The sequence below is a fragment of the Monodon monoceros genome, unplaced genomic scaffold, assembly GCF_005190385.1.
Source record: "Monodon monoceros isolate NGI ecotype Baffin Bay Population unplaced genomic scaffold, NGI_Narwhal_1 Super_Scaffold_18, whole genome shotgun sequence".
NCBI lineage: Eukaryota > Metazoa > Chordata > Mammalia > Artiodactyla > Monodontidae > Monodon > Monodon monoceros.
In genome coordinates this window covers 101,086,475-101,374,832 of record NW_021703774.1, presented here as the reverse complement: position 1 = coordinate 101,374,832, position 288,358 = coordinate 101,086,475, and the positions used below count along the sequence as shown (strand labels likewise).

At 38.2% G+C, this 288,358-nt stretch overlaps 1 protein-coding gene and 1 pseudogene across 1 annotated transcript; one reads left to right on the top strand and one right to left on the bottom strand.

The window, feature by feature from the left end:
- The first annotated feature begins 97,230 nt into the window (after window positions 1-97,230).
- LOC114897942 lies at window positions 97,231-133,278 on the top strand (annotated as a pseudogene).
- A 9,912-nt stretch (window positions 133,279-143,190) lies between these two features.
- Window positions 143,191-268,724, bottom strand: HFM1 (helicase for meiosis 1). Its single transcript, XM_029231199.1, has 38 exons — window positions 268,639-268,724; window positions 261,034-261,146; window positions 259,191-259,500; window positions 252,042-252,307; window positions 251,740-251,787; window positions 240,337-240,407; window positions 239,742-239,874; window positions 238,950-239,101; window positions 238,291-238,368; window positions 237,912-238,070; window positions 235,505-235,705; window positions 235,333-235,421; window positions 231,052-231,095; window positions 230,843-230,944; window positions 230,314-230,459; window positions 229,283-229,377; window positions 228,521-228,654; window positions 227,678-227,725; window positions 223,172-223,252; window positions 217,365-217,456; window positions 215,783-215,889; window positions 215,640-215,687; window positions 201,665-201,762; window positions 201,455-201,583; window positions 195,651-195,736; window positions 195,093-195,176; window positions 194,811-194,968; window positions 193,238-193,341; window positions 192,631-192,765; window positions 171,552-171,632; window positions 171,194-171,309; window positions 161,585-161,664; window positions 160,472-160,578; window positions 155,890-156,135; window positions 154,729-154,819; window positions 144,712-144,814; window positions 144,456-144,610; window positions 143,191-143,711 (listed from the first exon to the last, which is right to left on the bottom strand). Exons 1-38 carry the CDS (start codon window positions 268,707-268,709, stop codon window positions 143,642-143,644), a joined length of 4,431 nt encoding a protein of 1,476 aa, XP_029087032.1. The 5' UTR covers window positions 268,710-268,724; the 3' UTR covers window positions 143,191-143,641.
- Between the last annotated feature and the right edge of the window lie 19,634 nt (window positions 268,725-288,358).

Sequence of the window (288,358 nt, the reverse complement as noted above, 5' to 3'; positions counted from 1 at the left end):
CACGTGTGAGAATGGCTAAAATTAGCAAGACTGACCACGCTAAGCATTCGGCAGGTTGTATAGAAACTGGAACTCTGCTACACTGTTTGTGGAAATGTAAAATGCTACAACAACCTTGGAAAAAAACTTGGCGGCTTCTTTAAAATGTTAAAAAATATGATTTATCCCTTTCGCTTCTGGGTATTTACCCAAGATAAAAGAAATATACATCCACACAAAGACTTGTACGAGAACGTTCATAGCAGCTTTATTTATAACAGCCTAAAACTGGAAACACTCCAAATGCCCATCAGTAGATGAATATATAAGGCCAGCCCCCAAAAGGAATACTTACTGTATGATCCTCTTTATATGAAACTCTAGAAAATGCAAATTAACCTACAGTGGCCCCCCCAAAAAAAACAGATCAGTGGTTGCCTATTGTGGAGTAGGAAGAAGAGACAGGAGTGGGGGTAAGGGATTAGAGAGGGGCACAAAGATATGTTTGGGGGTGAAGGTATGTTCATTATCTTGATTGTAATGGTATCTTCTGAGGTATAGCTATATGTAAAAATTCATCAAACTGTACACTTTAAATATACACGGTTTGTTTCAATGAAAGAGTTTCAATAAAGAGCTTCAATAAAACTCTTTAAAAAATTTTTAAAAGAGAGCGATAATGGAAAGAGTGAGCTCCTTGAAGGGGTAGAATAGTAGGCTACTAAGATTAGACTTGGACAAGGAGAGGTAACACTTCTATTTGACATGTTTCTACACGGGGTGTCAGGCAGATGAGATTATTTCTTTTGCTTAGGTGCTGTCCGTTTTCTCCATAAAATTGGCAGCAGTCTTTCTTCCTGCACAAAGTGATCTGAAGGAGGTAGGCAGAAGGCTTGTGGGTAGCGGAGCAACTTTGAAACAGCTGCTACATAGAGTGGGTCAGCCCCAACCCTTTGCATTTGGGCAGCATTGGGGTTTCTCTTGATATTGGAAACCAAGAATCCATAGTGACACCACTTCCGTATCATTATGTAATTTTCTCTAGCACAAATCAGCAGTACAACTGAAGGGAGGGTCAGTCCTCTCACTTCTTTGAACACGTCTTATCTTCGAGAAGCTTCTTTAACCTTTTTTTTTCTTTTTTTTCTCTTTAATCTTTTGAGCACTCAGATTTCTACGGCATCTGCTTCACCATTTTGCCAGACATGTAGAGACTTTTTTTCATTTATTCATTCATTCATCCAATAAATATCTATTGAGCCCCTTTGACTCAGGTGTCAGGTGCTAATGGCACTGAATACACAGTAGTCTAAATATATATGGTCCCTGCTTTCAGACTTCCATGCCTGAATAAGCAACTTGCTCTTCCAGGCTCCACCCTGATCCATTGCAGACATCAGGGCACCAGACACTTCCCAAGTATAGGTCACCCCTGGGACCCATAGAGATCACTTGGCCACCCACCATCAAGGTGGCTCCATTGCATGTTCTATTTTCATACTGGACCCATGTTATATTCCTCCTTTCGAGTGTGTATTGTGAGCTGGGAAAAGTATGTGGCCAACGTTGAATTCCTAAGATCTATAACTAGGGACCCAAGGGAAAAAGGAAATGAGCACAGCCGTCTAGTACACTGTCAGTGAGAACTTTAGGTAAATTTTTCCCTTAAAATTCAATAAACCTTCACAATGACCTTCCATAAAAGATGAAGGCTAGGGGACTTCCCTGGTGGTGCAGTGGTTAAGAATCCGCCTGCCAACGCAGGGGACACGGGTTTGAGCCCTGGTCTGGGAAGATCCCACATGCCGCGGAGCAACTAAGCCCGTGCATCACAACTACTGAGCCTGCGCTCGAGCCCGCGAACCACAACTACTGAAGCCCGTGCGCGGAGAGCCCGTGCTCCACAACAAGAGAAGTCACCGCAATGCGAAGCCCGTGCACCACAGCAAAGAGTAGCCCCTGATCACCGCAACTAAAAGAAAGCCTGTGCACAGCAACGAAGACCCAACGCAGCCATAAATAAATAAATAAATAAATTTATTTAAAAAAAAAAAAAAAGATGAAGGCTAAACTGCTTGTGTCGCTCAGTTTGGATAACAGATTATTAAGAAATCTTTACATATTAAATAATGTGACACTACTACATCAAATGGAAGTAACATTATTTCTTTATCCTTTTAAAAGAGAGCTACCAGATGAAAAAAGCTAAATACACACAAGTGTGTATTTATATATATGGAATGTTGAGTTAGGAATCACATTATTTTTGCTTTAAGGGAAGATAGAAAATTACGAGTTTTTTTTTCTACCTTTCTAAGTCTGTTTTGAATAGTGTAAGAAATTCCATATGAGATTACAATTTTGGGCCAGAAGCCAGCAAACAGTGTCATCTAGCTGACTGTCAGTATTCAGTCTGTGAGGACACCACCAGAAGAGACAGCTAAACAGTAATAAAAGGGGGGAAATGGGGTATAAAAAAATATATGCATGTTCTTTCCTCTACTGTGGTTGTGATCCAAAAATTTAAAATAAAAAATATGCACAAATGCATAAGGGATGTTTCTTTTAGTGAAAAGGGGAAAAACAGATCCCTGAGGGTTGGGAATAGAAATTGATGAGTTTGGCAGTGGGCTTTGGAAAAGAGCAGTGATAGCCAACCTGACTAATAAGAAAAAAATGTTGCAAAGAAGCACTAGTACCAAAAAAGCAACAATTTTTGAATTGTGCAGAAAAACAAAATGGTCTTGTAATAGCCCCTGAGGGAAGCTTTCTGTGACAAAGAAATTTTCCTAAGTAACAAAATGGAAAAAGGGGACTCTGCCTGCAAGGTCCCTTAAGAGATAAAGTATTAATCTCTCTTTCCCTATGGGTAATAACGGATTTTTTTTTATAGGAAAAGTGATCATGTGCAAGATATTTCCCTAAATCACAGGTCAATGCATTTTATTTTCCATGTAGCCATCCATGATAAGAAATCTGGCTGGAGATTCCAGGATGATCACTATTCATAATCAAGTATAAAGGTTACATCTAGCCAACTATTAATATTTTGCCTGCAAACATGTTGCCAGAAGAAATTGCTGAAATGAGCACCAAAAATAAGAGAAGATCCATGAATTTATTGTAATTTGATCAAGCCCCCTCCCCCCAATGAAAAAGATTTTTTGGAATTCATAATTTCCCCCAGCTTTTTGGAGCCTTAACTGTTGAGACAGGAAATTCTTAGAGCTTATTACTATGTGTGTATTTTTATTTAGATAAATAATCAGAGAATACTTATATAAATAACTTTAAGTCATTCTTAAGACAGATTACTTTTGTGAATTATCTATAGTGACTTGTGAAGAATTTCCCCTCCTCCCAAAGACAACTCACTCTTCTCACCTCACTCATTCCTTTTGTGTCTAGAAGGACTGACCAACAGAGCATTCATGCAAACCTTCATGAAAACGGTTTTTCTCAGTTGAGCTTTTGATAGGTACTTGGCATCCATGAGTTCATGATTTTACTCTCTGTAAAGCGCCCAAGCATAGCATGTCTATCTTGCTGTGATAGTCAGCCAGTTTGGGGGCTGCACCACCATCAGACTGATTCAATCAACTTTTATCTATCATGTTCCTACTGGATGCTGGGAATCACACTTGTTCATGACACTGGGCATGATTCTATGAACAAGATTAACAAGGTCCCTGTCCTCATAAAGCTCACATACCAGAATGCTGACTACAGTCCAAAACTAGGAAACCACTCTGGGCACTTCAAGCCAAGGATTCTTAGGTATTCCCATGAATCAGTGGGATAAGAACTGTAAGGAAGGGAAAAATAGAATTAGTGTATTGATCCCAAGAGAGACTTCCTGCTTAGGAAACCAGAGTTTAATCAAGCAGGCAGCCTTAGGTGAGGGAATGAAGGAAAAACTTATTGTTTTGAAGGTAGGGAGGGCAACTCTGTGAGGACTCAGAGTAAAGCATTCTTGGAGCAAGAGCAGGCTATTGCTTATGTGCTATGATTTGAGATGAATTGGGAAAGCTGCCAGTTCAAAAATGTCTCTTCCACAGATGTCTGTAAAATGTGAATGTTTACTTCTCTTGGGAGAGATGGCAGTTAAAGGAATGGACTTTGGAATCAGGCAGACTTGTTTGTGAATTGCAGCTCTGCAACTTAATAACTATGTGACTTTGGAGAAGTTACTTTTCTCTCTTAGCCTCAGTTTCTTCATCTACGAAATGGGGATAATTATGCACCCTCATAGGATTTTTATAAGGCTTAAAAGAGTTATTATAAATCAAGCACTAGCACAGGTGCCCAGAAATAGTAAATATTCAATAAGTGATAGATATTCTTAATATTATTTATACCTATTGATTCACTCATTCATTCATTCAACTAACATTCATTGAACTCCCACTGTGTGTCAGGTATTGTGCTGGTCATGATGAAACAGGGAAGATAATCATGGAAGCAACTGACTAGTAAATTGTGAAAGGTGCCCTAAGAGACAGTAATAGAAAAAAAAGTAAAAGAAAATAACTCCATTTTTTTTTCTTTTTCCAAAAGCAGAAAAAGAAAGGAGAACATTCCTGGAAGATAGAACAAAAAAGGCTCAGTGTGTGAAAATGTTTTAGATCCATTTCTTCCTAGAAACTGAGATGTAGATGGTAGAAATTAGACCATTGATATAAGAGGTTACTTTATCCTAAAAACACTGTGTTCCTTTGACTTCTGTGACGCTGCACTCTCCTGGTTTTTCCGCATTGTCTCTGGTAGGTCAATCTCAGTCTCCTTTGTGGGGTCTTTCTCCTTTACCATTGTATGTTGGAGTTACTGAAGATTGTCTGAGATGCTTTTCTTACTCCATATGCTCTCCTTAAGCATCTCATTCATTATCAATAATTTTAGGGGGGTTTAAGTTACTATCTAAACGATAAATCCCAAATTTGTATATCCATCAGATCTCTCTTACAAACTCCTCTTATTTCCAGCTGACTCATACTTCCAGTTATTTAGTGAATGTCTTCACTCGGTTGTCTTAAGAACACCTCAAAATTAGAATGTCCCGAACTAGCTTGACTCCTTTCCAAAGCCCCTTCCAGTGCATCCTCTCAAGTGCCGTCCAAGTTAAAAACCTGGCAGTCATTCCTGACTCCACCTCCATCATCACGTCATCAAATCTCTTCCTTCTACCTCTTAGATATGGATGTCTCACGTCTGTTTGTTTCGCGGTGTTCATTGCCACCACCATAGTCCACCTTGACTTTCATATTGTCTCCTCACATTTAGTCTACTGTTTTCCCACCTAATCCAGTGTCCACAGAGCAGCCAGAAAATGCAAATCCATCCAGGTCACTACCTTATTTAAAACCCTTCAAAGCCTTCCCACTGCCCTTAGGAAAAATTCCAAACTCTTTACCAAGCTGTCTGCTTATCACTCTCCTATTTCCAGTCATTCTAAAACTTTCTTTTCCCAGGACAACTCTATCCAGGCTATTGCTTACCTCATACATTTTCCCACTTGTTCCCTGTGCCTGGAATGCTTTGCTCTCCTTCTTTTCACCTAACTATACTTAGTCATTCTTAAGGTCTCACTTAGAAGTCACTTCCTCATTGAAACCTTCACAACCCCTCACTCTGGGCCCAAAAGCCATGGGTAAGGGGGAAAGAAGAAGGGATGGGAAGAAAAAAATATGACCAAATTTGCATTGTGAAAATCACTGTGGATGATGTGTGGAGAACAGATAGGAAATAGGAGAGAATGGTTGTTTCCAGTAGTTGAAATGGTAAGAAGGCTATTGCAGAGGTCTTGTTGAGAGATGATGTTAGATTGGATCAGGGAGGTGGTAATAGAAATGGAGAGAAGGTAATGTTGTCCGAGATATTTTGGACATGAAATCAATAGGCTTTGATATTACATCGTATTAGAAGAGTGATGCCACCCTACTCCTCTGGTTTTCATGAAGAGGCATTTTCCTTAAAATTCCTGGCTTCTTGCCTCTTCTCATACTCTTTTCGCATGATGGATGAGTTTGGGAGGGTAACTGGGCTTGCAAGATTCAGCCCTTCCTCTCTTCTCTTTAAGACTGGCCCGCCTACAGGGAGCATGTGCTCTGGGGTCTGCAGAGGGGTCAAGTTTTTTGATAAAGAGCCTGTCCTTGTAAGTAGAGGGCTCTGGTGGCCTGATGCTATCAGGGACAGCGTAGGTAAATCCTCCTAAAGCTGGGGTTTGGAGTTACGAAACTCATTTTTGCCACACACCTGCATCACATTATTCAACCCGGCCTTCATCAGTAGGAAAGCTGACACATTGATCTGTATTTTCCTCACTCTTAATTTACTTGCTAATTTACTCAGAGCTCAGATGGGGGTTGGAGGAGGGAGGAGAAAATGAACAGTGATGACTTCTAGATTTCCAGCTTATACAACTGCATGGATTCTGGTGTCATTCTCTTCCCTACTTCCTTTTTCTTTTTTTCAAATGGGGCAGTCAGAACTCACAAATTCAGAATTTGGGACATGTTGAGTTTGAGATAACTTTGAGATGTGCTGTGGCAATGTCAAGTTGGCAATTGTATATACAGATCTGGGGCTCAAGGATGCAGCCTGGGCTGGAGATAGAAATTTGGGAGCTATCAGCAAGTGGATCACCATCATGGGTTAGGATGAACTCAACTGGGGGGGGTATTATAGAGAAGGGAAGGAGGTTAGACCTGAGCGTCAATGAACTACAATGTTAAATAGCCAGTTTGAGGAGGATGAGTCTGAGAATGTAGGCCAGTTTGCTGATACTAGAATAGATCCAGAGGTCAGAGAAGAAGGGTTTAGAAGATGAGCAATGAGGGGGGGGCTGAATGAGGGGCAAGAAAATACATAACATTATGAGGAAAATGGTACATAAAATATACAAGGCCAAGGGTGGGCTTATACTTTGGGCATTGACAAATGAACACAGGATTCTGATTTAATCTCACATCTTGTAATAATTTAATTATTTATAATTATTTGTATAATGCTGGTTTTGCCTCCAGATAGAGACCTTATTTTTTTTAATTGAAGTATATTTGATGTGCAATATTATATAAGTTACAGGTGTAAAATATAGTGATTCATAATTTTTCAAGGTTATATTCCACTTAGGTTAGTATAAAATATTGGCTATATTTCCTATGTTGTACAATATATCCTTATAGCTTATCTTATACATGATAGTTTGTACCTCTTAATCCCCTACCCCTATATTGCCCCTCCCCCCTTCTCTCTCTAGTAACCACTAGTTTGTTCGTCATGTCTATGAATCTGTTTCTTTTCTGTTATATTCACTAGTTTGTTGTATTTTTTAGATTCCACATGTAAGTGCAGTGTCATACAGTGTTTGTCTTTTCTCTGTCTGACTTATTTCACTTAGCTCAATACCCTCCAAGTCCTTCCGTGTTATTGCAAATGGCAAATTTTAATTCTTTTAATGGCTGAGTAGTATTCCATTATATATATAATGCATCGTCTTTATCCATTCATCTTTTGATGGGCATGTAGGTTGCTTCCATCCAGATAGAGAGACTTTGAAAGACTGTCACTTCTTGGTCACTGGTGAATCCTCAGCCGTATCCACCAACACAATTCCTGAAACAAAATAAGGACTCAAGATCCTTTGACTTCCTACTTCTATATTAATGGTTAAATGGACCAGAGAAAGAGAAGCCTAATGGCATTTCTTAGGTTAAGCTCTAACTACTGTCACAGAGAGAGAGTAGTGGTAGTGAGAAGAAATATATATTTGTTACTCACTTCATTCCATACTAACAAAATGTGTTTTCTTACCCATTATTATTAGCCAGAGCTCCTCTCTTTTAGTGTTATAATTAGTTGATTGCATGGAACTCCTCATCAAATAATTTTTAAAAATGTTCAGACTTCCCAAAATATATCTGGCTTACAAAATTATAATTTCGACTATGTTAAAATTTGCATTTAAAAAGTCTGGAAGGAAATGTGATAACATGTTCATAGTAGTATGAGAGTGATTTTTACCCTTTAGATCTAATTTCTAAATAGTCTAGATATTTTATTTGTTAGTATTTTAAAGAAGTTTTTATATTTTGTGGATATTAATTTTCTGTTGATTGTATATTGTAAATATTTAATCACAATTCGTTACTTCTTTTAACTGTTTGCGCTTTATTTTTAACCGCTTTGTGGAGGTATGATTTGCATACCACAACATTAGCCTATGCTAAATATACTATTGAATGGGTTTTAAAAATTTTATATAGTTTCACAGACATCAGTACAACCAAGCTTTAGAACACTTTTCTCACTAGAAAAAGTTCCATTGTGCCCATTTATATCAACTTCCTCTCCCACTCTCAGCCCCAGAAAATTGCAAATCTACTTTCTACAGTTTTGTCCTCTCTAAATTTTCATATAAGTGGCATCTTACAATAAATAATCTTTTGTCTATGGCTTATTTCAATTAGCACGATATTTGTGAGATTCATCTATGTTGTTAAATATATAGTTTGCGCCTTTTTATTGCTGAGTTTATTTATTTATTTATTGTATGGATATACCATAGTTGTTTATATATTACATTTGATGTTGTAATATACATATTACATTACAAGTTGATGGACAGTTGGGTTATTCTCAGTTTTGGGCTATTATAAAAAGAATTTTGTGAGGGCATATATATTCATTTATTTGGGGTAGATACATAGGAGTGGATTTTCTGGTTTATATGGTAACTTTATATAAACTGCTAAATTGTTCCAAAGTGGCTGTAACAATGTGTGAGGGTTCCAGTTTTTTTCAAATCCAACACTTTGTATTGTCAGCCTTCTATTTCAGCCATTCTAATGAGTGTGTAGCAGTACATCATTGTGATATTAATTTGCACTTATCTAATGACTAATGGTGCTGGGCATCTTTTCATGTGCTTATTTAATCTGTACATCTTCTTTTTTTTTTTTTTTTTGGCGTTACGCGGGCCTCTCACTGTTGTGGCCTCTCCCATTGCAGAGCACAGGCTCCGGACGCGCAGGCCCAGTGGCCATGGCTCACGGGCCCAGCCGCTCCGCGGCACGTGGGATCTTCCCGGACCGGGCCTGCATCGGCAGGCGGACTCCCAGCTACTGCGCCACAAGGGAAGCCCTGTACATCTTCTTGAGTGAAGTGACTATTCAAATCTTTTGCCAATGTATTGTGTTGAGTTGTCGAGTTGTTAGAATTCCTTATGTATTCTGGATGCAACTCCTATATGAAATATATGCCTTGCAAATAATTTCTCTCAGTCTATGGCTTGTCTTATTTTTTAAATGGTGTCCTGAGAACAGCAAAATTTTAAAATTTTGATAAAGTGAAATTTATCAATTTAAAAATTTTATTATTTGTGCTTTTTGTGTCACACCTAGGAAATTATCGCTTACCCAAGGTTGCACATTTTTTTCCCATGTTTTCTTCTAAAAGTTCCATAGCTTTAGCTCTTACATTTAGGTCTATTTTATATTATAGACTGATATATTTTGAGCTAATTTTTTGTGTATGAGTGAGGTAAGGACCAATTTTTTTTTTGTTTGCATAAAGATGTCCAATTATACTAGTACCATTATTTGAAAAAAAATAAAATTCTTTCCGGCTGATTTAGCTCAGCACCTTTGTAAAAAAAATCAGTTAATCTTAGGTCTAATTCTGGACTTTCTATTTTGTTTCATTGATCTGTATGTCTATCCTTCTGCCAAAACCTGATTGTTTTGATTACTATAGCTTTATAGTATCACCTGAAATAAGGTGTGAAAGTCCTCCAGCATGTTTTTTCTTTTTCAAAATTGTTTTGGCTATTCTAGTTTCTTTGCAATTTCACATAAATTTTAGGATCAGCTTCAATTTCTACTAAGAAAAAAAGAGCCTCCTGAGATTTTGTAAATATTGCATGGAATCTATAGATCAGTTTGGAAAGAATTGCCATCTCAACAATATTTACTCTTCCAATTCTTGAACATTGTATAGCTCTCCATCTGTTTAGGTATCTGTGGGCATTATTTTTATTATCAGAAAAAAATCAACAACACTTTTGAAAATAGTTTATTTTTTATCAGTACCATATAATCTTAAAGGAGAATGGATTTCTCCTATAGCTACTAGTTATAGGTAAATGTGTCATAGGCATGTCGGGGGCTGCTCTCATAGAAGTGCTCTGAGCTCTTCAGAATATTGCTGACGCTGGTGGTTTATCATGGACGAAAGAGATGCAGTGAGAGTGTGGTGTGTGGGCTGCAGAGGTCAATGGGTCAAAATCATTCTCAACTGTTCTTTACCACTTGTTTAAGATACTTATAAGAAAGGGTCATTTACTTTGTCCTTCATCATCAATACTAAATATATAATCTTATAGAAAATAAGTGCTCAAGTACTGAATAGTTTTCAGTTATTGAAAGATCATTAGAAAATTCTGGAAAAATTGTTTATGACAGCATTTTTTTTTTTTTTTTTGCGGTACGCGGGCCTCTCACTGCTGTGGCCTCTCCCGTTGCGGAGCACAGGCTCCGGACGCGCAGGCTCAGCTGCCATGGCTCACGGGCCCAGCCGCTCCGTGGCATGCGGGATCTTCCCGGACCGGGGCATGAACTCATGCCCCCCGCATCAGCAGGCGGACTCTCAACCACTGCGCCACCAGGGAAGCCCTATGACAGCATTTTTAATACATGAAGAATAACAGGTGAAAATATTGCTTTTTTTTATAGATCATTGTTTATTTTAAGACTTTTCTTGCTGAATTTTATTGATAAAGTAAATTATCTTAAAATGAATGTACTTATCCAAACCAGATAGTTTACATAAATTTTAAAATGTCACTCAAATATCAATTCCAAAATAAGTAAATAATAAATACCGTAAACCTACTGGAAGACTTTAAGAAATACTGTTGTCTGTTAATATTGAAAAATTGAAAAATACTGGATGAATAAAGTAGCTTTAATAAATGAAACAGCAACAACAGCAAACCTTCCTTATACGGAGTGAAAAACATTTTTTCTTTAAAATTTTTCTATTTGAGGAAGCAAAATACATTTGCACTAAGGTATAGTAAACTAAAGAAAAAGAGCAAGCAGTAGCCTGCAGAAACTAAAATGTAACACTCTGTAGCTCCAATTACAGAACTGCAGAATGAAAGAGAAATAAATGAGACACAACAAATATAAACACTTTATATCTCTTATATTCTTGTTATCAGCTACATTTATAAAGAAAACATGAAAAGAATTTGCAGTAAAAAAAGATATAAAGCTAACCCAACTACATTCATAAATCAATAAAACTTCCTCAAATATAAATGGACACATTTCAAAAAAATCAACAATTACAATACTACTCATAGTAGAACTTATTAAGATTAAAATATTTCTGCATATTTAATAATTTATTCAACATTATAGGGGATTTACTAATAGCCCAATGGTAACTAACATTTATAGGAAAAAAGAAATTTTATACATAGAAAGGAGAGAGAAAAATGGATAGATAGATAGATATAAACAAATACACCACTTGTACTAGGCATTTTTTTCCCACTGTATTTTGTCTCTCTGAAGGGAACTACAGATCATTTAGTGAGCACATAAAAAGTTTTTGAATGGATGAGTGAATTAATCTACCCTGATTTCTTCATTTTATAGATGACAGATTTGTGGTCCAAAGAAGTTAAATGACATTCACTCATTCATTAATGTAGGAATGCATACATTTACAAAACAAATCATTTTTGAGCACCTACTGTGTGCTAAACCCTGAGTTAAGAACTGGGAATTCAAAGATAAACCAAAATCCAAGAGGTACCTAGTCTGTAACTTATTGTTTAGTGGGAGGAGATGGACATTAATTACACAAATAATTAACAACTACAAATAAGTGCCCAAAAGAGATACATGTGGAACTATGCAGAGGTAGAAGAAAAGGGGATGTAACTTACCCCAGGTTCATAGATGTAACTATCAGAGACAGAATAACCCAGATCCATTATCTTTCCAAAATATCTTTAGTAAAGTGATTGAAAGTACTTAGTGTTCACAGTAGAGGACATCTCTGAAAAAAAAAATCAGAAGCTCCTAGTATATCATCCCATTATATGAATAAATTAGGCATACATGTACAAACCTTTACAAAGCATTTAATTCTTAAAAATCAAATAAATGAACTGTTTGGTAAATGGTGCTAGGTAAATTGATCATTCTTTTGGCAAAGTAGATTTTCCATTTACATATCATACAAAAATCAATTCCTTTTGACTTAAGGATCTAAATACACTTTTAACAAAACTAAGAAGTATTATAAGAAAATATAATTTTAAAAAAGTATGGGGACAGTATGAACTTCTTAAAGAAGAAACAAAATTCAGAAGCTATAAAGGAAAATATTGACAAGAGTAACTAAATAAAAGTTAAATTGCTAAGCATGGGAGAAAATATTCTCACTCTCTCTCTCCACACACATACACACACACACCACTATCACTACCACCACTGCCACACAATTATATCTATAGTATATAAAGAGCTCTGGCAAATCAGTAAATAAAAGACAAACAGTCCTACTGAAAAATGGGCAAAAGATATGTGGTGGGAAGACTCTAAAATGGTCTCCAGTGATCCCTGTCTCCTGATTTTCACACCTCTTCTGTAATCTCTTACATGTAGCCAGGATCCAGTAAATTCAACAATGCCAGTGGGAGGTCACTTCTGTGATTAGGTTACATAAGATTGTGACCTCTGTCTTGCTAGCTGTCTATTGCCTCTCAACTTGCACACTTTGATCAACTGAGCTGCCATGTTGGAGAGGCCCACATGGTAAGGAACTGAGAGTGGCTCCTGGCCAACAGTAGGCAAGGAGCTGAGACCCTCAGTCCAACAGCCCCTGAGGAACTGAATTCTGCCAACAACCACAGGAGCTTGGAAGTGGATCCTTCCTTAGTTAAACTTTCAAATGAAACCATAATCTTGTGAGAAACCTAAAGCAAAGACTCAGTTAAGCTGTGCCAGACCCTGACCCACAGAAACTGTGAGATGATAAATGTATGTTGTTTAAGCCATTAAATTTGCGGTAATTTGTTATGCAGCAATAGATAACTAATACAGGTTATGAACACGCAACTTATAGAGGAAAAAATACAAATGATCAACAAATATACTGTCAAAATGCTTAATCTCGCTAGTGATTAGGAAAATAATATAGAAAAATTATTGTGAGATATAAATTTGTACATATCAGGCTAGTAAAAATGTTGAAGATTGATAATTTCCAATAAAAGCAACAGTAGAAGGAAAAGAGTACTTTCATACAGTGTTGAGAGAAGTTTAAACTGGTACAATTTCCTCCTTAGAGAGCAATTCGGCAGCACCTTTGAAAAGTTTAAGTATATAGACTGTTAATTCAGTTAAATCCATCTCTTGGAATCTATGCTACAGAAAGAAAAGAGACGTATCTCAATGTTCATTGCAGCATTTGCTGTTGTAGCAAAATATTGGAAATTATCTAAATCTCCATCAGTGGGGAGTGGTTGAATAAATTATGCCACATTCATACAATCTTAGTCGATAAATGTAGATCTGTGTGTACTAACCTGGAAGTGTTCTCACTACTTATTAATGGGTTAAAAAACAGGTTGATAATGATCTTTTTAGTTTGATCTCATTTCTAATGATACAGATATACACATACATACTTTCATATGTGCACGCGAATGTATATGCATAGGAAAAAGTTTGGAAGGATTCACACCAACTATTACCAGTGGTTACCCCTTAGGGAGTAGAAACAAAGCAGATGGAAGAGGGGCTTTCACTTTGTGCTTCCTATTGTTTGAATATTTTCAGGGAGCAGTTCATCCTTTTTGTACAATATTTGTAATTCTTAAACCAATGAAAATAAATAAAAGGAAATAAAAAACAAAACAAAAGCATTCTTTCCTTGTTGAAGGAGGAGAGCTTTGATACTCCACTTCATCTTGTAACAAAAGAACACTGAAAACAGAAACAGATGTCCCTCATTCAAGCATAGAGAAGGAAGCAAAAATAGGAGGACTGTTTAAGAAGAAAGGTTTTAAAACAAAAGTAATCTCTTAGAATTTAATCTACACAAGCACATATGGTCTACATTTTTAAAAATTATTTTATAATATAAAAGAGAAACAGAAATAACTTGTTCATTTTGCCGCTAAAAACAAAAACTACATTTGATAGCCATGAACATTTCACCAAACAGAAAATGTCCAAGAACAGATAGATAAAACAAACAAAACAATGGAAAGTATTTCTCAAACAGACCAAAATTATATGTGATTAAATGAGGAAACTTTTAGATTGAACAATATGAAATCACCAATCACCATTTTTATAAGTCAAAACTAGTAAATAATCAGTAGTTTTATATTGTTCTATCAACTATATAGGGGTTCTACATTATACAAGCCTTTGGGAAAATAGCAAAAATAAAGAAATTTTAAAATCTCAAGTTTTGTTTGCTCTTGCTTTTTTATTTTAATCCTATAAAGCTTTATGGGACAAACCTGAGATCCCACTTTGTTTTCCAGACAGGGAAACTCATTTTTTTCATAATAAATTACAAGTATAAAGGTTAATATTTGAGGGAATAATTCAGTTGTCCTTTGTGCCTAATTAGTGTTCAAAGCAGAAAAGAAGAACACAATTTCAGAAAATTATCTTTCATGAAAGTCAAAATGAAGAGATAAAAATTAGAGAAAGCTTTTCCACTGACAGCTAAACTTTGAAGCAATCTCTAGGTAAAAAGAAAGCAGCAAAATTCAGATTGCTTCAAATCTAAATTCATTTTTTTAAGAGCAAAGGAAAACAAAGACCCACTTAGCTATAGACAAATGGATTGTTTTAACAGCATAACCTGTAGATATATGTTCAGAGTGAAAAATACAGTATCAGAAGATTTAAAAAGTAGCAAAAGGAATTTTCCTATAAACTGGGATCCTTTATCCCTCAAATGTGCAATTTTACCTAGAAATTCATCGTAAAATAGTTTTACCCTCAAAAAAAAAAGAAAAGCCCTTCAAACATGGATTCGTTTTTCATTAAAGGTAAGATCCTATGTACAAGAAATTTCTACGTTTTGAAGTATAAATCTACAACCATTGTCCCTGTTCTAATAATCAGAATAGGGTGCATCAGTAAAGATTCTACCCTGTCTTAATAATGAATATTTTCACTGCAAATAACAGATATACACTCAAAATAGCTGAAGCAAGAAAAACAAAAAAAGGAAAAAAGAAGGAAAAAGAAAAGAGAGAGAGAAAAACGTGGAGAGAGTTGTAAGACTATAGGACTACCTCAAGAAACTGAGGCGTACAATGTACCATTGCACTTCATGAAGAACTAGAACCTGGAAAGAGCCCAGAACCACGTGCTCTATTCATTTCTTTCTCTGTGGACCACATGTTCTCTCATCGCTTTCTCTGTACTTTTGTTCTATTCTTCTTTTTCTGTAGACCACTTTCTCTGCTTTTTCGTATGTGTGCCAAGGGATTGCTACCTAAGTTCAGGTGCTAGCTAACATTGGTTAGCATTATCATCTCTGAATGTAAAATTCCAGATTCCTTGGAAGAAAGAATCTGATTAGTCCAGCTTGATGTGTCTATTCCTCATCCTATCAACGTGGGTGAAATTCCATATGCTAAATATGGCTGTAGGGTCTGAGCCTGTGAAGGGGGAGCAATACTTTGTGTATGTTTGTGGGGGAATGGGAAGGGTCATGGTCTAATATACACCCTGATTCTAAAATTCTGTATTTTCAGGCTCACGATATTCCCATCTACAAAATATTCTGAAATATATGCATGCCCATTTGACTTAGTCTCATATTGTTATTGTTTGTAATGTTTATATTATTTGCTCATACGGTAAATACTTGTACCAAGAAAAAAAGAAAAGAATATTGAAAACTAAGAACAACGTAGACTTTCAGAATAAATTAACCACACCTGTATGTTTAATTTTTACACCAAAAAAAATCAGTTTGGTAGGCTGAAAAAAGACATCAGAGTTCTAACCCCCTGAACCTGTGACTGTTATCTTATATAGGACTTTGTAGATTTGATTAAGAATTTTGAGATGGGGACATTATCCTAGATTACCCCTGTGAGCCCTAAATGTAATAATCATAAGTGTCCTAACAATTATAAGAGGAAGGGAGAGCAAGATTTTACTGCACAGAGAAAGCAATGTGATTCTGAAAGCAGAGATTGGAGTGATGCACTTTGGAGATGGAGAAAGAGGCCACAGGCCAAGGAATATAGGGGACGACAAGAAGCTGAAAAAAAAGGTAAAGCAATGGATTCTCCGCTGGAGCCTCTGGAAGGAACTAGCTCTGCCAGTTGATTTTGACTCAGTGAAACTCATTTTGGACTTCTGACCTCTAAAACTGTAAGAGAATAATGTGTTGATTTAGGCCAAGTATGTGGGGTGTATAAGGTGCAGTACAGAAGAATGAAGCCATGACCAGATCTGTGTTGGGGGTGTATCAGAAAAGTCCTGATCTTTGCATTGAGTCTTGAACAAAGTGTAGACTTTGGTCAAGTGAACAAGGGAGGGGGAAGGATACTCTAGGGCAAGGGAGCAGTGTGGTGCTGCAGGGCTGTGGTGGATCTGCCGCTGACCAATATGCAGGGACTAGCTATATGTGGCTATAAGCCTTTTATCATAAAAATTTTCAAACACAAAACAAAGTTGAAAGAATATTACAGTGAACACCCATATACTGCTTCCCAAATCCTACCATTAATATTTCTATTCTATGTTATCACATATCTAGCCACATGAATTTCCAAATACTAAGAGGAAAAAAAAGTATGTGCTAATAAGGATACTTATATAATAAATTACCATTTATTTTAGTTCTTTCCGAAGTCTGACTTCCGCTGGAATCAAAGGTTATATGAATATGAATTTTTTTTTTGCGGTACGTGAGCCTCTCACTGTTGTGGCCTCTCCCGTTGCGGAGCACAGGCTCCGGACGCGCAGGCTCAGCGGCCATGGCTCACGGGCCCAGCCGCTCCGCGGCATGTGGGATCCTCCCGGACCAGGGCACGAACCCGTGTCCCCTGCATTGGCAGGCGGACTCTCAACCACTGCGCCACCAGGGAAGCCCTGAATATGAATTTTTGATAAGACTTCAGATAAAGAAATTCTATTTGTGGCATTAAATAAACAAAGGAAAACACTATTACAGAAAAATATAATCCATATACTATATAATGCTTTCATGTATCAAGAAAGTGCGTTTTGTTTTTAATTTTTGTTTTATTTCGTTGCAGCAGTGAAAAGGTTTATGCTGATTAGGAATACTAGGTTTGTGATTTAAATTATAGCTGGTGGTCTAAATTCTCCCATCCAACTGATAACTGGATTCCAGTTTCTATATTTTTTATGAAGGCTATGCTGTCAAGCCTTCTTAGGATTTTTAATGTTTTATATACTCCTTATGGTAATTTAAGTATGTCACTAAGAATCTCTTATGAATATTTATTAAAAATATAAAGAAAATGAAAAGATGTGCTGAGAAATAATCTCTCTTATAAATGAATACTTTGCTAATGCATATTCCAGGTGAGAAGGTTTTAGAAAAAGAGACATTTCTGGGAATGTATGAGATCTAATTTAGAACCATGCCTTAGTTCAGTTGTTCTAAACTTCAGCGCTCATAGGAATTACCTGCCAGTCTTATAAAAATGCAGAATCTCCCAAATTCTAATCAGTAGGCCTAGGACGGGGTCCAGAATCTGCATTTCCGGCAAAGGATGCAGACAGTGCAAGAGCACACTTTCAGAAACACTATTGAGCAAGTCCCAATTCTGTGGCGCTCACATTTGACTGAGCATATCTTCGTAGATCTCCCCAGTCCATTTGGACAAGATATCAGTGACTTTTTATTGAGTACTTATTACACGTTAATATTAGAACTATGAGAACGGGTTATTTGAACTAATCCTGCTGCTAAAAACAACTGAAAAATACTGGGTAAAATATGTTTCTAAATATCTTCTTAAAAGTATCTTATCATTAGGTAAGAAATTGGCAGGCCAAAATCCAAGTGAAGGTAGAAATCCTGAGTGTAGCTGAGAGCCAAAGCTGCTTTTTGTCTGAGGGTATTTGCTCAAAGGGGGAAATTGAGGGTCTATTTTCATAGTTTCAGCTTATGAGACACTCAAGCTAGGCAGTCTAAATGGTAAACCGTCTCCCAGTAAAGCTGGGACTCAAAGGGGCTAGACCCCAGAGTACGATGACCCAGAAGCAACACCCGAAACCCTCACCGCTAGAGAAAACAAGGAAAGTCACCCCTGTTCTGGGAGGCTGGGGAGGAGAGGAGGATATTTCTATGAAACTTTTAGCCGCAGCTAGCATTTGTGCTGTTTTTCAGCCCAAATTTATATCACCTGAGTGGTACAAAACTATTACATTATGTAATCAGAAAGGGGATGGATGGTCAACCTGGAGGCTCATAGAGTGGGAACCTGCCAGGAGCTCTCCAGCCTAAACCAGGGTAGAGAGTACCTGACATTGTTTCTCCACCCTCCCTTCTAACAGGCAAGATGGTAGTTCAATTGCACCAGCAAGAAAGATAATCAATGTAGCTCACCTGGCTCTGATTCCTGCTCAATTTCTTGCTCAGTAACCTGTTGATTAAAAACTTACTTTGCAAAAAAATAAACAATTACTTTTCATAGAAATATTTCATAGGTTTGGAATATATTAGTGTATGGATACCAGAATTTTGATATTTATATAAATTTGCATTGTTTTATATACCAGTCTTTTGAGTTCAGTGTTATAAGTCTGTCCCCTAGAAATTGTTTCTTGCTGCACTAGCAAGAATAGAGTTCCTCAGCCAGGAGGGCTGAAAATAACCTGCCTGTGAAGTCTTTTGTGAGTTATTGCCATGCTGGGAAGTCTTGCCTGGAGGCCATCCACTCAGGCTACGAACCCATTGCTTCCGAACAACTATAGGACATTTCTCCCCAAAATTAGAACACTCAAAAGAAACATTTAATTGTTTCCCACAGAATCCCTAAGAGCAGATCAGATCAGGTATGCTATCTCTGGAAAGAGCGCTGTCCTGGGAGTCAAAAGAAGCAGGTTTAGATTCTACCACTGCTAATTACTAGCTCGGTGGTTATGGGCTGTTTAAACAATTTTATCAAAAAAAAAGAAAAAAAGAAAAGAAAAGTAGGGGGAATTCCCGGGCAGTGCCGTGGTTAGGACTCGGCGCTCTCACTGCCGTGGCCCGGGTTCAATCCCTGGTCGGGGAACTAAGATCCCACCAGCCACACAGCGTGGCCAACAAAAACAACAAGGTAGGATTAATTAAAAAAGAAAATAAACAATTCTATCATCTGTAAAATGGGATCAATAATATTTACCTTACAGTATAACTGTGAATATTGAATAGAATAACATATATGAACATGTCTAACATAATGCCTGATATTTAACAATAAATATCAATAAGTGTTGGTTTCCTTCCTTGCTTCCACTACTTGCTAATAATACAGACACACTTTAGAATTTTTTTCTCGTCCTCCTATCAAGTTGTGTCTGGAAGAGCTGGTGGTTGGTTTGCTGCTGCAGCTAATCACAGCAAGGAGAAGAATAATATAGAAAAATCAGTGCCAGCTTTTATCAAGGAAATTTGGTTTTCTAGATCCTTCCCTTACCCCCAAAGAAAGAGGAAAAGAAAGTGCAAAGAAGATTGAGAGGTAGTGGCTATAGAAGTGTGAGGGAAAGCAGTGCAGGGTGATGTCCTAGAGATCAAGGGAAGAAGGAATTTCAAAGAGGGAGTGATCAAAATGTTGTAGAGCATGAAACCAATTCAAATGTTATAGAGAAATCAAGTAAAATAAAAGACAGAACTTCCCATTTAACTTAGTAACTTGAAGGCCACTGGTGGCCTTAGCAACAGCATTTCAGTGGAACTGAAAGGGAAGCTGGTTTGCAACAGGTTGAGAGAAGGAGAAAAGGAAGTAGACTAGAAGAGTTTGGACAAATGTTTTCAGGTCTGGCTATGAAGGGAAGGGAAGAGGTAAGGCAGTAGTTATAGAAGGACATGAAGTTGAGAATGTTTGCTTAGATAGGACAAAACTATAGGAGTTAAAATACTGGATGGAGATGAGACAACAGAGAATGGAAAGTACAAGACACAGAAGACAAGATGATGAAGAGAAGGAAGTTCCTTAAGAGGCAGAAGAAGCTGGAACCACGGCTCAGGTGGAAAGATAAGCCTTAGAGGGAGGGATACCTATTTTCCTATAAGAGTTGAAAAGGCAGAGTGTACACACAGGTTTACTTAAAGATTTGGAGCCAGGAAGTTAAACAAGCACTTCTTGGATGGCTTCTGTTTTCTCTGTGAAGTAGGAATTTAAGTTGTCTTTTAGGAGGAAGGAGGAAGGAGGGGGAGTGTTAGATGTTGGAGGGAAGTGGAGAAAGTAAGAAAAAGAAAAGTCTGGTACATGGAGGAGAAAACTGACCAGAGAAACATAATAAGATGCTAGAGCCGCACTGAGGGCCCCACTGAAACTGAGCACTCTGAATTTATGCTGGGAGCAAAATGTAGGGCTCTGTCGTTCAGACACTGTAGAGGGAATAGCTGGGTTTTCCCACTGCATTGCATAACGTTGTGCTGGTAAAGACTTCCCAACTGCTTTTAGGGGGTACAGTAGGAGGAGCCCTGGTTTGCAGCAGTGGTGTAAATACTCCCACCATGTCAGACTTCAAGCTACCAATGTGATGTCATTGAACTCAGACTTGGGAAGAGATGCCCAGTGGCACACTGATATGTGGTATTCCCGTCATACAAATACAGTAGATGTAAATAACCTTAATGGCATAGAAAATTGTGAAATGTAGTACACTAAAGAAGTGATGAGTTTTGATTATTTATTACCTTTGTTTTTATATAATTTTCTTAATAGTAAGTGTATATAATTTAATTTTTAACAATAACCATATCTGACTTGCAAATTTCCTGAGAAGTTTACAATCAGCTCTCTCAAGACAGCATGAGCTGGCTCCAACATACCACTGGTTGTGGGAAACCAGCTTGAAATGGCCTACACTAATAGATTGGGTGGGGTTGGGGGCAGGGAGAGAGGTGAGATATAAATGACAAGATTGCTTTCCCCAGGGCCAGGGACTCTGGGCCTGGTAGAGGAAACCTGAGTTCACTAGAAAAGAAGGCTAGAAATGGTTGAGAAAAGCTTGCCTCTTGGGGAGGGTCAAACAATTCAATATTAGAGTGGTTATCAAGCTTGTATCTATTTTGTGACCCTGAGTTTTCTCTCACTGCACTATAAATAGCTTTTAAATGTCTGATGGAATAGGTTGTCACAGAGGACAGGTGCTGCAGGAGAGGAGCAGGGAGAGTGATTGTGGACCCAGGGGCAGGAAACCTGGGCCTCCCTGGATAATGTCAGAAGAAAGTCACCTCTACAGAGGCAAAACCAGCTGAGAATCTTGCTGTTCACAGTTTCCCTGCACTGTGTTCTGTCTTATGTTGGCAGGGAGATAGTTGGGCGATGGAAGCTCTTCTTCAGTTCTAAAATTGTACAATAGGAATAAATGCTGTATCTCAGTTTCTTCTATCAAATAGTTTACTAAAGAAACTTAAACAAAAATCTTTCTTTGCACAGAGAACGGGATTAATTTCACTTCAATTCTATTCAGTACACTTTTCTGGTGTTGGAAAGTCACTTTCCACAAAAGAGCTAACATGTTAGCGGCGTCATCTTGGCTTTTATAATCATGACTGGGTGTGATTCAGAATCATGTTTGGTGTGATTTACCTCAGCAGGCAGCATTTTCACTCTTTTCAAAGAAAATATTTCAGAGAGTAGCTACATTATCAACATCTCTTTGTTTGCAAAAATCCTGCCTACCATATGATCTAGCAATCCTACTTTGGGGAATATATCCAAAGGAAATGAAAATGGGTTGTTGAAAAGATATCTGCATTCTCATGTTTATTGCAGCATTACTCATAATTGTCAAGATATGGAAACAACCTAAGTGTCCACCAGTGGATGAATGGATAAAGTAGATGTGGCATATATATATATACAATGGAATATTATTCGGCCACAAGAAAGAGGGAAATCCTACCACTTACAACAACATGGATGGACCTTGAGGGCATTATACTAAGTGAGAAAGTCAGAATGAGAAAAACAAATTCTACATGATCTCACTTATAGGTGGAATCCTAAAAAGCCAACTCACAGAATCAGAGAGTAGAATGGTGGTTACTAGGGGCTGGAGTGTTGGGGAATGGAGGAGATGTTCTTTAAGGGTATGAACTTGCAACCAGTAGATAAATAAGTCTGGAGATCTAATGTACAGCACAGTGACTATACTCAATAATATTGTACCATAAACTTCAAAGGTGCTAAGAGACTAATCTTAATTTTTCTCACCAAAAAAAAGAAATGATAATTTTGTGACACGATAGACATGTTAGCTAACTACACTACAGTGTTAATTATATTGCAGTACATACATGTATCAAATCAACATGTTATACACCTTAAACTTACACGGGCGTTATATGTGTGTTTTATGTGAATTACATCTCAATTTAAAAAAAAAAAAAAAAGAACTGGGCCAGGCCCAGTTTCAAATCCCAGCCCTGCCACTTACAAATTTGGGGACCTTGGGGCAAGTCACTGAACCTCAGTTTTCTTCTCTTCAAAAGTAGAATAATGATAGGTACTTCCCAGGTAGTCATGATGATTTGATGAGATAAAATATAAATATACAATAGGACTCAGAAGAATGTTTAGCATTCAATAGTTGTTTGCTCTCATCTTCTCTCGTCCCCATAGCTTTCTTTTTAAAATGATAAAAACAGAAGCTGGTAATAATTTCTTTTTTAACATCCTGAACTTGACTTTATGTTTGGTAATCTTGCCTCTTTAGAAACACACACAAATGTATATGCTGGTCTCTCTTCCAGGAATACTTCACTTTCTCACTCTCACCCCAGCAAACAAATAAATTATGTCACTTGCTACTGCTCTGATTAGAAACATGAACAAGGCAAAGAGGTGGTAAGATCTAGTATACTGAGTGGCTAGGTCATAGCCTCATCAAATTTCATGTCTTCTATTAAAGTTATCAATATATCTTCATGTGCTTGTCCTGCATTCCGGTGTATGTAGATTCACTGGGTCTATGTTCAATTGGGATAACTGTTTTCATGGGTATGTGCTAAGCCATCTTCTAGGTAGAGTTTGGAGACCCATGCTGGACCTTGCTCTAGCGTGTAGGTGTTTTTGTGTATTTAACGATCACGAATGTTCCATTTGTTCTAGAGAATGTGTACCCTAGAGTTGTACAATGATACGAAATGCATGGCCCAAGAAAATAAGTATCACATGATATACATTTTTTTAAAATGAGGGTTGCTGCTTAGATCTATGCCATCTAGTAATAATTTCCCCCAAGAAACACATTAAGCCTGGGTATCAATTTATTGGGCAGCCCTGTATCTCACCAACAATTGAACTGGAGTCCTGGAAGCCCATTAAAATGGAATGAATAACCTAATCTCTTCTGCAAAATCAGCACAGGATTCTAATTTACACTTATCAAAAAAATCATTGCTTTCCAAATTAACCAATCAGTAATATAATGTTATGGCAATTATATTAGACAATGTTTCCAAGAGATTAAATTACATCAAATTAATCCCATGTTGGCTTGATCTTCAGGCCAGGCATTTTCCAGGGGCCATGTGCTATGAATATTTGTGCCACATCTGGGTTTCTGTGTGCCAAAAGGGTACTAATGATACCAAAATGATATAATCATAACATGTATTAAACATACACACACATACTACTCTGTAATGAATTATAGTTAACTAACTTGGAGCAATCAATTAGGAAAGGTTAAAGAGGCTAATGTCAGTGCTGAGAAAAGAAGAAATTTAACTGCCAGCAGTAAAACCTTAAAAAAAATATTTCTAGAACAAGTTGTAAAGTATAAATGAATGAAAAGATGAATATGTGTAACAGTCAGCAGTGTATCCAGAATGCTTTTTTTTTTATTTTTTTTTGTTGGCATTTTTTTTTTGCGGTACGCGGGCCTCTCACTGTTGTGGCCTCTCCCGTTGTGGAGCACAGGCTCCGGACGCACAGACTCAGTGGCCATGGCTCACGGGCCTAGCCGCTCCGCAGCATGTGGGATCTTCCCGGACTGGGGCACGAACCCGTGTCCCCTGTATCGGCAGGTGGACTCTCAACCACTGCGCCACCAGGGAAGCCCCAGAATGCTTTTTAAAAGCACATGCTTTCCTAACTCAATAGCTATCTTCACCAACATCACATCACATGCACACGTATAAATCCAAATCAAAAAAATGATTTTTTTTCTCACTAGGCACAATCCAGTATGTTTGAAAACAATAATTTGGCAACTTGATAGAAACAGAGAGAAGATAACTGCCTGCCAAAGTAAAGGGCAATGAAAAACTGCATGGCATCTTTCTGGTTTTGTCAGAAGTTGCCGCGTTAACCATTTCATGCCAGATGTGTCAGTGGCATTTCAGACTCTCTTTGGGAATTGGTGTCCTGAGGCCTGGCACAATGTAATTCCTAAAGGAAAGAAATTCCATTATTTCAGTGCTTAATATGAACTAGCTTGTTAGCTATATGTTATCTAATTTAATCCCTCTCCAACAGCTCTATCGGTAGGGAGGTATTAGCATCCCAATTTTGCCAATGAGGAAACTGAGGCTTAAAATTTTCATGGCTAATTTTGGCAGAGAACTCACTCCTCAAGCCATCCTAGCGCATTTCATACCCTGCAAGCTGCCTCTCCTGGCACAAAACCCATGCTGTAAGAAACGTCTATAACATGTGATTCCATTGACCTTCGGGAGACTAAGCCCAAATCAGCAGGAAATGGTTGCTGTTTGGAGGGGCGACAACATGAAATGCCAGCCCAAACAACAAACTTCTCTACTTCCAAGGACGATTTGGACTTCAGTCCAGCAGACATTTATTGAGTACCTTCTATGACCAGAGCCTGTGCTATGTACTTTCACGTATCTCTTTTGTCAAAACAAATGATTTTATTGGGATGCACTAAAGTAATAGAAGCTTCCTATATAAATAAATAAATAAATAAATAAATAAATAAGGACTTCCCTGGTGGCGCAGTGGTTAAGAATCTGCCTGCCAATGCAGGGGACATGGGTTTGAGCCCTGGTCCGGGAAGATCCCACGTGCCATGGAGCAACTAAGCCCCGGCACCACAACTACTGAAGCCCGTGTGCCTACAGCCCGTGCTCTGCAGCAAGAGAAGCCACCGCAATGAGAAGCCCGCACACTGCAAGGAAGAGTAGCCCCCATTCGTCGCAACTAGAGAAAACCCGCGCACAGCAACAAAGACCCAACACAGCCAAAAATATAAACAAACAAATAAATAAATATACATTTAAAAAAAATAGAGTGCACCCTGTGGTTAAAAAGGGCACATTTAGAATTTTCTCTGCATCTCCTATTTCTGGGAATGGATGTGATTACTGTCTTAAAAGCAAGCTCATTCGAATGCCCAAACATCAGTTGTAGACACTTATTTCGTTCTTTTCTTTAATCAAGCTCTGTGTTTTTCGATCCTTATTGTGACTAAAAATTAGGGCTATGTACCCACTTAATTAATGAATTGATTATTGATTGATTTTTTCTTTATCAACAATTTTACTCAAGCAATAAGCAATTTTACTCAACAATTTTACTCAACATACTTAAAAGACGAGACATAACAAAAGATTTCAGGAGAGATAATATACCAATGTCGTACATATCACAGCGAGGCCATGTGGAAGCTCATTAAAATGTTTTCCTTCCCGGGTAAGAACACTTGCTCTTTCTCTCTCTTTCCCTTCTCTGACTGTCCATCTCTCTTGATTTATTTTTTTTTCCCCTGGGGGTTCTCTGGTTGAAATCAAAGCAAGATTTTGCAACAGCTCAGGAGACTGGACTCCATCCAGCGCGTTCCCAGGAAAAACATGAGTATGCCATTGATAAGCAGGACTACGATCACGGCAAAAACGACGACAGTTTGCACGTCCAGGGTCATGGTGCAATGCAGAGCACTGTAGTGTTCCGGATGGGGAGATGCCAGTCTCTGTTCTGTCATACTGTCCATATAGCCACCATGCTAGAAAGGAGAAGAGGAAGTCGAGTGGTTAGGGAAGGGCTGGGTTTGGCGCCCAAGTATGGTACGGGAGAGAAGGAAGGGGGCATGGGGACAGGGGTGCTTGCTTCCTCCCTTCTCGGGACTGAGCTGATCTTCCTTGCCTAGCTGAGAAATCTTAGCTTACGCTGAAGTCCCAGCATGCTCTCTCGGGCTCCACGGAAAAGGCAAAATTCTGGCTTTGAAAGTGAAAGGCGGGAGGAACCAGCACGACGTTCTCCGGCGCCTTCTTGGGCTGTCTGTCCGTGGGTGCGTCTGGTCTGCCTGCCTGGCTACCGGTCAGCCTCCGTCTCCCCTACTCCAATTTGCTCGCTTTCCTACGCTCGCTCTGTTCGCGGGGCTCCCGTCTGCCAGCCACTCTTTCGGTCCCTGACTCGCCAGCCCTCTCCCTCTTTTCTCCCCCTATGTACCCATTTTAGAAAATTTTCAAGGATAACTTTGAGTTACGCAATGTTCCACCTTCAGGCTGACTTTAGTGCTTAACACCTGCTTCAGATACGACCCTTTGATAGACCAGGACTGGAGAAGCTGCCAATAATTCTGATGTCCACGTTGGTGTCATCCCCTTCTTTGGGGGAACGCCCCCTCTTTCCTGCACTTTAATCCTCTGGTCTGAATGGCTTTCTTCTTATATGATTTCATCCCTGGCCCCAGCGATTGGTTCAAGAGGTTAACACATGACCCAAGTTGAAACATCACAACTCTCTCCCAGGATTTTCAAAGTGGAGCTATAGAGATTCACACACTATCTCCCTTCTGGTTGCAGCCCTCTGAGAGTGTGAGCCTGAAGCCACCCTTGAAGAAATAGAGAGACAACTCTGATGGTGCTGGAGCCTTTGGATCCAATCTTTCCTCAGGCCAGCTCTATCCTGCCCTTTTCACAATTTAGCTATGTGAGTCAATAGATTTTCTGTCTTCGTAGGCAAAAATTGGGGTTTTGTCTCCTGCAACCAAAAGACTTCTGACTAAATACATCAATGAAATATTTTTTTACACTTACCTGAGAGGGAGTATGCTATAATAGAAGGCATGATGGACTTGAAATAATATTAGAAAGGACTTTGAAGTTTATGAGGTATCAAGGACCTATTATTGACATGTAGTGGGATAGAGTGTGAGAGAGATTTGGCTCGGAATCAAGTGGTTCATTCAGCCCAGCTCAGGGGCTGGTCAGCCTGCTGCTGGGACCCAGATGCATCAGAATTAACTTCACAACTGGTTAAGATGATCTGCTTCACACTGCCCATTCGCCATCGAGCTGTGGCGACTCATCTTCTTTCAACCTTAGGCCCACAGACAAGGCAGAGCCCTTGCTGTCCTTCCCAGCTCTGCGTTAACCCTGAGCACAACGGTGGTGAGTACCAGTCCTGAGCACTGGCTGCAGTACAGATATAATAGCTCATGGGAGCCGCTAAACCATTGAACTGCAGGAGCAAGGATAAAGAGTGGGGACGTGTAGAGGCCCACAGAAGTAGGTTTTAATTTAACTCTGTTGCTTCCTGACTCTGTGAATTCTTTGAGTGCCTGACTTTTGTATAAAGTGGGGATAATAATACTTTAAACTTTAGTGCATTTATGAGAATTAAGTAACTGTGGCAAGTATATGGTATACTGCTGGCACACAGTTGGCACTTAGTATGTGGTAGTTGTGTTGATGATAATGATGGTAGGTGATGGTAAATGATGGTGACATTACGACTGTAAAGTATTCTCATTCTTTCCCGTAGAGAAATGCAGCATAGGAAAATGGTTCTCTTTCCTTAGGGCCATGTGAAGAGTTACTAACAAAGACAGGATTCAAATAACTGACTCATTTTAGGGATTTGTGTCTTCTTATGAGCCGAAGTGTTCAAATGATAAAAGTGCTTAGCTAGTTTCACGCAAGAAGTGTGAATCACTATTATCTTGCTTTTGATTTGTTTCCATATTTCAGTTTACAGAACTAAATTTAATGGAAGTATACTTTTAAAATGTCTTAGACCCTGATTTAGGGTGGTACTTTCTCTTAGAATATACCGGAAGCATACTTCTAAATTCTTCCTTTGTGGTTCTGATGCTTTTCAAAATTTTAAAATTTTCTTCACATTTTTCAAAGGTAAGGCATTTTTTTTCTATCTTAACAAAAAGAAAATGAAACTATTGCATTTCCCCAAAGATACGTCTTGAGGAAAAGCAGATCCCTGAGAGGATATTATTAACTGTCTGCTTCTTATAATTGAGGCCTCTTCTCAGACAACTCTGCTGTTTAATCTCAGCTCTCACCAATAACCCTTTCTGCTTTTTGATCAAGTGTTTAATTTCCTTGAAAGATTTTCTCAGATTTCAACTGTTACTGAAAGGATTTTCATTTTACCCTAACCCTTTAGTGGCTAAATCTTGCATATCCATTGTTTCAAAAAAGGGTATTTCTGTTCATCTAAGTAAATAGTTCAAGGATTTAATCTTCTTTTCTTACCTATTACTGCTGAAATGAGGAGTTATTTGGAAACTTCTTTTGCTAAATGACTATCTTGTAAAAAGCAGGTAAAATTAAGTGTCTCCAAAAACGAATCTTGGAGAACTCTCAATTATCTACAGCAATATAGACTAAAGCATAGATTACTAAACACGAGACATTTCTGAACCTGATTTTGGTCATTCTTTTACTTTCTTCCAAGTAAAATGTATGTGTTTAACACTCAATTCAGGTTTTTCTTTCAATCCTTAAAAACCTTCTAATTTTGGAAAACATGAAATATTCATAAGGAGGTAACAGGAAAAAGAAGGAAGAGGTGACCAGGGTAACACAAAAGTCTAAGGGTAAAAATTATTGCCATTAATATTGAAATATGTAATAATATGTTTAAAAAAAAATATATATATATACATAAATATATAACAAATCAATCCAGCGTGGATTTTGCCAGATTTTTCCATAGACTTCAACAAGACTTCAACTTACCTCAGTCCTAACCTTAAACCCTAGTTGACTCCCAAATCTCCATAGGGTTAGTTCATATGTACTAAGGAATTTAGTTTTATACAAAGACGAAGTTTGGCCTTTGCCCTCAGCTTCTGGGAGGCACTCTGTCATAGGAATGTGTTTGTTTAGAGGAGGAGCTGGCCACACCAGGCTTTAGGGTAAGGCTGACCATATCTAACAACCTTAGGGTAAGGTCTGGTCACAGGAGAAACATGTGACTTAGGAGTCACAACCATGTGACTTAGGGTCAGGGCTTTGGATCATGCATTATCATTGAGACTGTGTTCACTCATCATGCCTATATAGTGAGGCTCCAATGAAAACTCTGGACACTGAAGCTCAGGTGAACTTCCCTGATGGCAATACTCCATGTGGGTTGTCATACATTGACGTTGGGTGACTACGCATCCTGACCTCAAGGGGAGTAGGCAGTGGAAACTTCATATTTGAAACCCTCTCAGGCTCTGCCCTATGTGTCTCTTCATTTGGTCCATTTTATCTATATCCTTTCCCTGTAATTAAACTCTAACCATGAGAATAATAGCTTTCTGTGAGTTCTGAGTCATTCTAACGAATTATAGAAGCTGAAGGTGATTTGGGGAACTTGGAGTCGATGAGGCCAGTCTTGGGGGCTGTGCCCTAAACTTTGAAGTTTGTCTAACTGGGTGGTGCTCCTCTCCAATTCTCCCATTCTGTCACTACCTCTATTATAGCATCTAATACATTGTTCTTTTTAGTTTGTTTGTTTTCTAATATTTAATTATGTAATGGCAAAAAAATGCTCAGAGAGTAGAAAAGGCTTTGTAGTGTGTGGTGGTTTTATTAGCAGTAGTAGTATAGAAATAATGAGAAAACTAAGGTTCAGAAGGATTAAGAAACTTGCCCAAAGTCACATAGTTAATGAGTGTAGATCCAGGATTCACTGGAGCCTGGTCATTCTGGCTCCAGAGTCCAGGCTATTAACCACCACATTATTTTGTCTCTGCGCTCGTTGCAAGTAACAGAAACACAACACAAAACTTAAATTCTATGCCCCACAGGAAACAATAACAAATAAGGAATTCATTGTTATAAGTTCTCCTCCTCCCCCTCCTCTTCCTCCTCTCTCTCCTCCTCACTCTGCCTCTGCTTTTGTCTGTGCAAGACAGATGAAAACAACAGATGTAGAGTACAGGGGAGAAGGTAGTAATAAATGGGGAGATTTCCAAGGGAAAGCCCACTAGACCTGTGGACAACTGGATCTGGAAGATAAGAAAGAGGGAAAAATCAACAAAACCTTTAAGGTCAGAGCACAGGCTCCAGGCGCACAGGCTCAGCGGCCATGGCTCACGGGCCCAGCCGCTCCGCGGCATGTGGGATCTTCCCACACCCAGGCACGAACCTGTGACCCCTGCATCGGCAGGCGGACTCTAAACCACTGCGCCACCAGGGAAGCCCCCTTTAACCAGGTTTTTAACCTGGTTAACTTGGAAGATATTATTGTTCATGATGGAGCGAGGCAATTTGGAAGGAAGGTAATAAGTTCATTTTTAAAAACTCTACTTTATTAATGTATAATTTATATTCAATAAAATTCACACATGTTAAGCACGCAGGTTGATGATTTTTGATAAATGTATATACTGTGTGCCCAGCATCCTAAACAAGATGTAAAACATCTGCAGGTCCCCAGAAGGTTCCCATGTGGCCCTTCCTTCCCGCATCGTGCCCCACAACCGTTAATCTGATTCCTATGACTGAAGGTTGATTTTACCTGTTCTACAACTTCATATGAACAGAACTATACTTCTTTGTATGTTCTTTGTAACTGTTTTCTTTCACTCGGTATAATAGCTGTGAGATTCGTCCATGTTGCTGCATATATCAGTATTTTGGTGGAGGAGGTGATATAGTATTTCATTGTGTGAATATACCACTATTTGTTCATCCCTTTACCTGTTCATGAACATTTGGGTAGGTTTCCAATTTAGACTAATTATGAATGAAGTTGCCATAAACATTCAGGTACATATCTTTTACGGTCAGATATTTTCCTTTCTTATGGGTAAATACCCAGGAAGCAGAATTACTGGCTCATAGGGTTGATGTATGTTAACTTTTCAAGAAACTGCCAAATGTCTTTTTGAAGTGGTTGCACCATTTTACACTCCTGCCAGCAAAGCATAAGTGTTCCCATTGCTTTACATTCTCGCCAGCCATACTGTTGCCAGTCTTTTAAATTTTAGCCGTTCCAGTGAGGGTGAAGGTAGTATCTTATTGTATTTTTTTAAACAGCTTTACTGAGGTATCATTTGCATACCATAAATATTCACCCATTGTAAGCGTACAGTTTAATGATGTTTGGTAGATGTAGAGACTTGTGTAACTTACCACAAACCAGTTTTAGAATATTTCTATCATCCCCCAAACTTTCCTCATGTTCACTGTTACCAGTCTCTGCTCCCGCTCTCAGCCCAAGGGAACCACTGATCCGCTTTGTCTCTATAAATTTACCTTTTCTGGCTATTTCATGTAACGGAATCATATAATAGGTAGTCTTTTGTGTCTGGTTTCTTTTGCTTATCATAATAGTTTTGGGGTTCATCCATGTTGTAGTTTGTATGTCAAGAACTATGAAAATCTGAAATTTTACCCTGATGGCAAGCTAACAAGTTAGCCTGCCGCAGTTTCATGGCTGCTGACTGAAGACGTGAGGCTCCTGGGTCAGGCAGAAAGGACTTCATTACTCACGGCCTAGCAGGCAGCACGAGCTTCATGTTTGTGCTGATTCCCTGTGCCTCTCCAGTCCCACAGGGATGATGCAAGTGGGCCCAGATGGATGCCACACAGGCAGAGGGTTTATGTCAAAACTGAGGAATCCTAAGTTTGGAAACCTAGTTTTTTTTGTAATGGGCTGCAGGCAAACCGGCTCGACTTTTGTCCTGGAGGCAAACATTGTCTTTATTAAACTGGACATCAAGCAAATTATTCCTCCGCTCCAGGGTGAGGCAGTATCTCAATCTTTCAGAGCTGTTTGCTAAACAATCATCCTTGAAGAGATGGTCTGGAACCAAGGCAATCAGTGCCTCAGCTCATGGAGAATTGTCTCCAAACAATATATCAGTAGTTTCTTCAGTAGTTTCTCTTTTCTTTCCCCCTCCTTTCCTTCCTTCCTCCCTCCTTCCCTCCCCCACTTCCTTCCTTTCTTTTCCTTTCTTCCTTCCTTCCTTTCCTAAATAATATTTCATATAAATAAAATATTGCTTACATAAAGAAAGAAAAAAATTTTGTGTAGTATATCACATTTCATTTATCCTTCATCAGTTGATATTTGGATTATTTCCAGTTTTTTTTTTTTTGGCTGTGCCACGTGGCATACAGGACCTTAATTCCCTGACGGAGCCTTAACCACCAGACCACCAGGGAAGTCCCTGTTTCCAGTTTTTGGCTCTGATAAAGCTGCTATGATTCACAGGCATGATTTTGTGTGAATATATGTTTCCATTTCTCTAGATTCTTAGGAGTGGAACTGTTGGACTGTATGATAACTTTATGTTAAACTTTTTAAGAAACTGTCAAACTGTTTCTAAATTGGCTGCACCATCTTACATTCCCATCAGGAAAGTTTGAGTGTCCCAATTTCTACATATCCTTCCCAACACTGAGTATAATCCGTCTTTTTGATAGTAGCCATCCTAGTAGATATGAAGTGGTATCTCATTGTACTTTTAATTTGCATTTCCCTAATGCCTAATGCTGTTAAGCATCTTTTCACGTGATTTTAGCAATTTGTATATTTGCCTTCATGAAATGTCTTCTTAAATCTTTTTCCCATTTTATAATTGGATCATTTGTCTTTTTATTATTGAGGTATAAATGTTCTTCATATATTCTATGCAAGTTCTTCATCATACACGTGATTTGCAAATATTTTCTCCCAACTTGTCTTTTCATTTTCTTAACAGTGTGTGCTGTTTTTCTTATTATTAGCTTTTCATAAAAAAATTTACTGAGACATAATTTACTTACCATAAAGTTCACTTGTCTAAAGTGTACACTTCAATGGCTTTTAGTATGCTCACAGATTTGTGCAATATCACTGTATTCTTCTTCAGAACATTTTCATCATCCTCAAAAAAAGCATTGTACCCTCCAGCAGTCATTCTTCATTCTGCCCTCAGCCTACCCCCTGGCAATTAGGAATCTACTTCCTGTCTCTAAAGACTTACCTATTCTGGACATTTCATATAAATTAGTCATATACTATGTGGTCTTTTGTGACTGACTTCTTTCACCTAGTATAATGTTTTAGAAGTTCATCCATGTTGTAACATATATCAGTACTTCATTCTTTTTTTATTGTTGGTAATATTCCATTACATAGTTATGTCACATTTTGTTTATCCATTCATCAGTTGATGGACATTTGGGTTGTTTCTACTTTTTTGGCTATTATAAATAATGCTGCTATGAACATTCGTATAGAAGTTTTTGTGCGGACGTATATCCTCATTTATCTTGGGTAGATATCTAAGAGTGAAATTGCTGGGTCAATATGATAACTATATTGGACATTTTGAAGAACTGTCAAATAGTTTTCCAAAGTGTCTGTACCATTTTACATTCCCACTGACAGTATAAGTGTGTTCCAATTGTTCTACTTTCTCACCGACACTTTCAATTATCTCTCTTTTCAATTTTAGTCATTCTAGCAGATGTAAATTTGGCATCTTATTGTGGTTTCAATTTGCATTTTCCCAATGACTAATGGTGCTGAGCAGCTCTTCATGTGTGTGTTCACCATTTGTATATCTTTGGGAAAACATCCATTGAAATTCCCTGTCCATTTTCTAATTTCATTATTTGTTTTTTATTATTGAGTTATAAGAGTTCTTTTATATTCTAGATACAAGTGCCTTAGCAGATTAATGGTGCTTTTTGAAGTGGCAAAGTTTTCCATTTTGGTGAAGTGCAATTTATCAATTTATCATTTTTGCAATTTATCAAAGCAAAAATGAGTTTGCTTTTGGCATTGTACCTAAGAAATCTTTGCCTCATCCAAAGTCACAAAGATTTTCTCCTATATTTTCTTCTAAAAGTTTTATAATTTTAGCTATTATATTTAGGTCTGTGATCCTATATTGAGGTATTTCAGACAATTTTTTTTTTTTTGTATTTTGTGAAGTAAGTTCATTTGTCTGCACATAGCTATCCAATTCCAACACTTATTTGTTGAAAGGGCTACAGTTTGCTTTTGAATTGTTTTTGCACCTTTGCTAAAAATCAGTTCATCTTTAAACGTGAGGTTTATTTCTGGACTCTCGACTCCGTTCCATTGGTCTACATGCCAATCCCTGCACCAATACTACACTGTCTTGACTACTGTGGTTTTATAATACACTTTGACATTGAGTGGTATAAGTCCTCCACCTTTGTTCTCTTTTTAAAATTTGTTTTGGCTATTCTAGTTCCTTTGCATTTCCATATAAACTTTATGATCAATTTGTCAATATATACAAAAAGGCTGTGGGGATTTTGATAGAGATGTTGAATTTACAGATCAATTTGTGGCAGAATTGTCACCTTAACAATATTGAGTCTTCCTATTCATGGACATGGAATGGCTTTCCATTTTAGGTCTTCTTTAACGTGTCTCACCTATGTTTTGTTGTTTTTAGTGTTTGTCTTCCACTTCTTTTATTAAATTTATTGCTACATATATTTTTGGTGCTACTGTGAATGAAATTTTTTACTTTATTTTTGGATTGTTTGATGTTAACGTATAGAAATATAATTGGTTTTTGTGCATGGTTCTTATATCTTGTGACCTAACTCAAACCGTTTATTAGCTCTGATAGCTTGTTGTAGATTCTTTGAGGTTTTCTACATACCATATTGTATCATCTGTGAATGAAGACAGTTTTACCTATTCCTTTCCAATATGAATGCATTTATTTATTTATTTATTTAAGTGGTAAAGGGAGAACTTGCTTTGTTCCTAATCTAAGGAGGAAATTATTTCATCTTTCACCATTAAATGTAATTGTCCGTCTAATTGGCTTAAACAAACCCCAAGTACAATATTGGACCCAAATATTTTTTAAGTTGGGAAACATCAGAGACTGGAAGTAGAGATATAGAGAGAGGTAGAGGCAGAGAGAGAGAGAGAGAGAGAGAGAGAGAGAGAAAGAGAGAGGAAGAGAGGTAGAATGAAAGGCGTGAATGATTCTCCTGAATGACATCAGCCAAGCCAATTCTGTCAATGGGTTATAACGAAGAGGGCCTAGAGGACCTGGACAGGAAATGATAAAAATCAAGACAATGCCCAGTGGCATTTCATCAGCACAAAAGAACCTTATCTCAAGGTAAGAGTAAGTGCTATCTTAAACTGAGAGCTGGGAAAAAGAGGCTCCCCGAACTGGCATTATCTGTGTGGAAAATGCTGTTGGAAGGACTGGGACAGGATGTAGACATGCATTAAAGGAGGGCAAATCCCTTCAGTATGAAAGTAGAGCTTGAAATATTACATTAGCCAAGTATACCAGCTGCCCTGCCCATTAAATATTCATGCTCAAATCCCTGTCAATCAACAGGAGCAACCTTGTCCCTCTCAGACCTACTAAAGAGAAGGTGTGTAGGTTATTCAGCAAATTTTGAGGGAAAAGAGACTTGGCTTTTTTTGTCCACAATGATGCCAAAGATGCATTTGGAATTGAAAACTGAACTGCTCCCTTCCTTGCCTGTCTTTTGACAGAATGCATATGAAAGGTTAGGGAGTGTGGCCTTGGTTCTCAAACTTGGACATCCGTGGGAATCAACTGTGGAACTAATTGAAATGCAGACTCCTGGGCTCCCACTGTTCCCACCCACCGCCATCTGATTCAGTAGGTTACTGTTGAGGGAGAAGGAGGGAGTGGACACATTTTGACATATGTGGTCTGTAGGCCATTCCTTGTGAAACACTGAGGTGATTAAGAGTGCTGGCTTCTCAGAAAGCCTACATGGTTGCACGCCCTTTGAAGTGTTGCCTAACCTGTAAGGGCCTAAGTTTTCTCAAACCTGAGGATGAGAATAATAATAGCACCTCTATCCTCAGAGGGCCATAGTGAGAACTGAATGAGATGATGTGGGGAAAATATCGATAAGAAACACTCAAAAAATGGTAGCTACTGTTATCTTGAATTCAAGCAGAAATGAATTCTCCAACTCATGACGGCTGCAAGTGTATCGGCAGGAACCTTAGGCTCCACTGCACCTCATAAACCCAGTATAAATTGGGGTGTAGCAAAGAGTTAAATATCACCGAAGGGCTTTGGCTTGGCACCATGGCTGATACAGGAAGCCACGCTTCCCACAGAGGGGTGGTGGCCTGACCTGTGAGGCCAGGATGCAGTGATCTATTGGCTAAGTCTGCTTTACAAAGCCCTGACCGCAGGGGTCTGTGTGACCTGAATCTTTCCTTTCTTTTCCTCTGTGGTGAAGGGCCTGCAGGGAATGTTAGCAGTTCAGGAAGCTGTGCTGTGTAAAGGAAGGCACACTGACCCAATTTCCTGTGCTGCCTCTCCCACTTGAGGGATTGTGCACATGTTAGGTCATTTTTGTAGATGTTAGTTTCCTTATCTCCCAGAATAAGGGCAGATCAGATATTTGTAGGCGGGCATTGTGGTTTAGCACTTTGACATACTGCCTCCCTTTTGATTCCCACAAGGCTGTGGATTCCACAAAGCAGGAATTCTCTCCTTATTCACTGGTGAGCAGACTGAGCCCAGAAAGGTTACAGGACTTGTTCGAAGTCACAGGGCAAGCATACAAGTAAGCATGGTGCCCCTAGCGCTCCACATTACATTGCTCTGCCCTTGCTGCCTACCTCCACGGGCAGCAATGAGGAATAAAGAAAATTATGGATGTGAAAGTTTTTGGCATGCTTTGTGATTTGAAAGCGCTATGACTCGTCCTCATTGGCCTTACGGGGACACACAGGTGGGAGCCTATTTATAGAGAGCCACAGTTTGGCTTTGGACTGACATGCCAGTATATTTTAGAGGAAGGAATATCAGTGTGGTAAGTGCCTAGTACACTGAGAGTTCTTCAATGTATTACATGGCAAATGTATGCTTTTATCGTCATTATCGTCATCATCTTCGTTATCATTAACAACATCATTTATAACACTGCATTGGCATACAGTGTACTGCGGCCTTTCTACAGTGCTTTACATGTAACATCACATTTATTCCCACCAATGTCAAGTGAACGTTAAAAAAATACCTATGAGAAAAGTGCTATTATTGCATAGCCATTGTATAGAGTGGAACAGAGTTTAAATATTTGGCTATAATTGATGTGCAACAAAATATAAGCTGAGTTATATTTGAGTAGTTGACAGAAAGTTAAATTTGGCAGGCATTTAAACATCTATTAATTTTAATTTTGCCAATTTTCTTTTCCTATTCTACGGCCAATTTTTTTTGAGAGCTAAAATATTTTTATAGGTCCTTAGGAATTGTGCCTATAATGCCTTCTTTTTATTTTTTTTTAAATAGATCTTTATTGGAGTATAATTGCTTCACAATGCTGTGGTAGTTTCTGTTGTACAACAAAGTGAATCAGCCATGTGCATACATATACCCCATATCCCCTCCCTCTTGAGCCTCCCTCCCACCTTCCTTATCCCACCCCTCTAGGTCATCGCAAAGCACTGAGCTGATCTCCCTGTGCTATGCGGCTGCTTCCCGCTAGCCAACTATGTTACATTTGGTAGTGTATATATGTCGATGCTACTCGCACTTCTTAATGTCCCTGCATAAGAAAAAGCCGTGAGCATGAACATGGGCTTTACATAACAATGAGAGAAGGCCTGGAGACCAGGCAGATGGTGCGCTGGCTCAGTCTCATGCAAAACAGGACGCCACTGATGGAGAAGCTCCCAAACTGAATCCGTGGGGAAGCTTTAAAAATTACAGCTTCTTAGGCCGAATTTCTCCCTGTGTTCTGGACCCCATCCCCTGCCTCACCTCTCTTCTACTGCACAGGCTCATTTTCCCAAGTCTCTGTCTTAGCAACTGCTGTGTTTTGCCCTCTTTTCAGGGAAGACTCAGGAGAGGAGGTTTCAGTCACTTTCTTCCCTTAAACTCCATCGTTCTTTCTCTCATCATCTTTGTTGGGTCTCATTGACATTTTTGCCCCATTTTTATACTGCCAAATGACAAAACAACTTACAAATTTGATGTCCTTTATTCAAGGGAAAACGATCCATGGATTGGGGGAGTACAGTGCCGTACAAGCAGTGGAACACTCTTCCCAAGGGATTTTGGGCAAGAGTGGGCAGAAGAAGCAGACAGGAAACAGAGCATGACTGGCTAGGAGGCCAGGGATTTCCTTATAAGGCTAAGAAGTCTATTTTCTAGGTCAACTATTTTCTAGCTAGCAAGTCTATTTTCTAAGTCAACTCTAGGTAAAGCAGAGTTGGAGGACTGCAATTGGTGTTTGTTACGTTTCCTTGACAGGTGTTTCCTGTAAATGCAGGCTGATTTGGGTTTAGATTTGTGACGTGGACTGGGCCACTGGGGCAGCCTCCATTTAGTGGGTCTCCATATATGAATTAACTTTTTTTTTTTTTTGCAGTACGCGGGCCTCTCACTGTTGTGGCCTCTCCTGTTGCAGAGCACAGGCTCCGGACGTGCAGGCTCAGCGGCCATGGCTCACGGGCTCAGGCGCTCCGCGTCATGTGGGATCTTCCCAGACCGGGGCACGAACCCGTGTCCCCTGCATCGGCAGGCGGACTCTCAACCACTGCGCCACCAGGGAAGCCCTATATGAATTAACTTTATCAATACATACTGTTAATAAGATTGCTGCCTTCAAGTCCCTGCAACAGAATTCCTGGAGATGTCTTTAGAGTCTCCCCTCCCTTGACTTCACTCTTCCTCTAAAATCAACATGTCCTTCCTGTCGGCTCACCTCCTGGCTTGGGTTTCTCCCTCTGGGGTCCACCCTCTCCCCATTGACTCATCTGCTGCTCTCTCTTGACTGACTCTCCACCCTCTGACTACAGACTCGCTGGGGACCCACCTTCTGTTGTTTCCAGCTGGACCCGGACTGGGACTGTGAGGCAGTTTCTCTGGTGGTGAAATACTTTAGATCAGGTGCAAATTATGGTCACCACCTTGAACAGCTGCCCTCAGAGCTTGCAAGCCTTGCCAAGGTGTTTGGTAAGGAAATTCCTTGATGTTAGCCGATTTCTGCAAATTACCCCCCATGACATTCTGAAATAAATTCCTGAGGCAAGGAGGCACAGCAGTAGTGAGACGTTTCAGTTGGACCAAGGAGTTTGGTGGTAGGTGGGAGGCAGGCAGAGGGAGGAGGGAAAGGAAAATAACACTTACTGAGCTGTTACATATGCAAGGATGGAGATTTCAGTGTAGTATAAGTACAACAAGCCTGCAAGAGACTTGTTGTTATTCCTGTTAAAATAAAAGAACTGAGATTTAAAGAACTTGAATACTTTGTCCCAGGTCAAACTATATACAAGTAACTGGACCAGAATTAAATCCGCACTTTGGAATTGGCTCCAAAGCCCATCACTCTTTCCATGGGATCATAATTCCTGAGACTACTGTGTGTGATCTTTTCAGCCTTCTCAAGTTATCCCCTATGTCTGGAATCCCCAAGGTGAACTTTTAGGAGGCTAAACCTTCCCCATGCTGGGCTTCAGTTTAGAATTTCCTTTCCTTCTAGCTCCAGAAAGCCCAAGGAAAGATTTTTTTTCCTTTTGAAATACAGCTTCTCCCTCAGGTGATTTGTAATGTTTGCGGCGAAGCATAGCATTTGCTTGGTTCACAATTACGAGTCACTGAAAGCCAGCAGAGATCACGTGGTGTGGTGTAGCTTGGCGTTTCCTGCAGAGGCCTGTGCTGGAGCCCACGCTGTCCTGCCACCAACTGGCTCTCCTGAGCCTCAGCAGCTCCGTTTGTTGGTTAGGCCACTGCAGTTGGTTGCAAAGTCTGTTATGGATCTACTTTTGAATGCTTCTAATTGGGCTTTTGGATTTTATAAAAGCTGAATTTGACAGTTCCTGTTCTTTAGAGGATGGTTGTGTAGAGCCTGACATGTACCAGAAAACTTTTTCACACTCCAGGTTTGTCCAACATTAACCAAATGAAAATCGTGGAAGAGACATGAGATTTTAAACGAGAGGAAAGGAATGGGGAGTCAAAGAGTAACACTAGACTGGGTTCCTGCTTTTAGCAGATAATCCCCAATAATCACATAATGCAAGAATAAGATGCCGCAGTTATTAAATGTCCCGAGGTTTTTGTTTTTAATTCTCCTTTCCTTAAAAAGTTATCTGTTCCATACGCACAAGCCACTTCCCATCATCCCCCCCACTCCCTCCATCACCACCCCCTCCCCAGTGCTAGAGAGATTCGTTTTCTCAAGGATTTATTTAGTGTCAATCAACAGTCCATCTGCCTTGCACCAAAAAAAAAAAAATAAAATAAAATAAAAATAAAAAGCAAAATATGGCCCCTCTCTGTTCTTTCAACACACGAATGAACACCCCTCCACACTCTTCAATTAGTCTGTGTGTAAAGCAAAGAAATTCTTTGCTTCACCTACCCTTCCTAAGCTCACCAAATCTAGGCTTTATTCCTAGGCCCCGAAAATTCACCGCTCCAGAAACTCAAGTCTTTGATGAATGTGGTTGGGTCCTAGCTGGCACTTTGTAAATCAATCTCTTTGCGAGCTTTTTCCACCTGTGAAGTCTTTTCAAAAGCCTCATGGTTCTGATAAACAGAATGCAGGCTGTCAGAGGGGGCCCCCGGGAAACGTTTTTTTCCCTTTCTTTGGGGCTATTTGCATGAATATTGGTCAGGAGTTTTGCAAATTAAAGTGACAGCCATACTAAGTGGTGATTAAAACAAGAAAATGGATACATGTCATGAGCACATGCTAAAGGTGAAGTCAGGGAAATTAGTGATTTTTAATAAAACCAAAGAGCCAGTTTCCACATTAGCTTTTCCCTCTGCTTTTTCCAAATTGACCAGAGTAGGTAGCTTCTCTTAGTCACGTTTTCTTTCCTGTGGCCTCTGGGGTACTGAATTCAGAGAGCTGATCATGAGCCAGCTGGTAAGTACCTGCCCTAAGAAACAATACAGTACTGCTTCTCCGGCAGCATCAGCGGTGCAGAGGGGAAGGAAGCATTTGCCACTCATTAGAGGTGTGCTGGAAGCAGTGATGGGGAGGTAGCTGGTATGCCGCTCTGTCTCAGGACCTAGAGATACTCAGGATACTTGTGACTTTTAAATGGGTGGCCAAAAACTGAAGTAAGACCTCACTTTGATTTAGAAGAACTTACCTGTCTTGGAGGCTTCATTACTAAGCCTCCAAGAAAAAAAAAGTGTTAGGGACACCTGAGAGTTGCACAAATGTGAAAGCAGGTGCAATATCAGGACTGAGGCTGGGAAAGATGGAGGTTAGGGGCCAGGCCACCTGTGGATATACAGAAAAGAGCAGAATGGTCAGTATTTGTATTTGCGGTGTCTGGCTGGCCTGATGACTACCTGCATCAGCAATTTCCAGGAGGCTTGTTTAAGATGCAGATGCCCCAAAAGGACTGACTCTGAGTTTCTGTGGGTGGGCCCTGGACTCCAGAGTTTAACTTTTCAGGCATTTGTGATGCACCTTGAAGTCTGAAAATCATTGCTTTAGAGCTGGCGGAGCCAGTCTTACCTGTTGTAACTTGGAGTTAGAAAGAGATGGTCATTCACTGATTCTAGCAAAAGGACGTACAGTTGTCCATCAGTATCTGCAGGGACTGATTCTAGGAATGCCCCCCCTCAACAAACACCAAGATCTGTGTGCTCAAGCCCTTATATAAAATGATGTAATATTTGCATATAATCTACGCACATCCTCCTGTATACTTTGTCATTTCTAGGTTACTTAAATGCCTAATACAATGTAAATGCTATGTAAATTCAAGTTTTGCTTTTTAGAACTTTCTGGATTTTTTTTCAAATGTTTTCAATCTGTGATTGATTGAATCCGTGATGCAATGCAGAACCCATGGATACAGAGGGCCGGCTGTACTCTTAACTGTAGACTGTTTTATGTGTGTGCCTAGTTAGCACCTAGACAGAATCATTGAGGCCCCCATTCAATCAGCAGAAGGTGGCCACATGGAGACTCCAAATTCTGACCAGCCCCTATTACATTTCTCTTTCTCCATCTCCTTTATCTCCTTTCTCTCTATTGTACACTGTAAAGCAGTTCCTAGACTTTTTGTTTTTTGCCAATCAATAAAATAGGGAAAAAAATAGACAAAACCAAACACATTTTGTCAATCAACATAGGGCTGCTTACATTTTTTTTTAATTTTAATTTTAATTTTTAGCTGCACTGGGTCTTTGTTGCTGCATGCGGGCTTTCTCTACTTGGGGTGAGAGGGGGCTACTCTTTGTTGTGGTACATGGGCTTTTCATTGCAGTGGCTTCTCTTGTTGCGGAGCATGGGCTCTAGGCACACAGGCTCAGTAGTTGTGGCACACAGGCTTAGTTGCTCTGCGGCATGTGGGATCTTCCCGGACCAAGGATCGAACCAGTGTCCCCTGCACTGGCAGGCGGATTCTTATCCACTGCACCACCAGGGAAGTCCCAGTGTTGCTTACGTTTAATTTTGCCTAGTACAGACATTGAAAAATAGCAACTATCATCTATCATCACCATGCTTATATAAAATTAAAAACATTATTTTTTAAAATAAATGTATTTATTTTATTTATTTATTTTTGGCTGTGTTGGGTCTTCGTTGCTGCGCATGGGCTTTCTCTGGTTGGGGCGAGAGGGGACTACCCTTCCTTGCGGTGCGCAGGCTTCTCATAGCGGTGGCTTCTCTTGTTGCGGAGCACAGGCTCTAGGTGCGAGGGCTTCAGTAGTTATGGTACATGGGCTCAGTAGTTGTGGCTCGCGAGCTCTAGAGCGCAGGCTCAGTAGTTGTGGTACACGGGCTTAGATGCTCTGCGGCATGTGGGATCTTCCTGGACCAGGGATCGAGCCCGTGTCCCCTGCATTGGCAGGCGGATTCCTAACCACTCCGCCAACAGGCAAGTCCCTAAAAACACGTTAGCACTAATTTCAAAAAACAGAAAGGCTACGTGAATTAATTTTTGAAACTCACTGTATTATCTTTACTTTTCTCTGTTTCCATTTTCTGAGAATTATTGGTGTACTTTAAATACTTTGTCCAAGGGCAATGGAACTTGACTCATTGGAGTGGGTTAAATGAGGAGACAATTGACTGAGGGGAGAGCTGCCTTCTTTACCTGGGAGAGGAAAGAACATTTGAGGAGATGGGTTCAAGCTGGATCTTGAGCGCTAGGCAGGATTTTAACATTTCAGGGTCAGTTTCTAGAGATGAGATAGTAGGAGCCTAGGCATGGGAGCTGGGAATGAGAGGTGCACTGGAAGACAGGAAATCCACTGGGTCTCTCAGACTTAGATTGAAGAAAGAGATAAGTTGCATACAGAAAAGATTTTACCAATTATCTTGATTGATCACCATGTGTTGGGCACCATACTTATTATGTCCCATTTAATTTTCACAGCAGTGCTACAAGATGGAGTTCTACCTTACAAATAGGTAAACTGAAGCACAGAGAGATTAAATTACTCGTAAGATCACAATTGTATGGATCTGAACTGAAATATTTCCAGATCTTACTCTAAAGTCCATCGTCTTTCCTTGTACAAACTTTTTCTCTTGGCCTTGAATGACAGGATAATAATGGTTGGCACATTCAGTACTTCCTATGCACCAGGAACTGGACAAATCACTTTATATCCATCAACTCATTTACTCTTTAGAATAAGCCAGTGAGGTAAGTATTCTTGTTATCACGTACAGATAAGAAACTGAGCCTAGAGAAGTTGATTAACTTACAGAGCCAGATTTAAACCTAGGACTGTGATTCTGGAGCCCAGACTCTTAACCACTCCACGGCCTTGCCTCTGTTGTGGAAGTTTCTGAGCTGGGGTCACAGAGTCCAGGTACCACATATAGTAATATTTTTCCTGGATGAAGCCAGTAACAGATCCAGAAATTCTTATTTCTTACCTTTAGCTCCTAGGTCTATCCCATATCCCCCTCACTCCTTCCCCACCCCAAACACACAACTATAGTGTACTTGCTTGGTAGACAATATACATTGGAACTCCTTCAGCTCAGGCAACTAGCTGTCTCCCCTGGTCAGGAGTAGTGAAGGGGACCTGAGTAGGATCCCTGGCAATGGTGAAGGCCCCCTAAGTCAGCAGGGGCAGATGGGGGCTGTGATGGAGCTGGTGGGGATGGAGCTAAGGAGAGGAGCATGAAAGTTCCATTGACAGGGACCAAAGATAGTTCTTGCAGTGCTGATGCTGGGAAAGGAATCTCAAATGCGGTAGCCAATCTTTATGTTTTAAAAAACACCTCATACTAATCCTTCCTTAATTTAGAAGGCACTTCGACTCTATCAGGGGTGTCTGTACACAAATGGGAAACATTCAGCACAAGTTCACAGCTTTCAGTATGAGTTTAACATTTATTGAACACTTACCACACATCAACCAGAGGGAATACTGAAGGGTTTGGGGGATATTTTTTTCCCACTAGGGTGACCAACCAGATCTTGTTTGGCTAGAACTGTCTTAGTTTTAACACTGTAAGTCCCACAGCCCAGAAACCCCTCAATCCTGGGGATACCAGGATGGTTGGTCACTCTAACAGATGACTAACACAAGGTGTCTGTTCTCAAGGAGCTCACAGTCCAGAGATGATGGAGGAAAATGCATAAAGCAATCATGACAGTCCAAAGGTTTAGGTACAGTGTTTCATTCGGGAGGAAATGGCAGTTGGATGTCTTTACTGTGCCCACTAATGCTATAATATAGAGTGATTTCCATCCATTATAAACTCTGAGCATTAGCTCATTGGTGGATTGCACTGTGAGATGGAAATCATGGCAGAATTTATACTTAAGCAAAATTTTGTTTTTGTCTGAAATACACTATCCTTTTCCCCCTGGAATAAATTCTCCTTTCACTCTGTTAGTGATCCAATCTTTATGATATTTTGCTTTAATTGTCCACTGAGTATGTACAGGCATTGTCTGCACTAGAGCTGTCCAGTAGAAATTTAATGCAAACCATGTGTGTAATATAAAGTTTTCTAGTAGCCACGTTAAAAAAAAAGGAAAAAGAAACAGGTGTAATTAATTTTTTTTTTTTCTGGTACGCGGGCCTCTCACTGTTGTGGCCTCTCCCGTTGCGGAGCACAGGCTCCGAACGCGCAGGCTCAGCGGCCATGGCTCACGGGCCCAGCCGCTCCGCGGCATGTGGGATCTTCCCGGACCGGGGCACGAACCTGCGTCCCCTGCATCGGCAGGCGAACTCTCAACCACTGCGCCACCAGGGAAGCCCCAGGTGTAATTAATTTTAATAATATAGTATTAAATATATTTAACTAATACATTAAAATATTACTATTTTAGTATGTAATCAACGTTAAAATTGCGTTTTTTTGGTACTAAGTCTTCAAAATTCAGTCTAGCCACATTTCAAGTGCTCGGTAGTCGAAAGTGACTAGTAGTTAGTTTTGGACACCACAGGTCTACACAAAGTCATGTATAGAATATGATTATTTTGATAATTGAAGTCAAAACTCTTTGCGTAAATTAATAGACTATTTTGAAGGAAAGTGCTTACTTCTGCCTAGGTTTTGGACTCCTCAGTAATATGGACCATGCTGCCACTGGTCCCTAGGTTCCAGCTGAATTAAACACAAATTCTAAGCACAAGAGCAGAAGCACATCTAAAGAAGAAAACTGCAAGCTGGTAGCTGCATGTTCTTTCTTAACTGTGGGAGCCCTGCTGAGCACATGGTGAAGAGGCCATTCTTAGGTCTGATTTTGAAATATCCCCAGGTGTTTCCAGTTACCTCCAAGGCGTATCATGGAGTTTGCAAAACAAAATATAATTTACATTCTTGGATTTATAAAAAGCAATTATTGTATGTGCCTCATGGTACGCTCTTGATGGGAAGGGGGGAGAAATGTGAAACCTAGCACACAATGAACTGATGTTGTAATTCCCTAAAGGCTGCAAAAACACAAACAAAAACAATGTGACAGAGATGATAAAGACACTATGAGAAAACGTTGAGCTGGGGTTTAGCGAACCCAGTTCTCCGTCAGCATGCTTTGCCAAATGACTTATCTACTCAGTAATGTGGAACGAACACTGCCTTTCCTCCAGTTAAAAAAAGTTCTGACTCCCCCTTTTGTTTCCCATAAGCATTTCTTCTGTTTTTGCTCACTGAACCTCAAAATAACTGCACCCATACTCTGTTTTTCTCATTATTCATTTTGCAAACATTTATCGAGGCTTCCTATGTTTCCAGCATTGAGCTAGGCCCGGGGGTTGGGGGAGGAGTTACAAAAACGCTCACCGTCTAGTGGGCGAGACAGGGAAGCAAACAAAAGAGGTGCAGAGCCTGTTCCCTGAGTCCTGGATCAAACCTGCTGTTGGAACTGGAGTGTCTTTAGACATCCTTTATTCTTTTTTCAAAATCCTTCCCTTAATGACTGAAAAGGCTGAGATCTAGACACGTGCATTGATGTGTCATGAGGTGCTGTGACCGGATCCTGTGTTACCCTGGCTCCCTGTGTCCTTCTTTCCATCATGCTGCCTTTCTGACCAACTCTGAATAATCAGGGCAGCACAGCTATAGACATAGGAAGACCTTATCCAAGTTCACTTTGGGTAAGTTCAGCAGCACAGGCCAAGGCCCTCTGCTTTGTTACACTGCCCTGCATCCTTGCTTAGGGCCTCACTTCCTTCTGGCTGGAGAGTCTCATCTGTGATGTTGTTCAGGGCTGTATCCCAGCACCTGGGATTTAGGGGATGCTCTGTCACTGTTGATTGATTGAGTGGATGACATGGAACTCCATCCAGCTCCAGTGACTGAAGCCACCAGAAGCTCTGGGCTGTCTTCCCACCCTCGCTGGCTGCTGCAGTAGTGGCAATAATGCCTTGTATTCAGATGGCCCTTTGCTATTTCCAAACCCATTAGCCTGCTTGGCCACATTCAGTCTCGAGTATCCCTACAAGGTGAACATTTGCCCGAGAGTAAAGGAAGCCTGAGAAGTTCTGGACTTTTCTTTGGCACTTTCATTTAGGCCCACAAAGCCTGAAAAACCAGAAAGTTGCTGTATGTTATATAGACTCTGAGGGAATGGCACCATTTACCACAGTTTAAGATTGATTCTTAAATGCATGCATGGCATTAAAGGGGCTGTCCCTCCATCAGTTGTTTGTGGAACTATAATTTATTCAGCTAGAGTTTTTCCTGGATACACTCAGCCCAAACTTTGGGGGGTATTTGGTGATCACATACAAATTTCTTACAAGCGTCTAAGTGTGGGAATGCAAAGAAGTTTCAGCCCAACAGGGGTCTGGGTTTATGCCTTCCTCACATCTGATTTCCTCATAGAGTCCACTTCCTCACATCTGAGGGGAAGAACCACATCTGTGCTGGTCAATTCTGCAATCCCAAGACCTGGCATTTTCAGTGGATGGATGGATGGATGGATGGATAGATGGATGGATGCATGGATTGATGAAAGTTCAAAGAATCTTCCTATTTGAGAGAAGTTTTGAGCTCTCCCTCTTTGTCATTCCAATTGATTTCTTCATAGAAGAGCTTTATAATGATCAGACAAAAAGGATTGGATTCATGGATACAGAGAGGAGTTTAAAAGGACAGATAGCAGAGGATTTCTCCACACACAGAAAAGAACCTGGGGGAAAATAAATGTTAAAAATACACATGTGTATTTTTGAGGGCCAGGTACTTTATCTTACTTCATTCTCACAAAAACATCCTGATAGGAAGAGCAACAACTTAGTGACTATTCCCCTGTGTAGGTTACTTTGCTGAGGACTTTCCATGCATCATCTTATTTAAAATCTGCAACTTAATCAGGCCGACACTATTATTATCTCCATTTTAGAGATGATGAAACAAGCTTCGAGAGATGAAACAGGATGTGACAGTTGCAGGAATTGGACCTAAATCCAAAGAATATGTTCTAAACTGCTATGATTTATGGTAAGGAGGTTAATTTGATTTTCTTTTAGAGAGATGAAGAAACTGAGCCTTAGAGAACTTGAGAATCCTGCTCAAGCCAGTAAATGGTAGAACCAGGACTCAAATTTAAGTCGGCCTTACTGTAAACCCTACCTTCTTTTCAACCTCCAAACTCTCTTCTTTTTTTGACACGCTCAGTGGCTTCAAGGCAGACCACCAAAAGTGACTTTAGATGGATACAGAAAGAATATTTTTGACCAGAAACTTGGTGATGGTATCTGATACACACTAAAAGAAAAAAAACAAAAAAAAAAAAACCACCAAGATTTCCCTAACAGAAAACAGAATTAGGCCCCTGTCGGATGATTTTAAACATTATTTAAATTCTTTTCAAAAAAACTTATTTTATTGAACAAGCATTTCATGCTCTTGGTATAATATTCAAACTATACAAAAGGATATGTTGTGAAAAATAGCTCTTCTTCTCTCTCTCCGTTACCCAGTTCCCCTCCCATGGAGATACTCATTACACCAACACTGGGGTAGTGGGGGATTAACCTGGCCTGCCTCACCCCCCAGTCCACACACCCTGCCTGAGAGCAGGAGGAAGGGGGAGAGAGGAAGAGAGGTTGGAGGCAAGTGAATGAATGGCATCTGCCCCTACTGGCCCTCACTGGAGACAGGAAGTTAGAGACCAAGGTGATATAACTATTGGAGGGATACTGGACCCCAGCCAAGCTGGGTTAGGGTAGGTCCTTCCCCCTGTCCCGCTGTGCTGCTGCAGTAGAGCCCATCTGGCCTTGTTCCAGTGCTGAGACTGGGAGCTTGGGAGCACCCAGAGGCCACTCCCGCTGGGAACGTTGGCACATTCCTGATTGGCTGTGAGTCACCTCTAGGCCCAAGCCCGGGGGGCACAAGAGGAGGAAGAGGCCTGAAGCTGTGTGGTAACAGTAGCTGACCAATTGGGTGTGAAACATGTCCCTTCTGGGGACATTTTGGGGCTGTGAGCTGAGGTCACACTTTTAAATGAGTGGAGGTGATCAAGCGGTAGGCATAGGCCCTTGATAATGTTACCACTTAGTGAGTGCACTGCTGACTACGTGAATTACAGCCATTTCCTCACTTCAGTCAAGCATGTGATCTCCTCAAAGAGAAGTTTTTGGCTGGCCCACTATTTGTCTTGCTGAGGACTGATGAAAGTGGAGGACACTGGGGAAAAAAACAACAAAGGAAAGAAGTCTTGCCTGGTTCCCAGGCTGTGCGTAGCCTTAGAGGAGAAATGCTTGATCCCCCCAGTTGCAGCAGAAAATATCCTTTGACAGTCATTGGTTGCTGCTGTTGTTTTTGTTTGCCAACCTTGAAGAAGCCCTCAAGATAATTTTATCCAAATCCCTGCCATTGAGAGATGAAGAAACTGCAGGTCGGCCGAGGGTGTAGTGACATGCCCAAGGTCATAGTCAGTACCAGCATCAGCTGGCCGAGATGACCCACTGGAGACCCATCCGGCTGGCAGGTGGAGGGTGCACCCCACTTGGTCACAGGCTCAGCAGATTGTTCCCCACAGCACTGTTAGTGCTTGTCAGCATGTTCCTTGCCTCTGAGTTCTAGGGCTGGAAAATCAGGTTTTTCAGGTCTAGAAACCCCACAACCCCTTCTTCACTTCCGCAGCCGAGCCTCAAAGTCCTCAGAAAATCAATTTATGATAACCAGACTTTCCTGAAGTTGATTTGTAATCAAGAAAGCTAATAATTTACAAGGGGGATACAGTCTATTCCAGAATCTCTTTACCTGGTAGGAGGCCTCCTTGTGAAATCAAAAACATAGTAGGAAAATTGCCTGATAGGCAGAGAATTATAGAGCAGGAAGAATAGGTCTAATAAAATTTATTCAATATTTGGGCTGGGAACATTTACTGTTACCCCTCCTTTTTTCATGGAAAGAGTTGCATCTTGGGTTTGAATTTTAGCTCTGACATTACTAGCTATGTGACTTTAGCTAGTTGTTTGACCCCTCTGAGACTTTGTTTCTCCACAGGTCCAGTGGGGTTACCTACCAAATATACCATCTCCTTCTCTTAGATGGTGTTGGATGCACTGAGATTTGGGTTCTCAAATGCTGTTAAGTGGGCTGTAATTTCCACCTGTCCTTTTCTAGGCAAAAAGAGACAAAAGACAAAAAGAGTGACTTTTCATCATGCTAAATTCATTGAAATATTTGATGTTAAAATGTCCTTTATTTCACCAAAAGATGGTGATAAGAGATCATTTTTCTAAAAAATGTTCTTACTTAGCTGCATAAGAAGTCAATCTCTTCATCTAATCACGCAGGACTAGTGCCTGCATCTACAGGAATATCTGGATTAAGCGACTGCAGCAAAATAAGGAAGTGTACCCTCTTTTGCTTGTAGGTCTTCTACTTGGTTAGTGGTTTCAGTGAATTTAGGAATAAAAGCTGAAATTTCTAAAATAGAAAATTTTAAGTCCATGCTATTCAGTCTCAAACTTCTAATTTGTCGCAAGAGAGAATGTTAGCATTTGGTGGCACCCAGATTTTTGTGACATGTTGTTCCCTATCTGCCTACCACATCTACCTTTGTTGCCTTTCTTTGAATACTCCAGTGTCTGGTGACTTGGGTTTTATGCAAGACCATTAATGGGGGTGCAGAAATTATGCCTGAACTTGGTTGGAGTCCCTAACTCCTCTTGGGAGGTTTGTCCAGCAGGTAGAACCAGAAGAGAACTTCGGAGCCAGCACAGTGGCGTTCCACTCTGCTCATGGGTCAGTAACTTCCAGAACCATTGGGGGGGATGGGTGAAGCTGCTGAGGAAGACTTCAGCCTGTGGCTTTATGTGAAGAGAAAAGAGAAAAGAGAGAGTGAGAGGAAGGAAGGGAGGGAGGAAGGGAGGGAGGGAGGGAGGGAGGGAGAAAGGGAAGGAGGAGAGGATTATTATTTGAGAGAGTCAGGCTCTTTAAATAAAAAAAACCATATGGCCCTCTAGAGAAAAAAAAAAAACAAAACCAAAAGCAGTTAAAATTTGAGAGCTACACTGTGAGCGACACCTGCTGTGTTTAGAGGCGGAGTTATTTAAATAGCAGCAGCCAGGCGTCACTTCCGGTGCACGCAAGCTGTTATTCTGCGCTGGAAACTTGAGCAGAGGAGAAGGGAGAAGGAAAGAGTCTGGGTGAGCTCGCTTAAACCCAAGCTTGGGTAGAGGAGGGGCATGTCTGGCTGACGCTGCCAGCCTCGGTAACTGGTAACTTCCACGGTGGGAGCCTCACTCTCACTCCATCTGCATTCTTGTAAGACAGGCATGTGGTTGGTTCCCTTCTGAGTTAGCCAGCAAAAGCCAAGGTTTCACCCTGTTCACAAGCTTGCGAAGGCTTTTCTTGTAACCTATAGTTGTAGACTGCAACTATTTTGACTCTTGTGAATCATTTCATGTAAATCAAGGGGGGCTGAAAACCCAAGCAGGGCCCTTCTGGCAGCTTCCTGGGCTGCCCGCCCCCCTTGGAACAGCTGGGGAGCAATGCTATGCCAGAGTATCTGAGGGTGTTTGCAAACATGTCTCTGGGAAGATAGTGAAAGGATCTAGGTCCACATTTTTGTACCGGAGGCAAGACTGTGGAGGGCTGGGGGAAGATAGCCACATCCCTCACCCTCATGTGTCACAGCAATAGTTGGAAAGCCTTGCTGACATTTGGTGGTGGAGGCAGGGTGTTTCCGTCACTGACGTGCATAGAACGTGGGGCTAGCTCCAGCTGTGATCAAAGGAGAGGAAAGTTCAGACTACCAGCATCTTTTGTCTGGACCAGCCTCCTAACTACCTTTCTTGTCTCAGTGCACTGAAACCTGCCCTGCTGGCTCATAAGAGTTGATTGCGCATGGCTCGGTCCTAACGCTGTGTTCAGCGACATCAAACTGGTAAGCTTGAAATTGGCCTTGATGGGAGAATTTACACTACAGAAATTGTCAAGTGCCACAAATCAAGGCTTTTGTTTTTCCCCAAAGATCGATTCATCAACACAGCACCTTGCTGCTTCCACTCCTGTCCCCCTACTTTCATTTCCTTCCACAGCTGTAGTGGCTCATCAACAGATAAAACTGATTGTTATCACCTGTAGTTTGAAACATCCACCATAGGAAATTCCCTGGCGGTCCAACGGTTAGGACTCCGCACTTTCACTGCCGAGGTCGCGGGTTCAATCCCTGGTCAGGGAACTCCCGCAAGCCATGGGGCACGGCCAAATAAATAAATGAAACAAAACGTCCACTGTCTTCCCGTTGTTCTGAAAAGGACCACAGTCTTTACCATGGCTTATGAGGCCAGCCTGCACAGTCTGGCCCCTACAAGTCTCCCCTGCCTTTTTTTGCATTATGCTTCACCTCACTTTATGTGCTCCATCAGTTCCTCCAACACAGCTTCAGTTTCTCACCACAAGTTCTAAAGCACAAGCTCTTTGTACTGCAGTGTAAAGAGTTATTTGCTGCTCACCAGATATTCACAAACTTTCTCACATTTCCCAGCCCACTTGCTGTTGGGCGGGACCACGTGACCAGTTCTGCTGAGTGAGCTGTGAGTTGAAGTGACACATAGCAGAAGATTTAGGAGCTGATGTGCCATCTTCCAGCCTTCTCTTCTACAGCTGCAATCATGGAGGCCATATGTTGAGACAGCAGAACCACAGGATGAAGTAACCTGATTGCTGAGTCAGCACATGGAGAACAGCTGTCTTTAGAGAGCTGCCTGATTGTCTGTGGATGTCAGGGAAATCAACATTTGTTCTGTTTAGCCACTGAGATTCAAGACAATTTTGTTACCACAAAATAATTTAGTCTAGCAGTTCTCAAACATTTGAGTCTCAGGACCTCTTTAAACTCTTAAAAAATTACTGGTAATCCTAAAGAGCTTTAACTTATGTGGATAACATCCAGCAATATTTCCATATCAGAGATTAAAACTGGGACTTTTAAAACTGAGAAAAACTTTTAAATGTGTACCTATTAATTCCTTTTAAAGTAAAAATAATAAAACCATTACTTAATATAAATATCACATTTTATGAAAAAGAGCTAGCTTCCAAAACAAACTAGTGAGAATTATAGTGTTTTACATTTTTGCAGATCTCTGGATTAATTGAAGACGGCTGGATTCTCATATTGCTCCTGCATTTAATTAATTGCAATCTGTTCTGTTTTTGTGTTGAGGTGTGTGAAGAAAATCTGGCTACACACAGATAATGTAGTTAAATAGTCTTTTCTGCTGATTGTGAATTTTTTTTTTGGATACCACATCAAAACTTGACAAGTGGTAGTTTTTTAAAAGCTAGCTGCGATATGGAATCTGAAATCATACCAATGAACTTTTCATACTCTGTTACATTAAAGTCCATTAGGCTCTCTTGCACTTTGAATGGATCCTTTATTTACCCATGCGTGATTTTGTGACCTCACGCACTGGTTACTTGGAAAAGATTGGTTCACTGAGTTATACAGATCTTCCAAATGTTGACATATTTCATTATATAATATATTTAAAAATCACATTAATTAGTATCAGCATCCATCTCACTGGAGTCTTTAAGTATTAGGAAGCTGTCAAGCTCATAATAATGGCTACAAGTTTTCTATAATTCTAATTTTTGTTTGAAAGCTTGAATTTTTATCTTTGGCAACAGACACTGTCAGTTATTTTCCTTGAAGTGACAGATTCACTTTATGCATTCTTAAAAATATATATATCTACCAAGAACCCAAGATGGAATAACCATAGTTTGGCAGTAGTTCTTTTTCAAGTAAAGACTGTGTTCCATGATAAAAGCAGCTAGTTCCATTTACGACTCAAAATCAAACAACTGCTTTCCCTGCAGACAACCATCGCATTTCTGTAGGCAGTAGAAGTGCTTTGTGCATACTTCCCATTTGTCACAGAGAATATTGAAGAGCTGTGTACCCACGGGTAGTGATTTAATAAAAGAAATAACTTTTACTGCTTAATTAAAGGCGTTTCTAAGTAAAACTGACTTTGCCCCCCCTGCAAGTGCATGGAAAAAGAATACAGTGGCTACGAGTACAGTCTGGTGCCGCTGCCTTCGTTTGTGCTAAGGCCTCAGCAGTGCTACCCACCAGTGCTTTTGTATCATTAGTGCAAATGTCATTCCAGCTGAAAAGGGGCAATGAAATCTTAGTAATAATTATAAAAATAATGTTGACCTCAGAGAACCTCTGGAAGGATCTCTGGTACACACAGTGTTCTGAGGACCGCACTTCGAGCACTCCAGTCCAGCCTGTGCTCACTAATGCACTCATACTTTTCCTTCTGGCTGGAATGTAGCCCCTCCCCCACCTCTTTATCATTGTAGATATGATGCCCGGGTTCATGACCAAGCTCTTAGGGCTCCTTCTTTGACTTCCTAAGTCTATTCCCCTTTAAACATTCCCACATACCTCATGTACATCTTCACTTACCACAATAGTAATTTACGTTGACATCTATCTTCCTTTCTAGATTTTAAGCACAGGTAGTGTTGGGATGGGTTTTACGGTCTCACTATTACATTTTCAGTGTCTGGCATGGTGTCTGGCACATACTAGGACTCAAATCTTTGTTGACTGAGTAAACATGGGGTTCTGAAAAAAACATGTGAAAAGGCCTGATGGAGGCTCCTGTTGATTTGGGAGCAACTAGAATGACTCCCAGACCTCGATTAAACTTTCACTCACCCAGGTTTTCCCACAAACAGATTCCATATTAAAAAGATAGCAGGCCTGTGACTGGTATCTATGCTCAGCTCTTTCCCGTTTCTGAAAAAGTCGTGTGTATGTGTGTGTGTGTATGTGTGTGTACGTGTACACGTGTGCGCATGAGAGAGAATGGGTCTGGGGAAGGGACACTGACTCTTCCTAATTACCTCTATAACGGGGCAAAGCGCTAACAATATCTGAAAATGTTACGCAGTTCTATGTTTTATCTCATCCCTTGGAACCTTTAACAAGAGCTGCTAATAAGTAGGAAATTGATTTCTGTACTAATGCATTTGCTTCCCCTGTGAAGATGGGTAAGTTCTATGAGGATAAGCACCGTGCCTTTCTCCTCCTTTCTTTCTGTCTATAGTGCCCAGCCCAGCACCTGGCATACAGAAAACATTCAATGAATGTTCATTGAATTGTCATGTGGGAAGAAATAAAACAATGTGGCAGGAAGAAGGAAAGGCAAAGAACTTGAGTTGGGAGCTGACCACCAAAGATTATCCAGCCCCACCATCTTCCCTGTCCAGGAAGAGGTTTAGGCACAGCCTAACGGCTGCTGTCGGCCACAGTTAGCAGCCCTTAGACCCATCCCCTTTCTATTTTTTATATCCAAGATGTCCAGGGCTAAACCACTCCACCTTGCTGGAGAAGGGTTGGGGCCACTCCCATGGTTCTCAACCAGTGCTGTACATTAGGTCCTCCCGGGGATCTTGTGAAAAATACCATCTCTCTAGGGAGGACCCCAGGCATCAGTATTCTGAGGGGGTCCCCAGGTGATTCTGATACGCAGCCAGGATACAGAACCACTGAGCCAGACAAGGAGGGGGGCACTCAGGTGCTCATGGGGCTCCCCCTATCTCCATGAGAATGAGTCAAAAACCAGGTAATGCGTCCCTGAGAAATCACCATGTGGCTGTTGGTTGCCATGATGGCTGTCACGGCAAGAGAAGCATGCATGGGACTGGAAGCAGCTCCACGCCTGATTCCTGAGCCATGGGACCACCTCTGAGTGGTCTCAGGCTTGTGCTGCTTGAGTGTTCCTTGCATAATCCACCTTTAAAGCACCATCGTCTCAAAATCTGTTCTTCACATCTTTCAGTTACTTGAACTAGAGGCAAGTGGAGTGGCATGATGCCCTAGGAAGACAGGTGTGCGATTAAATTCCTCTTACGGTGAAACTCCCCAGGGGGTCACATGCTGAGAGTTCCAGGAGCAGTGCTTATAATAAACCAACCATTGTTTATAGTTCAGTTCGAGTTCAACAGCTCAACAACCCCCCTCCCACTTCTCCTCCCCACTCTCCCACCCAATGGTTTACCTCTAATAGGGTTCTTTAATCTACTCTCTAATGGTGGGACGGATACACCACCCAGGTCCAGTTATAGTTTTAATGGTGTTTACACAGTCAAAGTAGCTCAGCTTGCTAGACCATCGAGCCTCAAGGACAGGCAGAGCATCTGCTCAGGGCTCTGTTAAATTAACCTTTAGTCAGTTTGCCCTAATTGATCCAGTGATTCATTCCCAGGGCATTCTAAGTATTTAAAAGCATGTAAGGAAAGATCTGACTAGCCTGTAACCATGGTGGTTTAAGAGAGCTGCTACAGTATTCTTTTTGAAATATAACACTGAACTAAAAATTTTTTAGGAGATATTGGGCTGAGCATAAATTAATTCATTTGGGGCAAGATTAGTCTTTAAAATGTGGACCAAAATGTAGGAACATGAAAGCACTTGTTTTGTACTCAAGGAAGACTTGCTGCAACACTGACATCCCTTCCCCTGGTTAGAACATTTGTAAGAGCCTGTATGCCCCAGCAGCTTTCATCAATAGAGGGATGATATATGGTGACCTCGGTGTGTCAACAAATGGGATTTGCCCAGCAGAGGTGCACAGACTTCAGAGAACAATACCAGGCTTGGAGTGGGTTCCATCCATGGCCAGAAGCTTGCCAGCCAGAGCTCAATGGAGTGGATGGCATAGGATCTGGAGTGGAGGAGACCCAGGTTAGAATCTCAACTCTCACACCTACTGGCTTTATGACCTTGGTCAGTCTCTTAACCAGGTTAAGTTTCCATGTTCACATGTGTAAAATGCAGAGGATATTAGCAACCCACCTCCCAGGGTTGCTATGAGGACTAACAAAGATAACACATGGACAGCATTTGGCGTGCAGTAAATACACAATAAATATTAGCAGAACAACAAAAAAAAGCAAAACAAATTAAAACCCAAACAACAACAAAAATAAGATAAGAAGCCCTGAAGAGCTACAGAAAATTTTTTAGCTACTTGAAACTGGCACTGTTCCCTTCCTTTCCACCCCCGTCTGCGAGCATGATAATTGCAGTGACCTCAAAGTAAAATATATTTAGTATGTTATAGTATAAATATTGTACGTTATAGGGGTCTAGAGTTCAAATGCCCTTGATAAATTCAGGACAAAAATGAGAACTAGCCCCGTGATACTTGCTGTTCTCAGAGGAGACTTCTAGAACCCACGAGTGTCGATGGGTGCTCTTTTTCTGAGCACACAGTCAGACTACATTTCCCAGCCCCCCCGTGCAGTTAGTTGTGGCCACCTGATTGAATTCTGGACAATGGAAGTGAGGTGGGGCCACTTCCGAGTCTGGCCTGCTAAACCCTCCTAGGTGCAAGCTTTGTTCCTTTTCATTTGCTGGCTGAATGGAGAGGGCACCAAGGACATGAAGAGCCTGAAAGAGGGCCAGCCCAGAGGGAATAAGGAAGGCCCACCTCCTACCTACACTGGATTGTGACACAAATGAGAAAGACATTCTTATTGCTTCAAGCTACTGATACTTATGGTGTGATCATAGCAGCTTGCCTCTTCTGATGGATACAATGAGTTTTTTTAATCTTTTGCTGGTCTCTGCAGGGTGGGTAAGCACCAGATAGGCAGTCAGGAGAGCCGGTCCTAGTCTGGGCCCTACCCCTCGCTTCCTAATGCACCTAAATGGTCTCAGAGAGCTGAGAGTCTGAAAAGGAGGTCAATGATTCCTTCCTCTCTGATGATGACACAATTGCCTCTCTGCCTGAGCAGAGACTTGGCTGGGAAATGCGTTTTGCTAAGCCCTTGGAAGGAGGTGCCCCTGCCCTTCCCCTCCTTTTCCTGGAGTTTGACTTATGTGCTGGCTCTGCAGCTCAGCACACTGCAAAAACTATATGGTTCAGTCACTTAAACTAGTTCACTGACTTTATCCAAGTCCCTTCACTACTTTGGGCCTCAGTTTCCTTGTCTATACAATGGGAATAATGATTCACCTACCAAAGAGAGTTCTTATAAGAATTAGAGATAACTTTTACAATGCGTGGATCACAGTGTCTGGCACTGGTAATCACACAACAACAAGTTGTTGCTCTTAAATCTGTGTGCTTGAAACTTGGTACAGTCCAAAAACATTTGTTGAGCACTTGCTGTGGGACGCAGAGGCATATGGGTAGACAGAGCTCTGCCCTCAATGCATTTATGCTCCAGTCCTGGCACCCCCTAACCTCCTCCCACCCCTCCCCATCTCCCCAAACACACACATGGGCATGACTTGGCAATATGAAGTAGAAAACAAAGAAATGAAAAAAAAATTATACACTTTGGGTGAAATGTATGGTATGTGAAGTTTATCTCATTAAAGTTGTTATATATATATAAAAAAATAAATTACTGGGTACAGAATTTTACTTTTTATACTTCTGTTGCATTTGATTTTGTTTTGTTATGATACAGTTTTTTACCTTTATAATTAAAAGGGAATAAATATGTTTTACTTACTGCAAAAAAAAAAAAAAAAGAGAAAGCAAAGAAATGAATTTTCAAAGGGACGAATTCAAAGGGGTATCTGGGGCCAGGCTTCTGCTCTCCCCCCAGGCTGTTACTTGGAGTCAGGTATTCCTTCCTTAAGGAATTTCTCCCTTTTAGTCCAAGGGTTGGCAAAATTCGGTGGTTAGACCCTGGGCAGGAGGAGTCAAACCTCGGAGGGCTCTCAGTCAGTAGAAAAGCCTCAGATGCAGCTTAAGATTGACTCCTTTGGTCTGAAGGAACCTGGGGAGAAGGGAGAGGTCAGAGTTCAGAATCATTGCTCTGTTTCCCGGGTATGAGGGGTGAGGGAATCCGGAAGCCTCACAGAGTAAGAGAGGGACAAATAATTATATATCCATGCATTAATATTCTGAATGTAAGATCTTCAGTAGTCATTCCAAGCACAGTGTAACAAAGCCTTTAAGGACAGGCTTAAGAAGGATTAATTTACAAAGACCCAACAGGTAGAAACCTCTAAGATAATTGTGAATGGAAAAATGATACCATTTTTTCTTTTGCACATGTGTCCCTTATAGTTCTAGGAATAAGTAAAACAAATTTCCCAAATTCTCTCTCTGATTTTGCTCTAGGACAGTGCTTGGAGATCACACTATAAACCCTCTCCTTTATAATATATGAAGCAAATTAGAACTATGGTCCTCAATCTTCTATTCACAAAAATAAGAGTTTTAAGACCAAATCTAGGAATTTTGTGCACCAGAGCTATCTGGAAAGATGCCAAGCTTGCTCTGTATCCTTTGATAAGGACAACGGCCCTCCCACAGTTCCCTGCTGCAGGAAGCTGACTCTAAGGCTGGGGTTGAAACAAAGGTGGCCACTGGACTGGACCAGGCTGGAGTGGCCACCAAAGAAGCTGTCCAGGGGATGGATACACACCTGTGAGATGGTCTTGTCTGGGAAGCTCTGCCCAGGAAACTTCCCTTCCTGCTCAGGGAGGAAAAATGAACTAACACTTTTAGTGGTAAGCTCGTGAGAGTAGGAATCACCATAGCAACAGGGCATGAGAATGAAGACCTTCGACTCTCGTATCTGAAGAGGGGATCCTAGGCCTGTCTTGGGTCTTGAAAAGGAGCTGCTCCTGGTTTCCATGAGTTTCTTTACCTGTCTATAATGGTCATGTAATAGTGATAGATACGTGACTAACAACTCCCATTACTTGAGGAAACTTGAAGGAATTTCTAACAATGTGTAAATCTTGGTCTCAGTATTTATGAATTGGAGCTGTGTGGGGAAATCTTACTTATGACTAGAATTTACCAGGCCACACAGGGGAGAGGATTCTTCTAGGGGACACAGCTGCTCCAGGTATAGAGGCATGGATGGTCAAGGTGGGTCCATATGACTAACAAGAAGCATGAGCGGGGGATGGCAGGCTGTGGGGTTGGAATAGTAGGATCCAGATTGTCAGGGGTCTGCTTGTCACGCTGAGGTTTGGACGAGATCCTTAAGCAGGGTGGGGGATGGGACATGATCAGATTCACTTCTTTGTTGGTTTCCTTTGGGTTACAAATACTGTTAACACTAGTACAGACACACTGAGAAAAAGGAGGCCAAGAAATGATCACATCAGCTGTACATTCAGGTCTCATAGGGAAGCAGAATGTCAGTCAGCACACAGCCATGGCTCTAGGGAACTGAAATCGAGGCCTTAAAAAAATTATTTTAAATTCTAGATGGTGCCATTTTGCTTTTCACAACTCAGTATTCCAATCACAGTATTGCCCCCTTGGAATACTTTCCTACTTTAAGTTCCCAGGGCTTGAAGGAAAGATGTTTAAGGAATATTTTCATATTGTCTTTCACACTGAAATTCAAATGTTCATGTCTAATGAACCACAGGCTGCTGCTGTAACCCAGAGAGCATTAATTGTTCAAGGACAAGAGTGAAGTCAGCATCGTGTGGTACATGGAATCCCTTTGACCACAGTATTGAAGTGATGGGATGTTTGTCCTTCATGAAGCATGGCATGAAAAGCCTGGCTATGAAGTTGCAGTTAAAATAATAATAATAATAATTTTTTCTTTATTTTGTAGTTAGTAAACATTGTGGCTTAAAAAGACTGAGTCACTGTGTGGTGTGATGGACTTATGGTCCTATAAGTTTGTAAACTTTAAGGGGTCTAGAAAGAAATATGTGATCTGATTTAGGCCGTAAAAAGCCTAGCTTCATAAACTTTACATTTAGTCCACTCTCTCAAACAAGGGTAATATACTCCAGAGCTCGATTCCCTAACTGTAGTTCCTATAATGAAAATCAGCAGTTACAACTTCTAATGACTGCTGTTTACAGACCCTCAGGGCCGGTCAATATGTAAGTTGGTGCAAACTTTCTGGAAGACTATTTGACGATATGTATCAGGAACCTTATATGTGATCACATGCTTTTTGACTCAGAAATTCCGCCTCTGGGAATAGTATCCTAATCAGATATATTTATCAGAGCATTATTTATATTAAATCCAAAGTAAAACTACTGAAAGATCCGATTATAGGGAACTTACCAAATAAAATTATGGTATATAATTCATGTGATGAATTATTAAGAAGTCAGAAAAATGTTTTCAAAGGATATTTAATTCATGGAAAATTATTCACAATATAACCTTATTTGAGAAAAGGACATAAAATGACACACACACAAACACACACATATACATATATGTAAAGTTTTGGGTATGTATTTATATACATTTTTAAATGCTTTAAAAGAAAACCTGGGAGAAAATACTCCAAATCAAAGACCGTATGCAATAATCAAATGTTAATAGCATTTGTCTTTTGGTGGTAGGTTTACAAGTGCTTTAATATTTTTGTTTTTCATTAATTTTCCGAATTTTCCTCAATGCATGTATACTATGAATATGGTCAGGAAGAATTTTATTTAAGCCACACACACAAAATTATCATTTGAATAGTCATTAGTTGAAAGGGTGATTACATTCAGAAAAACAGAACAAAGACCAAAGCTTTCACTACCCCCAATCTGTTGACACAATTACAGGGAATAAGAAGGTGACCTTACTCAGGTCTCCGTTCTTTTTCCAGCTTATTCCTTGGGTGAGTTGATGAAGCCAAACCAGATTCACTGTGGTCTCCCAGGCCTGTCGTCATCATCGTCACTGCTAACAGGTATTGGGCACGTGCCATGTGCCAGACATTTTCAGAAGGGTTTTTCACATATTGTCAATTAACCCTTACAGCAGCACTTTGGAGTAGGTATTATTATTGTCCCTGTTTTACTGATGAAGAAACCAAGCAACAGAGAAGCTTGCCCGAGTTGACACAATTAGTAAGGGACGGAGCTGGATTCAGACTCTACGGAGTCTGACATGCTGTAATGCAAGGCCCTATGCTGCACTTCCTGTCAGAAATCAACAGACAATACTGGAACTTTGGGAACTAGAGGAGATCAGAGACTTTTGCTCTTTCCTAAACAAAGGAATTTTTTTTCAAATCAAACTCTGTGTAATTCCAATATCTAAAACATTTCTTTTTAAAGGAGGGGTTACTTCTGGTTTAGTTGAGGCAGAAGCTGGGGTCCCTTGCTGTGCCTTTTCCTCATTTCCCATTGAGGTCACTGTGGTTCCTCAGATTTGTGCAAGTCTTCTGAAAAATTCTTGTCCTGTTCCAACTACTTCTACTTAGAGATTGGAAACCTGGGCAAAGAGCTTTTAAAAGGCCTGCCCCAGGGCGGCCAGTTAGTATGTGCATAAGCCAGTGCTTCTCTAGTATCACCCCAGAGTACACATGTACCTTACTCAGGACTCTTTCTGTTACAAGGAACAGAAACCCAACTCAAGCTTGCTTGCACAGAAATGGGAATTTATTACTTCAAATAATTAAGCAGTCCAAGGAGATGTTGGCTTCAGGTATAGCTAGATCCACGAGCCCAATATCACACAAGAGGCTCTGTCCCTCCCTTTAATTTCTTAGCTCTGCATCCCTATGAATTAAGTTCCCATTCTCAGGAAGACTCTCCACATTGTACACTTATACCGTAACAGCTCTGGATGTGCAGGATTCCTGCATGGTAAACTGGATAATCTGTGTATCCTTCTAGTTAAGATTTGCTGACCTTTATTCTGTTAGTGATGATGTTATGATGATTAGGTCCCTCATTCCCCATTTAAGAAAGAGAAAAGAAATGAACACAGAGTGCATAGTGGTCCATGACATGCACCATCACATTCTGTAGGCGTGGTGGTAAATAGCTCCTCCTGGTAGCCAGGCACCCTGGTCCATTGATCTCTAGGTCTATCTGTTCTCAAAAATTACACCTTCTTGATTACTACAGAAAGTCTTGAATTCAGGTATAGTAACATTCCTACTTGGTGATGGTGGTGACGGTGGGTGGTGGTGTTATTGCCATCCTCCTCCCCCTTTACTTCCTCCCCACCCACCCCACATTCTTCTTCTGTCAGATTTATTGATGTATAATTTAAATACAATAAAATTCACCAATTTTAGCTGGGCGATTTGATAACTTTTCACAAGAATATATGTATATAGTCATGTCATTACCACAATCATGGTAAAGAAGAGTTTCATCATTCCCCAAAGTTTCTTTGTGCCCCTCTGCAGTTAATACCTGGTTACCACTCTCTAGCCCCTGGCAACAGCTTTCCATCAGGTTTTCCCTTTCAACAATTTCATGTAATTGGAATCATACATATGTTGTCAGTTGTGTTTGATTTCTTTCACATAGCATAATCCTTTTGATGTTCGGTCATGTTTTTGCATTTATCAGTAACTTGTTCCTTGTTATTGCTAAATAGTACTCCAATATAGGCGTATACTACAATTTGTTTATCCATTCACAAGTTCATGGACGTTTGGTTGTTTCTACATTTTTGGCCATTATGAATAATGCTACTGTGACCATTCATGTACAAGTCTTTGGATGGGCATATGCTTTCATTTCTCTTTGGTAAATATCTAGAAGTGGAATTGCTGGTCCATACGGTAAGTCAATACTTAACTTTTAAAGCAATTGCCAAGCTGTTTTCCAAATTGGCTGTGCCGTTTTACATTCCCACCAGGAACGTATGAGGGCTCCAGTCTCTCCACATCCTCCCAGAACTTGATACTATCTCTCTTATTTATTATAGCCATTCTAGTGAGTGTGTAGTTGTGTCTTATTTCGTTTTTAGTGTGCATTTCCTATGCCTAATGATGCAGAACATCTTTTCATGCACTCATTTGCCATCTATATTATCTCCTTGGTGGGATGACTGTTCAAATCTTTCTCCCCATTTTTTATGGCTTAAAAATGAAAGATAATACTTCAATTTTTAAAAGAAATCAGAATAACATCTTACATCATTGGAATAGGGAATTTTAAATTATAAATATGATAAAAATGAGAAATCATAAAGAGAAATTTTAATATGTTAGATTATATTAAGGACTACTTTCCACTAAAATATTAAAAGGTGAAAAGACAAACTGCATAACAGGAGAAGATCGTTTCATGACATACAAATAACAAGAACTAGCATCCAAGAAATATAAAGAGCATCTAAAAATCAATAACGAAAAGAAAAGCAACACATCCCATTAAAGCCTTTAGAAAAGGAAACAGGAATGGTGAGTGAACACAGGAATATATTCTCAAAATCATTGGTAGTTGTGCATGCAAATCAAAACCACAATGAGATATCATGTCTCCGCATTTTTAATTGGGTTGTTTGTTTTCCTACTTGATATGGACTGAATTGTGTCCCCCCTACCCCAGTTCATATATTGAAAACCAAACACCCAGTGTGCCGGTGTTTGGATATGGGGCCTTTGGGAGGCTATTAGGTTGAGGTGAAGCCATGAAGGTGGGGCCCTGATGATGGCATTAGTGCCCTTATAAGAAGATACACCAGAGAGCTTCATCTCTTTCTTCCTGCCATGTGATGGCACAGGGCCCTCTGCAAGCCAGGCAGACATCTCTCACCAAAATCCAATATTCTGGCACCTTGATCTTGGACTTCTAGCCTCTAGAATAGTGAGAAAATAAATTTCTGTGTTTAATTTCTGTATTTAAGTCTGTGGTATTTTGTTATGGCAGCTGGAATAGACTAAGACACTACTGTAGAAGTTCTTTCAGTATAACAGATATGTCTTTGTTGGTACGATTTGTAAATACTTCTCTTATCTATGACTTGCCTTTTCATTTTCTTAATGCCTTTTGAAGAGCAAACATTTTTAATTTGGGTGAAGTCCAATTTATTAATTTTTTTCCTCATCTATTTCCCTTATTTTGTGATTTTTGAGTAACAAACACAAAGATATTTAAGAAAGATCTTCCAACCCCAAGGTCATTCAGATTCATCCTATGCTTGTTTCCAGAATTTTTATAGTTTTACTTCTTACCTTTAGGTCTATTATCCATTTCAAGTTAATTTTTTATATTGTTTGATGTAATTGTCAAAATCTTTTTCTTTTTCCTTTTCTGTTATTTCCTTCCTTTCTCTTTTCTTTTTATCCCCACAGCATAATTTACTGAAAAGATTATCCTTTCCCTATTGAATACCATTGGTCTCCCCATCAAAAATTAAGTGACCCTATGTTTATGGGTCTATTTCTAGACTCTCTGTTCTATTGCATTGAGCTATGTGTCTATGCCAATACCACAGTGTCTTGGTAATTGTAGTTTCATAGTAAATCTTAAAATCAGATAATGTAAGTCTTGCAAATTTGTTCTTCTTTTTCAAAATTGTTTTGGCTATTTCTAGGCCCTTTTTATTTCCATATAAAAATTTTTTAATTAATTAATTTGTTTTTGGCTGCATTGGTTCTTCGCTTCTGCACATGGGCTTTCTCTAGTTGCAGAGAGAGGGGGTTACTCTGTTGCAGTGCACAGGCTTCTCATTGTGGTGGCTTCTCTTGTTGCGGAGCATGGGCTCTAGGTGCACAGGCTTCAGTAGTTGTGGCACATGGGCTCAGTAGTTGTGGCTCGCAGGCTCTAACGTGCAGGCTCAGTAGTTGCTGCGCATGGGCTTAGTTGTCCTGCAGCATGTGGGATCTTCCCAGACAAGGGCTCAAACCCGTGTCCCCTGCATTGGCAGGCAGATTCTTAACCACTGCGCCACCAGGGAAGTCTTATTTCCATATAAATTTAAGAATCAGCTTGTCACTTTCTACAAAAGAGGCTGATGGTATTTTAACTTGATTACAGTAAATTGATTGATTAATTTGGGAAGAATGTGCAGTATTAAATCTTTTAATCCATTAATATGGTGTATCTCTCCACTTATTTAGGTGTTCTTTAATTTCTCTCAACAATGACATATGGCTTTCATTGACCTGGACTTATATTTAGTTTGTTAAATTTATCTCTAAGTATTTCATATTTTTGATAGGATTCTAAATGATATTGTTTTATTAATTTCAATTTTTTGATTGTTTATTGCTAGCATAGAGAAAAACAATTGATTTTGGTATATTGGCCTTGTATCCTGCAGCCTTGCTAGGCTCACTTATTAGTTCTAGTGACCTATTTTGTAGATTTGCAAGAACTATCTATCTAGTTTGCAGATTTCTAAGGTTTATCTATCATGAATGGTTAGGGACAGTTTTGCAAACAGAGACAGCTTTAGTTATTTTTTTACAATCTGCACATTTTACTTCTTTTTCTTACTTTATTACTCTAAGATCTCCAAAACAATCCTGAATAGAAGTGGTGAGAGCTGACAACCTTTCCTTGTTTCTAATCTTAGTGGGAAAACATACACTCTTTTACCATTAGGCATGATATTAGGATTAATTTTTTTTGAGATAATAACCTCATTATCAGGTTGAGAATGTTCTCTTCCATTCCTTCTTTGCTAGAAAATATATTTTTAGAATCATGAATGGGTGTTGAATTTTGTCAAATGCTTTTTTAATATTTATTGTGATGAGCATATGTATTTTGGTTTTAGTTTGTTATTATGGTGAATTATATTAATTGATTTTTTTCATGTGAAAGTAACCTCAGATTTCTGGGATAAACCTCACTTGGTTATGACATGTTATCAATTTTGTTAAGGATTTTTGCATGACGTTCTTGAGGGAGGGATATAGGTCTGTGGTTTTCTTCTCTTGTAATGTCTTTGTCTGGTTTTGAGGTCAGGTTAATGCAGTATAATGACCATTGAGATGATTTTGGCTGCAGTGATTTAGGGTACTCTTGAGCAATCATTAGATTATTATTAGATTTTACAAAAGAAAAGAAGCGTCTTTTTTGTGGTAACATGATTTCATTAAAATCTGGGATTCTTAGAATTAGAGAATAAACAATTTCATCCAAAAGCAAATAATGGTCACCATAATGAAAATAACTGAAAGGATAAAGCCGATTTTAGCAGAAAGTCTCCATACAAAATCACTTCTAAATAAGCAACTGGGCAAATGAATAAATCTTATTTCAGATCTTGGGAAGAGGTTGGAAAACTCCTCGGTTATGCTCAAGAAGTTGGGAGGAATTCAAATACGGCATTCAGGGATGTTCACTGCACACCACTGCTGCTGAGATAAGATGCAAATTGTGGCTGCAATGGGGATTCTCTTGGTTTGTCTCATCTTCCTGATTTCCTTTGGCACATCTTTAGACTGACGGTGATAACACTGACCTCCCCGCTGAGAGTGTATGTGGGGAGAAGAGGAGACGGTGTTGATTAAAAGCAACAATTGTTTAAGGAAACAAGGAGTCTGGAACCTTGACTGCTACCAGGAGAGAGGTGTGGAGACTCCCCGTGGGAGCAGGTTAGAGACAGACCTGCAGCTCCAGCCCAGATGCCTGCATTTATGTGATGAGCAATGATCTTTCTGTGCTTTGTCAGTACTGAGAGAGTCTTCTTCTCAAAATAATTATTTTATCATTGTAGCAGGGAAAGCTCTCATCTTTCGTCTAAATTGATATCTTCATCTGCCTTATGGAAGCCTCATCCTTACTAAGGCTTTGGCTGAGATGTTGGCTGCGTTCTGCCACAGTCAGATTTTCCTCCTAATATTTTCAGGACATTTTAGTCTGTGGTGACTTCCAAAGGAGAAGGAAGTTCAGGATCCACCCCATCAGGTCTCCAAGATGAAAAAAGATTGAATAGAGACAGAGAGAAAAATCACTGTGGTCACTAGCAGGGAGCAATATGTAACTGAGTGGAGTGGTTTTCTCGAGAAACGGTCATTTCTTTTCTGTCCACCTACCTGGTTTCCCTTAAAAGCAGAGCCTGAGACAAAGGCTTACATACAGGTAGTTTACTTGAGAATGTGGTCCCAGGGGCAGAGATGAGTGAAAAACAACAGAGAAGGAAGGAAAGCCAACATAAGGATGTGTTGTTGAGTTGACCACGGCATAGGCAATTGGGCGACCCTGCAGTATTTTCTGAGGATCCATACGAAATGTGTTTCAGAACGTCCATGGGGGATGAAAGAAAGAAACACATATTTATCAGCTCTTATCTGCCCCTCATCACCAGTGGCCCCAGAGTGTCAGCAGCCCTGCATTTTGAGCTGTCCACCTAGGAACGCTATGCCATTCCCATCTTATGATTCTGACATCAGAACAGTAGTTGTGAGACATAAGACAGCACGGAAGGGAATTATTAGGGACTCGGACTGCAGCAAGGATGAACCAGACAGGCCCCCAGTTTGGAATGTGGGGTGGAGGATGGTGCATCTGTTTTTCAACAAGTCAGAGTGCAGGCCCTGAGATGGGGCTGGCCCAAGTCTGACAAGGTGTCAGGACTTCCACTAAAGGAGCTGAGGTCGCAGACGGGAAACTAGAGCATTGCAGAGGAAATAGAAGCAGTTGTAAGATTTCAGAAATTGGGGGATTGCAGAAGGATTGAAAGAATGCTTAGACAGCCTCTGGGGCACAGAGAGGCTTCCCCACCACCATCCGTAGGCTTACAGAAGCCAGACTAACTTCACGCCAAGCACTGGGTCCCTCTGAATCGACTGTTCGCCTGAACACATGGTGTGATTCACGGGTTCAGAATGAGGGGATTGGTTCCCCTGGCCGGGGCTGGGGATGACAAACTAGAAACTTGTCTGACTCTTAGCTCAACTGCAGCTGGGCAGGAGGCCTCTGCCCTAGCGGGGTTGGCACATAACCCCTGACCCTGATCCCAATCTGACATAACCTGCCGGTTGACCCTCAGACCGCAGGTTAACCAGGCCCCCTGGCCTCGGCTGACGGGGTGACTGCCCCACCACTAACACCTAATCCTTTGAGGCTGAGACCAAACTCTCAGCCGGGACTAATAGCTCACTGACTGAGGACAGCATAAACACACCAGATATCCCAAACTGTAACTCATGTTTCCTCTGTTAATTTCATTTGGGGGGAAAGAGCCATATTTTATTATAATGGACCAGGATCTCTGTTGCATCCTACCGCACACAGTAACAATGTAAGCAAATTCATTTCGACAAACTTTCCGTTTTTATTCTATTAAATATCAATACCTTTCTTTTACGGTGTTCAAAGAATGATCTCAGATCCTCTAGGTTTTCATGGAGAAAACACAACGAATTGATGTTTTTGATTGAAACAAAGATGTTGAAAGCAAATTTAAATGAGACGTGTGGTTTTATAAATCGTTGGCTGTGTAACAAATGATAAGTTAGCTTCCCTTTATTTTTCTTCAAAGGAAAAAATTCCAATTGAATGATGCTTTGAAAATAGCTAACTGGAAGCGTGAGGGACTTGTTTAGAAAGTTGAGGTGACGACGGAAAGTCAAGACCACACATGTTCCTGTGTTTCCTAGGGAAAAACATCTCCAATTTAAAGAGACTTGGGCGCTGCTGCCATTTCTTCAGATATAATACGTAAGGATGGAAAAGATGGCTTTTCTTAATGAAACATTAGGATGTAAATGTTTTAAAATGAATATGAAAAGTGACAATTTTTCCTTTCTCAAGATGTTCCCCTTATCTCGTCATAGTTTTATTGTTTGATGTTGACATCTTTAGCTCTGTACTTTCCAGCAGCACCCAGGGACACTACCGGGGTGCGTCTTCAGGAACCAGGAGTCTCGCTCCTCCCCAGGGCTCCCCACACTTGCTGGACCGCTGTTTCCTGAGATGCCGCCCCGCCTCCGCGATCCCCTCCTCAGCGTGCTATGTGCCGTCCCTGGCCCCATCCTGTGCAACCTCTTCTGAACTCCTCTCTCCCTGTTCACTGAGACACTTTATCCTTATTCCCCTTCCCAAATTCCTGGCAGATTTCTACCTGTTCGCCATCTTTTAAGATTAATCCTAGATTACAGTGTTCATGAGTAGCCTGAGTTCCTAAAATAGGCCGCACACAGACCAAGGTGGAAAACTGAGCTAATTGGGTCACTGAAATTAAATGAATTTTGTGTCATAACAGGACCCGGTCCATCAGACCCTCTCCCAGCAGCATTAGCTCTTGAGCAATGTGATAAAAACCAGAAGTAAACAAGAAAGTCTTCTAAAGCAACGAGTCAGATAGCTGTCACAGAATCCACATAACTTTATTTCTTTGATTAAATTTAACAAAAACTTATTGAGTATTTTCTATCTGCCAGGTGCTGTCCTGGGTAATCTCAGTAATATCTCTCTCTCGTCTTGTGCCAGAAAGGATCTGAGGCAGCTTGTAGCAGAAACCTGTAAAATAAAATGGCCAAATACAGGTTTTTAAAACTCTGGGTAAGGCAAATATAAATTAAAATAGGTCACATCCAGGGGAAAAAAGGACACAGATACATGGCCAGTGACAGCCTTTGTAATTGTGATTCTGAATTTGACTCTAAGTGCGTGGCTAAGGGAAAAGGGAAACATGGTCGGATACACGTTTCCCGTTGCAGAAACAGAGAAACTGTTTAGTTACTTAGGGAGAGGAAGATGAACAAGACATGGTTCCTAATGACAAGGAATTTGTAATCCAGCAGGAGAGACAGATCTCAGTGGACAGCTGTAAAACACAGCTGTATTATGACAGTCTGTACAAAGTGCTGAGGGAATAGAGAGAGAGCAGCGATTTATTGGGCTTGAGAAGGAGAAGATGCTACAAGGAGGAGAAGGGTGCGTGAGTCAGCGGGAAAGAGTACAGTGACCCTAGACTAGGGACTTCCAGATATGTGCACATAAAAATTGTTTCTGGTGCTTGTTAAGACTCTGAGTCAGTAGGGCTGGGATTTTTCACAAGGACTCCAGAATGCTAATTCTAGTGCGGAGTGACCTGACTTGGAGAAACACTGGAATAGACTCTCCCGGTGTTGCACAGTGAAAGATGACATTGGAAGAGGAGGCTGGACCCATTTGGAATGGGCCTTGTATGCTGCAGTCAGAAACGTAGGCTTTATGGGTAATGGGGGACGGCTGGCACTTAAAAGCCTAAGCAGGCGGATGACACTATCAGATCTGTGTGTGTCCGTGTGTGGGCCTGTGTTTTACTCTTCTTTTCCCTGATTAGAAATGCCACAGCTAGAGGATGAAAAGCAGGAAGAGACCAAAGCAGGGAACCAACTAGGAATGTTGCAGGGTCCAAATCAAAGAAGATAAGGATGTGCTTAGGGTAATGGCAGGGGAAGTGGAGAAGGTGAACACTTTTTTGCAGTGAGCACGAACCTGTTATTGTATTATTAGTCACAGATTTACTTTTCTGGTTAATCTGTTGTTTTCATGTCTCACCTAGGATTATTTGACTTCAGTTTCTGCTCTCTGGCATCTGGCTTAAACCAACAAGCAGCCCCAGTGATCTGCAGGGGAGAGGGTCCTTGCTGAGTTCTGTGTGGTCCACGTGTAGGGGGTGGGATGGCTTTGAAGAGCCGTGAGGGACGCTTGCTCACTATCTTGTAGGGGAGGCCACTTCTCTCACGGTGAACTCACATTGGAGGGTCACATAGTGTGTACAGTTTTTTGTTTCCTTTTTTATGTTGACACATTTTTAAAACTCTGTTTTCATAAACAGATAAAATAGAGAGGACAGCAGTGAATCCTCATAACTAATTACTCAGATTCTGCAATTTCAAGATTTTTATAACCTTTTTTCAGCTATACTGAGGTATGATTGACAAAATTGTATATTGTAAAGTGTACAACATGATGATTTCACATAGGTATATTTGTGAAATGATTACCACAGTTAGCATCATTAACACATCCATCCCTCACATAGTTACCTTTTTTGTGTGGTCACAACACTTAAGGTCTACTCTCTTAGCAACTTTCAAGTACACAACACAGTATTATGAACTATAGTCACCACGTTGTACATTAGATCCCCAGAGCTTATTCATCTTATACCCTTGTACCCTATTACAAACATCTCCCTATCTCCCTGCCACTGGACCCGGTAACCACCATTCTACTCTCAGTTTCCAGAGTTCGGCTTTCTTTTTTAGATTCCATGTATGAATGAAACCATACAGTATCTGTCTTTCTCTGGCTTATTTCACTTAGCATAATGTCCTCTTGGTTTGTCCATGTTATTGGAAATGGCAGTATTTCCTTCTTTCTCACAGCCAAGGTACATACATACCACCTCTTCTTTATATGTTCATTCATCCTTTCTCAGACATTTAGATTGTTTCCATATCTTGGCTGTTGTGAATAATGTTGCAAAGCAGTGGTCCCCAACCTTTTTGTCACCAGGGACCAGTTTCATGGAAGACAATTTTTCCACAGACTGTGTGGGGGGGTGGTTTCGTGATGATTCAAGTGCACTGTATTTATTGTGCACTTTATTTCTATTATTATTACATTGTAATATATAATGAAATAATTATACAATGCACCATAGTGCAGAATCAGTGGGAGCCCTGAGCTTGTTTTCACCTGCCACTCACTGATAGGGTTTCGATATGTCTGCAAGCAATTAATTTATTATGGTCTCTATGCAGTCAAACCTCTCTGCTAATGATAATCGGTATTTGCAGCCGCTCCCCAGCACTAGCATCACCACCTCAGATCATCAGGCATTACATTCTCATAGGGAGCGTGCAACCTAGATCCCTCGCATGCACAGTTCACAGCGGGGTTCGCGCTCCTATGAGAATCTAATGCCGCTGCTGATTTGAGGCGGAGCTCAGGCAGTAATGCCAGCGATGGGGAGCGGCTGTAAATACAGATGAAGCTTTGCTCGCTCACTCGCCCGCCGCTCACTTCCTGCTGTGCAGCCCAGTTCCTAACGGGCCATGGACCACTACTGGTCCGTGGCCCAGGGGCTGGGGACCCCTGTTGCAAAGGACATGAGAGTAAAGATATCTCTGAAAAATATTTTCTTCATATTTATACCTCGAAGTGGAATTGCTGGATCATACGGTAGTTCTATTTTTAAATTTTTTGCGGAACCTCCATACCGTTTTCTATAATGACTGTACCAATTTCCATTCTTACCGAAAGTACACAAGGGTTCTCTTTTCTCCACATCCTTGCCAACCCTTATTATCTCAGATCTTTTCTATGGATAAACCTGCTTCACACCTCTGCTTCCCTCTTTGGGGGGAAATCTTCTCTCAACCCTGCAGAGCCAGGCCATGTGCTGACGGCCATGTGCTTCCCTTAGTGTGGTGCTGATACTTGAGTTGGCGTGCTTTCTCTGAATCTCGCAGGCTGGTTTTCTGTGCATGCTCACCAGCCCTCTGCAAAGGCTCATACTTGCCACCTTCAGGGTACACACAGGGAGTCAGACACGGGGCAGGGGTGTGTGGGGGGGAGGCAAATGGAGCAGTCAGGGTGTCTGTGAGCCAGCTGGGGGGACCTGCAGGTGAGGTGTCCCCAGCAGCTCGTGGGCAGGCTATTAGGGGATTCCGTGAAGCAGTTAGTAGGATCCGTGTCCCTGTGATGCCCTCTGAGAGCCCTGTCTGCTTCTCCCAGGGCCCTCCCACCCCCATGCCATGCGGCACACCTCCAGCTTCTGGATGGGGTGAGACAGAAGGGGGCCCCTTTGGCAGCATTCCACACAGCTGGGGAAGCCAGGTGCTCCCTCACACACTCACTCTCGCCCGTGAGAAGTTCTCTCTTGCATTGAGCTGTACTACCTTGGGGAAAAGATAACGTGGGTAAAGGGAAACTGTTCCTCTTATCCTCTTCAGTGTGTCCAATGTTGGATTTGTTTTTGTTCCAGTGCCACGTGGAACTTCTCCGCCGGTCTCATAGACGGCCGCAAAGGCACTCTCCTCAATGGGTGACTGTTAAAATTGCGGTTCTTTAGGGGGACTACAAGAGAAAACTCATATTTCCCCATTTTGTTGACATCACTGCTATGTGTTTTTATTTTTTCTAAGAAAATAGCTAATAATGTCCAGTTCACTAAATTCTGCAAACACAATGTCTCCCCCTCAAAAAAGGCGATAAATTCCAGCACCTTTGCATGTAGCCCACAAAACATAGTGTGTCTGAAGCTGGACAGCATTCCAGTGCAAAGTCCAATTGTTTCGAGTTTCCTGTCACACTTGCAGGGGTGTTTCTGAGCAGCAAGCCTGTGGTCCAGTCCATTATTTCATTTATGGTACAGGAGCCACTGAGCACAGGCCCAAGGTAAAGTCAAGTAAAGAATATTTGACTGGGCTTCCCTGGTGGCGCAGTGGTTGAGAGTCCGCCTGCTGATGCAGGGGACACGGGTTCGTGCCCCGGTCCGGGAAGATCCCATGTGCCACGGAGTGGCTGGGCCCGTGAGCCATGGCCACTGAGCCTGCGCGTCCGGAGCCTGTGCTCCGTGGTGGGAGGGGCCACAACAGAGGCCCGCGTACCGCAAAAAATAAATAAATAAATAAAATAAAATAAAATAAAAATATTTGGCTGGGATCCACTGATTAAACCTGTGGTTAGCAGGACAATGGCCTCCCAAAGATGTCCATGTCTTAATCCCCAGGACCAGTGAATACGTTATCTTACATGGCAGAAGGGATATACTGGTTTGCTGGGGTTGCTGTAACAAAGTACCACAAACTGGGTGGCTCAAACAGCAGAAATTTAGTCTCTCACAGTTCTGAAGGCCACAAGTTCAAAATCAAGATGGCAGCAGGGTTGGGTCTCCTGAGGGAAGTGAGGAAAGTCTCTGCTGTTCCAGGCCTCTCTCCTTGGCTTGTAGATGGCTGTCTTCTCCCTGTATTTCTTCACATCACCTTCCTTCTACGTGTGTCTGTGTCTGTGTCCAAATTTTCCCTTTTAATAAGGAAATCAGTCATACTGGAGTGAGGCCTGCCCTAAGAACCTAATCCTTGTTGATTATACTTACAGTGACCCTATTTTCAAAGAAGTTCACATTCTAGGGTTGAAGACTTCAACGTTTGAATCTGGGAGACGCAGTTCAACCTATACCAAGGGACTTTGCAGGTAGGATTAAGGTTAAGGACGATGAGATGGGGAGATGACCCTGAATTATCCAGATGGGCCCAATCTAATCATACGAGTCCTTACAAGTGGAGAAACTTTCCCTCTGAGGTCATGAGAGAAAGTTGTGATGACAGAATGGCGGTCAGAGCAAGCAACGCTGCTGGCTTTGAAGATGGAGGAGGGGCCACAAGTCAGGAAACGTCAGTGGCCTCAGGTACTGGAAAAGGCAAGGAAACAGATTCTCCTGCAAAAGGACCTCAGCCCTGACGATGCCTTGATCTAAGCCCAGTGAGCCCTGTTGTCAGACTTCCTACCCACAGACCTGTAAGATGGCACATTTGTATTGTTTTCAGCCACTAAGTTTGTGGTAATTCACTACGTCCATCAGCAATCGAAAACAAACACAACCCCCTCCCAAGCACAGCCCCTAAATTCACCACGCAATCCCAATCCCCCATAAATAATGCCTCTCTTTTGGGAGTCACTCTCCAAAGAACTTCCCCCACAGCCACTGATCAAAACCGAGTCAGGTAGTGTCAGATTCCTGGCAGAGTGTCTGGCTAGCCCACGGCCACTACACTGTGCACCCCCCGATGTCAGGGTGAGCCTGGACAACACGGTTACAGGAGACCCTCCTGCCTGCACTGAGCTGTTGAGCAGGAAGGACGGTCTCTCTCAAGATCTCGAGCTAAGAAGCTCTGGGACCAGGGGGTGGGAGCTGCTTCCTGTTAATGACAGGGGTCTGGAGAGAAGGTCGGTGGCTTAGCGCTCTTGAGGTTCTGAGGGCTGTGCTGCTCTGCTTACAACAGTTCGCAGCGAGTTTGTATGACTTGCCAGAGAACCTGAGCACTTGCACTTGGCTAACCCAGAAAGTCCCACCGAGACTGCACTGAAGAGGAGGAAAGGGAGATGCAGAAAAAACCAGGGCAGGATGCTGCTCCCTGGTGTGGGAGAAGGCTGCCACTCCTGGAAGGAAAGAGTCTCAGAGGAGTTTCCGGGTTCCTTGTTACAATGATATGTTGTCAAATGACTCCGTGTTTTCTATGATGCCAGTAACCAATTTCTGGAGGCCTTGTCTTCTTCTAGAAGAGCCAAACCACACATCTCTTATTGTAGGTGGTTCTTGCACCACAGGCACTTATCTCTCTTACACAAAGACTTGCAAAATACTCAACTGCCTCTCAGTGCCTTTGTTTTGCATTGTTTTGTTTTGTTTTAACGTGTTTGATTTTTGAAAGCTGTTAAGACCCAGATTGGAAACTCTCAGATGATCTGATCCTCTCCAGTGTCAGGATGCTTAAACAAGGCTCTAGTCTTTTCTTTGTATCTATTTCATCAGGAACTGCTGGAGATAAAAGCAAATGTCTTAGAAGAGCAAGTGTGACATCTGGTTTGCTATCAGGAATAAATCTCTACCTGCCAAGCAAGACTGTACGGCAATCTGGAACCAGTTACTGTGCAAACTTGTTTTATTTCAAAATCGTATCACCTGACTTACCTTTCTATTTATTGCCTGTCTTGAATTCTCTTTCAGTATCAAGATGCTCCTAATGAAACACAGTTGACCTGAGTTGGTTTTTGTTTTAGCATCTTTATTGGACTATAATTGCTTTACAATGTTATGTTATTTTCTGCTGTATAACAAAGTGAATCAGCTATATGTATACATATATCCCCATATCCCCTCCCTCTTGAGTCTCCCTCCCACCCTCCATATCCCACCCCTCTAGGTGGTCACAAAGCACCGAGCTGATCTCCCTGTGCTATGCAGCTGCTTCCCACTAGCTATCTATTTTACATTTGGTAGTGTATATATGTCAGTGCTACTCCCTGGCTTCATCCCAGCTTACCCTTCCCCCTTCCCATGTCCTCAAGTCCGTTCTCTATGTCTGCGTCTTTATTCCTGTCCTGCCCCTAGGTTCATCAGAACCTTTTTTATTTTTTTTTAGATTCCATATATATGTGTTAGCATACAGTATTTGTTTTTCTCTTTCTGACTTACTTCACTCTGTATAACAGACTCTAGGTCCATCTACCTCGCTACAAATAACACAATTTCATTTCTTTTTATGGCTGAGTAATATTCCATTGTATGTTTGTGTCACATCTTCTTTATCCATTCATCTGTTGATGGACACTTAGGTTTATTCCATGTCCTGGCTATTGTAAATAGAGCTGCAATGAACATTGTGGTACATGACTCTTTTTGAATTCTGGTTTTCTCAGCATATATGCCCAGTAGTGGGATTGCTGGGTCATGTGGTAGTTCTATTTTGAGTTTTTTAAGGAACCTCCATACTAGTCCTTGACCTGAGTTTTGAGGTGAATGGTGAGACAGGGGTTTGTCAAAAGGACTTAAAGGGAAAGTGCTCTTATTTCCTCTAGGCTTTGTGTCTGCAAAGACACCACAGAAACCAAGCCCCAGCTCTAAAGGAAGGGAAGGGAAACTGATGGTGCTCTGATGCCCAAAACCCCATCCTAGGAGCTTGTTTTAAGATGTGATGAATAGGCAATACATTTCTGCACTGATGTGTAACGTGGGGTCAGATGCCTGTTGGGGCACTGTCCAGTGCGTTGAAGGGTCTTGGATGGACGATGCTGGAGAGCAGGCCTGTGCCTGCATGACTTACTCTCAGCTGCGTCCCCCTGCCACCAACCCTCCCCCCCACTGACAGGGACTTGGCGAAGGCTTGAGGTGACTGACAGGTGATGGTGGTACCTGTCAGCTGCCGTGTGCTGACAGATAGTGCCCTAGCTTTTCCAGATGCTGGTGCCCTCCCAGTTGAGTATTTGATGTACAAAAACATGGAGGTGCCAAATGGCAGGCAAACTCATACATCCTCGACGTGAGCACGAAAGACTGGGAAAAAACAGGCCCGTGATATAGGGCTGTTGTTTGTATAGCAGCCTTCACATTTTCTCACACACTCTCCTATATGTTATCCTGTAATACTCTTCAGAAAAGCCTGGTGAAGATGCTACCATCTTTCCCATCCTACAGATGAGGATGTGGAGGTTCAAAGGGCTGACTAACTTACTATTAAATTGAGGAAGTGAGTCTCAAGCCCCTTTTGCCTAACTCTAATGTAGGAGTCTCAAACTCAGATGCCTGAGAGAGCGGGGTAGTAATTATGGGAGAGCAGTGGCCTGGAGACCACACAGCCCGTCCACAGGGGCAGCAACCCTCAGCAAAAGAGGGCGCTGCCATCTGAGAACTCAGGTCCAAAGTTACCAGAGCCTTCCATTTTTTCACTCCATAGTATGGATTTGTGTGTATGTGTGTGAGACTGCAACTTATTCAAAACAGCTTATTGAAAACTAAAAACAAAAACAATTTTGTGAGCCCTAAGTAGCATGTCTTAAGGCCTTCTTTTGTTTTCCCACCAGTTTGCAACATCTACTGGTGGCTCATTTTATGTTTATTGAGCACCTACTATGTCAAGGGACTGTGCTGAGTGCTTGGGGGGCAGACACAGTCCCTATTTGAAAGGAGTCAATCTGCTAGTGAAGGCTCCTTTATTCATATCCACTGAGTCTATGTAGACTCAGCTTCCAGTCCTGGCCCCATGCTGGCTGCTAGGGTTAAAAAAAAAAACCACATGGTTGCATAACAATGTGAATGTACTTAATGCCATTGACTGTACAGTTAAAGACGGTTAAAATGGTAAGTTTTATGTTATTTATATTTCACAACAATAAAAAAGTCAAGCTGTAAAAAAAAAACATATAATTTTTACCCTTAACCAAGAAAAAACCTAAATGAGAAGAGAAAATTTAGTGCTATCAAATACTTCAACTCAGCAAATATCTGAGCACCCACTGTGCATGCAGCACCATCCTAGGTGCTGGGAATAGAAAGTTGAGGAAAATTAGTTCCTGTCTTCAATGTAGCTTCTACTTGGAGATGAGAGTTATGTTGGGAGCAGCCTAGGCTTTTGCAGTTGATAGATGATAACTCCCTGCCAGGCACTTTAGAAAGTGCTCTGTGTTCTCTGGCTATTTCATTTGAGCCTCACAGCAATCCTATGGGGCAGATACTGTTAACAACCTCATTTTACAGAAGAGGTGGCAGAGGCTCAGAGAGGTCAGCATCTTGCCCTAGGTCACACAGCACCAGAGAGTGGAGAGGCCAGGTTTTGAGCCCACAAACACTGACTCCAGAGCCCACGACAGAGGGGGTTCAAGAGCCCTGGAGTAATTAGCCAGCAGAGATTGATGGGGCTCGGGAGGCAGGAGTGCTGAGGAGGCTGGGCGAGGGGGGCTCAGGACTGAGGCACAGGTGCCGCTTTCCATGCACTTAAGCATCCTGCACGTCTCCTGTTCCAAATGCATGGCAGTTTCACAGAGCTCATTGTCTTAGTGTGTTCGAGCTGCTATATCCAAATACCACAGACTGGGTGGCTTGTAAACAGCAGAAATGTATTGCTCACAGTTCCGAAGGCTGGAAGTCTGAGATCAGGGTGCCAGCATTGTCGAGTGATGCCCATTTTCCAGGTCACAGACTTCTTGTGTCCTCACATGGCAGAAGGGGTGAGGAAGCTTGGTGGGGTCTCTTTTATAAGAGCACTAATTCCATTCATGAGGCTCCACCATCACGACCTCCCAAAGACCCCACCTCCCAATACCCTCACTTCTGGGGGTTAGGATTTCAACATATGCATTTTGGGGGACACAAACACTCAGTCCATAGCAGTCATGAATGCTGATTCCTGAAGGATGAGAGATGGAGGAAATGGGGAAGGTCCCACTGGCCACATAGAACAGGTTAACACAGGGCAGGGGAGAGTGGCTGCCAATATCATGGAGCCCTCAACGCCCAGCTGTGGCACAGTGAAGGGTGACATCACACAATGTGGAGGGACATCTGAGGGAGGTGGCAGCTGTGGCAGGGCCTGGGTACCTGCATGGGGCTTGTGGGTCTTAGCGACCTCAGCAACAGACACCCTTCCCACAATAGGACTAGAGGAAGGTGTCAGGCACCACCTGGCAGCCGAGTGGGCTCAAGTTGAAGACTCTTGAAATAGCGGGAAGGGCGGCTTCCAACAGTGACTGGAGGTTCTACCAACATGCATAGGGCGGAGACTAAGAAATGTAGTTGCATGCAGGGGTTGCAGCACTGTTTTAGGCAAATGAACGCAACTGTAGATGCGGGGGCTGTGACACTCAGCCAGGGTGGCCTGGGGCACACGTCATTCATTCAACAAACATTAATTGAGTGAGTCCCCATGAGTGTCATGCTCTGTTTTATTTTTATTAAAAAAAATTTTAAATCAAGATTTTTAATTGAAGTATAGTTGATTTACAATATTAAATTAGTTTCAGGTGCACAGCATAGTGACGCAGTCTTTTTACAGGCCATGTTCTGTTTTAGATGTTGGGGACACACCAGTGAACAAGACAGGTGAACTCCCTGCCCTCAGGGAGCTCATTCTAGGTAGAGTTTATTATCTGACTAGATAATACACAAGCAAACAAAAATTATATAAGAAATTTTCAGAGAGTGACAAGAATATGAAGAAAACGGGGGAGGAGCATAGAATGTGATGGTGGTCACTAATCTCGGTAAAATAGTCAAGGAAGGCTTCTCTGAGGAGGTGACATCTGAGCTGAGACCTGAATGGTAAGATGGGGTGGGCATGAGCTGGAGTGCAGAAGGCAGAGGGGAAAGTGGTATAAAGAGCCTGAGGCAGGTGTGAGCTTATTTTCCTGCAGCTTTGAACACATCTGTCTAAGGAAAGGAGGAAGGTCAGCGTGGTCAGTGGGGAACGTTGGGGAAAGAAAGGTGAGAGATGAGGTTGGGAGGGGACCAGAACATATTGGGCCTTGCAGCCTCCGGGATGTAAATGCACACGCATTGGAGCAGCCTCAACACTACCCTCAAGAGGTTCCTGGACCAGCTGGGAAGGGTTCAGGGAAAACTAGCTGGGCCATAGGGTGAACTCCTATGAGGCTGGTTGACAGTCCAGGGTGTCGTGTCCAGATGGACCTGCAAAATCAAAGCGTGGTATAAGAGGACACGGTCATATAAGGTGCCCGAATGCAGAGCAGAATATGGCTTTGGAAGTCCACCACAGAGGTGCCCGGCCACGTCAGTCCGAGCTAGTGGTGAAGGGGCTGGGTTTAGGGTAACACGGGAAAAGATCCTGGGCAGGTTAACAGGGACTCTGTGAATTTCAGGGCTAACTGGGTAAGAGAAGCCAAAGCCCAGGTAACCGCTGGGTGAGAACACGGACAGACTGAAGGTGGCTGTAGTGGAGGAGGGTCGGCGGAAAGGGGATGGAGGCGGTGGGGTGGGTGGGAGTGGGGTGGGCACCAGCTCCAAGCTCAAGCTCAGTCCCTCAGTCCTAGGCAAGAGCCCTGGCAATAAGGCTGTTTCGGGCGCCACCTACTGGTGGGCTTCAGGGGCTGGGAGCATCCTGGTCCTGGTCAGGTCCACCTCCAGTAGAGGCCAGGAGGGAATTTGTAACAGCATTTATGATCGGATTCTTACTATCTCTGTTTTGTTTGGGGTATGACTACAACAGATGCTAAATTCCAAAGGGGCCACTGTGCAGAAATTTCAAAGTCGTATCAAGAACAGGAAAGACAACTCTTAAATTCCTTACCCACTAAGCAAAGGCAAAAAGGATTTGCAAAGAGAATTTTTAGAGTGAGCAGCTATCAAATCCCATCCTTCACAGGGTTGGGGAGGTGGGGGGCTGTCTGTGGCTGCTCCTTGCCTCAAGCCCAGAGAGAGAGACTCTATGGAGAATGCTTGGAGGGCTTGATCAGTGTTTCCTGAATAGAAAGACACTGGACTAGGATCTACCTTCTGCCTACAAGATCCAACAAGCTTCAAAGGGGCTGGCTGCCCTGGAACTTTTCAAGGAAATAGCGGGTATTGATGTAAATAGCCAAGAGTAATAAACATCACAAGATATGAAATACTATATTTCCCAAAGTGAATATCTATTTTTTTCTGATGAAAAAAATAATGCTTGCTAATCAAAATTCAAACAGCTCAGAAATATCCATTAGCAGAAAATGAATTTCCCCTTTATTCCCGACGCTGGTCTCTAAGGCCTTTTCCAGCATTAATAGTCTCAACCTACGTTCTGGGGTACGTTCTTCTGTGTTGTGACCAGCAGGTGGCAGCACACCACTTCGTTAAAGGGACCCAGAAAAGAAGATTGGAGAGGTAAGTTCCAGCCAGCAGAGAGCTGTGAAAAACGGCTTTAAAACAAATTCTGTTTTAAAAATTGATGTCAGGAAAACCTCGTAGTGATTGTTTTACATGTTGAGACATGGTCAGTTCTGGCCACTATGCCCTAGATTATTGCCCCTGAGCTCTGAGCTTTCGAGAGCAAGAAAAAAAAAAAAAAGTTTAGAAAACAAAGGGAATTTATTGGCATACGTAATTGAAAAGTCCAGGGATTTGTTCTGGTTTCATCCCATCATTAGGGCCTTGGGTCTGTTTTCCTGATGTTTTCCACTGTCCACGGCCACCTTTGTCCTAGGACTGCCTTCCCTCCCGCTGGAAAACAGTCACAACAGTTCCAGGCCTCATCTCTGCATGTTTCACCTTCTGGAGTGCCTCCCACCCCTGCCCCACACTCTCCCCCAAATGCTGCCTTGGGTCTCAGCAGCCTGAATTGAATCACTTGCCCTTTCTGAAAGCAAACACAGTGACGGGGGATGGAGCTGTGCTCATGCACTGGAGCCTGAGCTTCATGCCCTAGGAGAGCCGCCAAGTTTCCCCCGAAGTACATGGGCTATGTTGGGGTGAGGGAAATACCTGAGTGACTAAGAAGAGTTAACATGGGAGGTGGGTGGATGTTTGATGGCCACGCATGGAATGTCAGCGGGACTCTGGTACCTTAGGTCTCTGAGAAGTCCTACCAGGGACCAAGCCTCAAGGTAGCAAACCCGACAACCTCCTCCAGGCCTTCCCACTCCGATCCACCCTCCACCCAGCCAGCCCCCGAATGGCTTCTCCAGGCTGCACACATTTCACTGCACATTGCTCTACTGAAAACCCGATCGACGGCTCCCGTTCTCCAAGCACAAGTCCTCAACATGGCACACGAGGCCCTGACCCCTGTGGCCCCCAGTCTCCCCAGCCTCATCGGCCTCTAATATCTCTGGCACTTTAGCCTCCAACTGCACTGATCTGCTTGTCCATCTCTTCACTCTGATGGGAGGGTCTTTCCATTTTTCTCACCTGAGTTTAGTCCTCTTCCTCCTTCCAGAGTTAGCTCAAGTATCACCAACTCCTCCAAAGCACCTTCTGTAGACGCCCCCAGGGCTGCATGGTGCCCTTGCCCTTGGCTCAAACACCACACAGGGTGAAAACCCGCTCTAACCACGTGGTGTTGCAATGATGTGCTAGCCACGCGCCCCCGTCTCCAGAACGGTGCAATTCTGGATGGCACAGGACTGAGGCAGGTGCTCAAGGGGTGTTTGTGGAACTGCTGGAATGCATTCTCAACCCTTCCTCAGCAGCAGGGGGGCCGTTTTCTGCTCTAGCAGGCAGATAATGGTTTTCCACTCAAGAACTGAACTTCCTCTGTCAGTCGTCTTTTTCCCCAGGAACACTCCCATCCCATTGGCCCGAGTGATCTTCTGGGATCCCTTCCAGTCCTAAAGTGTATGATTCATCGCTGGAAATAGCATTTGAGGAGCAGAAGAGAGCTGGTCCCACTGATCAGATTGGTGGAGAATCTGAGCTTCCTGTTATAGGAATTCAGATTGGATCACTGGGAACAGCCCCATATTTTGGATGTACGGGGTTCTGAGTAAATCATACAAGCTGCCCATGGTCTGCAACCTCCCCATCTTCTTTCCCCCAAGAAAGACATTTTCATTTTTTGTGGAGATTTCTAATGTGTTTTTTTTTTTCTTCTTCTCAGTTTCTGGCTGATTTGCCAAGGTGGAAACGTCCTGGCGTTCTTTGAATGAGCAGGGAGGTCAATAGGGTCAGGCCATTTGGAATGACATTACCATGACTATTAAGGAAGGCTCCCATTTTTTGAGGGCTCACTTTACTAGCTATCATTTTAAGTATAATAATGTATTATTAATTATCATATGTAATTCAATGTTTACAACATCCTATGAGGTACACGCACCACTATCATCCCCATTTTACAGATGAGGAAACTGAAGTGTAGAAAGATTAGGTGGCTTGCCTAAGGCCGTGAAGCTACTCAGTGACCAAGCCAGGATTCAAAAGCAGGCAGTCTGGTCTCCCAGACCCTCAACCACCATCCTACACTGCCAGTCTTCTCCAGTCTGTGGAGGAAGATGGAGGGAGAGAGGCCAGTTTGGAAAGGGGCATCCACGCTGGTGGGACCCTCTCTCCATTGCCACCAAGGCTGCTGGCCTCCAAAGACCAAACCTGGCTCAGCTCTATCTACCCAGGGGTCTTTAAACCATCCTAAATACTGATTATGGTGAGTAAAATGCCTGCTATTAATCTATCATGTTACAGCTCTCAGAACGCATCACCAGCCTTATTTCATTAGAGACGGACAATGGCTCTGTGAGGGAGGCATATTAACTCCGTTTTATAGGAGGAGAGGGCGAGGTTCAGCAAAGCTAAGTGGCCACTCAAATGCCCCAAACAAGTGAACAGAGAGCTGGGACTCACTCCTGGGGTACCTGTCTATGGACTCAGGACCCGCATCGCAGAGTTTCTTCCCTGGGGGCGTGGGCTCTCAATTTCAGGAGAATCTCTAGTGAAAACAGCTCTGAGGCAGCTTGTCCTTAGTCTCCATTCCCTGCTGTCCCCATTTCCAGCCCCTGCCCAGAGGGCCATGCAGGTCAGAGGATGGAAAGAACTGCCTCCGTGCCTAGGATGACTTTTCACCCCTCTCCCCACCCCCAGTCTGTGCCCACTTCCTTTCCTCCAAACACCCCCTTTTCATTTTGCCTAGAAATGTTTGAGGTTTGATAGGCTCTGCCTCTGAGTCACTAACTAACCCCAGCTGGTGGCCAGGGCAGCCCTGCTGCTTCCCACAGCGCAGGCTCATTGCTTTCATGGACCGTCATTCCCCACTTCGCATCAGAGTCCTCCTTGGGTCCTTGGACTTTCAGGGACATTAGAGCCTGAAGTGCTGGCCAAGGTCAGACCCGCACTTCACCACCCTTCTCAGGGTCCATCCGAGGACCCCTTAGAAACGGTGCTGGGAGGAGAGAAGGTCGTGTTTCTAGTCTTCCTCTCTCGGGGTAGATTTTGATTAAGCACCACTATTTGGTCACTCAAACAGTTAAGGAAAGCTCGCTCCAGGAAGAAAAAAATTCCCCGTTTCTCTTTCCTGGAATTCCTGAGACCCCCAGCAAATCACTCCTCCCAGAAATCCAGTCACCCTCTCTTACTCACATGGAGACCTGGGCTGTTGCAGCGTGGTCAGTGGAGTTGGGCCATTTGGAATGACGTTATTATGACTGATAAGGAGAGCTTACATTTTTTTTGAGAGCTCACTTTGTTAGCTAAGATTCACTGAGCTCCTACTCTTACAAGATGTCACTTTTCTTTTCTTTTCTTTTCTTTTCTGGCCACACCGCCCACTATGCGGAACTTCCCCAACCAGGGATCGAACCCACATACCCTGCAGTGGAAACTTGGAACCTTAACCACTGGACCACCAGGGAAGCCCCAAGATATCATTTTAAGTATAATATATGTATAAATCATTCAATATGCAAAATCTTATGAAGTAAGCACCATTATCCTTCCTATTTTATAGATAAAGAAACTGAGGCATAGCAAGGTACCTGCCAAAGGCCATGAAGCTAGTGTGAATAAGAGAAGCCAGGAGCTAAGATCAATCCCTGCTCCATCCCTAGACTCCCCAAGCAGGTGGGCAGATCCATCCACTCATCTCTTCGGGTACCTGCTAAGTTCAGGGCATACAAAGAAAATAAGGTTTAGGCCCCGGCCTCTGTAAGTTCAATGCCTGATAGTGAAGACAGACATGTAAGTTATAGCACAATGAAACACGTGCTAAGAGAGGGTAGGTAGGAAGTGTGTGGGAACAGAATGGGGAATTCACTGAGACAGAAGGGTGTTACACAGGGGAGGTTGCATGTGCCAAAGTTCAGAGCCTTGAAAGAGGACTTCCTTCCTGGGGCACTGCACTGTGACCCACAGCCCTGCTGGACCTCCTGTGAGTGGGGAGGGTGGCACATACCCACCAAACAGCTGGATCAGCCACTGAGCTTCCCAGCCACTGGCCAAACACCCAGGTGGCCCTTTCTGTAGAGATTCAGGGTTGGGTGATGGGAAGAATCACCAGGGATGTTTCATGACAGTATGAGTCCTGCTTTCTGGGCCCTCTTAACACATGCTGTGGTTTTCTGATATTTTCCATATGTCACAAAATTTACAAGTCTCTCAGAGCAGCCAGAAAGCTCAGAGGCAAATGGTGATGTATGTGGACCTTCTGGCTCCTCCAAGAAATGATTCTTCAATTGTGTCTCTTAAAGTGATTTAATACTAAATCTTAGGCTGGAACGAATAGAAAATGCAAATCTGCCTTCCTTCTTTAAGGATTTTGCATTCTTTGATAGTTTCAAAGCAATCATGCAGAGAAACAACATATTTTAACAAATATAACTCGTTGGAAAGCGTAGATGCTTTGACAAATTAGAAAGCCAACCAAGTCACACACTTTCTCGTCAACCCTTGATTCCAGCTGGCAAGCATTTAAAATAGTATTTCAAGAAGGTTTAACATTCATGATTACATTGTTTGATTATTGCACTTTCTAGATAATGGTTTTTCAAAATTGTATCTTGCAGCTAAAAATTAAATAGCTACTTCTGGGTATGCACGACATTCTTTAATAAAGTGAGACCCAACGTAATATTCTCAGAGGCTGAGCAGTAATATAGAAGAGCTTTACTGTAGTCCGAATGAGTGAGATCACTGATCCTATAGGATTCTTATTATTTTCTCAGGCTAAACTCCAGAGAATGCTGGGAACGGAGCCACAAGCTCCATTCCCATCTTCCAGGATCCTACATGGGCTTTTCTCTCCCACATGGATACCTGAAGAATTCTTGGGGCCTTTTGGCTGTGTGCTGGGAAAATGCCTCCTAAGAGAAGGCTGTGGACAGAGCTGTTTATTTGTGTCCACTGTAAAAACATACCTCTGATTTTTAGGGCAGTGAAATAGTATGTTTGATACTATAATGGTGAATACACATCACTCTACACCTTTCCAAACCTATAGAATGTACAACACCAAGGGTGAACCGTAATGTAAACCATGGACTTTGGGTGATAAGGATGTGGAATGTGAGGTTCATCAATTAGAACAAATGCATCAGTCTGGTGGGGAAGGTTGATAATGGGGGAAGCTATGCAGGTGTGGGGACACTAGGTATATGGAAACTGCACGTGCTTTCTGCTTAATTTTGCTATGAACCTAAAACGGGACTTAAAAAAAAGAAGACCCTCTGGACAGCTCAGCGCAATATGCAGACCTCCCCAGCCAATGCCAGCAGCCCTGGCCCTGCCAGCCCTCCACATCCTCAGATTGCTCCTTCCAGCTCCACTATATTTTGTGCCAGATCCGAACCCTGGACTTTGTTTCTTGCTTGTCCCTCAGGACCCAGATGTTCAATCAATGTTTGCAGTGGAGATTCCGGTGTGTGCCAGGCAGTGGCTTACACTTGGGCTCAAGCTTGGCTCAGACCCGGTCTTCAAGCATCTACCCAGAAGAGGCCCCAGGTGAGTTTGGGCACAATAGGAGGTCTGATGGGCTTTTCCATATGAAATATTGATTTGATTAAAAAAACTATTTACAAACGTCCTGGGTGGTAGGTCCATCCCATGTTCATATATCAGGTCGAAAAAAACAGACGCACCTGAGGATGAAATCCATGAGTGTTGGCAGCATCTTCCTCCCTAGGCTAGCCTGCTTCCTGCACTCAGGCTAGGCTGGATTAAGTGGGTAACAGACAACTCGAAGAATCTCAGTGGCTTAACACAATGAGAGCTAGGCTCCATCCACACGAAGTTCAATGTGAATGTCACTGGTCAGGTGACTCTGTGTCATGAGTTCAAGGGTCCAGCTCTGACCTCTCGGAGTCCATTGCTCCAGGCACAGAGATGGTGAAGCCAGGGACCACGGAAGAGCTTGCTGGGCATTTTAGGGGCCAGGCCCTAAAATGGCATTTACACCTGTGTATCTGCCACACACAGTAAGGGAGCCACTTCCACCGGGGATGATTTTGAAACTAAAAGGTCATTTTCATTCTTCCTAAAATTTTTAATATCCCATCTACTAGGCCTTTCTTCTTCTATATCCATAGTCACTAAACCAGAGACCCTTGGACACAAGTGTTCGGAGTAGCTCACCTCCTGACCCGAGTCACAGGACAGCCCTATGTGTTAGGACAGGTAGCTCACAGTGGACAGCCTTTTTGCTTTTCAAGAAAGGGATAATACAAGAAGTGCAACTATACACAGCAAGGATTCTATATGGGAAACTAGTAAGAAAGATAAATCCATCCTATTTTTCTGGGACCCAATCTTAAGTTCGAAAAATGTCATTCTCTTCCTAATTGGGAATATGTGGTTAGATCTAAAGCTCTTGATAATTTTCTATTCATTATCTGCAAATATTTGTCATTGAAAATCTGTTGTGCTAAGTTGTCCTAAAAAAGTTATATTAATGAACTCTATTAAGTTTGAAGAAAATGCAAATTTCCCCCTTTGTCACTTCAGGTAATCATACCTTCATTCAAAGGAATATTCTCATTAGAGGATTTCAAGGTAGAGTCCACAAAAGAGGAGGGTTGGGTGTGTGTGTTCTCACACATGTGCACTGTGGTACCTGCCAAAGTCCAAACCCTGTTAATGCTGATAGTTTCAAATATGCTATGATGATAATGCCTTTATTTGTGTACTTGGGGCATTCCCTCACCGCACCCACTTCCCCGAGAACCAGGAAATAAGATTGCCCTTTGAGAACCAAGCAGTAAGATCAACATCAAAGAGAAGCAAAGTCACTCAAAGGAGACAAAATGCCTCAGGAGTCTGTAAAGCCCCGCTAGCAATTCAGAGAAGGTGTGACATTTACAAACGAAGAATATGTCCATTAGAAGAGCAGCTAGTCAGCCCTGGAAGCCTAGAAAAAGAAAATCTGGGGCACGTGCTGATGGCATAAGCAAAGGGTCTCGAATACTAGGGCAGAGGAATTGGGACTGGTCCCCAAAATGATGAAATAGTTACATTTGTCTTCAGTGTCCTTCTATTTTCTCCTTTTTACCTATTTCAACTGTTTTTAAGGCCCCTTTTCCTCCATTTCCTCCAGACGGCCAATACTGTGCTATCTTGCTTTTTTTCCAAAAACCAAGCTTTTCGGATGCAATAGGAAACCATGGAAAGGAATCTTACCCTATAGAAGTCATGATTCTGGAATATACTTTATTATTATTTTTTTAACATCTTTAATGGAGTATAATTGCTTCACAATGGTGTGTTAGTTTCTGCTTTATAACAAAGTAAATCAGCTATACATATACATATATCCCCATATCTCCTCCCTCTTGCATCTCCCTCCCACCCTCCCTATCCCACCCCTCTAGGTGGTCACAAAGCATGGAGCTGATCTCCCTGTGCTATGTGGCTGCTTCCCACTAGCTATCTATTTTACATCCCACTAGCTATCTATAGTATATATAAATTCATGCCACTCTCTCACTTCGTCCCAGCTTACCCTTCCCCCTCCCCATGTCCTCAAGTCCATTCTCTACGTCTGCGTCTTTATTCCTATCCTGTATATATGTACCACATCTTCTTTCTCCATTCATCTGTCGATGGACACTTAGGTTGCTTCCATGTCCTGGTTATTGTAAATAGAGATGCAATGAACATCGTGGTATATGACTCCTTTTGAATTATGGTTTTCTCAGGGTATATGGAATATAATTATTGATTCTTAATTTTAAATACCTATCATATATGCTCAAATATAAGATGAGGATTTTTTTTCCTAAAAAAATTATCCCTTGGTAGGAATTCGCTGGCAGTCCAGTGGTTAGGACCCCATGTGTTCACCATAGAGGGCCCGGGTTCAATACTTGGTCCAGAGATCAAGATTCTGCAAGCTGTGTGCTGGTGCAACAAAAGAAAGAAAGAAAGAAAGGAAGGAAGGAAGGAAGGAAGGAAGGAAGAAAGAAAGAAAGAAAGAAAGAAAGAAAGAAAATGATCCCTTGGTAATGAGAAAGTAGCCTTATATATAAGACCCCAAAAAGGCTCTCATGCAGCAGCTCTCTCAGTTACTTTACTGTGAATAGCAAATAGCAAAGTGCTGTTTGGGGAAGATTCATCCAGGTTAAAGGAGATCCAGCCCAACGAACTGAGTCACTGGGTCCCCTTGGCAAAGACATCCTTAACATGAAGATGAACACAGAGGGTAGAGGCCAGCTGAGTTCTAATGTTCTAACTAGTCCTGGTTAGTTTTCGATGGAAGCATCAGTTGATATTAGTTTGCTTTCACTAAACATCCAGGTCATTTAGCACTGCTGTTCTGATTCCATAACCCTGCCTCTACCTGCAGGCAATCTTCTGATGAATATGTAGTGTCTGCCTTCAGAAAAAGAATGTACTGCTCGTGTAGACTTTTTTTTTTTTTTTTTGTGGTACGCGGGCCTCTCACTGTTGTGGCCTCTCCCGTTGCGGAGCACAGGCTGCGGACACGCAGGCTCAGCAGCCATGGCTCACGGGCCCAGCCCCTCCGCGGCATGTGGGATCTTCCCGGACCGGGGCACGAACCCGCGTCCTCTACATCGGCAGGCGGACTCTCAACCACTGTGCCACCAGGGAAGCCCTCGTGTAGACTTTTGAGCATTTTGATCCCTATGACAGTTACTTCTTGTTGCCAATTAGTACCCTGGTATATTGCTTTTATTCTTCAGCCTCACTACTTGGCTAATGAATCTTTATGTATAATAATAAAAAAAAAATGGATCTGCTCCCGGCGGGTTGTTAAAGTTCTGAGTCTGCAAGGCTGAAATCTAGACCAGCCCCCGGACAACCCACAAAGGTAGTGGCGACCACAAGTCAAGGCTTCCCTGCAGATGGACTGATGATCTTGTTTTTCAAGAAAACATTTTGACTTGTTGGGTGAGTGAAAGAGAGCATTTTTTTTTTTTTTTTGGTCATATGATAGATACTTTCTGTTTCAAATTATATGCTTTCAATCCCCATCTCTGCACAGCTCTAGGTTGCTTCTCTTTAGCGCACCAGGAATGAATTTTGCACGTAACACCCAAAATTTCTATATTACTGGCAATTTTGGAGGCAACAAACTTATCAGTTCTTATTAACAATTTCCGAAAAAGAAATCACAGTATGCTGACAGCTCAGTATAAGAGCTGAGCTGATGTAAGCTATGTCCTCCAGATCTGAAAACAAAGACTGCTGCTGATAAGGTTGACAACCAATACTTTCTCCTTTTTGGTGTAAAGCCCCCTTCCCAAGCTTTTTAGGGCATGTGTTTTTTGGCAGGCTCCCATGTACACATGCATGCATACATGTGTATACTTCTGAAATAAAACTTTGATGGGTTCTTGAGACTGCTGTCATTTTTTTTTTCTTTGACAACTCTACACATGTTAAGTTAGCTTTCTCTAACCAAGGGAGGCCAGTTTAGGACGTGGGTTTTAAATAAAAATTGAAAACATCAGGAGCCACTGCCTTCGTAAGAACTTGGGAAATGAGAAAGTTTCTTAGGCAGTTTTGTGGGATAAGAAAGCAGATGTCCGGTCATATGTAATAAAACAAACTAAGTGGATAATTCTGAAGGGACTGCTTATAACTCCCTAAAATATGCTCACATGGCACCCTGTCCTCTCATAACTTTTTTCCATGGTTGCAGTTAACCAATTATGGAATTGTTGGGTTAACGTCTATATTCTTGCAACATTTCAAGTTTTAAGAAGGCAGGGACTATGTCTGGCTTTTTTTCCCTCTGAAAGCTCAGCACCTACTACAGTGTCCTGCACTGTAAAGATGGAAGATGGTTGGTAAGTATTAGATGACTTGTTAATATACCATCCAAGGGACTGTCTTTCATCTTTGAACCATTAGTGCCTAGCAGAGTGCCTAGCACAGCAGGCACCCAGGCATCAGCTGTGAAAGGAAGGAAGGAAGGGAGGAAGGAAGGAAGGAAGGGAGGGAGGAAGGAAGGGAGGGAGGGAGGGAGAGGTCACCACCATCCCATGAACTCAGTGCAGTTGGACTTGAGGTTTCCTGATTAATATCATCAAAGGGAAAATCTTCTTCTGTTAGCAAAAGATATGAAAAATAAACAGAATGCCATCTAATTTAATTTGAGATGCAAAGAAAGTGACTAACGAGGCATTTCTGTATTTGGGTAGGAGGAGGATTCTCTAATTGCTACCTGGAAATGGCTTTAGTTACTTTGGTGACTGTTATAGTCTTGTGAGAATGATCTCCTCTTAATAAGGACAATTACTTAGATTTATTACTCCTCTGTGGTCTTGTTAAAGATCTAAGAAGAATCCTATCTAAATGAAAGGAACAATAGGAGCTTTTTAACAGGGAACAAGGTTTAATTAAAACCCGAGCACCGGATTGGTGCCTCTGTGCCTGGGTGGAAAAACTGGGTTAAAGGAGAAAAAGCAGGGTAAATAATGGCACCTACTTCACCTGCTTTTGGGGAAGAAGGTCCATTTTGAATGAAAAGGCCTCAAAAGGGTATGTGTATTCAGATTACACAAAACATGCCTTTTTTGAAAGTGGCCTTTGGAATCAAGTCCTCCCACTTAGTTTAAGGAAATATCCTTTAGAATTGAGATAATGAGCTCGATTACCTGCCAGGGTGTCTGATCCAAGAGGCAGAGCTGGTTGACTGATGTGAATCACTGTAGTAATATGCAGTGGTATTTAAAGTACTTTATAATGTTCCCAGTGAGGACCCAGCATGCTCTCAAAGAAATACATTGTAGCAGAGTCCCATCCCATCTTCCTGCTTGAGTAACAATAGCAAGAGCTCTTTAGAAACCCCCAAAGCTCTGACCCTGGGGAAATGTCATTAAAAATAATTGATATTCTAGAAGCTAACAAAAATAATGGAATGCAACAAAACAAGTGTGGTAACCCATCAGATGGGGGCCTAATAGGCTGCCGGGTGTGCGCTGCCACAGATTGACAGCTTCTCAGCTGTTTACGTGGCTCTTTCCATGTTGGAGTGGCGCATATAAATACAGCTGTCTGCTGTTTGTAGCATTATTCTGCCCTAAATAAATAACCGAGAGCAGTCATTTAGATGCATTTTGGGTGACAATGGCACATGCGAACTCATGTCATCTAACCTAAGCCAGAAGTATTTCCACATTAAATTATATGATGGAAAACAATGAAGGCATAAACATGGGGTGGGGTGGAGGTGGGGAGGCTCTTTCTTGGCTTATGGGGTATGTTCTGATTTTATGTCACCCTAGTGGTCAACAAATGTCATACCAAGAACAGATGAGCACTAAATGAATCTCTTCTTGTGATGATTATAACAAGACTGTAAAATGGAAAACAGTAAATATAACTCATCCTTATTAAGACTCTCTGGTATTTGTTTCCAGCTAGAGCTCCTATAACAAGAGAGTAAACAATACTTGGTCTCTTGTGATTGCTAATTAAAATGCAATAAATTATGGAATCAATTTAAATTCTGGATCAGCTCTACAGTGGGTTCAACAAACCTCCTAAATTTTATTTTCCCCTTGGGGTCTCTCTTCCAGAACCTTGGGCAGGGCGGGGATGTGCATGTGCATGATCTCTCTTTTGTTTGCTATTTAATTGCTGGTGGCTTCTTTCAAGGAAAGATAGCCAATAGCAGGACAAATTTCGGGATCCCTGCACACATTTTCTCTGCCTCTGAGTCACCTCTTTGCTTTTGGCTTGTTATTTAGATCAGGATAAGACCTGGGGTTGCTGCCCAAAGAAGTTCAGTGGCAGTGGCCTTGGCAAGACCCCTAGAGTGACCAAGTAGCCTGGCTTGCCCACAGTCTTGTCTGGGCCCAGCAAGAGCAATAGGGTCTAAGTCGCACCCTTATGTGTTTAATGCAGGAAGGCAAAGTGTTTGTCATCAAGGCCAACAGGAGAGGAGACTAGTGTCTCTCAAGAGAGGAATATATAGATATGATATAGATATAGATATGTAGAAAGAGTTATAGATACAGGTACAGTTATATAGATGTGGTATCCTAAGCCAGAAATATTTCTATATTATATTATTTAAAACAATGAAGGAGAAAGGATATATATCTCTATCTATATATCTATACCTATATCTATACCTATATATTCCTCTCTATATCTATCTATATAGCTAGTTATATATATCCTCTCCATATCTATCTATATAGCTAGTTATATATAATATATAGTTATATAATCTTATCTAGCATAGCTATATAACATAGATAATAATAATTATGAATTACAAGCAATAATTACTAAAATATGTAGTTATTAATATATTATCTATATAACAATATCTACCTATTTATCTACATATATTTCTAGTTTTGTTCTGAAGCTATCTGAAATCTAGTAGAACTCTGCAAGAAAAGAAAATATTCTAAGAAAGATTCCATCTTGGAAAAACAAAGTTACTTTGACCAGATGTGGCAGTGGCCCTTTCAAACTGCCGGAGAGAGGACAGGAATTGCTTGCTGTAACTTATGATACTAATCCCAGACATTGGAGTGAACGGAAACTCTTGGAGGGCTTTGCTGACCACCCCTGATCTGCACCAGCACCAGCGAGGGGCAGGTGAAGCGTGAAGAGGAGTGTGTATGTGTGTTCCAGCCAGAATACAGTGCAGCTAGGATTGCCTGCTAGGCTGAGATGGAGACACAGTTTCAGGTAACGTCACAATTTATATCACAGCAGATACACAACCCAAGTCCGCTCTTTCCCTGTGTAGAAGATGTCTAGTTCTTTTCTGCCTCCTTCAGACAAACAATATCAGCAGTTTCATCTCTTGCTACCTGAGAAGCAAGCTTGACATAGTAAAAGACATGCCACTTTCCTGGCTGCTACTCAACTGTAACTCAGGAGAATTAACTTCCATCCCATTTGAATGCGTGAAGTGCTCCCATCCAGCCAGTACTTAGTAAATTTGTATTGGTTATTCTCGAGGCAAAGGACATTTTCACCTTCTAGATAGGCCATATGGTCTCTTTCAAAGTCATCATGATGTAGAAGAATAAACATAGACTTCAGAGTAAGTCAGAGTTGGGTTCAAACCTCTGTTTTGTCTTTTATTAACTGCATATTCTTTAGCAAGTATTTTTGGCTTATGTATAAAATGAGGTTAATAATGCCTACTACCTACTCAGGGCTATTATATAGCTTAAGCAGGTTCTTATATATAAAATGCCTACAACATCTAGGCATTAAATAAATGTTGGTTAAAACAATTTAAAATTTGGTTTTGTCTATTAACTTTATTTTTATACCTATATATCATTTTGTATATTAAAAAACCCTAAGTATAACCATCTCTCATGCCTTTTGCCCAGGTTATTTTCTTAAGGAATAACATGATAAGATAATTTAAAAAGCAAAGGATGGTTTTTCTTTTCTTGGAGAGCACGCATACATTTGCGCACACACGCAGAGACAGGTGGGTGACTTTCCAAAGTTCCTCAAGCTTTGGGTCGTCATCATAATTAAAAAGGGGATGTGACCAAAGTGAGGAAACAATGCACAGCACATCATGAGAGATGTATTCCTCCGTGATCTGTAACAGATGCTTTCTGAAGAGCCTGGCAGAAGCCGGGTGCAGGCCCAGCTGCCTGCCGGTCAGGATGACCAAATTCTGTGTTCATGTGTTAGAAGAAAACTAAAAGCCAGAACCCAGCAATCACTTGCTCTGAGCCAACTTTGTGGTAGCTGCTAATGAACATTTAATAATTATTAGTTTCATTCCACCCTGGAATCTCTGACAGGAAAACTGTTGGCAGAGCTGTAAACAATAACTAAAAAAGACTGCATCTCTAGAGAGAATAACCAGGCCACTAAAGGGGTCTCTTCTCTCTGTCCTTCTAATTGCCCTTGTATTTTATATATGACAGAGTCCCGTGCAATAAGTCTTTTCTGTTCATCCTCATTCTTGGGTGGGTAGTAAATCAAGCTCCATCTTCTCATTTCTTTCTTCTGCTGGGTGACTTTTTTGCATCTAGTGTAGCTCAAAGACCATGCAGTCCTGGAGAGCCAGTGCCAAGTCGTTGGTCAGGAAAAGGAGTCCAGACAATGTGGGCAAGAGGGTGGAAACCCCAGGCGGTTGAAAGGCTGTGGTCAGACCACTGTCCTGAGATAGGAGAAGGCCCCCAGAAAAATTGTTGGAAAATAAATGATTCCAAGTGCTAGAAGAGGACAAGGGAATCCTTTTTATCACAGAAGGCATCAATCTTATAGACATAAAGGAAAGAAAAAGGCCACAAAGAAGAAAGTTGACTTTAACTCTTTTTAAAAATTAAAAATAAGGAACGCAAAACACTGGCCTTAAAAAGTCTGGAGTCATTTATGGCTGGTTAAGGGGGTGGATATGAGAGAAAGGATATATTGACAGAAATGTGACAGATTATGAAAGGTGAGCTTTGGGGCTTCCCTGGTGGCGCAGTGGTTGAGAGTCCGCCTGCCGATGCAGGGGACACGGGTTCGTGCCCCGGTCCGGGAAGATCCCACATGCCGCGGAGCTGCTGGGCCCGTGAGCCATGGCCACTGGGCCTGCGCGTCCGGAGCCTGTGCTCCGCAATGGGAGAGGCCACAACAGTGAGATGCCCGCGTACTGCAAAAAAAAAAAAAAAAAAAAAAAAGATGAGCTTGGTTCAGGCATACACTGGGCAATCCTTCGAGTCCCAAATGCATCTTTACTTTTAGGATCTTGAAGAAGGCGAGAGCGCAGCGCCTGTGGGAATCAGCAGAAGGAATCTTTGTAAGGTTGGTGTTTCCAAAGCAGGGCAGGTGTTAGAGGAGCCCCAGCTCAGACAGACGCCTAGGGAACCCGCAGTCAACCGGTCCAGCAGGAAAAGAGCCCCGACCGGAGGCTGAGATGGAACGAATACAACCTGCCCAGCCCAGAGTAAAAGTTGAAAAGAACTGGGACGAAGGGAGCTCGGGAGCAAGGAGGACACTCCCGGCCACGCCCACTCACATCCACCCTCCCCCTCGAGCCTTGGGACCAGTAGTCGGGGTCTCTGCCCAGCTTCATCCCTGTTTACCTCTTTCCCCAAGAGAGGCCCGAAACTCAGCGATCATTCCTCATGCCCTGGACACTTCATGCACATTAAGTCCAGTACATCACATTTTCTGACCCCGTCTCCCACCTTTCCTTTTCTCCTGAAGCTCTTCCTCTGTGCTCCCTGGAATTCAGTCAGTTGGCAGCAATATCCCTCTATTCGATCCTCCACTTCTTTTCTGAATGCGCCTTACTTCGTGCTGACACTTGCTCTTCTGAGGCATTGCTTCTCCTGTGGCACTATGTGGTAGTGGCTCCCCGGCTCCAAATCAACTGATCCTTTCCCCCTTTCACTGACCCTCAAACCCCTCATGTCCTCTTTTCCCAGCTTAAGTCCGTGGTGGGTCATAACAATTACTCCCAAATTTAAATCTGGACTTCTCTCCTGAGCTCCAGTCACATATCCATGTCTATTTGACATCTCCACTTGGATGTTTAATGGGCTTCTCAATCTCTAACTGGTCCAAAATCAAGCTCAGAATCTTCCCATCTGCTCCTCCTGCAGTCTCCTCTGTTTTAATAAATAGTGACCCTTTCTTCTAATTGCTCAAGTCAAGAAACTTGTTGCCATCTTGAGGTCCTTCTCCTCCCGCATTTACTGAGATATAATTGACATGTAACAGTGTGTAAGTTAAAGGTGTACAACGTGATGATTTGATAAATGTATATATTAGGAAATGATTACACATCCATCACCTTACATAGTTACCTTTTTCTTTTGGGGTGAGAACTTTTAAGTTCTACTCTCTCAGCAACTTTCAAGTATATAATATGGTATTGTTAACATAGCCACCATGCTGTACATAAGCACAACCAGAACTTACTCATTTTGTAACTGGAAGCTTGTACCCTTTGACCACCTTCTCCCATTTTCCCCACTCTTCTGCCTGGGCAACCACCTATCTACTCTCTGTTTCTATGAGTTTGATTTGTCTTTCAGAGTCCACGTATAATGGAGATCATACAGTATTTGTCTTCGTCTGTCCTGTTTCACTTAGCATAATGCCCTCAAGTTCCACCCATGTTGTTGCAAATGGCAGAATTTCCTTCTTTCTCATGGCTGACAATATTCCATTATGTCTGAAAATATACCAAATTTTCTTTATCCATTCATTTATTGGTGGGCATTTAGATTGTTTCCATGTCTTGGCGATTGTAAATAATGCTGCAATAAACGCAGGGGTACAGATATCGTTTCGAGATAGTGATTTCATTTCCCTCGGATATCTACCTAGAAGTGGAATAGCTGGATCACATGGTAGTTCTATTTTTAATTTCTTGAAGAATTTCCATACTGTTTTCTAGAGTGGCTGCACCAATTTATGTTCCCACCAACAGTGCACAAGTTTCCCTTTTCTTCACATCCTTGCCAACACTTGTTACTTCTTGGCTTTCTGATGGCAGCCATTCTGACAGGTGTGAGGTGATAGCTCATTGTGGTTTTGATTTGCATTTCCCTGATGATTAGTGATATTGAGCACCTTTTCATGTACCTGTTGGCCTTTTGTACAGCCTCTTTGGAAAAAATGTCTATTGACGTTCTTTGGGTCCTTTCTTTCTCTTATATCTCATAATCTGTCAACAAACCCTGTTGGCTCTACCTTAAAAATACATCCTGGATTTGATCACTTCTCACCATCTCCACCATCACAGACTGGTCCAGGCCACCATCATTTCTTGCCTAGATTCTGCCGTAGCTTCCTAATTATTCTCCCTCGCTCTCCTTCAGCTCATTCCTCACACTGCACTCAGCATGACCCTGTTAAAACTAAGACATGCTGGGCCACCCCTCAGCTCAGAACCCCACTATGACTTCCCACATGGTGCAGAGCAAAGCCAGGGCCTTACTAGGCCCTGCAAGACATACCCGGTCTCTTCCCAGCCTGCCCCACTCCGACCTCATCTCCTGCTTTTCCCTCCTACATCGGCTTCTGCCTTCTGCCACTGCGGCCTCCCCGCTCTTCCTCAGGCTCCAGGAGTGAGCTTCTACGTCAGGCTTTTGCACTTGCCTTTTCTCCCTGGCTCAGTTCAGACCTTCTCAAAGAGCCCCTGCCCTGGCTGGTCCATTAAACCCCACTCCAGACTCCTTCTATTCCCCTCCCTGCTTCGTTTTTTCTTTATCACTGCCTAACTTACTGAAGTTTTACAAACTGTGTCTTTGCTTTATTTTATCCTGTTGATTGTCTTTTTCAAGAAGGCAAGAGGTTTTTGTCTCTTTTCTTCACTACTGAGTCCCCCATTGCCCCAAACGGTGCCTGGCACACTGTTGTTTAATAGATGGGTGAATACCCCAGGCTCTGGGAGTGGGTCATTGGTGAGAGCACGGAAGAGGAAGGTGGTTGCACTGCAAACATGATGGAACTGGGCTTTGGAGGAAAAGAAGACACAGGTGGGGGGTGGGGAACCAAGAAAACAGGCTCCTAGAGATGAAGGCCTGCCTTATGGTCCCCAAGATTTCCTCAGCATCTGGCACACGGCCAGGCCCCAGCAGCCACTCGGAAAGATTGTTGCAATGAACACATTTTCTTTAGATTGGAGAAATGTGAAAAAGGAATGGGGCAAAAACAACCAGAGTTGTTGATTTCAGAATCTTCCTATAACCTCAGGTTACCCGGGAGTCTGTCACCTGGGTGCCCCCTTGCTAGGCCACTTTTTTCTTTACTACTTAAATGAAAACACCTCAAATCTTGTGGGCCACAAGCTACGGGAAGTCCAGTGACTGCCCCAGAGGGTCTCTGTAAATCCCTGGGCCTCTGCTGAGTCACCTCTCTCACTAACCTCCCAGGCCTGCCGACGTCACCTGACATGAGGGCTGCTCCCCTCTCTCGTCCCATGGAGACCACCCCTGTGAGCCCTGGTAATACAGAGTAGTGACTACAGCAGGCTCATTCTAAAATTAGGGGTTATACAACAATACATCACACATTTAATTTGAAAATTCGTTATCCCTGTTCCTAAAAGTTCCTTGGCTTCTCTCACACTGACCATCCACACTCCAACCCAGGATTTCTCACTGCCCCACTTTTCTCCTCAGACCTCACACAGACACAAGTAGGATAAGCCTGTCCCGTGACTATAGCTCTCCTCTTTGGGTCTGGCAGAGTTCCCAGAAACACCCTCACCTGCAATGTCAGGACACTGAGACCAGGTCTCACACAGCTATTTCCATGTCAATTAAGTATGTGGGATTTGGATTTTGGAAATGTGGTTTGGGTTATCTCAATTAAATATTTTGTGAGCACTATTTCTGACTTGCAAATAGTTACAAAATTGCTTCCTTCTCAACCCAAGCGTGTGGTGGGAAATTAAGAACAATTTGAATGGGTCTCACCTTACCCAAGAGCTAATAATTCAGACCACAACCCACACTCAAACCCCGACTTTTTCAGCCACTGTGGATTTAGGGGAGGAAATAAGAGAAGGTCAGGCACTGGAGGGGGTGCCTCAGCTATTTGCACTCACTAGACAACGGGGTGTGGAAAGGAATTAAAGCTACAAAAAATCTGCCTTGCACCTCACCTCTGTCATACGCTTTTTAGGGATCAAGTTGTGAAAAACCACTTGCCTTGGGCTTCCCTGGTGGTGCAGTGGTTGAGAGTCCGCCTGCCGATGCAGGGGACACGGGTTCGTGCCCCGGTCCGGGAAGATCCCACATGCCGCAGAGCGGCTGGGCCCGTGAGCCATGGCCGCTGAGCCTGCGCGTCCGGAGCCTGTGCTCCGCAACGGGAGAGGCCACAACAGTGAGAGGCCCGCGTACGGCAAAAACAAAAAAAACAAAAAAAAACCCCACTTGCCTCTAAGAGCAGGCTTTACTTTAGTGCCGGGGTCCCCAACCCCCGGGCCATGGACCGGTACTGGTCCTCGGCCTGGTAGGAACCGGGCCGCACAGCAGGAGGTGAGCGGCAGGCGAGCCAGCGAAGCTTCATCTGCCGCTCCCCATCACCCCCCATGGCTCCCCATCACTCGCATTACCGCCTGAACCATCCCCCACCTCCCGCCCCTCCCTGTCCGTGGAAAAATTATCTTCCACGAACCTGGTCCCTGGTGCCAAAAAGGCTGGGGACTGCTGCTTTAGGAGGACTAGCTGGCCTTCCAGCCGCCTATGGAGAATTGTTAGCCCATAGAGGAGAAGTGTGTGTGGCTGGCTGATTGCGGATCAACACCACCCATTCTACTTTGGCTCACCCAAGGCAGAGGTTCTCAGAGCATGGTCCCTAGACCAGCCATGTCAGCCTCAGCATCAGCTTTACTTGGGAAGTGGTTAGACAGGTACATCTCATGTCCCACCCCAGACCTACTGAATCAGAAACCTTGGGAGTGAGGCCCAGGAATCTGTGTTTTAATGAGCCTTTCAGGCAATACTGATGCAGCTCAAGTCTGAGGACCACCGACCTGGCATTCCGTACAGCCCATATGCAAAGTCAGGCCTCCGAGTCTGGTGAAATCCGCTCAATCCTTCCCATGTAATGGGAAAACAGTAAAAAAAAAAAAAAAATAAATATTTATATAGATAGATGAACAAAAAAGGCACAGAGAGGATGCTGGATGGTGCTGCTTTAAATCACTAGGCACAGCAATGGTCTGTGTATCCATGTCTTTGGGGGTGAGGTGCTGGAAAGGTCAGCCCTCCAGTGACCAGCAATGAACCCGCAAGTGAGTGAAAACATCCCCCGACTGTCCACTGAGCTGCCACAAAGGTCCGGGTCCTCTCTTAGAAACACTTCACTTTTCGGGGTACCTCGTGGTAAGCTGCGGCCCCCAGAAGTCTGTGCCAAGTTCTGTACCCACATCCCTCCATCTCACAACAACCCTAGACAAGTATTTCTTCTCCATTTTATAAATGAGAAGACTGAGGAAATTAATTGTTTAAGTTCACACAGGAAGTAAGTGGTGGAGCTGGAATTCACCCTAAAATGTTGGACTTCAAAACCCCTGCTCTGTCTCACCTGCAAAATCCTGCCTTGTCTGATTAGAAGTGGTGAGAGGGGGATTTACAGGGCGGCACACAGTGGGTGAGCGGGAGAAGGAAATGCTCAAGCAAAGGAGGAAGCTGAAAGCCACAACCGAAGAGCCATATGTGGCCCAGCAGACCCAGCAGCCACTGCTGGGTGGTGACCAGTAACAAGAATTCATTTTCACAAAGAAAAAGTAGGTGTTCACTCAAATCTAAAAGGTAGGCAATTCCCACCAACAGTGCAAGAGGGTTCCCTTTTCTCCACACCCTCTCCAGCATTTATTGTTTGTAGATTTTTTGATGATGGCCATTCTGACCGGTGTGAGGTGATACCTCATTGCAGTTTTGATTTGCATTTCTCTAATGATTAGTGATGTGGAGCATGCTTTCATGTGTTTGTTGGCAGACTGTATATCTTCTTTGGAGAAATGTCTGTTTAGGTCTTCTGCCCATTTTTGGATTGGGTTGTTTGTTTATTTGACACTGAGCTGCATGAGCTGCTCGTAAATTTTGGCGATTAATCTTTTGTCAGTTGCTTTGTTTGCAAATATTTTCTCCCATGCTGAGGGTTGTCTTTTCAATTTATTTATGGTTTCCTTTGCTGTGCAAAAGCGTTTAAGTTTCATTAGGTCCCATTGGTTTATTTTTGTTTTTATTTCCATTTCTCTAGGAGGTGGGCCAAAAAGGATCTTTCTGTGATTTATGCCATAGAGTGTTCTGCCTATGTTTTCCTCTAAGAGTTTTATAGTGTCTGGCCTTACATTTAGGTCTTTAATCCATTTTGAGTTTATTTTTGTGTATGGTGTTAGGGAGTGTTCTAATTTCATTCTTTTACATGTAGCTGTCCAGTTTTCCCAGCACCACTTATTGAAGAGGTTGTCTTTGCTCCATTGTAAATTGATACAGCCACTATGGAGAATAGTATAGAGGTTCCTTAAAAAACTAAAAATAGAACTACCATATGACCCAGCAATCCCACTACTGGGCATATACCCTGAGAAAACCATAATTCAAAAAGAGTCATGTACCAAAATGTTCATTGCAGCTCTATTTACAATAGCCAGGACATGGAAGCAATCTAAGTGTCCATTGACAGATGAATGGATAAAGAAGATGTAGCACATATATACAATGGAATATTACTCATCTATAAAAAGAAAAAAATTGAGTTATTTGTAGTGAGGTAGATGGACATAGTGTCTGTCATACAGAGTGATGTAAGTCAGAAAGAGAAAAACAAATATCGTATGCTAACACGTATATACGGAATCTAAAAAATAAAGGGGGTTCTGAAGAACCTAGGGGCAGGATAGGAATAAAGATGCAGACGTAGAGAATGGACTTGAGGACACGGGGAGGGGGAAGGGTAAGCTGGGACGAAGTGAGAGAGTGGCATGGACATATATACACTACCAAATGTAAAATAGATAGCTAGTGGGAAGCAGCTGCATAGCACAGGGAGATCAGCTCCATGCTTTGTGACCACCTAGAGGGGTGGGATAGGGAGGGTGGGAGGGAGATGTCAGAGGGAGAGATATGGGGATGTATGTATATGCATAGCTGATTCACTTTGTTATAAAGCAGAAACTAACACAGCATTGTAAAGCAATTATACTCCAATAAAGATGTTAAAAAAATAAAAGGTAGGCAAGTATGCAATTATTGTAGAAATGCTAAAATGCAATGTGCTTACACTGAATGGATTAAAATTTAAATATCATTTAGGAACGATTTACTTTTAGGGAAAACAACCCATTTCCTGATGGTGCTAGCTAGATAAATGAAGTATCCCTGCAGTATACTTCTGTTCAAGTGCACGGTGAGTTTTTAAAGAATGGGTTTAGTCGTAAGTTCTGCATGGGTGAACAGTGTACCCACCCATTTCTTGTATTTCACCCCATGAGCTCAAGCGATGATGCTCAACGAATTTCTCCTGCAGTTTGGGCAGTCAGCATCCTCCAGGGAATTCACTTTAAACTAGAGAGTTTAACCAAAGCCAAGCAAAATTCAACACTTGGTTATTACTATTATTGTTTTAATAAGCATCTTCAGCAAACCTACCAATCTTCCAGAAAAAAAAAAAAAGAATCTAGTTCTTTTTCCCTGTTGACAAGGGAGTAACTTATGAAAATATTGCCTACAGTACAAAGAGTGATGCAATGACAGGCAACACTCAAGCTGGCGATTAATTAGAACTTGCGTCTCCTGCCTGTTTCTAGTATGTTGATTAGTTCTGTCCTTGCCATGTGGGGCTGTGTCTTCCGCGTGAAACACTAGAGAAGGCGGCAGCATTCCTATTCTGAGGATGGAAGAAACATTAATTATTCCTTGGAATCCTGTTGGGTGAAGTGGGTTTTTTTTCTTCCCTTCACCAAGCGAAACAGGAGAATTATTTCCTAATAAAACTTTCACGAGGCCAGATAGTGTTGCTTGAACATAATTTTTAATATGCAGTGGCCTGGAACCTGGCAGATATTGGCAGAGTGGGTGCCCCTGTTTTAAAAAGCTGAATGTGGCTGACAGTAATATCACTGCTTCCTTATGTCTATTAGAGTCAGGGCAAGGTTAGACAAATACATTCCCACCAGCACAAAACAGCAACTTTCCAAAATGTATGTCAGTGGTGTATTTACAGCCAAATCCAGAAGGAGCTTGTACTTCTTATGCTGCTCCCATTAATGAGACAAATGTCAGCATCCATAAGCTATTTTTTTCTTCCTGCTTATCAAATCTTTCAAAACATTGATAACTAGTCTTTATAGATTGTGAAAGTCAGATATAACTCTGAATGTATTACTTTACTGGACCCCTTGGGGTAAACTTATCACCTGGAAATCGTTTTACACGGACGATTTGACTTTCATGTGGAGTGTCATAATACACCCTGGTTGGAAATCTAAAATAAAATATCTGGACTACAACCTTCCTCTTGGTGGAATTTATGATTCCCTCAGTACAATAATTTTGAAAACTGTATCCCTTAAGCTACAAGACTTGATAAATTATTAACTGCTTGAATTGAAGAAGCTTTCCAATAGGCTTATGTGCTATCTAGAGGCACGGATTAATTTCTACTGAACTAGAAGCTCACCTCAAACTGTTTTTCAGCAGTCTAAACTACCTGCTGCCTCTTCTGTCTAGGACAGATCAAAGTGTCCATTTCTTCTCTGGCAGCTCCGAGAGGTGCTGCTTTTAGCAAAGCTCTGCCAAAAGACGATGACCATTGATCCACCAGAGAATTGGTTGTGTTCAGGCAATCACACCCCAGAGAGACTTGCATCCACCTGGGGCTCTTATTATTTCTCGTGGCATTTTCTGGTTTAAATTCTACTCTGGAGGAACTGAACTGGTATACAGAGAATGCTGGTAGGAGGGAGTCTGGAGGGTATTGTTTTTGTGAACTTAGGGAATAGCATTTTTTTTTTAACTTTCAGGGGCTTGTGCTGCCAGAAGGAAAATGTTCACCTGTCTTCTGCTTTTACAGCCACTCTTCTCTCATCCCAGACACTGTGCCTTGAAAATCAGCCACGACCAGGTGTATAAGAACCACCAGACTGACCAAAGGCAGAAAGGGCCCAGAAAGCTTTCCGCAGAGGCTCTCCTTTTTTTTGGGAGGGGGAATTTTTTTTTTTTATTCAAACAGAAAGTCACAAAAATTATAATCAACCTCATCAGTTCACTCAGTCCCATGCAATTAATTATTTTTTCATCTTGATCTTTTGTTAGCACTTTTATGAATTCATCAGTTTTCCATTAGAGTTCTGAAAATGCTTATTCATTCAGTTCAGCAGTATAGTCAGTTACCAGAAACCTGTACTTGTCAGAGTTTTTTCCATGAATTCCTTGAAGATGAAACCCTTTTGTAGGAACATTTTTGCAAAAGCATCAGAGCACACTCAGAACTGTCTGTAGATGACAAAAGACTTAGAAATGACCACAGTTAAAGATTTGATGAAAGTTCATGATAATGTAATTGACAAGGAAATTTAGTTATTTCTGAGATATACATTTTAAAGTAATAACTAGAATTATGACTTATAACATTACACCAGAACATATAAGATTTTTAGAAACTTCATGTAATGTCTGAAACATTAACATATTTCCATACAAATAACCCAAAGAAAGTTTAATATTAGTTGGTTTTTTGTTTGTTTTTTTATACAGCAGGTTCTTATTAGTCATCCATTTTATACACATCAGTGTAAACATGTCAATCTGAATCGCCCAATTCAGCACACCACCATCCCCACCCCACCGTGGTTTTCCCCCCTTGGTGTCCATATGTTTGTTCTCTACATCTGTGTCTCAACTTCTGCCCCCTCAGAGCTCTTCTAATAGATTCTTTCCCTTCACCCAGGTCAGTTGAGTTGGGAGTACATTTAATTATCTGTTTTACGGTCAATTCTATGTGTAGTCAAGATAATGCTAACTGTCTTGATATAGGGACAGCTTCTATAAACACTGTTTTGGGGACACAACAGTGCAGTACCCAAGAGCACATTGCAATAGAAAGCAATGTGTTCTGTGGCCCAAGGTGCCAGGAACATGTGAACGTATTTAGGATCAGTTGCTCCACAGGAAAACTTGAAATTCCCTGACATTTCACAGCTCATGTATGAAAGAAGTAGAGGCTTTCCCCAGTTTGATAATGATCCTAAAACTTTACATGACATTACATATAACATATTGTAAAGATGAAGTAAACTTTTAAAAACTATCATTAATAAGAAATGAATTTTTATCAACCACATTAAAGGATAGACTGAACAGGTAGGTAGTCAATTGTAGGGAAAGTGTCATAGAGGTGTAGCCAGTTAATCAATTAACATAGGTTAGTTTTGTGGCTTTTGTGAGGCTTACAATGTGCTGCTTCCTTTTTTTAATTTATAATTTGTTGTGTTTTTCCCTCCACTTAAATAAATATTCACTTTGTACTCAATTTTGTATCAGTGATTTTGTATTTTTTTTTTTTTTCTTAAAGAGAGTCCTCCAAATTGAATAAGCTTCAGGCCTCACAATACCTGGATCTACCCCTGGGTGGTTTAATCACCCTTCTCTAATCCTGGGATGTCAAACTTTGGATAATATAATCATCTTTTATGTGTATAATCTGATCGATTACCAGGACTAAGCTTTTTAGAATTTATAGTTTTAAAATCTTTACTAAACCTAAAGATTTGGGGAGTTCCCTGGTGGCCTAGTGGTTAGGATTCTGCGCTTTCACTGCCATGGCCCAGGTTCAATTCCCGGTCGGGGACTGTGATCCCACAAGCCGTGTCATGCAGCCAAAAAAAAAAACCCGAAGCTTTATATATACCTCTTTATGGGGAATATATCGAATACTTCAGCAAATCAACATTGAGATTCTTTTTTCAAGTTAGCATAATAGAGTACTCTAAAGGCTCTAAAGTTCTCTATGAAAAACATCTTTGTATGGTGAGTTTCTAAATTTTTCTTCTACCCTGCTAGCTATTTAATTATTTATTAGTCATCTTTCTCTCTTTTAAAAAGGATGTGTATACCAAAGACTTTTGTCATCCAATAAATATTAACATGTAAGGTTTAAAAATATGTTGAGAATTAGTTACCTAACTTATTTAATGAATAAATAATGCAATGATCAAAGGCTGAATCAATGAGTAAAGTCTGTTACTTAAAGGATCACAAGATACTACTTTTCTATAAGAGAATCTAAAGTTATCCCTTAAGGGATCATCATTTACAGGAAGATGTTCTCCCTGAGGGGACTGTGGACTGGCTGGCAAGCTGAAGGTGCTACTATCTATTTCTCTGGCCTTCCCAGCAGCCAGTACACAGCAAGCAGTTTCTAAACAAGCTCTATTTTGCAGATGGGGAAGGAGCCAATAAGCACTGGATTGTTGCAGGGCCAAAATTTGGGGCAAATCTCAGAGGAACCCACCTCCTTCCTCCAGAGAGCATGCGGGACACTTGCCTGGAAGCAGGGCAGATGATTCCAGGAGCTGTTTCTCACCAGCTGTGACCCTTAAGCCACAGGCCATGGTGCAAGGGCATATGGTGGGTACTTGGTAAATTTTCAGGGGTTTCTAGGCCACAGTAATTTCTCCCCTAATCTTTTAGCCAGGCTGTTGGAAAACCTTTTTAGAATATGGAAACTGGAGCTTCCTTTCACCCTTCAAAAGAAGGTTGACCCTGCAGAGGACAGAATGAAAGCACCACTGTCTCTTCCCCAGGAGACCCCTGGGCACACAACCCTCTTTGTTACCTGTACAGAAAACCAAGTCTGAAGTTGGTAACTTTGGCTGTCACACAGCCTATGCATTTGTAGAGCATTTAGCTTATTGACCTACATGTTCTCATGTTTAGAAAAAAAATGTAGTCTAATTAATTCACAATAAAAAATCTTCCATTTCATAGAAGATAAAATTCATATAACCCAAACAGAATTGAATGTGTGGTAGGATGAAGTCATCAGCATGCAGCCATCAGCATGCAGCAGCCTTAAAAATTACAATATCTGACCTTAGTATGTGTGACTCTATCAGGATTCCATTGTCGACATGTGTATTTTTCAATATCCTTCTCTGAGCTGAAATTATGTCATTTATATGCAAATGACCACATCTTCAGCAGCTGCTGCTTCTCCGTTGAAGCTGAGGGACTTATTTGCACTTAATAAAGCCTCATAAATAGGTTTTGCCTCTAAAAGGGTGGGGGAGCAGGAAACCCATCAGAGCCTTTTACAGTTACAAGCTTCTTTTTGTTTTGAAAGCGAGCGGCCACCTCTAAGAGGACAGTTCTCAGTTATCAAAGAAACAGGACTCCTCACCCAGCCGGCTCGCTCCTTCCCTCCTTGGGAAACAAACGCTCCCGTCCTTCCTGGCACCTTTTTGCCACCGCAGCTGTGGGTATCGCCAGTCTCCAGCCGGGTTGTGATTTAATCCAGACTTTAGTACAAAGGGGGACTGCTCTCTGAGCAGAGTCTCCTGCCAGGTGGTAAGAACAGGTGTCCAGCCCCAGGAAGACCCCTCAGGACCCCACAGGCTGTCCTGTCCAAGAGGAGGAGGGGTATCCCTCCGCAAGTGGAGGGGAATTTTTCCTTTCGTGAGTTATGAGTTTCCCTTTAAAACACTCTACATAGGGAAGGGACAGCATTTGGGAAATGTTTGTACACTCTGACGGCCCGATCAAACAGCATTAAAAGAACGTTAAAAACTCACCTTAGGGGAGACTTTAAGATGGCGGAGGAGTAAGATGTGGAGATCGCCTTCCTCCCCACACATACATCAGAAATACATCTACACGTGGAACAACTCCTACAGAACAACTACTGAACGCTGGCAGAAGACCTCAGACCTCCCAAAAGGCCAGAAACTCCCCATGTACCTGGGTAGGGCAAAAGAAAAAAGAAAAAACAGAGACAAAATAATAGGGACAGGACCTACACCCCTGGGAGGGAGCTCTGAAGGAGGAAAGGTTTCCACACACTAGAAGCCCCTTTGCGGGCGGAGACCGTGGGTGGCGGAGGGGGAAAGCTTCAGAGCCGCGGAGGAGAGCGCAGCCACAGGGGTGCGGAGCGCAAAGCGGAGAGATTCCCGCACAGAGGATCAGGGCTGACCGGCACTCACCAGCCCGAGAGGCTTGTCTACTCCCCCACCTAGGTGGCGGGGGCTGGGAGCTGAGGCTCGGGCTTCGGAGGTCGGATCCCAGGGAGAGGACTGGGGTTGGCTGCGTGAACACAGCCTGAAGGGGGCTAGTGCGCCACAGCTAGCCAGGAGGGAGTCTGGGAAAAAGTCTGGAGCTGCGGAAGAGGCAAGAGACCATTGTTTTGGGGTGCGCAAGGAGAGGGGATTCAGAACACCGCCTAAACAAGCTTCCAGAGATGAGCGGGATCCATGGCTATCAGCATGGACACCAGAGATGGGCATGAGATGCTAAGGCTGCTGCTGCAGCCACCAAGAAGCCTGTGTGCAAGCACAGGTCACTATGCACACCTCCCCTCTGGGAGCCTGTGCAGCCCGCCACTGCCAGGGTCCCGTGATCCAGGGACAACTTCCCCGGGAGAATGCATGGCGTGCCTCAGGCTGTTGCAACGTCACACTGGCTTCTGCCACTGCAGGCTCGCCCCGCATTCCGTACCCCTCCCTCCCCACGGCCTGAGTGTGCCAGAGCCCCCGAAACAGCTGCTCCTTTAACCCTGTCCTGTCTGAGTGAAGAACAGACGCCCTCAGGCTACCTTTACGCAGAGGGGGGGCCAAATCCAAAGATGAACCCCGGGAGCTGTGCGAACAAAGAAGAGAAAGCGAAATCTCTCCCAGCAGCCTCAGGAGCAGCGGATTAAATCTCCACAATCAACTTGAGGTACCCTGCATCTGTGGAATACCTGAATACACAACGAATCATCCCAAAATTGAGGCTGTGGACTTTGGGAGCAAAGATATATATATTTTTTTCCTTCTTCTCTTTTTTTGAGTGTGTATGTGTATACTTCTTTGTGTGATTTTCTCTGTATAGCTTTGCTTTCACCATTTGTCCTAGGGTTCTGCCTGTCTGGGTTTTTTTGTTTGTTTTTTCTTTTTTAGTATAGTTTCTAGTGCTTGTTATCATTGGTGGATTTGTTTTTTGGTTTGGTTGCTCTCTTCTTTCTTTCTGTTTTTTTTTCTTTTTTTTATTATTTTAAAATGTTTTTATTTTCTATAATTATTTTTTATTTTAATAACTTTAATTTAATTTTATTTTCTTCTTTTCTCCATTACTTCTGAGCCGTGTGGCTGACAGAGTCTTGGTGCTCTGGCCAGGTGTCAGGCCTGTGCCTCTGAGGTTGGAGAACCAAGTTCAGGACATTGGTCCACCAGAGACATCCCAGCTCCATGTAATATCAAACAGTAAAAGCTCTCCCAGAGATCTCCATCTCAATGCTAAGACCCAGCTCCATTCAACGACCAGCAAGCTACAGTGCTGGACACCCTATGACAAACAACTAGCAAGACAGGAACACAACACAACCCATTAGCAGAGAGGCTGCCTAAAATCATAATAAGGTCACAGACACCCCAAAACACAAGACAGGATGCAGACCTGCCCACCAGAAAGACAAGACGCAGCCTCATCAACCAGAACACAGACACCAGTTCCCTCCCCCAGGAAGCCACACAACCCACTGAAACAACCTTAGCCACTGGGGGCAGACACCAAAAACAACAGGAACTATGAACCTGCAGCCTGTGAAAAGGAGACCTCAAACACAGTAAATTAAACGAAAGAGAAGACACAGAAACACACAGCAGATGAAGGAGCAAGGTAAAAACCCACCAGACCAAACAAATGAGTAGGAAATACACAGGCTACCTGAAAAAGAATTCAGAGTAATGATATTAAAGATGATCAAATCTTGGAAATGGAATGGAGAAAATACAAGAAAAGTTTAAAAATGACCTAGAAGAACTAAAGACCAAACGAACAATGATGAACAACACAATAAATGAAATTAAAAACTCTCTAGAAGGAATCAATAGCAGAATAACTGAGGCAGAAGAATGGATAAGTGACCTGGAAGATAAAATAGTGGAAATTTTAATGCAGAGCAGAATAAAGAAAAAAGAATGAAAAGAATTGAGGACAGTCACAGAGACCTCTCGGACAACACTAAACACACTAACATTCGAATTATAGGGGTCCCAGAAGAAGAAGAGAAAAAGAAAGGGACTGAGAAAATATTTCAAGAGATTATACTTGAAAACTTCCCTAATATGGGAAAAGAAATAGTTAATCAAGTCCAGGAAACACAGAGAGTCCCATACAGGATAAATCTAAGGAGAAACACACCAAGACACATATTAATCAAACTATCAAAAATTAAATACAAAGAACAAATATGAAAAGCAGCAAGGGAAAAACAACAAATAACACATAAAGAAATCCCCATAAGGTTAACAGCTGATCTTTCAGCAGAAACTCTGCAAGCCAGAAGGGAGTGGCAGGACATATTTAAAGTGATGAAGGAGAAATCGTACAACCAAGATTACTCTACCCAGCAAGGATCTCGTTCAGATTTGACGGAGAAATTAAAAGCTTTACAGACAAGCAAAAGCTAAGAGAATTCAGCACCACCAAACCAGCTTTACAACAAATCCTAAAGGAACTTCTCTAGCCAGGAAACACAAGAGAAGGAAAAGACCTACAATAACAAACCCAAAACAATTAAGAAAATGGTAATAGGAACATACATAATAATTACCTTAAATATAAATGGATTAAATGCTGCAACCAAAAGACATAGACAGGCTGAATGGATACAAAAACAACACCCATATATATGCTGTCTACAAGAGACCCACTTCAGACCTAGGGACACATACAGACTGAAAGTGAGGAGATAGAAAAAGATATTCCATGCAAACCGAAATCAAAAGAAAGCTGGAGTAGCAGTTCTCATATCAGACAAAATAGACTTTAAAACAAAGAATACTACAAGAGACAAAGAAGGGCACTACATAATGATCAAGGGATCAATCCAAGAAAAGGTATAACAATTGTAAATATTTATGCACTCAACATAGGAGCACCTCAATACATAAGGCAAATGATAACAACCATAAGAGGGGAAATCGACAGTAACACAATCATAGGAGAGGGCTTTAACACCCCACTTTCACCAATGGACAGATCATCCAAAATGAAAATAAATAAGGAAACACAAGCTTTACATGATACATTAAACAGGACGGACTAAACTGATATTTATAGGACATTCCATCCAAAAACAACAGAACACACTTTCTTCTCAAGTGCTCATGGAACATTCTCCAGCATAGATCATATCTTGGGTCACAAATCAAGCCTTGGTAAAGTTAAGAAAATTGAAATCTTATCAAGTATCTTTTCTGACCACACACTATGAGGCTAGATATCAATTATAAGAAAAAATCGGTAAAAAATACAAACACATGGAGGCTAAACAATACACTACTTAATAACCAAGAGATCACTGAAGAAATCAAAGAGGAAATCAAAAAATACCTTGAAACAAATGACAATGAAAACACAACGACCCAAGACCTATGGGATACAGCAAAAGCAGTTCTAAGAGAGAAGTTTATAGCAATACAATCCTACCTCAAGAAACAAGAAACATCTCAAATAAACAACCTAACCTTACACCTAAAGCAGTTAGAGAAAGGAGAAGAAAAAAAAGCCCAAATTTAGCAGAAGAAAAGAAATCATAAAGATCAGATCAGAAATAAAAGAAAAAGAAATGAAGGAAACAATAGCAAAGATCAACAAAACTAAAAGCTGGTTCTTTGAGAAAATAGACAGAATTGATAAACCATCAGCCAGACTCATTAAGAAAAAAAAGGGAGAAGACTCAAATCAATAGAATTAGAAGTGAAAAAGGAGAAGTAACAACTGACACTGCAGAAATACAAAGGATCATGAGAGATTACTACAAGCAACTGTATGCCAACAAAATGGACAAACTGGAAGACATGGACAAATTCTTACAAAAGCACAACCTTCCGAGACTGACCCAGGAAGAAATAGAAAATGTAAACAGACCAGTCACAAGCACTGAAATTGAGACTGTGATTAAAACTCTTCCAACAAACAAAAGCCCAGGACCAGATGGCTTCACAGGAGAATTCTATCAAACATTTAGAGAACAGCTAACACCTATCCTTCTCAAACTCTTCCAAAATATAGCAGAGGGAGGAACACTCCCAAACTCATTCTACGAGGCCACCATCACCCTGATACCAAAACCAGACAAAGATGTCACAGAGAAAGAAAACTACAGGCCAATATCACTGATGAAAAGAGATGCAAGAATCCTCAACAAAATACTAGCAAACAGAATCCAACAGCACATGAAACGAATCATACATCATGATCAGTTGGGGTTTATCCAAGGAATGCAAGGATTCTTCAATATACTCAAGTCAATCAACGTGATACACCATATTAACAAATTGAAGGATAAAAACCATATGATCATCTCAATAGATGCAGAAAAAGCTTTCAACAAAACTCAATATGAATTTATGATAAAAACCCTCCAGAAAGTAGGCATAGAGAGAATTTTCCTCAACATAATAAAGGCCATGTATGAAAAACCCACAGCCAACATCATTCTCAATGGTGAAAAACTGAAACCATTTCTAAGATCAGGAACAAGACGCGGTTGCCCACTCTCACCACTATTATTCAACATAGTTTTGGAAGTTTTAGCCACAGCAATCAGAGAAGAAAAAGAAATAAAAGGAATCCAAATTGGGAAAGAATAAGTAAAGCTGTCACTGTTTGCAGATGACATGATACTATATATAGAGAATCTTAAAGACACTAACAGAAAATTACTAGAGCTAATCAATGAATTTGGTAAAGTAGCAGGATACAAAATTAATGCACAGAATTCTCTTGCATTCCTATTCATTAATGATGAAAAATCTGAAAGAGAAATTAAGGAAACACTCCCATTTACCATTGCAACAAAAAGAATAAAATACCTAGGAATAAACCTACCTAACGAGACAAAAGACCTGCACGCAGAAAACTATAAGACACTGAGGGAAGAAATTAAAGATGATATAAACAGATGGAGAGATATACCATATTCTTGGATTGGAAGAATCAACGTTGTGGAAATGACTATACTACCCAAAGCAATCTACAGATTCAATGCAATCCCTATCAAACTACCAATGGCATTTTTCACAGAACTAGAACCAAAAATTTCACAAGTTGTATGGAAACAAAAAAGGCCCTGAATAGCCAAAGCAATCTTGAGAAAGAAAAATGGAGCTGGAGGAATCAGGCTCCCTGTCTTCAGACTATACTACAAAGCTACAGTAATCAAGACAGTATGGTACTGGCACAAAAACAGAAATATAGATCAATGGAGCAGGTTAGAAAGCCCAGAGATAAACCCACACACATATGGTCACCTTATTTTTGATAAAGGAGGCAAGAATATAAAATATAGAAAAGACAGCCTCTTCAATAAGTGGTGCTGGGAAAACTGGACAGCTACATGTAAAAGAATGAAATTAGAACACTCCCTAACACCATACACAAAAATAAACTCAAAACGGATTAAAGACCTAAATGTAAGGGCAGACGCTGTAAAATTCTTAGAGGAAAACATAGGCAGAACACTCTGTGACATAAATCACAGCAAGATCCTTTTTGACCCACCTCCTAGAGAAATGGAAATAAAAACAAAAATAAACAAATGGGACCTAATGAAACTTAAAAGCTTTTGCACAGCAAAGGAAACCATAAACAAGATGAGAAGACAACCCTCAAAATGAGAGAAGATATTTGCAAATGAAGCAAATGACAAAGGATTAATCTCCTCATTTTACAAGCAGCTCATGCAGCTCAATATCAAAAAAACAAACAATGTAATCTAAAAATGTGCAGAAGACCGAAATAGACATTTCTCCAAAGAAGACATACCGATTGCCAACAAACACATGAAAGGATGTTCCACATCACTAATCATTAGAGAATTGCAAATCAAAACTGCAATGAGATATCACCTCACACCAGTCAGAATGGCCATCATCAATTTATGTACAAACAATAAATGCTGGAGACGGTGTGGAGAAAAGGGAACCCACTTGCACTGTTGGTGAGAATGTAAATTGATACAGCCAATATGGAGAAGAGTATGGAGGTTCCTTAAAAAACTAAAAATAGAACATAAACTTTTTTAAGAACTTGGGATTCATGTAATTTGTTCATATAAAAAATTTAATATCATTTTGTTACCTAACGCATTTTCTCTTCTTTTATATAATCACTTATAAATGAGCATAAATTCCTCTGTTCTGAATTAGTGTTAACTATGGTTCAATTACTGTGATTGTGATTTTATGTACGTCATCAAATGTTTTTTCTTACACAAGTCGTTCATATATTAGGGAGCCAGAGATACATATTTGGTGGTAAATTTTGTATGTAAAAGCAAAATTACAAAGAAACAGATGAAATTAAATTATAGGATAAATATAGTTGATAATCAGCTTTTAATAATTAGCTAATTCCTATGGTAATATTTGTGTGTTTTCTATTGCTAATAATGTCATTCAGGTAAGGAAGAATTATAAAACAAGTAGCTGGACCAACAAAGAGAACACAAAGAAAGCTATTAGGCATGCACTGTGTTATTTGTGGTTAGTTCCTTGAGGACAATGCCAGATCCTTGATTTAGACTGAGATGAGAAGCAGATCTTAAAAGATTTCTGTCATTTTAATGATGTTTGAATATCATGTTTCTGTATACTTAGTAATTTGTCTGTGCAGTCTTGTCTTTTTAAAAATCTTTATGAGTATTTTAATAAAAGCTTGGGAGAAAGGTAAAGAAAAAAAAAAACACCTGAAAATAGAACTACCATATGACCCAGCAATCCCACTACTGGGCATATACCCTGCAAAAACCATAACTCAAGAAGAGTCATGTACCACAATGTTCATTGCAGGTCTATTTACAATAGTCAGGACATGGAAGCAACCTAAGTGTCCATCGACAGATGAATGGATAAAGAAGATGTGGCACATATATACAATGGAATATGACTCAGCCATAAAAAGAAACGAAACTGAGTTATTTGTAATGAGGTGTATGGACCTAGAGACTGTCATACAGAGTGAAGTAAGTCAGAAAGAGAAAAACAAATACCGTATGCTAACACATTTATACAGAATCTAAAAAAAAAAAAAAAGGTTATGAAGAACCTAGGGGCAGGACAGGAATAAAGATGCAGACGTAGAGAATGGACTTGAGGACATGCGGCGGGAGAAGAGTAAGCTGGGACGAAGTTAGAGAGTGGCAGGGACTCATATAAACTACCAAATGTAAAATAGCTAGCTAGTGGGAAGCAGCCACATAGCACAGGGAGGTCAGCTCCATGCTTCGTGACCACCTAGAGGGGTGGGATAGGGCGGGTGGGAGGGAGATGCAAGAGGGAGGAGATATGGGGATATATGTAAATGTATAGCTGATTCACTATGTTATAAACAGAAACTAACACAGCATTGTAAAGCAATTATACTCCAATAAAGATGCTAAAAAAAGAAAAGTAAGGTGCCAAATTATTTTTATTCCTGATATATATCACTGGAAAAAAAAAACTCACCTTAATTCATGGGGTAAGTACCTAGTATTTCTCCTTTCCCCCTCCAACTCCCATCTTCCTAGCTGGCCCTTATTTGTCAACAGAATTGGATGGAAAAGGAAAAGATTATATATGCATTTGGTGTGCATATAAGATGAATTCTACCCATTTTCTATTAATGCTCCTATAAAACCACCCAGCCTTCTATATTGGGGTCAACAGAAACGTTTCATTTACCATTTAAGACCACTTAAGACATGCAAAAAAAAAATAGAAGAATATTAAGGGGATAATTTTCTCCTGCTCTTAGATGCTAAGACAAACCTGAGGCATTTATGAAAAATAAATACTGATGTGAAGCAGGGTCATTTATTTTTAAAGCACTGTGCTGCTGATTTGGTAATAATGACCTATTATCCCTGTCAGAGTAATAGACTATTCCTGGAACTTCATTTCTGGTGTGTGAGCAACTGACATAGTAGAGATGATTATACTGTCTAATAAATGTGTATAATCATTGAAGACACTGGTTGACAATACTATCATTAAATTGTCACCAGCTTGGCAAAGAGACAAACACCTCTACCACATCAACCTATCAGAGATGTTTATAACTGCAAAAACATCCAAGCACAATATTAATGTTAATAACTGAACTCTCATACACACACACACACACACACACACACACACACACACACACACACACACCCCTAAAATTCCAGCCACTAGGACCAAAGTGTGGCCAGGGATGAGTTGGAAAGAAGTGATACCTGGTCCTTGAGTCAGGAGTCCTGGGCTCTAAGCTCATCTCTCTGAGCCTCAGTTTCTTTCATTTTTAAAATAGAGATCATGTCTGTCCTGTGCATCTCACAATATTATTATCAGTAACAAAATTGTAAAAGATACAAAATACCAGGTAATAATAATATATTATTATGTATCTATATAACATTATGGTACAAGTTGCTCTTGGTATATTTAAGATTTTACATTGGTTTACTTTTTAAAAAAATTGTGGTGAAATACATATAACATTTATCATAACCATTTTAAATTGTACAGGTCAGTAGTATTAAATATGCACATTACTGTACAACCTTTATCAGCATCCATTTGCATAACTCTTTTCATTTTGCATCACTGAAACTCTGTACCCGTTAAACAATAACGTCTTATTCCTCTCCTCCCTCCAGCCCCTGGCAACGACCATCCTATCTTCTGTCTCTATGAATTTGACTACTTTAGATATATAAGTGGAATCATACAGTATTTATCCTTTTGTGTCTGGCTTATTACAGTTTGCATAATGTCCTCAAGGTTCATTCATGTTGCAACATATGTCATAGTTTCCTTCATTTTTAGCTTAATAATATTTCATTGTATCTATAAATCGTTTTTGGTTATCCATTTATGGGTTGATGAATACCTGGGTTCCTTCTACCTTCTGGCTATTGTGAATAATGCCATAATTTATATGAATAGGAAAATAGGAATATATTCTATTTATGAATATGAATATATATCTTCAAGACCCTGCTCTCAATTATTTTGGTTATATACCCAGAAGTGGAATTGCTGGATCACATGGTAATTCTATGGTTAATTTTTGAGGAACTCCCATACTGTTTCTCACAGTGGCTGCACCATTTTACATTTCCACCAACAGTGCACAAGGGTTCTACTTTCTCCACATTATCAACAAGGCTTATTTTCTGTTTTTTTTTTCTGTTTTTTAGATAGCAGCCATCCTAATAGGTATAAGGTGGTATACATTGGTTTATTTTTAATACAATGAAGGACAAGAACCATTGTCTAATATTATCATGAAAGTTTTCACATTTGGAATGACATTTTATTTTATTTTTATTGAAGTATACTTGATTTACAATGTTGTGTTAGTTTCAGATGTACAGCTAAGTGATTCAGTTATACATACATATATATCTATTTTGTTTTTCAGATTTTTCTCCCTTACAGATTATTACAAATATTGGAATGACATATTTTTTAACCATAAATTAGATTTGCCAAATATGTTTACAACTATAGTACAGAGTAATTTAGGAGCTCCTCTAACACCTGTCTGTGTATATATATATATATAAACAGGTATTTACATATATAGTTTTAATGGAAATTTGCCCCCCAGAAATTATTTATATGTTAATTATATATGTAACTCATACATATATAAATAGTGATACCTAAGAAGTTTTATAATTTATATATGTATATATAAATTACAAACCTTCTTAGTTTTATATATGTATAAAACTTAGTTATATATAACTTCTTAGTTACATATATATATATTTTTTATAAAAAATAAGCTTCTTAGTTACAAAACTTCTGAGATATATCAACCAGTCAATCTAGAGAATAAGAATCACTGGAAAGCTGAAAAACATGTCGGTGCTCAAGCCTCGTCTCCAGAGATTCTCATTTAGTTGGTCTTGATCAGGCCCAGATGTCAGTATTTTGATGATTCTAGTGAGCAGCCCATGTGGTGAACCACTGCTGCCCTGTATCCATTCCACTGCAATTTTAAATCTGTTACTCTCTTACTTTTCAAACTGTGGATTTGGGTCATCATCACCATCAGCAGTATCATCACCTGAGAGCTTAGAAACTGAGAATCTCGGGCTCCACCCCAGACCTACTGAATCAGAATCTGCATTATAACAAGACCCCCAGGTAAGGCATATACACATTAGTCTGAGAAGGGCTCATCAGTGGAGATGGAGAGAAGTTGTTTACCACCAACCACACACTATTTCTTTTCAAATCCTTGCACTGTAATATGCTTTTGAATAAAACCTATTTATAAGAAATACAAGCTGCTAAGACATGTGCCCCATACTCTGCTTATAAAGTTTAATATTGGACTAAAGTAAAAGACTAGATTTTTTTGTAGGCAGATTTTGTATTGTTTGATTTGGTCTGTTGTTTCAGCCATATGAGAATTTTTTGAATTCTAATTTTTTAACCCAGCATTCTTTCATTGATCACCAAGCTGCAGATATTAGCATAAAAGTCATTAGTGAAAATGTTGAACATTTTAGGGCTGAGGGATCAACCTCTGATTTATTCCTCCTGGAAAACTTCCTCTGAATTTATAATATTTCTTAACTAGCATTGTTTGTATTATTCAACAAGTTAAAAATCCTCTTACCTAATACAACCAGCCCACAGTTCTTTCATAAGGATATCTTGAATTCTTGGTCATACTGAAGTCCCAATACTCTGTCTATAAAATTCCTCTGATTTCCAGTATATAGCCCTTTAGAAAAAGCAAGATGCATTTAGATTGATATGGCTTTATTCTTACTGAACCTACACTATTCCTAGAGATCACTGTTTACTTTGGAAACTCTTTAAAACTATCTTTAATTTAATTAGTCCTAGTTTTATTGACTATTTACTTATTCACAACATTTATTCTTTACAATTTCTTAAAGATTTCTGATGTCATTTCAACTATTTAGTCTATAAAAATAATAATGATAAAATGAATAGCTACTGTACATCGAGCATTTATTATGTGCCAGGTGCTGTGTTAAAGTGGCTTACATTTAATTGTCACACTAGCCCTATGAGGTATATACCATTATCCCGATTTTACAGGTGAAGAAACTGAAATTTAAATCTGTTAAGTAACTTGCTAGGAAAACAAAGTGGACTCTAGGTCTGACTTCGAAGCCTGTTTTCCTAATCAACATACTATATTACCTTCCCTTGGAATGCAGTGGTTCAGATGTGGAGTCTTGAATAAACTGGGGCTCCAATTCCTTCTTATCAACACTCATTAACACCCTTTCCAGTCAAGGCTGATGAGCAGTCTTCTTACCCAGAAAAAATATTTAAAGGTAGTACAACAAGAGTTGAGAGGTTCTGCTTCCTCATTGCTGTTACATGCCAACCTATCATCATTATTTTCAAGCCAGGGGCCGTTCCCTTCTCAGAATTCTTCCCACTCTGAATTTCTTATTTTCCTTACTATTTTTGTCTGGTTCCAATATTAGTCTTCCTCCAAGACTTGAGATACTCCAAATCTTGGGTACGTGTCATCCCATTCAACTTTCATCCATGCTCATCAGAAAGCTTATTGTCCAATCTAATTGATCTCATTGGATTCCTCCAGTTTTTCTTCCTTGGTGGAACCAATGCAATAGTCAGAATCAAATTGTGCACTTAATCATTTTCATTGTTTGCCTTACTTCTGATGCACTCACTATCATGACATCAGTTAGCAAACTTTCCCATGGGGGCTGTAAGAACTAGTACACTTCTCAGAGACAGCCAGGCTTGCACTCACAGTCAGCCCATTCTCTGACTGCATTTGGCAGTAGAACTTTGCCTGGTGTTGTATGTGATATGTTCTTCCTCTAGCAAAACCTTCCTGCATTCTAAGGAATCTGCTGGGGTAGTGCACTTAGAATATCAAGAAAACAATAAATATGCCATGACTCTGTCATACAGAAAACTTTCTTGACTGTCAGCCATAGAGCTTCTGATGTGGAGAAGGGCTGTAGAGTAGCTGTTAACAGCTCACACTTGGAGTGCATAAAATCTACCGTGAGTCAGCTGTAGGCGATGTGGAGATGGTGCCATTTCTCAAGCTTTAATTTCCTCCATTGAAAATAGGGATGGTAAGAATGGGATAATACATTAATGCAAATGTTCCTTAATGTGATGTAAGTGTGCCTTAGCACAGTGGCTGTTAAACTTCAACTCCTTGGCCCCCAGCGAGATTTTGATCAGCTGCCCCAAACTCCTTCCCAGCCTACACTATCAGCCCAAGGGTGTAGCTGAAGCTTGTGACCCCAGTGAAAACACTTAACCACTTTCTAAAGGCTTTGTGAACATTCTCATCCTCCAAGTGGTTTACTCTTGTTTAATTTTGAATACAGAACAGGGGCCCAATTGATTAAAAGACATTGTGTGTAGTTGTGAATATTTTTTTAGAAAATAGTTTTGGGTTTTAAAAACCTGGGAGAGGGAAATTAGCTCACTGGTTTCTTCCCATACTTAGGAACCCTCACTAACACTCCATTTCTCAAAAGTCCTGAAAATAAACAGGAGCAAAGTGAGCTTCTGCTGCAGGGCCTCCCTGTTTTGGATTACAGGCATGGGAAAGTCATTTCGATTCAATTAAAATGACATCCTGTGGTTCTGTGCCATGAGGCAAAAAGTGGTTCATTAGATTCTATTGCTGCTGTAAAAAATGATCACGAATTTAGTGGCTTAAAACAATACAGATTTATTAGTTACAGTTCTGGAGATCAGAGGTCAAAAAAAAAAAAAAACCACACAAAAAACCCAGTCTCACTGGGCTACTGGGCTAAAATCAAGGTTACTTGATTTTAAAAACCAGGGCTGCATTCCCTCTGGAGGTTCTAGGGGAGAATCCATATCCTTGCCTTTTCCAGCTTCTAGAGGCCACCTGCATTCCTTGACTTGTGACCCCTTTCTCCATCATAGAAGCTACACTGTGGTATCTTCAAATCTGTCTCCCTCTCTCTTTCTCTGTCTGAGCTCTGCTTCCACCGTCACATCTCCTCTGACTCTGACTCTCCTGCCTCCCTCTTGCATTTATACGGACACTTGTAAATGGAAGTGGGCTTTCACTTTCAGAATGGGCTCACCCAGGTAATCCAGGATAATCTGTCCATCTCAAGATCCCTAACTTCACATCTGCAAAGTCCCTTTTGCCATGTTACTGACATATTCACAGATGTGGGGGATTAAAATGTGGACATCTGTGAGGGCCTTATTTTGTCTACCACAGGTGTGGATTATACATTCTTTCCTCAAGCATGGGGCCCAGATATTAGCAGTACTGGTTTATATTTTACAGTCAATACTTCAAATGGGACAAGGTGGCATTCAGAGAAGCCAAAGTTAATCAAATAAAAAGCAGGTATCAGCATGCACTTTATCACATCACCAAGAGAATCAAAACAGTATGATAGTAAATTTGACTTCTTGTCATGTTGAATTCTTCTTTCAGTGCTATTTTATCAGAAAGAGGCACTATTGTTTAAATGTAATTTATATAGTGCCTTCCCCAGAGTGATGAACGGAATATTCCTCAGTATCCTCAGAGAATTAGGCTCTCTATCTCTCTTTATCCCAGCTCAGCCACTCCAGCAATATGCAACAATATAACATCTGTGTGCAAGAAATAAATCAGACTCACTAAATTTAAGGATGTTCACTTACAGAAATTCCTTTTGGAGTTTCTTTTTTTCTCATTTGAAAATGCTCTTCTTTGGGTATTATAAAGCCATTGACCCATATTAGATCAATTAGGTCAATTAGCCTTTATGTAGTAATTACCAGTCAGATGGTTTTGAATAATTCCCTTTTAATAAAGACGTGCCTTGAAAAGAGATTATCAACTTAAATTCCTGCCACATAGTAGCATTAAAAAAACATGCATTTAGTAATTCTTTCTGCAATGTGGTTTGGGTGTAGCAATGAAACTGGGTAGAAAAAGCTTAAGGACTTTACCTTGATGAGTTGATTATTCACATTCACACACTGTTAAAAGCCACGTGGGTATTTTCCATTCAGAGAAGCTGTTGGTAGCCCTGAATGCTGAGCCTAATTCAGAGCAACTCCCTCTCTTTTTCTAACCCGTCAATAGGAATTCCCATATTTTTAGACTCACACTGGCCCCAGCACCTAAACTGGGACTCCCACTTGCTGACAGGACTATCTGAATATTTTTGCTCTCTGCTTCTCTCCTTCAACAACATCCCCATATTTTATCCTAATATTGACAATTGCTGCCGCTCCATGCGTATTTGCTAGGTTCCAGACATTTCACATTTGTTATTCCTAATTGTTACTGTGAGTTAAGTCACTACACAGATGTTTGTTGAAATATTTGCTCTAGGTACTGGAGATAGTCAAGTGGATATCCTATGTCCATGTAACAGTTGAGGAAACTGAGATAGAGGACCTTAGAGAGGAGCCTACCTTCCCGCAGCATGGGGCTTTGCAGGAAACCCAGCGTCTGACTGGCTCCAGCTTGGCTCCGTGCACCCCACCAGGCTACCCCCATTGCGGGAGGGGGTACTAGAATTGCTGTCTCCTTTGAAAGCTATGTTAGAAAACTCACCGGACTGTTTGGGACATAAGGTTACTAATGAAGTCAGAACCTTCAAGAAAAGTTTAAAGGCACTTTAGGAATCAGGTTCAAAAATAGAAAACTCACAATTACTTAGAACAAAGGTGCCACCCCTAGTAATTAAAGGGTTTAATTTTTTTTTCTAAATTTCAGAATTCTGATACATATACAAGTGCAAAAAAGTTGAGGTACTACTTAATCGAATACATACAAATGGCATGAGTGATAGTTCTAGGTGCACCCCTTGCTGTTTTCTCTTGTTGTAGTTCACTCAATTCCTGATGTTTAGATCAGAAGTCAGTGCTAAATTGTCTGTTGCACCCTGACATTAACATGTTGTGTAGTCTTTGATCTTCCACAGAACAGAAAGGACTCTGTGCGCAAATTTACTCTATTGCTAAGATCTGGACATTTCGGTGACCTGGAATATGGAGATAACTTTGTTTCTGTTGGTTTGTTTTACAAAAGTTTTACGTTCCTACAAGAATCAGAAAGTTTCATATTGGGAATGTAAAAATGGAGTTTCTGGAGGGCAATTTGACAACAATTTGTTTCAATAATTTAAAAGGCAAATAGATAAAGATGTATGCTTAAGAATGCTCATTGTAATACTAGTTATTAAAAAAACTGGAAACGATCTAAATATATATCAGTAGGGTAATCATTAAATGTTATGCACATCCATGCTTGTACTACATGAAAAATTATTATGTATAACATTTATATTGTATTGCTAAATGAAGAAGAAAATAAAGATTAAAAAACAGATTATAATCCCACTTTAAAGTGTGTGTGTATCTGGATGACTGTATTCCAAAATACGCAAACTGTGATTATCATCAAGCGGTGGGATTGAGGGTGATTTTAACGTCTTTGTACATTTCTGTATCATCTGAAATTTTATTCTTTTATCCACATTTCCCATTTAGATCACCCAAACCACCCCCCACTGACAACAATTCTAATGCATTTGATGTAAATCTTTTTAGTTTGCATATATTTCTACAAAATATATTTTCTTGTTTTTTGTTCAGATATTTTAAATTTACTTAGTTTCATATTCTATTCCTTAACATTTTTCACCTAGTACTGTTTGTTTAGGCCTCTGTTGTTTGTGTACTAGTCTATTGCTGAACTATTTTTGTAGTATAGGCACTGTAAATATGCATATGCTACTTTCATAATCAGAAAAAAATCCAGCAAAGCTCTTTTTATTATGAAGAAAGAAAAAAGAAAGATAATTATTTCTTCTAACATAAGAGCATAAATTGCTTTACATAATTTTGTAAATGAAATATCCAACTGGAGAAATATTTACTACACTGAAGATTCTATTTTTCTAAACACCCCTACTTTAGAAAAGTGTTTGGACATATGGAACTCTTTTCTGTAAGTATAGAAAATTCAAAGAGAAAAGCGAATATTTCTTTCTATGAAGACTCTAAAATGATTTATTTTAGGAGGCAAAAATTTCAAAAGACAAAGTTATTTTGAAAGTGAAAAGTAGTGAAATGAACTTATTACAGTGTTCTCACTATATATTAAAAATGAAATTAAAATCATTTAAAATAAAAGAAATATGACATTGTAACACAAACAGAAATTGAGGAATATGCCAGAAGGATAGGACATGGTTGATGGACAGCACAGGAAAATGAAAAGACAATCAGAGGAAGTAATAAAGCCTATTGGGAAAAACTTGAAATTTATATATTGAAAGTTCATAATTTTTAACATAAAAATCTAATAATAACTGATAATCCCTTTCTTTTCTTTAAATTTTAATTTAAGGATAAAAATAGAACTTTAAGAATAACTTTATTCAATCATATTTTTATAAGATAGATATCAAATACTCTCAGCAAGACTGTGTTTAACTTTCAAACTCTTCTTCAAAACAATATATTCCTAGATAAGAGATGTGGAAAAAAGTCACATATAACTATTTATTATGGGGGAAAGTGGCAAGATGAGAGTCATATTTCAAGCAGATGTTACTTAAGTCCTTCAATCCTGGAAAAGGTCACAAAGAACTGGGTTTCTTCTCTTTTTTTTTAAAGTTAGTTTTCACTGGCAGCAGAGAGAAGCTTTATGACATACCACTAGCAGACAAAACCAAGCTGCCTTTACGAAAAGAATTTTGTTGAACACAGGGTCTTTTTTTTTCTCTCTCTCTCTCTCCAAAATATTGGGTTTCAAAATGAAGTCACTGACCTAGGAAAGACAAACAAATAGTCTCCAGGGATCAGGAGGCAGGACAAAAAGCAGGTTAAAGTACAGAAGTTTAAGTGTGAGAAACAAGAAACAAAATAATGACCTGAGGGCTCAGGGCCAGTTGGGAAGAAGAGATGTCTACTAATGTTGACAGGTGACCTGCAAAGGGGAACAGCCCAGCACAATGACCAGATTCTCCAGGGAGGAGGTCACAGCAGTCTTGCTTCTCTGGAAACTAGAGTTAAACTGGCCACTGAGAATGTAGGAGGTGTCTTGGCTAAGAGCCCTCTTGAATTTGCCTTAAATTCTCTAACACAGAAACTCTAAAGATTAGGAAAAACATGGATTTTGATGATTTTATGCGGCTATAAAGATTAGTCAGTGTTTCACTCATTTCTAAGCAGAATGGCATAATGTTTACACAAAGGATTCTTGGGTTGCACAAAGTTCAAGCTTTTTGACCTCTTGCAATTTATTTAACTTCCTCATGTATAAAATATATACATAACAAGAGAATTTACCTCATAGGACTATTGTAAGGATTAAGCTAAATATGCCATCCATGTACTATGTGCCCAATGGCCTTATGCAGGAAGTAAAAAAAGGAAGTATGTTTAACATTTGAGCATCCACCTGAGATTCAGATCTGAATTTTTATAGCAATTGAGATTAGTGTTTTGTAATGTTTTTGATAGATCATATTGAATCTGAAGAAGACATTGTTTGTTACTAATAATATTAAGAAATGAGACATTGCACAAATCTATCACTATTAATAATATAGTGGGTACAAACCTCGGTCCATTAGCTCAAGGATGCAAGAAATGTTAAGTTTTAATTTTTCTTTCAAGCCCCCCTTCCACTAGATGTTGGAAAAACAATCACAGTCAACTCAAGTTTTCCCTCCCCTTACATTGGAATTGCATCCATGTTCCAGGGGGCTGTTACCTGTTGTCAGTTGTCACCCTCTCTCTACGCTACTATCTGGTAAGGTGTACATCCTGGTCCTGATGTACAAAGTTTATGTCCGTGTCCTCCTTGTGTTGGACATCAGCTTCTGTGACTGTTGGGAGAGTGGAAAAATGAATGGGGCACTAAAAGGCCCTACTCCATCCCCTTCTAGCCTCTGGCTCATAGAAAATGCTTCTGCTGTGCCCCATGCTATCCTGGGGCACAAAGGGACTCTGTGAGCTTATCTCAGTCCCCCTTTCCAACTCTAACACACCACACTGCCATTGCTACTCTACTGCTCCCAAACCATCGACTGTGGGGTCTTATCACCTTCTCAGAAGAAGTAGGAAAAGTGACATTCTTTCTGCTCTTGAATCTCCAAAATTATGCAGAGATGAGTGTTCTATTATTCCCTAAACCTTACCACACCCTACTTCAGATGAATCCAGGAGAAAGCTGGGCACAGGTCCTTTTTCAGGTACCTAGCATCTTTACTTTTCCTCTGACTTCTCTCCTTCTCTACAAGTCTAGAGAGTCTTCAGTCTTGGGGACAGGGAGAAAGGTTTTGACTCATCAGGTATTTTTCCAATTCTTTCATCTCAAGTCTGGATCTTGACTTTTGAAATTAAAAAAATCAAGTATTTGACATCTCCTTGAGGAATATCTACTTCATAGTCTAGTTGCTTCAATGAGGGGGCAACAGCAAACAAAATCAACCAACCAAACAAACACGATAGTTCAATACACCAGAATACACTGAAGTAGGGAGGGATGTATGTTTTATCATTTTCATCTAAACTTACATTTTAAATACTCTCCATAATGAATTAAAAAGTCTCCCAACTAAAATATTTGTCTTTGGTTAAAAATATGGGTTACCTTATATACTATTAAGTATCTGATTTTATAATTTCCTTTATAATTATTAATTACATAAATTTTATGCATATAATGATTCTAACACTAGTCTGCCAGATGAGGGTGCTTCTTTTCTTTACTCTCTCCTTGCTTTTTTTCTCCTTCTTTAACCTGTTTGTCAATGTTCCTCAGTGATCTCGTTACTCTCCGAATTTATTCCATCCTTGAGCTTCACATTTTTTATTTATAATTTGCTATCCAAAAAAATGTGTAGCTTTCCTTTTTGTAAAATTTGACTATGTCTGCATATTACCTCCTTAAGAAGTCCAGACACTATAAATCTTATGTAGAGTCTAGAAAAGCCTTGAAGTCAGAGATATTTGATAATAATATTTGATGGTGATGATGTTTATTTTTAAAAAAAACTTGATAACGTTAAAGGTCATATATTTTTGTTGAATTTTGATCCCTGTTACCTGGATCATCTATGAGCCCTTTGAAACATGACGTGGTCATATTTATCTTTCTAGGACTTTCATGATACAATAGATAGTATAGCAATTGTTTAATCACTACATTGAATGAAAGAACAATAAGATATTTGCCTTTTTTTTTAAACATCTTTATTGGGGTATAATTGCTTTACAATGGTGTGTTAGTTTCTGCTTTATAACAAAGTGAATCAGTTATACATATACATATGTTCCCATATCTCTTCCCTCTTGCGTCTCCCTCCCTCCCACCCTCCCTATCCCACCCCTCCAGGCGGTCACAAAGCACCGAGCCGATATCCCTGTGTCATGCGGCTGCTTCCCACTAGCTATCTACCTTACGTTTGTTAGTGTGTACATGTCCATGACTCTCTCTCGCCCTGTCACAGCTCACCCTTCCCCCTCCCCATATCCTCAAGTCTGTTCTCCAGTAGGTCTGTGTCTTTGTTCCTGTCTTACCCCTAGGTTCTTCATGACATTTTTTTTTCTTCTTAAATTCCATATATATGTGTTAGCATACAGTATTTGTCTTTCTCTTTCTGACTTACTTCACTCTGTATGACAGACTCTAGGTCTAGCCACCTCATTACAAATAGCTCAATTTCGTTTCTTTTTATGGCTGAGTAATATTCCATTGTATATATGTGCCACATCTTCTTTATCCATTCATTCGATGATGGGCACTTAGGTTGTTTCCATCTCCGGGCTATTGTAAATAGAGCTGCAATGAACATTTTGGTACATGACTCTTTTCGAATTTTGGTTTTCTCAGGGTATATGCCTAGTAGTGGGATTGCTGGGTCATATGGTAGTTCTATTTGTAGTTTTTTAAGGAACCTCCATACTGTTCTCCATAGTGGCTGAACCAATTCACATTCCCACCAGCAGTGCAAGAGTGTTCCCTTTTCTCCACACCCTCTCCAGCATTTATTGTTTCTAGATTTTTTGATGATGGCCATTCTGACTGGTGTGAGATGATATCTCATTGTAGTTTTGATTTGCATTTCTCTAATGATTAATGATGTTGAGCATTCTTTGATGTGTTTGTTGGCAGTCTGTATATCTTCTTTGGAGAAATGTCTATTTAGGTCTTCTGCCCATTTTTGGATTGGGTTGTTTGTTTTTTTGTTATTGAGCTGCATGAGCTGCTTGTAAATTTTGGAGATTAATCCTTCGTCAGTTGCTTAATTTGCAAATATTTTCTCCCATTCTGAGGGCTGTCTTTTGGTCTTGTTTATGGTTTCCTTTGCTGTGCAAAAGCTTTGAAGTTTCATTGGGTCTCATTTGTTTATTTTTGTTTTTATTTCCATTACTCTAGGAGGTGGGTCAGAAAGGATCTTGCTCTGATTTATGTCATAGAGTGTTTTGCCTATGTTTTCCTCTAAGAGTTTGATAGCTTCTGGTCTTACATTTAGGTCTTTAATCCATTTTGAGCTTATTTTTGTGTATGGTGTTAGGGAGTGATCTAATCTCATACTTTTACATGTATCTGTCCATTTTTCCCAGCACCACTTATTGAAGAGGCTGCCCTTTCTCCACTGTACATTCCTGCCACCTTTATCAAAGATAAGGTGTCCATATGTGCGTGGGCTTATCTCTGGGCTTTCTCTCCTGTTCCATTGATCTATATTTCTGTTTTTGTGCCAGTACCATACTGTTTTGATTACTGTAGCTTTGTAGTATAGTCTGAAGTCAGGGAGCCTGATTCCTCCAGCTCCATTTTTCATTCTCAAGATTGCTTTGGCTATTTGGGGTCTTTTGTGTTTCCATACAAATTGCGAAATTTTTTGTTCTACTTCTGTGAAAAATGCCAGTGGTAGCTTGATAGGGATTGCATTGAATCTATAGATTGCTTTGGGTAGTAGAGTCATTTTCACAATGTTGATTCTTCCAATCCAAGGACATGGTATATCTCTCCATCTATTTGTATCATCTTTAATTTCTTTCATCAGTGTCTTATAATTTTCTGCATACAGGTCTTTTGTCTCCTTAGGTAGGTTTATTCCTAGATATTTTATTCTTTTTGTTGCAGTGGTAAATGGGAGTGTTTTCTTGATTTCACTTTCAGATTTTTCATCATTAGTATATAGGAATGCCAGAGATTTCTGTGCATTAATTTTGTATCCTGCTACTTTACCAAATTCATTGATTAGCTCTAGTAGTTTTCTGGTAGCATCTTTAGGATTCTCTATGTATAGTGTCATGTCATCTGCAAACAGTGACAGCTTTACTTCTTCTTTTCCGATTTGGATTCCTATTTCCTTTTCTTCTTTGATTGCTGTGGCTAAAACTTCCAAAACTATGTTGAATAATAGTGGTGAGAGTGGGCAACCTTGTCTTGTTCCTGATCTTAGTGGAAATGATTTCAGTTTTTCACCATTGAGGATGATGTTGGCTGTGGGCTTGTCATATATGGCCTTTATTATGTTGAGGAAAGTTCCCTCTATGCCTACTTTCTGCAGGGTTTTTATCATAAATGGGTGTTGAATTTTGTAAACAGTAATGCATAGCAAGAGCATTCTAATCTACATACACCATATACTACAATATATGTGTACAATATTTCAAAAATATAAGTGTAGCAACAACTATGAGTAAAATTGTGTTTGGAATTGAGTTATTATGGTTCATAGGTAGAGAAGAATTTCTTAATACATTTAAGGAAGAAGAGAGTGAAGTACGTTTTACATTTCTAATCAAAAGATTAAAAGTTTACCAAACAAACAAAAAACGTTTACAAAACTGAGCATGAGATATAACCCTTAATGTTAGAACTGAAGTAGGAAAAGTATGGAACCAACCTAGGCTCAGTTCTGGTTCTACCAATTATTAGCTGAGAAATTATGGGCAAGTAATTTAGTATTTGGGGGGGCTCAGTTTTCCCTGCTGCAAATCAAAATTTTGAGTTAGAATCTTTACATTTTTTTCATTGTACCATTGCACCATTCAATTATTTCCCTTATTTAAAAAATATATCAGATAAGAAAAGCTTAAAAACTATTTTTTAAAAATAAAACTCTTGTAGCAAATTAGTCATTAAAAAGGATTGTAGTAGTAGGCTTCAGAGCCTTTTCTGGCAGTGGTAGATTTGAAACACTTTAAAGGACAGGACCCCAGGAAGAAGAGAGTGTACTGGTGCAGGAGCCAAAAGATTTTTGGATCAGTTTTCCTTGATTTTTCTTTATTTAAAGATTGAAGTATTGGAGCCATCGGGATAAAGCTTCAGCACTCTCAATGTTTTCTTTCTGACATCACCATTAATAATCAACCTGCTGGAAGAGTTGTCTTTGAATTATTTTCTGATGTGGGCCCCCAAACATGGGAGAACATTTATTGTCTTTGTGCCAGTGAAAAGGGGACAGAGAAATCAACTCAGAAGCCATTATGTTTTAAGAATTGTCTTTTTCACAGGGTTGTCAAAAATTTTATGGTTTAAGGTGGTGACTTCAGTGAAGGAAATGGAGAAGGAGGGGAATCTATTAATGGAGGATATTTTGGACGAGAGTTTTGCTATTAAATACAAGAGAGAATTTCTCTTATCAATGACCAACAAAGAAAGCAAAGGATACAAACAGTTCACAGATCTTCCTAACAGTGAAACCAACTCCTCATTTAGATGGGCATCATGTTGTTTTGGGGAAAGTGATTTCTGGTCAAGAAGTTGTGAGAGAGAGAAAATCAGAAAACAGATGCAGCTAGCAAACCATTTGCTGAGGTGCATATATTCAGTTGCAGAGAGCTAATTCCCAAACTAAAACGAAGAAAAGGCATAAGTCATCATCACCATCCTCATCATCATCCCATGACTCAGAAGAGATTCTCAGTCCTCTTCTGATTCTGAAAGTGCTTCTGAAGAGAAATTTTTAAAAAGAAACATAGGAAAAATTCCTGAAAACACAAAAAAGGAAAAATGAAAGAAAAGTGCATCTAGTGAAATGAGGCTGAAAATCTTGAAGCACGACCCCAGTCTATTGTCCGTCTAGAAGATATCCTCCTATACTTGAAAACAGATTCCTAATCAGGAGCATGGGAAGACCAGAACCTCAGTGGAAACGGAAAACCAAAAATCAAATGGTCAAGAAAATGACCATGTACGTGACAAAAATAAAAAATTTGAATCAAGCTCTAGGACAAATGAAGACAAAAGTGGATCAGTGAGTTGTGCAAATCAATTTCCATTCTGTCTAAATTTTTAAGTTTGGAGACTTGCTGATGAATCTCCTTTATGTTGTTTTCATCTTTTCATTGTTTTTAGGTTTCTGACTTTTTTCTTTTTAATGTGGACTTAGTTGAATTGATATTTGATAATCTGTAACCTGGATAATTTGCCTTGCTAAAGTTGTAATAAACTTGAAATGAGAAAAAAGTATTGCAGTAAAATTAGCTTTAAAAAAAATTCTAAATGGTAAAAGGTTAAGTTTCCAAACATCAATTTGGAAAGTAAAAAAAAAAAAGGTGACTTTATCGTGTGTGTAGTTTTAAGACTTTTTTTTTGATGTGGACCACTTTCAAAGTTTTTATTGAATTTGTTACAATATCGCTACTGTTTTATTTTTGGTTTTTAGGCCACGAGGCATGTGGGATCTTAGCTCCCCAACCTGGGGTCAAACCCGTACCCCCTGCATTGGAAGGCAAAGTCTTAACCACTGGACCACCAGGGAAATCCCGTGTGTGTAATTTTAAAGGACTGAAGCCATCTAACTGTCATAAGGAGGCATTTTAGGCAAAATGCTAATGTCAGCTGAATTTTAATTCCTCTTTTAATAAAACATTTTATAGCTACAACATATAATTCGTGACTGTAGGTTTATGCACACTTTTCTAAATCTTTCAGAATGCTATACGGGGTTTGGATTATTTTGTTTCATTTTGTTTTGCTGAAGTATGTAGGGATTTTTAAGGCCTGTGTTAGTTTAGGGAAAGGTTTCTGAATTGAAATGTGAAAATAAGAAAGACAAAGATTGCTCTTTTGAATTATCTGATTTTATTACGTTAATAAAACAAAACTCTACAGAGCATCTAAGTGCCTCTCAAGCTACATAACAAAATACCCAGTTGATGTATGAGAATTATAAAGATAATTTACACAGTTGGTGAAGAAACAACCTATACTGAAGGGCATTAAACAATAGCTATACCACCATGTTACATTTAAAATAGGAAATATATGTGCAGAAAACCAAGTAATCATCATTACTCTTCTATACTTGTCTTTTGGAATGGATTCTCTTAAAAGTCTGATATCGTCCCTTTCCTTTCCTTTCCAACGAAAACAAGTGCTTCTCACACTTAACATGCACATAATCACACGCGGATCTTGTTAAAATGCAGATTCTGACTCAAAAGGTCTGGAGTGAGGCCTAAGACCTTCTAACAAACTCCCAGGGATCTCCTTTATTACTGGTCTTTGGATCAGACTTTGAGTGGCAAGATCTTTAACTACTGGCAGCCAGGAGTTGAAATGCCAGAAGACAAGAAGTACCAGCATTTTCCTTTTTGTTTTGTTTGTTCTACTAACTAAACAAAACTCACACTAAATTCTTAGCTTACTTACTTAGCTTAATTCTAAGCTTAGCTTAGTTTACTCCTCTTTGCCCTGACTTCCTCCTCACTGGTGCCTTCTCTATACACACTTGTTATTATCTAGGATGCAAACGTAAATGTTATCCATTTATCCAATGCTCTCCCCCTCGGTTAGGGGTCCTCAGAGAGTGGTTCTCTACTGTGCTTGTTGTGTTGTTCCCATTTTTTAGAAATGGGATCTTGGTAAGTGATGCTCCATAAACTACTAAGAAGTAAATTGTGCCAAAACCTAAAAGAGTGAATAATCCAGCAATCATTTGGATTTGGCTTTAGAATGTATTATAATAGAATATGTCGAAGATTTATTTTATAATTATATTTTACTTAAGGTAATATTAAAATAGATTTGTATGCTGTGACCATAAACCAACTAAGAGTGTTGGCAAGGAGGGAATGGGAGTGGAGGGGACCTATTTGAAAGCATGAGGAAGTAAATGTAGGAGGGAGGTCTAAGATTAATGTTTTTCCATGGATGATAATCTGTGGAAGTCAAGAGTTCATTTTTCAAGTCCTATGCAATTTAATGCAACTCAAATATGACAACTGAATACTGTATTATTTCACCCCTTCCCAATGGGTTATTTAAAGTGCCATTAAGGACACTTTGTTTTTAGCACAAACAGGTACCATTCATTGAGCACATACTATGTATCAGTCCTTAAACTAAGAACTTCCTATGCAGTGGCTTATTAAATTCTCACTCCATACCTGTGAGGTAGCTGTCATTATGCTAACATTATGGACGAGAAAAATACAGCCAGTTAAGGACATTTTTAATTGAAAAAAACTTCTGAAAAAATATAACCCAACAAAGATTTTTGTGAAAGCTCTGTTGTATGGTTCATTCTATAAGAATAAATAAACCCAATATATTTAGAACATAACTAATAAATAGGAAAACTTAGGGTTATTATTCACTTCATGGAAAGAATACCCAGTGACTGTACTCCTTTAAGTGATCAGTATACGTAACAGGATTTTGAATTAATACATTTAACATACATATAATTTTTCAGGTAAGCATTTGTACAAATGGCAAATTATCTACCCAAGTGTTTCTAAAATTGGCCTGATCATAAAGAATGACCTAGAGTGCTTGTTAAAACTATAGAACTCCCAGTTTTGTCCACTGGAGATTCTGAACCAGTAGCTCTGAGATGAAGTCTGGGAGTTTGTACACTTAACATATTATCCATATGTTTTTTATGATGAGGCAAGTTTGGGAAACATTAGTTTGCTGAGTAAAGCTCAGGTTTCTTATTTTAACACCTAAAGTCCTCCACAGAGTGACCTTAGGTACAGTTCAAACATCTCCTACAACATTAACTTATGTTTAGAATTATCTATTCATTATTCCCCACATAGATACTTTCCTCCCTCGGAGCTTTGCTCAAGCTGTCCCCTCTGCCTACAATGTCCTTTTCTCATGTATTTTTCCATCAAAATCTTATTCATCTTTCAAGGCTCAGCTCAAATTTTAACTTCTCTGTAAAGGCTTCCCTGACCCCACAGTCAGGATAATATTCTCCCTCTTACGAACTCCCATAGTTCTTTAAATTTCTATTGCAGTGATCCTCACAGTGTGATCCCTGGAACAGCAGCATCACTTGGAAATTTGTTAGAAATGCAAATTCTCAGGCCCCAATCCAGACCTATTGAGTCAGAAACTGGGTATGGTGCCCAGCAATCTGTTTTCAAACATACTCTCTAGAGTATTCCAACACACCCTGAAGCTTCAGAACCACTTCTCTAATGTATTCTCTATTTTATTATTGCTTCATTATAGGTCTTAATTTCTCTACCAGAATGTAAAGTAAGCTCTATGAGAGCAAAAACAGTGTTTTCATCATTGGTGTCCTTTGCATTAACAAGCACAGTACTTTTCACTTAGCAGATCACAATAAGTCTTATTGCGCTAAATTGCTATTTCCTTAGTATCAAACTCTATGTATGCTAGATGAGCAGATTGTAGTGTACCAATTTTTCATTTTAATAATGTTTAATAACCTTTAAAGGTTGTAGTATGATGGATCCAGATGAAGAAACACCAATTGTAAAGATGACTAAAATAAGGGCTGCTTGCTCTTATTTTTCAACAGAGACAAAGCCTCTTAGATTTGTTCTAAGTTTAATACATATGATGCCTCATAAATATTTACTAATAATAACTAACAGCCTCATCTTTTTCTTTGCTTCTCTTGTCTCTAAGGCTTTTATATCTAAAGAAAAATTCCGAAAATATCTTAAGTGGCTTCAACTTCACACTGTATCTATGAATAAATTAGATAATAAACATTGCTGAGATTGGTTCATGATAGCAGAGTAGAAGGACGTGCACTCACTCCCTCTTGTAAGAGAACCAGAATCACAACTAACTGCTGAACAATCTTCCATAGAAAGACATTGGAACTCACCAAAAAAGATACCCCACATCCAAAAACAAAGGAGAAACCACAGTGAGATGGTAGGAGGGGCGCAATCACAATAAAATCAAATCCCATAACCACTGGCTGGATGACTCACAAACTGGAGAACAATTATACCACAGAAGTCTACCCACTGGAGTGAAGGTTCTGAGCCGCACGTCAGGCTTCCCAACCTGGAGGTCTGGCAGCAGGAGGAGGAATTCCCAGAGAATCGGGCTTTGAAGGCTAGTGGGATTTGATTGCAGAACTTCAACAGGACTGGGGGAAACAGAGACTCCACTCGTGGAGGGCACACACAAATTAGTGTGCACATCAGTACCCAGGGGGAAGGAGCAGTGACCACGTAGGAGACTGAACCAGACTTACCTGCTAGTGTTGGAGGGTCTTCAGAGGTGGGGGTGGCTGTGGCTCACCCTGGGGACAAGGACACTGGCAGCAGAAGTTCTGGGAAGTACTCCTTGGCATGAGCCCTCCTGGAGTCCCCCATTAGCCCCACCAAAGAGCCCACAGCCTTCAGTGCTGGGTGGCCTCAGGCCAAACAACCAACAGGGAGGGAACCCAGCCCCACCCATCAGCAGACAAGTGGATTAAAGTTTTACTGAGCTCTGCCCACCAGAGCAACACGCAACTCTACCCACCACCCAGTCCCTCACATCAGGAAGCTTGCACAAGCCTCTTAAATAGCCTCATCCACCAGAAGGCAGACAACAGAAGCAAGAAGAGCTATAATCCTGCAGCCTGTGGAGTGAAAACCACATTCACAGAAAGATAGACAAAATGAAAAGGAAGAGGACTATGTACCAGATGAAGGAACAAGATAAAACCCCAGAAAAAGAATTAAATGAAGTGGAGACAAGCAACCTTCTAGAAAAAGAATTCAGAATAACGATAGTGAAGATGATGCAGGACCTCAAAAAAAGAATGGAGGCAAAGATTGAGAAGATGCAAGAGATGTTTAACAAAGACCTAGAAGAATGAAAGAACAAACACCTAGAAGAATGAAAGAACAAACAAACAGAGATGAACAATTCAATAACTGAAATGAAAAATACACTAGAAGGAATCAACAGCAGAATAACTGAGGCAGAAGAATGAATATGTGACCTGGAAGACAGAATGGTGGAATTCATTGCTGGCAATAAAGAACAAAGAAAAAAGAATGAAAAGACATGAAGACAGCTTTAGAGACCTCTGGGACAATATTAAACACACGGACATTTGCATTATAGGGGTCCCAGAAGGAGAAGAGAGAGAGAAAAGCCCTGAGAAAATATTTGAAGAGGTTATAGTCGAAAACTTCCCTAACATGGGAAAGGAAATAGCCACTGAAGGCCAGGAAGTGCAGAGAGTCCAAGGCAGGATAAACCCAAGGAGAAACAAGCCAAGACACATAGTAATCAAATTGACATTAAAGACAAAGAAAAATTATTAAAAGCAACAAGGGAAAAACAACAAATAACATACAAGGGAACTCCCATAAGGTTAACAGCTGATTTCTCATCAGAAAACCTACAGGCCAGAAGGGAATGGCACGATATATTTAAAGTGATGAAAGGGAAGAACCTACAACCAAGATTACTCTACCCAGCAAGGATCTCATTCAGATTCAACAGAGAAATTTAAACCTTTACAGACAAGCAAAAGCTAAGAGAATTCAGCACCACCAAACCAGCTCTACAACAAATGCTAAAGGAACTTCTCTAAGTGGGAAACACAAGAGAAGAAAAGAACCTGCAAAAACAAACCCAAAACAATTAAGAAAATGAAAATAGGAACATACATATCAATAATTACCTTAAATGTGAATGGATTAAATGCTCTAACCAAAAGACACAGGCTTGCTGAATGGATACAAAAACAAGACCCATATATATGCTGTACACAAGAGACCCACTTCAGACCTAGGAACACATACAGACCGAAGGTGAGGGAATGGAAAAAGATTTTCCATGTAAATGGAAGTCAAAAGAAAGCTGGAGTAGCAAAACTCATATCAAATAAAATAGACTTTAAAATAAATAATGTTACAAGAGACAAGGAAGGACACTACAAAATGATCAAGGGATCAATCCAAGAAGAAGATCTAGCAATTATAAATATATAGGCACCCAACGTAGAGGCACCTCAATACATAGGGCAAATGCTAACAGCTATAAAAGAGGAAATTGACAGTAACACAATAATAGTGGGGGAATTTAACACCTCACTTACACCAATGGACAGATCATCCAGACAGAAAACTAATAAGAAAACACAAGCTTTAAATGACACAATAGACCAGGTAGGTTTAATTGATATTTATAGGACATTCCATCCCAAAACAGCAGGTTACACTTTCTTCTCAGGTGCACACGGAACATTCTCCAGGATAGATCACATCTTGGATCACAAATCAACCCTCGGTACATTTAAGAAAACTGAAATCATATCAAGCATCTTTTCCGACCACAATGCTATGAGATTAGAAATATATTACAGGGGAAAAAACACAAATACATGGAGGCTAAACAATATGTTACTAAATAACCAAGAGATCACTTAAGAAATCAAAGAGGAAATCAAAAAATACCTAGAGACAAATGACAACAAACACATGATGATACAAAACCTGTGGGATTCAGCTAAAGCAGTTCTAAGAGGGAAGTTTATAGCAATACAATCCTACCTCAAGAAACATGGAAACCTCAAATAAACAATCTAACTTTGCTCCTAAAGAAACTAGAGAAAGGAGAACAAACAAAACCCAAAGTTAGTAGAGGGAAAGAAATCATAAAGACCAGAGAAGAAATAAATGAAATAGAAACAAAGAAAACAATAGCAAAGATCAATAACACTAAAACCTGGTTCCTTGAGAAGATAAACACAATTGATAAACCTTTAGCCAGGCTCATCAAGAAAAAGAGGGAGAGGACTCAAATCAATAAAATTAGAAATGAAAAAGGAGAAGTTACAATGGACACTGCAGAAATACAAAGGATCATAAGAGACTACTACAAGCAACTCTATGGCAATAAAATGGAAAACCTGGAAGAAATGGACAAATTCTTAGAAAGGTAAAACCTTCCAAGACTGAACAAGGAAGAAATTGAAAATATGAACAGATGAATCACAAGTAATGAAATTGAAACTGGGATTAAAAATCACCTAACAAACCAAAGTCCAGGACCAGATGGCTTCACAGGTGAATTCTATCAAACATTTAAAGAAGAGCTAACACCCATCCTCAAACTCTTCCAAAAAATTGCAGAGGAAGGAACACTCCCAAACTCATTCTATGAGGCCACTATCACCCTGATACCAAAACCAGACAAAGACACTACAAAAAAAAAAAATTACAAACAAATATCACTGATGAACATAGACACAAAAATCCTCAACAAAATACTAGCAGACAGAATCCAACAACACATTAAAAGGATCGTACATCATGATCAAGTGGGATTTATCCCAGGGATGCAAGGATCCTTCAATATATGCAAATCAATCAATGTGATACACCATATTAACAAACTGAAGAATAAAAACCATATGATCATCTCGATAGATACAGAAAAAGCTTTTGAAAAAATTCAACACCCACTTATGATAAAAACTCTCCAGAAAGTGAGCACAGAGGGAACCTACCTCAACATAATAAAGGCCATATATGACAAATTTACGGTAACCATCATTCTCAATGGTGAAAAACTGAAACCATTTCCTCTAAGATCAGGAACAAGACAAGGACGTCCAGTAGCACCACTATTATTCAACATAGTTTTGGAAGTCCTAGCCACAGCAATCAGAGAAGAAAAAGAAATAAGAGGAATCCAAATTGGAAAAAAAGAAGTAAAACTGTCACTGTTTGCAGATGACATGATACTATACATGGAGAATCCTAAAGATGCCACCAGAAAACTACTAGAGCTAATCAATGAATTTGGTAAAGTTGCAGGATATAAAATTAATGCACAGAAATCTGTTGCATTCCTATTCACTAACAACAAAAGATCAGAAAGAGAAATTAAGGAAACAATCCCTTTCACCATTGCAACAAAAAGAATAAAATACTAGGAATAAACCTACCTAGGGAGATGAAATACCTGTACTCAGAAAACTACAAGACAATGAGGAAAGAAATCAAAGATGACACAAACAGATGGAGAGATATACCATGTTCTTGGATTGGAAGAATGAATATTGTGAAAATGACTATACTACCCAAAGCAATCTACAGATTCAATGCAATCCCTGTCAAATTACCAATGGCATTTTTTTACAGAAATAGAACAAAAAATCTTCAAATTTGTATGGAGACACAAAGGACCCTGAGTAGTCAGAGTAATCTTGAGGGAAAAAAAAAGAGAGCTGCAGGAATCAGACTTGCTGACTTCAGACTATACTACAAAGCTACCATAATCAAAACAATATGGTACTGGCCCAAAAACAGAAATATAGATCAGTGGAACAGGACAGAAAGCCCAGAGATAAATTCACACATCTATGGTCAACTAATCTATGACAAAGGACGCAAGGATATACAATGGAGAAAAGGCAGTCTCTTCAGTAAGTGGTGCTGGGAAAACTGGACAGCTACATGTAGAAGAATGAAATTAGAACACTCCCTAATACTATATACAAAAATAAACTCAAAATGGATTAAAGACCTAAGTGTAAGACCTGACACTATAAAACTCTTAGAGGAAAATATAGGAAGAACATGCTTTGACATAAATCACAGCAAGATCTTTTTTGATCTACCTCCTAGAGTAACGGAAATAAAAACAAAAATAAACAAATGGGACCTAATGAAACTTAAAACCTTTTGCATGCAAAGGAAACTATAAACAGGACGAAAAGACAACCCTCAGAATGGGAGAAAATATTTGCAAACAAATCAAGACACAAAGGATTAATCTCCAAATTATATAAACAGCTCATGCAGCTCAATATTAATAAAACAAACAACCCAATCAAAAAATGGGCTCAAGACCTAAATAGACATTTCTCCAAAGAAGACATACAGATGGCCAAGAGGCACATGAAAAGTTGCTCAATATCACTAATTATTAGAGAAATGTAAATCAAAACTACAAAGAGGTATCACCTCACACCAGTTAGAATGGGAATCATCAGAAAATCTACAAACAACAAATGCTGGAGAAGGTGTGGAGAAAAGGGAACCCTCTTGCACTGTTGGTGGGAATGTAAATTGAAACAGCCACTATGGAGAACAGTATGCAGGTTCTTTATAAAACTAAAAATAGAATTACTATATGACCCAGCAATCCCACTGCTGGGCATATACCCTGAGAAAACCATAATTCAAAAAGACACAGGCATCCCAATGTTCATTGCAGCACTATTTACAATAGCCAGGTCATGGAAGCAACCTAAATGCTCATCGACAGACGAATGGATAAAGAAGATGTGGTACATATATACAATGAGTCATTTATATGTATATTTATGACAATGAGTCATAAAAACGAATGAAATTGGGTCATTTGTAGAGACGTGGATGGACCTAGAGACTGTCCTACAGAGTGAAGTAAGTCAGAAAGAGAAAAACAAATATCGTATATTAATGCATATATGTGGAATCTAGAAAAATGGTAGAGATGAACCAGTTTGCAAGGCAGAAATAGAGACACAGATGTAGAGAACAAACATATGGACACCAGTGGGGGCAAGTGGTAGGTGGGTGGTGGTGGTAATGGGATAAATTGGGAGATTGGGATTGATATATATACATTATGTATAAAATAAGTAACTAATAAGAAAAAAAGATAAAATTAACCCATACTATGGATTCATGGGAAAATTTAAAAATGTAAATGATCTAAACAGTCAAAGATGGTCAGACTGGATTAGAAAGCAAAACCCAACTATATATAAACATTGCTTACAGTGCCTATATACTACTTAACAGTAAAGAAATTTGAGATATATCCCACTGGAAAATAACATAAAATAGCTTTTGCTATAGTAAAATTCAACATAACAAAGTTTTAGAATTTGTCACATTGAGAAACAAGTTAAACAGTCTATATTGATTAATGTTTCATTTATTGTTGCTTGAAATGATATAACAATAGGTTCAGACAGCCATTGGATTCTTAAAAATCTTTAGTAAAACAAAACAATAATGGTGAAAAATCGATAAAGTAAATAGATTCACTGACCTACCATCATTTTGCTTTCACAGAATACCTTTTTTCTTGTTAAGAAAATATAAAATTCGTTCCCGTCAAAACCCAATTAATAACCAATAATTATTTCTAAATGAAACAATTATCAACTTATGAAACAAAGCCACTGCAAAAGTGCTTTATATGAAGTTATCAATATGATGGGGAAAAAAATCAGTCCAAATATTTTGTTGCAAAAGAGTCAACAAAGCTAGTCAAATCCAAGAGAAAAAAAATCTGAACAAATATGAACTACTTTTTAAAAATAAAAATCATGCTTTGTAATTAAGTGTCTTTAATACTTTGTCTTATTAATATAAAAAGCATTTTTGTCTGATTGTTTTAGAAAATACCATCAAATATTCCCAGAAAAGACTTCATTTCATCAGCTTCATCCTCAGGATAATACCGACTGGAGGAAAAAGCAAACATAAAAATAACTATTTTTGTAACACAATTTATTTTTAAATTTATAATAAATAATAATAAATATAAAATGGATAAACTTGAAGATTGCTGAGAGGGTTAATTTATTAAACAAACTTCAATGTGCATAACCTTGTAAAAAGTCTGGAGCAAATTAAGATTTCATAAACTGTGAAAGATAGAGAGAAGTATCTTAGATATTTCTTTAAACATATTGGAAAGTAATGCCATTTAATCAGTGTCAACAGGTCTATAAACCTTGACTATTCAAGGAGAGGGAAACTGCTAGAGTTACCCATAAAAATGACCAGCAGTCGGGGCACTGATTAGACTTAGTCTGACTTTCACTTTGAATCTGTAGAATTGTAACAGAACTTGGTGGCTAAAATACAACTTGAATGTTAAAAAAATTAGCTGATCTCATTTCTCAAGTGACCTCACACTTCATATTATCAACATAGTGTATTCAAATCAATAAAAAAAAGTTTATCAGCATAATATGTTTTAATTACTAGCATCAAATATATGGGTTCTCAAAAATTGAGATATGTGATATTTTGAATTATCTTAAGGAGCTTAGCTCACCAGTGGTCTAAAATTTTAATGTCTTTAAGTAAATAAAACATTTAGGTTCTGATCTTTAAAATGAAACAAGGGAAAAGGAATACTGAACTTCTTTGTAAAAAGTTCTTACTAGTGTAGTTTCAAAATATTTTTAAAGAGTTCTTACCTCAAATCAATCTCCTTTTTATGTTCACTGTTTCTAATAAAGCAATCCACATTCTTAACAAAATTTGAAGAGCTTGGTATTTTTTCAGAGTGAGTAAAGTACAGCTTTTCAATCTCTGGCGACAGACTTTGTTGTTTTATTTCTTGTAAATGGACCTATATTTTGAGGTTAAAAAATTTAGCAATCATTGAAGGTTTAACTATTCAGGTGGTATTTAAAAGAAAAACAAAGAAGTGCTTCTTCTTATAATACTTGCATTTCCAGCTTGTTGAGGTAATTTTGTCATGGAGGATGCAGCAAACTTGGACATAGCAGAATTTGATAAATAAATATCTGGCTTCTCATGTGATGAAACAAAACTAAAAATCAAAATGAATTATTTATAAAATACAGCAAATAAGAGAAACAAACCATTCTAATTTAGATCAACAGTGATCCTTTGGAAAATATGATTCGAGTTTATCACATTTATCAACCCCAAAATTAATGCTCCATTTCTTAGACTCATGGAGAACTTGGTGTATCTCCTTTCTTTTAGATAAAACAACAACTTATATAGTCCAAATAAAATAAGAATTTACTTTTAAAGGCCTACAGAAATAATCATTCAACAATTTTCATTAAAACTGTCTTATGCTTAATCATCTATCATCTAGCAGTTTGTAAATCTTTTCTAAATCCCATTTGCTTAACTTTTAGTCTCCTTTGCCTATTCTGGTCTCACTGTAGACAGACATCTCTACCTATCTGTTCATGTATAACTGTATACTAGAATTCACCTTTAATCTTTTGTATTAAATTAATTCATTAAAAAACATTTATTATTCACTACTGTATGCCACACATTATACTAGGAGTTAAGTATGAAATAGTAAACACATCCTCAGGTGGTTATCATCTGTAGAGGGACAGACAATGAATAAACAATAAATATAATTATAGATCCTGAAGTGATATGAAAGAAATGAAATGAGCAATATTATAGGAAATAACAGTGTGGAGGCACAAACCAACTTAAAAAAGTGGTCATGGATGCCACTATGAGGAGGAGACAATTTAAGCTGACACAGGCTAAAATGTGACAGTCATACAAGGAGCAATAAACAGTAGATATGGGTAGGGAAGAATCACATATATTGATAAGAACTGAATCTCTTTATCTCTGATGAATGGCAAGGAATTAATATAGTAAAAAGGGTATGAAAGGAAAAGCATGTGTTTCCTTTTCATCTCAGACCCTCAGATCCCACAGGCCTTCTTCCTAGCAGCAACTTCTGGCATCGGTTTCTCAGAGGTTTCTTGATAGGATTCCTTTTTAAACCCACTTATCTTCTGTTGGTCACTTCTAAACTCTCCCAAAATTATTTGTACTTTTCTAAAAGTGTGGTGCACAAAACTGTTCATATGCCTTGTTATCTTCCTACTTGTGATTTGCCTATTTTCTCTATACCCCCGGCTTTGTTCCACTTTGATGTTTCTAATCTGTTTATTCCGTATGACTCAGAGTTAGAAGCAATGAATGGAAATGATAAAAAGACAAATTTTAGACAAATATTTTTAAAAGCTATTGAGTGATCTGAGAGATCCAAACATGGAACAAGCACTGAAGAGTGAATAAGCTCCTGGACACTGAAGTTGTCTTGGTAGAAATAGCATGATTACTTGCCAGTGATGTTGGATGGTTATTCAAGGATCCAGTGGTGGGGAGACTAAATGACATTTAAGTTAAGCTCCTTCAACTCTGGAATTCTCTGAAATCTATGATTCTGTGATGTTGATACTAATGTTCAGTAAAATGACGAAATAATAGCAAAAGTATCAAAAGACACCACAAATTTAAAACTTTTTTAAAGCAGGAGACATAAATAATCCTTAAGTAGAAAGTTGGACCATGAATAAAAAGTTATAAATGTTTCTTCTCTGCGGGAAAGTTTTGGCTCTGGCTATAATTTCTCTCCCTTGAGTTCTAATCAGGTCCAATATCCAAATGCATTTTACATTTATACAAAGATACTGTAAGTTGCGGGGATGGGCAGTGGTTGTGGTGTGATGAATTGGGAGATTGGGATTGACATATATACACTAATATGTATAAAATAGATAACTAATAAGAACCTGCTGTATAAAAAATAAAATAAAAATAAAAAAAAGATACTTTAAGTTGAACATTTCTAAAATTATTGTTTTTTTCCCAAACGTCTATGTTCTATATTCTCAGATAATACCTCAATCTACCCACTTGCCATTTATTCTTCCCTCTTCCTTTACTACCATATTCTAGCAATTGCTAAATCTAATCTGTGTTATCTATGAAATATCTGAAAAATCCAATTCTACCTCTCAGTTTCTATCACCTCTACCATAGTTGAGGCCTCATCATAGCCTGCCTTTCTCATTGGCCACCATGTCCCTGCTGGTCCCACCCTCTACAAATCATTCTAGATATCACTGCTAGAATGATTTTTTCTGATTAAATTATATAAGCTATGCTTAAATATTTTGGATGGGCCCTCACTGCTTACTATGGAGATCAAATACTAGAGGCTTCTAGGCTACATACGGTCTACAAGCATTATTATTATTTTTTGGAGAGAGGGTGCTGCAGACCATATCACATTTTAAAAAATTAGTTGTCAAAATTTAGAAGTCAGGAGAGCTTCAAGATGGCGGAAGAGTAAGACGAGGAGATCACCTTCCTCCCCACAAATACATCAGAAATACATCTACATGTGGAACAACTCCTACAGAACACCCACTGAATGCTGGCAGAAGACCTCACGGGCGGAGACTGCAGGTGTTGGACGGGGTAAGCTTCGGAGCCACCGAGCAGAGCACAGCAACAGGGGTGCAGCGGGCAAAGCGGAGAGATTCCCGCACAGAGGATCGGTGCCGACCTGCACTCACCAGCCCGAGAGGCTTGTCTGCTCACCCGCCGGGGCGGGCGGGGGCTGGGAGCTGAGGCTTGGGCTTCGGAGGTCAGATCCCAGGGAGAGGACTACGGGTTGGCTGCGTGAACACAGCCTGAGAGGGCTAGTGCACCACGGCTAGCCGGGAGGGAGTCCGGGAAAAGGTCTGGAACTGCCAAAGAGACAAGAGACTTTTTCTTGCCTCTTTGTTTCCTGGTGAACAAGGAGAGGGATTAAGAGCACCGCTTAAAGGAGCTCCAGAGACGGGAATGAGCTGCGGCTATCAGCGCGGACCCCAGAGACGGGCATGAGACACTAAGGCTGCTGCTGCGCCACCAAGAAGCCTGTGTGCGAGCACAGGTCACTATCCATACCTCCCCTCCTGGGAGCCTGTGCAGCCCGCCACTGCCAGGGTCCCGGGATCCAGGGACAACTTCCCCGGGAGAACGCACAGCGCACCTCAGGCTGGTGCAACGTCACACCAGCCTCTGCCACCTCAGTTCGCCCCACATCCGTACCCCTCCCTGAGTGAGCCAGAGCCCCCAAATCAGCTGCTCCTTTACCCCATCCTGTCTGAACCAAGAACCGTCACCCTCAGGGAACCTACACGCAGAGGCGGGTCCAAATCCAAGCTGAGCCCCTGGGAGCTGTGTGAACAAAGAAGAGAAAGGGAAATCTCTCCCAGCAGCGTCAGAAGCAGCGGATTAAATCTCCACAATCAACTTCATGTACCCTGCATCTGTGGAGTAGCTGAATAGACAACGAATCATCCCAAATTGAGGAGGTGGACTTTGGGAGCAACAATATATATATATTTTTTTCCCTTTTTCTCTTTTTGTGAGTGTGTATGTGTATGCTTCTGTGTGTGATTTTGTCTGTATAGCTTTGCTTTTACCATTTGTCCTAGGGTTCTGTCTGTTCGTTTTAATTTTTTTTTTAATACTTAAAAATTCTTTTTCTTAATAATTATTTTTTATTTTAATAACTTTATTTTATTTTATCTTCATTCTTTCTGTTTTTCCTCCCTTTTATTCTGAGCTGTGTGGAGAACAGGCTCTTGGTGCTCCAGCCAGGCGGCAGGGCTGTGCCACTGAGGTGGGAGAGCCGAGTTCAGGACACTGGTCCACAAGAGACATTCCAGCTCCACGTAATATCAAATGGCGAAAATCTCCCAGAGATCTCCATCTCAATGCCAAGACCCAGCTCCACTCAACAACCAGCAAACTACAATGCTGGACACCCTATGCCAAACAACTAGCAAGACAGGAGCAAAACCCCATCAATTAGCAGAGAGGCTGCCTAAAATCATAATAAGTCCTCAGACACCCCAAAACACACCACCAGACGTGGACCTGCCCAACAGAAAGACAAGATCCAGCCTCACCCACCAGAACACAGGCACCAGTCCCCTTCACCAGGAAGCCTACACAACCCACTGAACAAACCTTAGCCACTGGGGACAGACATCAGAAACAACGAGAACTACAAACCTGTAGCCTGTGAAAAGGAGACCCCAACCACAGTAAGTTAAGCAAAATGAGAAGACAGAAAAACACACAGCAGATGAAGGAGCAAGGCAAAAACCCACCAGACCTAACAAATGAAGAGGAAATAGGCAGTCTACCTGAAAAAGAATTCAGAGTAATGATAGTAAAGATAATCCAAAATCTTGGAAATAGAATGGAGAAAATACAAGAAACGTTTAACAAGGACTTAGAAAAACTAAAGAGAAAACAAACAGTGATGAACAAAACAATAAATGATATTAAAAATTCTCTAGAAGGGATCAATAGCAGAATAACTGAGGCAGAAGAATGGATAAGTGAACTGGAAGATAAAATAGTGGAAATAACTACCACAGAGCAAAATAAAGAAAAAAGAATGAAAAGAATTGAGGACAGTCTCAGAGACCTCTGGGACAACATTAAACGCACCAACATTCGAATTATAGGGGTCCCAGAAGAAGAGAAAGAGAAAGGGACTGAGAAAATATTTCAAGAGATTATACTTGAAAACTTCCCTAATATGGGAAAAGAAATAGTCAATCAAGTCCAGGAAGCACAGGCAGTCACATATAGGATAAATCCAAGGAGAAACATGCCAAGACACATATTAATCAAACTATCAAAAGTTAAATACAAAGAACAAATATTAAAAGCAGCAATGAAAAAACAACAAATAAAACATAAGGGAATCCCCATAAGGTTAACAGCTGGTCTATCAGCAGAAACTCTGCAAGCCAGAAGGGAGTGGCAGGACATATTTAAAGTGATAAAGGAGAAAAACCTACAACCAAGATTACTCTACCCAGCAAGGATCTTATTCAGATTTGATGGAGAAATTAAAAGCTTTACAGACAAGCAAAAGCTAAGAGAATTCAGCACCACCAAACCAGCTCTACAACAAATGCTAAAGGAACATCTCCAGGGAGGAAACAAAAGAGAAAGAAAAGACCTACAATAATAAACCAAAAACAATTAAGACAGTGGAAATAGGAACATACATATTGATAATTACCTTAAATGTAAAGGAATAAATGCTCCAACCAAAAGACACAGATTGGCTGAATGGATACAAAAACAAGACACGTATATATGCTGTCTACAAGAGACCCACTTCAGACCTAGGGACACATACAGACTGAAAGTGAGGGGATGGAAAAAGATATTCCATGCAAACGGAAATCAAAAGAAAGCTGGAGTAGCAATTCTCATATCAGATAAAATAGACTCTAAAATAAAGACAATTACAAGAGACAAAGAAGGACACTACATAATGATCAAGGGATCAATCCAAGAAGAAGATATAACAATTGTAAATATTTATGCACCCAACATAGGAGCACCTCAATACATAAGGCAATTACTAACAGCCATAAAAGGGGAAATTGACAGTAACACAATCATAGTAGGGGACTTTAACACCTCACTTTCACCAATGGACAGATCATCCAAAATGAAAATAAATAAGGAAACACAAGCTTTAAATGATACATTAAACAAGATGGACTTAATTGATATTTATAGGATATTCCATCCAAAAACAATAGTATACACATTCTTCTCAAGTGCTCATGGAACATTCTCCAGGATAGATCATAGCTTGGGTCACAAATCAAGCCTTGGTAAAGTTAAGAAAATTGAAATCGTATCAAGTATCTTTTCCAACCACAACGCTACAAGACTAGATATCAATTATAGGAAAAAATCTGTAAGAAATACAAACATATGGAGGCTAAACAACACACTACTTAATAACAAAGAGATCACTGAAGAAATCAAAGAGGAAATCAAAAAATATCTAGAAACAAATGACAATGAAAACACGACACCCAAAACTTATGGGATGCAGCAAAAGCAGTTATAAGAGGGAAATTTATAGCAATACAATCTTACCTTAAAAAACATGAAACATCTCATATAGACAACCTAACCTTACACCTAAAGCAATTAGAGAATGAAGAACAAAAAACCCCAAAGTTAGCAGAAGGAAAGAAATTATCAAGATCAGATCAGAAATAAATGAAAAAGAAACGAAGGAAACGATAGCAAAGATCAATAAAACTAAAAGCTAGTTCTTTGAGAAGATAAACAAAATTGATAAGCCATTAGCCAGACTCATCAAGAAAAAAAGGGAGAAGATTCAAATCAATAGAATTAGAAATGAAAAAGGGGAAGTAACAACTGACACTGCAGAAATACAAAGGTTCATGAGAGATTACTACAAGCAACTATATGCCAATAAAATGGACAAACTGGAAGAAATGGACAAATTCTTAGAAACGCACAACCTTCCGAGACTGAACCAGGAAGAAATAGAAAGTATGAACAGACCAATCACAAACACTGAAATTGAAACTGTGATTAAAAATCTTCCAACAAACAAAAGCCCAGGACCAGATGGCTTTACAGGAGAATTCTATCAAACATTTAGAGAACAGCTAACACCTATCCTTCTCAAACTCTTCCAAAATATAGCAGAGGGAGGAACACTCCCAAACTCATTCTACGAGGCCATCATCACTCTGATACCATAACCAGACAAAGATGTCACAAAGAAAGAAAACTACAGGCCAATATCACTGATGAACATAGATGCAAAACTCCTCAAGAAAATACTAGCGAACAGAATCCAACAGCACATTGAAAGGATAATACACTATGGTCAAGTGGCGTTTATCCCAGGAATGCAAGGATTCTTCAATACATGCAAATCAATCAACGTGATACACCATATTAACAAATTGAAGGAGAAAAAGCATATGATCATCTCAATCGATGCACAGAAAGCTTTCGACAAAATTCAAAACCCATTTATGATAAAAACTCACCAGAAAGTAGGCATAGAGGGAACTTTCCTCAACATAATAAAGGCCATATATTACAAACCCACTCAACATCGTCCTCAATGGTGAAAAACTGAAACCATTTCCACTAAGATCAGGAACAAGACAAGGTTGCCCACTCTCCCACTATTGTTCAACATAGTTTTGGAAGTTTTAGCCACAGCAATCAGAGAAGAAAAAGAAATAAAAGGAATCCAAATTGGGAAAGAATAAGTAAAGCTGTCACTGTTTGTAGATGACATGATACTTAACACAGAGAATCCTAAAGATGCTACCAGAAAACTACTGGAGCTAATCAATGAATTTGGTAAAGTAGCAGGATACAAAACTACAGAAATCTCTTGCATTCCTATTCACTACTGATGAAAAATCTGAAAGAGAAATTAAGGAAACACTCCCATTTACCATTGCAACAAAAAGAATAAAATACCTAGGAATAAACCTACCTAAGGAGACAAAAGACCTGTATGCAGAAAACCGTAAGACACTGGTGAAAGAAATTAAAGATGATACAAATAGATGGAGAGATATACCATGTTCTTGGATTGGAAGAATCAACATTGTGAAAATGACTCTACTACCCAAAGGAATCTACAGATTCAATGCAATCCGTATCAAACTACAACTGGCATTTTTCACAGAGCTAGAACAAAAAATTTCACAATTTGTGTGGAAACACAAAAGACCCAGAATAGTCAAAGCAATCTTGAGACAGAAAAACGGAGCTGGAGGAATCACGCTCCCTGACTTCAGACTATACTACAAAGCTAGAGTAATCAAGACAGTATGGTACTGGCACAGAAACAGAAATATAGATCAATGGAACAGGATAGAAAGCCAAGAGATAAACCCACGCACATATGGTCACCTTATCTTTGATAAAGGAGGCAAGCATATACAGTGAAGAAAATACAGCCTCTTCAATAAGTGGTGCTGGGAAAACTGGACAGATACATGTAAAAGAATGAAATTAGAACACTCCCTAACACCATACACAAAAATAAACTCAAAATGGATTAAAGACCTAAATGTAAGGCCAGACACCATCAAAGTTTAGGGGAAAACATAGGCAGAACACTCTATGACATAAATCACAGCAAGATCCTTTTTGACCCACCTCCTAGAGAAATGGAAATAAAAACAGAAATAAACAAATGGGACCTAATGAAACTTCAAAGCTTTTGCACAGCAAAGGAAACCATAAACAAGACCAAAAGACAACCCTCAGAATGGGAGAAATATCTGCAAATGAAGCAACTGACAAAGGATTAATCTCCAAAATTTACAAGCAGCTCATGCAGCTCAACATTAAAAAAACAAACAACCCAATCCAAAAATGTGCAGAAGACCTAAATAGACATTTCTCCAAAGAAGACATACAGATTGCCAACAGACACATGAAAGAATGCTCAACATCATTAATCATTAGAGAAATGCAAATCAAAACTACAATGAGATATCATCTCACGCCAGTCAGAATGGCCATCATCAAAAAATCTACAAACAATAAATGCTGGACAGGGTGTGCAGAAAAGGCAACCCTCTTGCATTGTTGGTGGGAATGTAGATTGATACAGCCACTATGGGGAGCAGTATGGACGTTCCTTAAAAAACTAAAAATAGAACTACCATATGACTCAGCAATCCCACTGCTGGGCATATACCCTGAGTAAACCATAATTCAGAAAAAGTCATGTACCAAAATGTTCATTGCAGCTCTGTTTACAGTAGCCAGGACATGGAAGCAACCGAAGTGTCCATCAATAGATGAATGGATAAAGAAGATGTGGCACATATATACAATGGGATATTACTCAGCCATAAAAAGGAATGAAACTGAGTTATTTGTAGTGAGGTGGATGGACCTAGAGACTGTCATACAGAGCGAAGTAAGTCAGAAAGAGAAAAACAAATACTGTATGCTAACACATATATATAGAATCTAAAAAAAAAAAATGGTCATGAAGAACCTAGGGGCAAGATGGGAATAAAGATGCAGACCTACTAGAGAATGGACTTGAGGATATGAGGAGGGGGAAGGGTAAGCTGGGACAAAGTGAGAGAGTGGCATGGACATATATACACTACCAAACGTAAAATAGATAGCTAGTGGGAAGCAGCCGCATAGCACAGGGAGGTCAGCTCAGTGCTTTGTGACCACCTAGAGGGGTGGGATAGGGAGGGTGGGAGGGACAGAGATGCAAGAGGGAAGAGATATGGGGACATATGTATATGTATAACTGATTCATTTTGCTGTAAAGCAGAAACTAGCACACCACTGTAAAGCAATTATACTCCAATAAAGATGTTAAAAAAATTTTTTAAGTTAGGAGATGTCACATAAATTTTTGATCTTAGCTTTTTTTAAAAATCAGGATATTTGACAACACTAGACTCACATTTCCTGTACAGCAACAACTGGTTGGAGCAGAGTAGTGGTTATTCCCTTTAGATGGGACACTCTACAGTTAACCTTGGCCCATGAAATCCCAAAGGCAGTTTGAGCTTGTGACCCCTGACCTACTGGATACAGCACAGGTATCTAAATATGGCATTCATGGCCCCTCACAGACCTCAGCAATCTCAGCCTTAATTCTATGGCTACATAGGCCACACTTTACTGACCCTTGAGCATGGGATGCCTTTTCAAGCCTTATCCCTTTACATGTACTCTTCTACCTGGAATGCCTTAGTCTCCTCTTTTCTACCTGTCAAACTCCTATTCAGTTTTCACATCTAATAAAAAGTGAAGATTCCTCAGCTCCAGCCCCAGAGACCATGATTCAGTAAGTCTAGCATGGGGCCCAAGAATGTGCATTTTTAATGTGCACCCCTGGGTAATTTTGATTTTGGGGTGGTATGACAACAGCACTTTGAGAAACACAGCTCTAAGATTAAGAGGCTTTAAGTTGGCTAACGCCCTATTGCTTCTCTGACATTTAATGACTTTATCCCCATCTCCACTTACATGTCAGGAGGATATAAAGTTGTAAGTGTTTGAAAATAAAGTTCTAAAACTTGCCTGTTTGACATTTCTCTTTGGAATTTGCTTTTTGATTGTTCAAAGGGTAGCTTACTTTCCCTGGTTCTTGAACTCAAAGGGTTTCCAAATCCTAGGTAAAAAGATAACATTTTGAAATAAATCGAATAGAATATCTGTATTCTATTCTAGAGTAGAATATCTCTCCAAACAGATATGATCTGGTTAAGGAGAGAATGAAAAATTCTTCTCAATAATCAAATTTAACGTGCATAGACAAAACAAAGGAGCAAAGTTAAGAGAATAAATCTATAAAACACATAGATTAGCTTATTAGTCACTATATTAAAAGGTCCCCAACCACTATCATTTATTTATTTATTTATTTATTTATTTATTTATTTTTAAGCCATGTAAATGATCAAGTCGAAGTTCATTCAATATTTTCAATGGTCTGCAAGGGACTGATTTCCATCTGTCAGCCATCCTGGGAAAGAGTATCTCTGTCTCCCTATCTTGTCTTATACTTACCAAGATTTTCACTTCTCTGTTTTGGTGAAATAGAGTGGATTCACCGGTAACTCAAAGGCCTAGTCCCATTATTTTTGGATTGTATATGATTTAAGCACAATATCTAATACAAGAGAAACTAATCTTTTCCTGTTTATTTATTTATACTTGAAAAGTCAATATTTCTATTAGAAATAAAAGTTATCTTTTATGTTTTTTGCTAGCATGTGAAAAAAGAATATTTTTTAAATTGGAACATTTTTGTTTTTCACAAACATTACCAGACTACGTGAGATCTTAAAATGGAGAGCAGGATAGTCTGTTTTATGAGGGAAAATTCGATAAACAATCTGAATTTGAATAGAGCCTTTAACAAGATAAGGAGCAATAGAATAGAAAAAGCTCATTTCCTATATCGTCATCATGGAATAACCTTGACCTCTGTCCCTAGGGATAGGAAATGTTATTTGTGGGAGGGTCAAATTTTACTTTTGCTAAAAATTATAATCTTAACAAACTGAAACTAATTAAGCAAGCACACAAAAAAGAAAAAGAAAATTAGTCCCAAAAGCTTAACTGAAAAATATTCAAATAATTTCTCATAAAATTATTTCATTCTAACATATATTTCAAATACAATACACACATATATACAAAAATACATACAAATGAAATGTATTTCATGCTATTTACCTGATGTTTTTGTCTTCTCGGTATCAGTTGAAAAGCTAGTAACTTCTATTAAGCTTTCATCATCAAAATCATCCCAAACTTCATTTCCCAATTCAAAGTTCACATTCAAAACTTCTGAAAATGAAGAATTACTTTTAACCGCATCTGTCAAATCCTGGTTTTCAGATGCATTAAGATTTCTGTTGAACAGCACTGTTTGAGGGGCTTTCTCATTTGAAGTTGTAGAATAGGTCCGTCTAGAAAAATCTGTCATGTGTATGTATAAATGAGTATAGGCACTTTTTAAACCTTAAGCATCATTATTTATTGACATATCAAACACATCTTTCAACTACTAAACAGAGGTCTTGAGTAGTAGTGTTCTAAAGCATTGCTGAGTATTGTATTCAACAATTTTATTTACTGTATTACATGTAGTGATTGACTGCTGCACTAAATTTAATTTTCAAGGTATTCTTCTAGACAGAATTAATTTTCCCTCTTAATTCCTACATAAGAATAATCTTACTCCAAGATTGGATTGTAATAGCTTCTAAAATGGGCTTCCTCCCCCATCTCTTCTCCCTACAAGCAGTTAATTTTGAGTATTGTTACGAAAATATATCGTTATTTTTCTCCTCCTAAAATATCCTCAGTGTTATCCATTGTTTATAGCCTGGGTTTAGAGCCAGACTACCTGGGTGAAAATTCCATCTCTATCATTTACTAGTTGGATGATCTTAGACAAGTAATTTAAACTCTGAGCTTAAGTTTTCTCCTCTGCAAAATGGGGATAATAATAGTACCTAACATGGAACTTCCCTGGTGGCATGGAGGTTAAGACTCCCCGCTCCCAATGCAGGGGGCCCGGGTTCGATCCCTGGTCCGGGAACTAGATGTCACATGCATGCCACAACTAAGAGTTCGCATGCCACAACTAAGGAGCTGGCAAGCCACAACTAAGGAGCCTGCCTGCCGCAACTAAGACCCAACACAACCAAATAAATAAATAATAGTACCTAATACATATGATTGTTATGGGGACTAAATGTCTTTACTTGTACAGTTTTCCATAGCAGTGGTTAATAAATATTCAATAACTCGCTTCTCCAAAAAATTTTATGCATATATATGTATTATATGTGAAGGATGTATAGCACACAATTTACAAATAATGATAAAATATACAGCATGCTTAACTGTAAATTCCATATATCTAATTGATTATCACTGAACGTTTTCATTGAATTTTGCCAAACTCTTGTATCTGTATCAACCTATGGTTACAATTGATAAATGAATGTAGTTCTCACATTCGTCAATTCGAGCGTTGTTTGATATTTTTGTTGACTTTAATAAAAGTAAAACAATAAAGACATATGTTGGGATTTCACTCATTCACCCATAGCCTTAAGCAATTTCCTTGCTGAATTAGATAGTAATTTTCAAATGCTAGAAGAATATTCCTTCAATTTTTCTTGCTATCCACAATATAAGGGCTACAGACATGACACACTGATAAATTAAGTTTGCACTACTGTCATTTTCTCCATCACTTTCTTAGGTATAAACAATAAACAAAACAATAAGTTAGGCCCTGATTTGTAGTGTTTGCTGATTTCCATTCTATAAGTATTCCCACCATGACTGATTTCAAGCTACAAATGTGACATAACTGAATGCAAAGTTGGGAAGAAATGCACAATAGCACCCCTTTATACAGTATTTCCACCATACAGATATAAATATAGATGCAAATAATCTCAAGAATACAGATAACAGTAAAATGTAGTAGAATAATTAGGAAATGGTTAGTTTTTAATATTTATAACCTTTGTGTTTAATATAACTTAATTGAAAGTTTATATAATTAAACTTTAATGATGCCTGATTCCCCAAAATTTAATAATCATCTCACAAGCTAGTACAAGCTTGCTCCAGTAAAATATAAAGTGAGTTTCCTTCACTTTAAATAACCTCTATCCTCTTCTTCACTATCCAAATCCTTCTCTATACTTCAACTGTACCTACAACTCCAGTACACATTATTCTACTTTTGTGCCTTGATACACATACACAGTACACTATGTCCTGAAAAGAGAAGTAGGTACAAAGTGCAGTGGAAATATAAAGAGAAGAAGACCATCTGGCTAGATGGGGACTGGCAGCTAAAGAAGGAAGAGACTTGAGCATATTTATATGCTGAAAAGAAAGAGGCCACAGGGAGAAGATACTGAAAATAAGGGCAAGAGGAGAGAGATAGCTGGTCTTCTAAAGACCCAGAGGGGGCAGAATTGGAAAGATTACGATTACAGGCGGAGACATAAACTTTGAATAGAAGAAAAGATAATTCTTCTTTCAAAATAAATAGAGAGTTATGGATGCGTGCAGAAACAGAGAAATATAATAGTTGGGGGGGTGGAAAGTTGAAAGAGTTTGTATATTACAGGTTTGATTTTCAATTCTCCACTGATAACTAAAAGTCAATTTCATTTTATAGAAATGGCATTGCCTGGGAATCAAGAGATATGAAATCTATTTCTAGTCCTGCTATTAATTAGATATGTAATTTTGGGCAAGTCATTTAATCTCTGAGTCTTGGCTTCTTTCATTGTAAAAATGAGAAATTGCACAAAGGTCCCTTACAATTTAAATTTTACAATTCAACATGCTTTCTCATAATTTCTGACATTTTTTCTTCTTCTCTTTTTGCACCTGGAATACAGATGATAAAAATTGCCATGTTTTTCTTAAAACATTCTTAAGAGCAGTATTTGAATACATTTAAAGTATGTTTTGTCACCAAAGACTAATGTGGAAAAAGTATAATGAATATACTCAATTACTATTAATAACAGTACCAGATATTATGCTAAGAGCTTTATATATATTATCTCATTTAACCCTAAAATCCCTAAAATATAACCAGATGAGGGAATTGAGATGAACTGGGTAAGTATACTATGAAAAGTCATACAACTACTAAATGAGCTAGGATTTGAACCTGGACAGATAATCTCTAGATCCTGTAAGTTGAACTACTATATTATACAGCTTCTTTAAAAAAGGTGGGGGGGCATTCAGTAAAAGAGGGATACAGTTATTATTGGGGTTTAAAGTATCTAGATGAGAGTTTTATATCATAATACAAATCACATTTGGAATAGTGGGTGGGAAAGAAATAAAAGTAGAAAAACTATGTAAAGACAACATGAAAGTAGGGAAGGACAAACTCTGGTGTGGAGAAGGGCAGGGAATAGATCAGCCATACAAGGAATAAGTTAGAGGGCTACAGGTTGAAGAGAGATAAAAATAAGAGGATTGACACTCTTACACCTTCTATTCATGTTGTAATAATATTTTCAGGCTTTGAACAAATTGGATAAATGTTCTGATAGTCTAGGTAAGACCAGGGGATTTTTCTTGATCTGATATTGGGTCTAATGGCTGCCACGGTGTCATAAGGGGTGATGGGTACTCCAGCCCTTGCCTACCTAAGATCTTAAATTATGGCCAGAGAAAGCAATAGAGTGAAAGAATGAAGGAAAGAGTGGCAATAGAAGTCAAAAACAACACACACATGAAATTAATTGTTTTTAGAAAATCCCAAGTTTACCATTTCTACATACAGCCACTTGAACAAACAACTCTGTGGCCAGAATTATTTCTCACACGTTTTAACAAACTGCTATTAGTATAGTAGCATGACCCAGAGAAATGGTGCTATTAATGGCAGGACCCGGAGAAATGATGAAATAGGCTCAAAGTTGAAGAATTTATATGCATTATCTCTTTAATTTAATGACAGACACAGATAAAAAGCAAATCTATATTACAAACCAGCTATATCCCACAAACTAGGTTATAGTCTCACATATCATAGAGATTGTAAGAATCATAGGTTTAAGAACTGGAGAGATATTAAAGGTCACCCAATTTAATCCCTTAATTTTAAAGGTAAGACTAATGCCCAAAGAGGTTAAATAATTTTCCCAAGGTCACACAGCTATTTTATAAAATGGACTAATTTTATAAATAAAAAATTATTTCAAATAATTCTAAAGACACATAAAAGTAATCGTTCAGCATTTTAATACTTTGCATATCCTAAGATCCCTTCTATTCTCAGCTTTTCCTCATATTATCTTTTTTTTCTTTTGCGGTATGCGGGCCTCTCACTGTTGTGGCCTCTCCCATTGCGGAGCACAGGCTCCGGATGCGCAGGCTCAGCGGCCATGGCTCACGGGCCCAGCCGCTCCGTGGCATGTGGGATCTTCCCAGACTGGGGCACGAACCCGTGTCCCCTGCATCGGCAGGCAGACTCTCAACCACTGCGCCACCAGGGAAGCGCCCTCATGTTATCTTTAAATTAAAATAGTCAATGCTATGTACGAAAAGATTTTTTAGGAATCTATGATAGACACAACAAGACCATCTGAAATAACAGACCTAAGAATTTGAAACTGCTTCAATAACTGAAGAGAAAAATGTTGCCAAGTTAATAATCATAATTTTAGATTTTGGTTTTTCAATAACATTGCTTGTCAATCCAAAGTAGTGAGAAATCATTTTCTCTCTCAAGTCAATATCAACAGTAATTTACCTTTGTCTTGATATGCAGATGGTTCTGGTTGTTGACCTTTTGTGTAGATCTCATGCTGATACCTCGGCTCCATTATAGGCAATTCGGGTATGTTTAAATATTCTGACCTTTATAAAGATAAATAAAACCATAAAAATGTTAAAGAAAATATTAAAATTAATCTGACTTTGAAAACTACTGATTCATATAAATGGGAAAAAACTGGTTCAGCCACTCAACACTTCTGTGATAAACTGTACTAGCCTGAGTAGTAAAAGGTAAAAAAATAGGTGTTTAATGGAAGTGACAACTACTTAGGTCACTTAGTCATCTTTACATTCCCCCATTGGGTAGATTTCTGCTATTTGTGTGTAGACTTAAAAATTTATTTCTAATGCTTCTTTCAGTTAGATAACAAAAGTTAGGATCTCTTGAAGTAGTGTTGGCATCTATTCTGATTGGTCAGCGGCTGTTCTGTACTGGTTGTTAAGTATATTAAATGTCATCCCAGCATATAGAATGCCTTTATCTGGAAGGGAAATTACATATACTGTTATCTTTTAGGTATCATAATAGGAAAAGAATGCTGAATTATCATCTAGGGCCCTCTGAATATGAGCTTTGGTTATTTCATCTATATAATAGGATAAAAATACCTTGGTTTATGAGCCAGGTTGTTGTTAAGTTCAAAAGAAAGAATGCACAAACATGCAATTTTTAAATTATAAAGTATTTTATAAATCTGAGGTATTATTAATATAGAGTGGGCCCCTAAATGGAAAATATTAGACTTTATACACCAACATGACTTCTCTTTTTAAAGTATGCTCTTGTCATCTGTTAAGTTTAGAAGGCAGAGAGAGCCTGGAGGCATGACACATAGGATGGGTAGTTTTCCAGGAAAGAGCAGATTAGATCAATGTTAAAGTATCCTTATGACTGCAGAGTTCTAAATAAATTTGGGGTGTAAAAGATAACAAAACTCTCCTGATGTAATTACCTCATTATGGAACTAAATGATTACTGTGATTCAAAGGTAGCCAGTAACCATCTTTCTCTGAATAAATGACTATTTGGAGGAACAGAGAGTTTATGATGAATATTTTACCTCAGATATTAACATTATATTTGTACCTTGATACACTGGTAAGAGAAGGTTTTGGAGTAAAACCAAACTCTTTAAGGTCCACACTTTGAGATTTATTCATCTGCATCTATTAATGAAAAATTAACAAGTTCAACCATCAATTTCATATCAATACACCTTTTAACAAATAAGCCGAACAGCAAAATTCCTGCTGATACATATAGTCCCCAAACCAATAAATTGTGAGAAACTCAAGCTAGTTTTCAACTCAAATCTCCTTCTCAGGCCCTTCTTAAATGTTGATATTCTTCATGGTTCTTCATCACGAGGCCTTCTTCTCTTCTCACTCTCACTCATTCTCAATCACAGATCTCATTTACTCCCATGGCTTCAATTACCATCTACACATGAATGACTCTCAAATCTATAGCTCTCTGTAGATTTGAGCTTAGCTCTCTTTCTTGATTTTCTAGCTCAACTCTCTCCTGACTTTCAAACAGCTATTATCCAACTGTCTATAGAACATCTTTACCTAGACATCTTGTAGGCCTCTAAATTCAGTATTTCCCAAATGAACTTATCATGTCTCTACTCCTCCAAATTTGTTTTCCATTTAGAGTTTCTACCCTAGTGAGGCCCCACTTTTTTCCCAGTTGCTCAAGCCAGAAGGGCATCATCTTTATTCCTTCTACTTCACCCCTTATAACCAATAAGTAGCAAGGTAGTTGTTTCTACCTCTGAAAAATATCTTAAACCCAGCCACTTCTCTCCATTGCTACTGCCATTACACTAGACTAGGCCATCGTCTTGCCTGGACTACTGCAAAACCTCCCTAATGAGTCCTTATGTTCCTTTTCTATTATCCTCTAATGCATTCTCTACATTGCATCCAGAGTGAACTTTATAAAATGTGGTTCCAATCATGCCACTGATTAAAGCCCTTCAGTGATTTCCCAGTACTTTCAGGATAAAATCCAAATCCTTAAAATAGCAAAAATGTTTTCATGATCTAGCTCTTACTTCTTCAGCCTTATCTTTCTCCACCCTCCTACTTGTAAATGAACTCCAGATATACCGTATTACTTCAGTTTTTAAAAAGATCTCTATCTCTTTCTCAGCTCTGAACCACTGCATATTCTCTATAGCTGAAATACTTTTCTATCCCTCTATACCACCACTCTGGTACACACCTCTCCATGCTTGCTTATGCCCATATATCATTCAGGTCTCAATCATGTTTATTAGGAATCCTTTCCTGGCCTATCAAATGTGGAGTGAATGCACTTTCTATAAGTTCAAGTTATCTTACACTTCTGTCACAGAATCACTCATCACACTGTATTGAAAAAGCCTATTTACTTATTTGTATCCTTCACTCAAACTGTAAGCTTTATGAGGTCTGGGACTAAAACGGTCTTATCACTGGATCTTCTACACGTACTATAGTGCTTGGCACATTCTTGGTGCTCGATGAATATGGAAGGAAGGAAGGAAGGAAGGGAGGGAGGGAGGGAGGGAGGGATGAAGGGAGGGATGGATGATATGGAATAAGTACAAAAAAAAGGTAGGAAAAACTTGGGACACTAAAAAATAATTGTCTCAGAAAAGGTGGTTGCCATTTCAAACTGTAAACCTCTCCATGTTTCCCAATATTCTCCTTGTTTTAGCCTCATGACTGAGAATCTTCTTTCTTATAAAAGACCTAGAGAGGAGACCTTCAAGATGGCGGAAGAGTAAGACTTGGAGATCACCTTCCTCCCCACAAATACAACAGAAATACACCTACATGTGGAACAACCCCCACAGAACACCTACTGAACGTTGGCAGAAGACCTCAAACTTCCCAAAAGGCAAGAAACTCACCACGTACCTGGGTGGGGCAAAAGAAAAAAGAAAAAACAGAGACAAAAGAATAGGGACAGGACCTGCACCAGCGGGAGGGAGCTGTGAAGGAGGAAAAGTTTCCACACAGTAGGAAGCCCCTTCACTGCTGGAGACTGGGGGTGGTGGTGGTGGGAGCTTTGGGGCCACGGAGGAAAGCGCAGCCACAGGGGTGCGGAGGGCAAAGCGGAGAGATTCCCGCACAGAGGATCGGTGCTGACCGGCACTCACCGGCCAGAGAGGCTTGTCTGCTCAGCCGCCGGGGTGGGCGGGGCTGCGAGCTGAGGCTCGGGTTTCGGTCGGAGCGCAGGGAGAGGGCTGGGGTTGGCTGCGTGAACACAGCCTGAAGGGGGCTAGTGCGCCACAGCTAGCCAGGAGGGAGACCGGGAAGAAGTCTGGACCTGCCTAAGAGGCAAGAGACCATTGTTTCAGGGTGCACAAGGAGAGGGGATTCAGAACACCGCCTAAACAAGCTCCAGAGATGGGCACGAGCCGTGGCTATTAGTGCAGACAACAGAGACGGGCATAAAATGCTAAGGCTGCTGCTGCTGCAGCAACCAGGAAGCCTGTGTGCAAGCACAGGTCGCTATCCACACCTCCCCTCTGGGAGCCAGTGCAGCCCGCCACTGCCAGGGTCCCGTGATCCAGGGACAACTTTCCCGGGAGAATGCATGGCGTGCCTCAGGCTGTTGCAACGTCACACTGGCTTCTGCCACTGCAGGCTCGCCCCGCATTCCGTACCCCTCCCTCCCCACCGCCTGAGTGAGCCTGAGCCCCCGAATCAGCTGCTCCTTTTACCCCGTCCTGTATCAGTGAAGAACAGATGCCCTCAGGCTACCTTTACGCAGAGGTGGGGGCCAAATCCAAAGATGAACCCTGGGAGCTGTGCAAACAAAGAAGAGAAAGGGAAATCTCTCCCAGCAGCCTCAGGAGCAGTGGATTAAATCTCCACAATCAACTTGAGGTACCGTGCATCTGTGGAATACCTGAATACACAACGAATCATCCCAAAATTGAGGCCGTGGACTTTGGAAGCAAAGATATGTATATATTTTTCCTTGTTCTCTTTTTGTGAGTGTGTACATGTATGCTTCTTTGTGTGATTTTGTCTGTATAGCTTTGCTTTCACCATTTGTCTTAGGGTTCTGCCTGTCTGGTTTTTTTTGGTTTGTTTTTTCTTTTTTAGTATAGTTTCTAGTGCTTGTTATCATTGGTGGATTTGTTTCTTGGTTTGGTTGCTCTCCTCTTTCTTTCTTTCTGTTTTTTCTTTTTCTATTACTTTAATTTTTTTAATTTTTAATAATTATTTTTTATTTTAATAACTTTATTTTATTTATTTTCTTTCTTTCTTTTATTCTCCCTTTTCTTCTGAGCTGTGTGGCTGAGAGGGTCTTGGTGCTCTTGGCCGGGTGTCAGCCTGTGCCTCTGAGGTGGGAGAGCCGAGTTCAGGACATTGGTCCACCAGAGACCTCTCAGCTCCACGTAGTATCTAATGGCAAAAGCTCTTCCAGAGATCTACATCTCAACGCTAAAGCCCAGCTCCACTCAACGACAAGCAAGCTACAGTGCTGGACACCCTATGCCAAACAACTAGCAAGACAGGAACACAACCCAACCCATTAGCAGAGAGGCTGCCTAAAATCATAATAAGGTCACAGCCACACCAACAGACACGGTCCTACCCACCAGAAAGACAATATCCAGCCTCATCCACCAGAACACAAGCACTAGTCCCCTCCACCAGGAAGCCAAAACAACCCACTGAACCAAGCAGACACTGGGGGCAGACACCAAAAACAATAGGAACTACAAACCTGCAGCCTGTGAGAAGGAGACCCCAAACACAGTAAGTTAAGTAAAATGAGAAAACAGAGAAATACACAGCAGATGAAGTAGCAAGGTAAAACTCCACCATACCAAACAAATGAAGAGGAAATAGGCAGTCTGCATGAAAAAGAATTCAGAGTAATGATACTAAAGATGATCCAAAATCCTGGAAATAGAATGGAGAAAATACAAGACACATTTAACAAGGACCTGGAAGAACTAAAGAGCAAACAAACAAGATGAACAACAATAAATGAAATTTAAAATTCTCTAGAAGGAATCAAAAGCAAAAAAAATGAGGCAGAAGAACGGATAAGTGACCTGGAAGATAAAATAGTGGAAATAACTACCACAGAAGAGAATAAAGAAATAAGATTTAAGGACAGTCTCACAGACCTCTGGGACAACATTAAACACACCAACATTCGAATTATAGGGGTCCCAGAAGAAGAAGAGAAATAGAAAGGGACTGAGAAAATATTTGAAGAGATTATACTTGAAAACTTCCCTAATATGGGAAAGGAAATAGTCAGTCAAGTCCAGGAAGCACAGACAGTCACATACAGATAAATCCAAGGAGAAACACGCCAAGACACATATTAATCAAACTATCAGAAATTAAATACAAAGAAAAAATATTAAAAGCAGCAAGGGAAAAACAATATACAAGCGAATCCCTATAAGGTTAACTGCTGATCTTTCAGCAAAAACTCTGCAAGCCAGAAGGGAGTGGCAAGACATATTTAAAGTGATGAAAGGGAAAAATCTACAACAAAGATTACTCTACCCAGCAAGGATCTCATTCAGCTTCGTCAGAGAAATTAAAATCTTTACAAACAAGCAAAAGCTGAGAGAATTCAGCACCACCAAACCAGCTTTACAACAAATGCTAAAGGAACTTGTCTAGGCAGGAAACACAAGAGAAGGAAAAGACATACAACAACAAACCCAAAACAATTAAGAAAATGAAATAGGAACATACATATCGATAATTACCTTAAATGTAAATGGATTCAATGCTTAAACCAAAAGACATACACTGACTGAATGGATACAAAAATGAGACCTACATATATGCTGTCTACAAGAGACCCACTTCAGACCTAGGGACACATACAGACTGAAAGTGAGGGGATGGAAAAAGATATTCCATACAAATGGAAATCAAAAGAAAGCTGGAGTAGCAATTCTCATATCAGACAAAATAGACTTGAAAATAAAGACTATTACAAGAGACAAAGAAGGACACTACATAATGATCAAGGGATCAATCCAAGAAGAAGATATAACAATTGTAAATATTTATGCACCCAACATAGGAGCACCTCAATACATAAGGCAAATGATAACAGCCATAAAAGGGGAAATCGACAGTAACACAATCATAGTAGGGGACTTTAACATCCCACTTTCACCAATGGAGAGATCATCCAAAATGAAAATAAATAAGGAAACACAAGCTTTAAATGATACGTTAAACAGGATGGACTAAACTGATATTTATAGGACATTCCATCCAAAAACAACAGAATACACTTTCTTCTCAAATGCTCATGGAATATTCTCCAGGATAGATCATATCTTGGGTCACAAATCAAGCCTTGGTAAAGTTAAGAAAATTGAAATCATATCAAGTATCTTTTCTGACCACAAAGCTATGAGACTAGATATCAATTACAGGAAAAAAAAAAGGTAAAAAATACAAACACATGGAGGCAAAACAATACACTACTTAATAACCAAGAGATCACTGAAGAAATCAAAGAGGAAATCAGAAAATACCTAGAAACAAATGACAATGAAAACACAACACCCAAAACCTATGGGATGCAGCAAAAGCAGTTATAAGAGGGAAGTTTAGATCAATACAATCTTACCTCAAGAAACAAGAAACATCTCAAATACGACCTAATCTTACATCTAAAGCAATTAGGGAAAGAAGAACAAAAGAACCTCAAAGTTTGCAGAAGGAAGGAAATTATGAAGATCAGATCAGAAATAAATGAAAAAGAAATGAAGGAAACAATAGCAAAGATCAATAAAACTAAAAGCTGGTTCTTTGAGAAGATAAACAAAATTGATAAACCATTAGCCAGACTCATCAAGAAAAAAAAGGGAGAAGACTCAAATCAATAGAATCAGAAATGAAAAAGGAGAAGTAACAACTGACACTGCAGAAATACAAAGGTTCATGAGAGATTACTACAAGCAACTATATGCCAATAAAATGGACAACCTGGAAGAAATGGACAAATTCTTAGAAAAGCACAACCTTCCGAGACTGACCCAGGAAGAAACAGAAAATATAAACAGACGAATCACAAGCACTGAAATTGAGACTGTGATTAAAACTCTTCCAACAAACAAAAGCCCAGGACCAGATGGCTTCACAGGAGAATCCTATCAAACATTTAGAGAACAGCTAACACCTATCCTTCTCAAACTCTTCCAAAATATAGCAGAGGAAGGAACACCCCCAAATGCATTCTATGAGGCCACCATCACCCTGATACCAAAACCAGACAAAGATGTCACAAAGAAAGAAAACTACAGGCCAATATCACTGATGACCATAGATGCAAAACCCCTCAACAAAATACTAGCAAAGAGAATCCAAGAGTACATTAAAAGGATCATACACCAGGATCAAGTGGGGTTTATCCCAGGAATGCAAGGATTCTTCAATATATGCAAATCAATCAACGTGATACACCATATTAACAAATTGAAGGAGAAAAACCATAGGATCATCTCAATAGATGCAGAAAAAGCTTTTTTTTTTTTTTTTTTTCAGTATGCGGGCCTCTCACTGCTGTGGCGTCTCCCATTGCAGAGCACACGCCCCAGACGTGCAGGCTCAACAGCCACGGCTCACGGGCCCAGCTGCTCCGTGGCATGTGGGATCTTCCCAGACCGGGACACAAACCTGTGTCCCCTGCATTGGCAGGTGGACTCTCAACCACTTGCACCACCAGGGAATCCCCAGAAAAAGCTTTTGACAAAATTCAACACCCATTTATGATAAAAACCCTCGAGAAAGTAGGCATAGAGGGAACTTACCTCAACATAATAAAGGCCATATATGACAAACTCACAGCCAACATCATTCTCAATTGTGAAAAACTGATACCATTTCCACTAAGATCAGGAACAAGACAAAGTTGTCCACTCTCACCACTATTATTCAACATAGTTTTGGAAGTTTTAGTGACAGCAATCAGAGAAGAAAAAGAAATAAAAGGAATCTAAATCGGAAAGAAGAAGTAAAGCTGTCACTGTTTGCTGATGACATGATACTATACATAGAGAATCCTAAAGACTCTACCACAAAACTACTAGAGCTAATCAATGAAATTGGTAAAGTTGCCAGGTACAAAATTAATGTACAGAAATCTCTTGCCTTCCTATACACTAATGAAAAATCTGAAAGAGAAATTAAGGAAACACTTCCATTTACCATTGTAACAAAAAGAATAAAATACCTAGGAATAAACCTACCAAAGGAGACATGGACCTGTATGAAGAAAACTATAAGACACTGATGAAAGAAATTAAAGATGATATAAACAGAAGGAGAGATATACTATGTTCTGGGATTGGAAGAATCAACATTGTGAAAATTACTATACTACCCAAAGCAATCTACAGATTCAGTGTAATCCCTATCAAACTATCAATGCCATTTCTCACAAAACTAGAACCAAAAATTTCACAATTTGTATGGAAACACAAAAGACCCCGAAAAGCCAAAGCAATCCTGAGAAATAAAAATGGTGCTGGAGGAATCAGGCTCCCTGACTTCAGACTATACTTCAAAGCTACAGTAATCAAGACAATATGGTACTGGCACAAAAACAGAAATATAGATCAATGGAACAGGATACAAAGCCCAGAGACAAACCCATGCACATATGGTCACCTTATTTTTGATACAGGAGGCAAGAATATACAATGGAGAAAATACAGCCTCTTCAATAAGTGGTGCTGGGAAAACTGGACAGCTACATGTAAAAGAATGAAATTAGAACACTCCCTAACACCATACACAAAAATAAACTCAAAATGGATTAAAGACCTAAATGTAAGGCCAGACACTATAAAACTCTTAGAGGAAAACATAGGCAGAACATTCTATGACATAAATCACAGAAAGATCCTTTTTGACCCACCTCCTAGAGAAATGGAAATAAAAACAGAAATAAACAAATGGGACCTAATGAAACTTAAACGCTTTTGCACATCAAAGGAAACCATAAACAAGATGAAAAAACAACCCTCAGCATGGGAGAAAATATTTGCAAATGAAGCGACTGACAAAGGATTAATCTCCAAAATTTACAAGCAGCTCATGCAACTCAATATCAAAAAACCAAACAACCCAATCCCCAAATGGGCAGAAGACCTAAATAGACATTTCTCCAAAGAAGATAAACAGATTGCCAACAAACACATGAAAGGATGCTCCACATCACTAATCATTAGAGAAATGCAAATCAAAAGTACAACGAGGTATCACCTCACACCAGTAAGAATGGCCATCATCAAAAAATCTACAAACAATAAATGCTGGAGAGGGTGTGGAGAAAAGGGAACCCTCTTGCACTATTGGAGGGAATGTAAATTGATACAGCCACTATGGAGAACAGTATGGAGGTTCCTTAAAAGACTAAAAATAGAACTACCATGTGACCCAGCAATCCCACTACTTGGCATTGCATATACCCTGAGAAAACCATCATTCAAAAAGAGTCATGTACCACAATGTTCACTGCAGCTGTATTTACAATAGCCAGGACATGGAAGCAACCTAAGGGGCCACTGACAGATGAATGGATAAAGAAGACATGGCTCATATATACAATGGAATATTACTCAGCCATAAAAAGAAATGAAATTGAGTTACTTGTAGTGAGGTGGTTGGATGTAGCGTCTGTCATACAGAGTGAAGTAAGTCAGAAAGAGAAAAACAAATACTGTATGCTAACACATATATATGGAATCTAAAAAAAAGAAAGAAAAGAATGGTTATGAAAAACCTAGGGGCAGGACAGGAATAAAGATGCAGATGTGGAGAATGGACTTGAGGACACGGGGAGGGGGAAGGGTAAGCTGGGTCGAAGTGAGAGAGTGGCAGGGACTTATATACACTACCAAACGTAAAATAGATAGCTAGTGGAAAGCAGCCGCATAGCACAGGGAGATCAGCTCAGTGCTTTGTGACCACCTAGGGTTTGGGATAGGGAGGGTGGGAGGGAGACTCAAGAAGGAGGAGATATGGGGATATATGTACATGTATAGCTGATTCAGTCTGTTATAAAGCAGAAACTAACACACCATTGTAAAGCAATTATACTCTAATAAAGATGTTTAAAAAAAAAAAGACCTAGAAAAGAATCAGGCACTCTGCCATTTTCTTCGCTCTGTTTTGTGGCCTGATCAATTATTTGCCCTGGATATGATGACTTAGGCTTAGAGTAAGTCTGCTAGTGACTATCCTATCAACCAGTGGGGACTCCCATTTCTTCACCACTTGAAAGGGAGACTCTTGCTCAGTACTCATCTATGTGCGTCAATCAAAATCAACTTCAGACCTTCCAGCGCAGTCCACCACAGATGGAGCCACAAAAGGGCAAGAGTTTCTAGTTTCAATTGCTGAACCAAAGCAAGCTACATATCCCTCTTCTCTGGTTTAAAAAAAAAAAAGAGGCTAATGAAGCAAAGGGATGTATAACTATGCCCCTATGCACCAAAAGTGGATTTATAGATTAATTATTAAAAACTATAGTATCTTTTCCTATAGAAACAGTATTATGAATAATAGTCATTTTCCTACTCAAGCCTTTATGTAACTCTAAAGTACCCTGTGGATACCTACCTGATACCCAGAATAAAGGGATATTCATATACATTTAATTACAGAGCAAGGGATAAATGTTATTAAAACTAACCTTTAGACGTTTCACTGGAGGAAGAGATGAAACAGCATTTCTGTTTCTTAAATCAGATAAATATGAAGACACTGTTGACTCTTTCATTTCTGACTTCTGTGCAACTCCATTTTTACCTATGAGAAGAAATTCTAGATTGTTTAAGTTAAACTTTATGTATTGTTCATATAAAGCCAAATTTCTTCAAAATTTCTAATCTAATATTTACTTTTTAAAAATGTTAACCACAAAAGAAAGAAAATTATTTGAGTTATAAGCTGCATAATATAAATATCATACATAATTAGGATATTATTACTATTCTTCAATGACCTTTCAATTTTTAAAACCTGAAATAAACTTGTTTTATGAAACTCACAGCAGTCGTGTCCACATGTATGTTTATTTTTACAGTGATGTTTACATTCTCGGTTCCCAGGTTTTTTGCAGGCAGTCATTCCTAAATTAATATAAGAAAAGAAAGCCTCTTTTTCACTACATCTATTAATGTGACTAATTATAATTAATTTTTATCCAGCTCTGTCCTTTCTGGCAGTACAAAAGGATTATGATTTTCACACTCCCTCAAAAGTTAACCCCTTTAATATGTATTTTTAAAAAGATATTCTGATAACAATCAGTCCCTGCCCACTATGGGGCCCATCCCAGCTTTTCACAAGGAGCACTGAGTCACCTATAAGCTTCTCTTAACCTCCCTGATATAAATAAAACCAAATATCACTGAACATCAGTTAACTCCTGCTGAATGAGATAAGAATGAGGGTGGAGTTTTGAAACTTTTTTTTCTACTTTATACTTAAACCTGAAGAACCCGGAAAGAAGGAAACCTCATGGCATTTTGATGGTACCACTGACAGCAGCTAGTAGATAGGACACCATGCATATTTAATAAATGTTAGAAATAAGTGCTTTAGGGATATAAACAAATTTGCTATATGAATTCATAGAAAGGAGAGATTGCTTCCAGCTTGACCCCTCTAAGCTAGAATATATCGAAATATATAATCTATTCTTCATTTATTATATTTAAGTAGGTTTTTTCTTGATTTTCACTCTCCGAGTAACATGGGAGAAGGGAGAGACATTTGAAGTGGTCCTTGAAGGACAGACAGGATCTGGACATGAGAAGGGGACCAGAGGAAGATGTTCCAGATAGACAGCATAATATCCAAAGGCAACCAACCACAGACTATAGAAACACATCAGTTTATTTTTGCTGGAGCACAGATTTTAAATTAGAAATGTTGGAGGTAGTGAAGAGCTCTGAAAACTTTTGTAATCTTTCTCGGTCCTTTACTCTTCATTTTCAGTGTGTTGCTCAATCAACTTTTTCAAGGCATGGCACATCTGAACAATGATAATATATGTATAGCACCCAGGGGTAAATGAATAAGGCTGCTCACCATATGAGGCAACTGGTTAGATGCCTTGGGGGCTGAGCAGATCAATGTACTGGGTACTGAAAAAGTAATAAAATAACCCTGGCAGCTGGCAGCTGACAGCTGAACCATAGTGTTCCCAACTGAACATAAACAATTTCGGCAGAATATAAACAATAATCAGATAAGGCCACTCTATGATCGTAGTAGAAGACAGATATAAGACTAGTGTGTAATTATTTCTGAAAGTAGAGACAAGGACGCTGAAGAACCACAAAAATAACTAAACATCTCCCTCTTCTGGCTAACACAAATGACTACTATTTTTTTAATTCTCCCATCTCCAAGATAAGATATACCAAAATATCCAATATCCCACTTGCTGATAGCACCCAATCTAGAACTGATCTCTGCTTCTCCCAAACCCTTCTAAGAATCACCTGGCACAAGCTGAACTCCTATAATAGGCTCCTCGCAATTCCCTGAGATGACCCACAGTTCTGCAGGTGCTGTGCTCTCCTTTGCTGCAGCAAATTAAAAAATACCTAACTTTCCTCAAATATAGGTATGCTCCTAGTGATCCTTGTCTGAAAGGTTTCAACGTTATACTTTACAAGGTATGTCACGGCTTACTGGTTGAGAAGTTTTGCCCCAGTTCGTGATCTCTGTTTTCCTTGAATCCAGTCCTACCATGCTACAATTTATCTATATGCTGTTGCTTAATTAATCCTCCCAAAATTCAACTCTGATCAGATAATTTGCCCACTTAGAAACGTTAGTTACTTCCTGCTGCCAACAAAATTAATTCCACATTTAAGGTCCTCTACAATGTAATTCTAGCCTCCCTTCTAGCACCCATATTAACCCTACATCCAAAAAATACATTCACTTGCCATTAGTGTTCAAATAGTCCCAAGCCTTTCTATGATTGTACCTTTGATATTACCTCTTGTCTTAGAAGACCCTTCTTTGTCTACCAGAAGCCTATCTATCTGCTTTCACGACCAACTCAAATGGCACCTCTATCATGGAGATCTATACTGATCACCTAAATTGGAAGTGATTTCTCTCTCCTTCAAGCCCTTATGGCATTTTCTTTGCCCCTCTCACCTGCTGTATGCTGCTTTATATTTAATGTATTTACATGAAAAACACAGTGGTGAAGTACAGGGCACCCTAAACTAGAGTAAGAAAACATGAGTTCTAATATGGATTGTTCTCTGTTAAAAACAACAACAACAGGGGCTTCCCTGGTGGCGCAGCGGTTGAGAGTCCGCCTGCCGATGCAGGAGACACGGGTTCGTGCCCCGCTCCGGGAAGATCCCACATGCCGCAGAGCGGCTGGGCCCGTGAGCCATGGCCGCTGAGCCTGCGCGTCCGGAGCCTGTGCTCCGCAACGGGAGAGGCCACAACAGTGAGAGGCCCGTGTACCGCAAAAAAACAACAACAACAACAACAACAGCAGGGATTAAAAATAATACTACCTGTTTTGGACTTCCCTGGTGGTGCAGTGGTTAAGAATCCGCCTGCCAAAGCAGGGGACACGGGTTCGAGCCCTGGGCTGGGAAGATCCCACATGCCGCGGAGCAGCTAAGCCCGTGCGCCACAACTACTGAGCCCATGTGCTGCAACTACTGAAGCCTGTGCACCTAGAGCCCGTGCTCTGCAACAAGAGAAGTCACTGCAATGAGAAGCCCGTGCACCACAACAAAGAGTAGCCTCCGCTCGCCCCAACTAGAGAAAGCCCGCACGCAGCAATGAAGACCCAAAGCAGCCAAAAATAAATAAATAAATTTATTTAAAAAAATAATACTACCTGTTTTGTTACCTCACAGAGGTAAAAAGATAAAATGAAATTACGTATGTGATAGCATTTTAAAATTAAGTAATAAACTAATATATTAGTGTATGTATTATCTCTATTATTACATTAATTAAAGATTATACAAGTAAATATAAAATTGTTCTGAGTGCTATGAAGGAGAGGGGCACAATGCTACGTAACAGGGGGAATGGGCCTGGCCAGGAATGTCTTGGAAGATTTTCCTAATGAAGTGATAATTGGACTGAGGACTGAAAAAAGAATGGCATTAACAAGGCAAAGGGTAGGAGAAAGAAAGGGATAGCATATGAAGAAGCTTTCAAGAGAAAGCTTTTTTTCAAGAAAAAGCTCAAAAACAAGAGAAAGCATGACACGTGGAGAAATTAAAAGAAGGTCAATGTGGCTGATGCTCAAAAAATGAGAGTGCATGAGATGAGACTACAGTGGTAGTAAGATCAGCCTATATTCCTAGGGAAACAGCTCCACCATGGCACCCTGGTGATTGCATGTCTCCACCTAGGCAAGGCTCAGTTAGTTACAGAATGCCCTCTGATCCTCCCTGGGACATGTCAAGATAGCCAGTCCTGCGAGGAACTGTTAAAGGCTATTTCTCATCTGCCTCCTTAGCTTGCAGGAGGCTGCCTATCCTGCATAAGGCTGTCATGAGGCAGTTTCTCATCTGTCTCCTGGTTCTAGTAAGGCATAGGACTTTCCACCTTGACCCTTTCAGGTACAGCTGTAGGCTATAAAGTTGCTTAGCTGCAGCCTAGAGTTGACTCCTCAAAAACAAAGCAACCCATCATTCTCATCTGGTCCCTCCAGTTCAGTGTCATCCTCTGGGGTTATGGATGCATGCAACTGATACCATGCTGATCATGTTTTGCTGTCTGTGTAAGTAGTAAACTGTCTAAATATATTTGGGTCTCTTGTGTCTTTACCAGTCAATCCTATGGAGGTGAGGCAAGACTACATAGCAGCTGGCACCCCACTGCTACTTAGGAACTGATTGACTTAGTGTTAGTATGGAAACTTGTAGTGGATGTTAATGATGTGGATCTTTTATTCTAGGAGCTATGGGGAGCCACTGAAGTGTTTTAACCAAAGAAGGGACATAACTGAATTTGCATTTTGAAAAAAGCAATCTATGGAGTGTAGTATGGAGAACAGATTTGAGAGAGGACAGAGTAGATGCAAGAAAACTAGTTAAGGGCTTCCCTGGTGGCGCAGTTGTTGAGAGTCCGCCTGCCGATGCAGGGGACACGGGTTCGTGCCCCAGTCCGGGAAGATCCCACATGCCGCGGAGCAGCTGGGCCCGTGAGCCCTGGCCGCTGAGCCTGCGCGTCCGCAGCCTGTGCTCCGCAACGGGACAGGCCACAACAGTGAGAGGTGCGTGTACCGCAAAAAAAATGAAAAAGAAAACTAGTTAAGAGGCTACTGTAGGAGAACGGATTTGAGAGAGGACGGAGCAGATAAAAGAAAATTATAGTAACAGTCTAGAGTGGTAGTATTAGTAGATTCAAAGAGAATGGACTAATTTGAGAGATACATAGAAGGTAAAAATATTTTTAACGCAGAATCAAGTGGAGTGCTTTTCTTTCTTGAGCAACATATTATTTTCCCTGAAGTTTCACTGACTTTTAGTCTAGCAATATCTACCTAAAGTTTCTTTAGTTCATTCAATATTTCAAAGATAAAGGCAACTATATGAAAACACCTCACCCATTTACTCCCCCAATATATATCTCCTTTCTTGAGCCCTCCATCTTCCTCCCAATGCAATCTAGGCCTGTGCTATAGTTGTCATCCTGGAACTTCCTTTCATTAAGCTTCTGGGCTGAATCCACTATTGCTGGATTCTTTGACTTTTTCTTTATTGGTTAACTGCTTTGTTTGATTGTGCTCATCCTAGAACAACTGCCTGAGAAAGGATGTATGAGAGTTAAACTTTCTGAATCCTTGAATGTATTAAGATGTCTTTATTTTACTTTCACACTTAATTAATAGTTTTCCTGGGTATAGAACATGGGGTTGGAAATCATTTTCCCCCTGGATTTTTAAGTCCACTGTCTTCTACCATCCAGTGTTGCTGATAAAAATATTAAAACTACTTCAATTTTTGTTCCTTGGAAACATTTATGATTTTCTCTCTATCCATGATGTTCTGAAACGTTGCTTCCTTTGTAGATCTTCTTTCATTCATCCTAACCAGCACTAAGTAAGCCTTTTTGATGCGCAGATATATGTCTCACTTTAAGTCTAGTGAATCTTCTCAAATTATTTATTCTGATTTGTTTGTTCTGTCTTTCTGAAACTTTTATTAGTCAGGTATCAGACTCCAGATTGCCCTCTTGTCTCATGTTTTCTGTCTCCTTGCCTTTTTGCTTTCATTCAGATTATACTGATTTTATTTTCTGGCTCTCCAGCTAAGCTGTTTGTTTTTTTTTTTTTAAATCATAATTTTTACTTCCCTGTGCTCGCTCTTCTTCTTTAATTTTTATTTTTTTCACAGCATGCTATTCTGTTTTATGGTTTCAATTTAGTCTTTAATTTCTCTGATGTTACTGATTAGTTTATATTACGTTTTATTACATCTCTGAATTATCTGGTTGTTCTTTTGTCCACTTTCTGTTTACTTATTTTGGGCTTTCTTTCACATGTTCCAAATTTTCCTCAAATGTCTCTTCATCCTTGGTTGTCTGCCTATACAGCAGTCCTATTATATCTCCACAGATGAGAAAATTAATTCATAAAGAAGTTAAGTAACATGTTCAAAACTATGAAATAATAAGTAGCAAATTTGAGATTCTAATTCAGGTGGTCTAATTCCAGAGCCTGATCTCTCAACCACCCTGCTTTACTAGTTATACTAGCTGCCTTAGTTCTCCCCATATAATGCATTTAATTTACTTAGGGAAGGAATCTACAGTTTGTGGGGTGGGAAGAATAGGAGGAAAGGCCTTGAAGGTTGTTGTTTTGAAGTAAGTGATAAGGAGTCACTTTGTCCCTTATCCAACAATTTCTAATAGATGAACTTCTAAACATTACCACAAGATGGTGCACAATGACTATACACATTTGTTCCCAGTGGTGGAAACTAACTAGGATCTGGAAATCTAATTATAGAGATTCTGGGGACACCCCAAAATTTCAAGGCAGTGTTGGCGAGTCTTGCTAGGAATGAGAACTATATACAAGTTTGTTTACAGAATACTAGCATACGGCTATTACTACCTAAGTGACAAAACTTCTACTGTATTTCTGTTAGAAATGATACTTAGAAAATATAAGTGCTCCTCCACTTATACATAAATGCAACTCCACTCCCTAAGTCTGAGAACTGTCTGAATTTGCCTTATTAACAAACACAAGCTTACAGAGATTGTCAAGTGGAAAAATAAGGTTCTGAGGGAAAAATAAGGTTCTGAGAGAAAACTGACCTAAGCTGTACACTTAGGTATAAAATTGACTTAGGTATAAAATTAACAGATCCCATACCCCATCACTATCATAATCTGAAATGAATATATTTTCTTAGTTCTGTCACATAATATATTAATTTACATGTTTTTAAAGTTCCCGTTTCCAAGTATTTAAAGCAAAATAAATCATTAATGTGAACTAGAAATATATTTGAAGTAAATACTTAAAATTACTTTAACAGGGTCGATAATGACCAGTGGGGTAAGGGTCAGTTGCTTAAAAAAAAAAAATCCAGAAAAAAATTAAAAATAGGAGGCATCCCTGACACAGCTTCACATCCTAACTATAAATTCAAATAATGTGGTCGGTGCATAAGCTACTGGAATTAATATTTTTAAAAGAATATTACTTTTTATTTTGCAGTTCCTGATATATGCTAATCATATTTATGCACTTTATAATTTTACTTTTTAAATGAGAAAGCAAATCTCCTTTCATTTTTTTTGTCAAATATTATACTATCATTTTGTTATTTATCAAGAAAAGGATAGCACTAATGAATTGGAGTCCTTGATTTTGCAATTTAATGCATGTATACACCAAAGAGTACAAAGAAAAGCAGACTGCCTTTTTTTTGTTTGTTTGTTTTTTGTTTTTTGCGATACGTGGGCCTCTCACTGCTGTGGCCTCTCCCGTTGCAGAGCACAGGCTCCGGACACGCAGGCTTAGCGGCCATGGCTCACGGGCCCAGCCGCTCCGCGGCATGTGAGATCTTCCCGGACCAGGGTACGAACCCGCGTCTCCTGCATCGGCAGGCGGACTCTCAACCACTGCGCCACCAGGGAAGCCCCAGACCGCCTTTTGACTAGTATTTAAATGTGCACACTTCCAAACTGCTTGGGCACTGGTTTTATCCTTGCATTCTTCAAGTACATTAAATTTTCACACTCAAAATGGCATAGCAAATGCAGATGAACTTATTAATGTCAAATCAATTTTCTTCAAAGTGAACAAAGCCCATATTTCTTATTGAGAATGCATTTAAAGGATAAGAAGTTTAAATGATAAAAATAAAAGTTAAAAAAATTTACAACTAAAAAAGTGTATTTTTCACACTGCCTAATCTTAAAAATAGCAAAAATATTTTTCCTAAAATTTTACAAAAATTTTATCTCTTGGACTATAACTGTGAGAAACAACTAAAAAATAAATATTTTTGAAAGAGTTGTAGGAAGCATAAAAAAAGTTTCTAATTATATTTGTACTCTAAGGTGCATACTTCTGTTTTTAAATATGGTCCTACAATTTGACAATATAAAATATTAAAGTATTTGTTGAACCTACAAGCACATTTGGAAACAATCATTTAGCAACAATATTCTCTGAACTAAATATCAGTTTTTATCATTTAATAAAATGGTCTGACAGGAGGTCAGAAAAACTGAAATCTGTATTCTTTTGAAAAGGCTGTTGTCACAACCTTAGTAGGGTAAATCTATGACCCCTTCATTGTGTAAGTTACTGAGAAAGAAAATGCAGATCGTGTATGTATGTTATATATAAAGGTATAATTATACAACTTTATTTGGGGATACTTGAATTTGCATATAAGAACTGAATTATATAATCAGAATGTTCATAAGATTTAGGATGGTTTTATGTATAATATATGTATGTGAAGGGGGTATGTGTATAATAAAACATTTGCCTGATAGGAAGCATCTTTTATCTGTTTTCCACAGGGTTATGCTGAAAATGTGGGGGACTTTTGCTCTCATAAAAGTCTCATGCTAGGGCTTTCCTGGTGGCGCAGTGGTTGAGAGTCCGCCTGTCGATGCAGGGGACGCGGGTTCGTGCACCGGTCTGGGAGGATCCCGCATGCCACGGAGCGGCTGGGCCGGTGAGCCATGGCCGCTGAGCCTGCGCGTCCGGGACGGAGCCTGCGCGTCCGGGACGCAGCCTGTGCTCCACAACGGGAGGGGCCACAGCAGTGAGAGGCCCGCGTACCGCAAAAAAAAAAAAAAAAAAAAGTCTCATGCTAGAAGGAAGTATAGTAAACATCGTAATTTTCACTACAGTTGCAAGCAACAGAAAGAATTCAAGCTATTTTAAAAAAACCCATGTGGTGGGTGGTGGAAATGTATTACATGAACATAGCTATCTCACAGAATGCAAAAGCAGCAATGCAGCTAGGCATCACGAGGGACTGAAACCAAGAAATGGAAACTCATCAGAACTTCAGCTCTGGCCTTCTCACCTTTGCTTCTTTCTATACCTCTGATTTAGTCTTCTCTTACATGGTCCAGCTAACTTTGATTATTTCTGCACATGGTAAAGGATGGCAACCGACAGCTCTGATTTTATATTCTCTTAGGGCAGTCCTAATTCTAAATTGTCTTTCTTAAACTGAGGTATTTCTTTTCATCTAGGAATTTGGACTTTGAACTGAATGAAAGAAGGTCACCCTGGTTCCTGATAATTTTGCTGTCAGAAAAATAGTGGCCAGACCGGGGGTCTGAGGAGAATGCAGTACAAACAAGACAAACAACCTACTTCTGTGATGTGGCAGTCAGTTCTAAGAAAAAGGGAGTCATTGAAAGACAGACAGAAACCTTCTTCCTTTTTTATATCTAAACATATACACCATGAGATTTCTAGTTTTTCTGTAGTGTGGTCTTTCATATCTTTTGCTACTGTATTACTAGATATTTGAGATTTCTAGTGCTACTGTAAATGGTATTTTCAGAATTATGATTTCTATCATTTTTTTTGCTGGTAAGTAGTAATACAACTGATGTTTAAATTTTTTAATTGAAATAGAATTCATACCACAAAGACCTTTTTAAAGTACATGAGTCAGTGGGTTTTTAGTATATTTCCAAGGTCGTACAACCATCATAACTATCTAATTCCAGAACACTGTCATCACCACAAAAAGAAATCATGAACCCACTAGTAGTCACTCCTCATTTCTTCCTACCCCTTGCCCCTGGAATCACTAATCTACTTCCTGTCATTATGTATATGCCTATCCTAGACATTCACATAAATGGAATAATACAATATCTGATCTTTTGTGACTGGCTTCTCTCATTAGCATAATATTTTCAAGGTTCATCCATGTTGTAGCATGTATCAGTAGTTTATTCCTCTTTGTGGCTGAATAATATTCCATTGAATGAATCTACCACATTTTACTTATCTATTAGTTGATGGATATTTGGGTTGTTTCTACTTTTTGGCTGTTATGAATAATGCTGCTATAAACATTCATGTACAAGTTTTTGTATGAATATTTTTCAATTTGTTTGGATATATACCTAGAGGAGGAATTCCTGGGTAATTCTATGTTTAACTTCTTGAGGAACTGACAAAATGTTTTCCAAAGCAGCTGCACCATTTCATATCCCCACTACCAAAGCATGAAGGTTTCAATTTCTCTGCATCTTTGCCAACACTTGTTACTGTCCATCTTTTTATTAAAGCCGTCCTACTGGGTGATACCACACTGTGGTTTTGATTTGAATTTCTGTATTGATTAATGATGTTGGACATCTTTTCATGTTGTATATTGGCCATTTGTAGCTCTTCTTTGAAAAATGTCTACTTAAATTCTTTGACCAGTGTTAATTGGGTTATTTGTGTTTTTATTGTTGAGTTGTAAGATTTCTTTATATATACTAGATTCTAGTCCTTTATCAGATATATGATTTGCAAATATTTTCTCATCTTGTGGGTTGTATTTCACTTTCTTGATAGTGTCAGTTGAAGCACAAAAATTTTTAACCTTGATAAAGTCCAATTCATCTGTTTTTCTTTCTTTGGTTGCTTGAGCTTCAGATGTCGTATCTAATAAACTACTGCCTAATCCAACATCAAGAAAATATACACCCATGTGTTCTTCTAAGAGTTTTACAGTTTTAATTCTTATCTTTAGGTCATTAATCTATTTTGAGAAAATTTTTATATATAGTATGAAGTAGAGGTTCAAACTAATTCAACTGGCTATCCAGATGCCCAGCCCTATTTGTTGCAATACTATCCTTTCCCCACTGAATTGTTTTGGCATCTTTGTTCAAAATCAATTGGCCATAGATGTATAGATTTATTTCTGTACTTTCAATTATATTCTATTGATCTATATGTCTATTATTATGCCAGTACTACACTGCCTTGATTACTGTAGTTTTATAGTAAGTTTTGAAATCAGGAATTGTGAGTCTCCATGTTTGTTCTTTTTTTTAAAGATTGATTTGGCTATTTTGAGTCCCTTACATTTGCATATGAATTTTAGAATCAGCTTGTGAATTTCTGCCAAAAAAAAAAAGCTAGAATTTTGATAAGGACTGTACTGAATCTGTGAATTAATTTGGGAAATGTTGCCACCTTAATGATATTCAGACTTCCAATCCATGAACATGGCATATCTTTCCATTTATTTAGGTCTTCTTTAATTTCTTACAATGATGTTTTGAAGTTTGCAGTGTTCACATCTTGCACTTATTTTGTTAAATTTATTAAGTATTTTATGCTTTTTTGATGTTATTGTACAATTTTTAATATTGACTCTTTATCCGGTGATGTTTCTAAATATATATATTAATTCTAATAGTGTGTCCATAGAGTCTTTTATATTTTCTAGGTACATAATCATGTTGCTTTCAAGTAATGACAGTTTATTTCTTTCTTCCTAACCCTTATCCCTTATATTTCTTTTTCTATATAATTGTACTGACTAGGACTTCTAGCACAATGTTGAAAAGAAGTATTGAATAGTAAGAGAGAACATTCATCATTCTCCATTTAAATAGAAAAGTTTAAAAATATTTCACTATTGTGTATTTGCTATATATATACATTTGCTATATATTTTTAATGAAAAATTAACATTGAATTTTTGTCAAAGTTTTTTTGACATCTGTCAAGAGGATCACATGTTTTCTTTCCTTTTTGTTCTTTGCCCTGTTAATGTAAGGATTATATTGATTCACTTTTAAATGCTAAGGCTCTCTTGCATGTATGGAATAAGCCATACTTAACTGTGCTGTATTATGCTTTTTAAATATGTGGCTGGATTCCACTTGCTAATATTTTGTTAAGAACATTTGGATTTATATTCATGAATAGACTGATGAATAATTTCTCTTTCTTTTAATGTCCTTGTCAGGATTTGAAATCAAAGTCATGCTGGCCTTCAAAAAAATTAAAATATTAGAAAATATTCTTTCTTTTTTTCTGGAAAAGTTTGGGTAAGTTTGATGTTATTTCTTCCTAAATATTTGGAAAATTTTACCAATGAAGTTATCTAAGGCTCAGGGTTTCTTTATGGAAAGATTTTTTTTAAATTGCTTCAAATTCATTATTAGTGTTAAGGCTACTCAGATTTTCTATTTCTTCTGTCAGTTTTGGTAAGATTTCTCCTCAAGGTATTTGTTCCTTTTTACCCAAATTATGTCAAATTTATTGGTATAAAGTTATTCATATCTTGTTGGGGTCTTTTTTACACCTGTAGGATCTGTAATAATATCACCTTTTTCATTCTTGATATTTTTTTAAAGTTAATTAATTTATTTTATTTAGTTTTGGCTGCATTGGGTCTTCGTTGCTGCATGCAGGCCCCCTCCAGCTGTGGCAAGTGGGGGCCACTCCTCACTGCAGTGCGAAGGCCTCTTACTGCGGTGGCCTCTCCCCTTGCGGAGCACGGACTCCAGGCACACAGGCTTCAATAGTTGTGGCACGCGGCTCAGCAGCTGTGGCTCACAGGCTCTAGAGTGCAGGCTCAGCAGGTGTGGCACATGGGCCCAGCTGTTCTGCGGCACGGGGGATCCTCCCGGACCACAGTCTGAACCCATGTTCCCTGCATTGGCAGGCAGATTCTTAACCACCGTGCCACCAGGGAAGTCTGATATTGTTAATTCATGTTTTATCTCTTCTTTATTAGTCTTGGTAGGGACTTCTTAAATTTATTCATCTTTTCAAAGAACCAAATCCAATAAATTTGGCTGATAAATTTAGCAGTAATAATTAATTCCTTCAGTTATTTTTTTTCTCAAAATGTCTCGATTTCACTTTAATTTTTGAAGGATATTTTTCACTGCACATGGAAATCTAGGCTGGCAACATTCTGAAGCTATTGTTCCATTATCTTCTGGTTTCCATCATCACTGCTGAGAAGTTAGCTGTCAGTTTCACTGTTGCCCTTTGAGGGTGGTGTGTAGTTTTTCTGTGTTTGCTTTTGAAGATTTTCAGCAGTTCTGCTATATTGTGCCCCAGTGTGGTTTTCTATGTATTTGTCTCTGCTTGGGTTTGCTGAAATTCTAAACTCTGTGAGTTGATGTCTTTCATTATTTTGGAATGTTCTCAGCCATTGTCTCTTTAAATATTGCATTTGTCCCATTCTTTCTCTACACTGCTTCTCAGCCTTTATGCATATGTTAGCACTTTGAGTATTATGCTCTTTTCTGTTCTTTCTGTTCTCTTATCTCTGGGCTTCCATTTAGACATTTTCTATTGATATGTCTAACAGTTCACAAATCCTGTGTTTGGCCATATCCAATCTATTACTAAACCTACCCAAAGAGTTCTTCACTTCAGATATTTTATTTTTCAGTTCTAGGAAGTTCACTTAAATCTCTGTATGGATTCCAATTTTCTGGTTAAAATTTCCATCATTTCATTCATTTTGTCTTTTTTTTCCTCTATTTTCTTGAAAATATTAATCATAGTTGTTTTACAATCTTTAAATGCCAACGCCACCATTTGAATCATCCACAGAGTTGCTTCATTTTCTTATATAGTTAATTATGAGTCATATGGCCCTTCCTCTTTGCAGGTCTCACAATTTTTTTATTGTATGGCAGACATTATATCTACAGATTCCAGGTTATGTTATATTCCACCATAGAGGGTTTCTTTTTTTCTCTGTCAGGCAAACATGGTGAGTAGCTGATCATATAAAACCCTTTTTAAGGCATGGCTTACCCGGCCTTTTAATTAAGAGCCTATGGATCCTTGACTCCTCAGCCCTGGAATGGCTCTCCCTCTCTGGAATTTTAGTCCCTTTAGTTCGCTTTAATAGATGTCCTAAAAATTGTAATTTTTATAACTTATGTAGGCTTTTATAATTGCTGCTATCAGAGCATTGGCCTGTCCCAAATTACCTCACCCTGCCCAGAAGTGGAAGCTCCTCTGAATTCTTTAAAGAGGAGGATGAGTGCTCCTCGGCTCACAGAGTAGTTCTGTATGTCCTCTTTTGCCATCATTCACTGCAATTACTGTTTATTATAACTACCTATACTATACAGAGAACATGACTGTTTAGATTACTTTGGTAGGTAGCTGCTGCTCTCACATTCCCCAGTACCTGTTAATTGCTCCCTTTACTGGGCCTTTCACAAAGCAGTGAAAATAGAACCAAGTGAATAAGGAAGAGCTGTATGGTAGACTGCCTATGCCTCAAGTATTAACAACATTTAGTGTTTGTTTTGTAGATTTGCTATGGAACACTGTAAATGTTTTACATTACTATCAGTCAGAATTAATTCTTAAAAACTATTCAAACAACAGAAAATAAAATAATAAATAAAATAGTACATGTGTAGCCAGTTTGGTGGGATACCCACACACAGAAGATCTATTCCAAGTAATGTTAAAACACAGTAATTTGATTACACATGCCTAGTGAGATATAGTCTAAGAATAAAAATATTTACCATAAAAACCTTAAAGTATTTTTAATAATGACATTAAGAGTGCACTTTGGGGAATTCCCTGGCAGCCCAGTGGTTAGGATTCTGTGCTTCCACAGCAGGGAGCATGGGTTCAATCGCTGGTCAGGGATCTAAGATCCCACAAGCTGCACAGTGTGACCAAAAAAAAAAAAAGTGCACTTTGCTGTTGTTATCCTGAGACTTTGTTGTGTGTATAATGTAGAATAAAGAAAATTAGTGGGGAGACCTTCAAGATGGCAGAGGAATAAGACATGGAGATCACCTTCCTCCCCACAAATACATCAGAAATACAACTACATGTGGAAAAACTCCTACAGAACACCTACTGAATCCTGGCAGAATCTCAGACGCCCAAAAGGCAAGAAACTCCCCACGTGCCTGGCCGTGTGGCTGACACAGGCTTGGTGCTCCAGCTGGGTGTCAGGCCTGTGCCTCTGAGGAGGGAGAGCTGAGTTCAGGACTTTGATCCACTAGAGACCTCCCAGCTCCACGTAATATCAAACGGTGAAAGCTCTCAATCTCAATGCTAAGACGTAGCTCCAATCAACAACCAGCAATCTACAGTGTTCGACACCTTATGCCAAACAACTGGCAAGACAGGAACACGACCCCATCCATCCATTAGCAGAGAGGCTGCCTAAAATAATAATAAGGTCACAAACACCCCAAAACACACCACTGGACGCGGTCCTGCCCACCAGAAAGACAAGATCCAGCCTCAGCCACCAGAACACAGGCACTAGTCCCCTTCACCAGGAAGCCTGCACAACCCACTGAAACAACCTAAGCCACTGGGGGCAGACACCAAAAACAATGGGAACTACGAACCTGCAGCCTGCAAAAAGGAGACCGCAAACACAGTAAGTTAAGCAAAATGAGAAGACAGAGAAACACACAGCAGATGAAGGAGCAAGGTAAAAATGCACCAGACCAAACAAGTGAAGAGGAAATAGGCAGTCTACCCGAAAAAGAATTCACAGTAATGATAGTAAAGATGATCCAAAATCTTGGAAACAGAATGGAGAAAATAACAAAGATCTAGAAGACCTAAAGAGCAAACAATGATGAACAGCACAATAAATGAAAGTAAATATTCTCTAGAGGGAATCTATAGCAGAATAACTGAGGCAGAAGAACGGATAAGTGACATGGAAGATAAAATAGTGGAAATCACTATTGTAGAGCAAAATAAAGGAAAAAGAATGAAAAGATTTGAGGACAGACTCAGAGACCTCTGGGACAACATTAAACACACCAACATTCAAATTATATGGTCCCAGAAGAAGAAGAGAAAAGGAAAGGGACCCAGAAAATATTTGAAGAGATTATAGTTGAAAAATTCCCTAATATGGGAAAGGAAATAGTCAATAAAGTCCAGGCAGTGCAGAGAGTCCCATACAGGATAAAGCCAAGGAGAAACACACCAAGACACATATTAATCAAACTATCAAAAATTAAATACAAAGAACAAATATTAAGAGCAGCAAGGGAAAAACAACAAATAACATACAAGAGAATAACCATAAGGTTAAGAGCTAATCTTTCAGCAGAAACTCTGCAAGCAAGAAGGGAGTGGCAAGACATATTTAAAGTGATGAAAGGGAAAAACCTACAACCAAGATTACTCTACCCAGCAAAGAATTCATTCAGATTCGATGGAGAAATTAAAAACTTTACAGACAAGCAAAAGCTGAGAGAATTCAGCACCACCAAACCAGCATTACAACAACTGCTAAAGGAACTTCTCTAGGCTGGAAACTCAAGAGAAGGAAAAGACCTACAATAACAAACAAACCCAAAACAAATGGTAATAGGAACACACATATCGATAATTACCTTAAACGTAAATGGATTAAATGATCCAACCAAAAGACACAGACTGGCTGAATAGATACAAAAACAAGACCCATATATATGCTGTCTACAAGAGACCCACTTCAGAGTTAGGAACACATACAGACTGAAAGTGAGGGGATGAAAAAAGATATTCCATGCAAATGGAAATCAAAAGAAAGCTGGAGTACAATTCTCATATCAGACAAAATAGACTTTAAAATAAAGACTAATACAAGAGACAAAGAAAGACACTACATAATGATCAAGGGATCAATCCAAGAAGAAGATATAACAAATGTAAATATTTATGCACCCAACATAGAAGCACCTCAATACATAAGGCAAATGCTAACAGCCATAAAAGGGGAAATCAACAGTAACACAATCATAGTAGGGGACTTTAACACCCCATTTTCACCTATGGACAGATCATCCAAAATGAAAATAAATAAGGTAACACAAACTTTAAATGATATATTAAACAGGATGGACTAAATTGATATTTATAGGACTTTCCATCCAAAAACAACAGAATACACTTTCTTCTCAAATCCTCATGGAACATTCTCCAGGATAGATCATATCTTGGGTCACAAATCAAGCCTTGGTAAAGTTAAGAAAATTGAAATCATACCAAGTATCTTTTCTGACCACAAAGCTATGAGACTAGATATCAATTTCAGGAAAAAATCGATAAAAAATAGAAACACACAGAGGCTAAAGAATATGCTACTTAATAACCAAGAGACCACTGAAGAAATCAAAGAGGAAATCAAGAAATCCCTAGAAACAAATGACAATGAAAACACGACAACCCAAAACCTATGGGATGCAGCAAAAGCAGTTCTAAGAGGGAAGTTTATAGCAATACAATCCTACCTCAGGAAACAAGAAATAACTCAAATAAACAACGTAAACTTACACCTAAAGCAATTAGAGGAAGAAGAACAAAAAAACTCCCAAAGTAAGCAGTTGGAAAGAAATCATAAAGACCAGATCAGAAATAAATGAAAAAGAAATGAAGGAAACAATAGCAAAGATCAATAAAACTAAAAGCTGGTTCTCTGAGAAGATAAACAAAATTGATAAACCGTTAGCCAGATTCATCAAGAAAAAAAAAGGAGAAGACTGAAATCAATAGAACCAGAAATGAAAAAGGAGAGGTAACAACTGACACTGCAGAAATACAAAGGATCAAGAGAGATTACTACAAGCAACTATATGCCAATAAAATGGACAAACTGGAAGACATGGACAAATTCTTAGAAAAGTACAACCTTCCGAGACTCACCCAGGAAGAAACAGAAAATATAAACAGACCAATCACAAGCACTGAAATTGAGACTGTGATTAAAAATATTCCAACAAACAAATGCTCAGGACCAGATGGATTCACAGGAGAATTCTAACAGTTCGAGAAGAGTTAACACCTATGCTTCTCCAACTCTTCCAAAATATAGCAGAGGGAGGAACACTCCCAAACTCATTCTACGAGGCCACCATCACCCTGATAACAAAACCAGACAAAGATGTCACAAGGAAAGAAAGCTACAGGCCAATATCACTGATGAACATAGATGCAAAAATCCTCAACAAAATACTAGCAAACAGAATCCAATGGCACATTAAAAGGATCATACACCATGATAAATTGGGGTTTATCCCAGGAATGCAAGGATTCTTTAATATATGCAAATCAATCAATGTGATAAACCATATTAACAAATTGAAGGAGAAAACCATATGATCATCTCAATAGATGCAGAAAAAGCTTTTGACAAAATTCGACACCCATTTATGATAAAAACCCTTGAGAAAGGAAGCATAGAGGGAACTCACCTACACATAATGAAGGCCATATACAACAAACCCACAGCCAACATTGCTCTCAATGGTGAAAAACTGAAACCATTTCCTCTAAGATCAGGAACAAGACAAGGTTGTCCACTCTCACCACTATTATTCAACATAGTTTTGGAAGTTTTAGCGACAGCAATCAGAGAAGAAAAAGAAATAAAAGGAATCCAAATCGGAAAAGAAGAAGTAAAGCTGTCACTGTTTGCAGAGGACATGATACTATACACAGAGAATCCTAAAGATGCTATGAGAAAACTACTAGAGCTAATCAATGTATTTGGTAAAGTAGCAGGATACAAAATTAATGCCCAGAAATTTCTTGCATTCCTATACACTAATGATGAAAAATCTGAAAGAGAAATTAAGGAAACACTCTCATTTACCGTTGCAACAAAAAGAATAAAATACCTAGGAATAAATCTACCTAGGGAGACAAAAGACCTGTATGCAGAAAACTATAAGACACTGATAAAAGAAATTAAAGATGATACAAACTAATGGAGACATACACCATGTTCTTGGATTGGAAAAATCAACATTGTGAAAATTACTATACTACCCAAAGCAATCTACAGATTCAGTGCAATCCCTATCAAACTACCACTGGCATTTTTCACAGAACTACAAGGAAAAAATTACACAATTTGTATGGAAACACAAAAGACCCCAAATAGCCAAAGCAATCTTGAGAAAGAAAAACAGAGTTCGAGGAATCAGGCTCCCTGACTGCAGACTATACTACAAAGCTACAGTAAGCAAGACAGTATGGTACTGGCACAAAAACAGAAATATAGATCAATGGAACAGGATAGAAAGCTCAGAGATAAACCCATGCACATATGGTCACCTTATCTTTGATAAGGGAGGCAAGAATATAAAATATAGAAAAGACAGCCTCTTCAGTAAGTGGTGCTGGGAAAACTGGACAGCTACATGTAAAAGGATGAAATTAGAACACTCCCTAACACCATACACAAAAATAAACTCAAAATGGATTAAAGACCTAAATGTAAGGCCAGACACCATCAAAGTTTAGGGGAAAACATAGGCAGAACACTACGTGACATAAATCACAGCAAGATCCTTTTTGACCCACCTCCTAGAGAAATGGAAATAAAAACAAAAATAAACAAATGGGACCTAATGAAACTTTAAAGATTTTGCACAGCAAAGGAAACAATAAACAAGACGAAAAGACAACGCTCAGAATGGGAGAAAATATTTCCAAATGAAACAACTGTCAAAAGACTAATCTCCAAGATTTACAAGCAGCTCATGCAGCTCAATGTCAAAAAAACAAACAACCCAATCCAAAAATGGGCAGAAGACCTAAATAGACATTTCTCCAAAGAAGACGTACAGATTGCCAACTAACACATGAAAGGATGCTCTACATCATTAATCATTAGAGAAATGCAAATCAAAACTGCAATGAGGTGTCACCTCACACCAGTCAGAATGGCCATCATAAAAAAATAAATGCTGGAGAGGGTGTGGAGAAAATGGAACCCTCTTGCACTGTTGGTGGGAATGTAAATTGATACAGTCACTATGGAGAACAGTATAGAGGTTCCTTAAAAAACTAAAAATAGAAAAAACATATGACCCAGGAATCCCACTACTGGGCATATACCCTGCGAAAACCATAATTCAAGAAGAGTCATGTACCTCAATGTTCATTGCAGCTCTATTTAGAATAGTCAGCACATGGAAGCAACCTAAGTGTCCATCGACAGATGAATGGGTTAAGAAGATATGGCACATATATACAATGGAATATTACTCAGCCATAAAAAGAAACAAAATTGAGTTATTTGTAGTGAGATGGATGGACCTAGAGACCATCACACAGAGTGAAGTAAGTGAGAAAGAGAAAAATAAATACCGTATGCTAACACATATATATGGAATCTAAAAAAAAAAAAAAGGGTTCTGAAGAACCTAGGGTCAGGATAGGAATAAAGATGCAGACGTAGAGAATGGACTTGAGAACATGGGGAGTGGGAATGGTAAGTTGGGACAAAGTAAGAGAGTGACATGTACTTATACATACTACCAAATGTAAAATAGATAGTTAGTGGGAAGCAGCCGCACAGCACAGGGAGATCAGCTCAGTGCCTTTTGACCACCTAGAGGGATGTGATAGGGAGGGTGGGAGGGAGATGCAGGAGGGAGGAGATATGAGGATATATGTATATGTATAGCTGACTCACTTTGTTATAAAGCAGAAACTAACACACCATTGTAAAGCAATTATACTCCAATAAAGATGTTAAAAAAAAAAAGAAAATTAGTGACATTCTATCATTTTGGGAGTTATTGCAAAACAAATCTCTCAGCATGGCAGAAAGGAGATACAGATTATTGAGTTTAAGGATAAATACTATAGCCCTGAATTTGATTTGGACATTTAACTATGAATCAATTATGTATTTTATCTCAAAAAGAAAAAAATCACATATTTCCTAAATCTGTGCATGGAAAAGGCAAGAGATAATAATCAGTCAATGGCAATGAGCTCTTCCAGCACACAGAAAACTATTTATCATGAAAAGAAACCAGGTATTTTTGGAGAAAAGGCTTATTACAGGTCTGGGTCTGGAATTATAAAAGGTTAAGCCTAGAACATCATATAACCTCACAAAGCAAGGAAGCTGTCAAGACTACTAGGGACAGAGCAAAAGGATTCAGGAGTCAATCTGGTATGTCTAGATGGTATCAAGATGATATATCTACAACATTTATGAGTAATCAGCGGTTTGAACATTAACTCAATATTGGATAATTATTAGTTACTATTAGCTTTTTATGTCTAAGAGTAATGCAGTATTTTTTTCTTAAATCCTTACCATTTACAAATATATACTGAAACATTTACAGAGGAAATAATATGATATCTGATTTTCTTCAAAAAATACAAGGGGAAATCTAAACAGAGGTACAGATGAAACTATATTAGCCCTGAGTTGATAATTCTTTAAGGTGGGTGATGAGTACATGAAGGTTCAATATACACTTCTTTCTACTTTCATCTTTATTTGAATGTCCCATAATAAAAAAAAAATTGTCACCTGCTTTGCCTTATCAAATCCATTAATTCTTGTATATCACTTGCTCCCCCCCTGACATGGCCATAAGAATGGAGTGGGTATGAAAAGGGGGAAATGTATACAAAAAACTAGTCAAATAATTCTTTGCTCCAAAAATCACCCCAATTTTGACAAATATTAACACTAAGAATTCCTACTGTACATTATTAATGCAATTATTAGAAAGTCTAAACATCTAATTCCACAGTATCCACAATCTGAATGAAGCAGTACTATACTGATGATACTACCCTCAGCCATATCTTTGCTTTAATGCAAAACAGGACTAAATACAGCTATTTACCTTTACTGGGCCCTGCTATTGAATGTTTAAAATGGGACATCTCTGTTTCTGGTTTTTTTCGCATAAGTATTTGATTTCCAAATCTCTTGGGTCCTAAGTAAAAGACTGTAAATTTCTGCTGTATATCAAGTCCAACTGAAAAAAGAAAAAAAAAAGCATACAAATGCTTATTTAAGTCATATAAATCCACACATGAGACCATTTATTTGTTTTTATACCTGCTATATTTTATACCTTTTTGAACTGGTAAGTCTAACAAGTCCAGGAAATAGAAATGTTTTAAAGATACTTTAAAAAGTATAACAAATGAAAATTTATACATCTGTCATAAAAATAAAAATCAATGTTCCTACAGTAATTGAAATTTATCTTAAAAAATAAAATGTCTATAAATGAACAGATAAAATTTTAATTTTATTATCCTAGTCTCTGCCATCTTTTACATATCCAAATATATGAAGCTTCCTTTAAAATTATTCATTTTACTTAAATAAATTATTTTTACACAATATCACTTATGTTGTTTTTCTGTTTTACATAAAGGAAATAATTTTTAAATGCTATCATATTTTTTACATTCATGTCTTCATTACTTCAATGAACTTACCATATTCAGAACTAATTAGATTTATGCTAAGATCTTCAGATTTAAGAGCTCGCCTCACATCAATCTTTTTAGCCCAATTTCCAGCTTTTAGCAAAACAGAATCCCTGAAAAAGAGTAATGCATCATTTAATAGTGATCTTGAACACTAAATGAAATGAAATAATAAATTAATGTTCAAGGGCTAACTGATCCTAAGATAGGTCCTATCTGGTAGTAAACTGAAGTGAGACTGAAAACTACCTTCCCCAAGTTCTGAGGATAGGGAAATGGAGTGTCAATGGAGCTACCGTTACCATAATTTTCTTAACTATATGTTCACCCAACAGCTGGTTCTAAGTTGCACTGAATCATTTCAGGCCTGCTTGAATATATAATTGCTATCAATAACCTATGACCTTGACCTTAAATCACTACCACTTTAAAATGGCTATACATAAGTTACATGGATTTGTGAGAACTTCAACAGTATTTTTTTAAATGATATGAAATAGTTTGTATCTAATAACACAACACCAGCAACCAATTTTGTGATTGAACTTATTTTAGCCTCCTATAGTCAAGGCTGTCATTAGATTTAGTTGTCACAGAGAATAAAGATTTGTATAATTATATATTCTCTGTAAGTGTATCATGGCTAGTTGCAGGAGAGTAATTATCAGTGAAAAGGATATCCTTATCAGTCACTGCAGTCCCATTAGGAACCTTGCACAGGATGTTTTAGGAAGCCATGTTCCAGTACACTGGCAAAAATTAGGAGATTCCCATTTCAGAATCACTGCCATCCTGAACTTACAGGTACAGTTATATGCTAGGAGCATAGGCTCTGGAGTAAGAATGCTTGGCTTCAAAACTAGTTTTTGCTGTAAACTACCTATATGACCTTGGTCTCAAATTTCTCCTCTATAAAGTATATATAATGATAGCACCTATCTCATACAAAGACTAAACTATTCAATACCTGGAACCTACTAAGTGCTCAAAAAATATTAGCTGTAGCTACAACTATTATCTTTAGAGTTTGTTTATGACATCCTGGGAGAAAATATCAATATGCAATAGTATTAGAAAAAAGGCTGAAGTAAAATTATAGAATGACATGCTAGAGAACTAGATATAATGCAAGGTACCTCCTTTATCTATTGGATCTGGTTGCCTGGATCCTACAATGGTGGTAGTAGTTTGTTAGATTTTAATTTGGAAATAGAAGATATATTTTGAAGTAAGTAGGAGGAAGATTGCACTCAAAGAGTAGTAAGGTCATGAATGATACGAGAAAAGCAACAAAATAAGAAAGTTCAGCAACAGTGAATTAGAGCTACTCCTAAAGGTCATCTATTACTTGTTTCAAACCATGGTGGATAGACTTTACACTTTGTTCATTTGAGTACTAAATATTATCTAAACCAACAGACCCAATATTAGTATCTTCTTTAATAGACAAACTATCCCGTTATAGAATCAGGAAAATGTAATTTAATTGATCCCACCATGATTTTATTACTCTTTTCCTCAGCAGAATTTTTCTTTTACAGTATATGCTTAGAAATAAAACAAATAGAAATTTCACACTTACATAATTTTGTGCTTAGAAACCAGTTGATTATCTGCATCACCTATGATTAAGGTAACGTAGTGGGAATCTGGTGCTGTTCTTTTAGTTTGTAGCTGTTCAAAATTTCTTAATATAACAGTCACTAATATTTCTGCCATGGTATCACTATATCTTGCAATCTTTAAAAAAGGATAGGCATAAAAAGTGTTAAAAATAACCTTACTACTCATACTCACCTCCAAGTCAGCTATGGGTAGCTTTATTCCTAAAAATCAAAATATATGAAAAATAGAAAATGTTTACCTGTTCCACTTCAAGTTCATATTTTGGTAGATACATCACTGTTTCTTTTATCTGAGTTCCAAACGGGGGATGTCTATTTAAAATCTAAAACATATTTATGTCATTATGTTCTTATTACAACACTAAAAACTCTTTTAGTAAAATATTTTTTAGAGTCAATAGTTTTAACATGCTTATTATCTAAAATCTTAAGTTAAAAATATATATGACTGGGCTTCCCTGGTGGCGCAGTGGTTGAGAGTCCGCCTGCCGAAGCAGGGGACACGGGTTCGTGCCCCAGTCAGGGAAGATCCCACGTGCCACGGAGCGGCTGGGCCCGTGAGCCATGGCTGCTGAGCCTGCGCGTCCAGAGCCTGTGCTCCGCAACGGGAGAGGCCACAACAGCTAGAGGCCCACATACCGCCAAAAAAAAAAAAAAAAAATATATATATATATATATATATATATGTATGACTATGAGAGGGATATCATTTTTTGGCAGAAATAAAGATACAAAAGTCAGGCTTTAGAATTTATACAGAATTCAGGTAACATTAGGAATAAGTAAATATTAAATACCAGTTCAAGTTTCCTTGCATCTGTTTCTTCTATCTTTTTAAAGGTAGTCAAACCTGCATTTACCATAGCATTTGATAATGTTACACCTGTGGAAAATTAATCAAATAGTTTTTAAACAATCCACTTAAAACTAAATCTACACTTAAATATTTAACAACTACATTAGTAAAAAAGAAAAATTTAAAGAGCCAGACTAATGACTTATTTTTAAAGTTGTTAAAAAATGTTCTCAATTGGATTAATTGGGCTGCGACGTTATTTGATTGTTCATATTTATTTTTTCAAGCTCAAATAAAACACTCATGTGCTTTATAAAAGAAAGAGGAATTCTTTGGTCCACATGATGTCTCAACCCTTAGTTTTACCTTATGTCATAGAGCAAGTACCAAGAAACATCTACGGTTATACTCATGTTTTTAAAAAAGGCAACATTATTCAGGGATGGGAATATTGTTTCATGAAGCTAGGGCTCTCTGAGCATTTCTGTCTTGAAATGAGTTCATGGTAGGTTTATGTTGAACTTTTAAAGAAACAGGAACTCAAGAAATTGAGTTCTCTGTTTCTGTACTAATTCAGATAATTTTACTCTTCTGCCTAAAATTTCCAATGCCTTTCCATTGCATTTAGAATAAAATGGCAATTTCCTTACTATGGCCAAACTCCCTTACCTATATGACTTGAACACAGCCTACCTCTCCCATTTAATTTCCTACCATTCCCCTCTTGCTGACTATTCTCCAGCCACACCGGCTTTAATTTTGCTCCTTAAATACATCAAGTGTTCTTCCATCTTTGGACATTCTCTGTTTCTTCATGCTTTGAGAAACTGTAATTTTTAATTCTTACACTCATATGAATGATTTTAACCAAATCCCAAAATAGAAGATATTGTCAGAAGCATAAAATTCTAAACTAGTGCCACCTTGTTTAAGGCACACATATTACTGATGAGGGTATGATACTCCTTTCCTTACTCATATCTTTAACTATTCTTGGGAATTTCTCTTACTCAATCTTTAGACACAACTCCTAGTATTCTTATTTCCTTAATGTTCATTTCCATTTTCCCTTATAACCTTTCCTGATTTTTAATTTTTAGTTTATAAACATTGTTGAAAATCAATTTGCATTCATTATTTTTTCCTGGTGCTCAATAAGAACTTAGATTTACTTTTTTGTTTGGATTCTCTCACTTTTCTATTACATGAATTTTGCTGGTCAATATTTGTTTCTTTTTGTTCAGCTGTACTAAGTGTGAAAAACATGTTCGTGTTCAACAATTTGGAAGGGATAGAATGCAACTGATGCCCAGACTGACAATATTCTAGAAAGTCAGAAAGACTGGCTTCTTCCAGTATAGTGAAATTTTATTAATCAATTTTTATGGATAATTCATACTTTTCTTAATCATTCTGCTATTGATGGACATTTAAGATTATGTGATTATAAACAATGTTTATATTTGTATCCGTGTGGAAATATTTCTATAAATTTAATTGCTAAAGTGAAATTGCTGTTTTAAAGAGATTGTGCATTTTAATTGGTAGATATCATGAGACTTAGGCTCCAACCAACACTGCATGAGAATGTTCATAACCTTATATTATCTCCACTACAGGACTTTTAATTTTTGCTCATTTGGTGAGTGAATATAGTTTCCTTTGGATTTATTTATTTTTACAATTTTACTGACTGAAGTATAATTCACATACAATATACTTGACATGTGATTTTGTGTGTTTATGTATGTGTGTGTATGAGAAACTATCACCACAACCAAGCTAATAAACATTACCATTGCCTCTAAAAGTTTCCTTGTGTCACTTTGTAATTCTTTACTACCTCTTCTGTCCCCTCCCCACACAGTCCCCAAGCAACCACTGATCTGCTTTCTATCACTATTGTATTTTCTAGTCTTTTATTTAAATGGAATTAAATAGTTTTCTTTTTAGTCTGGCTTCTTCTACTCTGTATAATTATTGTAAGATTCATCCATGTTGTTGTTTGTATCAACACTTCATGCCTTTTTATTACTGAGTATATATATCCATACTATGGGATATACCACAATTTATTTTCCATTTGCGTGTTCATGGATATTTAGGCTGTTTTCAAATGTCTTGGTTATTAGAATTGTGTGTCTACATGCTTTTATTTCTTTTGGGTACTTAAGCATGAAAGGGCCAGTTGCATGGTAGGTTTATGTAGAACTTTTAAAGAAACAATCAAATGGTTTTCCAAAGTGGTTGTAACATTTTACATTCCCACAGTGAGAGTTCCAGTTGAACCATATCCTCTCCAGCACTCTGTCAAGTTTTAATTATTTTAGTGGCGACTTCCCTGGTGGCGCAGTGGTTAAGAATCCACCTGCCAACGCTAGGGGACACGATTTCGATCCCTGGTCCGGGAAGATCCCACATGCCACAGAGCAACTAAGCCCATGTGCCACAACTACTGAGCCTGCTCTCTAGAGCCCATGAGCCACAACTACTGAAGCCTGCACGCCACAACTACTGAGGCCTGCATGCCCTAGAGCCCACGTGCTGCAACTGAGCCTACGCGCCACAACTACTGAAGCCCACGCGCTACAACTACTGAAGCCCATGTTCCTAGAGCCTGTGCTCCGTAACAAGAGAAGCCACCACAATGAGAACCCCATGCACCACAACAAAGAGTAGCCCCTGCTCGCCATGACTAGAGGAAGCCTGCACACAGCCAAAAATAAATTTAAAAAAAAAGAAAAATTAATTATTTTAGTGGATGTGTACTGGTATTGCGTTGTCATTTTAATTTGCATTTCTCTAATGACTAATGATGTTGAACACCTTCTCAGGTGCTTATTTGCCATATATATATCTTCTTTGGTGATGTGTCTGTTTGAATCTTTTGCTCATTGTTTTATTCAGTGGTTTGTCTTATTATTGAGTCATAAGAATTTTTTATACATTCTAGGTACAAGTCCTCCATCAGTTATATGTTTTGCAAATATTTTTTTCCAGTCTGGTGGCTTGTTTTCTCCTCCTCCTCCTTCTTTAATAGTATTCTATGAAAAGCAAAAGTTTTAAGTTTTGATTAAATCCACTTTTTTTCTTTTATATAGTTCGTGCTTTTGTGTTGTATCTAAGAAATTCTTTGCCAAATCCAAGATCACCTGCTGACTTTGAAGGTAGAGGAAGAGGGCTATGATCAAGGAATCAAGTATTCTCTAGAAGTTGAAGGCAGGAAAATGGATTCATCCCTAGTATTTCTAGAAAGGAAAACAGCCTTGCCGAACCTTGATTTTATCTCAGTGAGAACCACATCAGCTTTCTAATCTATAGAACTTTAAGATAATAAATTTGTGTTGTTTTAAGCCACAAAGTTTGTGGTAATTTGTTACAATGGCAATAGAAAACTAATACAGCATAGTTTTTCTAATTTTAGTTTCTGATTTTCCTTACTAGTATGTAGAAATAAAGTTAATTTTTATATATTGACCTTACATCCTTCAACCATGCTAAACCTTTCCTACCTTCCATGGAATTTTCTACATAGATGATCATGTGATCATGTATGAATAAAAACATTTTTACTTCTTTCCTTTCCAATCTGTATGCTTTTAGTTTCGTTTTCTTGCTTTACTGTACTGGTTAGAACCCCTAGTACAATGTTTACTGGAAGTAGTTACAGTGAGCATCCTTTTTGTTCCTGATCTTAGAAGGAAAGCATTCAGTCTCTCACTATTAAATATGATGTTAGCTGTAGGTTTTTCATAGATGTCCTTTATCAATTTGAGAAATTTCCTTCTATTTTAAATTTGTTGAGAGTTTTAATTAGAAATGGATTTTGGATCTTGTCAACTTTTTTGGGCATTATTGAGATGATCATATGGTCTATTTTAATTTGTTAATATGAGGAATTACATTGATTGACATCAAGTGGTAAACTAATCTTGTATTGCTAGAATAAACCACATTTGGCCATGATATGTTAGCCCCTTTATCTATCATTGTGTTCAATTTGTTAAAAGTTTATAAAAAATTACTGCATTTATATTACTGAGGGATATCTTTTTTATATTACTGAGGTCTGTCTTTCTTGAATGTCTTTGTCAGGTTGTGATAACAAGGTAATGTTGGCCTCACAGAATGAGTTGGGAAGTATTACTCCCCCTTTTAAATTTTCTGAAAATGTTTGTATAGAACTGATATTGCTTCTTATTTAAATGTTCAGTAGAATTCACCAGTGTAACCTTATGTGCCTGGGATTTTCTTTGTAAGGTTTTAAACTACAAATTTAATTTCTTTAATAAATATAAGCCTACTCATGTTGTCTATTTCTTCTTGAGTGGACTCTTGACAGTTTGTGTTTTTTAAGGAATTTTCCCATTTCATCAAAGTTGTGGCATTTATTGACATTAGATGTTTATAGCATTCCCTTTCTATCATTTTGCCATCTATAGGATCCATAGTTATATATCACATTTTTGTTTTTGGAAATTTGTGTCTTTTCTCTTTATTGCTTGATCAGTCTGACTAGAGTGTTATCAATTTCATTGATATTTCAAAATAATCACCTTTTTGTTTTGTTGATTTTTTTGTTTTCAATTTATTTATGCTCTTTTAAAATTATTTCTTTTCTTCTGCCCTCTTTGGGTTTAATTTGTTCTTTTTCTCATCTTATCACATGGAAACTGAAATCAGTCTAGAGAACTTTCTACTTTTCTAATATAAGTGTTTTAGTGCTATACTATTGATAATCTTTCTATATAATTTCAAATTTTTCTGTAAGTTGAAATCTCCTAAATATTGTATGTAACCTTCTTCCCAATTCAGAACTCTTATCTCTGTGGGATGGGCGTGGCATTTGGTTTGCCAGGACTTATGTATTGATAGGAAGGTGAGCCTTTAATCAGGAATCTTTCTTCTACTTTGACCTTGCTTTCACCAGTCAATCTCCACCTTCACCCCAGTTCCCAGGACTGGTCAGCTCTCTGACTGATTTCCCCCACCGATTTCAAACTTCAAGGAAATACAAAGTGGTACTTCCTCACAAAATAGCTGGAGATCTTTGTTCTAAGGAATAATTAGACAATCCCCAGTGACCCATTACCTAATTTTTTAATGTCCCCAAGATGCATACAAAATTATAAAGCTAATAAGACTGTCAGCCATGAAATAACTCTCTTTTTGGAGTTCTAGCTATCTAAGAAGGAACAGGGTCACAAAGCCAAAGACACCAAAGTGAAAAATTCCAAAGTGCTTTAGGCATATCCCGGTCTTTGTAAATGGCACCGTGCAGAGTTTTTCAGTTCACATCCTGAGCTAGATCCCAACAGACAGGAAAGAAACCTGTCTATAGAATCTCTATGAAAATCATTACTAATATTGAAATGTTATTGAAAAAAGAGAAAAAGTTAAGATATAAATAAGTGACAATTTTCTGTAATGAATTAGGAATGACCAGGACTGCTAGCTCTGTACCTTGTCATTGAGATCAAAACAAAACAGTCATAAAAGTAGAAGAGAGAACAACACATAGTTACCTAATTACTAAAACAAAATTTCACTCTTGGTTTGAGAACAAATTTAAAAATAAGAACATTAATTTTTATTAGGTTTCCAAATTGATTTCAAATAGAATCCTTTAAGCATAAGCAAATGAAAATCAGATTTTCAAGAGAAGGAAAGTATAGTAACTTATTTAGGCCCATAAACACATTTTTCCTTAAAGGTCTATAACCATCTTAGAACAATTTTTCTAACAGTGAAATACAAAATAAATTGCAGACATTGACACATTGCCTACCTGTATTCAGTACCTACCGATTTTTTCCAGCTGTTTGGATACATGCAGAGAGTTTTCCCAAAGTCTACATCTAAAACACTTCGCTAAAATCAAACTGTTCAACAGTACAGCAAACTTTTCTTGAATAGCCATAAAATCTGACAACCCTAAAAAAAAGTTTCCAATATTAAATCTAGTATACTATTTTACTGGAAAAATATTGAAAATCCATTAATCCTATAACATACATCTTGTAATTCGTGAGCCATTTCTGAAAATCTTCGAAGTATCTTGTGTCAAAGCAAAGTCTTGTATGGGAATGCATCCTAGCTGAGCCTGAATAAGACTGAGGAAAGAAGAAATTTTATTATTTCTTTTTAAAAATTACTATCTCACAGTGTTTGACATCAGTGACTGAAGTATCTCTTCTTAAAATTCCTCTCTGCCTTGATTTCTGTGACACTACATGACTCTGCATCTTGTATCATCATTATTGCAAGTAATTGTTGACTTCCTCTTCCCAGCCTCTAAAAGGTCAGTTCTCATTTTTCTACTCTTCTTTATTCACTCAACCTCTCTTTCTCTCAAAAATCTCATTTCTTCTCAAGATTTTTGTTATAATCTCTAGATTGATAAATTTCAAATGATCACAGGGCACTTGCACTTTGACTGTTTTTTTCATCTCAACACATCTAAAATTTGTTATCATATTCTTCTCCAATGCAGCTGACTTTGGGCTTTACTATATATAGGTATTATAGAAAACAACACAATTTATATAATCACCATATATTTATTAATTACCTATTGAGTAAAAAGCATACTGTTAGGTGATAAAATTCTGTTCAACATTTGAAGGTTGGTAGCTTATTAGTTGATTATTAGCAACAAGCAGTTGCTTGGCTACAAAATTTGAGGGGTGGAAAGAGGGGAGAAAAGAAGTTACCATCTATTGTGCCTACTATCTCCCAGGTCTTTGCTACCTCTTTCGTCTGTTTACTTATCTAACCGGACCTTGATATGCAAGTCCCCCTATGATGCTAACTAAAATTATTAGACTTGTATTACTCTCTGGGGGGATCTCTTGTAAGACCAAAAACAGGTACACAAAGAGAAAGGGTAGAATAGTTATATTTTATGGTTTAGTTTTAGCAAACAATATATGAAAATAGAAAGAAGCAACTAACTTCACAGAATGGGTGCATACAGCTGAAACTACAGAATGATTACTTCTTTTGGCTATAATATATGCTTCTGAAAATTATTTTATATTATCTACTTAGAAATGATTGTACACCCCATGTTCATAGCAACATTATTTACAATCGCCAAAGTATGGAAGCAACCTAAGTGTCCATCAACAGATGAATGGATAAAGAAGATGTGAGATATATATATATATACACAGTGGAATACTACCCAGCCATAAAAAAGAATGAAATTTTGCCATTTGCAGCAACATGGATGGACTTGGAGGGCATTATACTAAGTGAAATAAGTCAGAGAAAGACAAGTACTATATGATATCACTTATATGTGTAATCTAAAAAATACAACAAACTAATGAATAAAGCAAAAAAAGAAGCAGACTCACAGATATAGATAACAAATTAATGGTTACCCATGGGAAGAGGGAAGGGGGAGGGGCAATACAAGGGTGGGGAAATATAGGATTATTATGGGATTATATGAAATCATGTGTGTGAAACTTCTGAAAATTGTAAAGCACTATAGAATTTAAAGAATATTTCATTCAATTAAAAAAACATATCTCACAACCTATTAGCATTAAGATTAGCATTAAAGAAAGTAGGAAACTAAAAAAAAAGGAAAGAAAGGAATGGTTATAAAGTTACATGGTTTGTTAACAAAGAAGGAACTGATGGGAAAATGTGGATGGGGTGCTTTCAAGTGCTGGATAAATAAAACTTCTTGTGAAACTATTCTGTAATGCACAAATGCAGAATATATACAAAATTATAGAGTAAAAATAAGACTTTTGAGGTAATATTTATGTTTAACATCAATATACCTTAATAAATAGTACACTTTTCAACATCATACTTCTCTGTCAGAAACTTTACCACAAAAAGCAGTATGTAAGAGAAGAACAAACCTGACTCCATATTGGATCTATTCCTTTAGCTCTAACCTTTGTGCTCTGTTGCCCATACTTAGTCATGCTGGCTCTGAACCTTTGTAAAAATGTTGCCTATGGCTTCAAATATACATAATAGCCCTTTCTCAATGCTCTGCCTCCTAGGCTTGACCTTTAAAAGTATAACATGTTTACATTCATGTAGAGATAAAAAGTTGCAGAACAGAAAATAATGATTGTTGATTGTCATGTTGGAGGTTTACAGGAAAATTGGGACCAAACCTATGTGGACAGCTGCAAGAACAAAGGATTCTGGCACCAAGAAGTCTACAACAACAACCAGCTACACCCTCTCCCATTTTAGTATAAAAGAAGCCTGAATTCTAACTCGGGTAAGATGGTTCTTTGGGACATGAGTCCACCATCTTCTTGGTCTGCTAGCTTTCCAAATAAGTGGCTTTTCCTTGCCCCAACACCTGTCTCTCGTTTTACTGTCCTGTCATGCGGCGAGCAGTACAAGCTTGAACTTGGTAACAATAAGCAGGAATGGAAGGGAAAACAGGGATTTATTCTAGTAGGTACAGAACCTTGGCAGGGCTGTCTGTCTCTCTCCACCAGATAAGGCCAGCCTGAGCTTATCCTCAGTAGAAGTAAAAGTCTCACAGCCTCAGGTAAGATGGCACCTCTGCCATCTCAACTAATGGGGTCAGACTTGCATGATAGTTATGTAATGACTAAATCAGGGTTATTGTAAGGATTAAATGAAATAAGGTAATGATGCAATTTGAATTAGGTTCAACCATGACCAGACTATAGAGGCTTAAATATAAATGGTTTATTCTCTTATGTAAAAGAACTCCAGAGTTAGGCAGTCTAGGGCTTGGTATGGTAGTCCAACAAGTCACCAGAGACCTAGGATCCTACTATATTTCTATTGTGCCATGTATGGCTTCCATTCTCAGGCCATCTCATGGTCTAAGATGACTGTTGGATCTCCAGCCATTACACATTCACTCCATACAACATGTTGGAGGAAGTGGTGGAAGACAACAATTGATGCCCTGTTTACCACCTGACTCCATTTCCTTTAAGCAGCCTTCTAGAAGACTTACGTCTTCTGCCTACATCTCGTTAACTGGACAAACTTAGATACAGGGCCCTATTTAGCTACAAAGTTGACTGGGAAATGTAATGTTTTCCCTGTGAAGGTAAGATAAATACTGGACAGTCAGCTAGCAGTTTCTGCCATAGGTATGTACAAGTATACCACATTTTATTGCACTTCACTTCATTGCACTTTGCCGATACTGTGGGGTTTTTGCAAATTGAAGGTTTATGGCAACCCTGCATCAAGCAAGTCTATCAGCACCATTTTTCCAACAGCATTTGCTCATTTCATGTCTCTGTGTCATATTTTGTTAAGTGCTGAAATATTTCAAGCCTTTTCATTATTATTATATTTGTCATGGTGATCTGCGATCAGTGATCTTTGATGTTACTGTTGTAATTGTTTTGAATTTTTAAATTAAGGTATGTACACTGTGTTTTTGACAGTGCTACTACACACTTAACAGACTATAGTCTAGTGTAAAGATAACTTTTATATGCACTGGACTGGGAAACCAAAAAAACTGTGTGACTTGCTTTATTGAGATAGTCATGTTATTGTGGTGGTCTGGAACTGAACCCACAGTATTTCCAAGGTATGCCTGTAAAGCATCTAATGCAGTGCTTGGAACACAGCAAATATTCAAGAAATTGTTATTACTATTATTATTATCAATGGTTGAGCCATTTATGACCTGCTCTCAGCTTCCACAGTTAGCCAACTAATAAAAATGATACCAGAACTTCCCAAAAGACTTCTGTATACTGGCCAACTTAGTAAAGGAAGGTATAGGAAGAGTAGAAATCCTTCATATGAAGATAGGTTAAAGGTGTACTATAAAGCTGTACAACTCTCTTGAGAGGAGAAAAAGTTATTCTGAAGTCATCTTTTTCTGCCTAAACATAGAATAAGAATGCCCAAAGAATCAAATGAGAGAAAAAAATCAAGATGGTACATGGAGCCTTCTATATAACTCCTCTTCAAATTCCATAAAATGATGAACAACTATATAGGTGTGTTTTTGTGTGTTAGTCTCTATCCACAAAACTACAGGAAAGCAAGAAAGCATGCCATTGGTGGGCCAGAAAGTTGAATGTTAGAAATCATATCTATGAAAAAGATCAAATCTATGAGAAAAACAAAACCGGAGATTATCCATGGTACATGGAGAAGAATTAATAGATCAAGAAGGAGAGAGGGTCCTAGGGTATTTGTTGGAGCAATTCACTGGAATGCTGTATTCTGAGCAGGTAGTTTAGTCTACCCCTGTCACTCTCTCTCATTTGTGGAAAACATTAAGCAGTTGTGGTATGTATTGAGAGGCTAAAGTAGGGAGTGTAGACACTGAGGCCAGAGAGGCAAGACAGTTCTCCAGGTAGGAACGAAAACCCCAGTAGAAGTAGAAAGACTTTACTCTTAAATTGCAAGGTATTTCCACACTTTTATGGGAGTCAATCTAATTACTTCTCCACAATCATTAGAGATAGTAAGTAACAGAATAGGTAGGCAAAAATATATTTACAAATGCAAAAGCAAACAATGAAGAATTACCTAACATTTGAGAAAAAAATTTAAAAAGACACACAATATTAATAAATGAAATAACAATTGAGGAAACAGAGTTAAGTGCACAGAAAAAGAGTTTCAAAATAAGTATAATTGGTTTATATAATTAAAATTTTTTCAGAGAGATTAGAAATACCATGTATAACATTTCTCCAAAAAAGACATACAGATGGCCAAGAAGCACATGAAAAGCTGCTCAACATCACTAAGTATTAGAGAAATGCAAATCAAAACTACAATGAGGTATCACCTCACACCAGTTAGAATGGGCTTCATCAGAAAATCTACAAACAACAAATGGTGGAGAGGGTGTGGAGAAAAGGGAACCCTCTTGCACTGTTGGTGGGAATGTAAATTGATACAGCCACTGTGGAGAACAGTATGGAGGTTTCTTAAAAAACTAAAAATAGAATTACCATATGACCCAGCAATCACACTACTGGGCATATACCCAAAGAAAACCATAATTCAAAAAGACACATGCACCCCAATGTTCATTGCAGCACTATTTACAATAGCCGGGTCATGGAAGCAATCTAAATGCCCATCAACAGATGAATGAATAAAGAAGATGTGGTCCATGTATACAATGGACTATTAGCCATAAAAAGGAATGAAACTGGGTCATTTGTAGAGGTGTGGATGGATCTAGAGACTGTCATACAGAGTGAAGTAGGTCAGAAAGAGAAAAACAAATATCATATATCAACACATATATGTGGAACCTAGAAAAATGGTACAAATGAATTGGTTTGCAGGGCAGAAATTGAGACACAGATGTAGAGAACAAATGTATGGACATCTAGGGGGAAAAACAGTGGGGGGTGGGGGTGGGGGTGTGATGAATTGGGAGATCGGGATTGACATGTATACACTGATGTGTATAAAATTGATGACTAATAACCTGCTGTGTAAAAAATTAATTAAAAATTTTTCTTTTTAATTTAAAAAAAAAACAAAGAAAGAAACTTACCTTTAATCTTACCTTTAATCTTACCTTTAATCTTACTCATGCAATTTGTTTTGTATTGCTATCAGAATAAACTTTTAAAATCACACACACACAGAAAAAGAAATACCATGTATATTTTAGAAAGCCAAGCAGAGATACAGTAAAATACAAATTTTATCAGTTATTTTCTTTGTAATGTTGTAGGAGCTTTCAAAATATCAATGCTTTAAAATTTCACCTAGAATTCTTTGAAGAATTCTAATAAATCCCTGATATGCTTTAATGCAAAAAAACAAAAAAATTTATCACTGAAAAAACTCAATAGATAAAGCTGAAGAGCAAATTAGTGAGATGGCTAACTGAGCTAAGACATTCTCCTAAAAGCCAAGCATAAACAGATAAAAAATATGAAAGGATAAGTATAATATGTGGAGGAGATGGTCCGAAGTTCCAACATTCATCCAGCAGGAGTTCCAGAAGGAGTGAACAGAGAGAATAGAGAAGAAATAATTAAATTATAGAAGAAAATTTCCCAGAGCTGAAGAAAGATACAAGTCTACATATTAAGAGGGTCCACAGAATGCTGTGCAAAATAAAGAATAAAGACACACGCAGACTTTCTGGTGAATTTCCTAAATCAGATAAAGAAAAAAGTTATTAATAAAGAACTGAAAACATGGGGACTTCCCTGGTGGTGCAGTGGTTAAGAATCCACCTGCCAATGCAGGGGACATAGGTTTGAGCCCTGGTCCAGGAAGATCCCTCATGCTGCGGAGTAACTAAGCCTGTGCGCCACAACTACTGAGCCTGCGCTCTAGAGCCCACGAGCCACAACTACTGAGCCCGTGTGCTGCAACTACTGAAGCCCGCATGCCTAGAGACTGTGCTCTGCAACAAGAGAAGCCACTGCAATGAGAAGCCTGTGCACCGCAAGGAAGAGTAGCCCCACTCGCCAGAACTAGAGAAAGCCTGCGTGCAGCAAAGAAGACCCAACACAGCCATAAATAAATTAATTAATTTTTTAAAAAAGTACTGAAAACAGATTAGATCACCAACAATGGATGCAAGAAGAGCAGTATAAACATCTGAAGAATGATTTAGCCAAACTTATTCAAATGATAGGGCAAAATACATTTCAGGCTTACAAAGACTCAGAAGGACCCAGAAAATTATTTGAGAATGTATCCAAAAAAAATAAATTATATATCTAAGGAAAAGGAAGATAGAGATTTTAAAAAGCAGAAAGTAAGCAAAGCAATCAGTAAAAAAAGAAATTAGGTTAAGTCTACAATTTTTAATGCACAGTAAAATATTTTAAATTTAATCTGGAACTAAAATCCAAGATGATCTGAACATGGGAGAGAGCAAGAGGCAAGAGGAAATTGAAAATATGATAAAAGTTTTATCTCATATGGGAAGTTTTTAAATGTTCATTTTCTATAGACATTGGTTAAAAACATATAAAATTTTAAAAGAAGAGCTAGTTAGAAGAACAAAAACAAACGAAACTTGACATATCCAAAAAGAGGCAGAAAAGGCAAAAGAAATAAGTGAGGAAAAAAGAAACAAGCAATAATCGTGCAAATTAGAAAACATACAATAAGATTAAGTCCAAACACAGTATCCTCAGGGGATACATTTCAAGATTCCCCAGTGGATGTCTGAAACCAAAGATAGTATGAAACTCTACATATACTGTTTTTTCCTATACATACCCAGGATAAAGTTGAACCTATAAATTAGGCACACTAAAAGTTAACAACAATAACTAATAATATAATAGAACAATTAATAGTGTTAATAAATGTCATGTGAGTGTGGTCTCTATCTCTCTCAGAATATGTTATTGTACAAATATAATGCCTTTTCCATCTTAACTAAACACTTGACATGCACTGTGGCTGTAACTTTTGCAGCTTGAGGCGCGACAGCAAAACCAGCATGAAATTTCTTTTTCCTTCTTTACAGTTTCCTTTCTTTTTCTTTCTTCACAATTTCACAGGTAGAAGACTCATTCGTACTGTAGGTCTTAGCAACCTCAGCATATTAACCTCTTATTAACCAGCATAGCAACCTCTAAATTATTAAATCTAGAACCTATTAAATCTAGAACTTTCACCTTTTCACTTAAAGGAAGGACTTGACAGCTTCTCTTTGGCATATCTGAATTGTCAGCATCACTACTCTTGCGCTTTGGAGCTGTCAACTTTAATAATGCAGTAGCCAGTTATTTTATAACTGGCTACTGTATTATTTATAAACTTGCTTTATAGCAAAAGCAAGTTTATTGAGGAAGAGCCAAAAGAACTGCAATTCAGGATATGCAAACTATGGCAAAGCATAGGCAAATCAAGAGAACAAGGAATTTGCTTTACAGGGAAAAGGGGGGAGATAGGAGGGGCTGTGAAAACCAGAGTCCATTGGAGGAAGCTGGTAGTACAAAGTATGGAGGCTTCTCATTAGTCGGGCTGGTACAGTCTCCGACTGGCTGGGCTGTCAGGGCAGAGAGAAGTTTTCTTTTTCCTGCTGGATAGTAAAGTAGAGGGATTTTCCTATCAGAGAGGTAGGTGTACACCTCTTTCTGCTTGGAGCAATTGATGACGCATGGCAGAGTGTGAGAGCTTCCCCTACAGGTCTGTCCTGATTCCAATTTTAGCTGAGGTTCCTTTAATTCCACAGGGCCATTGTTAAGTAAAATAAGGGTTAGTTGAACACAAGCACTGCAATATGGCAACTGTCATCTGATAACTGAGATGGGTACTAAGTGAAGAACAGGCAGGATACACTGGACAAAGGGATGATTCATGTCCCAGGTGGGACAGAGCACAATGAAGTGAGATTTTAAACTTATGAATTGCTACTCAGAACAGTGCACAATTTTAAACTTATGAATTGTTTATTTCTGGAATTTTCCATTTAATATTTTCGGACCACAGTTGACCACTGGTAACTGAAACCGTGGAAAGCGAAACCGTGGATAAGGGGGGGGGACTACTGTAATTATAATAAATGTGAATGAACTTATTCTCAATTAAAAGAATTCTGAGATCAGGTAAAAAGAAAAGTGATAAAGTCTAACTATATTCAATCTATACAAATTATAAAACAATATGAAAACATTAAGAAGAAAAAGATTAAATGATATACTAAATAAAACAAGTATGGCAATATTATTAATAGTAGACAAAACGGAATTAAAAGCAAAAAGTATTCAATAGGACAGTTAGTTGACTCATCTAACCTGCCTCTTTCCATCAGCAGAAACGACAAGACAGGACAAGAAAGGCAACATGGACAAACGGGCCAATAGGCCTGTAGTACCTAACAAATGTGTAAATACACAGGTCAAGTACAACTCCTTTTATGTACAATCCTAAGAAGACAATTTCCTTATGATTTGTTCCTTTATTGTATAATCCATCCTATACTTTTATAGTCATTTCCACAAGTCACAGCTGATTAGACAATATGTCACTCTTCTGTTTACTGTGTACTTGTTCCTTTTCTGTTTGCTTTTCCAAATATATTGGTGGTATATATATATTCCCTTTAACTATCTGACATTACATCTTTAGATCCATTATATAATCTGGCTATATTTTCAATATATTTTCCTCTTCCAATATAATAAATTACTCTCTTGATTAATAAAACTTTACATGAAAAGTGAGTGATATTTCACTTTGAGTAACACAATTAGCAAACTCTTCCTAATGGCAAAATATGCAATTTAGTGCCTAAGGAACACATCATTCATTTATCCATTTACCCTCCACATGGAATAATGATAAAAATTAACCATGTATTAAGCCACAAGTAAAACCACAATATCTATCACAAAGCAGAACTCTAACAGGCCACATTCTCTAATTACAATCCAATAAAATTAGAAATTAACAATAAAAGAATGACAATTTTTTAAAAGTTTTACTTTAAAAATTTTAAACATAATTTTAAATAATTCTTAAGAGGAAACTAAAACTGAAATTACAAACTATTTAGAAAGAATAGCAATAGATTTAGAAAATCTATAGAACAATGTCAAAGTGGTATTCACTGGAAATTTTGTAGTCTTACATATTTTATAGAAAATTAAAAAAAAATAATAAATGGAGAAAAATACAATTTAAAAGATTACAAAAAGAAGTAGAAGGAAAAAAATAAAGACAAAATGGGAAATTAATGAAATAAAAAATAATAGAAAGTAAAGATTAAAAATGTAAAATTAATAGGACTATTAAACATGATCAATAAGTCAAAAATAAATGGCTTCAAAAAAAGTTAGTAACCCTGCAAAGAACAAAAAAATGAAAGAAATCATAGAGAAACCCAACTTTTAGATCCAGAGACAATGGTGAGCTAAAATGGATTGCTCGCTCTTCTCTCTGAATTCAAATCTGTTTTTACAAATAAGTGAGAAGGAGGTTAATGGATTCCACAATCGAATCCAAAAAGTGTGAGAAATTTCCCAGTGGTGAAACACTGGAAACTTGACAATTAAAAACAGTAAAAAGACAAAGATGTCTGCTCTTTCTAAAACTAGAGAACATATACTAAAGTTTCTATCTACAAGAAGTTAAGAAAAATAGAGTTGCAACTATTAGAAATCAAGAGATAAAACTATCTAGGTAATCCCAGCAAACCAACTGAAGGACAACTCATACTATTAAGAGAGTTCAGTGAGATAGCCAGATAAAACAATCAAAATTTTAAAAATTGATAGCCTTCCTATATACCATCAATAACTGACCATAAAATGCAATGGTATGCAATGTAAAGGACTCACAATATCAAACTCCATAAAATACCAAGAAATAAACCTATCAAGAAATATAAAACCTAAATGATGAGTTATAAAATATCACAGAAAGACATAAAGATCTGAATAGATGGAGAGAGATACCATATTCCTAGATAGAAAGATTTCAGAACTGTTAAAGGAAGAATTCTTCCACAAACTAATCTATAAAGCCAATTTCAATAGGACTTTTTATAAATCTTGACAAACTGATTCTAAATTTCACAGGGAGGAAAAATGCAGGAATATCCAAAAACATTTTTTAAATAACAGTAAGAACGGACTTGCCTTACCAGATAACAAAACATGCAATAAAAGAATAGCAAGTAAAACAATGTGGTATTGTCACGGCAACAAAATAAACAGGCTAACAGTAAGTGTCCAGAATCAGATCCTTAGGAATTCAGTTTATGAGAAGGTGGCATTCCAAATCAATAGGCAAAGAGAGAAAGACAACATAGTTATCAAACACTCCTATCTTTCAGGGACAAAATATAATTAAATTCTTAACTCATACCACATATAAAAATTAACTCCAGATGCCTATGAAAAGCCTTTAGGTAAAAATAAAATGATTTTAAAGTATTAGAAGAAACGATAGAAAAAGTTCTATGATCTTAGGATGTGTGGCAGAGACTGCTTTACCTACCCAACATTCATTCTTTATTTCCTTATTAATAGCAGAATCCTAATTTTAATATAGGCACACTATCACCAAGACATTTCCCAGTCTCTTTTGCACTTAGCTGTATTAGGTGAGAAAGGGTTATCTGGGACTTCCAAGAAACCTACTGAAAAGAGAGAGGATATTCAAGTGTAATGGCTGAAGCTCTAGTAGTAATTTTGGACAATGTGGTGACCTTGAAATAGAAGTCATGTGTGGGATAGCAGAGCAGAAAGATAGGAACATAGTATTCATGACACCTTCAAGCCACTATATCTACCTTAGACTATCTACCTTGAGTCATATATTCTGTGAGAGAAAAGTAGCCTATTTTGTTGAATCTACTGTTAATTCATTTTATTACCATTTTATGTAGTTGAACCTAATCTTAAGAAATATAGGATGAAAAAAAAAAAAAAAGAAATACAGGATGGGAAAGGCCTTCCTAAGTAAGCAAGACACAAAACCTAGAAGTCATAAGGAAATGACTGACATGCATGATTTTATAACAATTTAAAATTTCTGTATAAAACCAAATAATATGTATATTCCCTCCTAATAATTAGGGATTTGAAAAGTTTTAAATTTTTCACTCATTAGATTGACAAAAGTTCAAGATAAAAAAACAAGTATTGGGAGGATTTATGGAAATGGTCATTCTTTTTACACTGTGGGTGGGAACTGTAAATAAGATAAACTTTTTAGAAGGCAATTTGGCATTAAATCTTTTCATGTATATACCTTTTCACCCAGAAATTCTTGAAAAATACGATGTAAATAAAAGGAAGTTCATTTCAGCACTATTTGTAATAGCAAAAGTTTGTAAGCCATCTAACTCTTCATCAGTAAAGGAGTGGTTAAAATTTACAATATGTTCATACTATAGAATACACTGCTATTAAGACACACATTGGGGGCTTCCCTGGTGGCACAGTGGTTGAGAGTCCACCTGCCGATGTGGGGGACGCAGGTTCGTGTCCCGGTCCGGGAAGATCCCATGTGCCGCGGAGCAGCTGGGCCCGTGAGCCATGGCCGCTGAGCCTGTGCGTCCGGAGCCTGTGCTCCGCAATGGGAGAGGCCACAACAGTGAGAGGCCCGCGTACGGCAAAAAAAAAAAACAACACACACACACACACATTGGTATCAAAATAAATGAGGTTGATGTGTATGTACTGATATAGAAGAACTTCATGACAGGAGCAATAATTATTGTATGACCTTTTTTATATGTAGACATAACATATGTTTATTAGCCCATATATATGTACGAAATAAATAGAAAGGAAATTGGAAGGACCCACAGCAAACTACTGATAACAGTTACTTCTGGGGGTCAAGGGAGACCTGACTTTTTGCTTTATAAATTTTATTTTTGAATCTTTAAAAATGAATCCATGCGTTACTTATATAATAAGAAGAAACAAACAAATGTGAAAAGAAATCACTGACTTGGAAATACACCCTATAAGTTCACTGAAAAATACCAAATAAAGAAAACAGAGCTAGTGCTTAAGATGAAAGACCCAGGAATTATGAAAAATTAAAAAACAGCCTTAAAGGGCAGAAAGGTGAAGGATAAAATTTTAAAATTAAAAGGATTAACACCTACCTGAAAAAGAACTGATCTGAAATTCAGCAAAGTAACAGGAATATGAGAGAGACATAAAAGTGGTAACTATTAGCCATCATCACCCACCAAAAGACTGTACATTTTGGATTAAGAAAATACCCCACACACATTCACTCTTCCTAGCCACACTCAAGTAGTTGCATAAAGGTGGGAAATTATAATGGGAAGTTAAATTATGATACATACAAAAACAATTATAAAGTCATCAATTTTAAAATCTGACAGTCCCAATGAAAAGAATGTATGACCCAATCTAAGGTAAGGTAAATGAAAGCGTTAAAATTGCAAATAGTGTTCCCAACAAGGTGCTTGTGGAAAAATACCTTGATTTAATTTGACTCAGTAGTTGATACAACAGAGTATATTGAAAAAAACATTGTGAGAATTAAGAGATCTAGATTCTAGTTCTAGATCAGCCCCCAGTATAGCAACATAACCTTGAGCAAGTCACAACTTATCTAGGCATCACTTACTTCATTTGTAAAATGAGAGGACCTGGGTACAGGATCTCTAAGTTCTGTATGATCTCTAAGGATATTTAAATTTCTAAAGAAATATATCTAAGAAACAGAACATTAACTTCTGTTGTCCAAGCTGTAGATCTGCCTGATGAGTTGTACACAGCAGTGGAAGTTTGTTTATGAGATGCCATGGTATTTGGGAGATAAAATTCAATGAGACGTTAGGAAGTATCCCAGAGAACGAGTGACCTCCTTTAGCTAAGGAGAAAAAGGAAATTCTTTGGCCAACTGGTTTTATTGAGCCACATAAAAAAAATAATTTTTACCTGAAATGATCTAAATCAAATGGTTTAACACTAAGACCTAAATACTCAGAAAACCAAGCACTTGGCACCATTTGTGATTGGAAACTGGGTAAAGTCATTACAATACAATGTAACTTTAGTTTACTCTTCCAGCTACTACTCCTCTATACAAACTTCCTTTTCCTGGGAGAATAGTCATCCCATTGTCACAAATACATTCCTTCACTGATATCATTGCATTTAGTATGTCTTTCCCAGAATACCACTATCATTCAATAGACATTTACTGTATGTGTTTTCATACTGTCCATTATTTTTATACACATGGTTCTCATTCAAGCCAACTTGAAAGTTCCTGTGGATGAGAAGCATATCTTCTTCTATTGTCTAACTTCCCTCAACAGATTACACTCTCAACGTTTGTTGATTTAAAAATTCACAAATTATCTCTTTTAATTAAAGTCTGAGTTTTGGGAAATTAATTTCGCACCTACATTCTGACTCCTCATTCTTATGTAAATATGTTCTTTTTTGTATTAAGGAAAACAAATTTAAAATAAGTTTAAAAAAAAACCTTCATAAATATGAATCAGGGACAGGTAATCAGTATTTTAAGACATTTAACAATTGATTTTCTTTACCAATTTATTTTCATTTCTCTTGTTTTAATTCTTCCTCCCATTGGAAATCTGTAAATAAACAAGGCAAAACTTTTATTATTATTATTTATTTTAACTGAATGAAATCTTTTTAAAATTACTTAAAACATATTTAATTTCTGTACCTGATAGTTATCCGATTTGGATCTTTGTTCAAAGTATTCAGTGTTTTCTTTTCATTTGTTCTTAACTGTATATCTAGAAATTCCTTGCAGCTGGCTATCATTGTGACCTATAAAATTTCAGCATTTGTTCATTTAGTTATGTCCATTCTTTACTTCTTTTCTCTCACTTATTTTTTCTGTATTTATTTATTTTTAATGCTGCCTTGGGACATCACGTTTAGCATAATAGAGTTAAAAACCTGCCTTATACATTTTGCTTCTTTAAGGATTCATTCATTCACTAACGAAAGTTTACGAACACTTGTTATATGTCAGACGCTGTGTTACACACTGGGGCTATATCAGTAAGATTGTAAAGATTAACAAGATAAAATTTAAAATATTCAGCGTAGCACCTAACACATAATAAGCACTCAATAAATGAAGATTTCATTACTATCGCTATTACTACTGTTATAGTATTATTTACCGTTCTATAGTTTGCAAATTATTATTCCTATTGAGGATTATTTTGTAATGAAAACAATGCTGTAGGTATTAAGAAATCTGTATTCTAGAGCCTAATTCTGTCAGATGACTCTGCTTTGGTTTTTCACACCTGTAAAATGAAACTAACACCCTTTCTAATTCTCTTTCACACTTACTGAACTCAAAATCAGATGAGTTAATGTTAACATTAGGGAGTTTCTATTCTTGATTTCTTCTCAGTTAAGAATAATATTCAACACAACATTGTAAATCAACTATACTTCAATAAAAAATAAATTAAAAAAGAATAATATTTACATGAAAATATAAGCCTTCTACTCATCAATTTTAACGCAATTTTTAGTATAATAATCTTATCACAATAATCAACTTAGATATTTTAAATAAAAATAAATAGTTTGGATTTGACAATAAATATAAATGTCATGTTTCATGTTCATATCCCCAGTAATGGAAGAAAGGACCAATACAGTTACCATGTGCCAAAAACATGACTATGGTTCTATTCACTGCTATAGCTACAAAGTTGCCCCCACTGGGGATATCTTAGTATAGCCTGTTTTTACTCCCATCTTCTCCAAAATCAGTTCTTTTTCCTGGTCTATCACCAATACTATTCTCTTTCTACTGTTATCATTATTCTGATGCAAAGGATTTAGGGAAGAGTTGCAAGTAGGAGGCACATGCGTCCCTCAGTGTCCCTCATTCATGGCAGACTTTCCTAATATACCATGCCACACCATCTTGGAATCTTTCTCAGCACATTCTTTCTCAACATATTACACTTGGTAACCACTACCAAGGTAATCAGCATTACCACATAAGTTGAAAGGCAGTTGCCATCCTGACTTTGGGTATGTATATGAATTTTCTTAGCTCTAACACAGAGATACAATTGGAAATATATTCTAAGGAGTACTATTCTATATCTTACAATCAAAGGCATATGAGGAGGAAAAACATAAGCACTATTAGAAATGCTTTCTTTTCTGCTCATTTATTCTTAAATTGCATAAGATACACAAATTATTTACTCCAATATTATTTTATACTATATCATTGTATATTTATTTTCTTGTGAAAATTAATTTACCAGATCCAATAAAGTTTCTTTTCCACTGATTGTACAAAATTTCTTCACTGTCTCAAATGTAATATAATACCAAGCCATCAATCTTCCTGCCTCTGTGGGAAAAGACAGAAAAATAAACATTCCCCATCAGCTGAAACAACTTGAATTTTCATCAATTTAACAAACATTTCCTTAGCATCTTTGCTGTGCCTTTAACAGCATCAGGTACAAAAGACACCAAAAAATCTAGAAGACACGGTCTCTGGAACCTACAGGTTAGCTAGGGAGATAACCACATGTTAAATAGCTAGACTAGAGTGCAAAATCCAGTTAATGATAATGTTTACATACACAAACTTAAGTACAGAGGAAATTAATCCTAAAAGAATGGTCCATGTGGGATTACCTTCTAGAGAAAATGGGTATTGAGCAGGATTTTAAAGTAAACAATAGGCCTTGGCAGAAAGGAAATATAGCCGTTATGACCTCAGGAAAAAACAAAACTTGTTTATCAAAAGAGTAAAGTTTAAAAGACTATCTTTAGAATAATGTAATGAGAGATATGGCTTGATAAACATAAGACTAAAATTCAGGTCAAACTGACCTGCTTAGAATCTTTGGGCCACCACTTACTAGTTACTAGGTGATCATGTGCAGGTTACTTTACCAGTTTCTTAATGTAATGTGGGAATAATAAAAGTATGCATCTCATATGTTTGTTGTGAAGAAGATTAAATGCAATAATACATGCATAGTACTTAGCATAGTGCCCAACATTAAATAAATGTTGCCTACTTTTATTATCAAAACATGATGAAAGGTAGAATACAGAGGCCCTGAAATAGCCTTTAAATGCTATAAAGGAGTTTAGATTTTGGTTTTGATTTGTAAAATAACAGAGGACCACTTAAAATTCTTGAGCAATATTTCAAATAAATTTGAATTTGAAACTAAATTGTTTTGGAAATAAAACATCAGGTAGGCTGTGGGTAGGAGGATGGGTAGAGTGAGGATAAGTAATTGATGAAATGGAATTCATTTAAAAGGTTACTGGCTTCAATTATAAGTTGTCAAGAACATTACAAAGAATTTCAAGTCTTGTGAACACACACAAAAAACAGCTGAGAAGAGGAAAAAGGCATACTGTTGCTCAAGGAAAAGGCTAATATTTAAGTATGTGCTACAGGTTTTGCTGAAGAGGAAAGAATTTGACATTCCATCACTTACAGGCATCAAGAATAAGGTACAGTAGACAGAACTTAGACTCAGGAATAGCCACTTTCTCAATTAGGAGTCTAGTGAATATGTTCAGCCAAAACGTGAGTAATGCAGTGGTTCACCAAAGGGAGATTCTAAGAGCAGTGTGTGAGATAGCGAGAATATGGTTACCAAGGGAACTAGTATATGTTATATTTAGGGTAAATTTTAAGATGCTCCTCTTATCCTAGATGTTTATAAATTAATATAGGGTATCTCCCTGCTAGTCAAAATGAAAGGTTTTGAGAAAAGGCTTGATATTTGCTGGCTTATTAGTAAGGACGAAGGTTTCCTAGGTAAGGTATAAAAATAAACTAGAAAGAAAGCTATAAAGAAAATGAGTCAAGGCAGAAGCAATGGAAAGAATTTTTTAAAATTTGCAAGTGAAGAGAGAAAATAAAAAGGCAACTTGCTATCAATATAGCTTTTGAATAATAGCAAATACAGGGTATTTCAAAGTAAAAGTCATAGAGTTGGGGTAAGGGGAGTGGAAGCAGAGGTCATGAGTATGCACCTCTCACATATCCTACTGCAAGAAGTGCTCTGATGGATGGCCCAAACTGCTATGTTCTGAATCTATCACTATGTACACGCCAAGATCACACTTCTCAGGGGATACAAACAAATGACTGAGCATGGCAGGAATATTAAGAAAGATCTATAAGCCAAGGGACTCTTTGGATGGGCAACTTTGACTTGAAGATTCCCCATCAACTTTGCCAAATGGTCTTAGGACTGCATTGCAGGATAAAATTCTCCTTCCTTCTCTCTTTCCTTCCTTTTCTCCTTCCTTCCTTCACTCTCCTTCACAGAGGTAAGATTTGCATCCCAGTTTAATGACTTTCCATGCCTTTTGCAATTACTGCCCATTTTCATAAGGTTGTTAATCCTTCATAAATTTGCACAAACTAAGACTTGGCCTTTTGAGCCCTTCTTCTATACACATTAGCAGGCAGAATAGCTAAAAATCTGGACAAGAACACAAGCATACAGATAAAAATACCTAGATACTTGAGTATTATAACCACAAACTAAAAAAGCAAAAACTATATGAAGCAGAATTACTGGAACATACAGACTAAAAATTTAAATACAAAAAATAAATATTCAAAGAGATAAAAGAAGTAATAGTAACACAAAGGAACAAGAAGTCATAAAGAAAGAATTAATTAGAAATAATATGTAAGGAGCTTCCATCCACATTAACAGCAGGCTAAGTAATTATAAACCAATGCCTCTGCTGAAGGCAACTAAGTCAGATAAATGAAACATATGAAATATCTTTTATAAGGCAGCAAAGAACTAACAAGATATTTATCTGGGAGAGGGCTTAAAACCAAAGGGATAAGCACACACAAAATATTTATAAAAACTGACCACATACTGGGCCATAAAACAAGTCTCAACAATTCTCAAAAGATTGAAATCATACTGAAAATATTATCTGATACAAAGCAACTGCATCAAATATCAAAAACAACAGCAACAACAAAAAAACTGAAAAGAAAAATAACTAGAAAACCATCATATGTACAGAAATTAAGAACTAGATTTCCAAATAACCCATAGGTCAAAGAAGAAATAATGAAAATTAGAAAATACAACAAACTGATTGATAATGAAGCTATTACAAATCACAGCTAATAAAAATTCTTAGCCTTAAATAAATATATAGTATTCCTATACATTTACATAAACCTTTATTTCCTGTAAATATATAGTATATGCATTCCTATAAAATCTTGTATTCTATAAACTACATACTAAAAATAACAAGGCTTATGGGAAAAAGTATTGAGGCAAACAACTAAAAAATTCATACAACCTTATAACAAGAGCACTAACCTAAATGATCCTAATAAAAATACTGGCACAGTTAAAAAGACATGTTAAATTCCTCATAAAGTTATATATACATACATGTATGTAACACTTTATGTGTGTGTGCTTTAAGTAGCTTGATGGTGTAGGGTGTAACAAGAGTTGAGGCTGCTGAGTTAATAAATACAGAGGACAAAATGTCCAATGATTGGGCATTGCATAGTATGTGCTTTCAAAGCAGAGTACATGACCAAACTGGGTCCAGAGGAGGAACAGGTAAAAGAGCATCATGTACAATACTGTATTCCTCTGAAAACTCAGCTACATTCAGCTAGAATGTATATTTTATGTTAAGCTGCTGTGATGGTTAATTTTATGTGTCAACTTAACTGGGCCATAGGGTGCCCAGATATTTGGTCAAATATTATTTTGGGTATGTCTGTAAAGGTGTTTTGGATGATATTAACATTTAAATTGATAGACTGAACACTGATAGAACATTAGTGCTCTTTGCAATATTAATGGATTTCCATTTAAAAGATTTCTGTGGACAAATAAGAATGTAAAAATCTTAGGTTAATCAATTTCATCTCTTTTTTACTACCTTTCTTCTTAGCACATTTAGTATGCTACTGAACCCCATGAATCTCCTAGAGAAGACAGTTTAGAGTAAAACTGCATTCTCTATTTTAATTTGGAGTCTCTCACCCCCCACCCCAGAACACTCACTAAGATAAATTGGTGTATGACATGAAGATCTAAATAGATTTTCACTATACCATTTACTGAAACATCAATCCCAAGGCAGTTCTCAATTTTAATGTGCAAAAGAAGCATCCAGGGAACAAGCTTAAAATCTAAATTACTAGGTTTTACTCCTAGAAGGTGAGGTTTGTAGGTCTGGAGTAGGGTTCATTAATTTCATTTTTAACATAACAGCACCCTCAGTTGACTTTGAGAGGAGTAGTTAACCCAACCGCACTTTAGGAAACATTACCCTGCTACGTGATAAGGAATATTTTCAGCTCCAAGACTGGATTGTCCTTTTGGACATTCCTGCCTGGACATGGAATGAGTGAGGAATGAAAGAGAAACCAAAGACATCAAACATTTTTTAATAGGCTTAACAAACCGGTTATGCTATTGAGAATAAGAGGCAAGTAGAGATACATTTTCCTAACCTTGGACAAAAAAGAGCAACGACTCATGTTTTCAGAGGAATTTTTTTGCTGTAAATGTTCATTATCCCATTTCATCATCACAACAACCCAGTAAGGTAAGTAGGATGTGTAATATATTCTTGTTTTACAGATAAATAAACTAAGGCTCAGTGAGCATAAGGTCACAGCAAGCATAGTGGCAGAACTGGGACTGAAATCCAGGCATTTGGAACACAAATTTTATGTTCATTCCACTGTATAGTATTCCAGGTCAAATTAACTGTTATATGCTCTGGGTGTCAAGTTTCACGTCATATATGTAAGAAAAGATTTCCAATAGAAAACTAACGTTCAAATGTCATAGCAAAGGTGAGAGACCAGGATCAAAACTACAATTCATTTACATAATGACCATAGCTTAAGCTGTGAAGGTAAATTATGTTTTCAAAGAAATTATCATAAACTGGGAATAAAGGTCCAACATCTACACATTTAAGAAGCCCATAGTAAAGCAAAAAAGGTCAGCAAAGAGAAATTGATTAAAGAAGCAGAAAGAGAATCAAAAGAATGTTAAAAAGAAGAAAATTAATCAGGTAGTATTCACTGATGATTGAGAAAGAAGACAAATATTACACATATCATTTATTAGGTATGTTTAAAGGCAGAAGGAATGTTGTCAGTGGATTCAAGAAGTTCCACAGGGAAAGAATTACAGTGGGAATAAGATTCTTGAGAATTAAAGTATCTGAAGAATAGATGAAGAAGTTATATTAGTGATTTTCATGCCCCCTTTAGTGAGACATCCTAGAATACAAAGAAGGTAATTCTCACAAACAAATTAGGTTTATCAGAATGAGAACCATGGGAGAGGAAACAAATGTTATAAATCTAGGGCTGAGAGTTAGGGAGGTAAATTGTTTTTAAAAACCTTATACAAATAAATACAAATAAAAACATAATACAAAATCATACATTTCTATAGTACAGTTGCAAGTATGTAAAAATGCATTTAAAAATGGAAGGATACATAAAATGTTAACAGATAGTCTGATTTTTTTAAACTTTCCTATACTTCCCAATTTTTATTTAGTAAAGTATATCTTCTTAAAAAGTTTAATTTGTTATAATGAAGTCAATATTTTCCCCTAAGAAACTTCTAATCATGAGTGGTAAAAACTACAAAACATTCTTTCTTGCTTCTGTTATACCCTATATAGAATCAAAAAGAGAGAGAGAGAGAGAAAAGGAGCCTAAGTAACCATCCATATAAGCAATGTTTGAATAATTAAGAATTGGTAAAAGGATAGCTACAAGAGTTATGACAGGACTGAAGCAACCCAAAGATTTGAGCATTTTAATCCTCTGCTAAAAGTCACTGGAGTTAGCGAACACAAATTCTGTGCCTGTCAAAAAGAAGATCTATAATTTCAGAAATAAAACTCGTATAAATTGATCATGCTAATAATGATGATACCCTACTGAGAACTGAAACCACAATTTTACCATCATCTAAATTTTAGTAGAAAAAATATTTTAATTTAGACTTAAGTAAGCAATTGTTAAATTTACTAACAATGATGGAAAAATTACCAGTTGGTTTGAAATTAACATCTTCATCCATCTTTATCAGGTCCAGAGATGATAAACCATTCAGATTCTTCAAACATAATTCTGTTCAATTATAGAAAACATATTTTTTACTTTAGTAAAATAAAGAATCAACACAAAATAGAATTTATTATAAAATATCCTGAAGGTGTATTTCAGTGTAATTGTTCTGGGAAGAACTGTAGTCCCTATTTAAGTGGTTAAAAAAAAAAACTCATTTAAACAAAAGAGCTGACTAATATGCTGAAAAAATTTTCTAACAGTAAAAATAATACAAATAATAAAAATAACACTCAAGTGGTAACATTTACAACTTGGAGCTTTTAAAATGATATATTTGTACTATCTCATTTAATCCTCAAAACACAACATGGCAGGTATTAATATTATTTCATATACAAGTTAGGAAATTAAAGAATAGAGAAGCTAAGTGACTTGCTCCAGGTCTAAATAACTGTTTTGCCATTTGACTTCCAATACGGCAGTAGTTTTTCTTTTTAAAAAAGCTTTAAGATATATACACACAAAGTATAAAGAGTCAAATAGTTCTACAGAGATTGTTCAAAAAACACCAGTCTTTCCCCTCCTCCTAGTTTGCCACACTCTCTTAAGGTAACCATTATGACTATTTTAGCTGATGTTTCTAGTATTTACTTCAGCATCTCTGAATATGACACTATTGCACCTGGAAGGAACCTCTGAATAGGAAACAATGCAAGTTCACTCTCACTGATTGATGGGGATCAGAGCAATTGTAGTAACCTGTTGCATTCAGTGTTCTCTCTGTTCCCTGCTATAAAGACACAGACCTACTAGAGAATGGACTTGAGGATATGGGGAGGGGGAAGGGTAAGCTGTGACAAAGTGAGAGAGTGGCATGGACATATATACACTACCAAACGTAAAATAGATAGCTAGTGGGAAGCAGCCGCATAGCACAGGTAGATCAGCTTGGTGCTTTGTGACCACCTAGAGGGGTAGGATAGGGAGGGTGGGAGGGAGGGAGATGCAAGAGGGAAGAGATGTGGGAACATATGTATATGTATAACTGATTCACTTTGTTAGAAAGCAGAAACTAACACACCATTGTAAAGCAATTATACTCCAATAAAGATGTTAAAAAAAAAAAAAAGCCCAGGAGATTGGAGGCAGTTAACAGCAGAGAATGGGAATACCACAACCTATTCAATGTTATATAGAATAGCCACTCACAAAAATATAGCCCTTAGAAAGCAGGGTTCTTTGAAAAATACTTTAGTTTAAGCAACATTGCTAAGGCAGCTTGATAGTTTTAAGTATTTGGTTAAGTAAGGCTTTTGAAGTCTTTGCTAATTTTCTTAATTACCCACTATTAAGTTAACAATCAGTGGCCATCAACAAAAGTCTACACATAATAAATGCTGGAGAGGGTGTGGAGAAAAAGGAACCTTCCTACACTGTTGGTGGGAATGTAAATTGGTACAGCCACTAGGGAGAACAGTATGGAGGTTCCTTAAAAAACTAAAAATAGAGTTACCATATGATCCTGCAATCCCACTCCTGGGCATATATCCAGAGAAAACTATAATTTGAAAAGATACATGCACCCCAATGTTCATTGCAGCACTATTTACAATAATCAAGACATGGAAGCAACCTAAATGTCCATCAACAGATGAATGGATAAAGAAGATGTGATATATATATATGTATATATATATATATACACACACATAATAGAATATTACTCAGACATAGAAAAGAATGAAATAATGCCATTTGTGGCAACATGGATGGATGGATGGACCCAGAGATTATCATACTAAGTGAAGTAAGCAAGACAGAGAAAGACAAATATCACATGACATCACTTATATGTAGAATCTAAAAAAAATAAATAATACAAATGAACTTATTTACAAAACAGGAAGAGACTCACAGACATAGGAAACAAACTTATGGTTACCAAAGGGGAAAGAGGGGGAGGGATAAATTAGGAGGTTAAGATTAACATGTACACACTACTATATATAAAATAGATAACCAACAAGGACCTGCTCTATAAGCACAGGAAACTATACTCAATATTTTGTAATAATGTATAAGGGAAAAGAATCTGAAGAAAAATATACATATATATAAAACTGAATCACTATACTGTACACCTGAAACTAACATGACATTGTAAATCGACTACACTTAAATAAAAAAAAAAAACAATGCTCTCAAGTTTCAACTTCAAAAAAATTAATATTCAGTAAGTTAATCAAACAAGAATGCTTACTATATGCTGAGCACTATTCTAAGCTTAAAGTTTATAGTAGTGAACAAGGCAAGGTTCTTCTTCTATAAAACTTATATTTTACTGAAGAAAGCAATCAATAACAAATAAATAATTTCAGGTATTGATAAGTATTATGAGGGAGGGAGAGATTGGGATTGACATGTACACACCACTATATTTAAAACAGATAACCAACAAGGACCTGCTGTATAGCACAAGGAACTTTGCTCAATATTCTGTAATAACCTAAATGGGAAAAGAATTTGAAAAAGAATAGATACATGTATATGTATAACTGAACCACTGTGCTGTACACCTGAAACTAACACAACATTGTTACTCAACTATACTCCAATATAAAATAAAAATTAAAAAAAAAGAAAGGTATTATGAAGGAAAATAAAGCTGAGAAAGGAACTAAAGAATAACAGAGTTTTTTAAGCTTTTATTTAATTAAGCTTACATGTATTTCAGATACACAGCTTATAATTTCTGATTAAAGTAAGGATGTAGTCATCCTAATTTTCAACATAAACACATCACCTTTTCCAAGAGCAGGAAAACAGCAGTAACAATATGGAAATTGCTTTTCCTTTGTCTCTGTAAATGTGGGTTTAAATAAGGTAGTCCAGGAGGGTCTCTCTGAGGAGTTGATATGTAAACAAAGACCTGAATGAAATGAAGGTTCAGGCCACGTAAAATATGCAAGAAGTGTTTCAAGAATAAAGAGAGTGCAAGGACCTGAAGTGTGAACAAGCTTGATGTGGTTAAGGAACAGCAAGATAGCCAATTTGGAGAGAGTGGAATAAATGAGGAGAAAGTGACAAGAGATGAAGTTAGAGAAATAGGCATGGGGATACCAAATAGGACTTTGTGGGTTCTGGTGAAAGTTTGCATTTTATTCTAAGAGTGATGGGAGAGCTACTGGAGGATACTGAGTAAGAAAGTATAACAAAATTTAGGAAACAGCATATTGTATGCTAAAGACCCTTCCTAAGAAATTTAAGGCAGACCTCCAAGCAAACCAAAACATTCTATCCAGTTATATAATAAATTTGGCTATTCTTTATAGGCAAAACTTAGCCACCTATAATAACTGAAAATAAGACAAATATGAACTGTTAAGAACATTTAAGAAAAGTTAAATCTTTACAGTTACCAGAATATAGCAAGGTATTTCTTGGTCTGTCTCATTTTGTGTATTTGATCATTATGATAAAAAATATATGCTTTTAAAACTCCATTACAAGTTTGGTCAATACATAAAGAATAATACAACTATATTATAGATCTGTTTCTCAACAGCTGCATCATGAACATAAGCTATTGCTAATCAGCATGTTTTTTTGCGGTACGCGGGCCTCTCACTGCTGTGGCCTCTCCCGTTGCGGAGCACAGGCTCTGGACGTGCAGGCTCAGCGGCCATGGCTCACGGGCCCAGCCGCTCCGCGGCATGTGGGATCTTCGCGGACCGGGGCACGAACCCGTGTCCCCTGCATCGGCAGGCGGGTTCTCAACCACTGCGCCACCAGGGAAGCCCCTAATCAGCGTGTTTTAACAATATATTTATTCTTTAAGAAAGACAATTTTACTGCTTCATCCTTATCTCTGCATTTTTATTTGCCATATGTGTATATCCAAGTAGAGAATAAATTAAAATTGGCTAAATATTTTTTGGGATCTAACATGTTTTCTTTTCCTGGAAGACAGTCTCAATACAATGAAGAGGCAGCAATTTCTACTCCTAATAAATGCTTAACAATCTTTTGATATTTTAAAAGATAGGTAATGAAATACTGAGTGATTAACTGAAAACTAAAACTGGGTTTGATAGGAATACTTCATTAGCACAGATTAAGATAAGAAGCCCATAATCAAGCTTGGCTTATATTTTCAGTTAAAAGTAAACTAGAAAAGGAACATAAAGAGTTGAGTATCTATAGGCAACATTTCCAAAGACCAGGATCATTTTAAAAGTAAAAACAAACCAAGTTAACATGTTATACAAAGGAAGATATTCTGATAGAATTAATAAATAGATTAATACAGAAAAAAAGTACATGTGCCAAGCTTTATTTACCTGTGAAAAAGAAATCCATATTTTCTTTTCTGCAAACAAGGTTATTTTAAAAAATACTTTCCCGGAGCATTCTTACTTTCATAAAAACTAAACTTTTTCATTAAAATGTATAGAATATAATTTTTTAGAAGGAAATGCATCTAACCTTGTAATTTTGATTCAATTCCATCTTTGCTCAATCCAGATGCAAAACCTATATAAGTTATGACAATTTATTAAAAATAAAATACAATGAGATGAATTCATCTTTATAAGCTCACTTTATACCCCAGTTAACTAGAAAAGAGTAATCTAACTCAATCTTAAATAGAAGAAAAAAGTAGCTTAAAGTTAAAACAAGGCTTAAACATCTATAGAAAATAAACACTGTTGTGAAATCCTTTCAATATCAATTGGCTATCTCTTGTTATTTTTACTGTATAACAGTGACCAGGAATACTACATGTATTTTTTTTCCTTAGAGGTCTGAAAGTTTTGACCCTATGTGTATTAGAATGGTATTATAACACGTCAGGTTTTAATCTGATATTCTGCAATCCCAAGCATTTTTATTTTATAACCTGTACCACATGAAAGAACCCTCTAGAAGCAACATAACCATATGTGTGCTAGCTTTAGAAGAAGAAAATTCCAGCAGCAACAGTATTACTATATACTTTGATTTGAACACCAGTTCAGACAAAATTCAAAATTTCTTTTTGACTTTAACTTATTTTAAATAATTTTAGGCATTTAAAAAATTTTTGAGATAATTTTTTTCTAAAAGATCTATTTTTAATGGTGTTGATTTCAAGCCTTATTAAAAGACTAGAAGTAAAACAGATAAATATTTCTCATGTTTCTCTACTCTTGCTCTAACTGTATTTGTTATAATTGTTTTTACTTCTGCTAACTATTAGTTTCTATAATCTATTCTGTGACCTATTAGTATAAAGTAGGCCCAATTGGCTTGATAAAATTACTACTCTTCAAAATCAAAGTAACAAACCATAATGAGATGGATTTTTCAAGGCTCTGATATAAAGCAAGGTTGATCGTATCCATTCCAAAGCAATATTCACATCTGTGATGGTATGCAATACTATCTCCGCATTTAAATGCTCAATAAGATGTCTGTGCAAACTAATGGAAAAAAAACCTTTTCATTAGTAATATATATTTCAGTGCCATACAACTGTTGCTTGTTTAGAATAATATTTGAATAATTCAATAATATAATTGAATAATATTGTTACTTTAATAATTCATGAAAGTTAACTTAATTTTCAAAAATATGACAAAACCTTAAAATGTCAGTTTAACTTTTAAAAACATTATAGATTTCTCTCTACTCCATGGATCTAGAAGACATTATTGCTTTAAAAAAGGGTGGGGAGTGGATTACATCCTATTTTCCCCAAAAGTATTATAATCAAACACTTTACTAAAAGGTCTCAGGTTGCCTGTCTCCTACTATTATGCAAATTTTAAAGATGTAAAAAGATGTGAAAATTACATTCCTCCCATTACTAATCTGGCCTCTTATAACAAGGATACATGCAACTGCATGCTAAGAAGCATTGCTGAACAAAGATATTACCCTGTCTCTTTTTTAACTATTAAATTTCTTAAAAGTACACACTTTCTAATTAGATTATTGAAAAGTTTCAAGAAAATGGCCTTAGAAAATCCCCTAATATATTAAAAGGAAAAATACAGCCTATATTAACATTAACGTATTAACATCTTTTGGGAATATTTTCCATATTACCTGCTTTCTACAGTGTCACTACAAGCTAGCATCTGAATATACTTCTCTTTTGTACTTAACCGAGTCATAATAACTGCGGTAGCTGTAGTGTCAAACTGGAAGGAAAAAAAGAAAACAGAAATGTAGTAAAGAAAAGCACATGTTGATACCAGTCTTCTTCAATAACTCAAGATTTTCATTTTATATTAAACAGTTCCCTGTCTTAAACAACAGGTCAAAAAGGCTTTAAAAATGCTTCTGAATTTGAATATTAACTGAAAATTTGACTTAAAAACCTTCCAAGAGTATAGATGTAAAAGTACCACTTTGGTTTCAATGTAACATAATTTTGGCAGTAGTAAAATCAAAACAAACTTAGGTAACTGGTTAAAAGCTATAAGATTCGGGGCAATTTATTTATAATCTAATTTATCCTATAATAATTATAAATTTGTATGACACAATATTTTGATATTCTTTGAAAAGATATTCTTCCTAAATTTTCCCTTAGTACCTATATGAATGACTTCTTTATTCAAGAATTTGTCAGATTAGGCCATGTTTTATAATGCGTATGGGCTGATTTTTAATTGTCGCAATATCTTGGGACCACTATTGGCATTCTGTGCTAGGATCCAGGGATGGTACATGTTCTGCAATGTATGACAGTCCTACACAATGAAAAGCTGTCCCATCCAAAATGCCAATAGCATCCCTATTCAGAATAAAAAACAAACAAAAACAAAAATACTCAAAACCAAAAAAACCCTTTAACAGCATACACATTAATAAACCCAACCATTTATCAACCCAACCATTCATCAACCAATGGGAGCTTAGAGGGAATGAAGGGAGTATGTCTCCTTTGGTGAGACTTGTTTTACTTCTACTCCTCCATTAAAGTACATTTTCTTAGTTACATTTATGCTTAAACCTAATCTAGATGTGAAATGTTAATCTTTTGTTTAACAAAAAATACACAATTATATCCTTTTCTTGCTTTTTATCTTGCCTTTAAAATAAATTACAAAAAGTGAAACACTGTCACTTACTTGAGGTCGACCAGCTCTACCAATCATCTGTAGAATGTCTGTTTCACTGTACTCTTCAAACATTCCTCCAGCATAATGCATTGTAGATTTTATAACTACTAGGTGAGCAGGCAAATTTACTCCCATGGCTAAGGTACTGGTAGTAACTGCATCAAATTATGGAATATTACTTTTAAGTCATATAACTTTATTGCTTCAAGTAAACATTTTCTTATAAAAGATATATTCTTATAAATGTAATAAAACTCATATATAGGAAATTTAGAATAAAAAGCAAAAAGAAAACATTACAACGTAAAATAATATATCTTAAAACCAAAAAGCTACTAATTCTTACTTTTCAAATTGCACTATGTTCAGTAAGATGATAAAGAACTAAAATTGCCAGAGAGTTTACTATAGCACGTATATGTATGGATAGTTATATAATTTTAGATTCTTGGAAGAAAAGCAGAAATAAGTCAGAATACCTGAGCTTTTTCTTTTTCCAAAAGATCTTATAATATTCACAAGAATACGTTTTACTTACAAAGAACTGGTAGATCTCCAACAGTAAAAGCTCCTTCAACTACTTTTCTATCTGACAGCTCCATACCAGCATGATGATAAGCAACACCATGTATTAAGATATCTATAAAAGAAATATATCATCTGTTATGTACTGTTGATATTTCATCAGTAATTGGCTCTTTTTATTTATAGCTGAAAATACTATTCAAAAATTATCTCTAAACCTACCTCTCAGTTTTGAATCTCTTATGGAATATGCACACTTATGTAACCTATTTTAAAAAACACAAAATTATTGAGTTATTCCCATTAACATCAAAACTCTTAGTGTATTAGTTATTTTGAAGATTACAGATATCAAAATATTTTCACAACATTTTTTGAAAACCATCTTTAAGAAGCAGAGAATATCTAACTTTCATACTGAGAAGTCCCTAATTTTATAACTAAGAAAAAAAAAACCTAAATAATCCAATTTTAAAAAGGGCAGAGGACCTGAATAGACATTTTTTTCAAAGATGACATCCAAATGGACAGCAGAACAAGAAAAAGTGCTCAACATCACTAATCATCAGGGAAATGGAAATCAAAACCACAATGAGATATACCTTCACACCTGTCAGAATGGCTATTATCAAAAAGACAACAAATAAGTGTTGGTGAGGATGTGGAGAAAAGGGAATCCTCATGCACTATTGGTGGGAATGTAAATTAATGCAGCCACTATGGAAAACAATATGGAGATTCCACAAAAATTTTAAAATAGAACTACCATATGATCCAGCAATTTCACTCTGAGGTATTTATCCAACAAAAACAAAACCACCAATTCAAAACAACATATATACCCCTATGTTCATTGCAGCATTATTTACAATAGCCATGATATTGAAGCAACCTAAGTGTCTAACAATAGATGAATGGATAAAGAAGATGTGGTACTTGTGTGTGTGTGTGTGTGTGTGTGTGTGTGTGTGTAAAATATTACTCAGCCATAAAAAAGAATGAAATCTTGCCATTTGTGACAACTGGATGAACCTACAGGGTATTATGCTAAGTGAAATAAGTCAGACAGAGAAAGACAAATAAGTGAACTAAGTCAGACAGAGAAAGACAAACACCACATGATTTCACTCGTGTGGAATCTAAAAAACAAAACAAATGAACAAACATAAAATAAAAACAGAGTCATAGATACAGAAAACAAACAGGTGGTTGCCAGAGGGGAGAGAGGTGGGTGGAGGAAAGAAATGGGTGAGGGAGATTAAAAGGAACAAACTTCCAGTTATGAAATAAATGAGTCATGAGTACAAAATGTAGAGTGTGGGAATATGGTCAATAATTATATAATATCTTGCATAGTGACAGATTGTAACTAGACTTATCATGGTGATCATTTTGAAATGTATGGAAATACTAAATCACTGTGTTGTGTAATAGGAACTAACACAGTGTTGAAGGTCAATTATACTTCAAAAACGAACAAATTCATGGAAAAAGAGATCAGATTTGTGGTTACCAGAGGCGAGGGGTTGGGGGGGGGGGGAGGGGCAACTGGATGAAGGAGTCAAAAGGCACAAACTTCCAGTTATAAGATAAATAGGTACTAGGGATATAATGTACAACATGATAAATATAATTAACACTGCTGCATGTTACATATAAAAGTTGTTAAAAGAGTAAATCCTAACAGTTCTCATCACAAGTGAAAAACATTTCTATTTCTTTAATTTTGTATCTATATGTATGGATGATGAATATGCACTAAACTTATTGTGGTAATCATTTCATGCTATATGTAACTCAAATCTTTATTCTGTACACCCTAAACTTATACAGTGCTATACGTCAATTATATCTCAAAAAAACTGGGGAAAATAGGGAAATAAATAATTATAAATAAAATCACCAAAAAAAAAAAAAAGAGAGAAAAATACCCCCAAAGGCTCAGGAAACATTTTCACTATGAGAATACTATCAATTAACTTCCTGAAGTTAACTAAAATTTTTTAAAATATAGAAATATTTTTTAAGTTAAATGCATGATACAACAGAAAAATTATTTTTAAAAAAGCTAAAGAGACCAGAGTACACAAAAAGTTGGGCATGTTAGACAAGTTTAGAAACCTTAGTAACAGAATCTGGGGTTTATGGGCAAAAAGAAATCTTGTGGGAGCTGCTAGAATCTGACTGGTTAAAGGGGAATTGACATAAGCAGCAGTCTCTTTCCCTAGTCTATAGCAACTCAAAATGGCATTCCACTCCTTTTCAACTTATGCTTTTCTCAGGGAATGAAGTAAAAGCCAAACATACAAATGAGAATCTATTCAACTGTTTATTGTGCCTGAGTAACAGACTGACCGTGATATATGATAAATATTCTCTAGAGTATAAAACAAAGAGGTAGGTAGAAAGAAATCTATGTTATTGTTATCTTGATAGCATTAATTTCACATTTTCCCTTTCTGTCTACCTCTTAGACCTCATGCACTTTTTTGGCTATAAGCTCTATTTTGGTTTCTCTTTCTCTGGCTCTCTACTGTATCTTATTGTTTAATCATGCTTTGCTGATGTTTGTAACAAAAGCTGCACCATAGAGAGTTTTTATCTTATGGCAGTAACTAAGGAGATCAAGTTAAATCCTTAAAGCAGAAGTAAAATTATGAAAATAGTATATACAGCATGGATAGGTGGCTGCATATGTAATTCTTTAATGCACTAAATGACTAGAGATCCACCCTTTTAGTGGATAGAAAGTCAAATGTCAGAAAGCTAAAGTGGTATCCTCTAGGTTTGGTACACATCTTTGGTTGAAAAGTAACCAGAGGTGTAGCCACAGGGTAGACTGTAATTGGAAAGCTGATCTGATCCAAAGTGAAGAAAAGTACATCCCCCACCGTAGAAAATTAGTCAGAAAAATCAGTATCTGCTCATATCCACATGTAATGACCTAATCCAACTTTGGTTTGAGGTCTACCACTAAACTTATTTATTTATTTCCAAAAACTGTTATTAATAATAAGCTAATATTAGTAGTAAGCATGTGCTGGCACTCTGCTGAGTCTTGCTAAGATTGAGGGGTAAATAAGATGACCATGAGTCCTTCTTTCCTCAAGACGTTTACAATCTAAGGAATAGAACAGATATTAAATAACAATTAAACAAAAGCATATTTATTATAATTACAGTAAGTTTTATGAAATAAAAATATAGGGTGCCTGTAAAAGCAAATAAAGGGACACTAAGAATCATGGAAAACTTCTTAAGAAACTGATATTAAAGGTGAGACTTGAAGGATGAATAAGAGGTAAAAAACAATTCTGGGCAAAGAAAATATGATTCAGGAAAGCTCTGTGTAGGATAACAGTTTGGTGTATTCACAGAACACATTATACAGGGTATTGCAGGCGATATTAAGTATTTAGGATTTTAGCCTAATGACAACAAGAAACTATTAAAGTGTTTTAGGCAGAAAAATGACATGTTTAGATTTGTAATTTTAAACAATCACTCTGCTATGAATATAACAGATTAAAGTGGGATAAGAGTGTGTTTGTGGTCATCAGATAAAAGGCAAGAGATTAATAATTACTTGAATGGGGAAGGTGGCAGTGCTGATGAAGATAAAATGATATATTTGAGATATATTTACAAGTAAGAATAGACAGGACTTGGTAATTGATTGCCTATGGGGAAGAAGGTGAAGGAGATGTCAATGACAGGTTTCTGCATGAGCAACTAGGGAGATGATAAATAATCAGGATGGGGAACACTGGAGGAGGAACTGATTTGAGAGAAAGAACCAAGGTTCTCTTTTGGACATACTGAGTTTGACATGCCCACAGACATACAATCGGAGATGTCAGGCAGGTGGATGGTAGACCTGGAGCTCAGAATGGAGGTCTGTGTTGGAGCTGTAAATTTGTAAATTCACAGACATATATAAATATGTGTACACATATATTCTTTGAACCATGTGATAATGAGACTCAAATACCTAGGAGTGTGGCATTAGAAAGAATGAACCTTGGATAGAACCCCTAGAATGTTAACATTTAAGAATCAGGTATTATAAGTGAAAAGGAACTGAGAATGAGTAGAAAGCAAAGTAGCAAAAAACATGGTAGAAATGATCATGGAAACACAGAGTCTGGAATTTTTAAATTAGGTGGGAGTGGTCAAATGTGTTAGAAGCTCCTGAGAGATCAATTAACAAGATCAGCTTTAGTAAAAGATTACAACAGATACTGGATTGAAAGTGAGTAAAAAATTGAAGACAGCAATATGAATAATCTTTCAAATCTGGCTATGAAATAAAGAAGACAGGATCACAGTTGCATCAAGATTCATTGTCTTAATCATCCAACTTACTTTTATCCTTATTTTACAGATGAGGAAACTAAGGCTTAGAGAGGTCAAGTAACTTGAAAAGGTCAACCCAGTTTTCTCATCTCATCTAGGTTATCCTTAAAAGTCTTTCTACCTCCAAGAAAAAAATTTAAAATATACCTCTGTTTCTGTTCCACAGTCATAATAAATTTCGCATCTTTCACAAGAACAGAAGCAGCCTGTTGCACACCTTTCCTTGTTGCACAAAACTAAAAATGAATGAATAATTTTTGTATTAATCATATTAAAAACTGAACATTACACTAAAAAATAAGCAACCAACAAACCATACCACAAGCGTGGGTTTCTGATCAGAGTACGTTTGTATAACACTGGCAACTTTGTAGTTGAGGGTTAAATCAAACTTAAATTCGGTTTGGTTATTACTGCAGGGAAATCCAAGGACCACTTTCTCAAGTTTCACTGGTCTATGTCCCTCATCCATTTTCAGACATACAGCAGATCTTTCACCATCTGAAAGCCATTCTGCAATCTTTAAATGACAGAAACATACACATTAAATTTTTTTCTAGTAAAGTTTTATGGCTAAAAAGCCCAATTATAGTTCACTTTAAAGTCAAGTTTTAAAATATTTAGTCAAGTAGTCTTTTTCAACATTACATATTCTAGTGACACTGTTCTATTGATATATTGGTAAATATTTCCAATAACAGTGGTTCAAGATTATACCCACTTTTAACATGGTAAACTTCCAATTAATTATTATTATTTTGTTTCATTTTCCTCCGAAGAGTCTAAAGTAAAATTAAAATTAATTTCAACAGAGAAGTCAAATTTCTCACTAGCACTGTAACTTCTTTGCTATTTTTCAGAATGATGCCCAGATATGGCTGACACTTCTTTTGTGTTATCCTAAATATTAGCTGAAGAGTAGCAAAGTAATGATTGGCTTAGACTGGCAAAGGCTGACAACTTTTTTAAACAAAGAACAAATAAACACTGAGAGATGGCAGTGCCAAAAGCACATTTCAGACTCAATGCTAGAGTCCTTAGTTAATTTCTGGAGCTGTGGAGAGCCATCCTTAACTTCACATAGCCTGGTTAGTAATCAGGCTTCTGTGCCCTGCTATGAAACTGATTGTTTCTTTGACAGGAAGATAAATTAATGAGTTTTTAATGGCACAGGAAGGAAATATTAAAACATTTTCAAGGCTCTCATGGGTAGGGATGAGAACAAGAATTTACAGTTTGAGCAGAGCAGAAGGCAAAGGTTGAAGGCCTTAACTCAGGGGAAAACTGAGGTAGAGGACTTGTAGAAAGAGACAGAGAGATAGCATTCACAGAAGTAGTGATTATCACAAAGGGGAAGAGAGTTTCAAGAATTACAGAGTATTGATATTTTGTAACTGCTTACAAATAAATAAGAAAAGTTTAGTATTCCAATGTGAAAAAAGGGTTAAGTCTATGACCTTGCAGGTTGCAAAAAAAGAACTTAAAATAGTTGACAAATATATTAATATTTACTTCAGTAGTAATCAATGCAGTACAAAATTTTAAAATAAGGTACCATTTCAAATAACAAATTTGAGAACTATTTAAAAGTAATAATAACAATAATAATTTCATTATTATACTATCCAGCATTAGAATACAGAGAAATGGCTGATGGTAGAGGTATAAATGAATATAACATTTATTGAAAGTACTGTATTCTTAGAGTTTTATATACCCTTTGACTCAGTTATTCTACTTTAGCAGACCATCCTAAGGAAATAATTGTGATGTTTTCTTAGATATAATTTCAAGACTATTTACAATAGCAAAAAATGGAAACAATCTTCCACCATTAAGGTATTAAATAAATTACAATAAAACCACAAAAAATTGTATTAAAGAATAGTTAATAACATGGAAACATTTGTAGCTAACATGCAAGTCATAGAAGTGTATGTATATTATGATTCCATCAATACATCTAGAAGGACAAATGCTGGGTTTTTTTTAATTTACACATACTTTAAAATTTTCTCTATTATTCTTGAATATAAACAAAACAAGTAGTCATTTTAAGAACAAAAAGGATTAACTGTGCTTAACTAAAGATAAAGGCAAAATTTTACATTGGATTAGAGAATACTGTACAACAGCTTTTGTGGAAACAATTTCTAAGAATTAGCTGGGGGAAAAGTCATATTACAGTAGGCTGAGAAGTAAATAGCAGTAAGAAAGCAGAGTGAAATCGTACTACTTTTCAAGTTTGCCAAAAAACTGAAGAAGAAAATTAGGACATGTGTTTGTTATAGAAAGTATAATACTGTACAATTATTTCTTTACATGTTCATGTACCCTATTAACCATGAGATCCTCTTCAAGAGCAGGGTCTATATATTTTCACTTTTGCATCTATCATTAGTGCTTACCACAATTCCAGGCACATAGAATTGGGGGTAACATAACACCTCGTATTATGAAGTGTCTAAAACCCATGAAAGTATGACTTTTAGATACTATTAAACAATAGACTTGCATCAAACATATTTTATTAAGCCCAATCAACCAAATTTTATGGCCTTAATGCTGTCATACCTATGAGATCTAACCATAACTTTCCACGATATAACTTTCCTATTAAATTGGTTAGGTGATTGACAGAAAAAAAAAAAACACCTCACTTTTCTCTAAGATTAAATATTTCACTAAGTCATAAAAAATTCTGATAGACTAAAATTCTAACTTACATCCTCAGCATTTGGAATTGTTGCAGATACAGCTACAAATCTCATTGGAATAATACTGCTGGTATTTTCTACAGCATGAGATAAAAACTGCACAGTTTTCATTCTGCTGACTACAACTTCAAGAGTTGGTCCACGATTTTCATCTTTTACAACGTGTATCTGAGAAAAAAAATTAAGACTCATTAGCTATAAAAATAAAAATCTGTCTAGTCAATGAAAATGTAAAACAATATTAAACACTCTTTCTTAAGAAAATAAGCATTTTCCACTTGAAGGGATAAAGCAAACATAGAGTTTGGTTGAAAATGTCTTGTTTCTTTATATCCATTCAAATCATCTCTTCATGTTTATCTCTGAAAGTGAATAACGCGTTCACTACCTCATCAATGAGAAACAATCGAACCAGTTGGACCAAAGAGTTGTCTCTCCATTTCCTAGTCATGCTATCCCATTTTTCCTAGAGAAAAAATGCAAGTGGTTTAACATGATAAGGAATTATAATAAGTATTATTAAGATTTTGGTAAAAATTTTAACATGACTTGTTACAAATGATGGGCAATATTTTAGTTGATGTCTTAAAAGTATCCCAAAAGATACTTAAAGATTTTTAAAATTTTAAAGAATTTTGATAATCATGTGTTTAAAAAATTGAACTCCCATTTATTTTTTAAGTTTAATCAAAAATATTCAAAAGTATAGTCTAATTACCCTTTCTAAGCTCTACCAAGGTCCTCCTGCTACAATACATAATATTTGGATAAAGAATACAAGCAATAAGTATGATTACAAATCATCCACAATAACAAACTGCCTATTCATATCTTTTGCCTATTTACTCCATTTGGTTGTTTGTCTTTTACTTAATTGATTTGTTAGTATTCCGTATGTACCCTGAATACTAGTACGTATTGTTTGTTTGCTTCACATTGCAAATATAGTCTTCTACTTTGTATTTTCTTTTAACTTTTTTCCATGGTGAAGAGAAAGAGATATTTGCTAATAAACCAAGGAAATAATAAAATATAAGCAACACCTACTGGAGTTGTCATAATAATATGGGCTTGCTGAATCTCAAATAAGTCATCCATTACTGTATCTCCAGTGAGTTCTTTACAGTTCAATCCTATTGGTCCAAATTTTTCTTTCCAATCATCAAAACGCTGACTACACAGGGCTTTTATTGGTGCCACTACAACAATATAAGATATTTATTTTAAATATCAGTGCAAGTTAAAAATTATTTTCACAAATAGTTAATAAAGTTAGCACACATCTAGGTGCTGCCTAGTATTTATAAATTAAAAATTAACAATATAAACATATTATTTAGAACTATAAAAGTAATCACCAAACAGAACTAAAAATAGAAAAAGAAGTGATTGCTCAGGAGATTGTAACCAAGAATGAAGAAAGGTAGGGTGGAAATTATCACCCTTTGTGATCACTGATTTTTTTAACCATGTGTATAAATTATTTTGATGAAAAAAATTTTAATATATACCTAAAAAAAGAGAATAGAGGTTCCTATGGAAATTTCTCAGATTACAAAATGTTTGATTCTATTTGTTCATTTTCCCTGTCCTTTTAAAAATAAACATGTAAAGGCCAAATTCTCAATTCCAATACTATTTTTATTTGTAAATCTGGGAAAATGTGATTTGAATTTAATGTTAACAGATAAGACCAAATGTGACATGTCTTTATTTAAAAAGTATGGAAAACCAAATAATAATTCTTATGTCTTGAATTTGAACTTATTTCTTACTTTTACCTCAATGGTTTATCATTATTATAATTAATTATCACTCTTTCAATATATAAATACTTACTGTAAACGATTTTAATGTTCGACCATGGCAATGGTACTTCCATTAACAATCTTGTTATAGCTAGCTCAAACAATACAGTTTTCCCCGAACCAGTTGGAGCACAAATCACAAAATTCCTATCTGTATAAAGAAGCTAAAAAATAAAATTTAATCAACCATAGAATATACAGAAATTTTCAATTCTCAATTTTTTAGAAAATATGCCTTAAGAAGACTCTATGGAATAATAGTTCAAACATCTTTACCTCTAAACTTATTAAAATTATAAGCTGGCTCTAGGTCTATCACCCTCAAAAAATAAAACTATTAATAATTTATCATCTTGTTTGGTCAAAGTAATATGCTAGATAGACCTAGAAGAAAATAATTTCTTTAGCTTCCAGAAAAATTGTTATAAATCTAATAAATATAAACAACCCACCTATGAAAATTACATGCATTCATTTAACAAACATTTTTTGAGCTCCTATAATGTACCAATCACTGAGTGTAGCACTGAAGACAAAAAGATGAATGTGATCTAGTCTCTGCCCTTAGAGAGCACACAATCTAGTAAGAAAAGGCAGATAAGTAGATAATTAAACAAAATACTTACATCATCAAAGGCTTTGGACTGTATATAGTTGAAATACGGGAATTCTTTGAAAATACTTCTAAATTTTGCCGCTGAGAATAACATTAAGGAGTTAAATATTTCAGAATTTTAAAAATCAGTTACTCTTAACTTAAAAATTAAGTTAATATTGACTTTGACAATATTTAATGATGATGCTTAATACTTGCTATTTTATCATAAGAAAGGAATTAACAGATATAGAGGGAAGCACCAAGATGGCAACATAGGAGGCTCCTGAACTTCCATCCTCCCATGGATCCACTGAACAAACAGCTACACGTGGAGCAATTCCCTCTGAGAGAAATCCCCAAACTAGCTGAATGATTCCTTTACAACAGATGAATGAGAAAATACCTACATCAAAATGGGTGGGAAAGGCTGAGAAACTCTTGCCATAAATCCCACTCCTGGCACATCACCATACAATTGGGAAGAAACCCCCAACTCCCAGATCCTCCCTGAGGAGCAGAGAGTTTGGACCACACATCTAGTGCCCCAATTTTTAAGGCTCCTGCCTGAGGGATGGGCTCTCAGAACACCCAGTTCTAGAAGCCAGAAGGGCTCACATTTACAAGCAAAGAAAATAAGCATCTTTTAAATGGGCACATGAACATCCCACTACCCCCACAGGTATACATCCAGGCTCAGTGCAGAGGGGGCAGGCAAAAATGCCTATCTTCAGTTTCTCCCTGAAAGGAATTTTATTGCATACTTTCTCAGCTGCTGCCTGAAGTTCTGGCTTCTAATCAACCTGCATCTAGGTGCTGACTGACTGCAATCCTCCCCTTTGGGACACTGATGGATCTTGGCACACCCTTAACTTCTGTGAGCCACTAAGAACAAAGGCAGAGGCTTGGATAATCACAAAGGTTTGACAGGTAACTAGGAGCCCAGGCCAGGTTGACTGACAAGGTTCATCTCTTATACCAGACCAATCTCTCAAGACTGGGGAGGTACCTGTTTTGTTTAACGTTCAGAGACCAAGACAGAAAGTCAAGAAAAATGAAGAAACAGGGGAATATGTTTAAAAAATAAATAAATAAATAAATCTCCAGAAACTGAACTTAATGAAACAGAGACAAGTGATTTACCTGATAGTTCAAAATAACACATAAAGATGCCCATCAAGGTCAGGAAAGCAATGCATGAGCAAAATAAGAATTCCAACAAAGTCATATAAAATATTAAAAAGTACCAAACAGAAATCATAGAGCTAATGAACAGAATAACTGAACTGAAAATTTCAATAGAAGGTTTCAAAAGAAGACAGATCAACTGAAAGAAAGGATCAGTGAACTTGAAGACAGAGCAGTGGAATTAATGCAATCACGGGAGCAAAACAAAACAAAAAAGAGTGAGAAAGAGTGAAAGCAGCTTAAGGAACTTATGGGACACCATCAAGTGGACCAATATACACATTATAAGGGTTCCAGAAGAAAAAGAGATAAAGGGGAAGAAAGCTTATTTAAAGAAATAATGGCTGAAAACTATCCTAGCCTGGGGAAAGAAACAGACATCCAGATCCCAAAATCCCAGAAATTACTAAAGAAGGTGAATCTCAAGAGACCCACACTGAAACTCACAGTAATTAAATTGCCAGAAGTTAAAGACAAAGAGAGAACCTTAAAAGCAGCAAGAGAAAAGCAACTTGCTACATACAAAGGAATTCCCATAAGATTGAGTGAATATTTCAGCAAAAACCTTGTAGACCAGATTGTGGAATGATATATTCTGGGTGCTGAAAGAAAAAACTGCCAACCAAGAATATTTTACCTGGCAAAGCTGTCCTTCAGAATTGAAGGAAAAATAAAGAGTTTTCAGACAAACAAAAACTGAAGGTGTTCATCACTAGACCAGCTTTACAAGAAATGCTAAAGGAAGTTCTTTCAAGCTGAAATGAAAGGATGCTAATTAGTAACAGGAAAACATATAAAAGTACAAAACTCATTGATAAAGGTTGATACATAGTTGCATTCAGAATACTCTAATATTGTAATGGTGGTAGTTAATCACTTATAACTGTAGTATAAATGTTAGAAGACAAAAGTACTGTATCTATAATAATTTATTAATGGAGACACAATATTAAAAGATACAAATTGTGACATTAAAAACATAAAATGTGAGGGCTTCCCTGGTGGCGCAGTGGTTGAGAGTCCACCTGCGGATGCAGGGGACATGGGTTCGTGCCCCGGTCTGGGAAGATCCCACATGCCGCGCGGAGTGGCTGGGCCCATGAGCCATGGCCGCTGGGCCTGCGCGTCCGGAGCCTGTGCCCCGCAACGGGAGAGGCCGCAGCAGTGAGAGGCCCGTGTACCGCAAAAACAAACCCATAAAATGTGAGAAAGTGAATGTAAAATTGTAGAGCTTTTGTATGCATTCAAAGTTAGGTTTATCAGCTCAAAAGAGACTGTTAAAACTGTAAGATTTTTTTATGCGAGTCTCAAGGTAACTACAAAGCAAAACTCTACAGTTGATGCACAAAGATAAATAGAAAAGAGTAAGAACATACCACTACAGAAAATCATCAAATCACAAAGGAGAAGAGCAAAAGGAGAAGAAAGGAGCAACAGAACTACAAAACATCAGAAAACAATAAAATAACAATAAGTCCAACCTATCAATAAATACTTTAAATGTAAATGGACTAAATTTTCTAATCAAAAGTCATAAAGTGGCTGAATGGATTTAAAAAAACAGGACTAAATTATTTGCTGCCTATAAGAGACTCATTTCAGCTTTAAAGACCCACAAAGAAAGTAAAGGGATGGAAAAAGATATTCTATACAAGTGGAAATCAGCAGAAAGTAGAGGTAGCTCTACTTACATCAGACAAAATACACTTGAAGCCAAAAACTGTAATAAGAGACAAAGAGGTCATTATAATTATATAATCCTCCATTGGGAGGATACAGCAACTGTAAACACTTATGCACCCAACATTGGAACACCTAAATATATAAAACAAATATTAACAGATCTGAACATAGAAATAGACAGCAATACAATAATAGTAGGGGGCTTCAAGACCCCACTTTCAATAATGGATAGATCATCCAGAAAGAAAATCAATAAGGAAACATCAGACTTAAACTATACCTTACACCAGATGGCTCTAACAGATATACGCAGAGCATTCCCTTCAGCAGCAACAGAATACACATTCTTCTTTTTTTCTTAATTTTTAAAAATTTTTTTTTGCTGTACACGGGCCTCTCACTGCTGTGGCCCCTCCCGTTGTGGAGCACATGCTCTGGACGCACAGGCTCAGCGGCCATGGCTCATGGGCCCAGCCACTCCACGGCATGCGGGATCCTCCCGGACCGGGGCACGAACCCACATCCCCTGCATCGGCAGGCGGACTCTCAACCACTGCGCCACCAGGGAAGCCCTACACATTCTTCTTAAGTGCACATGGAACATTCTCCAGGAAATATCGTATGTTAGCGCACAAAACAAGTCTTAAGTTTTAAAAGAAGACTGAAATCATGTCAAGCACCTTTTCCAACCACAATAGCATGAAAATAAAAATCAATTAAAAGAAGAAAACTGGAAAATTCACAAATATATGGAGATTAAACAACATGCTCCTGAACAACTATTAGGGTCAAAGAAGAAATCAAAAGGGAAATCAAAAACATACCTTGAGACAAATGAAAATGGAAACACAACATACCAAAACTTTTGGGATGCAATAAAAAGCTGTTGTAAGAGGGAAGTTTATAGTGATAAGTACAAAAATGAAGAAAAACGAAATACCACAAATAAACAACCTAACTTTACACCTCAAGGGACTGGAAAAGGAGGAACAAAATAAGTCCACAGTTAGTAGAAGGAAAAAATAACAAAGACTGGAGCAGAAATAAATAAGAGACCAGAAAAACAACAGAAAAGATCAATGAAACAATGAGCTGGGTCTTTTTGAAAAGATTAACAAAATTGACAAAACTATAGCTAAGATAACTAAGAAAAAAAGTAGAGATGATTCAAATAAATAAAATCAGAAATGAAAGAGGAGAAAACACAACTGATAAGACAGAAATACTAAGGATCATAAGAGACTACTATGAACAATTATATGCCAAAAAGTAGATAATCTAGAAGAAAAGGAAATTCCTAGAAACAAGAACCTATCAAGGCTGAATCATAGAAAATCTGACAGATCAATTACTAGTAAGGAGACTGAATCAGTAATCAAAAATTTCCCAACAAAGTCCAGGACCAGATGGCTTTACTGGTGAATTTACCAAATACTTTAAAAGAATTAATACCAATCCTTCTCAAACTCTTCCAAAAACTATAAGAGAAGGGAATGCTTCTAAACACATTTTATGAGGCCAGCATTCCACTGATACCAAAGCCAGAAAAGAACACCATAAGAAAAGAAAATTACAGGACAATATCCCTAATAAACATAGATGCAAAAACTTCAGCAAAATATTATGAAACTGAATTCAACAGTACATTAAAAGGATCATACCCCATGATCAAATGGAATTTATTCCTAGGATATAGGATGGTTCAACATCCACAAATCAATCAACGTGATATACTGCTTTAACAAAGCAAAGAATAAATATCATATCATCTCAATAGATGAGGAAAAAGCATATGACAAAATACAGCATCTTTTCATGATAAAAACTCTCAAGAAACTGGGTACAGAAGGAATACACTTCAACATAATAGAGGCTGTATATAACAAGCTCACAGCTAACATTCATACCCAATTATGAAAAACTGAGTTTTTCCTCTGAGGTCAGGAACAAGACAAGGATGTCCATTCTTGCCACTTTTATTTAGCATAGTATTAGATATCCTAGACATGGCAATCAGACAAAAAAAAAAAAAAAAAGAAAAGGAATCCAAATTGGAAACAAAGAAGTATAACTGTTTCTATTTCCAGGCGACAAGAAACTATATATAGAAAAACCAAGACTACACACACACAGACCAAAACAAAACAAAACAAAACAAATAAACAAATTTTAAAAACTGTTACAACTAATAAACAAATTTAGTTAAATTGCAGAATACAAAATCTATATACAAAAATCAGTTGTATTTCTATACAGTAACAATGAAATATCAGAAAGAAAAATGAAGCAAATAATCTCATTAACAACAGCATCAAAAAGAATAAATACTGAGGAATAAATTTAACCAAGGATGTAAAAGATCTGTAAACTGAAAACTATAAGACATTGATGAAAGAAATTGAAGACACAAATTAATGGAAAGATATTTCATATTCATGGATTCAAAGGATTAATATTGCTGAATGTCCACACTACCCTAAATGATCTACAAATTCAATGCAATCCCTATCCAAACTCCAATTGCATCTTCACAGAAATAGAAAAAACAATCCTAAAAATCATATGAAACCACACACACACACACACACACAAAAAAAAAACAGCTAAAAACAGCTAAAGCAATACTAAGAAAGAAGAACAAAGCTGGATGTAACACACCTCTTGATTTCAAACTATATTACAAAGCTATGGTAATCAAAGCAGTATGGTACTGACACTAAAAACAGACACATAGATCAACGGAGCAAAATATCCAGCCCAGAAATAAACCCATGCATATATGGTCAATTAATTTTCAACAAAGGAGTCAAGAATTGGGAAAGCATAACCATTTCAATAAATGGTGATGGGAAAACTGTATATCCACATGCAAAAGAATGAAACTGGACCCCCATCTCACACCATACACAAAAATAAACTCAAAATGGATTAAAGACTTAAACATAAGACTTGAAATCATAAAAGTCCTAGAGGAAATGCTTCTTGACACTGGTCTTAGCAATGATATTTTGGATTTGAAACCAAAAGCGAAGGCAACAAATGCAAAAATAAACAAGTGCGACTACGTCACACTAAAAAGCTTTTGCACTGCAGAAGAAACCATCAACAAAATGAAAAGACAACCTATGGAATGGGAGAAAATATTTGCAAACCAAACATCCAGGGCTTCCCTGCTGTAGTGGTTGAGAGTCTGCCTGCCGATGCAGGGGACATGGGTTCGTGCCCCGGTCTGGGAAGATCGCACATGCCGCAGAGCGGCTAGGCCCGTGAGTCATGGCCGCTGAGCCTGCGCATCCGGAGCCTGTGCTCCACAACGGGAGAGGCCACTACAGTGAGAGGCCCGCGTACTGCAAAAAAATAAATAAAAAAATAAAAATAAAAATAGGCAAAGGACCTGAATAGACATTTTCCCAAAGAAGACATACAAATGGCTAACAGCACATGAAAATGTGCTTATCATCAGTAATCATTAATAAAATGCCAATCAAAACCACAGTGAGTTGGCACCTAACACCTGTTAGAATGGCTATAATCAAAAAGATAAGAGATAAATGCAGGCAAGGATATGGATGAACGGAACCCTTGTACACTACTGGTAAGAATATAAACTGGTGCAGTCCTTATGGAAAACATTATGGAGTGTCCTCAAAAAATTAAAAATAGAAGTACCACATGGTCCAGCAATCCCTGGGTTATATCCAAACGAAACAAAATCAGTATCTCAAAGAAATACCTGTATAGCCACGTTCATTTCAGCATTACTCACAGTAGCCAAAGTATGGAAACAACATAACCATTAAGAAATGAATGGATAAAGAAAATATGTATACAACAGAATATTATTCAGCCTTTAGAAAGAAGGAAATTATGCCTTTTGTGACAACATGGATGAAACTGGAGAGCATTATGCAAAGTGAATTAAGCCAGACAGAGAAAGACAGATCCTTTCTGTGATAGCTGCATGATATCACTTATAAGTGGAAATTAAAAAAAAGAAAAGTCAGACATAAAAATAGTACAATGAATGGTGGTTGCCAGGGGCTGGGGGTATGGGAGAAACAGAGGCTGGTAAAAGAGTACAAACTTTCAGCTACAAGATGAGTAAGATCTGAGGATCTAATGTATAAAATGGTGAGTAGAGTTGAAAATACTGTATTGTATAACTGAAATTTGCTGAGAGAGTTGAACTTAAGTGTTAACTGTTCTCATCCAAAAAAACAAAAAAAAAGGTAAATATGTGAGGTGATGGATGTGTTAACTAACTTGATGGTGGGAACATTTTGTAATGTATACATTTATCAAACTATCATATTGAACACTTTAAATGTACTATAATTTTATTTGTCAATTATACCTCAGTAAAGCTGGGGTGGGGGAGGAATTAAAATTATTCCAGTCCCCAGTCACCTTCCATATTCTGAAAAGAACTTGTAAAGTCCTTATGGAGAAACAAGGTTATATAAGGGTTATACTTTGACAATTAGATCTGATAGAAGAGATGCAAAAACATATGTAAAAGTATATCAGAACTAAGAATGTAGTTTATCTTTTCCAGAGTGGTATTTTTTTCTTATTCATCTTGATGAGGTCATTTGATATTTATCTCTTCTTTAAAATTCCAAATTTCATTTTTTAACTGTTGATTATGTTTCATTAGCTGATGTGTGTTGCTGCTGGTCACCTAACCCTGAATTCCTTTGTTTTTGGTAATTTCGTTGTGCTAAGTGGTGGATTTAATTGCAATTATCAGCATACTGGCTCAACAAGGACTTAAATCGTCCTTCCTCTAAGAAAGCTCAAAAATATTATAGACATAAAGAATAAACTGTCCCCTCTCCAAGTTAAGAGTCTATTGCCAGTTTGGGAGATATTTGTACTTGCATGGATTCTTATTAGTCTGAATCACATTTGTCAACTACCTTTATGAAACACTGTGCAGAATACTAGACTCAGAAAGCTGCAGGAAGTTGTAAATAAAGAAGAAAATGAGCTCCTGCAACTGAGGCTGTTACAATCAATTAGGAGATATAAAACAGATAATATATCTGAGAACACAAATACATAGTTATTTAAGCAATTATATTTTTATGAAGATATTAAAAAACTGATGGATTGTGATAAGTGATCCTGATAAAAGTTAAATCAGAGCATATTACTTCTCTGCTCAAATTCCCCCATTTCTCTCAAAGTATATTGCCACAAGGCCCTACATAATCTTGCCTCCCCACTCCACCTTTGTGTTTCTGACCTCATGTCCTACTACTCTTGCTTCTGACTCATTTCCTCTGGCTTTATTGGACTCTTTTATGTTTTTCAAAAACATCAGCCATGTTTTTGCTGTAAAGCCTTCCCTCTGCCTAGATTGTTCTTCCCTCCATATTTCCTTGGCTCTTTCACTTCCTTCATGTGCTTACATCTCAACTTCTAAAGAAGACATACCCTAATTACTCTATTTAATTCTAATCCTGAGCCCCCATTCCAGAATTCCCAATGTAATCTCCTTTACTCTGCCCCACTTTTTTCTTTTTTCATATTACTCATCACCTTCTAAAATACTATATGACTTATTTATATACTATTACAATTGTTCTGATCTATCCTCTTCTCCACCCCCATCCCAAGAATGTTAACTTCTCAAGGGCAAGAATTCACTGCCGGTTTTACTAACTGACATATCCCAAATGCCTGGCACACATTAAGAACTCAATTAATACAGGCCTGCATTTATTAAATCAAGCAGATAATTTATAAACCTTCATTTTACTTTCAATTGTGCACTGTGTCAGAATACTCATTCCAAAACAAAAATGTAATACTGAGTTTGTCAATCCATCAGTTTTTGAACGAATCTCATTTTTCCTTCAAAATATATCTCTTCCTTTAAAATATTTATTTGTAACAAGCCCACAAGTGGGTCATCATGCTGGTTTTTCTCTCATCAGGTAATTCCACATCCATTTACACTCACAAAAATGAATCTATGATTCAGAGTAGATGTAAAATCAGTTTCTAGCTCATGAGAAAACTTAGCTACTAAGTATAGCATTTATCATCACTATCAACACTTGATATCAAATTTTTCCTTTTTTTTTTTTTTTTTTTTTTTGCGGTACGCGGGCCTCTCACTGTTGTGGCCTCTCCCGTTACGGAGCACAGGCTCCGGACGTGCAGGCTCAGCGGCCATGGCTCACGGGCCCAGCCGCTCCGCGGCATATGGGATCTTCCCGGACCGGGGCACGAACCCGTGTCCCCTGCATCGGCAGGCGGACTCTCAACCACTGCGCCACCAGGGAAGCCCCCAATTTTTCCCTTTGTCTGAAGAATTCTCAGCAGTCTCACTGCAATTACATGTTATAACGGGATGCGGGGCGGAAGGAGCGGGATGTCTGCAGAACTGAAAATGACAACAGTACTGTAGCAGGATCAATCTGACCAAACTTCTATTGTCCTGAGTATTCAAATATAGTAAACTATTGTAAAATAATCAGAAAATAAGTCCAAGTAATCCCCAGACTCTCAAATTATCGTAACTAGCATTCAGTCTTCCACTTTAAATATACACTTGGAAACAATAAAGTGCAGCAAGTTCAACAAGTTTGACAGCAAATGAACTTTTTGGACAATAAATCAATGGACACAAGAGTAGGCAGTAGTATAGCTAACAAAGAGACCTAAACAACAGAAGCACTTCAGCTATGCTAAGATAGCAAGAAAATCTTTATAAAACTCTTCAAAAATTAGTCACATTATGGCAAGTTCAGGTATTGGATAAGAATTTTCCATCATACAGATAATGAAACTACTTTTAACTATTTACTGCTAACCCATTTCCTACATTCCCACACTATTTAGATCACCAGAGAGAAGGAAGTGCAACAAGACTGAGACAACATGATGAAGAGGAGCACTAATGGCTGGCCATTTCTGACATTATTATATCATATATAATCCTTTTATTGTCCCCTCCTTCCATTCTAATTCAGTTCAGTTATATGCACTGGAGGCAATTTTTCACAAGTGGTCAACCAAACATTTTCTAACTATACTTCAGAATTCTCAGTCCCCAGAGTACCCAGGATTAGAATCACTTATCCCTAGATTTCTCTAGCTCAACGGCCCCATATCTGGAATTCACTGTTTTGCCAACTAGATCATAACTTTTGTGGATTCTAGAGCCTTCCCCAGCTTTGAGTCACTAATTCTATAATCCTGAAGCATGGCTTAGGTAATGTAACTTGACCTGCTCAAAAATATTGCATGGTTTCTCTTCATGGCTTAGTAAATATATTAAAAATAAAAATAAAAGCTTCTTGGTATTCATGGCATTAAATGATCTAATCCTAAAATACCTATCCATCATTATTTCCTCCTACTCCTTTTTTAAAAAAAAAAAATACAATTCCTTTTTACTGCATTTTTAAAAAATTTATTTATTTTTTTGGCTGTGTTGGGTTTTCATTGCTGTGCATGGGCTTTCTCTAGTTGTGGCAAGTGGGGGCTACTCTTCATTGTGGTGTGCAGGTTTCTCATAATGGTGGCTTCTCTTGTTGCAGAGCACAGGCTCTAGGCATGCAGGCTTCAGTAGTTGTGGGGCTCATAACTACTCAGTAGTTGTGGCTTATGGGCCCTAGAGTGCAGGCTCAGCAGTTGTGGCACACGGGCTTAGTCGCTCTGCGGCATGTAGGATCTTCCCAGACCAGGGCTTGAACTCATGTCCCCTGCATTGGCAGGCAGATTCTTAACCACTGCGCCAGCAGGGTAGTCCCCCTACTACTCCTTTAATCATGACTTTTTTCACCCAAACTGGAATACTTGTTCTTTCCAAACATATTCCATACTTTCTTACCCTTGCCCTTGCTCATGGCTACTCTTTTGCCGGAACAACTTCTCCTCTTTATACGGCTTTCAATGAATTTGGAGATAAGAAGATACATAAGGCTTGGTCCTTGCCTTCAAGGAGTTCATAGGTCATAGGGAAATAGTTACAGAAACAGCTGATGAGTTATAATAAAATAGAATAAGTACACTGTTACAGACATATACAAAGTATCAAAGAAGCAAAGAATGTTACCTCCAGAACACACATATATACTCAAAATAATTACGTTGGAAATACCCAGACATGTAAATAGGTATAATCTGCAAATTAGGTTATTTCAAAAATTACTAGATTTGTAAAACTGTCCCCAGTCCATAGCATATCCCATTCTCAGTCATTTCCCCTACCCATGTTTATACCAATACACTGTTCTTACACAAAATATAGGAAATTATCTGTATCAATTTGTAAGTAAATATGCTCACAGTTCATTCAGTAATACAAATCTCATATCTGTACTTGTCACAGACTGGTAACAAACAGTTCACATCTGGTACCAGTCCACAGATCACACTTTCAGTAGCACTATCACACATATTGGGACTCTTACATGACCCAAAAGATTCACTTTTCCCTCTTCTTCTTTGTCAACCAAAACAAACAAACAGAAACACAATGATACAAAATGTTTTAAAATTATGACTTCAAATATAATGCTGCTATAGTAAAATAATTAAAGGATACGGATTTCTGTGACAGCCTTCAAGGAATTGAAACCATTTTCTGTTACCCCTAAAAAAGAAAATCCTACATACTTATGCATATTTTTAACCTTTTCCATAAAAGCTACTGCAATAAAATTTGTATAACTTTTCATTGAGAGCACAGTTAAAACAATATTAGATCACAGTTTAAAAAAACAATGCAATATAGTAAAGAAATTGTACATAGAGACAGCCTACTCAAATTTTTGTATCCTTACCTATGCTAAGAAAAACAGACTAGACTGTACTTTTAGAAAACCAACTGAAAAAGCAAGGAATTACCTTGAACTTCATGAGGCTGGGAGGCAACTGAAAAAGATGGTCCTTTGATTATGCCTTCTCTGATTTCAGAAGCAGAAAAAGTATCACTGGCTCTAAACATATTAATGTCTGAATATTGAGGTTTCTGCTTACTATTGCTATATTTCCATGATTTCCCTTTGCTCATTTCCATTTGGACAGTTTTCACTGAGTCAATATGAGAGTCCAAGTTTACTCTGTCATTGGAATAAGCACTTCCATGTATATTGTCAGATATTTTAAATAATCTGCAAAACAAAACATATTTGCATTTATAATAGTTACTTAGAATGTGAAAAACTAGCATAAAATTGGTCCCTTTAAAAATACCTACAGATTTTGGTTTATTAGAACACAAAAGCTAATCATTCTCCTAAAGTATAATTTGCTGAATTTACCACTGAATTATTTCTTTTCCTAACACTCAGATAAATCCATCTGTGGTAGCCAGCCTCTGAGATAGTTCCAATGATCCTTGTTTCCTGGCGCTCACCTTCTTTATTAGTCACCTTCCTTGAATCAGGACTGGCCTATGAGACTAGCAGAGTACTGTGGAAGGACAAGCGTGCGACATCTAAGGCTAGGTCATAAAAGATTGTCACTTCCACATGGTCTCTTGGATCACTCACTCTAAGGGGAGCTAGCCACTATATTATGAGACCACTGAAGCAACCCTATAGAGAGGCCCATGTGGACAGGTACTGAGACTTCTTGTCAATATCCAGCACCAACTTTCCAAACACTGTTCAATGATCATTTTAGTGTACGAAATAGTTCTTTATAAAGTTCTAGAAAACAAAGAAAGGCCATCGTATGATTGTAATTTACTATATTCGACTGATTCAAAGACAATCCATCAAAGTAATTTGTTCACAATAACCCTAAGGGAAGAAGTGACCAATTGGGTTCCTAATATAACACTAGCACCTTATAGAATAAGTAAAAGGGTGATGGCAGGTTATCAGTCTTACAGAATTCTGTAAGGAATGACACCCAAATAAGTACTGTACAAATACAGAATACTTTCTAAATTATTTTGACTATTAATCTTAATGACAGGTTTTTGTATGAGAAAGACCAATCTTTCAAAAAACTAGAGAGAGAAATGTATTTTAGAACAAACTGTAGAGTTGCATCCTCCAAGGCCAGCAGTTCTATTTTTGAAGACAGAAAATTCAAAAGAAGATGGTTAGTCTTAGATAATATAATAGAATCCCATTATGAAATGGTATTGAGGACAAGGAAAACACTTATGCCACAAGATGACTCCTTGCTACATGCTGTGATATCAGTTAAAAGGACAGACTTTGGAATCAGACAAACCTGAATATAAATCCAAAGCTCCTCCACTTTCTAGCTGCATGACTTTAGAGTTTGAAATAGGTTTTTCAAACCATAAAAATATTATCCACATACTAGTTATCTAAATTCTCTGAACCTCAGATTCTTCCTAGGTCCTCTGGAACTCCCACTCCACATTCTCCATATCCTCAGCTTCTTTACTGAATTTTATATTTACTTCCTGGTCTTAACAAAAATAGTTATTTTTCCTGGAAAACTCTTGCTCCTTAAAAATCTCTTAAGTGGAAAAAACTGCTAACTCTCCCACATCCAATGTATTGATGGTTGAGAGTCTTCTTCTCCACCCCAAATCTACATCATTACTTTTCCACTCTCTCACAAAAGTATCTGTGCTGTCTAGCTATACCACCTTGTAACCCTCCTCATGGCATGTATCATATATCAACCTCTGGTCACTTTAGAATCTTTTCCTCTCAATCCCAAACTCTGCCATCATCTGGGTTACTTCAACACTCATGTAGACAACCCATTCAAAATCCTACCCTCTCAGTTTCTTAGGCTTTTATCTTCAGTGGCTTTATCCCTCACATGATCTCTGTCACCTACTCTCTCACCTTAGACATTATCATTATCCAGAACTGCTCCTCTTTTCAAATCAACGATTCCGACATATCATTCTCTGAACACAACCTCCTATCCTTTTAGCTTGTTTGCTGAAGGTACCAATGAGGTCAAAGAACAAAATTACTATAATTAATCTCCTTATTTTTTTCCAAACCATCTTCCCCTTCATTTTTCTCACGTACCTTTAATGAATTTAATACCACGACCTATCTTTTCAACCACTCTCTTACCAATATTCTAAACTCCTCTTCCCCTTTAGCCTTTTATCGTACTATCTTGCAAATCTGCAATTCTAGATGAATCTAACTATCTATTGTTTTTTATAATTGCAGCCGTGTGGTGGAACACTACTGGAAAAAGTACAACTGTTAGGTAGATGAGTTATATTAAAATTCAAAGTCATCACTAGCAAGACTGAAGAAACAAAATCAATATACAAAAATCAACTGTATTTCTATACACTTTCAATGGACAATCTGAAATTCCATTTAAAATAACATCAAAAAGAATAAAGTACTTATGAGTAAATTTAACAAAATAAGTATAAGACTTGTCCACAGAAAACCACAAAACATCTTTGAAAGAAATTAAAGAAAACCTAAATAAATGGAAAGATATCCCAGTTCATAGATTGGGAGATTTAATGATATTAAGATAGCAATAGTCATCAGGTTACCTACAGATTCAATACAATCCTTATCAAAATCCCAGCTGGCTTCTCTGCAGAAATTGACCAGCTTATCCTAAAATTCATACGAAAATGCAAATAAATCAGAATAGCAAAAAAATCTTGAAAAAAAGGAACAAAGTTGGAGGACTCACACTTCCTGATGTAAAACTTTACTATCAATACAAAGCTACAGCAATCAAGAAAATGCAGGCTATGCCATTGTGAAAAATATCCTTATGCCAGGCATAAGGACAGACATACAGATCAATAGAATAGAATTGAGAGCATGGAAAAAAACCTTTGTGTGGTATAATAGAAAATATGTTTGGTTTTTGTTCCCAGTTCCTGGCACAGAGCTCCTGAAACCTTTGGAATTCCCTGCTTGACAGAAGTGATAGAAGCATCTTTTGTTATTCATAATAAGCCCCTTTCAATCATACCTGAGTTTATGCTAATGAGGTGACTCTTGTCACCTAGACAGTTTCAGGATGGGGACCAATCACCAGAAAGAACTAAACTTGATTAGAGGGTTGAGATTTTCAGCTCCAAGGAGGGGAGAAAGGCTGGAGACTGAGTTCAATCACCAATAGCCAATGATTTAATCAATCACGCTTATGTAATGAAACCTCCATGAATAAAAAATTCCTAAATGACAGGGGGTTCGGAGAGCTTCTAGATTAGTAACACATCAAGGTGCTGAGAGAGTGACACACTCAGAGAGGGTATGGAAGCTCTGCACACTCTTCCTCTCCATACATTGCCTTATGCATCTCCTCCATTTGGCTGTTCCTAAGTTGTATCCTTTATAATGAACTGGTAAACATAAGTAAAGCATTTTTCTAATTCTGTGAGTAATTCTAGCAAATTATTACACCCAATGTGGGGTAGTGGGAACTCCCAAATTTGTAGTCTGCAAGGCAGAAATGTCAGTAGCCTGGCACCCTATTTGTGGCTGGCATTTCAAGTAGGGCAAAGGACTGAACCCTTAACCCATGTGGTCTGATGCTAACTCCAGGAGTTAGTATGAAAACTGAATTGAACTGTTGGACACCCATTGGTGTTGATGAATCAGATAATTGGATGGTGTAAGAAAACCCCCAGACCTTCCATTTATGGTTGATTGATTGTCAGTGAGGGTGCCATGACATTCCATGGGGAAAGAATAGTTTTTGTTTTTGTTTTTTAACAACTGGATATATATGTGCAAAAGAATGAAGTTGGACTCCTACCTTGCACCATATTGAAAAGTTAACTCACAATGGATCATAGATCTAAATTTAAGAGCTAAATTTATTAAACTCTTAGACGAAAATGTGGGAGTAAGTCTTTGCAAACTTGGATTAGGCAATGGTTTCTTAGATAGGACACCAAAAGTCCAATCAACATAGGACACCAAAAGTCCAGTCAAAAATTAGAAAAATTGGACTTAACTTCATTAAAATTAAAAACTTTTGGGCTGCTAAGGATACGAACAAAAAAGTGAAAAACAACACACAGAATGTGAGAAATTATTTGTAAATCATATAACTGATGAGGGATTTTTATCCAGAATAAAGAACACTTACAACTCAACAATAAAAAGACAACGCAATTAAAAATACAGGCAAAGGATCTGAATAGACATTACTCCAAAGAAGATATAAAAATAACCAATAATCACATGAAAAGTTTCCCAACATCTTTAGTCAGCAGGAATATGCAAATCAAAACCACAATGGTACACGTCACACCCACTAGTATGGCTATAATAAAAAAGACAGACAACAAGTGCTGGCAAGGACCTGGAGAAATCGGATTCCTCATATACTGCTAGTGGGACTGTTCAGTGGTATAGTTACTTTGTAAAACAATTTGGCAGTTTCTCAAAAAAGATAAATATCAAGTTACCATATGACCCAGCAATTCCACTTCTAAGTATAAATCTAAAAGAATTAAAATACATTTGACCCTTGAACAACATAGGTTTAAACTGCACCAGATCACTTATACTCGGATTTTTTTTCTTCAGTAAATACTACTATGGTACTACATGATCTGAGGTTGGCTGAATTCACTGATGCAGAACTGTGGATAGAGAGGGCCAACTATAAAGTTATACTTCATTTTTTGACTTCCCAGAAGGTCAACACACCCCTAACCTCTGTGTTGTTCAAGGGTCAAATGCATATATTCACACAAAAACGTATACATGAGTGTTCATAGCAACATTATTCATAATAGCCAAAAAGTGGAAACAACTCAAATGTCCATCAATTGACAGATCATTAAACAAAATGTGGTATACCCATTCAATGAAATATTATTTGGCCATAAAAAAAGAATAAAATACTGATACATGACATAACACGGATGAACCTTGAAAATGTTGTGCTAAGTGAAAGAAGCCAGACACAAAAGGTCAGATATTGTATGACTCCACTTATACGAAATGTCTAGAATAGGTAAACCCACAGAAACAGAAAACGATTAGTGGTTGTCAGGGGCTAGATGAGGGAAGGAGGAATGGGGAGGGACTGTTAATGAGTATAGAGTTTCTTTTGGGGCAGCAAAAACATTTTAAAATTGAAGAGTAGTGACAGTTGCACAACTCCGTGACTACACTAAAAACCATGAACTGTACACTTCAAAATAATGAATTTTATGATATGTGAATTAGATGTTAACAAAATTTATTTTAAAATTCATAGACATCAACCTCAACTGGGCCCTTTACAGTATCCAAAAATCCTACCATTATTCTAATTAGTTGCTTTCCCATTCTCCACAATTTCTTCCACTCTTCTCATACTTGCTCAATACCCCCACTTTTCCCCTCAAACTCCACAGATGACTTTGCCTCTTATGTCACAGAGAAAACAAAAACTGTCAACTAGATCTCTTCTGAATCCTTAACCCATACATCCAATTGTCTTTTGGACAATTTGTAAGTACCCAAAATCAACATGTCCAAATCTGTACTCACCACCTTCCCCTATTCTTCCTTTACAGTTTTCTGTATCATGAAAGAACACTATCATCCTTCATCATTCTGGCTCAAGCCAGAAACCTAGGAGTCAGGTCTCGTATCCAAACGTCATTTAAGTCCTGTGGGAATTCTATATCCTAAAAAACTTTGAACTTTCCCATTCCTGTTATCTCAGTCCTAGGTCAGGCTACCATCTTCTCTCACCTACACTAACAAAATAGCCTAAGTGACCCTTCACAATGTATTCTAGCTCTCTTCTAATTTATCATACTGTGGCCAAAATGGACACTAAATAAAAAAGAAAATCTAATTTTACTCCTCTGCTTAAAACCCAGGACCTTAGAACAATGGTTCTCAAACTTTAGTGTGCGTAACAATCATCTAGAAAATTTGTTAAAAATTTGGATTCCTGGGTCCCATCCCCACCTTTATCCAGATTGTGATTCAATATGTCTAAGGTAGAAAGCAGGAATCCAAATTTTTAACAAGCACTCCAGGTAATTCTGATGCAGAGAGTTCATGGGCCACAGTTTAATAAGCACTGCCTAAATGTACAAAGTGTTTCATGGCCTACAAGACTCTGAATGACTTAGCCCCTCCATACCTTATCTCTTAGCATTCTTTCTTACTTAAACTAAAGAAAAATTTCTAAGAATGAGCCAAGCTCTGCGTTACCTTAGTACTTTTGCACATACTATTCCTTCTGCCTGGCACACTCTCCTTCTTTATTTGTATTCAGCTTGATTCTATTCCTCCTTAATGTTAAGCTTAAATACCATTTCCTCAGGAAAGTCTTCCCTGATTGTGCAGAGCAGATTAGGACCTCATATTAACAACAGTTCTCAAATGGTGGTCAAGATTCAGAGAGTTCATATGATCAAAACAATTTCCATAACACTTTTTCCCATAATTTTAATTTATAATATGGTTAAATATCAATAGATATAACCCAAATAAGCAAAAGCTCTATGGGAATCCTCAGTAATTTTTAAGGGTAAAAGGGTCCTGAAAACAAAGTTTGAGAACCTCTGATCTAACCATATATCTCATCAAAATAATTGTGGTGCAAAAAGTATTCAATCAGTTATTTTTATTTACTATCTGCCTTTCCCTCAATAAACTGTAAGTTCTCTGAAGGCAAGAACCTATGGCTAGAATCCCACAGTTAACAGTGTCTAGTACATAGTAGACTCTGGTTTTTTCTTTGTTTGCGTTTTAATATTTATTTATTTATTTTGGTTGCACCAGCTCTCAGTTGGGGCATGCAGGATCTTTAGTTACAGTTTGAGGGATCTTTTAGTTGTGGTGTGCGGACTTCTTAGTTGCAGCATGTGAACTCTTAGTTGCGGCATGTGTGCGGGATCTAGTTCCCCAACCAGGAATCGAACTCCAGCCCCCTGCATTGGGAGCATGGAGTCTTACCCACTGGACTACCAGGGAAGTCCCTGGTAGACTCGATTTGTTGTTGATATTTTTCTCATTCAGATTCTACCATACTTCATACGTCTGGACATACACATAAATATTCAACTTTATCATTGAATATTATTTATTTCATTTAATTAATTACCTCTTGCAGAAGGCTGACGTGCTCTCTCCTTTATCTTGTGCAAAATTAATTAACTTCGTATCATCTGGAACATTTTTCTCAAGTGCTATCTCAGTGCCAGTGTGATTTTTCCATTTCTGAGAAGAACCATATGTCAGCTTGCTAGCAACATGTAAGTCATTGTTACCTGCCCCTCCAAAATTTAGATCATCTTCTTCATATTCATTAGAAGGGAAGGCAAATTGGAATTTTTGTGTTTGTGAAATATAATTTGTGTCTTCATTAGTGATCTTCAAATTTGATGGTAACATTTTTGACCTCTTTCTCTGACCTACAAAAATGGAATATTTTAATTACTACATGTTCTCCTGGAAAACAAATTTTCAAAATAATGATAGAAAAATTTAATAAAATTTTTCAAAACAGCTTACTAGGTAAATATGAATATAACAAGATAATCTGTAATACTATATGTGATTTTGAAATACAGGTAGTTGTTACTCTTATGGTATATCATAACACTACAGGATACTCAGAAATTAGTTAAGAATTAATGAAATTAAATTTGAAATTTATATTAAACCTACATTATAAAATAGGTTTAATTTATGACCCACAGAAATAACCATAATTATAATGTTTAAGTATTTATCTACTACAAATGATATAATTATATAAGTAATTATGAAGATTTAAAAATTTATATAAATAATTTGTACACAAAAATACAGCGACCAATCATATAAAATGTTACTGAATAGATTCAGTATTAAAATACATGACACAATGCTTTTAAATTTGTAATCTTGCTTCTAAAATCAAGATAAAGGAATGCTTTCATCAAGGTGACAGAATTTTAAAGGTGTCTTTACAGAGAATTTATAAGCATCTTTGAAAGGTTTGGAAGGAGTCTGGAGGCCTCATTAGGGCTTAAATTTTTTTTTTTTTTTTTTTTTTGCAGTACACAGGCCTCTCACTGTTGTGGCCTCTCCCATTGCGGAGCACAGGCTCTGGATGCACAGGTTCAGCGGCCATGGCTCACGGGCCCAGCCGCTCCACGGCATGTGGGATCTTCCCAGACCGGGGCACGAACCCGTGTCCCCTGCATCGTCAGGCAGACTCTCAACCACTGCGCCACCAGGGAAGCCCATGGCTTAAATTTGTTTTATCATTTAGGTGTACATACTATACTACTACAAATACGTATTATATATGGGTGTTCTATTATAACATATAAGAGAATTATCATATTCTATATATGTAATAATTTTACATATTATTTGGTACATACAAGAGTATATAATATGTATTTTCATATATAAAATATACAAAAATTATGAAGCTTAATAATAAAATGTACATGCATGAATCTACCACTCAATTTAAAGATCAGTTTTACCAACAATATCACATTAGACCACATATACTGTTCGAGTGTGCTGGTTTTCTAGCTTTGTAAAGATGGTAACAAACTATATATATAATCTGCATCTTGTTTTTTTTCACTCAATGTATTTCATGAATCTGGTTCCCTAAATGAAAGGATCCTACCTTTAGTAAAGGGTAAGGCAAAAACTAAATAGCACTGACAATTTTAATGGTAAGAGGAAACAAATTCACAGAACAATATAACAGGTGTGTGTGATAGCATATTTTATGCATATAATATACATATGTGTGTATATGTAAGTATGGAGAGGGAAAATGTTTCAGATTTTAAGATTTGCTAAGCACTATTTTGAATGGGTCTCTAACTTTCATTTTATTCCATTAAAATAAAATAATTAATATTTCAATATTAGACTTTTTTACATTGACATGAGCTGAATGGGTTTGGCTTCCCAAAAAATATGGGACAATTTACCTAACAGTTTATGATTTTCCATTTCTTCCTCTAATGCTTGAGTCTCTGGAATTTCTGAAATCAATGGAGCAGGTGGCAGAAACCAATCCAAAGATTTTTCATTGTCTGGATGGCTATATAAAATATAAAAGTATGAATATATGTTAATAAAGATATAACATCAGAAACTATGTATTTATTGAGAAGCATACAGCAGAAGCAAGAAGAACTACAATCTTGCAGCCTGTGGAACAAAAACCACATTCACAGAAAGACAGACAAGATGAAAAGGCAGAGGGCTATGTACCAGATGAAGGAACAAGATAAAGCTCCAGAAAAACAACTAAGTGGAGATAGGCAACCTTCCAGAAAAATAATTCAGAATAATGATAGTGAAGATGATCCAGGACCTCGGAAAAAGAATGGAGGCAAAGATTGAGAAGATACAAGAAAAGTTTAACAAAGATCTAGAAGAATTAAAGAACAAACAAACAGAGATGAACGATACAATAACTGAAATGAAAAATACACTAGAAGGAATCGATAGCAGAATAACTGAGGCAGAACAGATAAGTGACCTGGAAGACAGAATGGTGGAATTCACTGCTGCAGAACAGAATAAAGAAAAATGAATGAAAAGAAATGAAGACAGCCTAAAAGACCTCTGAGACAACATTAAACGCAACAACATTCGCATTATAGGGGTCCCAGAAGGAGAAGAGAGAGAGGACGGACCTGAGAAAATATCTGAAGTGATTAGAGTCGAAAACTTCCCTAACATGGAAAAGAAAATAGCCACCCAAGTCCATGAAACGCAGTGAGTCCCATACAGGAGAAACCAAAGGAGGAACATGCCAAGACACATAGTAATCAAATTGGCAAAAATTAAAGACAAAGAAAAATTATTGAAAGTAGCAAGGGAAAAATGACAAATAACATACAAGGGAACTCCCATAAGGTTAACAGCTGATTCCCCAGCAGAAACTCTACAAGCCAGAAGGGAGTGGCATGACATATTTAAAGTGATGAAAGGGAAGAACCTAAAACCAAGATTACTCTACATGGCAAGGATCTCATTCAGATTCGATGGAGAAATCAAAACCTTTACATACAAGCAAAAGCTAAGAGAATTCAACACCACCAAACCAGCTCTACAACAAATGATAAAGGAAATTCTCTAAGTGGGAAACACGAGAAGAAAAGGACCTATGAAAACAAACCCAAAACAATTAAGAAAATGGTAACAGGAACATATATATCAATAATTACCTTAAACGTGAATGGATTAAATGCTCCATCCAAAAAACGCAGGCTCGCTGAATAGACACAAAAACAAGACCCATATATATGCTGTCTACAAGAGACCCACTTCATACCTAGGGACACATACAGACTGAAAGTGAGGAGATGGAAAAAGATAACCCATGCAAATGGACATCAAAAGAAACCTGGAGTAGCAATACTCATATCAGATAAAAAAGACTTTAAAATAAAGAATGTTACAAGAGACAAGGAAGGACACCTCAATACCAAAACCAGACAAAGATACAACAAAAAAAGAAAATTACAGACCAATATCACTGATGAATATAGATGCAAAAATCCTCAACAAAATACTAGCAAACAGAATCCAACAACACGTTAAAAGGATCACACAACATGATCAAGTGGGATTTATCTCAGGGACACAAGGATTCTTCAATATACACAAATCAATCAATGTGATACACCATATTAACAAACTGAAGAAGAAAAACCATATGATCATCTCAATAGATGCAGAAAAAGCTTTTCACAAAATTCAACACCCATTTATGATAAAAACTCTCCAGAAAATGGACATAGAGGGAACCTACCTCAACATAATAAAGGCCATACACGACAAACCCGCAGCAAACATCATTCTCAATGGTGAAAAACTGAAAGCATTTCCTCTAAGATCAGGAACAAGACAAGGATGTCCACTGTCACCACAATTATTCAACATAGTTTTGGAAGTCCTAGCCACGGCAATAAGAGAAGAAAAAGAAATAAAAGGAATCCAAATTGGAAAAGAAGAAGTAAAGCTGTCACTGTTTGCAGATGACATGATACTATACATAGAGAATCCTAAAGATGCCACCAGAAAACTACTAGAGCTAGTCAATGAATTTGGAAAGGTTGCAGGATACAAAATTAATGCACAGAAATCTCTTGCATTCCTGTACACTAATGATGAAAAATTTGAAAGAGAAATTAAGGAAACATTCCCAATTACCATTGCAACAAAAAGAATAAACTACCGAGGAATAAACCTACCTAGGGAGATGAAAGACCTGTATGCAGAAAATTATAAGACACTGATGAAAGAAATTAAAGATGATACAAACAGATGGAGAGATATACCATGTTCTTGGATTGGAAGAATCAATATTGTGAAAATGACTATACTACCCAAAGCAATCTACAGATTCAATGCAATCCCTATCAAATTACCAATGGCATTTTACAGAACTAGAACAGAAAATCTTAAAATCTGTATGGAGACACATAAGACCCTGAATAGCCAAAGCAGTCCTGAGGGAAAAAAACGGAGCTGGAGGAATAAGACTCCCTGACTTCAGACTATACTACAAAGCTACAGTAATCAAGACTATATGTACTGCCACAAAAACAGAAATATAGATCATTGGAAGAGGATAGAGAGCCCAGAGATAAACCCATGCACTTATAGTCAACTAATCTGTGACAAAGTAGGCAAGGATATACAATGGAGAAAAGATAGTCCCTTCAATAAGTGGTGCTGGGAAAACTGGACAGCTACATGTAAAAGAATGAAATTAGTACACTCTCTAACACCATTCACAAAAATAAACTCAAAATGGATTAGAGACCTAAATGTAAGACCAGACACTATAAAACTCTTAGAGGAAAACACAGGAAGAACACTGACATAAATCACAGCAAGATCTTTTTTGATCCACCTCCTAGAGTAATGGAAATAAAAACAAAAATAAACAAATGGGACCTAATGAAACTTAAATGCTTTTGCACAGAACAGGAAACCATAAACAAGACCAAAAGACAACCGTCAGAATGGGAGAAAATATTTGCAAACGAATCAACGGACAAAGGATTAATCTCCAAAATATATAAACAGCTCCTGCAGCTCAATATTAAGAAAACAAACAACCCAATCCAAAAATGGGCCGAAGACCTAAATAGACATATCTCCAAGGAAGACATACAGATGGCCAAGAAACACATGAAAAGCTGCTCAACATCACTAAGTATTAGAGAAATGCAAATCAAAACTACAATGAGGTATTACCTCACAGCAGTTAGAATGGGCATCATCAGAAAATCTACAAACCACAAATGCTGGAGAGGGTGTGGAGAAAAGGGAACCCTCTTGCACTGTTGGTGGGAATGTAAATTGATACAGCCACTATGGAGAACAGTATGGAGGTTTCTTAAAAAACTAAAAATAAAATTACCATATGATGCAGCAATCCCACTACTGGGCATATACACAGAGAAAACCATAATTCAAAAAAGCACATGCACCCCAATGTTCATTGCAGCACTATTTACAATAGCCAGGTCATGGAAGTAATCTAAATGCCCATCAACAGATGAATGGATAAAGAAGATGTGGTCCATATATACAATGGACTATTACTCAGCCATAAAAAGGAATGAAACTGGGTCATTTGTAGAGACGTGGATGAATCTAGAGACTGTCATACAGAGTGAAGTAAGTCAGAAAGAGAAAAACAAATATCGTATATTAACGCATATATATGGAACCTAGAAAAATGGTACAGATGAACCGGTTTGCAGGGCAGAAATTGAGACACAGAGGTAGAGAACAAACGTATGGACACCAAGGCGGGAAAGCGGCGGGGGGATGGGAGTGGTGGTGTGATGAACTGGGAGATTGGGATTGACATGTATACACTGATGTGTATAAAATGCATGACTGATAAGAACCTGCTGTATAAAAAAGTAAATAAAATTTTAAAAAAAAGATTTACACAGCCTATGAACAAATAAATTTAATCATGGGCTACCTTAAATGTTTTGTAATACCTCTCCACATGTGTTTTTTAAAATGTGAATTTTCAGAGCCATAAAAAATAAAATAATTTTATTTAAGAAAAAACAAAGAAACTATGTATTTATTAATGAAACATTACTCAATTATAGACTCTTAAACTTAATATACTACCTTTCTGTGGTGACTTTGACTTATCCCTATATAGCAGCATTCTTTTTTTCCTTGTGTGTCATGTGATTAATGACACTGCTATGTGAGATATTCTACCTAAATAATGGCTATAACTCCATTTTCTTTTCTCCAATTAAATGCTTGCGACAGGAATCTTAAATCTGCTCCAATATAAAAAAGAAAGTAGTAAATCATTGTGAAACTTTAGCATCTTAACCAATACAAGTAACAAATTACTGATGATACACCTGACATCTAATCATGGGTCACAAGTGTGTAAATGACACCAGTATTGGTATTATGGAGTACTCCTAAAACATTACGAATTAATGTCTTAACCCAAATATTCTTGGTCCAGAACCATCTATAACCATGGAAAATCCAAGAAAACAGTTGAAACTGACAATCACTTTGTAAACCTACAGTAATTGATGAGATTTTTGTCACCCTGTTTGCATTGTTAACTACCGTTCCTTATCTTTCAGCTGCGATCCTATTAATATATAATGTTTTAATGTTTCCTTTCCAACCAAAGTTGGCTTGTCCTTCATTAGAAGAAAAAGATAAGCATTAGGTAACAAAATAAAGTTGAGAAGAATACCACATAAACTGTCTAAGCCAAGTCCCAAGGATTTTATGATTTTTTCTTCTCTCTTTATTTAGAATTTTAAACTCCCAGAAGTGAGAGGCCCAGTCTTTCAATTTTCTGCCTCTCACAGCACCTCAAACATAGCTACTACAGCTCTATTTTCTAAATCAAAAATCTGCAACACATCACCTGACAATGTCTGACAGATTGTCTGACAATACACCAAAGCAACTGAAATTTAGGACTATGTCACAGAGTCCCCAAGATCACCGCCAGGGTCAATGATTCCCTAGGACGACACAGGACTCAGCATATAGTCCTACTCATGACTGTGGGGTGAAGTCCAGGGGAAACCAGGCACAAGCTTCCAAAGGTCCTCTCCCACTAGAGTAACACAAGATGTGCTTAATTCCCCCCAAAACAAGTTGTGACAACACACGTGAAATGTCGCCAACAAGGGAAGTCATTAGAGACTTAATACCCAGGGTTTTTAGGCTACTCATGTAGGCATCCCTCTCTGGCACATACCTAAATTCCAGATTCCCAGAAGAGCAGATGTTCATTATAAACCACCTTTTTTTTTTTTTTTTTTTGGTGTGGTACCCGGGCCTCTCACTGTTGTGGCCTCTCCCGTTGTGGAGCACAGGCTCCGGACGCGCAGGCTCAGCGGCCATGGCTCACGGGCCTAGCCGCTCCGCGGCATGTGGGACTTTGCCGGACCGGGGCACGAACCCATGTCCCCTGCATCGGCAGACAGACTCTCAACCACTGTGCCACCAGGGAAGCCCTAAATCACATTATTTTTATAAACAGTTTTTACACAGTGAGCCAATTTATAAGTTAACGGTAGGAATCTTCCTAAAATCCAAGTTCTCAGACTCCAGCCAGAGGCCAACCTTACAAGTAGGCCTTTTCAAAGATAGTGGTTTGGGCCTGGTATATTAACTCTTTTCTGCACAGAGACTATTCCTGAAAATCCAAGAAAGACATTAACAAGATACAAAAAGCACACATCTAGCTCTCTATTCAGCCTCCCCATAAAATCAAATCTTCCTTGATATCCGTATTTTCCAGAGGTGTCATCATTCTCCCCATCACCCAGAATCCAAACCATAGTACAGTCTTTTACCCACTATATCCATGTCTCTTATTGCATCTTCCTTATAAAGCTTCTTGAATACATCGCTTCCTTGTATTTCCATTAGCACTATCCTAATCAAGGCTCTAAGCAACTTATGTCTGATTGAGAACAATAGTGTTTTAATTGACCTCACTGCCTCTGGGCTTTCTCTCTATATTTCATATACTCCTATCACATTAATTTGGAATTGTTTTCATGTTATTCCATTCAAAATCCGTCAGTGGCTTCTAAATAACACCAAACTACCTAGAGGCCTTAGGTCATGTTACAGTTTCAATTTTCCTACATGTCCCTTACAGTACAGACCAAAGTGAACTACTTGTATACCAAACAGATAATACATTCTGTCCCTCCTTATCTTTGTTCAAAACTATTTTCTTTATTTGGCTTGCCCCTATACCCGACACTACCCCTATATCCAACTATAGAAGTTCAACTGCTTTTTTTTCATTCATTAATCAATTCAGCAATTATTTACTGAGTACTATGTGCCAGGCATTGTTGTAGGCAGCAGAGCATATGCTCATTCAAAATCCATTTCTAATCTTACATTCACAAAATCAGGGAACTAGATCCCACATGTATGCCGCAACTAAGAGTCCATATACCACAGCAAAGGAGACCACGTGCTGCAACTAAGGAGCCTGCCTGCCGCAACTAAGACCCGGTGCAACTAAATAAATATTTTTTTTAAAAAAAGAATTATCCAGTCCTTCAAAGCCTGAAGTCTCCCCCAACTACCATAAAGCCTGACCTAAACAGTCTGGCCCAAGTCTCTCTCCAAATCTGAAATTTCTTTGCGTGAATATATGCTTATAATTTGCTTTGCACTTTTTTTTTGTATTGTTAGAAGAGCAACCATATGTTCCAAATTTGCCCAGGTCAGTCTTGATTAACACCTGTTGCTTCATTTGAATGCACTCTTTCACTCTCAAAAGTGTCCCAGTCTGAATTACATGGTCACATTATTTATGAATGACCTTTCTATATGTGTATTTAACCTCAAATAGGCTTTAAGTTTTTTAAAGTAAAAGTCTGTTTCATTCTTTTTATATCCCTTTCAGCATTCAGTCAATATTTGAATTAATATTTGAATGAATGGAAGAATAAATGAAGCAGTAAATAATTTACTCAATGCTTCATTAAAAAGGGTAATACGATAGAACAAATACATAGAAAACTTAAAATTAAAGTGATTCACATGTGAAAATCCATAAAAGCCAGTATTTAACAGACTCCCTATTCCCCATTCATATTTCCTTTGGTACCACATCTTTATTTCCACCCCTACTTCCTGCCTGCACTGAATCTGCCTATCACACTTGGCCTTTGGCACACTGCCCTTTCTGTTTCCAAAAGGTGCCATCATCACTCCTTGTCCTGAGCTACTCTTTTGACCATTACTTTCAGTCTTTACTTTAGCCAAAAATAATCTGAACAAACCAGAAATGCAAACGAATGAAAGCCAAATAAACAAGAATCTACTCTGTTTTTAAAACTGTAACATGTTAAACTTCAGTTACTCCTTTATATCTGAATTCCATGTTTACCAAGCATATACCTGAAATGCCATTCTGTTGATCTCTCATTTTTTATCTATAAATTTACCAGAGAGAAAACTAAAATGCCTTAAAAATCAAAAACCCTTAAGCAATATACTGTTATCATTCTTTAAAGCAGGCTTACTTTTCAGCTTCATCTGTTTTTTCAAAAAACAAATTATCCAAGGAAAACAAGGCGTCATTTGATTTCAGCATTGTTAAAAACTGGACTTTGTCACAAATCTAAAAAATACCCAAAAAAAAAGTAGTTTATATTCTATTTACAAAGATGTAGAAACAAAATTTCTGGATCCATAAACTGTAATCATTAATTTCCCAAAATAATGACAGATAGCCTTTTCAGCAACATCTTTTGTAACTTCCTCCAAAGTGCTAAAATATTCAAATACATTATTCTCTGTTCTCCACTCATTCATACATATTCACATATGTACCCCTCTCTTCATTCTGCACCAATGCTTAAGAGTGTTTTCTTCCATTCTCCACCTGACAAATTCCTACCCATTCTTAATGGCACAGGTCAAACGCCATTTCTTCTTCAAAGTTTTCTCTGAATTACCCAAAAGCAGAATTAATGGCTCCTTCGGGCTCCTAAAATATTTTGTTCATACCATTATTTTTGAGTTAGGATAGTGCATTTTATTGTGAATGTGTGTGTTTCTAACAATGTACTGTGTACATATGCAGGGATTTCCTTCAAAATCAAGGGATAGAGTAGATTTGCTTCAAAATAAAGAGAGAAATGTTGAGGGTTATTGATTAAACAAGATTGGCAATGAGTTGATAATTGCTAAAGCTACATAATAGGTACGTGGAGTTCCTCAATGTTTGTTTTTATATATGTTTGAATTTATCAAAATAAACAAATTTACTAGTTTAACATATATATGTATGTTTACATTATATTACCTAACATATATATAAATGTTTACATTCCTTTTTAAAAAGATAATTTTTATATCCAAAGATGTTATCTAAATGTAAAGGATAAAAACATTCAGCACTGGCTACCTGGGAATATAGCAAAAATCTAGGGCTGAACAAAGCCTCAAATTTAACAGGAGAGAGTAGAATTATTTCTACAGATACATGCTTTGTAATTCTTCCCCCTGCACATCAACACTACAACTCAACTTTTTTCTAATTTATGAAACATGATATAAGATTCTATATGACAAAACATGAAATCAGACGCACATACCAAAAAATATAAAATCACATTTCTATTTATTCTGTGATAGTTAATATATTGCAAAGCTTTCCTTAGGATGGAAACTAAAATCAGACACTATATGAGCGCCATCTCGTGGAGAAATCCATATTACCAAGTCAGAGCAGTGTGTGTGTATGTATGTTTGTGTGTATGTATATACCTATTTATTGATTGATTGATTGCTGCACCAGGGAAGTCCAGTCCCTTCAATTTTGAGTCCTCCCTGATGTGATAGTGAAACACACATGGAAGTATGTGGGGGAAAGAGGAACGCTTCCACATGCACCCCTTGACAAAATGCTACTAACAAGAGGGCTAAATTTGATTACATTAGGACTGTTCTTACTTTATCAGAATACTGTGGGGTTTTTCATTGGTTTAGTTATTGGGCTTTTCCCCTTTCCACCTGTTTAGCTTAGTTGTCCTCTTCATTTTTCTCAATTTATTAATCGTTTAGTCACCAACAAAAAGAAACAGTAAAGTTGAAACAAATTAGCATGGTTCTATAAATGTCTAAAACAATTTAATTATGCGGACAATAGAAGCCTAGGATAACAGGGTGGGAGGCAGAAGGGAGTCACTCAGAAATTGCTAACTGGAGTCTTTAACAACTTATTTAAGTAAAGAATTTCAGAAGCTGAAAACAATTACCCGATAAAGTATAAATTAAAATGCCAATCATGTTTCTATATTATACAAAAAGTAACAAATAAAATATTCCCTTTCTAGTCTTAGGAAAATTATATAATTTTAAACAACAAAAAGAGTTTTCCAAATTAAAACATTCCAGACCACTTTTATATGGTACCTCAGAATTTAAGTAGAAACTCTTAAGGCTGACACGCACATGTTTGAACTCTTTATTCTAAAAGAAGCTGCAAACAAAACAATAAAACTGCAAATTAAAAATATTTGTTTCCGAAAAAAAATATTTCATAAATTAATCTAAAAACCTCCTATATAAACAGCAAATATTTTCAAGAGAACTTTTGATTTGACTCCTAGTTCTGGCATAAAAGAGAAAATAACTTGTTTGGGTCCAGAATAAAAACATTATGTATATACTTTAGTTGTGATGCAGTTCTACGAAAGAAAACCTCCTTTATCTAAAATACTCCATCCCTATACTTTGCATTATTTTTCTTCACAGCACTAATTTATAACTGTTCAGTTGTTTATCTTTCTCCCTGTAGAGGAAGCAGGGACTTTTTACTCATTAATGTATTCCTATAACCCAGAACAGTGCCTGATACATAGCAGATGGTCCATAACAATTCACTGTGGAATAAATACATTAGCAATGTTCAGTTTATAAAAATAATTTTAAATAAAAATAATTTTCCATCAATTCTGAGGCTTAAAAATTTACCCCCCAATCTTTAATATTCAGTTTAAAAATGTGATTTGTTTTTCTAATTCAGGATTCACGTAATCAAATCATGAAGTTTCTAAAAGACCGTGGGATTCGGCACTTGAATTATGTAAATAAATATATTTTTCTAAACATAGGTCCTACAAGGGACGTTACCATATTTCAATATGAGTTTGTTACTGTAGGAGGTGATAGATTTTGGATTAATTTTAAGTTTTAGGTTTAGAGTCAGATTTTCTAAGTTTCCACGTTAGATTATTTTTTACAAAGTTCTAGTTTCAGCATGTGGTATAAAATTATGTTTTCCTTTTTTAAGTGCTTGCTTCTGCTCTAACTACTCTTAAAATATTTAAACTGTTTCTGTAACTACATAATTTGTTGATTGTTGAAATGACCTGCACCTTACCTAATTATTTTAGTGACAATTTAGCATCTTCTTACCTTCTATAATCCTTACTGTATAAGATGTTCAGATCTATTAGTTATCTCTTACAATTTTTACTCTCAGAAATATACTTATTTCAAAAGTGCAGAAACCCAGATACGAAATATTGATTTGCCAGAAACCGTTAATCAGTGAAGACTCAGATCAACATTCACTGGAAAAACCAACCATCACAAATGACTGCAGGGAATTTGACTAAGTAAGAGAATGAACGTGGGAACAAATTAATACCCCGAGTCTCGGCCGAGAGGTCCTTACAGTCGGAGCGCCTGATCTCCACCACGTCCCCGGGGAATCCGGGGCCGGGAAGTTCCAGCAGGAACCGAATCTGGGTCTGAAGAAAAAATACCCCCGTGATGTTCCCTAAATCCGAGAAAGCCCACCCCAGACTCGTGGGCGCAGGGCGTAAGACTTCCGGCCGGGTGAGTGGCCGAGACCCGAGCGCGGGCGCGGGCGCCGGCACCGGGCCCGCGGGGCTGCAGGTCGTGTCGCTGTGGACACGCGGCTACACGCGCGCTGGCCACCAGCTCCCGCCCCGGGAGGGAAACACACTTGGAAGTAAACACGTGGGGCTCCAGGAGCTATCAAAGCAAAACAAGAGTGCGCCAGCCGGCCCCTCAAGAGGCGGAGCCGCCTCAGGCCTCGCCCGCCCCTTCTGACGCGAAGGCGGCTGAGGAGCCGCGCGGGCTGGGGTCGCGGTCGGGGTCGCGCCGGCGGTCCTACACCTCGCCGCGCCCGTCCGCTGCCGCCCGACACTCGGCTGGGAAGCTCAACCACTTCCCCACGGCCACCCTGACCCCTCTCCCCGCGGGGTCCCCGTTCTCCCGTCCCTTCCTCCCTGTGAGACGCAACGGGCCCCAGTCCCCACCTTCCCCAGCTGCCGTCCCAGCTGCCCTCTCTCCCCTCCCCGCCGGCCCTCAGAGCCGAGCGCCTATTCACCGGTCCCCGGAGGACCCCCCCCCAGCCTGGCTAAGCCGAGCTCCAAGCAATGGATCGCCAGGGCCCCCCAACCTTCCCACCTCTCCTTTTCCCCAGAAGTTTATAATTCCTTTTTAATATATGCCTCTCAGGATACTGTGGCTTATTCTCACTGAATAGAAATCTTAATCCTTCCCCCAGCTCTTGGTAACTCTACTTTCCCTCCCGAAGAATTTGCTTATCCTAGGTACCTCATATAAGTGAACTCACAGTATTTGTCCTGTGTCTGGTTTACGTCATTTAGCATAAGGTTTGCAAAGTTCATCCATGTTGTCGCAAGTATCAGAGTTTCATTCCTTTTTAAGGCTGTGTATTCCATTTGTATGTATATACCACATTTTGTTTATCCATTCACCCACGGATGAACATTTGTGTTGTTTCCAACCTTTTGGCTATTGTGAATAATGCAGCTATAAAAATTGTAAAAATCTGTTCTGGAACTTGTGGTTACCAGGGGGGAAGGGTGGAGGGAAGGGATAGTTAGGGAGTTCGGGATTGACATGTACATACTGCTGTATTTTAAATGGATAACCAACAAGGACCTACTGTATAGCACAGGGAGATCTGCTCAATATTATGTAACAACCTAAATGGGAAAGAATTTGAAAAAGAATAGATGCACCTATATGTATAACTGAATCACTTTGCTGTACACCTGAAATTAACACAACATTGTTAATCAACTATACTCCAATACAAAATAAAAAGGTTTTGTTTGTTTGTTTGTTTTGCGGTACTTCGGCCTCTCACTGTTGTGGCCTCTCCCGTTGCGGAGCACAGGCTCCTGACGTGCAGGCTCAGCGGCCATGGCTCACGGGCCTAGCCGCTCCGCGGCATGTGGGATCTTCCCGGACCGGGACACGAACCCGTGTCCCCTGCGTCGGCAGGCGGACTGTCAACCACTGCGCCACCAGGGAAGCCCCCAAAATAAAAAGTTTAAAAAAAATAAATAAAAAGCATCTGAAGCAGAAAAAAAAAAATCTGTTCTCAGTCCCTGCGTTCAATTATTTAGATAAATACCTAGGATTGGAATTGCTGGGTCATATGATAACTCTAATTTTTTGAAAAACAACCAAACTGTCTTCCACAGTTAGTATATCACTTTACAATCCCACTAATAATGCAGAAGCATTCCAATTTCTCCACTTCCTTGCCAACACTTGTTATTTTCCATCTTTTACAAATTTTAGTCATCCTAGCAGATGTGAAGTGGTATCTCATTTATTATGATTTCGATTTGCATTTCCCTAAGGACTAATGATGTTGAGCACCTTTTCATGTGCTTAATGGTTATTTTAATATCTTTTGGGGGAAATATCTATTCAAGTCCTCTGCCAATTTTTTGTGTTATTTATTTTTTTTATTATTATCTTTTTATTATATATTTTAAAAAATATTCTGGATATTAATCTTTCTCAGATATATGATTTACAGATATTTTCTCCCATTTAGTAGGTTTTCTTTTTGCTCTCTTGACAGTATCATTTGATGCACGAAAGTTTTTAATTTTGGTGAAGTCCAATTTATCTTTTTTCTTTTGTCACCTGTGCTTTTCGTGTCGTATCTATGAAGTCACTGCCAAATTCCAATGTCATGAAGATTTACTCCAATGTTTTCCTCTAAGAGATTTACAGTTTTAGCTCTTAAGTTTACATCTTTGATCCATTTTGGGCATGCCATGGACCAACAAGGTATATTTATTTCAAATAAAGGTGGGGGGGTGTTGTCAAAATATAGTTTCTTGAAAGACTGGAAGAGCTTGAAAGACAAATAATAGGTATTCATGACACAGGAGGAAGATAGATTTCTGCTGATACAACTGATGCCATAGGTTCTGTCTCATAAGTTCAACATAATCAAAATTTTTCTCTACTTTGTAACCTCCACTCTTTTTAAACTCTGATCAGGAGGAACTGATATTGAAATATTGGTGCTGATGGCTTTAGAGAAGCAGGAACCAAGACATGTTGTAGTTTCAGGACTGTTTTTCTCTGGATGACAGCCAGAAATATGCTGTGTTGTTGTCAGACTTGGAAAAGAAAAGGTAAGCGCATTTGGGAGACTCTGAAAATTGCGCAGTTAATATCTGAGAAAGTAAAAAGAAAGAAAAGGAATCAAGTCTGGTAGGATGGGATTCTTGGGCGGAAAGAAAAATTTAGAGGGTTATGCACAATTGTGTGCAGAAGAGTTCAGTGCTATCTATACATTTAGCAGATGCTTAAATAGAAAAAGATGAATGAATGAAAATCAAAGGTTAATTGTTCTTTAGGGAAGGATTTAGTAAGTCTCTATGTAACCAAGAAAATAAAAGACAAATGTTAATTAGAAAGTAATTCCTTGAGTTCCAGCTTCTAAGGAGTATGTTTAATGATGATGCAGAAGAGACTAGTACCCATATTTTGGGAGATCCATTTGCTTGTTTTTAGGCAGAAGTTGACTTCTTCAGCCAAAATGAATTTAAAGTATCTTCTGTTCTCCAAAGCCAAAAATGTTGATTTTAATGAGACTGCCGGATAGTGTGCTCCAGTTAGACCCAGACCCCAGCCACAGCTAGCCAGAGGGTATTATTACAAAGAGTATAAGCCTTCCATAGAAATTAGTCGATAAAGACTCAATATTCAATGGCTGTTTTTTGCTAACTATGTAAGTAGAGTCTAAAATGTAACACAAACCCTGAAGTAAGAAGCAAACATCCCAGAACAGCAGCTTTGGGACAAATAGCAGTATTCCACACTGGAACAGAATTATTTCCTAATTAAAAATGAAAACCAGTTTCTTCAGAATGAGTTAATGGGAGAGGGATAACCAGTGCACATTCTCTATGGGTAGTTGTACTTAGATTTGTGTAACAAATTGAACAAATTCTTCTGCCATTATTATAAGGTCCCAGTGTAAATAGGAATTAACACATTCCTTCAGATGGTTAGTATCTGAAGGAGGTAGGCTTTACCTGACTGTTACAATCAAGATTCTGGCATCCAGTATTTATGTAAGACCATCTTTTTTTTTTTTTTTTTTTTTTTTTTGCGGTCACTGTTGTGGCCTCTCCCGTTGCGGAGCACAGGCTCCGGACGCACAGGCTCAGTGACCATGGCTCACGGGCCCAGCTGCTCCGCGACATGTGGGACATCTTCCCGGACTGGGGCACGAACCCGTGTCCCCTGCATCGGCAGGCGGACTCTCAACCACGCGCCACCAGGGAAGCCCTGTAAGACCATCTTAATGAAACATGGGATATATTACATCTACAAAAAGATTCTTTGAGGGAACTTTTAAAAGCCACTGACAGACATTTTAAAAGATATCTAAATATCAGGGATCAGAGTATAAAACAGATTTTAAGAATAGGCATTTTTTTAATCAAAGACAAAAGAGTAATTGGCAAGATCTCACAGTAATATGATCAAAGATTAAGTTGTTTATATATTACTTAGAAATAAAATCATTTCTAGAGGTGATATAATTTTGTATCACCATTGTATCATAATTACAAATAAAGAGATTTTCAGTGTTACAAGTAACCAGTTAAGATACTAGACAGATTGGAATATGGACAGAATAACAGAAATAAGAAACACCGTGAAGGAACAATAATGATGCATCTGCCTAGAATCCTTCCCAGGAAGGGGGAGAGAGTGGTGAGAGATGTTATTACGGCTGGCAGATAATTACTCATTTGTGATATATATTGAGTTAGAATGCATTTAAGCATGGGTTATCTCATGTTTAAATATGTCAAAGCATTGAGAAAGCACAGGGCATGTAATAGCGTATATTTTAACATTTTTGGTGATCCCTGGAACAAAGCTGGGAGTGCTGCATCCACGTCTGCCCAGAGTCTGAAGCCACCACAAAGAGAAGTAGACACATCAGTTTTCTCACAACAACTGCCACCATTACTAATCACCAGAGAAGGGAAAGGGCTAAATCTGAAGATGTTCTTTGGCATTTCTGGCTGTTCTCGTCTGCTTCCAGGCCTGGGAATATGAGATAAATTTCTGGAGGAAGGGTGGGCATGTTGAAGTGCACAAAGAATAAAAGTAGCTTACTGCTGAGGTTAAGGCCCCCCTCACCCCTGGTACTAGGCACAGGAGAGAGACTCATTCATATCCGGGGAGCAGCAGACTCAGAACGAAGCAGCAAGAGAAGCTGTGGGGACCAGGCTGTGGAGGAGAGGCAGCTAAGCAATGCTCCCAGACCGTTCCCAGGGCCTGGTGCTGCTAAGCCTTCCAGAATGGAAGGTCCCTCCTTGGTAGGTCCCTGCTGGCCTCGGAACAGCACACTGCCCAAACACAGGCAGGGATATGAGCAACAGAACTGTCACCATGGCTGAAGTGGCAGCCTAAGTAAGAGCTGCGAAATCAGCCAGGAAAGCGTGCCTATGATAGTTAATAGGACTGATTGCTAAAGCCAGGAGAGTTTATGAAGCCCCTTCCTCCAGTTGTCAGCTGGGAAACAGTTGGGTAGGGAGTGTTAGAGGAGCTGGGATTCCAACAATTAGGAGGTATGGTTTCAAAGTAATAACTTGCTTTGTTGTCTTTGGTGGGGAAAAAGTCACCTGCATTATTACATTGCTTTAAATAACTCAGATTAGTGGCCTATGAAACACCAGTGTCACAACAAAATGTATATAGCACTCTACAGCAGCAGTCCCCAACCTTTTTAGCACCAGGGACCAGTCTCGTGGAAGACAGTTTTTCCACGGACCACGGTGGGGGGTGGTTTCGGAATGATTCAAGCGCCTTACGTTTATTGTGCACTTTATTTCTATTATCATTACATTGTAATATATAATGAAATAATTATACAACTCACCAAAATGCAGAATCAGTGGGAGCCCTGAGCTTGTTTTCACTTGATTCTCACTGATAAGGCTGTGATATGAGTCTGCAAGCAATTGATTTATTATGGTCTCTGTGCAGTCAGACCTTTCTGCAAATGATAATCTGTATTTGCAGCCACTCCCCAGTACTAGCATCACCGCCTTGGCTCCACCTCAGATCATCAGGCATTAGATTCTCATAAGGAGCGTGCAACATAGATCCCTTGCATGCGCAGTTCACAGTAGGGTTCACGCTCCCGTAAGAATCTAAGGCCACCGCTGATCTGACAGGAGGCAGAGCTCAGGCGGTAATGTGAGCGATGGGGAGCGGCTGTAAATACAGATGAAGATTCACTTGCTTGCCTGCCACTCACCTCCGGCTATGTGACCCGGTTCCTAGCAGGCCATGGCCCAGGTACCAGTCCATGGCCCAGGGGTTTGGGACCCCTGCTCTACAGTTTACAAACATTTGTTCATTTGATGTATGGGCAAAATGTCTAAGAATTCACACAAATAGTGTGTGTGCTTGTCTGAGTGAGGGTGTGAGAGAGTAGATGCATTGTCTGTGTGTATTATGGGGAGAGTAAGAGAATAGAGTGGGCCCAGAGTCGATGGAGAAAAAATTATATATTTAAGCAGAAGGAACATTGTCCTTCCACTAGAAAATAGAGTGGTGTGGGTTAAAGCAAGTCCAGGTGAAACCATTCTGGCCAAGAATATATTCCAAAAGGTGAAGACTGTGGGACCTAATGAAACTTCAAAGCTTTTGCACAGCAAAGGAAACCATAAACAAGGCCAAAAGACAACCCTCAGAATGGGAGAAAATATTTGCAAATGAAGCAACTGACAAAGGATTAATCTCCAAAATTTATAAGCAGCTCATGCAGCTCAATAACAAAAAAGCAAACAACCCAATCCAAAAATGAGCAGAAGACCTAAATAGACATTTCTCCAAAGAAGATATACAGGCTGCCAACAAACACATGAAAGAATGCTCAACATCATTAATCATTAGAGAAATGCAAATCAAAACTACAATGAGATATCATCTCACACCAGTCAGAATGGCCATCATCAAAAAATCTAGAAACCATAAATGCTGGAGAGGGTGTGGAGAAAAGGGAACACTCTTGCACTGCTGGTGGGAATGTGAATTGGTACAGCCACTATGGAGAACAGTATGGAGGTTCCTTAAAAAACTACAAATAGAACTACCATATGACCCAGCAATCCCACTACTGGGCATATACCCTGAGAAAACCATAATTCGAAAAGAGTCATGTACCAAAATGTTCATTGCAGCTCTATTTACAATAGCCCGGAGATGGAAACAACCTAAGTGTCCATCATCAGATGAGTGGATAAAGAAGATGTGGCACATATATACAATGGAATATTACTCAGCCATAAAAAGAAACGAAATTGAGCTATTTGTAATGAGGTGGATAGACCTAGAGTCTGTCATACAGAGTGAAGTAAGTCAGAAAGAGAAAGACAAATACCGTATGCTAACACATATATATGGAATTTAAGAAAAATAATGTCATGAAGAACCTAGGGGTAAGACAGGAATAAAGACACAGACCCACTAGAGAATGAACTTGAGGATATGGGGAGGGGGAAGGGTAAGCTGTGACAAAGCGAGAGAGAGGCATGGACATATATACACTACCAAATGTAAGGTAGATAGCTAGTGGGAAGCAGCCGCATAGCACAGGGAGATCAGCTCGGTGCTTTGTGACCGTCTGGAGGGGGGGGATAGGGAGGGAGAGGCAAGAGGGAAGAGATATGGGAACATATGTATATGTATAACTGATTCACTTTGTTATAAAGCAGAAACTAACACACTGTTGTAAAGCAATTATACTCCAATAAAGATGTAAAAAAAAAAAAAAGAAAATACATGGAGGGCTTCCCCGGTGGTGCAGTGGTTAAGAATCCACCTGCCAATACAGGGGACACAGGTTCGAGCCCTGGTCTGGGAAGATCCCACATGCCACGGAGCAACAAAGCCCGTGAGCCACAACTACTGAGCCCGCGTGCCACAGCTACTGAAGCCCGTGTGCTTAGAGCCCATGCTCTGCAACAGGAGAAGACACTGCAATGACAAGCCCGCACACCGCAATGAAGAGTAGCTCCCGCTCACCGCAACTAGAGAAAGCCTGCATGCAGCAACGAAGACCCAACACAGCCAAAAATAAATAAATAAATAAATTTATATATATATATATAAAGGAAATACATGGAGATTGGGAGGGAAATAAAAACGCTACAAGTCTAGGAAACGACAAGTAAGATAAGAGAATGATTAATATAAAAGTGAAGCAAGTTAATGTGTACTGTCAGAATATTTTCAGATAACCGTGGAATAAAAGAGCTGTCAAATTTTCAGGTGTCATCGATCATTAGGAACTATATTCTCCTATTTCATGTGTCCCTTAATTAACAGAACACTTAAACCATGCTATCCTAGGGAAAAAATTACAGCATTAACTCCAAAAAAGAAGTCCTCCCAAACCCTGCAGCCTGTGTTCACACTTTATATGCCACCCACACTTGTAGAAATGGGCAAGTAACCAACCAGTAGGAAACTTCTTTTTCCAGCAGGATGCTTTGTATCACAAGTCATTTGGGGAAATTTTAACTAAATAAATTATTTGGTAGGCTATGATCTATAATATTGGAGAATTAGAAATTTTTTCCTGGATTAAAAAAAGTACGATTCACACAATTTATCTGAAAATTTCTCCAAATCAAGAAATATTCTAGAAATTAGTACTTGATTTTTTAATATAGTAATTTTGCCTGAATTTCTCTATACCTGGCCCCTGGCTCCTTCTACATACCATACTATTTCCTTTGAACAACGATTGTCACTGATTTGGTTGTTGTTGTTATTTAAATGTTCAATTAGAAAAAGTTTATTTTTAAAATCTCTGGCTTTGAACAAATCTTACTTTATTTGCAACATATGCTGTTACCTAGAGTGCACTTAAAGTATAAAGAAGATATATCTTTCCTTAGACTTCATTCCCAAGTGGCATTTCCCCAACATATTCATATATACCAATAACATTATATATATATATATATATATATATATATATATATATAGCAAAGCATCTTCTAAACAGCTCTGGAATTTTTAAATATTTTATTTCTTCCAGCCTAATATCTGAGCTGCCATATGTTTTGAATTTTTCCAATCCACAGAGATTGCATAGCAAGTCACAAACCACATGACTAGAAAATTTCTTAATATAAGAAGTTAGGGGTCATTGATCCACATGCAAATGGAAAAATGAACATCCCTCCAAACACATATCTGATACAAAACTAAAAAATTATTTTCAAGTCACAAAATGTTGGGTTTTTTTAGCTTCTATCACTTATAAGCAGAATGTCTCAGTTGAATTATATTTCCTAATTCAGAAAGTTTCTCAGAGGTTTCTTACCTGTGTTTTCATTTCTGGATGCTAAAGATTTGACCTGAATCAAATCTTAGGTCAAATAAATAATTCCAGCTCCCTCATTATACTGAGGGATTGATTTGCTTAAGATCAAGCTAATCACTCACTGGCAGAGACAGTGAACTCAAATTTGCCTATACCTGGTCCTCTGCTCTTTCTACAATTATTCTTTGTCCCTTGAACAAGACTTAATAGATAATGTATAAGACAATTGCAATCAGTTTTGGATGATTCTTTTTATAAGTAATGTTTGCAAACCAAATTATATTTCAAGGTGGCAAAACAGGAAGGTTAGATAGCTTAGGATTTAAAGAATATATTTTAAAGAGAGTCAGGGGTGGGGAACTGGGGAAAGGTACTACCTAATATGGAGAAGAAAAGCTGGCTCTTTTCAAATATTTGAGAGATTCTTGCAGTGGAATAAATAATTTGTTCATGCCTTAATAGGCATGGTTTCAGAGGGTAGAACCAGGACCACAGAATTGGTTTAGGGTTATTACTGACTGAGAAATAGATTTCAGCTATGAAGAATTATATTAAAAAGGCCTTCTCATTTTTTCTTACAAATATATTGAGAAATTATTTATGTACAAAACTGCATCCATTTAAAACATACCATTGAATGAGTTATGACAGTTATACACATCTGTGAAATCACAATCTTAATAAAAAGTACAGAATATTTCGAGCATCCCCAAGATTCCTCCTCCCCACTGTAAAGGTATCAGAAGATGCCTAATGGAGAATCAGGACTTTCACCACCACCCAACAATAGTGAGACTATGTACCCCTCACATTGTCAATGGAGACCACATGGTGAGTTGTAACATGGGCCTCTGAACAAAGCATCCAAAAAATGGGGACGTTTATTCCAGTTATAAAATTTACAAGTTCTGGGGATCTAATGTATGGCATGGTGATTTAGCTAATAATACTCTGTTATATACTTGTTGCTAAGAGAATAGATCTTAAATGTTCTCAACACAAAAATGAAATGGTCATTATGTGACAGGATGGAGGTGTTAGCTAACGCTATGGTGGTAAACATTTTGCAATATATAAATGTATTAAAGCAATACATTGTAACCTTAAACTTACACAATATTATATGTCAATTATACCTAAACAAAGCTGGGAATTAATGAATGAAAGAACAAATAAATAAATAAGTAGTTTGTTCTAGTTGCATAGTTCATATTTTGCCTTCAAAATTATTCTAAAAACAAGATCCACCCTCATCCACCAGAACACAGGCACCAGTTCCCTCCACCAGGAAGCCTACACAGCCCACTGAAACGACCTTAGCCACTAGGGGCAGACACCAAAAACAACGGGAACTACGAACCTGCAGCCTGCAAAAAGGAGAACCCAAACACAGTAAGTAAAGCAAAGTAAGAAGACAGAGAAACACACAGCAGATGAAGGAGCAGGGTGAAAACCCACCAGACCAAACAAATGAAGAGGAAATAGGCAGTCTACCTGAAAAAGAATTCAGAGTAATGATAGTAAAGATGATCCCAAATCTTGGAAATAGAATGGAGAAAATACAAGAAACGTTTAACAAGGACCTAGAAGAACAAAAGAGCAAACAAACAACGATGAACAACACAATAAATGAAATTAAAAACACTCTAGCAGGGATCAATAGCAGAATAACTGAGGCAGAAGAACGGATAAGTGACCTGGAAGATAAAATAGTGGAAATAACTACTGCAGAGCAGAATAAAGAAAAAAGAATGAAAAGAACTGAGGACAGTCTCAGAGGCCTCTGGGACAACATTAAACGCACCAACATTCGAATTATAGGGGTTCCAGAAGAAGAAGAGAAAAAGAAAGGGACTGAGAAAATATTTGAAGAGATTATACTTGAAAACTTCCCTAATATGGGAAAGGAAATAGTCAATCAAATCCAGGAAGTGCAGAGAGTCCCATACAGGATAAATCCAAGGAGAAACACGCCAAGACACATAATAATGAAACTATCAAAAATTAAATACAAAGAAAAAATATTAAAAGCAACAAGGGAAAAACAACAAATAATATACAAGGGAATCCCCATAAGGTTAACAGCTGGTCTTTCAGCAGAAACTCTGCAAGCCAGAAGGGAGTGGCAGGACATATTTAAAGTGATGAAAGGGAAAAACCTACAACCAAGATTACTCCACCCAGCAAGAATCTCATTCAGATTCGATGGAGAAATCAAAACCTTTACAGACAAGCAAAAGTTAAGAGAATTCAGCACCACCAAACCAGCTTTACAACAAATGCTAAAGGAACTTCTCTAGAAAGGAAACACAAGAGAAGGAAAAGGACTACAATAACAAGCCCAAAACAATTAAGAAAATGGTAAGAGGAACATACATATCAATAACTACCTTAAATGTAAATAGATTAAATGCTCCAACCAAAAGACATAGACTGGCTGAACAGATACAAAAACAATACAATATATATGCTGTCTGCAGGAGACCCACTTCAGACTTAGGGACACATACAGACTGAAAGTGAGGGGATGGAAAAAGGTATTCAGTGCAAATGGAAGTCGAAAGAAAGCTGGAGTAGCAATTCTCATTTCAGACAAAATAGACTTTAAAATCAAGACTATTATAACAGACAAAGAAAGACACTACATAATGATCAAGGGATCAATCTGAGAAGAAAAAGTAACAATTATAAATATATATGCACCCAACATAGGAGCACCTCAATACATAAGGCAACTGCTAAGAGCTCTAAAAGGGGAAATCGACAGTAACACCAATGGACAGATCATCCAGACAGCAAATTAATAAGGAAACACAAGCTTTAAATGACACAATAGACCAGAGAGATTTAATTGATATATATAGGCCATACCATCCAAAAACAGCAGATTACACTTTCTTCTCAAGTGCACATGGAACATTCTCCAGAATAAATCACATCTTGGGTCACAAATCAAGCCTCAGTAAATTTAAGAAAATTGAAATCATTTCAAGCACCTTTTCTGACCACAACACTATGAGATTAGAAATCAATTACAGGGAAAAAAACGTAAAAAACACAAACACCTGAAGGCTAAACAATACATTACTAAATAACCAAGAGATCACTGAAGAAATCAAAGAGGAAATCAAAAAATACCTAGAGACAAATGACAATGAAAACACGACAATCCAAAACTTATGGGATGCAGCAAAAGCAGTTCTAAGAGGGAAGTTTATAGCTATACAAGCCTACCTCAAGAAACAAGAAAAATATCAAAAAAACAATCTAACATTACACCTAAAGGAACTAGAGAAAGAAGAACAAACAAAACCCAAAGTTAGCAGAAGGAAAGAAATCATAAAGATCAGAGCAGAAATAAATGAAATAGAATCAAAGAAAACAATAGCAAATATCAATAAAACTAAAAGCTGGTTCTTTGAGAAGGTAAACAAAATTGATAAACCATTAGCCAGACTCATCAAGAAAAAGAGGGAGAGGACTCAAATCAATAAAATTAGAAATGAACAAGGAGAAGTGACAACAGACATGACAGAAATACGAAGCAACCTAAGAGACTACTATAAGCAACACTTTGCCAATAAAATGGACAAGCTGGAAGAAATGGACAAATTCTTAGAAAGGTATAACCTTCCAAGACTGAACCAAGAAGAAATAGAAAATATGAACAGACCAATCACAAGTAATGAAATTGAAACTGGGATTAAAAATCTTCTAACAAACAAAAGTCCAGGACCAGATGGATTCACAGGTGAATTCTATCAAGCATTTAAAAAAGAGCTAACACCCATCCTTCTCAAACTTTTCCAAAAATTTGCAGAGGAAGGAAAACTCCCAAACTCATTCTATGAGGCCACCATCACGCTGATACCAAAACCAGACAGATACTCCAAAAAAAAAGAAAATTACAGACCAATATCACTGATGAATATAGATGCAAAAATCCTCAACAAACTACTAGCAAACAGAATCCAACAACACATTAAAAGGATCATACACCACGAGCAAGTGGGATTTATCCCAGGGATGCAAGGATTCTTCAACATACCCAAATCAATCAATGTGATACACCATATTAACAAACTGAAGAAAAAAACCATATGATCATCACAATAGATGCAGAAAAAGCTTTTGACAAAATTCAACACCCATTTATGATAAAAACTCTCCAGAAAGTGGGCACAGAGGGAATGCACTTCAACATAATAAAGGCCATATATGACAAACCCACAGCAAACATCATTCTCAATGGTGAACAACTGAAAGCATTTCCTCTAAGATCAGGAACAAGACAAGGATGTCCACTCTTACCACTATTATTCAACATAGTTTTGAAAGTCCTAGCCACGGCAATCAGAGAAGAAAAAGAAATAAAAGGAATACAAATTGGAAAAGAAGAAGTAAAACTCTCACTGTTTGCAGATGACATGATACTATACATAGAGAATCCTAAAGATGCCACCAGAAATCTACTAGAGCTAATCAATGAATTTGGTAAATTTGCAGGATACAAAATTAATGCACAGAAATCTGTTGCATTCCTGTTCACTAATGATGAAAAATCTGAAAGTGAAATTAAGGAAACACTCTCATTTACTACTGCAACAAAAAGAATAAACTACCTAGGAATAAACCTACCAAGGGAGACAAAAGTGATACCAACAGATGGAGAGATATACCATGTTCTTGGATTGGAAGAATCAATATTGTGAAAATGACTATACTACCCAAAGCAATCTACAGATTCAATGCAATCTCTATCAAATTACCAATGGCATTTTTTACAGAACTAGAACAAAAAAATCTTAAAATTTGTATGGAGACACAAAAGACACCGAATAGCCAAAGCAGTCTTGAGGAGAAAGAAATGGAGCTGGAGGAATTAGACTCCCTGACTTCAGACTATACTACAAAGCTACAGTAATCAAGACAATGTGATACTGGCACAAAAACAGAAATATAGATCAATGGAACAGGATAGAGAGCCCAGAGATAAACCCACGCACCTATAGTCAACTAATCTATAACAAAGGAGGCAAGGATATACAATGGAGAAAAGACAGTCTCTTCAATAAGTGATGCTGGAAAAACTGGACAGCTCATGTAAAAGACTGAAATTAGAACACTCCCTAACACCATACACAAAACTAAACTCAAAATGGACTAGAGACCTAAATGTAAGACCGGACACTATAAAACTCTTAGAGGAAAACATAGGAAGAACATGCTTTGACATAAATCACAGCAAGATCTTTTTTGATCCACCTCCTAGAGTAATGGAAATATAAACAAATGGGACCTAATGAAACTTCAAAGCTTTTGCACAGCAAAGGAAACCATAAACAAGACAAAAAGACAACCCTCAGAATGGGAGAAAATGTTTGCAAATGAATCATCAAAGAATTAATCTCCAAAACATATAAACATCTCCTGCAGCTCAATATTAATAAAACAAACAATCCAATCCAAAAATGGGCAGAAGACCTAAATAGACATTTCTCCAAAGAAGATATACAGATGGCCAAGAAGCACATGAAAAGCTGCTCAACATCACTAATTATTAGAGAAATGCAAATCAAAACTACAATGAGGTATAACCTCACACCAGTTAGAATGGGCTTCATCAGAAAATCTACAAACAACAAATGCTGGAGAGGGTGTGGAGAAAAGGGAACCCTCTTGCACTGTTGGTGGGAATGAAAATTGATACAGCCACTATGGAGAAGAGTATGGAGGTTTCTTAAAAAGCTAAAAATAGAATTACCGTATGACCCAGCAAAATCTCACTACTGGGCATATACCCAGAGAAAACCATATTTCAAAAAAACACATGCACCCCAATGTTCATTGCAGCACTATTTACAATAGCCAGGTCATGGAAGCAACCCAAATGCCCATCAAAAGACAAATGGATAAAGAAGATGTGGTACATATATACAATGGAATATTACTCAGTCATGAAAAGGAATGAAATTGGGTCATTTGTAGTGATGTGGATGGATGTAGAGACTGTCATACAGAGTGAGGTAAGTCAGAAAGAGAAAAACAAATATCGTATATTAACGCATATATGTGGAACCTAGAAAATGGTACAGATGAACTGGTTTGCAGAGCAGAAATTGAGACACAGATGTAGAGAACAACCTTATGGACACCAAATGGGGAAAGTGGTGGGGGGCGGGGGTTGTGGTATGATGAACTGGGAGATTGGGATTGACATGTATACACTGATGTGTATAAAATGGATAACTAATAAGAAAGTAAATAAATAAATAAACATTAAAAAAATAAAAGAATATACCAAATTTGTTTAAGTTTTCTTCTGTTGATGGACATTGAACCAGGAAGCAACCGTCACTCCCAGACACTGAATGTGCCAGCACCTTGATTTTGCACTTCCTAGCCCCAAGAACTGTGAGAAATGAATGTTTGTTGTTTATAAGTCAACCAGTCTATGGTATTTTGTTATTGCAGCCCTGACAGACTAAGACAGACATTTTGGTTGTTTCCATTTTGGACCTATTACAAGTTGTGTTGCTATAAACATTTACATACATGTCTCTTGGTGCACTTAAGAATGTATTTCTCTTTGGTATATAACAAGGAGTAGAATTTCTGGGGCATACAATATGCATATATTCAGTTTTAGCAAACACTGCCAGGCTACTTTTCAATGTGATTGTACCAATTAATACACACACCCCTCAAATTGCTCCACATCCTAGCTAATTCTTTTATTATTATTTTTTCTAGTTAGCTAATTCTTGATATTGTTCTTTTTTTTTTTAATGTCAACCATCCTTACAGGTATGCAGTAATACCCCATCGTGGTTTTAATTTGTATTTCTCTTATTACTGAGAAGTCTTAGCATTTTTTTCTTATGCTTATTGGTCTTTTATGTAATCTTTTATTTATTTATTTTTTGGCATGTGTGAAATGCCTGTGTCACTCCCGCCCACTTTTTTGTACTGATTTGTAGGCATTCTTTATATATTCCAGGCATGTCTTTTGTCAGCTACATATGTTGCAAATATTTTCTCCAACCCTGTGACTTGTCTTTTCACCCCCTTAATAGTGTCTCTTGATAAATAGAAGTTCTTAATTTTAATAATGTTCAGTTTATCAATATTTCCCTTTTTGGTTAGTACCTGGTTTAAGAAATCTTGGCCGACTCCAAGTTCATAAAGATATTCTCCTGTGTTAACTTCTAGGAGTATTACTCCTCTGGTTTGCACAAGAACTGATTTTTGTTTACTGATTTTCTACATAGATATTCAATTGACCTAGCACTACTTATTGAAAAGAACATCCTTTTCCCTGTGGCATTGCAGTGGCATCTTTGCTATATATTAAGTGTGAGTTTTTTCTGAACTCTGTGCCATTCCATTGGGCTATTTGTCTACCCTTGTGACAACACCACACTGTCTTAGTTATCACTTTAGAATAAGTCTTGGTACTTGGTAATAAAAGTTTTCCAACTTTATTTTTTAAGACTTTCTCTTTGTATGTGTTTTCATTATAAATTTTATAAATAGTTTATCAAGTTCTACAAAAAAAA

Bases quoted from the DNA above. Each gene is read 5' to 3' on its own strand.
- HFM1 (XM_029231199.1), bottom strand. From the start codon at position 268,709: ATGCTGAAATCAAATGACGCCTTGTTTTCCTTGGATAATTTGTTTTTT. The intron at 235,706-237,911 runs GTAAGTTAGAAT...TGTCATTTAAAG, and splicing joins CAATTCCAAATGCTGAGGAT to ATTGCAGAATGGCTTTCAGA. The intron at 171,310-171,551 runs GTGAGTTTCATA...TTCTTCTCATAG, and splicing joins TACATGTGGACACGACTGCT to GTAAAAATGGAGTTGCACAG.